We start from the raw sequence: 288,358 nt of genomic DNA, 5'->3' as shown, positions 1-288,358 counted from the left end.
AAAGCAGGGCATGGGATCCAGTGTTCAAGTGAAAAGTTTGGCCGTAATGATGACCCATTGTGATGTGTGGGGAAAAATGTATTTGGACATAACTGTTATTATGCTGAGCATCTGTGGTAGAAGAAAAAGTAGGTTGTCTTCTGATTGCTTCTGAAGAGAAGTTGGAGAGAAGAGAATGTGCAAAATAGTTGATTCAACAAAGTAGAAGACCTCCTTAACTAAGGGCATATAGCTAAGCTTGCCGAGACTGTACTGAGTGCTTACCTGGGATTTGTAGCCATACATTTAACGTAGCACAGTCCACAGCCCACGTGGTTGTTTTCCCCAACCCATTCTGCACAGGCTGAGCAAATGATTACACATTAAGCCAAGGCTTCCCCCCCCACCCCGCCCCAGACCAATATGATGGAGGGACAGAGAACTTCAATGTTACTTCCTAAATAATGTTGCAGATCTCTATATTTTAACCTAGAAACACACCCTTCATCTATTTAGGTGATTTACAGATATTTAGCAAAAAATATATAACGTTTTATCCTCTTTATTTCTATCCATATATCAGTGAGAAGGTTTGAGTATATATGTGTGTAAAGAATAAAAAAAAGTAAAAGAACATCAAATTATGAATAACTAGATTTTTGGTCCCTGTTCATTTCAGTCCAATTCTTTATAGCCAGTCTGCATAGTTTGCTGCATGACTCCCAGAGGGATCTGGAGAAAGTACCCTCTATTCTGATTCCACAGCACTAAGCTGAGAAATGGACTCAAAACGGACTAAATTAGCACAGATTACCATTTTGATTGCTTCTAATATATTATGTACTGCATTCTGCAATCCTGTGGTACACTGATAAATTCTAAAATTTATCAGGTACTCATCGCCCAGGTAAAGTATTGCCAGCACTAGTCATACAAGGCCATGTTCAGGGATACTTCAACTTCATGAACTGATGATTTATGTATATAAAAGATTGAACCCAGAAGTAGATGGTAATGCTTCCAGACAATTTCATATGACTCTTATTCATGCATTTAAAGTTGCTGTCCATAAGTCTAGATTCCCTAATGAGATCATTTTTAAGATGGGGAACTTGCCCTTCTCTCAGTCCCGGATAATTATGCTGATTCCTCAGCTATGTGCCCTGAATATAAACAGTATAATTCTGTATAATTTAAGTAAGAAAACATGATTAAATTACAATACCATTGCCTATATATAATTTTCCAATTGACCAATAATTAGTTGATATTTATCAATAGAGTTCATACATCAATGGTCTAAAATATAAAATTTCTATTTCTTCCTGCCACACACACACCAAACTTGCAGCCTCACCACCATTATCATTTTTATATGATCTTCAGTTTTATAATCAGAAAAGAAATTAAGCCATTTCCACTTCAAAAAAAGAAAACATAAAATATATCATTGTTAATTTATTCAGTGGTAGAATATCTAAGTTTTTCTTTGATTATCCAAAGTTGACAAATCTTTTGATGTCCAGATCAAGGTCAATCTCATTCATAAGGATTAATTTTATTTTCACCAATCTTTTGAGTCTTTTACCTACTATAATGTCATCACCACAGCTCTCACCATCATCTGATTAAAATCAACATATATAAAATGGTACTCTAAAGCTTTTCTATACACTTTGTGGTAAGTGACAATAACAATAACAATTATATAACAATAATAATGTAAAAGATCTACACTGCCATGAGCTGCTTTTTTCCCATCTTTCTATATTTAGTCTTGCTTGAAAATGAAATTTAAACTTCTATATGTAAAATAATTTATTTTACATTTATTTTTAACGAATTATCAACTTTTGACAAGGTATTATTTCATTATACCAAACACAACATTGTAATTCTGTCTAATACAACTCATACACTCATCAGTTTTTAGAAATCCGTGGCCAATTTATACATGTGTGTTATGCAAACAGAACTACACATGTGTACATGAAAGTAGTAACTATAGTAGTTATACATACATACATGCATACACATAATTGTACATGTCAGGAAAAATGCATGGATTATATAAAGTAGACATCTTAAAATCCTATTTGACTAAAGGTATAATTATTTTCATTTTATTTCCTGACCCTTAATTATTCAGAAAACTTAGCAATAAATTCATAAAACCGATGGTCTAAATGTAGCCTGCTGTGAATAATGCAAGTTTAGGACGTACTTAGTCTTTATTTTCTATGCAATGCCTTATATGTTCACATGTATTTGGTTAACTTTAAACGACATTGCTCAGGCAATTAAGGCAACTGTATCACCCTAGTGTTATAAAACTGAATTTCCTCATGCCAGATAAAGGAGTTACCCAACTCATTGTTAACTCTCATTACAAGTTTGCATAATTTCTTCTGGGTTCATAAAGGTCCTGACAGGATGTCTAATTGGATTCTACCAAACAGTTAAACACAAAGGCAGTTTTTTAAATAGCACAATTTAGAATTGGAATGATTTAGGAAGGTCATCTGATTTCACCTTCCACACAATGATAAATCCCTTCTTCAACATCCAAATATTTAAAGAGGATTTTTTTTTAGCTTGAACTTATTTTACTTTAATTCATGAAGTGTATTTAATTCTTCAATCTTCTCACTGCATATATAAAGCTGGGGGGAAAAACTAACTGGAGACATGTAAAAAATAGCTCTTTTAAATCTGTGGTAATGCAATAGGGATGATTACTTCAAAGATGCATTTATCCATTGAAGATAAAATCATCTTTAAAAACCCCACACTCTTTAGCATTTTCTTAATTTAGGCAAACATAAATAATGTATTCTTTAAAAATAAAAAGACTGTGGTTAATTTCCTTTATTTCCTCAAATGATGATTGTTTCTGGTTTTCTTTATGACAGTCCAAAGATAGAAAACATTTCCTCAACTGTTCACTATTTGCAAAACTACTCAGTCAGTGCAACACGATTGCCAAACCCCCATGAAGAGTGTGTCATGATAAAATACTGAAATGGTAATGGTAGCGACTACATAACAACTATTAAACCAACTCATGTTAGACATCAAAATCTATTATTTGTTGCTCTTATCAGAAGCTTCCTCCAGTAACTTCTGAGAACATTTTTTAAATATATGTTTCATCTAAACACAAGGATTTTACTTAATTGTGTGCGTGCGCGCGCATGGCTTTGTTTCTAAAATTCATCCTTCATCCTAATCCAATTAACAGATTAAATTTAATTACAAATGTAAACTGGAAAAAACACTTATTGTTACCCAGGGTTAAGTTATCTACCATTTCTCAGACACAAACTGGTATCTTTGTGGATACAGTTTGTCCAGTTGTGTTTTCTGGAAATTAAGACTTTAATTTTTCTTCCTTGATATGTGTAGACAAGTCTACAAAAAGAGTTCTCAACCAGAAATTATAAATAATACTTCAGTTTCATTTTAAGCATCAGAAAGTTTTTTTTTATACACAAACCATAAAGTTAATTTTTAAAATTAAGTTATATCCACACAACTAACATCATAGTGGTAAAAGACACTAAGGTACGGAACAAGACAAGAATGCTATTCCTGCCACTAATACTCAACATAGTACTGTAAATTCTAGTTGGAGAAACTAGGCATGAGAAAGAAATAAAAGACAACCAAATTGTTAAAGAAGAAGTAAAATCATCCCTGTTTGCAGATGACAAAATCTCCTATGTAGAAAACCCTAAGATTCCGCAGAATACTATTAGAACTAATAAACAAATTTAGAAATAATTGGAGAATATTAAAAAAATGCATTTCTATACCGTAGCATAAATAATCCCAAAAGGAAATTAAGAAAACAATTCCATTTACCGTAGTATCCAAAAGAAAAAGAAATTTAGAATAAATTTAACTAAAGAGACAAAGACTTGTGCACTGAGAACTACAAAATATTTTCTCACAATGAATGTTTAATTTTGGGTAAATTGACTGTGATTTAAACCTGAGATACAACTTCCTGAAAAAGTGCTGAGGACAAATAAAAATTTCAGTGCAGAAATTTGCTTGCTTTTATCACATATAATATCACTCAAATGCAAATTTTTTTACTGTCTGGCATAATAGATGCATATGCTTTTGCAATACTTTAGTAAGAAAATATTTACAAAGGAGTTCTAAGGGCACAATTTGCAATTAAAATCATAAAGCAAATACATTATTACTTACAAGAAAGTCTTATAAATGAGTGGAAATTCACTATATGTTATTAACATTTCATATGTAAGAGCAGTTCCTGCAGCTAAGCAACAGAGGCTATCCAAACGGAGTATGAGGACTTTTTGGTAAAGCCCATTTTTGAGGACAAAGTTTTTTTAGTTTTTTTAATTGTTTCCAATGAAGCACTACTTTTTAGCAGAGCCATTTGCTAGATAATTATTCCAGAAAATCAAATATATATTTATATGTATAATACTTAATCACCCCATAAATATTATGAGAGTGGGAGTTTATGGAAAGATAAAAACAAGCAGAGAGTGAAAAAGAATTCACAGATACTGTGTGTCCAAATAACACTCTGTAGTTATGGGATGGAGCCAGAGAGAAGTTGGAGCCAGAGACAAGTTGATGTTAAAGAGAGGTGTTTCTTCACTACTCCTGGGGACATTCCTCCCATGTGCAGAGAAAGCTATGAGAGCAGCTCCTGGCTTTTCTTTGCCTCTTCACAGACTCAATCCCAAGGGTAGTACTCAGCTCAGCTTTGTCACGAGGGTCTCCCCAATGCAGAGAGCTCTATCAGATCGGTTATCCCTGGGATAACTGGGGTAATTGTGTAACTCTGGGATTCAGTGTTTGGAAGTCTTTGGGGTTCTACACCAAGTTAAAGCCTCCAACTATCCACAACCAGCAATTGTGGGGCTATTCTGTTGGCTCCTTCTACTCCTTTGTTTAATTTTTCAAGTGTCTCAGAACAAATGTGACAAAGAGGTATACTATTTTTTGAACGTTTAAGAGATCACAACACTTAAATGAGGATGATTTGTCGTTCTCCAGCTGAGATTTATTTTTTGATTGGCAGGTGAGAAGGGAGGCTTGGACAGAGAAGAAGTGGTTCTATCTGGGTTTTCCTCTCTCTCCAACTATATATACATTCTTCTAATCAAAATTATTCCCATTTCTGTCAACATCTCAGGCATTGGAATTTAGATAAGAAGAGAAAAAGTTATTAAAGGAAGGAAAAAGGGCGAAAGAATAAGAGAATTGAGCACCTACATTGGCCTGTTACTTTATATGTAAAATCTCAAATTCTTACAATAACATCAGCGACTAATTATAATTATCTTAAGTTCATAGATGATGAGTATTTCCTCTATTCATTGCTATTTGTTAAACCATGCCAAAACGTTGGGGCTTAGCTGTATGATATTGTATTCTTCATGTATGGATTCCTTTGAAGGGAAGGTTCAGATGCTAAACAAATTTGAAAAACAGCACCCTACACTGCATTTGCTTGCTTTGTGAGATGAAGATAGTAATATATTCTCAAGTACTTTGCAATCACTAAAAAATGGACAGCAAAATTATAGTTGTTAAATAAATAACTGGAAGATTCCTCCCTCAATCTTAAGAACTTTTGTTGGTGTCACTATAGGTATACATACAAAAGTCCTTCAATGTTTTGCCATAAAAGGTCTTAAACAGCTCTTCAGATAGCCTTTTCAGCAAATTTACCACCTAAAAAGCTTCCTCATAATACCACAGTATAAAATAATTTTTCTATGAAATTAAGAAATGTTCTAAACCAAGTTCATTTAGCACCTTATGTAATTCCAGATTATTTTTAACTTCTATCAGTTTGTGGGTGTGTAAAAAATGACTGTGAAAATCACATGCTCCATAATTAAAAGAAAATAATTTAGCTGAAAAAAATAATAGTTTGTGCATATTAAAATAAAACAAGATAATTGCTTGAATAAGTTTCTGCTGTCCTATTTGTCATATGGAAATACTCAAGAAATGACTGTAATTATATCTAATATAATTTTATGTAAAAAAAACAAGGACATGTTTCTTGATGGATTTATTGTTTTTTATTAATAACCCAGTTTAAATGAATATGGGCAAGAAGTTTTGGAGACAGATTCTCATTTTATTTATTTGTGTTCTTTACTCATGAGAATAAAAATAACCAAAATAAGGCCAACAAATAAGGTTGTTATGAAATTGTGTAGAATGTGCATCATTGTAGAGCTTATAGAAAAAGAAATCTTTTTGAAATCTTGAGTAGATGACATCCTTGGGGAAGGGATTTTATTGTGGGGAATGTAATTGGATATCAGAACAGAAAAACTGGAAAGCACATTACAATCATCTGGTTATCTTTCATCTTAATTTGAGATAGATAATACCCAAAGACTTGTTCTTTGCTTCAAGTATCACGTCTAAGTTAGAAGTAATCCTAGAGAAAATTTCAGGTCATCGTTTCATCACACCATGCTACTACATACACGGGTGTTCTCACCTTGCATTTCCGTTGTCATTTAATAAACTTCAATTTGTATGTAATAGTGGAAAGGAAATTGAAACACAACATAAGATAATTCAGCTGTATGGGGAGGCATACGTCTCATAAATCAAGCTTTAATAACTGACTTAACATATCCAAGCCTAAGCTTAAGTGGGGTATTATGTCATTTAACTAAATTCTGTCATGGTTTAGAATTTTTTCTGTTCTTTAAAAAATGATAGAACACTATAATTTTACCCTTAAGCCTGTCAACGCATCCAAATTCTGATTTGAAGACTTTAAAAATAACAAATGAATTGAATTGAGTAGGTTTGAAATAATGTTCTTTTATTTTATTGCATTAGAGTGTGCCTAGCAACCTATATGTAGGACATTAGCAAAGTAAATTCTGCTCAGACAATGTCTTAGATTTATTATTTTCACATACTCTCACATGTTATTCTCGTCAGCTTAGAAGATGTTAGGTATTCCTACTTATTCCTGAAGTATGCACAGCAAGATTGTATTCGACACAGTTTGTATAACTCTAACTACATAAAATTTTGTATTCACCTACCCTAACCTTTAAAAAAATTATCTTTCCTTCTATAATGTTATGCCTTATAAAATCAGGAAGTGGAAATAAATAAACACCTAACATAACTTAAAAATAAATATAATTTCCATTGAGCCTAAGAGGAGAAAATCTTTCCTTTTAATAACATATCACTCACATGATGCAACTGAGCACATGACAAGTATCAAATTCTCTATTGTCAGATTATCTAATGTTTTCCTGATGTCTCTTTTATTTCATAGTAAAAAAGAAAATGGTTGCTCCTCGTGGGCAGCATTTCAAAGACAATCAAATAATCAACTCCTTGTGCTTCTGGAACTCTTTAACATTTTATTTCAATGGTGCTGTCAGCATGTAGCACTAACTGTTTTTATTTCATTTATTTATTCATTCAACTATTTATTGTATGACTAATATGTAAAAAGAAACATTACAGTACAATCTTTGCCCTTGATAAACTTAACCATTGATCTAGCAGGAGGGAAAAAAAATTGTTACTCTATTACCAACAAAAACAATAAACTATAGTTCTTTCTGCCTCCTGCGTGGATGTTGTAATTCATATCAATGGAAAAAGTAAAGCACTGCATTTCTTTCTTCCACTCAGAGCCTTAGTTTGCTAAAGAGTAAAGCCTGAAACAATTGGCTTCCTTTCCCCGTACCATTTAAAATAGAGCATATCAGTTAATTTTTGGCAATGTGAAATGAAACCCTTAGCCAAGTAGGTGATAGAGGCAAAAGTCACTTTGTACAAAAATGAAAAGGCGAGAGTTTTACTTCAAGCACTGGCAGAGCACATGATTCAAACCAACCTTTTTATTGAGAGAAACTAGAAAATCTGGACAAACAATACAATATAGTTTGAAAACATCAGATAAAAGAAAGAAGATCACCCAGAGAAGTTAACCCAGCATTTAGGGTAGTTTTTCCTCCAGATATGTCGACTGAATCTGAAACAGATACTAAGAGACTGAGAAACTGACCGTAGGTTTCAGAAGACTCATGGAACTACAAGAAGAAAAAATGGATTTTAGAGCCACCAATAAGGAATGGTTTTGATAAACCCAGCAAGGCAGACATTTAAGGAAGGCTAACCTGAAGATTGAATAGCAAAAACTAAAAGCCAGTCTCCAGTCACCTCAAGTATTGATTGGATTAAGATTATCTGATACTACAAGTGTCCCTCAAGCAACAGACAACCAGAAGCAAACTTCATTGCTCTCTTGGAGAAAGGTAACATCATCCAGAGCTTCAAATTACCTCTAATTTTTTGTTCATACCCTCTCCAGCACTCAATCAGAAATATCAGGCATGTGACAAAATAAAACCATGTTAGAGAAAACCAAAGGGAAGAACATGACATATAAACACATCCATAAGGGATCCAGAAAAAGAAGATACCACACAAATTTTGAAACAATTTTGCTTAATATGCCCAAGGAATTAAAATACATGATTAAGAATTTGACAGAGTACTGAAAGGTATACAGCTATAAAAGGAGCCAAGTGTAAACTCAAAACTGAAAAATACAAAAACAAATTAAAAATTCATACATGGGTTTAATAGATTATACAACTGAAGAGAGATTGGGTTAACTAGAAATTTGATAAGATTAAGATATCCAGCGTGAAGCAGAGAGAACAGAAATACAAAATAGGAAGCGTTCTGGAAGCGTATGTGAATATGGCTGAATGAAGGATGAGGGATTTGAGTAAGATGGGGGTTTCAGAAATTGGTAATACTCTATTTTTTGACTTATGTGGCGGTCACACAGATGTACTCATTTTATGATAATTCATTCGCTATATTTTAAATATATGTACATTTTTCTATATGTATATTATACTTAAGTATTTTTTAAATGATTGGGCATTGAGAGAGAGAGATAGAGAGACATTGATTGTAGGGTTCAGCCTGAAGGTGTGGGGACCTGATAAATGAGAAAGAGGAGAGACCAGAGAAGGAAAAATGTGTGAGGAGACGGATCACCTCCCGGCAAGGATAGAAAGGGTATAAGGAAATCTATTTAGTTCATTCCGTTTAGCGGGAACAGCCAAAGGAGTTTTGAAAAGAGTACTAATTAACATTCAGTTCAAAGTGGTGGGCAAGACATAAATTAGTTGTAAAACTCTTCTACATGGAATTGCTTTCTCACCATGATTTTGTGAAACTCAAGGAAAGCACAGCCTTCCTCATCTGCCTCCACTGACTGTAGAGAAAGAACAACATGCGGTGACACACTTAACAGATAGAGAATTTAAGATTAATAGGAAATCCGAATAAAACAGAACTAGGAAAACCATAATGCCAATGAGACTCATTATTATTGAAAAATGCTAGGTTTCCAACTACATGCATGATGAGAAATCAGAATATTTTCATTTAAATCTGAAAGTAAAAATAATCTAAATAAGACCAAAGGAAGATAGTCATGTGGGTTACATTTAGTCACACACAGAGGAACATTTTCTAGTAATTTAAAGTCAAATATTTTGAAGTTACAAGTGAGTGATAAAAAGAGGTGAGAAACCTAGAGTAAATCATTCACTATTTAGAGTTGCAACAGTATGTCAGGTTGAATAAGAACAGGCAATGAATAAAGAAAAACAGTCTGAATGTAGAATGTCATAAGAAGAAGGCCAAATTTGAACGGCCATAAAGAAGTCCCCAGTGTCTGAAAAACAATTATAGATTTCCCAGGTGAAACGGAGATTCAGAAATTTGGAAACAAACATATATCACATACCTCCAAACACTTGTGAAATAATTTGGAATACTTATTAAATATTGTTTAGGGATTTTACAAGTTGTAATAAATTATTTAGAAGATATATAAATAATGTTAGTTATTGCTGACATACTATTTAATATAGGCTATGGATCTGTGTATTTTTATTTAATTGTGGTAAAATACACATAGTTTAAATTTACCATCTTGACCATTTTTAAGTGTATGACTCAACAGTGTTAAGTACATTCACGTTGTTGTTCAACAAATATCCAAAACTTTTTTAATCTTGCAACACCAAAATTCTATAGCCATTAACAACACCTCTCCATTTCCCTCTCACCCCAGCCTCTGGAACCACCATTCTACTTTCTGTTTCAGAGAATTTGACTATTCTAGATACCTCATATAAGTGAAATCTTACAATATTTGTGTTTGTGTGACTGGGTTTTTTAACTTTAGTACCATGTCCTCAAAGTCTGTTCATGTAATAGCATGTGTCATAATTATTTTCCTTTTTAAGGATGAACAATATTACATTGTATCAGTGGGCACTTGGGTTGCTTTCACCCTTTGGATATTGTAAATAATGCTGCTGTGAACATGATCCTACAAATATCTCTTTGAGACTGTTTTCAGTTCTTTTGGATATATACCCAGAAGTGGCCATATGGTAATTAATACTATTTTTTTTTTTTTTTTTTAAAGAACTGCTGTACTGTTTCCCATAGCAGCCGCATCATTTTACATTCCCAACAACACTGCACAGGGGTTCAGTTCTTCCACATGGTCATTAACATGTGTTCTTTTTGTTCCTCTCCCTCATTAATTTCAAATAATTGGATACAATTTGCTGATTCTTTCATTTGCCTGTTTAAGTTTGCTGTTGAGCCCTCCACTGAATTTCTCAATGTAGTTATTGTATTTTTCAACTCTAGAGTTTTTGTTGGGTTCCTTTTTACAATTTCTATTTCTTTGTGTATATTCTCATTTTATATCTGGTTTCATTTAGTTGTCTTACCATGTTCTTTTTTAGCTCATTGAAAATAGTTAAGACAGTGGTTTTAAATTTGTCAAGCAAGTCAGAGTTTTTATGGAGATTTATTTTGTTCCTTTGACTGTTTCCCTGTTTCTTTGTATGTTTTGTGATCTTTTGTTGAGATTGGGATATTGGAAAATCAGTCACTGCTCCCAGTCTTTTCAGACTAACTTTGTGCAAAGAAATAACTCTACTATGCAGTCTGGCTCAAAGAGTCATGGCTCTCTCAAATCTGTTTTGGTAATGAATCATCCTTCAGCTGGTGCACGTGTTTTTGTTCCAGTTCTATGTATGGCTGCTATAAATGTATGAACTTTTCTAAAAGTCTTGCCCTTGCATTTTTTCTCTGAAACCTTGTATTTCTATGGTATTCCCCTGCCCATAATCTTTTGTCTGCAAGTGCCCAAGGATCTGCAGACCTTGTACAGCTCTAAAACACCTTTCAGTGGCCTCCAACCTAATATGCAAACGATGCCACCATTCCAATCAGTGCTTCAGTCATGAGAGACAGAAACCAGTCACTAAGACATCCTCCAAACAGCCAGAACCTTGCAAGCAAGTTCTAGTATTTCCCTTTGTCCTAAGTAAGGAGCCAGGAAATGGGTAGCCTCCTCCCAGCCACTCATCCTGCACTGGAGCAGGGGGAACAGACGGTGGGGTGGGAGGGGGGCACAAAGATGAACAATATTTCAGAGAATTTTACATTGTTTTTAGTGCAGTTTTTTTTGTTGGTTAGGTGTTTACTTGGTTGCTGCAGCTTTTTCACTGGTTTCTCTAGTTCTCAGAAAACTATTTTAGTCCATGTATTATTGCTTATTTGGTATCTCCACAGGGGCACAATGGCCAGGTACCTCCTAATCCATCATTTTGCTGACATCACCCCCATATACGAAAGGATAAGGCTGAGTTTGCATAAACCATATTTCAAACTATTATGAAATAAAGGAACATGTTTAGAAAATAAGATTAGATTTATTTTAAGGTGCGTTGTAATCTAAAGAGAAAAGTGGTAAGTCTGCAATAAATCAATGCATCTCAAACAGGCTGCTATAGAATCCTGTGGTTCCCTGAAAGTTCTTCACGGAAGACTGTGGGGGACATAGGAACCTGTAAACCGTCAACCCCAGATCCATCCAAATAGACAGATTTTTTATTCCATTTTAGATATAGAGTTCTAGCATAAATATAATTTAGAAAAAAATACTTGAAGAATCAGACATTTTCAATACTGTAAGAAAATTTTACAGTTTGTTCATAATTTTAAAAGATAAAATTATTTGGATTTCTTTTTATATAAAGGAGCTAATGATTTACTACTTTTGTGAGTTACTGACATTCTTATTCAAGTAGTCAGAATGTAGTCAGAGACCTAAATTTACTAAACCCAGAGGGAATCCTAATAAAGACCATGACAGATTTATGAAAGCATAATCACAATGAATAATATTTTTTATATCCCTAACTGTACCTTTCAAAATAACATGGGTTTTCAATTAGATATAGAATTTTCAAAGAGTAATTTGGTGCCATCAGTAAGTGTGATTATAGAGCTAGTCACAGGATGCTGTGAAAATATATAGAAGGAACCCTTAATTTTGAAAAGGATCAACATCTTCCTGGAGAGGATGACATCTAAAAGGAAAATTATGAGTATCTAAGTACAGAAGTATGAGAAAAAGGATGTTACACACAGTGAATACCAAATGCAAGCATAAAGTAGCATTGAACAGGAATTACCAGCATATCTGTTTTATTAAAGCATACAGTGTGAGAAAGTGATTGCAGAGAGATCGCTAGGAGCCATGTGTGAAAGTTGCTGTTTGCCATCCTTAAAGGCGTGGGTTGATACTACAGGGTTGTGAGAAAGGAAATGACATTTTCTGATTTATATTTTAAATAAAGTGCTCTATTGACATTTTTGCTAGTTGGTTTGATGATTAAGACTGGAGTCAGAAAGACAAGATAGGAAGCTATTGCGTTATACCAGATGGAAATAAGATTTAAAAAACCTAACCAGCAGAATGTGGATAGGCATAACAAGGACAATAGGGATTAAAAACATATCGAGATAAAAATTGAACTTAATTGTGGGGGAAAGTGGAAGAAGGAATCTGGGATGACCCTTTTGCTAGGTTGTCTGGGCTGATCAGCCTCTTGGAGCCTCAGTTTCCTGGTCTGTAACATTGTGTAATAATGCAGACACATCAAAGGATTAAATGAGGTTTCATATGCAAATCCCTTGGGCATAGCCTGGGATGCATTAGGTACCGATGAAGAACAGTTCTCTTTGCTTCCTCTTCTGCAGAAATATATAAAGAAATATTGAGAAAGTGTTTCCGCAAATTTGTAAGAGTTTTCCTTTTCATCTCTGTCTTACTGAGTGAGATACAAGGCTGCGGCTGGTTAAACACGATCCACTAAATTTATTAAATTTAATGAAACTACCTCATTAATAAGTTGATACATATAGTCATTGTTATCATTTAAATTGTTGAGTGTAAAAGAATTTAACTTGTTAAACATTTTTATTAAATAATAAAATATGCAGCTTTATGCTTGTGAGATAAAAAGGAATGGAGCCAAATTACTTTCCAATGAGCCTACACAAGAATTCCTAAATGTATAATTCCACATATAATACCTTTTTGTTATATCTATGCACTGTTACCACCATGGTAAACATGTTAGTATTTAATTGTCAATTCGTTTATGGAATTTCATACAGCTTTGTTCTGAGGCTATTTAGACTTAATAGAAAAATAATTTTTAAACGTGCAACTTAAAATGCAAATACATCCTAAGGAAATAAAATAGGATAAAGAGAGCTTTCCAAGAAACTGAGTTTTCTAAAATGAGAACATTATTTTAGCAATAACACAGCAATAACATTCTAATTGTCACTACAAAAGAAACATGAACATTTATAAGTTATAATTTCTATCCAAATTACACTTTAACGGTAACGTTCATGCTAAATCATATTACATGCTGATAATATGGTTACAGGTTCTTAGGATAGCAACCTTTTGTAGTTTATACATAAATGTTCTTTTGGATATGTTGATTATGAATTTGCCATTGTGTGATAAACAAATGGTGCTGTTAAATAAATCAAAAACTAAATCTCATGCTCTAGAAATAAGTACTATCCTAAAACCTCTACTTATTTGCTCCTTGTAAAAAGTCTTCAATTGCTCACAATCAGGAGTTTCAATATACTTAAGCTTTCTCACTAGTGTTATTTTTTTCATTAAGAAGGCATTTCCACACTTTATACAATAACATATTTTTAAATGTTTTTGTCTTTGTATTTTGGCCTATAAGCATACAAGGAACATATTATAAATATTAATAAGTATAGAGCCTACATCACTAAATGTGGTGAATAATAACTGTTTAATTTAATCCAGTGTGTATGGGCATGTCTCACTGAGAACCAATCAAGAGTCTGCTTTTTGAAGAAAAGGAAAACAGAAATGCAGTAAGAAAAATATGTAGTATTTTCTTTAAAAAAAGATTAATGTGTTGTTTTTTTGTTTTGTTTGTTGTTTGTTTGTTTGTTTTTATGATGGAAACAACTTTTACAACACTTGAAAGAATTCTGGTTAAAATTATGAGCTGAGAACAGGCTTCTAAATCTCTTCCATTCTTATCCCCTAACTCAATATAAAGTTTAAAAGATGATGCATTGGAACTGGAACCTAAGCAAGTCCACCATACATGTGCCTTATATTTAGAAGAATTTCTGCTAGAAATGTTGTGCAAAAAAAAAATAAAAAAATAAAAGGTGCACACATGTCAAAGTTAATGCACAACTCTATTTTCAGATAAAGCAGGGTACACCCCTAAGTGACAATATGAGATTTTTCTTGATTTAGTTCTAAAGACAAGAGTTGGAGGGGAAAGAAGATCGGGGTACAGATATCCTTCTAGGATATGTTTACCCACAACGTATTATCCGACTTCAAAACCAACTCTTCTTGAGGCTTAAGGTTTTAAACAAGTACATGAAGCAGACTGTCAAGAGGGCTTACCTGGGAACAAGCAAGACAAGGCCTGATGGAAGAGGTATCAGTACTAGGAAGGAGCCCAGAGAAAGCTACGACATGTCCTTGGGCTGTAAATCAGGCTCCTGGAGGGAGACAATTCTCTATGGATGTCTTGTGTTCCTGCACACTCAGCTTTCATGCAGAAAAGACATGCTAAGTAATGATTTTGGAAGACAGAGATAGCGTGTCCCTCTAGAAAGATTTAAGATATACTTTTCTGACATGTTCCAGAGTAGTAAAGATAGAACTTTCTCTCTCCATTTGCTTATATTCCAGAGTAATAAATTTAGAGATACCTCTCCCCTCACACCCTTAGAGGAGATTTGCTTATACTTCAAGATACTGAGTAATATCTTCTTCCAGCAGTCCCATAAAAACTGTTTCCCACTTTCAGGGTTTATCATCACATCACCCTGATGGGTACTGGAAAAGGGGAATTTGACGCAAGCTGATGCTGGGGCTGCCATTTTTGCTGTGAGTAGTAGTAGTCTCTTTCTCTGACCCAAGGGTATTTAAGAGATGGAAGTGGAGGTGGAGGTAGAGGTAAAAAGCTATACAAAATCTATGTCTGCTCATATTTCTATATTTATAGAACTATGAAAGACTAACTTGTTAGTTTTCAAGCTGGGTAAAATCTCTGTCTATTCAACACAGTTTCTGACTTAACAGTTCCAAAAGAAAACTGCCTTCTAGCAGAACAATTTTGTCAAACACAGAGAAGTTAGACAAAGTTGAAATTTCTACTGGGATCACTCACAATTCTGAGATTAAACTTTTTTTCTGTCAGGTCTCTGAATTGCTAAACTCATAATGTAAATTTCTGGGAGGAAAATTCTAAAACCATTCAGTACACATTTTGAAATCCGTGCTGTGCACTCTGCTTTACAGAAAATACAAAACCTGGGTAGACCCCACAGCAGATAGACATGTGGCCCACCAAAAGTTTCTCAAAAATAAGAGGAGCACATATAGGCATATTTAGCATTTATACAGCATACTTTCATAAGAAATGTGTCAGAGGAAATTAATTATGTGCATTCATGCAAAATTCTATAAAAATGAAGATTGTGAGCAAGACACGATAAATATGAGACGATATGACAAAATTCTGAAATAAAAGGAGGACCAGAAATCCAGCAGAAATTTAAAGGAAGATTATGAGAGCAAAACAGAATGGGAAAAAAATGCAGTGGGAGAATTTACACTACAGAAAGTCTGAAATAAATATGGGTTATTATAAATGAGATGTTCCCCAGAATGCAGAGGGAAAGATTATTTTTTCTTGAATGAGAAAGAGAATGAGAGATATGAAACAGACAATACCTATTTGACAGCATAGGTAGTAGAAAGACATAATAAAAATTGGAGCTGAAGAAAAGATGATTTTATAAATGAAAATATTTGAGCTGAAATAAGTCTAATTTTTACAGGTCACGAAGAATCACCATGATAGGGTAAGATCTACTTGGAATCATGTAATGTCTTCAACATCACGTATGGTTAAGAAAATTTTGAAGAAACGCAAGCTGGCAGATCCACAGAACATATTCTAGAAATAAAACAAGGTTCCGGTGACACAGAGCTCAAAGAAGACAAGAAATCACCTTCTTTTTATAGGCATTAATAGAAAAGAAAGTTTAACATGATTCACTACAAAGAGGATTAAAAACAATAATAATACAGGAGAAGAAAAAGACAGTAGATACAACTTTTTAAAACCACTTTATACCTGTTGCATTGTGTAAAAAATAAATCTGAAATTAAATTAATAAGTACTAGTCAAACAACTAAGCTAACATCAATTGACAAATATGGCTATACTGTATATTAAATATAACTATACAAAGATAATTTTTTACAAAAATAACAATGTATTTGCTAAAGTCCCCAAAATAGAAATTGCAACTGGCCATACATAAATATAAATTATTTCCTTTTTAGAAAAAAATGAATAAATGTAATTTAAAAAAAATGAACCTTTCATACTTTATGGTGCTGTAATATTCATTTTATTTTTCAAATTTTTAGTTTTTGTTTGAATCTGACACAATTATATATATATATATATATATATATATATATATATATATATATATATATATATATGTTCAAAACAGGAAAATTTTCATTCTCTACGTTTGTTCTCTGGCCATTATTATTTCTTGTTTTATTTCACCATTATTGCTAAAAATAATTTTGTCAGATATAAGGGTATACAAAGTTATTTATTGCTACATAACGTATTGTCAGCCCACAATTTAGCAGCTTAAAACAACAATTTATTGTCGCACAAAGTTTCTGAGGGTCAGGAATGCAGTCCCAATTTTGCTGGATGGTTAGATGGTTCTGCTTCATGGTTTCTCATGAGATTTTAGTGAAACTCTTGGACTGGGCTATAGTCACTGATAACTTGATTGATTGCCTCTGGAAAATCTAGTTCCAAGCTTTTTCACATAGCTATTGGCAAGAGGTTCCAGTTTCTTGCAATGTTAGCTTCTTAGGGTGTTTATAACATGGCTTTCCCCAGAGCGAGTGATCCATAACAGAGAGATTGACCAAAACAGAAACCATGTTTTGTTTTGTTTTTAACAATCTAAACTTGGAAGTACATAGCATCACTTTTGCTATGCTATATTGGTCACACAGACCAGCTCTGGTACAATGTGGAAGGAGACTACACAATAATATGAATACCAAGAGGCAGAGATCATTGTGTGCCATCTTAGAAGTTTTCTACCACATGACAGATGTTGATACATTACCTGGTCTGGGTTACAAATATTATGGGTATGTCAATGATTCCTATTATCTGGAATAATTACTAATAGTCATGAATTTTATTCTCCACCTCCCATTTAACATTCCATTTGTCTTTTTTTTCTTTATAATAAAAACTTTATTTAAAAATTATAAATGACTACAGTAATCAAGATCATGTGGCAGTTGCATTAAGTATAGACATATAGGTGGGACATATTGAAGACTCTGTAAATAAACTGTTACCTTTACGGTCAATTTATTTATTTTTAAAAATATTTTTGTTAAGATATAGCTAACGTACAATATTATATTAGTTTCAGGTGTACACCATAGTTATTCAACATTCATATACCCAAAGAAGTGATCACCATTAGTCCACCAACCATCTGACACAGTACCATGCTATCACAATATCATTGACTATATAACCTATGCTGTACTTTATATCCCCATGACTATTTTGTAACAACTAATTTGTACTTGTTAATCCCTTCACCTTTTTTACCCTGTCCCCCAACCCTCCTCCCATCTATCACACCAGTAAATCTAGTATTCATCTGACATCATACATGGTTATTACAATATTATTCACTATATTTCTTATGTTATACCCTACATCCCCATGACTACTTTGTAATAACCAATTTGTACTTGTTAATCCCTTTCCCTTTTTCACCCACCCCTCTAACATCTGGCAATCAGCAAAATGTTCTCTGTATCTATGTGTTTTATTTCTGGCTTCTTTATTTTGTTTCTTAGATCCCACATATAAGTGAAGTCACATTTTATCTGTCTTTCTGTCTAACATATTGCACTCAGCACAATACCCTCCAAGTCCATACATGCCACCAGAGATGACAAGAACCCATTCCCTTCCATGGCTGAGCAATATTCTAATATATACAAGGAGTGCCAAAAAATGTATACAAGTGGACACTTTGGTCAACGTTTCTCAAGCAGCAGTTCGCCATAATCAAAAGTGTCTGGACGCTGATGATAACCACTTTGAGCACCTCTTGTAATTGCAGAAGTCAAACATGACTTGTATTCATCTTTTGTTATTGGTATATAGTGAGTATTACAATTTTAATAGTTTTTTCCTTTCTTAAAATGTGTATACTTTTTTGGCACCATACGTATTGTATTATATTATATTATATTATATTATATTATATTATATTATATTATATTAATTATATTACATTATATTATTATATAGGCCACCTCCTCTTTATCCATTCATCCATTGACAGACACCAAGGCTGCCTTCACATGTTAGCCATTGTAAACAGCACTGCAATGCACATATGACGCACACATCCCCTTGAAGTAGTGTTTTGGTTTCTTCAGATAAATACCCAGAAGTGGGATTACTGGGTCCTTCTTTGTCTCTTGTTATAACCTTTGTTTTAAAGTTTATGTTGTCTGGTATAAGTATTGGTACCTCAGCTTGCTTTTTTTTTTTTTTTTTTTTTCTCATTTCCATTTTCCTGAAATATCTTTTTCCCATCCCTTTATTTTCAGTCAGTTTGTGTGTCTTTTGATCTGAAGAGTCTCTTGTAGGTAACATGTGTAAAGGTCTTGATTTTTTTTATCCATTCATCCACCCTATCCTTTGATTGGAGCATTTACATTTAAAATAATTGTTGATAGATATGCAGTTATTGCCATTTTAGTATTCTTATATATCTTAAATGTATATATTCAATAATATCTTAAAGAAGTCCCTCTAAGATTCCTGTAGTACAGATTTGTTGATAATGAACTCCTTTAGCTTTTTCTTGTCTGGGAAGCTCTTTATCTGTCCTTTGATTGTAAATGATAGGTTTTCAGTAGAGTAATCTTGGTTGTCAGTCCTGGCTTTTCATCACTTTGAATATCTCCTGCCAATCCCTTTGGTCTGCAAAGTTTCCTTTGAGAAATTAGCTCATAGTCTTATGGGATTTTTTTTTTTTTTTTTTTTTGGTAGGTAACTAACTGTTTTTTTGTCTTGCTGCTCTTAAGATTCTCTATTTGTCTTTAGCCTTGGGCATTTTAATTTTGATGTGTCTTGGTGTGGGTTTCTTTGGGTTCATCTTGTTTGGGTCTCTCAACATTTTCTGAGCTTGTATATCTATTTCCTTTGCCAGATAGGGAAGATTTTAGTCATTATATCTTCAAATAGGTTTACAATGGCCTGCTCTCTCTCCTTTCCTTCTGGTACCCCTATGATGTGAATGTTGGCAAACTTGACGCTGTCCCAGTGGCCCCTTAAATTATTCTTATTTTATTTTATTTTTTTTATTTTTGCTATTCTGTTTCATTGTTTTCTGCTGCCTTATCTTCTAAATCACTCATTGAATCCTCCATCTAATTGACTGTTGATTCCTCCTAATGTATTCTTCATTTCAGTTATTGTATTTTTTATTCCTGACTAGTTCTTTCTTAGATTTTCTATCTCCATTTTTGTGTTTCCTATCTCTTTGTTGAAGTTCTCCCTGAGGTCACTGAGCATCTTTATAACTAGTCTTTAGAACTCTGCATCTAGTAGATTGCTTGTCTCCATTTTGTTTTGTTCTTTTTCTGGAGCTTTGTTCTGTTCTTTTATTTGAGGCATGTATCTTTGTCTCCCCATTTTGGATGCCTCCCTGTGTCTGTATCTATGTATTAGGTAGGGCTTCTATGTCTCCTGATCTCAGAGGAGTGGCCTTATGTAGTAGATGTCCTGTGAGGCCCAGTGGTACAGTTTCCCTAGTCACCCAGGTACTCCAGGTGTTTCCCTTGTGTTGGTTCTGTGTGCCCTCTTGTTGTAGTTGAGCTTTGATTGTGTCTGCACGTCTATGGGAGGGACTGACTCTCAGGCTGATTGATTTTGAGGACTGGCTGTAACTGCAATGGAGAAACTGTGGTGCAGAGGCTGACCTTATGAAGCAGGATTCACTTTAGCAAGGCTCTGGTACCTGCCAGGTCTGCCATTTGGGTGTGTCCTCCTCCAAAGCTGATCACAGGGCATGCCTGCCCAGGACCTTCTGGGAGGGGCCCAGCTGCAGGCCACGTTTATCTGCAGCCTGTGACTGCCCAAGGCAAACTAGCATGAGCCATAAAGCAATCCACAGATGGCTGCCACCTGCACTGGCCTTGGAGATGCCTCAAGAGACCAAGCTGAGAACCAAGGCCAGCTGCCGTTAGTTCCAGGTTTAGAGCTGCTCGAGCAGAGGTATGGGTAACATCAATGCTGCTTGTTTGGGTTTTGTGAACCTTTGAAATATTTTAGGAAAGTCTATAGCATGAGCCAAGACAAGCCATTTGTATGGAAAAGCCACTGGAAGCTGATTGGGTGGGCCCTCAATTTAGGTGGGGTGGAGTGTCAGGGAATCACCACGGCGGGTGAACAAATAATGTTAGCCAGGTTCATGGGACTCATATGGTGGCCACCTGTGTCTGCATACTGAGACAGGGCAGGGCTCAACAAAGAAACAATGACTCCTGCCAGCTCCTCCGTCCTGGGGAAAGCTTCCCCTCCAGGCTTTGCCTTGAAGCCAGACAACTCAGTTCCTCCCCATGTGTTCCTGGTGCCTTTTGACCTGCTGCCCCTCAGAGTGAGTGCCGGAGCTCAGAGTGAGTGAGTCCATCAGCAAGTAAGTCCATGCATGGGCCCTTTAAGTGGAGCACTTGGGACTCAGACTGCCTTCTGTCTCACTCAGCCACAATAACTGCTGGTTTTCACAGCCAGTAGTTATGGGAACTTTGCTCCCCAGCTCTGGAACCCTGGGCTGGAGAGTCTTGTTTGGGGCTGGGACCCCTCACTCCTTTGGCAAGGGGGTGACCTCCATAGCCAAGATGACCCTTCCAATTTTTAATGGTCCCATGTGGGTGTGGGGCAGCCCATTCTGTATCTCTGCCCCTCCTACCAGTCTCAACGTGGCTTTTTCTGTATGTCCTTAGTTGTAGGGCTTTGTTTTAGGTAGACTTCAGATGACTTTAAATGATGGTTGTTTTGTAATTTAGTTGTAATTTTAATGTGGTCAAAAAGGAGGCAAGCACAGAGTTTATCAATTTCACCATCATGATGGGGAAATCTTCATTCCATTTTTCTTTAGTCAGCATCTCAGTTGGTCTGTGTACTTTTGCAGAGTAATGCAAATTTGTATTTCTAAAAGATGTGAGCTTTTGGTAGACTTGCTGGCTTGTAATTGGTATAGTTTCTCATTCCCAGGGCATGGCAAAATTAGAAAGTGTTCCAGAAGAACCACTAGATCTGGACAGATTTCTTTCTTACCCATTATGTATAAGCAAACCTATCTCTTTCTGCTAAATAAAATTATATTGTAGCCTTTATTATTATTCATTCAGTTAGTATATGAGGTGTAATCAATGGCATGAGGGTAGTCAGCATCCTATTCCCTGAACTATTGTTGTATAGCCTGATTAAAGTATTCCTTCCTTAGGAATAAGGGCATGCAAACCCAAAGGGTGCAGAGTTACAGGGAGAGAAAACAAGCAACTTCCAATTAGATTGTCTATGATGTTAGAGATGCAATTCACATTTATATCCCTTGTAATCTGGTGTAGTTAACATTGCTGTCTTTTTACCTGTAATACTTTCAAGGGTTGGCTGAAGAGAAAACTTCAGTGTGTGCAGAGTGGTAAAGAGTAAAACTCTTATCAACAACTTAAAGCAAAAACAGAAAAACTCTCCCCAGTATAGACACAAATGCATCCCAATGGCTCAAAAAGAGAAACTGATTATTACATAGGTTATGATTAATTTTCTAAGTTAGATACATAGGAAAAAAATAAATATGTGTACTGTACTAAAAGAAAATTATTCCCTTGAGTAAAAATAAGTAAAAAATTTTGGCCCATTTTTCCATTATCATTTTTCTTAGGTTATTGACGACAAGTAAGGATAACAGTAAATATCCTTTTTTAAAAGCCTTCTCTTTTGTTCTCCAATACGGGATAGGCTAGAAAGTGGTCTTCTCTCCCCATCTTTTTTCCTTCAATATGTAAGAATAATTCTAGAAATCTGGTTTAGGAGTGGAATAACATTCTAAAGTTAGCACACTTTCAGAATTAACTTTGAATAGCTGCACTATCAATATTTGGTAGTCTTTGCTTTCTAGTGACTTTTTCATATCAGTTCAGTAATTACATATTTACAAGGATTTTTATTTATTTTTTTCTTTTCTTCAATCTTTTTTTTTTTTTTTTTCTGTTACATGAACACACAGTATACACTCAGTTAATAACAATAGCTGCATATTGATCAGGAGTAAGGTCTTGCAAAATATACTGGTAAAATCATAATTCTGTTTGATTTCCTATTTTATAAGGGTTACATTAACTTTAAAGTTTCAACTGCTGAATAAATCGTTACAAAAGATGAAATCATTAGCTAATTGTTCTTAGATAATTTTGGCAAACAGAAAAAAAAGCTGTTACCTCTTAACAGGAGACATGACTCTCCAAAAAAAAAAAAAATCAGAAATATGCAAAACTGTTCGTGGGAGTGGTAATTACTCAAAAATACTTGTTAACTAAATGAACTGTTTATTTAATTAAGTCACCTACTTCCTGATAAAGGAGAGTAGCCTCCCGTTGCCTTGAAATCTAAATATCTGGTAAGTAGTCTGAGATGTAATACTTCTCCTCAACGTCTGCTCCAGGCATTCGCCACTGCCTCCAGTAAAATAACCAAGGTCAGGGCTCAGCATAGCCTGAGCAGGAAAACAATCCAGAATACAGGAGGAAATGTTTATAAAATAAGGAGACATAACATCTAGCTAATATGGAGCAGTAGGATCCTTGAGAATGTATGTGAGATGACTTTGGCTTGGAGTGGGTGTAGAGTAGAAGATGGTTAAGGATAATTAAATTAAAAATTCAGTGTTCAAAATCATGGCAAGAATTCTTGCAACATGGCCTAAAACCCTGCTTGTATGGTTCTTTGAAGCTTGGACATGACCATGGGCTATTATAAATGAGACGGGAATTAGAGAATTGCTTTCATAGAACATTAAGAAACAGATTGAAAGTCTCAGGAGGGATAGTGAGAATGGATTTATTACATGAGAATGGAGGATTATTTCCTTCCCTCCCTTATTCACAGGATGGCCCAATAGATATTTAGGCAAAAAAAGTTGTACTGGTAAAGTGGACACTAGCATTTTTAAGAAGCCTGATGATGGTAGCTTTTTACAGTTGCCAATATTATACACTCTCATGACATTGTGCTCCCTAAAATCACTGGGGAGATCAGATTGCAGAATGGCAGAACCGAAAGGTAGTACTAAAATAATAATAATAATAATAATAATAATAATAAATAAATAAATAAATAAATAAATAAAAAATTATCTTTTTTATTTATTTATTTATTTTATTTTGAAATAATTTTGCACTTACAGAAAAATTGCAAAAATAGCACAGAGAGCTTTTCAACAAATGGCATTAGGACTACTAGATATCCACATGCAAAAAAATGAAATTGAACCCCTACTTCACACCATAGATTGTACAAGCATTAACTCAAAATGAGTCATTTATCTAAACGTAACAACTAAAACTATGAAAATCTTAAAAGAAAAGATAAAAGTTAACCTACATGAGCTTGGATTAGGCAATGGTTTCTTCAGTAAAACACCAAAACTCAAATGAGAAAAGAAAAAAATAGATAAATTGAAATAAGTCAAAATTATAAATTTTTGAAAGGATACCATCAAGAAAATAGAAAAAAAAAAAACTCATAAAAGGAAAGAAAATGTTTACAAATTATATATCAGATAAGGGACTTGTGCCTTGGATATATAAAGAATCCTTACTTCTAAAAAATATAAATATAAATAATTCAACTTAAAAATAGGCAAAGGATTTGAATAGCCATTACTTCAAAATTGTAAATGTCCAGTAAACACATGAAAAGATACTCAATATTGTTAGTCATTAGTGAAATGCAAGTCAAATTCACAATGAGATATCACTTCATATCCACTAGCTTGGCTAAAATTAAAAAGAAACAGTAAGAAGTATTTGGGAGGATATGTCAAAATTGGATCTCCTGTATTGCTGGTGGAAATATAAAATGGTGCTGTCATTTTTAAAGAGTCTGACAGACCTTCAAAATATTAAACATAGTGTTACCACAGGAACTTACAATTCTATTTCTAGTTATATACCTAAGTATTTGGTATATGTTATATACCAAACATATCTCCACATGAAAACATTCACATGAATGTTCATATTAGCCTTATTCATCCAAAAAATGGAACATCTCAATGCCCATCAACTGATGAATGGATAAACAGATGTGGTATATCACTAGAATGAAGTATTATTCAACCATAAAAGGAAATGAAGTATCGATACATGTGACAATATTGATTAATAATGAAAACATTACACTAAGTGAAAGAAACTAGTCACAAAAAAGTGCATATTATATGAATGTCAAAAACAGGCAAATCCATAAAAACAGTAAGTAAAGGAGTGGTTGCCAGTAGATCAAGTTGAGGGAGAGGGAGGATGAATGACTGCTAATGGGTATAGGATCTTTTCCGGGGTGGGGGGGGGGGAAGGGGGGTGATGAAATATTCTGAAATTATGCAGTGGTGATAGTTGCACAATTCTGAATTGCGCTTTTTAAGAAAGTGAATTTCATGTGTATGAATTATATCTCAATAAAGCTGTTATTTAAAAACCAAAACAACACAAAATCTAATAGAAAATTTGAAAAGCTCTACATCTATCGAAGAATTGTTTTATTAAAATAGTACAGAAGGGTCACATATACTTTTCACTCAGCTTCCTCTAATGTTAACAACTTATGTAACTTTAAAAGAATTATCAAAACCATGAAATTAACATTGACATAGTATTAGTAACTAAACTATAGAACTTATTCAAATTTTACCAGTTTGCCATTGACTGTTTTCTGTTCCAAGATTCAATCCAGTTAAGGAGAAGTATGTTTAGAACCAGAGGATACCCTTGGATATCTCTTCAATCTTTTAAAATATTTTTAACTCACAGATTAAAAATTGTAATGCTCTTTGAGGCAGGAAGAAGTAGAGGGAGGGAGGGCAAGAAAAGCGCTTAAGATAGAAGAGAAAAAGCTATGTGCAATAAGTCACACAGAGAAAGACAAATACTGTATGATTTCACTTATATGCGGAACCTTTAAAAAGAATTGAAGTTATAAATAAAGAGAACAGATTGGCTGTCTCTGGAGGCAAGGCTAGGGGTTGGGCAAAATGGCTGAAAGTTATCAAAAGGTACAAACTTCCAGTTATGAGATAAATAAATTTTGGGGATGTAATGTACAGCATAGTTACATTATACACATGACTATATTTAACAATATTATATACCGTCATTCTTTGCATAATGATGTTTTGGTCAATGACAGTGGCCCCATAAGATTATAATGGAGCTGAAACATTCCTCTGGCTTAGTGATGTCATAACTGGGGTAATATTTCAGCTCAACATATTACTCATGTGTTTATGGTGATGTTGGTATAAACAAACCTCCTGCACTGTTAGTCATAAAAAAGTATAGCACATACAATTATGTGTCATAATGATGATAAATGACTATGTTACTGGTTTATTTATTTACTATACTATATACTTTTAATTCTTGTTTTGTCATGTACTCTTTCTATTTATAAAAATATATATTTTACTATAAAATTATACGTTGTGTTAACCAGAAACAGCCTCATATATCTTGTGTTTACCATATCTCTTGATTGCATCATTTTCTCTTGTGCTTGATTTAATCTCCTGTTGTTTTATAAATTTAGTGTAGCCGAAGTGTACAGTGTTTATAAAGTCTACAGTAGTGTACAATAATGCCCCAGGCCTTCACACCCACTCACCACTGATTCACTCAGAGCAATTCCAGTCCTGCAAGGCCCATTTAAGGATGAGGACCCCATGCAGGTGTGCCATTTTTTATCTTCTATACTGTATTTTTACTGTACCTTTTCTATGTTTATATATGTTTAGATACACAGATACCATTGTGTTACAATTGCCTATAGTATTCAGTACAGTAACATGCTATAGAGATTGTAGCTTGAGAGCAATAGGCTATACCCTACAACCTAGGGGTAGGCTATAACATCTGCTTTTATGAAAGTACACTCTGTGATGTTCACAAAACACAACAAAATCACCTAATGACACATTTCTCAGAATGTATCAATAAGAGATGCATGACTATATTTGAAAGTTGCTAACGGAGTAGATCTTAAAAGTTCTCATCATAAGAAAAAAATGTGTAACTGTGAGGTGATAGGTATTAACTAAATTTACTATGGTAATCATTTTGCAATATATACATATACCAAACCATGGTGTACCTATTACAATGTTATATGTCAATTACAGCTCCATTAAAAATATCTGTGGTTGCCAAGGACTTGGGCGAGGGGGTGGAAGGGGAAGAGAAAAAGGATGAATCGGAAGAATAGGTGGAATGTGGAATTTCTGAGGAAGTGAAACTATTCTGTATGAAACAATAAGGGTGGAAACATGTCATTGTACATTTGTGAAAAACCATGAAAGGCACAACAGAAAAAATGAGCCATAATGTAAATAATGGACTTTGTTCCATAATGGTGCTTCAGTGATAGTGCATTGATTGTAACAAATGCACCACTGTGCAAAGAGACATCGATGCTGGGGAGGCTGTGAGTGAGAGGAATGAGCATGTAGGAACTCTACTTTTTGCTAAGTTTTACTGTGAAACTACTAAAACTGCTCTGAACATGAAAAATTAATTTTAAAAATACACTAGATGAGATTGACAGCAGATTAAGCATTGCAGAAGAAACAAATAGACATTGAACAATTAAACGTTGAAGACAGCAATGTAAAGTATTCAAAACGATACAGAATAAAAAAGACTGAAAAAATATTAACAGAGCTTCAGCGAACTGATGAACAACACTATAAACTAACTTGACCTACTCTATGTTCATAAATTTGATAACTTAGATGAAATGGAGCAATTCTTTGAAAGACACGATCTGCTGAAACTCACACAAGAAGAAATGCATGATTTGAATAGGTCTATATTTATGAAAGAGATGGAATGAATAATTAATAACCTTTCAAAACAGAAAGCACCAGGCCCTCCTGTGTTCACTGGTGAATTCTATCAAAACATTTAGGGAAGAAATTATACCTATTTTCCACAATCTCTTTCAGAGAACAGAAACAGAGGGAATACTGACTATCTCATTCTAAGAGGCCAGCATTACCCTAATAACAAAACAAAACACAGACAGTATGAGAAAAGAAAACCACAGGCAGTAATCACTCATGAATGTAAAGTCTTCAACAAAATATTAGCAAATCAAATCCAAAAAAGTATAAAAAGAATTATACACCAAGAACAAGTGGGATTTATCCCTGGTATGCAATGCTGGTACAGCATTCAAAAACAAACTAAATATGGGGCGGCTGGATGGCTCAGTTTGTTAGAGCATGAGATCTCAATAAGGTTGCCGGTTCAATTCCCACATGGGATGGTGGGCTGCTCCCCCTGCAACTCAAGATTGAAAACGGCGACTGGACTTGGAGCTGAGCTGTGCCCTCCACAACTAGATTGAAGGACAACAACTTGGAGCTGATGGGCCCTGGAGAAACACACTGTTCTCCAATATTCCCCCAATTAAAAAAGAAAAAAAGAACTAAATGTTATCTGTCACATCAACAGACTAAAAAGAAAAATCACAGGATCATATCAATAGATTCAGAATCAGCATTTGACAAATTGATTAATTAATAATAAATCAATACATAAATAAATAACAAGATAGAGGAGCAGAAAAGAAATGCCCTGGAAGTATGGTAGAGGACACAGATATTACTAGATTGAAGCTCAGTCCACAAACTTGGCCATCGAAGGTATATAGCATTTCTAAATTTTCTTTAATCAGCCTAAATATTTTTTGTAGTCTTCACATCATCAGTCTGGGAAAAAGCTCAATATTAGTCATACTCTCATCCAGCTCCTCATCCCATTTCCAGAGATACCCCTCTTGTCTTTATCTGGTCATATGTATTAGGTCCCATTGGCTCATCCATGTGGGGTCCCACCTCATGTCATCCATTTGGATGCATCTGTATCTATGATCCTTAAGGCCCTAGAATTTTAGATGAGGCTGGGGGCCCTTATGTCTAGGAAGCAGTTTTCCTAACTAACTAACTAACTAACTAACTAACTAACTAACTAACTAACTAACTAACTAACGGTGCAAACCTCTGAAATCTTGGCACATTCCTTGTGTGCTTTCAGAGAATAAGGAACAAGTCCCCACCTCTTGAAGCATCACAGAGGGAAATCTCCTTAATTCTCAGGCTTATCCTAAAGTCAATTTTATCTTAATCTCTTCAATGACTTTAGGTTTTGCAAAAGATAAGCTTTTTTAGCCTTGAAAACAATGCCTAAAGCAAAGAATATGCAAAGTATCTAGCTTCTTACTGGGAGAAGGGAAATGAAGCAGAGGAAATACAAATTATGGTAATAAATATACAATTTATCCTATCCCACAGACAAATATGCAATCCAAACAGAGGTAAATGCTGACTGAGAATTAGCAAATGTTATAGAAGAAGTCTTTAACCCAGACTTGGGTAGGTCAGGGGAATTTCATGGAAGAACTAATATCTAAGTCAAAACCTGAGAGATAAATACAAGTTAGCCAGGGCGAGGGGAGTAGTGTGGGAAGCTAGTATGTGTCGTCAGTCTCTGAGGAAAGAAACAAAGGCAGGCTTTAAACATTGGAATGGATTCAGTGAGTCTACAGATCACAAGTGCTGAGTGATAAGCTTAAGAGTCCTGCACAGGTTAAATTGATGCAGAAGCTTGTAAGCCATAGTAAGGAGTCTGGTTTTTACTCTGTGAGCAACAGAAAGTCATTAAAGTGTTTTAAGCCTGGGAAAGGCAAAATCAAAATTTCACTTTAAAAGATCATTTTCGTTCCAAAGTAGACAACTGGAGTGAAGGGTAACCCTGGTGGTTAGTGAACAATACCAGAGTGGAAGGACTCTTAGAATAATCCTCGGGAGAAATGAAAGCAATGTGACCTTGAGAAGTAGCAGAGGAAATGGAGAAAAGTGGGCATATTTCAAAGATATGAGGTTATACAATCTACTAGATGTGACAATATTATATTTCATGGAATCTAAAACTCCATTGATTTAAAATATATCATTTTATATAGCACTAGGAAGGAAAAACCTGCCAGGTAATAAAATATGATACACCGTTGATTGTTAGAAGCACCACAATTTCAGGGATGTAAAATGTGTGTGGGGGGAATGTACAATGTGGACTGATGAAACACAAGAGAATAGATGACGGTAGAGAGGAAGGAGTCAAAGATGTGACTGGGCGAATGAATAAGAAATGAATGAGTGGGCAACTGAGACAGAAATGTGAAGATTGGGTAGGAGAGGCATGAGAAATAATGATCTCAGTTTTGAATATGCTGCATTTGAAGTGTCTGTGTGATATCCAGGTGGACATGTCTAGTAGTCAATCTGCTATGTGTGTCAGGAATTTAAGTAGAGATCTGAACTAGAGAGAAAAAGATTTGGGAAATTTTCAGAATGTAAATGAAAAATGAAAATGAGATAAGGAAGAAGAGAGAGGTCAACAATGTCAAACAATACTAAGTGGTTTAGTAAAATAGAATCTTATTAGTTTCAACTGGATTTATTTATTTATTTATTTATTTATTTATTTATTTATTTATTTATTTAATTGTTTAATTGTTTTTTTGAGCAGGCACTGATTATAGAGGCTGGGGACAAGTTAGGTTCTCAATAGAGGAGGCAAGATAGTTGCGCCTGTGAGAAAAATAAGGAATTGTCTGAAGAACAAGTTTACTAGAGAGACCAATGTTGAAAGGAGGTGCATAGATGAGTGAAGACAAGAACATTAGAAATAAACTTTACCGAATTCAAGATTAGTCAAGATGGTACCTAATGAACATGGCAACATACATAATCTAGGATGTTATTTTTTTCTTCAGTAAGAATTCTGTTGCATTCACTTTTTCAATTTTATTATTTGCTAAAGAAGATTATGTCCTAGTCATAAGGCAATGGAAAACCTCATCGATGAAATCCTGTTTACATATATGTTATGGGTTGAATTATGCCGCCCCCCCGCCCTAATCATATGTTGAGGCCCTAACCTCCAATGTGACTGTATTTGGAGATAGAACTTTTAAAGAAGTAGTTAAGGTTAAGTGAAGTCATAGGGTGGGATCCTAATCCAATAGAACTGATGTCCATAAGAAGAGGAAGAGACATCAGCGACGCATGAGCACAGAGGAAAGGCCATGTGAGGAGACAGTAAGAAGGTGGTCGTTTGCACGCCAAGGAGAGAGGCCTCAGGAGAAGTCAACTCTGCCAGTACCTTAATCTTGGAATTCCAGCCTCCAAAATATTAGAGAATAAGTCTCTTTTGTTCAAAGCACCCAGCAGGAGAAAGGGTGAGAAGGAGAGAGTGTAGGACACAGGGAAAGAAGAAGAAAATTTAATGCTGCTGAATTTCTGTTCATAGATCACAGTAACGGTCGAATTTAACTAACCCTTTCCCCTTAAGTTAGAATTTAATATTTAATTAAAACTTGAGTCTCAAATTTTCTGTTATGAGTTTCATTTAAATAGCTTTTATTAATATTTTAATATCCACTGTTTAATCCAAGGAAATTCTAACCAGGATTATTCTAATTAGAACACCCCAAAATATTTAGTTTATTGCCTGGGATACTTAGCTTAGATATTGCTTGCCATAACTTTTGACAGAAAACTGGGACTGCTTTCCAACATAGCAAAAGAAAGCAATATACATTTTTATGACTTTATTGATAAGAAATTTTCTTACCCTGACATTCCTAAAACTAGACAATCATGGAGCTCAGTGGACAGCTAACTAGTTATGATTTTTACGGTTTGATTTTTACTGACTCATCACTTCTAGTTAGTAAAACCTATTAACTTAAAACCAGTTTCTGCCTTCCATTTCCAAGCTGCAAGTCAATAAATCACACAAGTATACTGATCAAGTTGAGAAAGTCAGTTTGGAAACTTTAAGAATCTGATACTACAATTAGAGACATTCATTTTATATATTGCATTCTTGCAATAACTATGCTGTAAGAGCATCAGTTTTAAATGCATATATTGCTGATCAGTTCAGTTGCACAGAATTTCCTTTAAAAGGCTATTTTTGTGTATAGCATAAATAAGAGATATTTACACTTGGATATCTCTCAAGTCTGAAATGTATGTTATCTTCACTCCAAATTTCCCTAGTGTGTAGTTACATAATGGAATTCTATTTTTGACTATTGGCTATAACCATTGATGCTAATCCTTGACTTGAAAATAGCAATCATATTAGAAAAACATCTGTGACTATAAGTAGACAGTATTTTGGTTGGTACAAAGATAGCTACAGAAAAATTTAAAGCCCTTTTCCCCATCCTAAAGTGCACTGTTGGAAACTTTAACAAAAGTATTAATTTTGCAAGTTCCGTAGCTTGAACTTTCATTCCTGCCTTAATATGTAAACCAGCGTACACTGAAAGGAAATGATACCAAACTTTCAGGATGGATCCTATATTTCGTGTTTCTGGAGTTTGGGAATAATGCAAGGAGTGCCTAGGTGATAGAAAGCTTGAAAAACAAGTTCAGTGGCTGAAACCCTATTAGGGAAAGAATGTTAAAAGGATATGAAAAGCTTAGAAACTCTGTCTAGCCCCTTTGAAGAGAAGATGAGGAGTTGTGTTTGTGCAATGCCCACCACAAATGCTTCTATGCTAGTGGAAAGGTCAATTGAAAAGAAACCAGTGACAGTGTAAATGGTTCTTGCTTCGCTATCCCCCACTTCAGATCATTTCTATTTTAGTGTAGGCACAATGTATCTTTAGAAAACTGAAGAAGTGTGCGGATGGTGGAATCCCTGAAGCAAATGTAGGAATAATCGTAATAGGAAGCAAATATTCCTAAAGCAATAAGGTAACCAGTTTGGTTCTTCAGAGAGTTATGAGAATTAAGGTGGTGTCTTGGCTGGGCTCCCCTAAGAAACCAGTGCCTGAGGCAAAAGCATGTCTCATAGGATTTGTTTGGAAAGTGGTTTTAGGGAGCAGCAGTAAAGGCCATGGCAACCAAAACAGTGAAGAATGTTTCTGAAAACTGGCTACAATTATTGGAGACTAATGCTCACTCCTGAGAATTCTTCTGAGGAGGCGCATGAAGTGCACCTGATTAGAGAGATGAAGGAGACAGGCATTTACTCATCAGTTCCCACACACCACTGGAGAAGAGTGGCCTGGGGGACACTGACTCCCTTGCTCTTCTAGGTTATGCAAACATGAGTGTTGTGTAGGTTGCTATGGGTAGTCTAAGCTGTGGCACCAAATAAGCCCCAAGGAGATGTTATGCTGTCCTTGCATGAACCTGTGTAATATTGGTCTCCACAACAATGGCTGGTGTAAGAGAAGGGCTAAAAAGATATGATGTGCTGTACAGAGTGCACCCCTTTCACATCTCAGACCCACTTGTACCCACTATTAAGTCCAACCTTCTGGTAGTGGCCAGTCATAATACCTGAAAAGATTTGAGATTATTAATGACAGACCCTCTTGCCTAGTTCGCCCCAAAGCCATAGCTGATATTCATCACATTCCTCCTTCATCATACATTCTCTGTCCCTCATTCTTGTATGCCAATTCAACTGGTCTAGATTCTTGCCTTTTACATTGATCCAGACCTTCCTCTTCGAGTGTCTTGTATCTGTGATGGTGAATTTTATGTGTCAACTTGACTTGGTCATAAAGTGCCTAGATAGTTGATCAAACATTATTCTGGATGGTTCCATAAGGGTGTTTTTGGATGAACTTAACATTTGAATCGGTAGACTGAGTAAAGCAGATTGCTCTCCCTAATGTGGGTGGGCCTCATCCAATCAGCTGAAGGTCTCAATAGAACTAAAAGCTGACCCTCCCCTGAAATAAGAGGGATTTCCTCCTGCCTGACTACCTTTTAAGCTGGGACATTGATTTTTTTTTTTTTTTTTTTTTTTCTCTGCCTTAGTAAAGGATCTTCCTGGGGCTCCAGCCTGCTTGCCTTCTGACTAAGCTACATCATTGGCTCTTCTGGGTATCCAGCTTGCTGACTGCCAGTCTTAGGATTTGTCCTCTGGAGAACCCTGACTAATACAGTATCCTTAGTTACCTTGCCCTTATGAGTCCCAGTTGCTGAACAGCACATTTACAGTGACCGCCGGACACAGAGTATGCCTTCTCATCCCCGGCCCTGCATTTCTCATTCCTCTTCTCCTTTTTCTTGATGCCAATGCCTAGCTACATAATGAGTGATTTTCTTGTTCAACATACTCAAGAAGTTGTTTTAACTTCTGCCTGAAAGTTGCAGAGACAAGCATCTCATTAACTTGTAAGATAGCTATTCTAGCTCCCAAAATCTCTATTAGAAATAGCCTCCTTACGGTATTTCAAAATCCATTTCCTATAACTTTAACCTATTACTACGTTGATCTGTCTGGGGCAACATAAAATAAGTCCAATCCTTCTTCATAATAACAACCTGTAAAAACTTGAAAATAAAAACCATGCCTTTTCTTCAGCTAAAGATACCTCAGGTTTCCTCATTTAATATTATAGCTCCCAGTTCTCTCATCTCTTCATTTGCTTCCCTTTAGCACAGGTCAGTGAGTCTGTGGCCCTTTTAAACTGTTGTCCTGAAATGAGCACAGGACTGAGCTACAGTCTGACCAGTGCAAAATGAAAAGGAACTATTCTTTTGTCTAGATAGTGCTGTACCACTTTGATCGGCTCTGTATGGGACTTGCCTATTTGTATATTTGCCCTCTCGATTCTATTTCCCACATATAAGCATCCTCAATCTCCTCCACTACAATAAATTTACCTCAGAGTTTTTCAGTCCTCACAGTCACATCCAGTAATGGTAAATGCTAGCCACCCCTCTGGGACATCACCTCTCAAACTCCTAGCAGGGGCTTGAGGAGATAGAATATCACGTGATATGAATTTGAAAATTTGAAGCATATTTCAACTATCCTTCACATGGTTACATAAAACTTCATCTGTAAACTTCATCTGGCTTTGGTCCCACTTGCTAACTATTTTTATTTAGAGGCTTTAGAGCCTAGAAACACTTACTTCCATCCTGTATTGCTGAGCCAATGAAGAAACACTAAAATGACCCTATCTCTCCCATTCCCAGTATCACAGGCAACCCTCTAGGTCAGTCAGTTCCACTCTCAGAATGAGTATGACTTATGATAAATTCTATGTTATCAACCCGTTTTGGCCATGATTTGACTGAACTGAGCTGTTTGACTTTTCTTACAAGGATCGGTAAGTGTTCTGTCCATTGCATTATACCACATCCAATCAAACACATTCCAAAGAAGGTCAGAGTCCCGCCCTTCTTTGGAAAATATATCCGGTGATGGGCAATTCTTTCTGTGTACTATCCCCTAGTGTGAGAAGTATTAATTTGTTCCGATATTTAAGAAAAAAACACACACACACACACACACACACACACTCGTTTTAACTCTAATTTTGGAACAGTTTTTGATCTATAGAAAAATTACAAAGAGAACAGAAAGAGTTCACATAAACTCTGTGCACAGAGTCTCCCATGAAAACACCCACATTAGTACTGGTACACTTGTCACAATCAATAAACCAATGTTAACACATTGTCATTAATTAAAGTCCATACTTTATTCAGATTTCCTAATGTCCTTTCTCTTTTCCAGGATCTCATTCAGGAAATCACATTTCACTTAGTCATCATCTCTTCTTAGACTAATGTTGGCTGTGACAGTTTCTCAGACTTTTCATGGTTTTTTTATGACCTTGACAGTTTTGAGTAGTACTGATAAGGTATTTTGTTGAATATTCCTCAACTGAGATTTATGTGATTTTTTTTTTTCTTCTCATAACTAGACTGGACTTATGAGTTTAGGGGAGGAAAAATATAGGAATAAAGCACCAGTCTCATCACATCACATCAATAGTATATATAATCCATATGACTTATCGCTGTTGATGTTTACCTTGATCACAAGCTAAGGGATCAAATTCAATGCTATTTTCAAATAATCCAATTTAGGATTACCTCTGATTTAAACAATATCTTAAAACATTTGTGTGTAGCACTTAAGGAGTAGGGAGTTATGCTTCTTCTCCTTGAGGGTGGAGTATCTGCATAAGTTATTTGAAATTCTCCTATATGGGCTATTTGTTTGTTCTCCCCCATTTATTTATTCATTCAATCATTAATTCATATCAGCATGGACCATGCATATTTCATTTATAATCATGGTTATAATGCAATACTACTTTATTCATTTTGCTGCTCAGATTGTTTCAGTTTGGGCCATTGGGAGCTATTTCAGTTGGCTTCTCTTGTCTCTTTTACTTATCCCGTGTGTGTGTGTGTGTGTGTGTGTGTGTGTGTGTGTGTGTGTGTGAGAGCCTTCCTTTATGTTCTGACACTACAAGATACTCCAGGCTCATCTTGTATATTTCCTGTTTGGGGCCTATAATCAGTCATTTCTCCAAAGAACCTTGGTTCCTTTGATTGGAGAATGATATTAGAGAACAAGATCATTGCTGGAAATGCTCATTGGTACCAGGATATTTAGGCCCTCTCAACTGACAGAGCTAGGAAATGTATGTGTATACCACAAACCTACGTGTATATACATATTTATTATTTATTTACCCAACTGTATAGATACAGATACTATGTTAAGCAATATAGTTTTTAATGAATGATATATGACTTAATTCAAACTATATGAATTACTATTTTACATATCAAAAAAATGGCCAATTTTTTATGGCTCAATCTAATACACAGAGAAAGAGCATAAAACAAAAAAAATGTACAATTTAACAAACACCTAGGTAAACCACACTCAGCTAAAACAAAACAAAAAAAGCATTGCCAACCTTCCCACCATGACTCTTTCTCTCTAGAGGGAACTATTTTCCTAATGTCGGTAATGATTATTTTCACTCACTTTATCTAGAAAGTAAACTTTAACACCCATGCAACCATTCCATAAATTTTTTTTCCTGTTTTTACTTTTATTAAAATCGAATTATAATATATGTAGTATTTTCTGTCTTGTGAGATTCACCCCATATTGCATGGAACTCTAGTTCACTTATTTTTATTGTGTATTATGATTTATGATATGAATGTAGAATAATTTCTTTATTCATTTTACTGTTGATTGATATTTGTAATATTGTTTTGAATAGAGAATGGAGGAGCAGCATAAGTACATTTTGAATAATCTTTAGGTTTCTTGGTATCATGTAACCTCACATTCATTAATATTTTAAAAGAACCAAAATTAGGACTACCTGTGATTTAAATAATGTCTTAAAGCACATAATCACCAGGCAAACTTTTGATTATAATTTGGCCTCTCTAGTAATTCTGCCTGCAGAGAGAAAATTATATGATCCATGACAATTATTCCAGTTTCTGCAACAATTGGATTTCTCCTTGTAAATGAAATAAATTGGTGGTATGTTTTTATACATCTGTCTCAGGGGGTTGGTTAATGAGTCCATGTCAAAGAAACAGATCTTCTTTTGGCATGTTGATAAAATCAGGTCATAAATTTCAATTCATGAGACCTCTGGAGAGGCTAGCAAGCAGTCTTCCACAGACAGGAATATATAGTTCTTCACCTGTGAACATGCAATAGCCTAATTCCCTACTTGAACTTATACAACATCTAACTCCTATGTTCCCAACTCTGGGCAAACTGAGTAAGACAATATAACAAAAATCCTGCCAGAAGTTTATTAATGTTTTTTATAAGATTTTTATAACATTCTTTCAAGTAATCTGTACTTTTCATCATTTACTTATTCTCTTTTACCTATCCCAATTATATGTTTTTGTCTATGACAGAGTTTTTTTAAGAGCACAAAATTCAAAATATTGTATTAAGAAAGCTGCATTAATGATTTTAAAGAAAAAATAGATAACTATACTTCTAAAAGTGTTATATGTGTTCAAAATACCTTCAGGGGGTTGCATTTAATTCAGAAAAAAAGTAGGTCAAACTTTCTAAAATAAATTTCTAATCAAATAGCTACTCTATACTCTTATAATATTTATTTTATAGCTCTTTCATTAATGTCATTCTATATTTATCTTCCAAACAAAATTACATGATTTTTATGTTAACCACCGCAAAATTTTTCATTTCTTTTATGGATTTGTGTTAGAACAAAAGCAAAAACAATTCACCTTTAAAATATAGTGTATGGGAAGCTTTCATTTTAGTCATCACTAGACACACTTTGATCATTTTTATAACAAATTCTAGGAAATTAAAAATTAGAAATCTATTGTTTTATTCCCCTTTTTCATATTAGTCTCTTCAAATACATGGATCTCACATATGTAAACAAAGTTTATCAACCCTATCAGGTAAGTTCAATATACTTAAAGCATTTAGTCAGTTTCTGGGGTAATTTTATAGTCTTGTTAGAAAGCATCCAAATTGGAATGAAAGCTGAGAAATGAGTTGACTTGGCTCCGGTGCATCTGTCATTCACTATATTTTGCCACCTGCTGGGAATATTGAGCACTGCAATTGTGTACAGGATCACAAGCAGATAGCTTAGTGTAGATCGAAATGGGTAAGAAAAAGAAGCAATAATTAAATTAATTTGAAAACATCAAATTTATTAAACTAATTATATAATTTGAATACTTTATATTAAATTATTAATTATTATTTTTCAATAGTTACATTCAATGGTTATTTAAAAAAAAAAAAAAAAACGGATAATTATACTTTCCATGAAAGCAGATACAATTCCCTACTGTGCCTATTTTTTCTGTCAACAGAAGGGGGGCCTAGCATAATTTCCAAAAAATATTTAGTAAGTAGCCTTCAAAAGGTGTTTGTTGAATGATTCAATCAATGGTAGCCACTATATCCAAGAAGATATTTGTTAACACATTGCTTATGGTGGAAAAATGATTTCTGTAAAGTGCGATTTGAATGAAAATCATTAACTAATTGAAAACACTGTTAATTTTTACCATAGTGGTCCATAATTTTGGAGCAAATCCATATAAAATAATTATTACCAGAAATGCAATGGGATTTGATAAGTATCTTAACACTATAAAATATATGTGTGTCTGTGTATGTGTGTAAGGATGGGGAGGTGTTGGTTAGTTGTTTTATTTCTATTGAATCTCTAGAAAAGATACTGATATTATTAGTATTCATTTCCACATGTTCCTTATTGTTTAAATATGTGAGAATAACTCACATTAATTTTATTACAGCTTTCTATAAATGAAACCCTTAGCAACCCAGGAATGTCTTAACAAAATTGTTATCAACTGTGAGGTATATGATAGTCTTATAAAATGTGTCTGCCTGTGATTTGTTGGTCTGTTTCTTGACAACTGAATGGCTTCTGGAGTGTCAAACGATTAGGGGAGAAAAAAGTCTTATTAACATAAAGTGAAAGCTGAACGTATTATATGGAAAATATACATTTATAATTTCTTGGTTATAATCAAATTCTGACTAACTAGGCCATGCTACCAAAATTAACCTCTGTCTGTGCAGCACAACTTTTGAAATGCTATGATCAGAGTTCTATGTTTTGTTAGTAATTTTCCCTACCTCTTCTTTTCTGTCAATATTCTGGTGAGCTCCAGATTTCTAGGCAAAGGTAAGGGACTGTCTTTTCCCAGCCCCAAGTCTCCTCCTTCCCCCAACCAGTGGGAGCATAATATAATTCTGTGCATCCTGAAGGAATTCAATAAATATTAGAGGAATTAACTTGATGAAATTGGCTGTCAGTTGCTCAGACAAGTCCTATGAATGTAGACAGTGAACTCAGAAAATTAAATATTTTTTTTAAACAAAATAATGTAGAAAGTGTGGCAAGGAGCTGTTGGTGGAAAGAAATCAAATTGTCTAGGAAAAATAGTCGTGGAGCTTTAATTACCTAAATGTCCCCTTAATTGTAGTGCATATATAAAGCTTAAAACTATGAAATTTTACATTCAGTGAATAGGCTTCTTTTTGGATCTTGACAGAAGTTTGTTCATTCCTGTATTACTATGGATGTGAAGTGCTAAATTATGACTATTGTTATTGATTGGGAAAGGAATATGATTAGTGATTCACAAGAAGTGTCCTAGTTTTTAGCAAGGGATAGTTTTTAGCTTGACTCTCATGAAAAAACTGATCTTCTCCTGAAAAAGAAGCTAAATAAAACCTCTTCTTTTAAGATATATTTTTTAAAAAGCAAAGAACGCTAGAATAAGCAGTGTAGCTGACAAGGGATAGAAAAAGGATTGAGTACTCAGATTAGAAAAAGGGCTGCAGAGCCAAACAAAAATAAAGCCATTCTTAAAGGCAACAAGTAGAGAAAGCAGCAAGTGTTACTGGAGGAAAAGTAGCTGATTAGAACTCAGAATCCCCCTTTCCCTGCATCCGCCAGTGTGGTTATATTCCCAGAACATACCACACAGAGAAATAGAGTGCCTTGTTAATAGTATGATAAGCTGAAATAGCATTTAAATAGTGTTGCTCTGGCAAAATGTTGTGTAAACTCTTAACTTGAGGCACATATCCAGTTGTGACATTATTTTTATCTACCTGTCTTTTTAGGTTGGGTATTCTCAGATGAAGGATTGCCAGCACTGGCTTCTCTGACTTATCTAAGACACTGTTTCTCTCACACCCCCATTAATAGGTGGCTGTTAATAATATCCTATTGAGAGTTCTATGCTAATATTGCCTTCATCTTAACCACCCTACTGAGAAATAGTTACAAGTTCAGAAATGCCCATGGTCAAGTTCTACACTGGCATTTCATCATAGCCTGACATTTTCTTATTTTTTTCCCTGGGACCAACTGGAGTTGTCATGCTCCTGAAGCAAACCACAATGATGTGTTTCATCCTTTGAAGTAGTCCTCTCTTTGAGGTATCTCTGATACACATGTCAAGTCAGAGTCTGTTTCACTTTTGATCTGCTAACCACTGCTGAGAGCCATAGCATGTATTTCTCTGATCTGCCGTTTATTATATCAGAGATCTGTGGTGAGTTCTTTCTACTTGACTGGTGTCAAATCAGCCATTCATTCACCCAATGTTTGAGAGCTTACTATCTGCTAAACACCACACTGAAACATGCATAAAGATTACACAAGGCTATGTACATACGCTTCACATACAGTGAATTCAGAATTTTAAAATTTGAAATTCAGAATTTAGAGACATGTAAACTAATGGAAAGAGACAAGGTTCATTCTGCCTGAGGGAGCCAGGTCATACTTCATAGAGAGCTTGTGACAGGTATCAAAAGACAGTAGCTGAAACGAGTGTGCAGAGGGAGGCAGCCTAGGTCATCTGGTAAACCAAGTCTGCCCCTTGAACTCCTCAGGGCCTGAGACTCCTTCTGTTTGGTTGCTTTGCTTTATGTGGATGCTACTGCCGTTACCTCAAGGCTCATCCAAGATGGATGTTTCAGACCTAACAATGTGTTCTCTCTCATCTTAGCCAAAATAAGGAGCAAGTTCAATATATGCCTTTTACTTTCTTGAACTCTTTTAGTGATCACACCTCTCATTCTTCCCCAGACACGCACAGCCTGACGATCATATTTAAGCTCTTGTCATTATAAATACCTGCAAGCATTCCATAATCTCTGCTGCATTCTACTCACTGGTCTCCATGGCTTAACTTTCACATCTACTTATTCTTAATGCATCCCCAGTACTTTCAGTTTCCTAATCTTACCAACTACCCTTAATTACCTCAAGTTCTCAGTAGCAGCCTTACCCAGCTTGAAATTGACTGTCAAATATCATCCCTTACATACACCCCCAACTCACTTACATCTCTGTGAATGCGTCATTCTCCCTTAGCAAAACCACAACCTTGCTTACATTCAACTTTCTGCCTTCTCTGTCCCTGCACCTACATAGCCGAATATAGTTGGAGGAAAACAACTACATCAACTACTCTCACTTTCAATAAATAACAAGCTATAAGCAGAACCTCGCAAAGCCCAGCAGTTCCACAGTAATGCACTAGCCTATTTATTTTCCCGATCTCCTAGGCCCTATTTTATACCTTGTCCTGTATCCTCAAACCTCCATCTTCTCTCTCACCTAATAACCTCTGACCCCCAGCAGGGTGTCTCACCTGTGTCAGCACCCATCCTCTCTGCATTCCTGACCTTGTTCAGAGCTGGTTCTTCTTGTTGACGAGACCCCATCACTGTCTCCTGGTGAACAACTCTGCCCTCTCTCTCCTGTGTCATCAGCATTTCCTTCTATCCTGGTTTATTCCCAAAACTATTTTCTTCATCCCAATTTTCCCATGAGCTACTGACCCCCTCTCTCTGACACTCTTTATGTGAAAACTTGCCTCCCTATTGCTCCTTGGATATAGTAGACATGATTCTATAGTGACATTGGTTTTTTGCTTTGTCTGGAATTCTCTTCTCCAGGTATCTTCCTGCCTAACTCCCTCACATCCTTCAAAGTTTTGTTTAATCACCCTCTCAATGAGTCACACTGAAACTACTCCATTTCAAGTTGTTATCAGAACCCATCCCCACTTCCTGCCTCCTGCAGCTCCTTATTTTCCGATCCTGCCCAAACTTTTTTCCATAGGATTTATCTTCTAAGATATGTTAGAATATACTAATTTATCACAATTATGATTTATTGGCTATCTCCCCCAACTAAAATGTAGGTCTGAAAAAAAACAGAGATTTATTTTAATCCCATGTGCCTGGAATAGTGTCTAGAACATATTTAAAACTCAATAAATATTTATTAAATATGTTGAATTTACTTTCAATTTCCAAAGTCTTGATGTTCAGATAGAATAATGTGCTTATATTAGGCATAACTCTTGATTTCAAGTGACAGAGGCCTAACTTCAGCCAAATCAAGAATCATTTGTTGTCTGTTCAATTGTTTTGCTTTGATTTGATTTTGTTTGGTTTGGTCTGGTTTGGTTCAGTTCGGCTTGGATTGGTTTGGTTTAGTTTGTATCACGTAACTAGATGGTCCAGTATTTGTGCTAGTTTCTGTTTTCGCTGAATCCATGTCCTAAAAGAAGGCCAATAAGTTTTGATCTCTGTCTCTTAGCTCTACTCTCCTCCCTTTTTGCTTCATTTTCCAGGAAGATCTCTCTCTCTGAGCAGAAGTGAGCTCAAGTAGCTTGAGGTTTACATGATCTTTGGATCCCAGAGATCATAGGGCACCTCAAAAGCCCCAGGTGGGACACTGTATAGGTCAAGTAAAGAGCAAGTCACACTCTGGCAATAATCTGGTAGGTGGGGCCTAGATCACAGGCCCCTCCCTAAGATCTGGGGTAGGGTGAGGCACAGTCAGGTTAAATACAAAAGGGTCATGTGGACAGCACAAGCTAGCTCTAGAAAGAGGAAGAAGTGATTTCCCTAAAATACAGTGCTAGACAAGATTATGTCTACTTTAGAATTACAGAGTCACTAAGAAACATTGTTTCTGTTATTTTTTAACATGAAATTCAACCCCTTGAAAATCTAACATAAAAAACAAACAAACAAAATAACAAAAGAACTATCCTTATTTGAGTAATAACATTTTCAAATTGGCAACATACCCCATCAGAAGTGTTTCAAAAAGTTTATAATCAAAACATAAACAATAGTATATATATATATATATATATATATATATATATATATATATATATAGTAAATTCAGAAAAAAAACAAAACAGCCATGCATAGAAATATATAAGCAAAAATGCAGCTTTTTTACCTTAGGGGGAAAATTTTATTTTAACAAAATATCTTCTGAACTTTTATTAAAATTTTATTATTGTAAAATGTAATTAGGTTACATAAGACTTAGCTTGATATCAGGTCCTATATACTCTAGAGGGATTATATATATGCATGTATTTATCTCTTTGCCTACATGTAAGAAGATGAAATTTATGTAATCACATTAATAAATAAGAAAGTTTTAGAAAACTCAAAAAGTAATAATTAGGTTTAAAATTATTTTAAGAAAGTGTGAATTTCAACAAGTTTTAAAAAGTAATTATTCTTTGTAATTAACTATTATATGTGGAAAATACCACACTTTATTAAAATGACATAGAAACTAGTGTATTTTCTTAGGGATCATTAATATGTATAAGAGAATTATTTGTAGTTAGTTCCACATTATTAGCATTCTCTGATCTACAAAACATACCATTGCTTTGGAAGACATTAATTTACTTCTTTGTACATGAATATTTAATTTATAATTAATCAAAGTATTTATTTTAAAATACTATCTGTGGCACAAAATAATTATAACTTTAAAAATAGTATAAATAAGTTTCTGTGCACTAAAGGTTAAATATAAATTATAATTGAATATATGTAAAATTATTATGGCAGAAAAATCTAATAGTTTGTTGATGTACCACATTCTAAACAACAAATGCTTTCTTGGGAAGTTGTGTTTAAATTGAATTAGGCTTGAAAGGCTATATAAGGAAAACTTATAATTTATCTCTCTCTCTTTTTTAATTTGCCAAGTCTTTGTAAAATGAAGGGGTCTTAACTTCTTCTTTTAAATCTCTGGATTTTCTTAAGAAAGACAGGTATGAAGTAGTGTCCTCTCTAAATCATTGAACAAGAGGACTGACGCTGGACCCACCAAGCTCAGAGAGAAGAACATGGGTTAAACCTGCTTGGGAGATGGGGTTATCATTTTTAAATACAGGTCTGAAAAGAAGTAGTATGTGGTATTTCCAAATTAAAAAAAAAAAAAAAAAAGTGTCAAGCCAACATTTTCCTGGGTTTTTCAGGTCACTTACCTAGACATCCCTAACATGTGAATACTTGGAAAACTACCCTTAACATGCAGATTTTCTGTAAAAACCAACTCTAAATATTAGTCATAAGATGAATGGTAGTACCCACATAATTTTTACTGTATTAGCTTTCAACAAAATATGTACTTTATAGAGATAACATTATCTTAGATGCAATGGAAAACATGAAAATTATTATGTTGCAAATTCTAAAATTTTTCATTCAGATTAGTGAGTTTGATACAGCTGATTCTTAGAGTATAGATGTACGTTTGTTCTGTTAAAACTAATTTGTGTTGCATACGTTTCTTAACATTTCTCCCATTTAAACGTAAACCACTCCAGAAATTCTTGACTTGGATTGAACATGTATGCTTGATATTTGTGATATTGTAAAATAATGGTACAAGTTGTATTAGTTGCCAATTTTCTAAATTTAATTCAAATAATTAATTGTGAAGTATAGGATTACTTCAAAGAACTTATTACCTATGTGAACATTTTCCCCCAGCTTTATTGACATATAATTGACATATAACATTGTGTAAATTTAAGGTGTCTAATGTGTTAATTTGATCAACTTAAATAGTCTTGCAAGATGATTACCACCATAGCATTAGCTAACACTTCCATCACTGCCACATGAGCATTTTTAAAAATGTTTGCTGAAGAACACTAGCACTATAGAATGTAAACAGCTTTTGCAGACATAGGTGTTCTGTGATCCACTAAGTTAGAAAACAGGATTAGACAAAGATATAAGACATTTCTTCACTCTAGAATCTTTAATATGCTAATATATAATGAAAAGCTCCAAGACAGGGATAAAGAGAATTTCCCAATTTATTTGCTAAAAATTCCTTTTTTTTTTCTTCTTTTTCTTTTTGAGAAGCATTAGTGAACCTATGTTTAGACTTGGGGCCAGTCAGTAACTTTATAATATACCACCAGGAGGAACATTGCAGAAATCCTGAGCACACCATCACTGCCACCAGCCACGTCTAGAACGTTTTCACTCCATTCTCAGTTTTGAAGTAGAGACTATTTAACTATACTTATAATTTACAACCCTTAATCCTATTCCATTTTTGGACTTTTTTCTTTACATTTCTACCTTTGGATATACTAGTGTCTGATACATGGCATGTGATAAAGAGATATTTGCTTAGTGAATAACCAGAGTTTGAGTCTCCACTCAACCATTCTCTACCCATGTGGTCTTGCATATTTTGTCTAATCTCTTTAAACCGCAGATTATTCATTTGCAAAATGGAAATAAAAATAGTACTGTATGAGTTTGCTAAGGTCTGCCATAACAAAATAACACAGATGGGATGGCTTATTCAACAACAAAGATTTTTTTTCAATAGTTCTTCTGACTAGAACTCTAAAGCCAAGATGTCAGCAGGGTGGATTTAATTCTGAGACCTCTCTCCATGGCTGGTAGATGACCATCTCCCCCTGTTGTCTTCACAAGGTTATTTGTCTATCTGTGCGTTGTCTGTGTCCTAATTAGTTTTCTCTCTATACTCATATGACATCAGTATTGTATTAGAACCCACCATATGACTTCATTTTACCTTGATTACCTCTTTAAAACCCTATCTTCAAATGCAGTCAAATTCTGAGGTACTGGGGGTGAGTTAGGACTTCAACATATAACTTCAAGGGGCCACAGTTCAACCCATAACAAGTTACCTACTTTATTGAATTGCCATATAGGTTAAATAAAATAACACTTATGCAAAATTTAGCACAGGTCTGGAATATAGAAAGTTAATATTCAAAGTTATTTTTTTTAATTTCTTTTGCCCTCAACTGTCTCCGTATGAACATTTTATGTTTTTCAAATGAAACTCAAGTATTTTTGAAAGTTAAATAACAAAGTGTAGGAAAAAATATGATAAATGATTTAATTTTGACTATAAATAAATAGATTTTGAGGGGGGAAAAAAGTCATACGCTTACCAACTCTGGCAATCCTAAACTCATGATGAAAATTATCTATATTTTAACTACAGCATCTTCTTAAAAGCAATTTATAAAATGTACTGTTCCTAAAAAGAGTTAAAAGTATAATCCATATACACAGTCATTCTCTTAGAATTGTATGCTCATAGTGGGCCAGACTCTTCCAGTTATCAATCTCCTGTTATAATCAGTGGACACATCAAAGAAGAAAATAGGCTCAACTAACTGGAAATCAGAATCTTTGAAAAGCAGATACTGGACCTACTCTCTAAAAGTTAAACATGGCTTAACTACCACCTAAATCTCAAAGTGTAAATATCAGCTAATGAAGAGGAATTTGTTTAAGGATTAAAAGAAAATTAGAGTAGAGCCAGGACAAAGAGGAAAATAGTATGAACTGAAGATCTCAAACTTGTAGCCTAATAATTTGTCATTCTACTTATGAATGCATAGGTTTTGCCAACTTAAAAACATTTTTTTGTGTTCATGTCTTCCAATTCCCTAATAACTGGTGAATGAATACCTTGGATATTGAGCCAGAGAGGAAGACATGTTTGTTACCAAGCCGAATAGCAAGTCAGCCAAGAGCAAGAAGCAGAACTGCCATCACAGACAGATTTTGTTAATTCAACAATAGCTGCTAACCAGACAAATTACTAAAATGTGTTTAAATAACTATCATGCCTATACTCAGATGAATAACACAAAATCTATACTTTTGATGTAAATACAATTACAGATCGTGTTAATCAAACCTGTAAACTAGAGTTAGTGCCCACTAACTAGAGTTAGTGCATTGTAGTCATCAGGACTATTACTCAGATACTGCAACTCACATCTATGTTTCCTAGTCATTCAAATCAGAACTCCATTTTCCCACTACCTAATTGCCATTCTCCCACTACATAAGTTTTATGATCACAATGCCTTGGGCCTCTTGGATAGCCTCTGGTCCTAAGGTATTTTCAAGCTGTCATTTTAGTCTTTTCTATCCTTTTTGCTGTCCACGGCTGTATAACCCCATTCAAGTACGTCTGCCATTCAAGTACATCAAGTAGAACTGGTGATGGGCTGGTAAAAGCTTCACAGACAATTCTTGGGGATGAGTCCTGATTTGTAGAGCTGTTGATTTCTGTAGTGTCATCTGGCTGATTTCTAGCTACCAAGAAAATGTCAACTGGCTTGCTAAATTCCTGGAAATGTAACAATCCTCTTTCACCAGTCAGTGTGAGCTGGCTCTGCCATTCCACCGATAAAAGGCAAAATTAGACTTTCCCCCATTTCTCCAGCAGAAACGATTTAGGTGAAGGATTCTAGAAACAAACTTAGAACCAGAAGGGTCTTTGAAGGTCACCACTCCACCTCTCTTATTTTACAGGTGAAGAAATTGCCATCCAGAGAGGTTAATCATTACTGTTCCTTGCACTGTATCTTTATGACTGCTATCTTTATGCCAGTGTGGCTTAGCAGACCGGAATGTGCTCCAATGTTCTTTCTTCACAGTGCTGGATTAAAGATCAGCCTTTGATTTACAGCTACTGTCACTGTTTGTCAAGCTTTTGCTGTTAATCATTTAAAATAATAACATTATGAAATCTTTAAGTTTGCTGTGACTTCAGAGGTTATCTCTTATATAGTGCAGTCCTTTCTGTACCCTCTATGGCATATGGTCATCCTTCTCTTATTTAAAGCACTCTATCTTTTTTATTACTGGTCAGCCCTAACTATAAGAAAGGTCTTTTGAAATGAAAGACAGGTAGTAATAACCCAATTTTACAAATGAGATAGTAGAAGAGAACCCTGTAAGCCTACGTCCAAAAGAAAGCCAGTAATATAACTGGAATTAGAACCCTCAATATAAATCTAAGCCAATAATCTTTCTCTTATACCATGTAAAACTGCACTTGTTCCTGCATATGATTTAGAGGGTCAGGAAAGGATTGTGCTATGTAGTTTGATTCTACAAAGTTGATAACTTTTCAAAAGTACAAAGCAGTTTTCTATTCACACACATTTGTTTGTCGTACTATGCCAAAAACTTAGCTAGGTGCCATACAGCTTGCGAACAAAGATAAAAGAGTCTCTTCCTTTAAAAAGTTTCCAATCTAGTTGGAGAAATGACAAATACAGAGGGTATCAAAACAATATATACACATTTTAAGAAAGGAAAAAAATGTATTAAAATTGTAATAATATATACCGATAACAAAAGATGAATACAAATCATGTGTATACATTTTCTTGGCACCCCTGATATATATGAAAAGATAACTGATGGCAAAAGACTATTAATAATAAATACCTATGACTAATACAGATGCAAAGTGTTACTAGAGATCAAAGGGGGGAAAATGACCTTAACCTTGGTGGATAACAAAAGAACACAAAAGATTTGGAATTTGACTATTTACGACCTGATCTCAACTTAATTTTTCAGAATTATTTTTTCTTACCTTCCTGCACAAACAATGAAAAGCAAACTTATTATCATATTGAAGTGCCTGGCATTTCCTTTCTCTGGGTATGTGCTTACTCTGTTTCTAACTCTAGGAATGCATTCCCTACTCTTCATTGTTCCTATCCTAGCAATTTTCAAAAGTCAAGTCTAATTGTATCTCCTTATATTTACCATCCAGCTAGAGCATAAAATTGGCACCCACTGGAAAGGAAAAAGGAAAAAGAAAGGGTGATTCCTATCGGAGGACGGAAAGATGACTCCCACCAGCCTCTGTGCCCAGACAGTATCCCAGCAGGCCTCTACCCATTGGACAAATGCTGTAAAATTAGCAAATGAGTCTTCTTCATATAAAAATCTGGGCACTTTTCAAAGTGTGCTTCTGCACTGGGCACTGGGGCAGGTGAGTCTGCACTGGAGTGCTTTAAGAGTTGTTCCTCTGTTTACCCCAGTCTCTCATATCTCTTGAGGCCAGTGATCTTTAAAGCCAAGTATTTGGGGGGCTGATCTCTCAGGTGCTGGTTTTACAACTTGGAGTGCCCAGTGTGGGGTATAAACCCTTTGTTCCTCAGGGGAAAGCTCCATGTTTTGAGTTCCCTCCTGATTGTTTGTTACTGTGCTAGAGGTTTGGTTTATGGCAGAATTTTGTCTCAGCCTTTTCTCTCTGCTACAATTTGGTTTTCCTCTCATTTGCCCAACGTGAAGCGGTGGCTCTGCCAGTTTTCAGTCTATTGCTTTTTGTTTTTTGTTTCTTTTCAGAGGTAATTATTACATATACAGCTGTAGTTTTCAGTCATTTGTGGAAGGAGGTGAATTCAGGATCTTCCTAGATCACTGTCTTGAACTGGAACACCTGTTGTTTCTTTCTCAATCAGTCATTATTTATAGTTATATCATTACTCTAGTACTAGCGTACACCATAGTCTTCCTGGATTTAACTTTATAATTTAAACTATTATCAGTGACAGAGAAGTTAGGACTCATAGTAGATGCAATTTTTCTAAGGTAAAAAATTGAGTAGTGTATGATGTAAGATTGCTAAGTAGAAGTGAATTAATTAGCTAGTGAGAAAACTTACCTAACTGTCCATCTTGCATGTTAATGCAGGTGTTTTGTTTCATTTCGTTTTCTACCCATCACCCTATGTACATAATCTCCTGTGACGTGATTAGTTTTAAATTATTCTGGGGAAAAAAAGGCAATTATTTGTGCTAGTCTAACCAGAGTATAGACCTTTGGATTGGAAAAAATTGAAGTGTTCAAAATGATAGTGAATCAAATTAATGATGTAAATAAGGGCACTATATATGTAAATTATATAAATAAATGTTTTGTGGAACTGTTATAGTGAATGGTCCAGCCAGAACAATAAGTACACAATAAATGATAGATAAAACTTGGAAGAGAGTTGAGACTGAGTTTTCTTACTTTGACAGAACTATTATTCAACAGAAAATTCTGATATTTGTTATTTAAATTACTTGAGATATGTATTTATTATTCATTATGAGCATGAAGGAGTCATGTCTTGTGTTTCACAAAGGAAATCACATATGTAGTTCAGTAAGTCTCAATTCCTTTGAGATTAAGAAAATTTGGAGCATTGATGAAGCAGTAATCATCTGAGAAAAATATTCCAATAGACAAACAAATTTTTGCACATAACTTCAGGGATTGTACAGATCCCTGAGCATCACCCATGGACCCCAGGATAAGAGCACCAGTCATCACTAAATTTGAAATGCATTTAGACACAGAGTACATACCTCAAACATATCAAGGGGATTGTTCTATTTTATATTTCCCACCATGCTTAGCATATTACTGTGTAATAGCCTGTCTCCAAGAATATTGTAAAAAATTTCAACTGCAACAATATTTGTGTCTAATCAAGAGATATCTACAGGTAATTTCCAGTAAATTTTATTATTATTTAACATTATTTTTAAGATTTTTATTAAAAATCTTAGCTAACATACATTATATCAATTTCAGTTGTACACTATATTTGTTCAACCTTTATATACCTAAACAAGTAGTCACCATAAGTCCATCATCTACCATGCTATGCTATCACAATATTATTGACTATATTCCGCATGCTATATGTTACATTTCAGTAAGTTTTATTCTGTATGTTTAGCTAACATATAAAGTACAATTCTATTAAATTTGATCATTGTCCATATAGCTACAAATGGGTAACCCATTATTTCCTTCTCTTTCAAATGCTGAGAACCTCCAATATGAATCCATAACTATAAGATTAACTGAGACAGAACCCATAAGACATAATTAGTAGCATACTATTGTATATTAAGTGGTCTGCCACCATTTTTTTTCTACTTGACATGCAGTGACAGTGCATTAAGCTTATTATAAGATTAATGACCTAATGATTAATACTAGAGTGCCCATTTATAATCAGTCTGTGAGGAATAAAGCAGTGAAACATGTGGAAAGTATTCGGAGCATAAATTCACTAGTGTAACATTTGTACCATTGAGTTTTAGCATCTAGCTAATGTACCGATGAGAACACATATGTGAAAGTGGTTTATACTATAGTATAAAATGTAAACTAAGGGATTCTTATTATCATTGCTTTGTCACTAATTTAGGGCTTTGTACTGAAATGTCTAAGTAGCAAAATGAAACACAAAGACATTTATTTTTTTAAAATATAAAATGAGTCAGATTCACTTAGGAGCTAATCTCATCAACGTTCACTAATACACACAAAGGAGTGTAATCTGGGTACAAGCCCATGATAATAGACAGTAAATTATAGGGCCTGGTCAGTAGATACCTCTCTCATTGCAGTCATTGGGTAATAATGTCATCAGGAGACAAATGTAACACTTGCTCAGCCGATAAATGCTTTTAGAAAGTCCTTTCATGGCCTATTCAGAGAAATTCTTCAGAGAGAAAATGCCTAAGTTTAAAAATTCACAGTAATTTGTTTTAATAGACTGATTAAAGTGTTAGCAATTATGCCCCTTGGTCATCTAAAAAAGCTCAAGTTATGGTACCACACTACATCCAAGTCAAAAGCCCTAATTTGGACTGAAATAAATTGGTAGAAACCACTTGTGAAACATGGAGACAGTGAAACAGATTTACGTTTCTTTCAAAATAGCCTGGAAAAGACTAGCTACAATTCACTAGAGATGATCTTATCACTAGCAAACCCAAAGTACAAAATGTGTCTTTGCATTGTAAATATTCCATAGCTTGAGAATGGAGTAAGCTTCCTTCTGAAAAAAACATAAGGTAACAATGAAATGGCCTTTCCTATAGCTGCTTGTCCTAAATCCCTTAATCAGTAATGAGATCCTCGCGGCGTTCTTTTATCATTTTCAATCTATATAGGATAGCTGTTTTAACTTGGCATTAGGGTGAATATAATTTTTTAAAAAGAAATTAGAAGTGGTTAAAACTGCATTTTTAGCCTGTATGTAAGTTCACTCTAAAAGACCTGTGCCTAGATAAGCCTCTCAACCTTTTCTTTGATTTGAAACAGGAAATCATTTGAGGTTTATCCCTGTAGGTTTAAAGATAACTTTCGCCTTTAAGAACTCATCTAAACTCACAGATCTTTTTGTAGACACTTATTCAGTTACTGCTGCTAATGGAATACAAAAGAAAAAGAAGAACTTTGAATTACAGACTTTCTATATAAAAACAAGAAATAATCCACCTCCAAAAATATTACACACCTATTCTTGATTAATATTCTACACTATTCTTATTTCGGCAATTGGAAGAAGATCAAAAGGAAGTAAGTTTTCCTATTTGTAAATAGCAATGTCCTCTGATAAACCCTCAAACTACTGGCCACTGTAGAGTAACTGATGGTTACTCATCCAGTTTCTCATCCTGAAGCAGTGTTATTATTAAGGCCTGATGACAGCGCAACATTTACATAACCTTTTCTTCTGAGATTCAGTTCATTGTCTTCAGATGTTCATTGAATCTTCATTCCCTTGAATATCCCACTATAGCTTAATATCATTATTTCAAAAAGTAAACCCAGTTGCTCACCACCCCATAAGCCATTCTCCTTATCAATCACTCAAGTTCACCATTGACTCCAACTTCTTTTTAATATTTGGCTTCAAATATTGATTTTATCTTTTATCTCCGTCATCAATGATCTCTAGTCACAAAAATCTGTCAGTTCTTCTTTTGAAGTATTTCTAACATTTGACTCCTTTCCTATTGTTTATTACAATGATTATAGTCAGAACTTCACTGATAATTCTAACAGCCAGTTAACTTGTATCCCTGACTATGATCTCTCCCTTTTACAATCCACAAATAAAATGGCTTCATCTTTCTTATTATTCAAATGGTGGAATTACAGCCCATTGTAACCACTAATTCTGTTCCAATTAGATCATGATCACAGCTAAGTTTTGAACAACAAATTTGTTTTCTTCAAGCATATACTTAGGAGGTAGTAAGTATAAGTGGAAATGTTCTCTCCTTCCAGAATTACTCTATCACCTTGTTTAAAAAACTAAATTTGTTTAACAGAATAATCCTAAACTCTTCTCTCTTCCTCCCCACACCTTAAATCAATCCCCAGCACTCTTGTAAATGTCTCTCAAATTAACCTCTCCTTTGTAAATACTCTCAACTACTGTAGATCAAGCTCTCTTCTTTTCTACTTGAACAACTGCAATAGACTTCAGTCTTCTCTCCCAACTTTTGCCTCATCTCCAGCCTCCAGCCTTCAAATCGCTAACAGAGTTACTGTTTTGAAATATAGATTTTTTTTTTTTTTTAATTGGGGAACAGGGTGTTTTTTCCAGGGCTCATCAGCACCAAATTATTGTCCTTCAATCTAGTTGTGGAAGACGCAGCTCAATTCCAAGTCCAGTTGCCGTTTTTCAATCTTTAGTTGCAGGGAGCACAGCCTACCATCTCATGTGGGAATTGAACTGGCAACCTTATTGTTGAGAGTTCACGCTCTAACCAACTGAGCCATCTGGCCATCCCTGAAATATAGATTTGATTATGTTGTTCCCTTATTGAAATTCCTTCAATAATTCACCATCACACATATCAGTGTCTCAAAGCATAGCCAAAGATTGCCTGCATCTAAAGAATTGGGAGGTCCTTGTTTAAAACATAGATTCCGAGATCCTGCTTTAGACTACTGGGCCCTAATTTTTGAGAGCAGACTCTGAAACAATATTAACAAGAATCCCATTGGCCTTCAGGTTAATGTCTACCTCCCATGTTACCATGATCTTATTCCTGTATACTTTCTAGCTTTATATCTGCTTGCACCTTCAACCTATATATCTGTATTGCTCCCCAAGAATTGTTTTTGTCCCCTAAAAGTGTTTTGCTCTTTCATACATCTGGATTTTCAAGCATAATGCTCCATTTACCTTGGTTACCCTTTTGCCATCATATCTGTATAATAAATATCAATCATCCTTCAAGATTCAGGGGAAGCAACATCTTACCTGGGAAGCTTTTACTGTCCTCAACTCCCTAGTTCGATTTGGTAACTCGCTTTTTACTTACCTGATAGTCCCTATAACACTTCTTTGCCATTATTTGTTTGCATGCTTGTTTCTTTTAGGGAACTATGAGCTTCTTAAGAAATACTAATATACCTTATTTAAGTTAATTTTTTTGGTACCTACTGCATTGGTCAATACATGTTAATTAAAGGGTTGAACTGAGTAAATAAATGAATGAGTGAAGGAAGAAGTAAAGATGAGAGTGAGTAACAGTATTGCCATTGTGTCTTACCAAAATATCCACTGCATATTTTATTTTATGGTATTTAAATTGAACAGTAAATATCCATTAATTCAGGGCTCTCAAACCTGCAATTATTTTTTTATTCTCTCCCCACTTTCTTTTTTCCCATCTTCCAGTCTGGCTTAATTACAATTCCTACCTCAGGGTAGTGAAAATTAATTGGCTTGTAAATAATAATAAATTAGTCAATGTTCATAAAACGCTTTCAAGATGAAAAGCATTCTCTCACCACTAAGCATTTTTATTTATTAGAAAATAAATCGATGCATTATCAGTATCTAGATCACACCTGTGATTTATATCCTAAATACAATTAAACCTTTTCTCTATCTAGCTCTAAAATCCAGTATGCTTTTATTCTGATATGTAGACATCACTGTCACTGTGGTAAGACGTGATGAAATTAGGTACCATTTGCAAAACCTAAAATGAGAGTTTCGAACAGTCAGTATGCTCAGACTCTCATTCTGACTGTGACACTGGTTTAAACTTTATCCCCAATCTTGGAAAGCCTGAGTAGGGCCAGGTGGGGAAGTATGTTACTACACGCTCAGGAGATACAGAAACCCATGGATCTTAGCAAAGTCAAAAAAAAAAAAAAAAACATGCTAAGAAGCTAACATAGAATTTAGAAGATCCTCTCTCTGAAGAGGACCAGAATCATGTTTCACGTAAGACCACTTCCAAGAGATGCATGACTATATAAAGATAGTTATGTAAACATATGATAGACAGACAGACAGACAGACAGACAGACAGAGAGATATATGATGTTGCTAATCCCCTTATCTTGGTAAGTATAGTTCTATATTCTATGTGTTTGGTATTATAATGCAATTTCTCTCTTGAAATTGAGGCAATAGTAGATGATTGTACTTGGCATCTCCCTCCCTCCCCTTTTTTGTGTATGTTATTTTAGCGATACATCAACTCTAAAGGCTTTGAGAAATACCACAATGCATCATCAAATGTTCACAATTATATCATGTTCATTTTACAGATGAAGAAAATAACACTTTACAGTTTGTTTGTTTGTTTATAAACTTGTCGAAACACATTCAGCTAGTCAGTATCAGAGCTGGGTCTCAGTGGTTTAACTCAGCATTCCTGTTCCTAGCTACTATGCTGTGTCCCTTTATGAAAAGACAATAAAAGGCCTGGAGTACTGATGAGGTCTCGTGTCAGGGGCCAAGAATGAGGGGGACAGGGATTCTCAATACAATTTGTAAAATTATTCAATGCCCCTACCTTAGTTTTCTTGAACTCATTTTTGGGTTCTAGAATGAGGAGGGTGCAATAAAAGAGATTTAAAACATATGGACTCTACATTTGTGGTCCAGCATTGGCCAAGCAGCTTCCCTAGCTACCAGAAATGGCGCTCTGTGTACAGATATCAGGTGCTCTGACAGAGTCCAGGTAATTATCACAGACTCTAGAAGAAGCAATGGAGTGGAAAGGTATTTGACAAACAACAGCAGAAACAGTATTGTCTTTAGAGGGCACCTTTGGTGCAGTACACGCATTGCTTCAATGCTACCATTTTGGGGTCCAAGATGAGAGTGGAGATAGGAGATGAGGAAAGGTCTGCTGCTTGGGCAAAGCCACGAGGACTTTTTTACAAAACTCATGTGAGTTATTCCTAAATGAACCTCAAAATTATTTGAGAAGAATTTTTTTTTTTTTTTTTTTTTTGGGGGGGAGACAGATGTTCTCATAAAAATGAATGATGCCTGAGTTAGGAAAAAAAAAATGTGACAGTTGTATCACGTATTTTAATAAAACTAGCTTTTATTATTGCAAAGTCTCCTAACATTCTATAATCTTTCGATACACCATTTTATTTTATGCTATGTTATGTTATGTTATGTTATGTTATGTTATGTTATGTTATGTTATATTATGTTATTACTACCTTCCATTCAAAACAATCATACTAAGTTAGGATCACCAAGTCAAAAAACAAACAAACAAAAAAAAACAGGCATTAAATCAATGTTAGATGGCAAAGGGTTCAAAAAATAAATGAACCATTACATTTAAATTTTCTTTAAGTATAATGCTAAACAATAAAATGAAAATGAGTAGCAAATAGTTTATTTTTTCATTCTAAAAGACGGAAAATTCAGACTACATATATATATATATATATATATATATATATATATATATATATATATGGTTGTTGTTTTTTAATGTTGTAGATTTTATTCCCTTAGTCTTGTCAGAAACCATCACATCTGCTGTTTTCTGTAAAAGAAATGGATAACCATTTGGCTTTACATTTATTTTTTTCCCAGTTCTATTAAGATATAATTGACATATAACATATGTAAGCTAATGTGTACAAAATGATGATTTGATACACATGTATAGTGTGAAGCAATTACCACAATAAAATTAGTTAACACTTCCACCACCTCATATCTCTTGTTATACTAAAGCATTACAAATCAATAGATACAGGAGACCAATAAGAAGCAGGAAGGAAAATGCCTGAGCCACCTTCTATTTCTGTAAACCAGCAGCCCTTGGTCAGTTTCAGCCCCAGGAAATACCACTCCAGGCCACAAGCTGAGAGAATAGAAGAGATGAGTCCGTATCCCAGTGTGCTATAGAGGAATCCTGCTCCCTATTGATTCCATAGGAGAGAAAAAAACAGGAGCAGTTTCTGAGAGGGGAATAAGGAACTAGCTCTTTCAATCAGGGCATTTTAATTTCACATGCACAGAGTAAAGCATGCTAGAATCCTCTGCTAACATATTCTGTTAGTCTCCAAAATGCATGAATTTATTAATAGAACAGATAACTTGGTTATAGAAAACAGATTCCACATTTGGTACAATGAATGTAAATATTGCATGTGATAGAAAAATAATCGAACACCTTCTTTATTTAAAACAGGCTTAATTAATATCAAGTGCTGTAACAAGTGGTAGTCGCCCCTCTGCTTGCCTCTCTTCTCACCTGTGTGCCAGGGCTCCCTGCTGCCTTGTTTACCTGCAGACCTTGGTGTCTAAACACACAGGAGGGAGCTTACGCTTCATTTCTAAAGCTTTCTCCTTTCTTTCCTCCAAACATAGCTCCTTCAGTAAGAGAAACTATTCCCAAAGCCTCTTGAAAATTCTTTTCTTGTAGACAAATTCTGTGCCTTGTACACCTTGCAACGACCTACACAGACCCACGCCAGGTTTACAGGCATAACCATCAGGAGCAGGGATGTAGGTCATCTTTATTGGCCGTTGCCTAACAACTGGACTCCTGTCTCCTCTCCTTCTGCCTTCGGATTGACTCCATGTGGATCCTAAACAGGACAAGAAACTGGTTGTGGTGTCAAAAGCAAATGTCAAGCAAATAGAAAGAATTGTATTAAGTTTACAAAGTAGCCAGGAGTGATTCTTCCAGTGAGCCGCCTTGCTTGAGCGTGAAGCGGCCTGCCTGCTTAGCATCAGTACTGGGACATTAGCAGAGGGGCCGAAGCATTGAAGAATCCTCTCTATTAGGCATTTACATGCCATTTTATAATTTCTAAAGCAAGACACATTAATGTTCTTAGTGATCACCCGTACAATATTTTAAATTAGGCCATTAAAGACCTCTAAGAAGTTTTCAAATAAAATTTCTTTTGTCTCTCAGCTGATGGTTGACTATTACCATAGAAGAAACGGTTGGTGTTATTTTCTAATTTCTTGTAGTATCTAGGAAAATAGTTAAGGTGGTTACAAGGTAACAGGGCATCAACAGGATAAAATGATTGACTGTCAAAGGGCCTGCTGCTCACCATAGCTATTCCAAGGACATAGAATATCTTATCTACCTGGGGTTTGAAAATTGCAGATTCCCTATCTTGCTTAAGCAGTTTTGTGTCAACCCACAGTTTTCATAAAACAAATAAAGCGGGGCAAATACTAAAATCCCTTTAGCTCAGAGGCCTTCAATTCCAGAGTCCTTAACCTCATGAGAGGACTTCTGAGCAATCCAAACCTGAAGTTGTTACTGTAGGCAGAAAGAACGGGGCCAGGGGAAGAAGGGAAGGAGGAAGTGAGGAAAACAACAGAAAAGATGAGATGAGATCATTCCCAAGAAAACGTGCAGCTACAGCCAATCTTAAGGGATGATAACACTATTAGCATTGCAGGCAGCGGGAAATCTCTGCCTCCTTTGTCGCAGTGATAGTTCCTACAAGGGAATCCCACTTCCCGACTGGAAGGAGAGGTCATCAACAGCAAGGATCCGCCCCGGGAATGCCCTAGGAATGCCTGTAATGCCTTCCCTGAATATTCTGAGGCCTCATTCAAATACAATCCTAAATGTTTGTGTTCTTCGGTACAGTTGCCCTTTTTCCTGGCCTGCCCACTCTCACGCTATCTTGAGATAGCGCTGTACTATTTTCTTTCTTTTAATAAATCCTCGGCTCGCTTGGCTTTGTTTGCATTGATTAATATTTGTACATCCTGGAATGCTTTCCTGAGGTGATACAAGGACCCTTTCAATCTCTGGCAACAAAGTCACTGGATATTTTTCTTGACAAGCAGTGTTAATAATTCACGGGTTACCTGCTCTTTCAAAGATATAATTTTCCTTCATATTTAAACAGGAAGAGAAACATTGGTGCAAAAAAAGTACTGTATGTTTTTAAAAAAACAGGAAAAAAATGTCCAAAGTTTATTATGTGAATGTACATTTAGCAATCCATAAGCATATGAAAACCCCAAAGAAGCATTGGACAGTTGAGGTTTATATGCCATTTTGGACAAAGGAGAAAGGGAAGCGGGGCAGGAGTCTGGGATTTCAAAGGGGAAATAGGCAGTTTACAGGCAGACAAGACAGCAGAACACTGTTGTAAACCAAGTTCTGCTAGACAGCCCAGAAACAATGGGACAAAGTAAGGAATCGAGCTAATGGGCCCCTACCTGGATCCTTCTCCCTAATGCTCAAGTGATTGTGCGAAGATCCCCTCCTGAAGGAGGCCTTTCCATCTGAATCTCTTAGCTAGGAAAGGGGGAGGGACAAAGGTTCTTTCTGAGTCTTTTGTTTCTAAATAACCATCTTAAAATCAATATCCCAAAAGGTACTTTTTGGGGTGCAAAACTTTGGTTCTCTTCAGGATGTTAAAGGACATGAATTAACAGCCAAATGAAGAGACACATAGGTAAAGTTCTAAACAAAATTGCTCCTGTCCTCATGGAGCCTGGAGCCTGGTAAGGTGGCATGTGGAAATGTTCTTATTCTCCATCCGGAAAGCTCTGGCTCACTGAACCCTCAAAAAGTACTTTCTTATAGTACTGTTTCATGTTGGTATAAAAATACTGTGATTTGCTTAAAAGTCATTTAATAATTCCAAATCAAAATATATTCATAATTTATAGGGTGTTTTTGGTTTTTTTTTGCATAAGAAATGAGGCTAATCCTGATTTATTCTAATATCATTTGAGGACATTTAGATTTTAAATATATATTTGTGGTTGTGAAATTTGCTTGCTGTTTTTATGGAGGACTTGAGTGTCTGATTTAAAACCAAAATATTGCAGAAGAGTGAATCAAAGCTGAAGATGTTTATAATTGCTTCTGTGAAAAGCTCCCCAGGGCTTCGTTAAAAGAAAAGAAAGTATTCAGACTATATTTTCTATAATGTAAAAGCTTTCACAAATGAAGCAGAAATCCAGACATGCATTCCCTTCCCCCCCACCCCCGTCAAGATTATGAGGGACCACAATGGGAAAAGAAAATTGTTTTCATTATGAATGCCCCAATTTTCCCACCACAGATCAGTCTTAAGAAATTGGAAAAATCTGTTGTCCCTCTTATTATTCTACCTTTTGCTGATTAACCTTTCTCCCTTGAGGCTTCTAAATGGCTTCCTGTCATTGAAAGCCCCCCCACGAGAGCAAAGGAAGATGCTTTTGTAGGGACAGAGCCCCCAAGTGCAGTTTCCAGGCTCTCGACCTCACGTGGAAAGGTGCTGGCTCAGGTAGTAAATGGCCATCAACTCTGATTGGATGGCCATCAGCTGTGGCTAGTTGGCTGTCAGCTGTAACCAGTGAGCCATTGGCCACTAATATAACTGCCGTGGCTACGCTAACCAAAATATGGGGGGCTAGCAAGAAGATGGTGGCTGAGCCAGCAAGCGGCGGAGTGAGGGTTGCAGATTGTGTGGCTCCTGTTTCCTGTGTCTCCAACCCAGCTGCCTGCAAGACTATAGTGGTATGACTCCCCTAACTATGGCTCTGTGGGTGTTCCTTTTTGGCCTCACCATATCCTGAGTTCTTATGTGGGGAGCGGGAGCAGAGACCCTGCAGGCCGCCCCGCACGAGACACCTTTCACCAGGCATCTCCTCCATGCTTGAAACCCCTCTCCCCCACTTCAGGTCCCTCTGGGCCCTATGATTTATGACGGGAATAAACAGTTAATACTAATACATAACATGTCTCTTGTCCCAGCTTCCCAATGTGTTAGATTTCCCATCTGCTAGTTAGAATTCAGCATCTCTCAAAAATCATTGAGAGGTGACTCTAATGGTAATCATTCCAGACCCTTTAATGGATGGCTGGGACCGGCAGTACTGGCGGAATAGACACAGCGGCCTCACTAGCTCTGTGTAATGTTTTTCCTCTCTTTTATTCACACCCCACCTCCCCCCACAACCCACCACCAATAAACCTCTGAAAAAAATCTCCATGAATTTATGCAACTACTTCTCTGATGAAAGGTCAAGAATCAGTTAATCAGCAAGTTAACCGCGGCAGTATGTTCCTTACAATGTGCTAGGTATCCTGAGAATATAAAAAGAAGTAAAAGCTTAACAGTGGTTGTAAGGCAAGAATCCAAATCCCCAATGATAACTAGAGAACAAGATAGGCCAGCAAGCTCTCTGGCGGGTACTTGTAATTATGGCCAAAAGAGAGAAGAGAAGCAATCTACAGAGCCTATGGTGATTAAGGGAATGCAAGAGGAGGCAAGACTTGCTCAAAGTCTCAAAGGTAGAATTCTTTGGCTAGATAGTTAGCAAGTGGCCTTACCAGGGTCCTCAGAGATTAAATGTGTGATTTTAAAGACAGAATAGCAACCATGCATGTCACAGTGAAAATAGGATAGACCAATCACCCTGGAATTGTTGGGATGGTTCTTTTAGAAACACAGGTGTACAGTAAGTAGCTCCAATAGTCCTAGGAGAGTGGTCTAAATAAAATGTGACTTTTGAGAATTTTTAAAAGCTATGCCATACCTAGAGAGCTGATCATAGAAGAGAGAGAGAGCAAATGGCGGTTCTAGTTCTGGGAGCTTCAGACACTAGTACCATGACCAAAACAGCTCTCCTCTTCCCCAATTCCAAACCCACTTCCACACACTGCATGCCTTAAAAAACAGAAATGTATTTCCTAATGGTTCTTGAGGCCAGGAATCTGAAATCAATGTGTCAGCAGGAATGGCTTCTTCTGAGAGCTATGAGGGAGAATCTGTTCCATGCTTTTCTCCTAGTTTATGGAAGTTATTGACAATCCTTGTCATTCCTTGATTTGTAAATGCATCACTCCAATCTTTGACTCTGTCTTCTCATGGTCTTTTTTCCCTGTGTTCCTTTATGTCTTCACATGGCATTCTCTTCTCTGTGTCTCTCTCTCCTTATACGGACACTAGTCATATTGAATTAAGTGTCCACATGACCGCAGTATGACCTCATATTAACTAATTGTATCAGCAATGTTCCTATTTCCAAATAAGGTCACATTCCAAAGTAATGAAGTTTAGTACTTCAACATATCTTTTGGAAGACACAATTCAGCCCATAAGTGTCTGCCTCACGGCTCCCCAAAATTCATGTCCTTCTCATAATCAAAATGCATTCATTTCATCCTGACATCCTCAAAAGTCTTAACACATTGCATCAACGACTCAAGTCCAAAATCTAATCTGAATACAGCCAACTAAAAAAGTACCAGATATCATTTAAATCAAGTAGGGGTCAGATTCGGAATGTTAGATTCTGAGGCAAAATGCCTCTCTATCTGTGGACCTATGAAACCAGACAAGTCTCCTGCTTCCAAAATACAGTGGTGGGATAGGTATAGAGTAAACATTCTCATTCCAAAATAGGGAAATTGGTAGGAAAAAGGGAGCCATTGATCTAAAGCAAGTTTGCACCCAAACAGAGCAAAGTTCATTGGGTTTTAAAGTCTGAGAATGATTTCCTGTGGCTTGATGTTCTGTTCTCTGGGGCCACTGGGGGTAGTTCTACCCCGTTAGCCCTCTGTGCAACTCCTGCCCTCTAGAACTGTGGAGGCAGTGGCCTCTACCTCTGTGGCTCTGCCCTCAGAGCTATTCTTCCTTCATTTCATCTCTGTCCCTTTCAGTTCAGGGTAGCAAGTGTTTGTGCTGTTATACAATTCTTAAAAACCTTGTTAGTTTTCTGTGGATGTTGGTCTTCTAAATGGATCCATACCATTAGCTAAAAGGGCTTTCCCCAGATCCTTCCTGGATACCAGCATGTCTATCCCTGGCTTCTCCTGAGATCGTTTATTGGTCCAAGGAATCACACTCTTGATTTCTTTAGCAAAAGGTTGTTCAGCCACACCCTCGGCCCTGTTACCAGAACACTCAACCTAGATAGGCAGAAATTTTTCCAAAACATCCAGTTCTGATTCCTTTTTACTTAAGAGTTTATTCTTCAGTGTATCTCTTTCCTCTCATGTTTTATTATAAGCAGCAAAGACAGACCAAGCTGAACTTTCCACATATTGCTTGTAAATCACTGTAGCTAAATATTCAAGTTCATTACTTACAAATTCTACTTTCTACCACAGAACAGCAGAACACAATTCTGCCAAGTTCTCTGCCACTTCTTAACAAGCATTATCTTTCCTTCATTTTTCAATAACATGTTCCTCATTTTTATCTGTGACCCCACCAGAAGCATCTTTGCCTCCATATTTCTAATAACATTCTGTTCGTGAAATATATGTTATATGTATTCTCTAAGACAATAGAAACTTTCTCCACAGCCAATTTCCCTTCAAGGTAATCTACACTTTTTCTATCACACACCTCAAAATTATTCCAGCCTCTACCTATTATCTAATTACATAGCCACTTCCACAATTTTAGGTATTTGTTAGAGTAACACTCCACTTACTGGGTCTAAAATCTATACTAGTTTCCTAGGACTGCTTTAACAAACTACCATGAGCTGAATGTGTTAAAACAACAGAAATGTATTCCCTCACAGTTCTGGAGTCTAGAAATCTGCATTCAAGATGTCAGCAGAGTTGGTTTTCTCTGAGGCTTCTGAGGAAAATTCTGTTCCATGCTTCCCTCTTAGTTTATGGCCATAATTGTCCATCTTTGCTGTTCTCCAGCTTGTAGATGCCTCACTTTAATCTCTGCCTCTCTCATCCCATGGGCGTCTTCTCCCTGTGTTTTCCTGTGTCTTCATGTGGCATTCTCTTCCTCTGTCTCTCTTTCTTCTTTTGATCAGGACACCAGTCATACTGAATGGTCTACCCTACTGTAGCACGACCGTCTTAACAAATTGCATCTGTAATGACCCTATTTTCAAAAAAGGACTTTCCTGAAGTATTGAGGGGTAGGACTTCAACATGTCTTTTTGAGAGGATTCAAATCTACAACAGGATGTAATTTGAAAAATGTCAATAACTCAGGCCTTCTAGGCATGATGGCCCTTCAACTAACTGTGATAATGGGAAGTCATCCTTTCAAAACCACCACTTAAAGGCAGCAGCTGGAGCAGAGAGACATTATTACTGTAGTGTAGACATGAACTCTGGGCATAGATTTGTAATATGGGTTGGTTCTTTATATTTCTATAGCCTCCATCTTTGCCCTAAAAGGCTCATTTGTTACAAGGATACTCATATTGGCTATCTGTTGCGTTAGATAGCCAGTGATTATTGATTCTGTGGTCATGTCTATCAGTTCATCATCTGTTTAACCAAAATCAGCCTATTCTCTCCTACCTCCTGCATTTGAAACCCACAGTTAACCAAGGAAACACGAATAAGCCTTACTGAACCCAGCTTAGCAGAACCAACTTACCCATAAATTTGAGACTAATAGTAAATGGTTCTTAATTTAATCTACTGAATTTTGCAGGTGTTTGTTATATAGTATTATTGTGGCAAAAGATCACTGATGCATGCAACAATCAATGTTACTCTAACACCTGTGACTTCTACTGAAGCCATAGAATATGGTCAGCATCCAGACTTCAAACAAAACTCATGACACTTTAGCGCAACTGTTTATAATAGGAAGGGTACATTTTCGGAGAGGATAAACTCTATTTTATGTTTTTTTTTTTACAGAGATCAAGTCTTCTTCCTGTAACCCTAGTCTCATGCTCAGTCCCTAGAACAAATCAAATTCTCAGTAAATATTTTTGGATTAATTAACAAATGATTTTTTCATCTTAAGGAAATGGAAATTGCAAAAGAACAATCATGATATCTTATACATCATATGTTTTCCAATTTTGTAATTACAGTGATGACCATGTAGTAAGAATTCAATAAATAGTATTTGTGATCTGTTACTTGATTGATGAGACTCAGCCACTGTCAATAACCCTTGAGGACTGAACCAAGAAACAATATTAAACTTCATCAAGAAATATTTTATTTGATCCGTGAGAAGACTTTTGTGACTTTCAAGATTCCTGACCACTAGGGGGAAAAAAAAAATTGTATGGCTTCTCTAGGGAATTGATGCCTCTTATGACTCTTCCATATGGAATGTAAAATACAATCCACAATCACAATCATAATTATTGTTTATCATCCTTTCTCTTTCTTTTTTAAATTCTATGCTCACATGTCAACTTCAAGTTATTAAGACAAAAAGTCATCCCAAATTACACATTATTTTACTTAGTCAAATTATTTAAGGAAAGCATCCCAGATATGAGAGTACTAGTTCATGAAATTATACCAAAACAAATGGTAATAAAATAAAAAATAATAAGAGGTAAAAAAATAACAATATCCATTAAATATTGAGGAGCCTTCATAATATGCAGGCTATACTTGGGGCTAGACTAAGTTTAAGCTCTAACCTCTACCCTTTGTAGGTAGCAACAGGCAAATGACCAATTGTGACAATGTGATGCTATAAGGGGTATATATACGGTGATAGAAAAACAGGAGTGATTAATTCTGCATTGAAAAAAAAAAGGAAAGGCTTCACAGTGACATCAATATTTGAGCTGGAAATAAGCAAGAATTCACCACACAGAAAAGGAGAGGAGGAAATCTAGGCAAAGAGAACAGACTGTGCAAAGTTACAGTAAGTAAGCTCAGTCTGATGCTACATAGACTAAATGAGGTCAAATGTCAAGAGATGAGGCTTGGGTCCTTACCTGCAAAATCATGTGTCCAGCTAAGAAGTCATGTGATGGCAAGTCACTGCAGCATTTTTACTTAATTAGAACTTAAAATGGTTATGCCAGGGAATAATGTAAAGAATGAGTTAGAGGAAATTTGTACTAGAGAGGAAATTGCACTATACGTTCACATGTGAAAATGCTAAGCCACCCCCATCTAAGAAGTATGTTCCAGATCTTAAAAGAGATGGCATGCTCCATTGGTGAGATATTCTGTGAGGTTTCCAGCTGTATTATTTTACAGTTAATGTTCCTGATTAGTGTTGGCTTATGGTTAAGTTACTGTGCTGGTAAACAAGACTGTGGTCTTTCTCTTCCATTCTCAGTATGGATCTATCTTAATTAAGTTGAGGAAAGGAAAGAAGAAGTAGAAACCTGCCTGCATTAATGAACTGTGGGAAAGTTCTTAGCAACATTACAAAACCAATTATTAAAACTCTATAAACCTGGGAAAGTGTGACATTTTATAACACTCGAAAATAAAAACTTCCAGCTATCTATTCCATTAGATAGCCAGTTTTGAGAATTTTATACTCAATAAAAAAATGAAGAAAGCAATGTACTATTTCATGTTGAATAAAAGGAAACTGAGAATGAGTAACAAATAAGCACAATAAGTCAACTAGTCAACACAGTCACTGAGCACTGACTGTGAAATTTATAATGAAATGTGTTGGGTGTTCCTGTGGTTTGGTCAATTCCTGTGGTAGCCTATTAGCAATTTGTACAGAGCTTTTCTCCTGTGTTATAAAAATGGGTGGTATTCTTATCTGGACAGATTAAGAACGTCAAGAAAAAGTACTTTCTGAATAGACATTTTCCAATGTACATTATACGATTTTCCAAACAAAATCATTTTCATCTGCCTAAAAGTTTTAGGTCTTTATAAGTATTTACTTCAAGCAATATTTCTCCAACTACTGCTGTGTGTGAAACATTTATTTTACAAAACTGTCATTTATCCCACAGGACTGTCAAGAAAAACTATTAATAGACAGGGAAGGAAAACAATTAGGAATCAGAAGGTTTATGTCAAAAAATAAAAATGAATAAAGTTGCCGCCAAAAGACAATAAGAAAGAATGTGAAATAACAGAAAAGGAATGGGTATAATGAGAGTAAAGTCAATAAGGGTGAGATAAAAGAGACAAATGCTGTTTTTTTTCAATACCTATGAATTAAAATTAAGAACTGAACACTGAAAGTGTTCTTTTGGTGTTTATCTCACAGTTAAATTTCATCAGGGCATCAGAAAACAAAATGAGTAAACATTTCCCTTTTCCCAAATAATCTCTTTGACTCCTCTGTGTAAAGTCCATTTTGTCATGTACAACTAAACAAAGAGATTGAAGGTAACTGTCAGAAAGGAGAAGAAGTCTCCTATCCCATGATAAAAGATATAGCATAAAAATATAAGAAATACTTTCAAAGGCTGTCAAGAGTCACAGTGTTTTCATTCTACCAGAGAGAAAAGCAGCTAATAGGGAAGACTGAGCTGTTGCATTATTTTAGCTGTTGTATAATTTGATATACTAAATGTCTAGAAAGACAGTTTGTTTTGTATATCTTATAACTGAAGTCATTTATCTTCTGATTTTTAGTCTTTGCTTTTATGATGAGATAGCAATCATAATATTTTAGAATGTTTATTCATAAATTTAACAAATGCTCATTGAACACATGTGCTACCAAATTCATTGTGGTGAACATATGAAAAAGAAATAGCAATGCAATTCCTACTCTCAAAAAGTTTCCAGTCTAGGGGCATATGTGCATGAAATAATGCAAAGCAATGAGTGCAATAAACTAATGTAAACAGAAACATTCAAAGTGTCTGTCCCTTACATTTAGAATTTAACTTAAGAGTACCAGAAAGAAGACTGAAATATCTGTACAATCTGATACAACTTGCTTTTGTATATGCCACGCATCAATTTCCTCATCTGTAAAATGAGGATATATGTTTAATATTCTATATTTCTCGGCCCATTTTGTGGATAGTACAATGGAGGAAAAGAGCATTTAGTTCAATACGTGATAAATGCATTAAGAACATTTATATTTTGCAGATTATTGGTGCTGTCTTTTCTAAACCCATATTTTTGGATTTCTCAAAATGTTTCACATATTAAATTAAAATCACCAGGTAAAAATCAACATATTTCCAATGATTCATCCAAAATATACAGTTTAAGTATAGCATTTCATCAAATAATTAAATGTAGTTGAAGGTAGTGCTGAGACACACTCTAGTTAAATAGACTCCTGTCCTTATTTCAAAGTATCAATAACCTTAGTCACCAGTAAACCATACTGACCGACTGGCCATGCTGCCATGTTAACTGTACATAAGTATGGCTTGATTAACTCTTTGAGGCTTTTAAGTACAATTTGATAGATTCTTACTAAATAATGTCTTATAGGAACTTCAGAAATCTGTTTTACAAATCCAACAGTTCCATCATCTATAAAACTGTAGTCAAGGGACGCTACTAAAGAAATGCACAGGTGCACTAACAATCAAATAGGCAAGTAAAACTTGATGGGAAAGAAATAACAGATCTTTGTATCTACAATTTTGAGAAGATGTGATGTCATAGAAAACCCCGAGGTACTCAGAGATGAGTATAAAGCACTTCACTATAAGAGCATAATCATCGTGGTTTTAGAGAAGCTATAAACTGATAACCATCTCTGACACCTGATCGTAAGCCAAGCGACATGAGTTTTCCCTTTATGCTCTTTTTAATGCAGGTGAATGAAAACGATAACTTAACTTAATGGGGCTTCGCAGCACTAATTATTTGGGAATAATCAAAAGGTTTCATGATCTGAAAAAGGTTGTTTCAGTGCAGCTCATTACACACTATGAAGAGCTATTATTCCATCCTGCTACCTTTCTGCCACTCAGGTGTTCATTTGCCAGATGCTTTCTTATTAAGAGCATACAAAAGGAGACTAACGTGAATGGCACAATCAAGTAAGTTTACCCAGTTTAATTTTGGTGTCAATAGTAAATATTATATTTTTATTATAATTCTGACCAAGACAATTACCTTCTTATTGCTCGTCCTGACACAATGTTAAACCACTAGGAAAAAAACTCCGCTGAGCTTAATTTATAACGTGAATCATAGAGATGAATGACCACTCTAACTTTAGCTAAAATAACAGCACATATTTTTTATTCTTACCGCTATGTATAGAGTTATTCAAAATTCACGTTTAGTAATTTGCAGTGAATCACTCTCCTTGTGAAAATTTCTTATTCCATGTATTCCATAATTACTCAGTTGCAGTATTACGTGTTGATGGGTCAAAACAATAGTCTCCTAAATGTCTGTAAACCAGAGAGAGGAAGAGAGGAAAAGAAAGGGAAGGACGAGGAAAGAGAGAGAGAGACAGAAAGAGAGAGAGAGAGAGAGAGAGAGAGAGAGAGAGAGAGAGAGAGAGAGAGAGAGAGAGGTCATTGCCCAAAGATATTCTTTTTATTGACACCCATAAACTAACTCTTTGCAGTTGAGAAATTGGTTTTGGACTTGTTCCACGCTTGCTAGAAAAAAGTAAATTCTCTTTCTTTTTGCTTCTCTGATGCAGGAAGTTGGTGACTCAGAATTATTGTTAAGAGACCAGCATCCCTTCTGCTCACTGTTGGATTGTATTTCTGAAGCCAGAGCCTTAACAGCTTCGTACAGGTGCAAAGGTAAATTGTCAGGCAAGGAAACAGATATCAGTGCCACCACATGCCAGTAAAACCGACTAAGTTTTAAGAACTGAATAACTCTAAACCAACCTTTTGTCATGTCTGTTAAAAAAATGTATCTTGGTTTAAGCATAATGTTGGTTTCTATTAAAAATAATGCAGCTTGTTAAGGCAGCAATACTTCTATTCTTCTGGAGGAATATTGTCCTGAATTCTGAAAAAGCATTTAATATCACAAGAAAGATAATGACACGAGATAGTCATCATGTAGAGATTATATACAGGTTCAAATCCTAACCAGTTTGTATAGGTTCAAATCCTGAGTCTGTCACCAAGGGCAATCTCTTTAGTCCTTGTGTTCTTGTTTCATCTATAAAATGAAAATAGCCATTCAGCATTTATATAAATTCTTTTGAGAAATGTCTATGCAGATCCTTTACCCAATTTTCAGAGTTGTCTTTTTATTATCAAGCTGTAACAGTTATTATTATATTTTAGACACAAGTCACTTATCGGAGTGAGGGTTAAATAAATGAGTTAAGACACGTAAAGTTCTTAGAATTGGGTCTAACATACGATATACACTAAATAAGTTATTAATATTATTATGAAGCAGGGACCAGATTATCTTAGTAACCTAAAAGTCATTAAATGCTTTTCTCTTGATCCTTAAACACTTTTTATCTATTAAAGAACCATTGATATTTCATAGAATCTAAGGACCTTATAATACAATTTGCTCAGAAGAAAATAAAGAAAGCAAACAATTAATGACCAAAGTATCGATGCCTGTTCTCTCACAAGAAGCAATGTCAACCACGCTTCAGCATCCATTCATTTTTCACCTTCATGACTTTGCTATAATCTCCAAATACCCATAGTATGCTTCCATAGAATTTTTCTTTATATTGAGCTAAGTAAATTTATTTTAGAAAGAAATCTTATATATGTTTAATGATTTCATATAAACACATATACGAACCTGCTATTTTTGCATCTTTTAATCTGACATACATACAAATGTCTGCATTAATTAGTTATTAAGAAAAGTATTCTTCAATTCCCAATTGAGCAAGAATACAGGACAGTCATGAATAGCAACAAAATAAATATCTGAAATAATTTCTGTTATCACTTTAGAACTGAAAGACTTTCAGGACTAGAAAGTCAACACCATTACTGTATACAAACTAACATTAATTCAGCTAGGAGTTTGTTGATGGCTTCAAGTTAAGCACGATAAATATAGTACTGATGAAATTTTTGTCATGTCATGGATAATCTCCAAGGCTTTTCTCAAATCTGCAAAACATAAAACTGAGTGATAGGGCTAGGAATGTAGATAGCTGAGAAATTACCAGATGTAGAACATTTAGGGAGATTATAAAAAATGGTTAGATACCTCAACAGGTATTTAATAAAAATGAATCTGGTTTATTTGGTGAAAAGACTCAAGTAAAATTTATGTCAGGAAAGGCAAGAATAGGCCTTGTTTTATCACTTTTCAAGACTCCCTCACAAGCCTGAACTCTTTTAGTGTCCTTAGGCTAATGGAACTGGTGGACTCAGAACAGCTTTCAGAAGTAGAGGAGTCTATGTATTAATATTCTGTCAGCTAAAGTTGAAAACATTTTTAAAATATTGCTTAGAAGTAACTGGCCATTTGTCCTAGCAAATGTAAACTAATGATTCTTCCACACCAGAGATTAGTTTGCAGTTCCAACTTACTTATTTTCTGAATAATATAGAAAATTAGTTCCTTTTATTTGAAAAGTTGAGAAAAGTGATATGTGCTCTAACAACATTTTAAAATTGGACCTCAGGAGCAGTAGCTGGTTTATAGATTCACCTTCATCATTGGTACATAACACACTCATCATTGCCCGTATATGCCCTGATTTTATTTTACTGGTTATTTGTAATAATGAAATAAATATCTGTGAGCACATCATCCCAAACACAGGTGAGGGCTTGACGTTTAGCCTACATTTTGCCATATGATTTCAACCCCATTCCATTCCCCTGCTTCTCCCCAGTGGAGATAAACGTCATCCTGAATTTCGTGCTCCCCATTCCATTGCTTTCTTTTTTACATAGTGTTAATGCATCTAGATATATTCCTGAAAAGTATGTTGTTAACCATTAGTTTTCTGTTTGTTTGTTTGCTTGCTTTAACTTTATAGAAAGTGTATCAGGCTGTGAGTTATCATCTGGAACATTTTCTTTTGCTTAATATTCTGCAGTAAAGATTCATCTGTGACTTTGGTGCTGTAAACAATGCTATTTGTTTATTCAGTTTTTTATACTGTGCTTTTGAATTGATTCTAGGTTTTTGGTATTGTGAACAGTGCTGCTGTGAATATTTCTGTACATTTCTATTGTTGTATATGTGCAGAAGTTTCTTTTGGTTGCAAAACTTACTGGGTCATATGTAGGTAAATGTAAACCCATGCTCCAAAACTTGTATCATGCAATTTTTATATTTTCACTGTAAAAGAGGTGTAAGATAGTATTTTATTGTTGTTTTGATTTGTATTTTATTGATCACATATGACGGCTGGCCATATGTTTTTCTCTTCAGGGAAGTCCACTTTTCTATTTGTACTTTTCTTAATAGTTTATGGAGTTCTTCACATATCCTTGATGTTAATCCTTTGCTGATTTTCCGTATCATGAATATCTTCTATGACTTGTAACTGTCTTTTCACTTTCATAAAGATGTCCTTTAGTGAATAAATGTTCTTAATTTTAATATAAACAAATATATCTATCTTTTCTTGTTTAAGATAATGCTTTTTATTTTTTTAAGACTGTGCCTTTTAAATCCTGCTTGGGAAATATTTCACTACCATGGATCTAAACGATATGCAAAAAATTTTTTTTCTAAGAGTTTAAAAGATAATGTTGAGTTTCTCCACTTCTATTCTTCCATTTCCTTTTTCTTCTTCTCCTTCCTTTCGTTTGTTTATCCTAGTCTTTCCTGTGAGATAGGAATCCAATTTTTTCTTCATCCATATGAACTATTTTTTGTCTAGTTTTATACATTAAAGAGTTCCTCTTTGCCCTACCTCTGTCTATATCAAAGTTCTATAAATGAATGACTCTATTTCTAAGCTCTCCATTCTATTATGTAGAAAACTGTGGGATTTATTTATTTATTTATTTATTTATTCATTTATTTATTTTACCCCCCAAACACTTGTTTCTTAGTTACTTTAACTTTATAATAAGTCCTGATAGCTGATTTGGGATGTCTCCCTTTCTGCTCTTATTCTTCTGTAGTTTCCTGGCTATTATTATTCCTTTACATTTCCATATGTATTTTAGAATGGTCATTTATATTTTCTACTCAATTTGCTCTTCTTCTTCCTTATACTTGAGAGGTCAGCAAACTAGGGGTCAAATTGGCCTGAATTATGTTTTTGTATGGCCAGAATGTTTTTTACATTTTTAATTCATTGTTTTATTAGATAGATAGATAGATAGATAGATAGATAGATAGATAGAGATATAGAAATAAATATAGATATAGATATAGATATAGATATAGATATAGATATAGATATAGATATAGATATAGATATAGATATAGATATAGATGAGAAAGACCATGTGTGGCCTACAAAACCTAAAATTTGTCTGGCCATGTATATAAAAAATTTCCCAACTCCCATTCTAGAAGATCTCCTCAATCTAAACTTCTAATGCATGAATCCATTCTTTAATTTTTAATGTTTTCCGATGTTTAGTCCATGTATTTTGTTCATTCTTTCAAAAGAAATTATGCCTAATTTTTGTGCTTGGTCTTTTACCATGTTTTCTTGCTCATAGACATATCGCTAATCTCTTCCTAATAACTATTAGAACGTTTCATTAAACTAGTTTTGTACTCTTGGTCCATCTTTCTAATATGTCTGCTTTTAATGGAAATCTGTGGTCCAGTGTGCCTTTTTCCCCTTTCAAATAGTTATGCTCCTCAAATAGCTTATCTTTTTGACCTGTAAGCCCTGTAATTAAGGAACCCAGGTATCAGAAAAACCAGTCACCAACTTCGTGTATAAAACATATCTACAGGTTCGTATTTTCCTCTTCACTTCCCAAAGAGAAGCCATGTTAGACACTTCTTAGATTATGATTTGCCAGACCTGGGGCTTTGAAGGAAAAGATATGGGAAAGAAAATGCTAGAGATCAGTTAGTATGCACTTATTTTTCTGGGATCATCATACACAGGTGTCTATCCCAATGCAATGGTGGGGATGAGCAAGAGCGTCACTGCAACAATGGTCTCCTTTACTAGTTCTGCTGTATCAATTTGAAGCTGTCTTGTCCAGGTCAAAGTCATCACCTTACCCACTTATCTCAAAACACCCTGCCCCATCCCCATTGTCCTAAGAGTTTCTCACAGTTTTCTTGGTCCTTTTCATCTTTAATTCCTCCAGGATTCACCTTGGAGGAGGGAGATAGTAATAGCTGCTAAGAAAATATCCTAAAATTTTAAACTGATATACTCTGTATAAATTTGGGAATGAGTTTATATTTAGTATGAAAAATATACACAAGCCAATTGACATGCTTATTTAAATCATTGATTAAATCATATGCCGACAAAGTTTAGGATGTAAGCTAAAACAACTCTGCCTACTTAGCTGTAAGAATTGAAGGAGCAAGTTCAATACCTTGTTCTCAAAATGATTTGCAGGTACATAATACACTCAATAAAGGTTCCATCTGAGTTACAGCAATATTTGATTAGTTTTACAAAGTAAAGGAACCCTAAAAAATGAATGTGAATAACTAACCAGGGAAAGTTGTGTTTCTGGTAGAGGACAGGATTGAAACAAATAGCTAGCTGTCAGCTAGTTGGAGCATCAATACCTGACAGAAAATCTAGCAAGACAAACTAGATTCCTTTAGCTAAATATAATCTATATATAACCTATTTGTAATGCATTGGTACCAGTTGCCCTATTCCTCAGAATTTGTCCTCTGTGTAATTTTATAAAGTCCCAAGTGATTGTCTCCAGTAGAATGCTCTATAAATGTATTTAAATCCTATTTGTCTACTTCTTGGCTATGTAGCAAATCCATGTATTTATGCATGTGTTGAAAATGTGGTAGTTGTAGCTAATGAAACTGCAACTGGATGGGAAAAGACAGTGATTTGTTACACGCTTCATAGCAGTTGCATCAAGTCAATTTGCACAAGTTGGCAAGTCAAAAGTCTGATGGAAAATCACTTTTTCTTGAAAGATGCTGACAGGAAAGGAGCTACTTGTTATTTAGTGGTGTCATAAAAGTAAACAGGCAATGTCATTGAGATTGAAATTAGCATTTAATAAGTAGGTAGACTTATTCAACATGCTTTTTAATGATTGGGGGGAAAGAGTCTATTGCTTTCATAGTTTGGGGGCATTATTAAAATTGGAAATAATTATAATAATCATTATCATACTACTCTCATGTGAAACGGCATGGACGGGTATTCTTCAAAACCATTATCCCAACTGGCAATTTTTGAGAAACAGCATGTATGAGCCATGTGTTGTCCTTCAAAGAAAGCAGAAAGGATGTACCTGGTCACCCATGTCTACATAGCAAAATTATCAGCCTATCTGTACTTACATTGTATCCTAGCCATTGACTCTAGTTACATAGCTCGTCAGTGTACTATAGAACCCTTATTTGAAAACAAATAAGTACTAATATGTTTTGCCTTCTCTTAAAGTTTGAGAAAGTTGTCGAATTTAAGTAGAGATCATCTATAACTGGTAAACTGTAATTCTGGGGGGAAAGGGTAATTTCTGCACGCATTTAATTTCAAAAATTTAGTAATTAGTTACCCTTGGCCTTCATTAATGCATCTTCTGATATTCAATTTACTGTTTATGCAAATTTACTTTGTGACCTTGAGAAATGCAGTATTTAAACCAAAACTCAAAACACTTTTTAAAAGGTTTGGAAAGAAGGGGAAAAAGTCAGCAAAGGAAACATTTCATCGTTAACATATGTTCTCTTTCTTGGAAAAAAAAAAAAGTCTCACATTTTGCATGCATATCTTCCTCATATCCAAGATAAACCTAAACTAATAAAAATATCCCTAAGTTCACCCTAAACAAGGAAAGACAGAGCAACTACATGGACGGCAGAATGATATTTTTTTCCAACTTCTTTATTATTGGCATGGAAAGGTATTCTAAAAAATCTTGTTAAGGGTAAATATGTATACATTGCCCACCACCATCACCAGCACTGGGACCACAACCACAAAAGAGTTATTTGAAGATATGGGGGACAGTGTAGCCTCAGATTTTGGAGTGTGAGCTCTGGAACCAAATATTATGGATTACAATCTTTATCATATGGCTCATCAGCTTTGTGACCCTGGTCAATTTTTATAAGTTCTCTGTGGCTAAATTTATGGAGATACTAATAACCACTTGATATGGTTGTTAGTAGAACATAAATGCAACATTACAGTTACAACATCTTTAAAAGCGATGGTTTTTGTGTGTGTGCGTGTGTTTTTTCTAGGTTTGTTTTTTGGGGGGGTTGTTGTTTATTTGTTTATTTGTTTGTTTTTACACATGTAGCAAACCCTCAATAATGTCATGATTCAATTTATCCAAAATATCGTTGCCAGTAATTCATATCATAATTGCTACAGGTGCATGAGAGAGTTGGAAAGAGGCAGACAATGGCGATGCTGCTGCATCCTTTCATGGTTTACTCCGATTACTCCTGTGAGACATCATCACCCCCTTGGGGCTGCCCAAGATCTGGAAACACCTCACATTATAAAAGCCGAAAATGCCACATATTGCTCCTCTCGCCTCGCACTGCAGCTGGAACACAGGCTCATAACCCAATAACATCAGTTGTATTTTGAATCAAGCACTAGTCATATCCAGGAAAGGAGTTTGTTGTGCATCCTCTGTGGCAGCTGCAGTTGTGAGACGGGAGTGGCGATGGTGCTAGTCACGGCGCCTGGTTCTCTGACCACAGGGTCAGCCAAGGAAGCTGTCCCCCGAAACTCAGCAGTGCCCTCACAATGGGCTGTTCCAGGCATATCTTCTGGCTCCCAAGGTTCTAAGCCCATTTCCCCAGGCCTCTAGAGGTTCTATGAGTTACCCAATGAGCTATCCTTTTAGTAAGTTTCTTTTCTGCTCAAAACAGTCAGAGTTCCTTTCTATTTATGTATAATGGAGATCTGTGACTGATAGAACTGTGGTCTTATGGAAGCTCTCTCCAGAAGAATATATTAACTGTGTGTTTTAAAAAGAACATCTCTGAAGTGGGGGGGAAAAGGGTCAGCCCTCAAATACTCAGTTCCCAAATAAAGCATGTATCAAATACATATAAAGTAGCAGTTATTTAAGTCACCTTTTAATAACACTTTTTAAAAACTTGTTACTCAAGTAAAACCTGATCCTTGAAAAAAAAAAAAAAGAATATTAGTAAACTCACACGCAAACTTTAAAATTGTATTACTCAGAGATAAATATTATGAGTAAATCTTTCCAAACTTTTCAATTGGAGTATGTGTATGTGTATATATTATATATATATAATTATATATATATATATATATATATGTATGTATATATATATATATATAATTGTTTGACATAGTCATTTTTGAACTATTCTTTTCTTTTTACAATGCATCATAAATATCTTTTCACTTCAACAAAACAAAGTCTAAATCAAATTTCAATGCTTGCTTAATAGTGTCGGATACATTATTTATTTAATGAATATTACATCATTTCAAATATTTCAATACCGTAAATAATACTATAATAAACACTCCTCTATCTGTACTTCTTTTTCACATCTACCCTACTATTTGTTTTCTTCAAATAGTAGAACATTTGAAAGACTGAGTGGGTTCATCTATGAAATAGGAAATGGTTCCAAAGGTGATTCTGATATGTGCATTTTACTTTTTTCAATATTAATTTACAGTTAGAACAGCACTGTGAAGTAGAATTTTCTGTCATGATGAAAATGCTATATATCTATGCTACATGATATAGTAGCCACCAGCCAAGCATGGCTATTTATCACTTGAAATATTGCTAGTGTGACTGAGGAACTACACTTTTAATTTTAATTTCTTTTATTTATTTATTTTTTAATTTAAGTATCCATGAGTGTCCAGGAGCTATCATGTTAAATAATGCAGCTCTGTATCCTTTATGACTTTCTTTTTGGATTATACATTACCTTATACAAATATTATGAGGCTATCACTGTTTTTATGTTTTTCCATGATACACATTACCTTTCTTTTATTTGTAATTTGTGACATTTTATATGATGTACATTTGATTTCTTGCGGGGAGGCAGATATAATATTCCCTAAATAAGAAAAATAAAAATAATTGAACAAGTGACATAATTACCTTTATATTTTTCATTAGCCTATATTTCTGAAGCAAGTCAGTGTCAGGAGTGTCAAAAGTGACAAAGAATTTTTGCATCAAATATATTTTAAACAAGACGTTTAGTACATTTTTATTACTTCTTTTCATTGCCCCTTAGCCACCAACTTTTTAGGTTTTGAGCATTTCAATTTAGAAATATTTTATTACACTTTAAATTTTTCTTAGAATATATTTAATATTTATTCTTCGTTTCATAATGAAGTACATACAGTAATTTAAATTTATGTCTTTAATCTTCATTAATGTCATATTTTTCTCATTCATGTACTTTTGTACTTAATTTTTGTCTTTGTTTTTCTAACAACTGAGGAAATAACAATTACATAAGTGAGTTATAACATTTTGCCATCAACACTCCTTAGATCTTACTCTACTGTCTTCTGAAGTTTAAGGTTGCATCCTTGAACTATGATGCTAGTTGTTTTGGAGTTTTTCTAAAATATGTTTTTGTTTCTTTGTTTTCCTGAATGGATGTCTTTATGGACTGAATTGTGTCCCTCCAAAATTTATACCATTTGGTCCCTAACCCCCAATATGACATATTAAGAGAGAAGGCCTTTAAGAAATGTGAGGCTAAATGAGGTCAGAAGGATGGGGCCTTAATACAGTAGGACTAATGTCCTCATAAGAGAAGGAGAGTCCAGAGATTTTTTTCCCCATGTACACAGAGAAGAGGCCATGTGAGGTGAGGACACAGGAAAAGGCAGCTGTCTATAAGCAAGGAAGAGGCCTTACAAGAAATCAACCCTACTGGTCCTAGCAGCCTAGTACAGATGTTCTTGAGAATTCTCTTTTTACTTTGTTTTGAACTAAATTTAGGAATGTCTGTTATATCTATGAACACTAACTTCTCTGTCATCTTATCTCATTGTTTTAATTTTAGGTGTCTTGCTCTGCATTTAGGATACAGTATTAAAGTTACTCTCCACATCACCGTTCAATTTTTCTTCAGAAGCATTTTCATTCTTTACTATCATTGTGAATTTCCACTTTAATATTGTTTTTAATTATTTCAATATTTTATTTTTTCATTTACCTCCTCTTTTCTCCTATTCTGTTATCTACACTTCCATTTTGATCACCTTTAATACAGTTTCTTCTTTTTATCTCCATGTGACCTATTGCCTTTTTTCCAAAGAGGCCATAGCTTTATTTATTCTGTAGATTATTCTAAGATTATTCATGCACTTTTGTACAATTTTCCTGGAATTTTTTAATAGATTGTGGAATAGGTCATTTTGAGTTTTATTTTTCTCCACCAGGAATTTTTATTTCTGCTTATTCTGCAGTGATTTTAATAACCTACATAGTTTTTATTCTTACTCATTCCTGATGCAAGGAGATCTATACAGACATGGGGTCATTTCATTTTCCTCATTCCTTCGTCCTGCTGTCTGTTCTCAGATCTGTAGTCAGAACATTGTTGATGTTAATAGTGTCATGTTTAATTTGTTGTTTCTAATAAGCTTTCTCCTAGTTAATCTGCATCTTTCCTCCACTGCCCTGTTCTCTGGACCTCAACTGACATAGCTCAAGAAAAAATATGTCCCCAGCTTGTCTTTCTCCTGGGTTTAAACTTCCCAGAATGTTCTCTCCCAGCACTCCTCTCCTACCTCCTTTCCAGTAGTTTGCTGGGACTTTTGCATTTCTCTGAAGGTGAAGAAAACTAACAAATGGAGAGATGAGAAACAGAAAAAATGTTGTCTACCTGCTTTGCTGAATATCATTGTAAAGATGTAGGAAAACACTTGTCTTTCTCTCTACATGCAATTAATTCTAAATTTCTGAGTCAGAGAACTGATATTTGGGACGTATTGGCAAAGATGCTGTCTTTGACCAAATTCTAATGATGTTCGTTTTAACTCTCTTCTCAACTAGGCCCTGCCTTTTGGGCTTTTGTGTTCACCTCTGCATTGTCCGATTTTAGCAGGAACCCTGCTAAGTCACTTTAGCCAGATACCTCCACATTCAATATCAAAGATACTCAATATCTAATCAGGTCCCTTATCCTCTACCATCTCTCAGGTAGTGTCTGATCACCCTGGTTTGCCTACAGCAAAAACTGTGTTAGGTCAGTTTAGCCAGAATACCCCCTTACCTTTGGTGTTTCCTCTTAGTAATTTTCCACCCCCTGATTCCCTACACAACCACTGCTCCTTGGCCATAATTTTCCATTTTTTCTTATTATCTTCAGATTTGAGCCCAATGTTGCAATGGTCCTCCTGAATGGAGGACTATTAGTAATATAAATAAATAGTATAGGTGGTATACGTTTAGGTAGAGTGATAATTGAACAAAATCACATGAATGAAGTTTGCATCACTCTTCTTGATCAAGTTTCATGATTTTTTTTTTTTTTCTTTTAAGGTGGTCTATTTCATGAAGCAAAGATGCAATGTGTCATATACTGTAGCCTGAATAGTGTGTGTGTGTGTGTGTGTGTGTGTGTGTGTGTGTGTGTGTGTGTGATTGCTTCCATTAATTGCTTCCTAATAAGGAAAATTTTGCACCAGAGATTTGATAAAAGTGGCCAGACAGATTGTATTTAAACTACTGTAGTAGATAAGAGAGACTTCATTGACAACTGAGTTCAACTCTGAATACAGCAAAGGCAGCTGAGAATTTACAACCTAGGAGCAGAGTCAAGGGGTCAGTGGATGAAAAATTACTTTGAGGAGACATCAAGAGTATTAGTATTCTTGCTAAACTGGTTTAGCAGTTTTTTTCTTTGTCTTTGTCTTTCTTTTTTTCCTAAAGGTAGACCAAGCATTTAGATATCAAGGATGGGGGATTGAGGAACTGGATCACATATCAAGGATCAGGGGATTGTTGGTTAAAACCAGGCTCAGCTAACCATGGCTACAGAAAGCCCAGATGAAGGCCTAGTTCAAAAGAAGGCCCAGAGAAGCCTGACCAAAGTTTGATCAAGGAGTGAGTGTTTGTCACTTAAAGGCATTAATTCCTTCTATTGTGTCATCAGGGTATTTATCTGTCTTACTTTTCAATATTGTACACGTTCATCCTGTACTATATGTTTATGGGTATTTTAATAAGAATATAAAAACATAAGCCATTGGGAACAAATAATCAGATATCTTCTGACAGAACTGTATTATTTTTATTAGAAGGCAGCAAGTTTGCAGTCAGTGCCATATTTGTTTCATTGGGGTTTATAAAATAGAAAGATGAATGGGAACTCAAAGTTTAATAGCACACTCACTATTTTAAGTCAGCCCTTCTAATAACCTAATCTTTTTTTTCTACTATTTGCTCATTCCTGATTTATCAAGTACTTGCCTTGCCTTTTAAAATACTTCCTCAAGTCATTTAATTACTTTCTTACAGAAATATTTCATGTAACTTAAAACTGTAAGTAAAATACAATGTTCTGGCATAAATAATATAGGTGGTATAAATTTAGGTAGAGAGATAATTGAAAAAAATCACATATGCATGCATGTGAATACATGCATATATGCACACATATATATGAAAGTGTTCAACATCCATACTTATATAATAATTTGGCGTCAGTGTTTGTACTATACTTTTTATTGGAGCCATTTCAAAAAAAGGGAAAACTGGTAAATTTGAGTGCCCACAAGACAAAAACAAATGACATTTCAGGAAAAGAGCAGCCTTTGGGTTAATAATACTGGATAGAGATTTCTCTTAGTGATCTGCTTTCCGTTCATGAAAATGGATGAAATACCCATTGATATGGTTGGTACCATTAGGATCCTTTGTCTGCTCTCTACATTATCCACTGTGCAAAGCCATTCTATACAGACCACACTGGGTAAGACATAAAAGCTTCCATTACTGCTTCAATATATCCCCCTCTTCAGTTTATTCACAGGTGCTCCCCTTTCAAGTCTCAGGTTAAGCATGATTTCCTCAGGGAAGCTGTCCCTAGAATCCAAGGTCAAAATCATGTAAGTGTTCCTTTTCTTTAGAACATTTATCTCAGCTTGCAATTATGCATACAGTAGGGTGTGAATATTTGATCAAAATCTATATTACAACACCACGAGAGCAGGGACCATGTCTGCTTTCACTAATCCCTGTGCTTGGTAGCTAGCAGGCACGCACTGTACAGTTGTTAAATGAATGAACAATTGAATGAATGAAAGAATGGATTCAAGTAGTATCTGTTGCATTATTACTAGTGAAAAAATGGTATAATGATGAAAAAGAAAGCTTCTCACTACTAATGATCTAACAGACTGGTTGAATGTGTTGAGAGTACAGACTTTTATAGTGACAGGATCGTGCATGGCAGAAACTAATAAAGATTATAAAAGCCACAAACATAGGAGGAGATGCTTATTAATATATAGAGAGAGATAACATGGCATGTTTAAATAAAACGGAACTAGTCTATAATCTAAAGCACCTGAGGTCTGCTTCTCACTCCCAAATTTGTGTAACCTTAGCCAAAAGCATCTGACCTTATTAAAATGCGTTGTTCTGGATAATTTCCAGCTTCCATCTCATATCCACTGGTCCTTCACCACCCTGCTCTGTAAGTTAGTGGGATAACTGTCATGGATTGTATTTGTGGGCTTCCTTGACCCCTGGCTTCCAGTTGAGTTTGGCTTATGGGAGCAATGGCAATAGATCAAAGGGAGATAAGGGATGGTCAAATATTTGTTCCCTTGGTTTCATTCCTCTTCAATCCTTATTGACTGGCTGCATTCCTAAAACAGGTCACAGTCCAGTCAGGTATCCTTCTCTCTCTCTGGATTCAGGTAACCTCCTCCCACCACTCTTTGACCCTTTAGGCCAGAGGAGACCAATGGTTTCTGCTGTTACTAGCTCTGGACTAAAGGATAGTTACTAGTACTATCCTTTGTAGTTTCCTCACATACTAACCACACAGTTGTAAATAGTGTGTTTATTAAACTTTCCTCACATTACCCAAACTGACTGTGTTTTCTGTCAGGACCCTGACTGCCATACGCAATTTTATCATCTTTGAAATGGGGAAAATAATTTCTGCTCTGCCTCACTTCTGGGATTGTCAGAAGAAGATCACATATAATATTTTTTAATGCAATTGAGGGTGATGAAACTCTACACTAAAGTCAAGGATTGTTATTATAAAGAAGATCATGCCTGGTGCATAGAAAGTATTCAGTCTGCTGAGTGCATTAGTGATATAAAGCACCCACCCTTAATCAAGGTGGTCTCATGAACTGTATGAGTACAGTGGCCTTCAAATCTTTTGTAGGAGCACCGAAAATATCTCATCCACTGGTCTACTTCAAATTCCTCAGCTCATGAGAAGAAATAATAACTTGGAATGATTAAGTCCCTGGGACGGTCCCAGACACCATGCTGCCACTTCACATGCAGTGTCTCCAGTCCATAGGACAACCCCATTTCACAAATGAGAAAACTGATATTCAGAAAAATTGAACCACTTGTTAGGAATGGGTAGAAAATTTTAAATAAAGATCTAGATGGTTGCAAAGCTATCACTCTGTTTACTTCTCATACTGCCATTTTGGCATTATTTATTCTGGTTGGAATTACCCTGTTCTCTGAATAGAGTGTATTCATTTTATGCATCAGTGGATGTGCGCTAAATAGATTAGCATGCAGGAAGTTGTTCTCTCCTGAGTTCTTAAGGATATGGCTACAGGAGAAAATATGAAACTAGAGATATAGATACTGGTTTCCGTGAATATATAAGGTGTGTAGTTTCAGGGACTACCCAAAGGGTATGGCTCGAAGGATGGAGAGACAAACTTTGCATCCTTCTGTTATCTCAAAGCCAGTTTTGCTTTTAGCAATACATATACCTTTTAATATCTAAATAGAGCTTTTGATCTTAAGATGATTGTCCTAATGTATTTTACTTCACTACATGTTCTTAATTCCTTTCAGAATTCTAAAATAGTGCAAAGGAAAGTTAAAAATCGTTATCATTGCTGCATTCTTCAAACCCAATCTAAATAGTTGAGCTCTAAACACATAATAGGCACAGATTAAAATCATAGATTTCTTCCAGGATGACATTAGCCATAAAAAAATTAAGAAACATGCCAGATGCATTTAGAAAAATAAAAGCTGCTTAGAAATGTAGTGAACAGAAACATGTACTGACTAGACCAAGTGGTCTTAAGCTTTCATCCGTTTTTGTTTTTTTATCTGATAAAATAATTGGTACAAGTCAACTGGTAGAAAAGTTTTGCCCTTTGAACTTTGCAATGATTTACTCTTCCTTGTTTATATTATCAATACAATTATGATGGTACTAATGGTTAATGCTATGGTTTAAAGTAAACACAGAACTTTTTAGGACTCTGCAATTTAGAGATTATTTTAATGTTTCATTCAAAAGGCAAATTTGTCTTCGAACTTTTAAATAATGGCCAACAAATATATTTTTTAATTTGCCCGTCTTCTGTATTTCTTCATTAATTTAAAGTGGCAAGTTGTTAAATAGTCTATAAATTCAAATTTGCTTAGAGAAAAAAGATTGAATTAACAGCAAGATGGAAAATAATGGTAAGAACATAGGAGTATATATTTCCCTAGGTGTGCAAAAACCTGGGTTATTCTTCAGACTGTGCCTCTTCCTAGAGGTAGGCATATCACACAACCTCAGAGTTTCCCTCTCTGTGAGACGACCTCACAGATGGAATGAAGTGAATGGCATTTGCCAACTGTGTAGCACAATATAAATGATTGATTTTATTCTTACAAAATATGCATATTTTGCTAAAAGTTATGGGCTTTTTGCAGCTAATTATTCATTCTGCTTTCAATCACACAGTGAATAAGTAGTGGAACCAGAATTTGAACTCACTTTTAACCTAAATCCTCATGCTCTATTCTCCATACTGTATATGTGAAAAGCTGAGAATGATTAACTTCTCTTAGCCTCAATTTTCTCCACATAAAATGGGAGAAATGATACCTAGTTCACAAGGTTATTTTACAGACCACGTTTGCCCAAACAAAACAGGAAAAACAGAGACCCAGAACAGGGTAGATGCTCACAGTTGGCTGAATATGAAATTCAGAACTCTAACAGATTGTGTTTAATAGAGATGACGGAACCAATATATGTTCCGTCCCACATGCTCTCATTACAGTCTGACATTGGCATAATTCCATCCAGCAGTGAGTGGTCTGTGTTCCTTCCCTCTTGTAACTATCTCAACCAATAGTATGCAGCAGAAGTGACCTGTGTGACTTCTGAGATTGCTTCTACCTGGTTCATTCTCTCTCAGATCTCTCACTCTGGGTGACGGCTGCCTCCTTGCTGTGAACACACTCAAGCAACACTGTGAAAAGAACTGAGGCCAGAATCCATGGCTAATGTCAAATTGCCAACCATGTGAGAGAGCCATCTTGAAAGTGGGAACTTCAGCCTCAGTTAAGACTTTAGATATCTGCAGCCCCAGTCAATGTATTCCTATGATTGCCTAAGAGATCCTGATTAAGAAAGAACTGTCAGCCAAACCCTCTCTAGAATCTTAACCAAAAGAAACTATGGGGAAAAAGTAAATTGTTTTCTTAAGCCACTAAACTTTGGAGTGATCTATTAAAATAGATACAAGAAATATTGTTCAGTTTGTTGACTAACCTCTATATGGAAATTGCAAAGTTATCCTAGCCAAAATCCAAGAGCAAATAAGGAAGTTTAAATTCCTTAAAATCCTTAGTTCTTACTTTATATGCCCAAATATAAGGTGAAGTTTTACCCCCTAAATTAACCTTCTAAAAAGAGGGAATAGACTTTATATATATAAGTTCTTATGAAGTTCCTTGTATTATTTTAGCCACTAGATGGTTCGAAAAAGTGTCAATAACATTGTTTTATGACATGGGAAACTGGAAATGTATATTTTTATATTAGGATCTTATTTTATATAACATACTATTTGAAATATACATGCATTATCAAAATTAATAAAATAAATATTTTATAGATATTTGACTACTTCATCTAAATTCCTTATGTTCATATATTCAACTTATCAATAAAAATAGAAGTCTTTTCACTTGAATATGAGGAATCACTTTATAAATTGAGCATATACAATACTTCAGTCAATAAAACAACTAGTGCCATTAAAAAAGATTTACTCTTTGAAATTTATTATTTTAAAAAGGAAAACTAAGTCATAATCTGGAAGATTTTGGTAAATTACAATTTATAATTAAAAGAGAATATTCACAGTATACATATCTGACAAAGGACTATATTTAAAATATATTTTTAAAAAAACTTTTAAACTCAAATAATGAAAGACAAACAACCAATTAGTAATGATCAAAAGATTGTAAGACAGTTTACCGAAAAAAAAAAAAAAAAAAAAAATATATATATATATATCTCTCCAACAAGTACACAAAAAGATGCTTATTATCATTAATAATTGGAGTAATACAAATTAAAACTACAATGTGATAACATTGCACACCCATTAGAATGGTTAAAATGTAAAAGTCTGACAACAAGGATTACCAAAGATATGGAATAAAAAAACTTTCACGCATTCATACAGCTAAATGAAAATTTAGCAAATTACACAGTTATTCCACTTCTAGTTTTTTACCCAAGAGAAATCAAAACATAGATCCACAAAAAGGCTTGTATAAAATGTTCTTGGTAGCTTTATTTCTAATAGCCCCCAAACTGGAAAAAACTCTATTTGCATTTTCTGGCTATTTCCAAACTAAAAAAACAGAATCCTAAAGAATGTATTATTGTTCCTGGAAGAAGATATTTTCTATTTATTACCATTGAAAGTTTTTCTTCACTTCTAAGAGCAAATATATTAAATTTACTCAAATTTTTAGGGAGGAAGTAGACATTCACATAAAGACTTCATGAATCATACTGTTATAAATTTATAACTGAAATTTTTTTCCACTGCCATTGATTTAGTATCATAATTGAGTAACATAATTCACAAGTTTCAGTGTGTCTTCTGGATATGTGCACAAGGAAAAATTAATTAAAACAGACTACCTATTCAATCAAGTTTTAATCATAGCAAAAAAATTTAATGATTTAATAATCCATGTGAAATATATAAAATAATTCTTAGCTTTGAGAAGATTTCTGTGATATATTTCTAGTGGGAATTTATGGGAGGAATTTTTCAAACTGAAATTAGCCTGTTTCAAATATCATATGGAGAAAGGAAAATAAAAGTCTCTCTAATTTATGCCTAAAATTTGATTTGTTTTTGTATGGTAAACTTCCTAAATGTCTGCCTCAAATGATTTCCGGGATTTAAAGCCTAAGAAATGGTGCAAGATTTTCAGACCAATGATAATTGGCCACAAAAATGAACATAAAGTAAATTTCTAAAACTTTATCATCCATGAGATTGAGCTAAAGGTTCTATACCATACTTCCATCAATTTATTCTATTGCTATAAATAAATCATTTTCACAAGTGACTTTCGAAGCTCTGAATTTTGTCTCTGTCTGGCCATTCCTTCCATTATGGACGAAAGTATGTTCAAAGTAGTCAAAACCTCTCTTGTCAAGGGAGGATGGAAACAGAGAAAGCAAGACCTGAGCATGGCCTTTATTAGGGTACATGGGTGGAGTGATTTGGGGTTTCTAAGCTAAGGTTGGATCGTTCAATTCAAACCAAAAAGAGCAGGGAGTTTGAAGAGCTCCATGGGAGTTTTATCTAAGGGGCCCTGGGAGGCAGGGAAAACTGTTGATCACAAGGCCTGTTGGAGAAGTCATATCAGGAATCTACATTAACTTCAGACTCTTTAGGGTCTATCTGCAATGGCACTAGTTAAAGGCCCTCCAGGCTTCTGGGCCAAAGAGAATGGATGCCAAGGCAGCAATACCATAGAGTAGCGTAAACTCTCAACAGTCAAGGATTTTAGTTTTTAATTTTTAGATCTTTGTTTTTTAATATACATCTATTGAGTAAAATAAAAATCATTATTTTGGTACTGAGTCCTATGAGTTTTGACCATGCATTGGAAGCAGTATATTACACCATCACAGTGAAGATACAGAAGAGCTCTACATCCCCCAAATTACCTCCTGCTATTCCTTTAAAGTCAACCTCTTCCCCATCCCCAGCCTTTGATAGCCACCGAAATGTTCTCCATCTCTGTAGTTTTCTTTATCTAGGAATCATAAAGTATATAGCCTTTTGCATCTGATACATTCACTTAGAATATGCTGTTGGGATTCACGAATAGTTTGTTCTTTTGTAATGCTGAATAATATTCCATTGTATGGATGGGCCACCATTTATCCATTCCTAACTGAGAATATATGGAGTTTTTCCCACTTTTGGCAACTATGAAAAGCAAAAAAACCTGCTGTAAATATCCAAATATAGGTTCTTGTATGAACCTAAGCTTTAATTTTCCTTGGATAAATTTCTGAAAAAGGGATTGTCGGGCCATATGATAAGTACATATTTAACTTTATAAGGAACTGCTAAACAGAAATTGTTTTTCAAATAATGCCATTTTGCGTTCCACCAGCAATGCACTGAAGTTCCAGTTGTCCCTCATCCCTGACAAAACTTAGTCTTGTCAGAGGGTTTGTTATTGCTGCTGCTGTTTGCTTGGTTTTGCCATTCTAATAGGCATGGAATTATATCTCATTATGGCTTTAATTTGTATTTCCCAATGACTACTGATATAAAGCATCTTTGCAAGTGTTTGTTTGCCAATTGTATATTTTCTCTGATGAAATATTTAGTCTAATCTTTTGTCCTTATTTTTAATTTGGTTACTTGATTTCTTATTATTGAGATTTGAAAGTTCTTTATATTCTGGATATAAGTACTTTGCTAAATATACAATTAGCAAATATCTTCTTGTGGAATGTGACTTAACTTTTATTCCCTTGACAGTGACTTACACATAAAAAATACTTAATTTTGTTGAAGTTTAGTGATTTTTATTGGGTGGAGAATCCACCCAATAAATGTCAAATAGATGATGTTGGTTGATAGAGTCGCCCAGGTCTTCTACATCCTTACTGGTTGCTGTCTGCTTGTTTTATTGATTACTACAAAAAGGAGTATTAAAATCATTAAGGATAGCTTGTTGTTACTGCCTTCTGGCTTCCATGATTACCAAATTTAGATTCATTCAAGTCATTGTTTCCCTATAAGAAATGTGTCATTTTTCTATTGATGCTTTCAAATTTTTTTCTTTATTGTTGGTTTTTAGCAATTTGGTTCTGATCTGTCTGATCTTAGGTTTCTTTGAGTTCATGCTGTTTGGCATACACTGAGTTTCTTCTACCTATAAATTTATGTGTTTTTTTTATCAGATTTGGGAATTTTTAGCCATTATTCTTCACGACAATTTAACCTCACCAATCTCTCCTCTGTGATTCCAGTGACACTAAGTTAAGTCATTCTTGTATGTTCAGTATTTTTCCTTTTGTGTTTATCCATTTGATTATTTTCATCAGTTTTATTTGCTGAAAACTTCTTTCTTTCCATGTCTTTACCTTTGTCTCATTGAAACATGTTATTCTACTCTAAAATCTTTGTCTGATAAGTCAGCATCTGGAATATCTCAGGGTTAAAATATGTTTATTGTCAGTTCCCTCGAGAATTGATCACATTGTCCTGGTTCTTCCTACGTTGAGTGATTTTAGATCGTATCTTGAACATTTTGACTACTTTGCTGTAAGACTCTGGGTCCTAATATAACCTTCTGCAGAATTCTAGTGTTTGTATTTTAGAAGGGAATCAAGTCAGTGTAGGTTCAGCCCACAAGTTCTGTCTTGCCTTTTGTGCAATGCCTTTTTTCCTCTTTGATATGCCTGCTCTTATATACTCTTCAATCTCTGTCCCGTTATCAAAACTTTTCCTATACAGTTTTGGGCTCTCCTATTTATGTGTCACTGAGGTGGCAGTCTGAACTTTTCTTATAGTTTGTGTTTCAATGCCTTTGCTATGTTGCTTTGGATTTGTTCCATGTATGTACAATCTGAGACTCATCCTGGTTTATACCGAAAATGAGGACATATCTCTCTGCACCTCCAAGATTATGCTCACATTCCTGGATCTCAGGAGCTTCTTTCCCAGGACCTCTGGCAAGAAAAATGAGGTTTCACTCAGGATTTTAGGTGTCCCTACTGCCAACATACAGCGCAATGTGACTATGGCAACCCTAAGAACAAAGCAGCAACAGAAAAAATAAAGAAAAAAATTAACAGAAAGCCCCCCCACGCACACACACACATACGCATACACACACTCTTTAGAACATAGGGAGCTTTCTTCCTGGTTTCTCTGGCTGGAAAAATAGGGTTTCTTTCAGAGTTTTAGCTGCCTTCACTGCCACTGTGCAATTCTGTTATAGGGGCTACCTTTAGGCAGCCCATGAAAGAAATGAAAAATAAAAAATGGGCATTACACCCATCCACTTTCCTTGCAGTGGCCCTTTTCCTGGTCCTTTGGCTAGGATAAACAAACAAACAAATACACAAACAGTGTTTTGTCATGGAAATTTTGCTGTGGGTACCAACTATACATTTTTGCAACTTGAACTACCATCAGGTCAAAGCCAGACAAGGAAAGAGGAAAACAAAACAAAATAAAACCATCTTCATACAATTGTTTCTTCCAGTTTTGACTTTCCTCTTTGATATGCCTGCTCTTATATACTCTTCAGAGTTCTCAGAGTTGTTTTTTTCTTTTTCCCTAAGTTTTTCGTTATAACCAGTTGGAGACATAGGTTGAAGTAGGCTTACTCTTTCTTGACCCTGAGTTCTGATTTGAGCCAGTTTCCCATGACCCAACCCCTGTTGAGCAACGATGAAGGCCAGATTTTACTTGTGCATATGGTTGGTGTCACCACAAGAGAGGAAGCTCAAATTTAAGGAGACTCTAATGTTTTATAAGTTGCTGGTAGAGCTGCTCATCTGAAAGAGGGGTGTGTGTGTGTGGGGGGGGGAGAGAGAGAGAGATTACTCGTTAGCCTGAAATGTAAGCAAAAGTGCCACCCCCAGAGTAGAAGGAAATGTTGCTATCCTGGAATATCTACAGGGATCTCTACCTTTAGAGAGACATAGTCTCTAGCTTCTAAGTCATGTTTGCTGCTCAAACATGCCCTATGTTCAGATGTCCCAAATCATGCAAGAACATGAGAAATCCACGGAGAATTATCAAGAACATGAGAAATCCACGGAGAATTATCTTCCAGCGGAAGGAAGGAAGGAAGGAAGGAAGGAAGGAAGGAAGGAAGGAAGGAAGGAAAGAGAGAGGAGAGAAAAATAAATAAATAAATAAAAAACAACTTAGAAAATGAACAGGTCCAGGTAGAATTAGGTATTTATCAGAACGGCAGCGAAAATGTCACACAAAACCATGAAGATAATGAAGATGCCACTGATGAATCCTGAGTTTATATCATTTTTTCCCATTGGTTCTGGACACCATTGCTAGAATGCTAGAAGTGATGAAACTATGGAATGTCTATTCCAGGATACTTGATATAGTTGCCACTTCTGCTACCATGTGCCCTAGAATGGATTCTCTGCTAGCTCTGCATTTTTGCACCAAAAACTTTAAATTCAAAATCTGAGGAGACTGCACCTCAAAAGAGGAATGTAGATAATGTATTCCTCTCCAGACAGAAAGTGAGCATCTACCATTTTCAGGTTCCATAGACAAAGGAGGGCTCTGTATTATATTAAAAAAAAAAAAAGGCTCATAAGTTAGGGATTTCCCCAAACATAAGAAATGCATTAACAAAGGGCCAAATATCTATTTAAAAATGTATACTCAGTTAGTCAAATTGTTTGAACATAATTTAAACAAAAATATTACCATTTAAGAGTAAAAATATTTGTTTTGTGAGCCTGAGTATGTCATTAGAGAGGAGAAGACATTTATAGACATAGTCAAGAAAGTTAAAAGCTAAGAAGCCAGTTCGATGTTAGTATTTATTTATCTTTACTTAATCTTATATATTGTGATGTACCAATGGGTAATGAATAAAGGAAATGACAGTCAAATTATATTTTTCTGACAAGATCTTTCTTCAGAGTTCAAGTATATTTCTAATTTTAAGGTCTTAGGCCAGAACAAAAGATAAATGAAAATACAGGGAAAAAAATGCTTCTCTAGATATTTTATTTAGAAAATTATCAATTATCCATAATATATATATAACATATACATTGTACACACACACACATGCACACACACACACACACACACACACACACACACACTCACAGCAAATCACACTTTCTCCTAAGCAGCCCAATAGATCCTTTCAAAAAGATAACTGTGCCCCTTGAGTTGAAATTGAGTACAAAAGGCCTTTCCTCCCTCAGCTGCTCCAGAATAGTTCTGGCTAAATTATCTAAGTAACATCCTTAAAGCTATGGGCACCTAATTTTTGCCTGGGTTTTTACTCAATTCCCTATCATTCTGTCAGAGTAAAAGAGACAGAAACAGAAGAGACTGTGTCAGAAGTATCAGCTAAGTGAAAAGATAAGAGTAGCACTGGCCTATTCGAATCTAGACAAAATAGAATTTCCCATTTTATATTAATAGTTCATGTTTTATTGAATCAAATTTCTGTAATGACTTTCTATCACAATTCCCTTAGGAATTCTATGTTTCAGTGTATTTACATTATATATGTATTTTCATATTTATTTTTCAAAATGATAACATAACCTTATGTATAATTAAAAAATTCTTATCCTTCAGTAAGTTAGCATTTAAATATCTTTTTTAATATTCTTGATAAGAAATAAGCACAGTCATGGAACGTCTGTTAGTCTGGAATGGCATTTTGTTCCTTTTGTTCCTTTTGTTGTTTTGTTCCTTTCTTTTCTTTTCCTTTTAGGAGAATGGGGGATAGACATATGAACATTAGTAAAATGTTTAATACCTCACTTTAGAGATTCAAAAGGAGAGAAATAATTTTTAACTAATCATTCAAAAGGGGGATTCTGTGAAGATAAGTTGGGGGGATCATCTTGATGAAAGGGATAATAAACTAATAAACTACAATACGTTAAAAAAAACAAGTTATGAACGAATCCCTCACGTGTAGGGCTAAGGAGAAAACATATCCTGACGCTGACCAGTGACTTTTGTGTAGAGACATCACACATGTAACACCCCATAAAATCATCTTAACATCTCTACGTGAAGAGTTGAACTGGTTTTGTCATTTTGCAGTTAGGGAAATAGAGTTTCAGCGAGGTTAGGGACCCTGCCTAATGTTATCTAACTAGCAGATGGCAGAAGTGGGATTCAATACATGACTATTTAGGTCAAGGCGAAACCCAGGATCTTCACAGTTTATACTTTCTTCATGGAGGGAGAATCACAGGTTGAATCTGTGTTCCTCATTCTTTGTATTTCCCCACATATAAGGTCTCACCTCGGTGCTAACAGCCATTTTCAACATCGTGAGTTGTTAATAGTATTACATTTGGAGGGTGTGCTACTTACATGTAACTTGTAACCAACTATTTGATCAAAATATGTGATGATGATTATGAGGGGTATAACTTCAACTGTTTACAACACTGTTATTGAAATAATTTCTGCTCAATTTATCTAAAAAGAAATATCCCAGCCTATACTCTATCCTCGCTAGTAGAGAAATGTCACTTTCATGTAAAAACATTATAGAAAAAAGCTGGCTTCACCTGAATTCGGTCCACAAGTTGAAGTCTTTTTGGCACTGTCATGCAAAGCATTGGTTTAGAGTAATGGGTTCATAGAGAAAGTAAAAGAATCCTTTTTTACTGAGCAAAGTTACCTAATTTCTCTGACAGTAACTGAATGTCACTAGTTATAATAAATGGAACAGGTACAGGTAAAGCTGCATGCATCCTGTGATTTAACTTCAATATTCAGAGAAGATAATGCATATTTTTATATCTGGGGGATTGGGGTGATACTTTTTAACAAGTAAATATGTGCATTTTTTTGTCATAGTAGAAAAGCTTAAAGCTTAATGTTCAAAGAAATAAGGGAATGCATTTTAAAAATAAGTGAAGTTACTAGGAAATGTTGACAGTTTCGATCTTGGGATTTGTTTCATAATCTCACTTCTCACATTCTTCCTCCACACTCATGCACACTCATTATCCCATTCGTATGCCATGCCAACCCTGAGCATCCCAGCCAGCCTGTCTCAACCATCATTAGCAGTGTTTAAATCCCTCTGCTAATGAAGAATGTTAATGAAGGAGTTCTTCATCTATCTTCAAACCATGTGTTCTGTGACACATGTTGATATTGAGATTCATTCACTGTATTTTGCTATTATCTACTTAAATGTTTTGATAATTGTCAACTGCTACAATCCAATTACTGCTTTTAGAGATGCCCCCTTTACACATGATTTGCTGCTACATGATTATAAGAGCTAATTTTACTGAGCAATTATTACATTGTCAGACACTGCACTAAGCCCTGAAGTCTTAAATTACCCTATTTAGTCTAACCAACATCCCTAAGAGGTCTATATGATTACTAGATTCATTTTATAGATGAGTCTAGAGAACTGGTAAAGGGCAGAGCTAAGACCAGAATCCACATCAGTCTGTCCCCAGAGATGGAGCTAGCACTCTGCACTGTTTCCCTATGCCCTTTGTACAGGTTTTACACAGTTGAGACAGCATTTGAAAGAATTGTTACATAGTATCATCTTTGGATTCAGTTAATTAGTACTAATATTACTCTTCCTGTTTGTCAGTTTTCTGTTGATCTCTCATACTCCTAGCCAGATCCCAAAAGCGATTTTTATATTACCCAAGATAAACTTAGAGATCAGAAATTGTTTAACCCTGTACAGATAATTCTATTTTTAGAGTTGAAAGAAAAACTATAAATAAATAAACTGGAAAATTGGAGCTTTAGAGTACTTTGAGATACATGCCATTACAATAACCTTTTTTCTAAATAAACTAATCATTTTAGTTTTATATGAAGATTACCGGCTTAAGTGTTTTTGCCTTAGTTTAAATTGTGCACATTAACATAAATACACAGAGCAAAGGGAAGTAAGTAGTTTGCATTTTATAAATGTAATTAGCATTAATAGGCTGTATGCACTCTGAAAGTCTAGGTGATATAACTGCATTAATTCTCTTCCCCTGATAGATTTAAGTGATTCCAGAATATATTCCTTTCTAATTAGATTGTTCTAACAAGGATAACTCAGTTTGATGAACATTTAGACCTAAATAGAATAGAACTTCTGGAATTTCAACAACATAATGAGATATTTTTTTAGCTTTCTGTACATCAAGCTTTCAAAGATATCTTTAAAATTATTCCTATAATACTTGTTTGCTCCTACTTAGAAATTCCATTCTGAATAAAGTGAAATTTTTAACACATCAAAGTGCAGCTTGTACCCAAGAAATGACTGATTGTGTGATTTTTTTCAAATAGGTTGTTATGCTCTTATGTAAGAAAATATCCGTTTAAAGAAACAAAAAAGTTACTAATAATATCTAATTCAATGCAAACAGTGAGTAGAGTAGATATATATATTTTTAAATCTACCATAATTCCTTGGAAATACATTTAATCACCCAAAATGTGTGTTTCAGTTCTTAATGTACTGTATTTCTTTGTGTTCTATTATATTTTATCCTTCTTGTATAGTTCAGAGGTTTAGAGGACTTTAATACACTATGGTCTTTTTATTTATCAAAGTGATTTTTCCCTCTAAGGAGCAGTAGCTATCTCACCAAAGCTAATAAATCCTCAGATATTAAGGTTTAAGAGGGAACTCATTTATATTTTTAAATGTTATTTACAAAAACATTTATTCTACATTGTGTTCAAATATTGAAATTTTCAGTTCCATTGACCAAAGAGTAAATATGCTTCCATCTAGTTTTTCTGTGGTTATATCTACCCTCTCCTTCCTTTTTGTGAAGTTTTCTAGAATGGAGCCTCAAGAAACTTTGCCTACAACTTAACATCAAACTTTTATTGGTGAGCTAGTTTAATTCTGCAAACAATGACTTGCAATCAATTAACTAACTTGGAAAATGGACCCGACTTTTCACATTGGACAACTTAAAAGAAATAAACATAGTGAGAAATATATATATGTATCAGCATATGGTGTCTTTGTATAAATCATCAAAGAATTCTAGATCATATGGGGGTGGGGGGTGGGAGATGAGGGTAAGGGGGATCGAATATATGGTGATGGAAGGAGAACTGACTCTGGGTGATGAACACACAATGGGATTTATAGATGATGTAGTGCAGAATTGTACACCTGAAATCTATGTAATTTTACTAACAATTGTCACCCCAATAAATTTAATTAAAAAAAAAAAAGAAGTGAAGAATACAATAAAAAATAAAAAATAAAAAAAGAATTCTAGATCATAAATAAGATGATAATTGCTAAATTATCTCCTTGCTTTCCTGCTTTTTTTTTCCTTGTTTTTCACTTTCTTGACTATTTCCCAATTCAGTTCCATAATGCTACACAAATCAGTAAAATATCCACAGAGACTTTCATGAAGAGATGCTATACTTGCGTTAACTCAACTAGTGCTTTCATATCAGACTGAGTGGCTAAAACAACAAAAATTTATTTTCTCAAAGGCCAGGAATCCAAGGTCAAGGTGGGGTGGTAGGGTTGGTTTCTTCTCAGGACTCTCTCCTTGGCTTTCAGATGACAACTATCTTACTCCCTCTTTATGTGGTTGTCCCTCTGTGCACACATGGCCCTGGTATCTCTAGGTGTGTTCTAATCTTATCTTCTCTTAAAGAGACCCATCAAATAGAATTAAGATCCACCCATATAACCTCATTTAACCTTAATTACCTCTTTAAAGGCCTTGTAGCCAAATACAATCACATTCTTAGGTATTAGGAGTTAGGACTTCAAAGTATGAGTCAGTCCACAACATGACTAAACTAGTTTTCTAGCCAAATAATCTACTTTCTCTCACTCCAGTACCGTTCCCTATGGGTAGATTATCTTTATACATCCCTACCTCTTGGTCCTTGGTATGAAATTTAAGCACAGTGAAATATAAGGAGAACTGGTTTAAAAGCAACCTTGTAGCTTATGTGATCTCTTTTTCCTGGGCAATGTTATGGCTAAAGCCTTCCTTATCAGTCTGGATCCTAGAGTAAAGATGTCATAGACCTTCTCTGAAGCTAACCTTCAATGGATATCTATGGTGAGCAAGAAATATATCTCTGTTGATGTTTTGGGAATCATTTGTTTCTGCAGAATATAGTTTATGCTAAGTAGTATATATGTGTGTATACATCATTGAAGTACTGTTAAATCCTTCAGGGTTCTTTATACCATAAGAGTAAAAATTGAGTATCTGGTTCTTCATTTTCTTTATACTGACGTAGAAAATAGAAAATTAAATTATTGTTTAATTAATGAAATGGGTATATAGGGTTTCGTGAATTAGAAGTTTCATTTTTAATTCAGAAATCTTGTATAGTCAACCTCATACTTCAAGACATCCTTCTTTAAGACATGTAAAGAAAACAAATTATAGTTTCTGCTGGTGATTTCATAGTTCAAAGTTAATATTATATTTAAGAAAGAAATTGAGTATCAGCATGCCAATCACTCTTCCTTTAATCATGTGTTTGAACCACTACAATCATTCAAAGCTGTTTGTATGATTGCCATTTCAACTACATGAGGTATACTTAATCTAAATTATGACATATATATACTCAATGAAATATTACACAGCCATGAGAAGACTGTTTACAAAGAGTTTATAATGGCATAGAAAATACTTTAGTAGAGCAAAGCATGATATAGACAAAATAATTACACATTTATATGCAAGAAAGATTTAGGAATAGGAAAAAAAAATAGAAAAATCCAGGAAGCACAATTTTAATTGCAGTAGGATAAGTGATTTTTTTACTCCTTTTTCAAATTCCTTATGTGTTCCAAAATTTGTACACTAAGTACACATTGCTTTAGGTAATGACTTTTAAGAAATTAAAATAATACCTGTACAAAACACAGAAATTGAAACCACATAAAAATTTCGGGTGAGGGGGGATCCTATAAAACTACAAACACTCACAAATTAAATATCACCTTAAACATTTGTAAAACATACAAAATATTTCTCCATTCATATACATTGAGCAGGAGGAAAAGAAGAAAAGTCAAGTATGATATTAGGAGAATGTGTTAATACTGTATATGCTCTTTTTAAGTTAAATCCCATTAAATGTTATTGTTTTTTTGTATTTCACAAAAGAAAATGTAGTATAACAACATATGTCTAAATTTCAGATAAATGTTCTTATACATCATGAGTTATTAGTTCCTTTAAAAAACATACGTGTGAGATTAAGAATAAAGGAAACCATTGTGATTTTTAACTACATGTTGATTAATTTTTCTGCTATCACAGATAAGATGATTGGCACTGCTATATGCTCTCCTTTTCTGGCCTACCATCTTATTACGTATATTACATTATGCCTACTTTAGTGAGATTTTTAATATTTATATTTGGTTATGCAACACAACATTTTCAAAGTGTTCAAATTTACTTTTGATTTAAATGGGGTTAGTGTTCTCCACCAGTCCTTTGTGACATACTTTCCATTCCTGAATTCTCTTGGTTGGCTGGGAGTTTTACCATCAAGTAGTTTTTTTTTTAGTTTTTTTTTAAGGAGGGGACTTGTCCATGACCTATTACCTGAGATCTTTCATATTCGAGGGGATGTGCCTCTTACATTTATACTTTAAGGTCAAACGTTCTTTCCTTAGTGGTCTTTGCTTCATTCTCTGCTTGCAGTGAATGTTACTGTGAAAAAGCCTGAAACCTGTCTGATTTTCAGTGCTTGGAGGTGACTTGTTTTTAATTCCTAGAATCCTGAGGAAGTTTTCATCATAAATGTTCAATTGCTTAAATGGATCACTTAATATCAATGACAATAATTTTTATTGGTATGAATGATGCCCTTTAGAATCAAGTTTGTTTTTTTGTTTTTGTTTTTTGTTTTTTGTTTTTTGTTTTTCGTTTCTGGAAAATTATTCCATATTATATCTGATTGTTTTTGTGTTCTATTTTTTTGAATCAGTATTTCAGAAACTCCATTTTTCTTTATGTTTTCTTATTCTTGGCAGTGTCTTATCTGTTCTTCATCATCAGCTTTTGTTTTATTTAATTCATTTTCTTTAAAGATTTTCTACTGCATAAAGCATTGTAGGAAATGTCTCTATTCCTTGACCTTTCTTTTACAGCATGCTGCTTTTTGTCCTCCTTTTTAATTTTTACTATTGTGTCTGCATATGTTTATATAGTCACCATGTTATATACATGTTATTCATGATTAAATAAGGCAGCTCTGTGCAGACCTACTTTTTGTTCTAATATTATAGATGAATTATCTTTGACACTACTCTCATTAATTAGAGGATTGTGTATCATCTCCTACAAGCTGTCATTTGAAGACTACATGTTATTCCATCCATTTTTTCCATGGTACAGTCATTTTTCTACTACTTTTGCTCATGCTCTATCAACAGCTGTTGTTTCCCTTTATCTTCACCCTATTTGATTAAATGAACAAATGCAATGCTGCCGTCTTCAAGTCCCAGGCTAAATACAACTGGAAATTAAAAATTGATGCTTTTCTTAATATATACATATGTATTTCTGTATGGAGAGAAATATATTTCCTCCTGGAGAGTAAATTTAAGTCTGATTCAAAAATAGTGTTCTTAGAGTTCATGCTATCCTTCGAATTCCAGTGACTGTTTTTCTAGCCTGCTGATTCAATATCTGCTTTATGTGGTCCTTGCTAAGTGGTAAATTCACCCTCTATTTTCTCATGTTCTATCTGATTCTTCCCTTGTTCTGAACTAGCATTGACCAAAGAGGGTTATGCATTTGGCTCCCGAGCATCTATGCTCTCTTTTGTCTGCGGACTCCCAAATATTTATTTGCATATTCTGGCCAACTCCTTTGCTACTCCATGTCCTAGGAATATCAGACACATGAATAGAGACAAAGGCCTCTTATGATTTTGTGCTGATGTAATGAATCTCATTTCTAGCATAATCCTCTCCACTTTTCCAAATCCTTCTCATACTTCATATCTTAACTCAAATCCCCTCTCTGCCCTTAACCCAATTCCCCCAGAAACCTATCATCAAATTAATCTCTCCTTATCAGTAATTAATATAATTCAATACTTAATTGTTTTCTAGTTGCCTCATGTATGCTCATTTAGATTTATGATTATTTTATAAAGCTACTGAAACAAATGCTTCTTTTGTTTTCTCCACATTTTTTAGCACAATAGAAGACATGCAGTAAATATTCAAAAGAGTTATTTATGTGAGATGCACATAAGTGTCCAGTAAAATTAAATCTAATGTATCTATTTCTTTCTCATAGGACATAGATAAAAGGTAAAATTAATCATGAGCACCTTGCTCTTCATAATTTGGCAATATGTTGTATTATTCTTGGTTCTTAAAAAGCTATCATTTAATGTCGGCAATCTCTTCTTTGCATAGTAGTGCAGAGTTGTAAAAGTGACTGTGCAAGCTGAGACTATGCAAAGCAAACTTAATGAGAAAAATTATGATTTTTCAATGGCCTTTAACATTTTGAAAAATATTAAAAATTCTTACTGTTGGTTATAAATAATAGGGAAATGAAAACTAGTAAAATGACTGTGTTTTTTGTGCACTATAACTTAAAACATTAGGAAAATGAAAAGTAAAGCATTTTATTTGTTTGCAAAAAGCTTATCAAGAGTAATTTGAACAGTGCTTCCTTTCTTTTCATAGTATGGTTTATGATAAGGAGCAACCATCTTTTCTATGCTATGTTAAATTGAAATATTCCACTCTAAGTTTGGATCAGCTACTTTATTTTTTGCACTTTCAGTGTCAGAAAATATCTCCCAGAATTCCTTGAAAGTGAAGGTTTTTGCCAGCATCACTTTCTCTAGGACACTTTTATTTTGTTTGTCACAACCGCATTCCTCCTTTGTGTCTATAAGTCCATTTTCACAAAGTTCCTCTGGTTTTATATCTAGACTATTTGGAGTAGTAGCAATGTCAACTTTCCCTTTACCACCTATTTCTCCTATAACTTCACTAACGTTCAATTCGAATTTCACTTTCAGTGTTATCACTGTTTGTTTCTTCACTTCACTTTTATCTTTAATGGCCAATTCCCTCTTTCAATTACTATTTTTGTAAAATGTCACATGTGTTTATCACTGGGAGATAAGGAAGCAACATAACTACATACTTTGCTGTCTGTGCAGGAATTGAATAACAGATGCATAGTGATCAATTACTCACAGACTTTGAAAGAAGTGATGTGATTGGTCATTGATTATGATGCACATCTATTATTTATGCAGTAATTTGTGGACTGAAGAGATAGCAGCTAAGTTTGTACTTTATGCATTTATTCAGGTTAATACGGTGTTTACCTGAAAATAAGACTGGGTCTTTTATTAATTTTTGCTCCGAAAGACACATATGTTCATCCTAAAAAAATGATACTAGGGCTTATTTTCTGGTTTAGTCTTATTTTTCGGGGAAACACCGTATACAGTGGTGCTTGAACCATAAATCATGTTGTTGGGGGACTGGTATTATTTAACTAAAATGTGGTAACTGAAATTTGTGCATATCTGTACTATACAAATCCAGGGCAGCCTGTACTTGGTTTTAACATTTTTTATATTGATCATTCTGTAATTTCAAAGAATAATCCTCTCCTGCTTCTACATTTTTCTAAGATAAACATATTCTTTTTTGTTTTACTAATTTTCAGGAATTTATTCCATATTATTTTTCTCAAAAATTGAAGCTAATAGTCAAATATATCTGCAGTTCCTTAAGTATGCTATTCAAATATTCTATATGTTTTCTTAATAGCTTAAATCTTGCATCTTTTTATAAATCTTACATTATTCAGTCACCTAACATATAAATATTATCTAAGGGGGCAAGAATGTATATATTGAAAAATCTTCATTGTGTATACAATCGTATATTATTATTCATTTTTCTTTCTTCTCTGGCAGAGCAATAAATCACTCTTTTCTTTATTGCTTATTATATTTGAGGAATATTTCCCTGATTTTATTGTTTGTTTACTTTTATTTTTTTTCTATTTTAATCCTCTTGGTTTGTTTCAGATCTTTCTTCTTCAATGACCTGATCTAATTTCTACTACTTAATTTATATATATATATATATATATATATATATATATATATATATATATATATATATATCAAGTTTAAACTTAATTAAGCTACTGTTTTCCAAAGCTTTTGAGTATCATTAGAACCAAATGTTTTGCCTTGCTATTTACTCCTTTTAATATGTTAGTGAGTGGCCATAATAAAGTTTGAAAACCTGATTATTTTCAATCTCAATAATTGCTTCTCTAGCATCCATTTTGGTAATTATAGGCACTGATATTGGCTAGAGTTTGGCTCAAAAAGCTCTTGGGTGAGTTGAACAAAGAATAATTAATTTATCACTGTATTTTACTTAATGATCTACCTTTTCTGATGTATCTGTTTAGTGAGATGATAAACGTTAGATGAATTAGATTTAATTTAGATGAAAATAATAAAACACAATGAAATACCAGTTTTCTTTTTACTTCCTCAGCTTCTTTTAGCTCAGCACTTAAATTAGGTGTAATGCCGCCTAATTGTTATTCCATTATCAGCACAACTTTCTTCAAAAGCTAAAGCACCCATTTCCCTAAGTAAATTCTATCTCCCTATATTTCCATACAAAACCTATCCAATTTATCCTCTTTTTTTCTCTAAATTCTATTTCCCATATTAGATGTTTCCAAGAATCACATATTTTTTACACTATTGTCTAAAAATTTCAAAGAAAAGTTCACCTAATTCATAATCTGGTCTTTGTTTATTGTTCTCATTACTAGACTAGTCAATAGATACCAGTCAATAGATCTGACAAAGATGTTTTCCTTATTAAACAGAAGAGTAGCTGTATGCAGTTGTTGAAACACACTCACTGGGAATTCAGGTGATCTGAACTCTACTCCTAGCTCTTATCTAAGCAGTGTGACCTCTAGGAAATAAACTCTCCTCAGCATCAGTTTGATTATCTGTAAAATGATGTGTCTTTGGGAAGAGAAGGCAGATTGAAGTAGAAATTTCTGCGTTTCTTTGACTCTGTGTCCTATCCTGATTGAAGTTTCCTTATTCCTGTGTCACCTAAAATTTGTCTTCAATATCAAACTTGAATGCATGCATTTATCTTTAAAATATTTCTGTCACCATGGTAGCCTCTTCCTCTCAGCTAGGAATATGAGTATGTTGACTTTGAGACTCCTTTCCCCTCCTATGATCTCAATCACTGTTTCTAAAGACTCCTTGTAATTCAAAATAGAGTATATCCAAATCTAGTCTATTCCCCAACAAATCAGACATTTAAGGTAATAAAGATTAATTCCGATATGACTGGATAATCACATATTATAAAGTTTTGTGGTCCTGTTGGTGCTGACATAGTCAAAATAAAAGATTTGCAGTTTTTTGTATTGTTTTACTAGAATGTTTTATTAGAAGCTTTACTCAGAAAGACAGAGTGTTTATAACAGAAAGAATCTATTGCAAAGACTTATTTTTCACATGGATTATGGAAGGGCTAGAGAGTCAGGTGATGGTGACTAGTCCCAGATTTTAGGACCAACATGAAACCACCTTACCTCAAGGCAGGAGAGACAGAGAAGAGGCACTGTTACCATAGGGCAAGAGCCATAGTCACATCCAGATGGAGCTGAATCATGGCAGGACTGTCCATTGGGAGCTGGAACCTCATAGAAGGCACAGGTCCCACCAGATTGCTACCCCAGGAGAAGGAAGCAAAACAACCTAGTTTTCTCCCACTTCTTCATAATTTCCTCCCCATTTCCTCCCTGCAATTTCCAGTAGTGACTTCCATTAGCTCTACCCAGCTTCAGGTCTGCTGATACTGAAGCCTGGGAAATGCAGCCTGCAGAGGCCAGTCCTGCAGGGGAAAGAGTATGGAGTGGACCTGAGGACTAATAGGTCCGGGAAAACACAAGTAAGGATAGGTACGCTGGTTTCTTCCTCCAATGGAATAGTACATCCTTTGAGAGGGGTGCTGATTTGCTTTATGTGTGATAAACAAAGCACTCTCTTCTGCAATAAAGATTATAGTCATCAAAAACAATATAGTGTTTGGCAAAACAAATTTACCAAAGCCACCTGATACAGGAGATATTTTTCTCATAATTTCATTAGCTAGATTTGTATTACAAATTAGAATGAGTCTCTGGGAAATCCAAAGGCCTACCTACGACAAGACTGGATTCCTAGTGGAGAGAGGGACTTACAGTCCTATTCTGTAACCACTGAATTCACTCTCTGATTACACACTCTATGCCAAGTATGGCTGATTATCCTGGGAAGGGATGTCCTAACCTTTCTGTGCTCTTCTGTCTCCAGCTGATGCACAAGGCAGCAACTGGAGAAACTAGGACTAAACACCATCTGGGAACATTGGGCATTTTTTAGCTTCTACCCATCAACCCAGAGATATTAGCTAGAGAACAGGCCCAAGATGCTAGGCTATTCTAAGTAATTTACATGTTTTAGCTGTTCTAAATGATTTACATTTAATTTATATATTAACAACTTTAATATTCTTTAGTGTAGCTAATTCCATTTAACTACGGAGAGTTACTCCAAATCACCATGCAGTCTCATATTTACAGGTTCTTGCATGTGGTTCCTGCTTACTGAAATGCCTTTATTTCTAATCTACCTGGCTACATCTTATTAATTCATTTATTTGAAAAATATGTGTTGAGTACTTACCACGTGGAAGTGTATTTGCCACCATCTTAGAGCTTGTCTTATCATAGCTACATGCAAGGGGCTCTAGGAGGACCGATGAGAGGTATTTCAATGCTATTTCGGTGGAGTGATGGTATGAAGAGAAATAGGGGTTAGCACAAACCTAAGACATGTCAAGTGTTTGAGTCTTCCCTGACAGACCACCCCTCATGTCAATAATATAAATGTTAACACTAGCTTCTCAGTATTAATCATATTTCCATGTTATTATTTGAAGAGCTTATATACAATGGATGCTTCTCTATACAGTTCCAGAAAGTAGGATGAAGGCCAGTGAGAGAAAGATAATGAGCTTCCTAATTTGTTTGCACCTTAAAAATTAAATATTCCCATGTTAAGAGACGCCCCAAATCTGAAGACTTGAGGTGGGGGTAGGAGACCTGTTACTGGAAGTATTCCAACAGAAACCAGATGGTCCCAAGAATATTACAGATAACTCACTGAGTAGGAGATTTGATGTAGTGACTTCCCAGATTACTTCAGATACAAATTATGTAAATTTAGTATGTTACTTGATAGCCCTATGAGGTTTTATCCCTGCATATAAGTAAAATACGCAAAAATACAAAAATAAGGGAGTTGATTGTCTAGTGGTAATGCTTTCCCCTCTTCACCAAGTCCTATAATACATTGTAAAACTACAAAACTGGTAATAGTGGCCACCATTTATTGAACCCCTACTGTGTTCTATGTACGGTGCTAGGTGCTTGGTAAATATAATCTTTAATCCTTATAAAACATCTGCAAGGTAGGATATATTCCTTGAAAAACCTAAGCTATTTTTCTTCAACTCTTCCTTATTCTTTCTGGGTCTCAATTTCTCCATCAATATAAATTAGTCTTGTCACGCAATAAAATTTTGTAGGATAAAAAAATATACATATGCTATATTTGAATATATTCATCCAGTAGTGGTAGGCTAAATAATGATGCCTGAAAGATGTCCATAGGCTAAACTCCAGCGTCTGAGGTGAATGTGTTACCTTATATGGCAAAGGTACTGCAGATGTAATAAAGTTAAGCATCTTAAGACAGGGAGATTATTCTGAATGATTCCAATGGGCCCAATATATTCACAAGAGACTTAATAAGAAGGAGGCAGGAGGACCTCCTTAGGTCCTCCTGAGAGGACATGTGATGATGGAATCAGAGGTCTGAGAGAGAGAGGTTTGAATATGCTGCGCTGCTGGCTTTGAAAATGGAGAAAGGGGCCACCAGCCAAAGAATTCAGGCAGCCTCTAAAAGCTGAAAAAGGAAATGCTCCCCTAGAGCTTCCAGAAGGAACCAGCCCCACTGACAACTTGATTTTATCAAAGTAAGACTTCTGACCTCTAGAACTGTAAAATAATAAATTTTGCATTGTTTTAAACCACCAAAATTGTGGTAATTTGTTACAGTAGCAATAAGAAGTAATATACCAGTTTACCAGCACATCATTTTTGGAACTCATATTATTTTGCTTTTAACATGTAATTTTCATGTAGTACTCATTGACTGATTCTGTAACAATCTCTTTTGGTGCATATATACTGAACTTTCACTTTATAACGAAGATCCTTACGTGCCTGGGCTATAGGACCCAAGAGGTATGGATTGAAAAAAAAAAGAAAAATCTATAGAAAAGAACACAGTTTATTTCTCTTTAGACCAGAGTCCAGTCAGGCACACAATGCTTCCAGCAAAGACAAGCCTTTAATACTACAAAGCAATGGTTAACAGTGTAAGCCTCCGAACCAGACTGCCTGGATTCAAACGCTGACTCTGCCACTTACTAGCTTTCTATTTTGTAAGCCTGTTTCCTCAGTTGTAAAATAAAGATCATTAGAATTCCTACCTCATTGAGGTTTTGTGAAAATTAAATAAATTAATCCGTGTAAATTACTTAGCACAATGCCTGGCACCAAGCAGACAGAAGCGCTCAACAAGGATAAGTTATGATTAGTGTTAGATATCATCATTATTATTGACATTGGTTTATTCAATTACTCAAAAGGAAATACATCACTATTACTGCCGTATTGTTACTGGTCTTTCATAGGACTAAAGCCCAAGCTGCCAAACCAATTTCTTCTATTAACAGCAACATTTTGAGTTATATTTTTGAAAAATGGGAAAACACGTCTTCTTTCTTTTTTGTGATTCATATGTTTTCCATTTCAAGAGTTAGAAACTTGCTAAACAATACTGTTTCAACATCCATTAAACAAATAATAGAAATCTTATTGCTGAATGGAAAGAATCTGGAAATGTCACCTCCTACAGTATAAAAATATGAGATTGCCCTCAGTCCACCAAGCCTACAAAATACCCATTAGTTGGAATAAATCGTGTCTGTTATCATCATGAGAACTGGCTTGATTTCATGACTGTTTTGTTATATGATTCAGGTCCTTTCCCAGAGCTACTTTTTGTGATAAAATACTTTAGGAATTCTTCTTCCAATAAGACATCAATGTCAGTAAGTTAAACTCTACTGTCAATTCTAGGAAGGAAGGAAGGAAGGAAGGAAGGAAGGAGGGAGGGAGGGAGGGAGGGAGGGAGGGAGGGAGGGAGGGAGGGAAGGAAGGAAGGAAGGAAGGAAGGAAGGAAGGAAGGAAGGAAGGAAGGAAGGAAGGAAGGAAGGAAGGAAAATGCTGTTCTGATGGCCAGAATTTTTATTTGTTATTATGGCGTCATGCCAAGTCTAGTTGGTTTCAGACTTATTTTTAGATTTGTACTTAATGTACTATATCTATTTATTTTAGTCAATTTGAGTGTTAGTTGTTGGTGCATAATCTTAGCAACATTATTATTCCTGTTGATAAAATCTCTATTTCCTATTACATTCCTTTGTCACACTATTTCTATCTTCCTATTCTGTTGCTTCCTTTACCACAGTATTTCCCAAACTTGTCTGTCCTAAGATTCATCAACTAAAAATGGAAATACTCATGCCTCTCCCACAGAGAATTTGATTTAGAAAGTCTGAAGTGGGGACAGAAAAACTATACTTTTAAATGTAATCAGGCAAATTGGGAACGTTGTACTTATATTTGTGATGGGTCCTTTTTAATTGGGAGGAGGAGGTGTTTATTGGTTGCTGTTTTCTCAGATATTATCCATATATAAATATATCTGATCCCTTTATAATTCATTCTTTATCAAAATTCAGTTTATATCTGTACAGCTGAAAGCGGAATATTTGTTGAAAATCAGACAGATGGTAACCTGGGGAAAAAAATGGGAAAATATCCTTTTATTTATTTATTTTTCGTATCATTTAGATTCCAGCTACTTTTTATACTTAAAGAAAATTAGGTCTCTGTACCCTGTCTGAGTTTTATCAATTTCTTTATTAAGTAAAGTTCTTTTAAACTCAAAATAATCTATATAGGCAAAGACAAGACAAAGAAAAAAAAGATCAGAACAATTTCTATAACCTCCCATATTCTAATTCAAGAATTATTTCATGAGCACTAAGTACTGAGAATTTGATGGGTGCTGGATATTCAACGAATAAAAGTTTTTGCATTTTTGGTTTTAACAGTCTACTGAGGAAGAAAGGAAGAGAGAGAAAGAATTGTACTTATGTGAGAAACATGGAAGGGAAACGAAAGGAGGAGTTGCCTCACCAAGAGGTAAGGCCAGACAGAAAGGAGTAGAGGTGAACAAATCTTAATAGAAGAGGTAATACATGAACCAGAATAATGAAAGTTTAGTTGAAACTTGTTCTGGACAGAGTGTGGGTATTTAAAAAAATATATTTCTTAATGAGACAGACTTGAGGATATATTATTAACTAAAATGAAGGACCCTCTGGAGAACAAGAGAGATGGGTGATTGACAAGATCTCAGTGAGGGAAGAAGGGCATAGGATTCTAAAAGCAGAAGGTCAGATTTGTTAAAACTAGAGATGGAGGTCTCTTCCTCAGAAAGTTGACAAAATGGTTAAATGGTATTAAGTGAGATTATAGATAAATGCCGAGGTACAAAGGCAAAATGTTACTGGTAGTTTAGGAGTCCACGACTTCCTTTCTAAGTGAAATAAGGAAAAATAGATACTAGTAAGAACAACAAAAGCCAGTTTATTTACCTTAACTATGCCACTCACTGTACTAAGAGCTTTAAGAGATTTAAATGCATTACTTGAATTAATTCCTCCCAACGGAGTTGGTACTGTTATATTTTTCATTTCACCAAACAAGAATTTGAAATTTGTGCCATGCCACTCTTTTGTTCCTTTGCACCAATTCCAACCTGTGAAGGGAAGTTTCCCCCCACATGACCAAGCAGTTCTCAGACACGAGCAGTGTGACCTACAAGTTAACTCAATTCTGACACTGTCTACCTGGAGATAGTGTCAGATCCCATAAGTTAAGAGCTCAATCTTACATGACTGCCTCCACCCACCCAGTTCAGACACACATTGCAAGTCTAGCTTATCTATTACCTATGCTTCTGACCAACTGACTCTATAAATCAGAGGTTCCCAAGACCCCCCCTACTTGGGTTCAATTAATTTGCTAGAGCAGCTCACAGAACTCAGGGAAACATTTTACTTACTAGATTACCAGTTTATTATAAAAGGTACACCACTCTCCCAGCACCTTCACGTGTTCACCAAACCAAAAGTACTCTGAACCCTCTCCTTCGGGGTGTTTATAGTGGCTTTATTACATGGTGTGACTGATTTAATCGTTGATCATCTCTTGCCCCTCTCTCCTCCCTGGAGGTTGAGGGGTGGGACTGAAAGTTCCAACCCACTAGTCACATGGTTGGCTGCCCTGGCAATCAGCCCCCACCCTTAGGTGCTTTCCAAATATCACCTGATTAACATAACACGAGACACCTTTAAGCTCTCATCACTTAGGAAATTCCAAGAGATTTGGGAGCTGTGAGTCAGGAACTGTGGACAGAAACCCAATATATATGAAAAACTGATGGAACTGAAGGGAGAAATACACAATAAATACGGTATGTTTTGCTCTTGCATATTGTGAATGATGAAACAGTCATTAGGTATAAACTGACAAAATAGATGTTTTCTTTCAGTAACATTTACATTGGTAGTAGTTGTTTATTTTTATATTTTAGAAACTTTTTTCATAACAGTGTGCCAAGAATGAGTTGAGCAAGAAAAGTAATAAAACAGGCATCTAAAAACTGTTCATCATTATAAAGCATGCAAAATAAAATATATTCCTTTGGATGCTGTCATATTTTTAAGTATATTAACTATAAAAGACAGAAGTAGAAGGTTGTGAAATCTGATGTGCAAGCTCACGTTATAATCACACTGAAGGCAAAACTCCAATTCTCCACAGTGCAGGCCTCAGCCTCGCACATCAAGGCACACAATCGCTGTGGTTTGTTCTGATTTTTGGTATGGAATAGCCTATATTTGTTTCTTAAACAATTTTTCATTTATCTTTATTTGGTGTTACTAGTAATATTTTCCAATGTCCACTTTATTTTATTTATTTTATACAGACATATTCACCACATATAGTGATATCCATGATTCCTTTGGAATCAGGTGTACCTGGGTATAGAATTACGACTCAGCTGCTGACTAGTGGATTGACTTAAACTCTCCTAACGTCAAATTCTTTATCGATAACATGGGTGTAATAAAAGCTACCCTTCATGGCTGTGGCGAAGACAAGAAGAAAATAGGTAAATATTTTAGCCCAATACGTAGCATATAATGAATACTCAATAAATGGTAACATTAGTATTTAATTTTGGTTGGTAAATCAGTGAACAACAGATGTTGGATGTATTTCTGGAATCCAGGTTTTTTTGTTTTTCTCCCCGCCCCCTATGGATAATCTAACAGCCAAGACAACACTGTCTTGATTATTGTAGCTTTATAGGAAGTTTTAGAGTCCCTTGACAAGACAAATAGTAACAAATGTTGGAGAGGCTGTGGAGAAAAAGGAACCCTCATACACTGTTGGTGGGAATGCAGACTGGTGCAGCCGTTATGGAAGGCAGTGTGGAGGTTCCTTAAAGAATTACGAATAGAATTGCCATATGATCCAGCAATCCCTCTCCTGGGTATCTACCCAAAAAATCTGAAAACATTTAGAGATAAAGACACGTGTGCTCCAATGTTCACTGTAGCTTTGTTTACGGTGGCCAAGACATGGAAACAACCAAAATGTCCTTCGATAGATGAATGGATAAAGAAGTTGTGGTATATATACACAATGGAATACTATTCGGCAGTAAGAAAAGATGATAATAGGAACATTCGTGACAACATGGATGGATCTTGAGAGAGTAATGCTGAGCGAAACAAGTCAGACAGAAAAAGCAGAGAATCATGTGATTTCAGTGATATGTGGTATATAAAACAAAAACAACAAAAGAACAAGACAAACAAATGAGAAACAGAAACTCATAGACACAGACAATAGTTTAGTGGTTGCCAGAGGGTAAGGGGGGCGGGGGGTGGGGGGTGGGAGATGAGGGTAAGGGGGATCGAATATATGGTGATGGAAGGAGAACTGACTCTGGGTGATGAACACACAATGGGATTTATGGATGATGTGATACAGAATTGTACACCTGAAATCTATGTGATTTTACTAACAATTGTCACCCCAATAAATTTAATTTAAAAAAAAAAAAAAAGATTGTATTGGCTATTTAGGGTCCTTTGCATTTCAACATGAATTTTAGGAAAGGCTTTTCAATTCCTACTTTACTGTTTTTGAAGGACCTTTTTTCCTTTTTTTTTTTTTTTTTTAAATCCATCTCTGTCAGCTGTCAATCCTCAGTGAGGTATAAATACTGCCAAAGTTAAACATATTTACATTTTTTTTTCTAACTTGCTCCATACAGTAATAAGACCTCTGGATGATGGACTAATCTGGGTAAGATTGACTGATAATCTGGATGTGTATTTCACTCAAATTCTACTCTCTTATTTCTAGTATGAGTTGTCATTCAGCATCTTCCTGACTCTATCAAATGTCCAAATGTTCCATTTTTTTTTGGTTCATTATTAATTGTAGAATTTGAAACCCAATTTGGAAGCTGTCCAAACATCAGCCTAGAGCAAAATGACAATTAAGTTTTATTAATCAAGCATTTTCAGATACAAAAATGTATATAGTATATTGTATAAGAAATTTATCATTCAAAAAAATTTACTATATCCTTAGTATTTTCCTAGAATTTTCTTTTCTGTTAAATTATCCTAAAAAGCTTTAGGTGACATTGGAGTAATATATAAAGATGTCAGGTTAGTATAGATTTTTTAAAAGTTACTTACTGTTAATGACTTTCATGGTTGAGTTAACTAAATTTGACTCATCCTCATCGAGCTTATCAGAAATGCTTCACTGATCTTAGACTCAATATATATTTCCCATATTCTGACCTTGATATATTCAGCATATAATGGCCATTAAAACAATTACAGAGGAATGCATTGCCAGCCAATAATAGAATTCATTTCAACTTTTGAGCACAAGTTATTAAAACGTTTCTAATATTCTCACCTGACCTTAATTACGGACAATTTCATTTTGTTTACTAGCTTCCTTTGTTGCTTCTCACTTTGTTTATTCATGGCATTATTCATTTACAATACATTGCACTTGGGCTCTTTGTATTTCTCTTGATACATATATAGTTTCTTGGTGCTATGGCAGGTGATTATTTCCCCCCAAAATGCTTTGGGTTGCCATTACCATGAAAATTACTTTTCTTAATTAAAGTAGGTAGGTTTATAAATTGGAGCTGAAAATGTTCAGCTCCTCCATGAAACTCTGTTCTGCCATTCATTACTTGAAGCGTTCTCTCTCACTTTCACACTACCATTAACCAGAGGGCCAAAATACTTCTGACTCAGACAGGTTATATTTAGCATTTAATTCTATGAAATATAAAAGGTCACTCAGGATTCACTCAATGTTTGTTGAACAGTATAAATGAGTAATAGACAATCAGACAAAATATAAAAACAGCCATTATCTATTACAAAATATATATTTACAAATATGTAAATATAATAATATATAATATATAGAATATTGTGAGTATATATATATATATATATATATATATATATATATATAATTTTATTTTTAACTAATTGAATTAGATTAGGATTATAACCAAGTCACTTTTTTTTTTGTAGGAACGGTTACTGGTCATGCTAATACATTTGAATTTTGAGAGAAAAATATAGGGCTAAAGCAGCTTTATGTTACAAATGGTTTATTCAAGGGTACTTTTAGCACCTATTTAAAAGAGTATGTTAGGAAAACTAATCATTCCTCTTTTTATAACTTAAGTTTATGCTCAAATTTACATCTAAATACAGGGGAGCCAGAAAAATGTATACAAGTGGACAGTTGGGTCAACGTTTCTCAAGCAGTAGTTCAGCATAATCAGAAGTGTCTGGATGCTGATGGTAACCATTTTGAGCACCTCTTGTAATTGCAGAAGTCAAACATGACTTGTATTCATCTTTTGTTATTGATATATATATTGAATATTACAATTTTAATACAGTTTTCCTTACTTAAAATATGTATACATTTTTTTGGCACCCTCTGCATGAAGAAATAATTCCATTTTAAAAAACAAAAATGGAATCAATCTAAATTATAGTGTTCTCTCTTCTCTATTTGAAAATGTTTATTGAATTATGCCCATAACACTACAAGACTATCCTAAAATTGAATCACTAAATGAAATCTCTTTATGCAAATAAGACAAAACAGCATTTGCTTATACAACAAAGACATTATTACAACAGTGCTGTGCCGTCCTGTATTTTGGCTCATTGATTTGGCTGCCTGCTCATTCTCATATACACATCTGCTGACATAAGATTTATCACCCATGTTTTAATTAAATTATTGAAGCATGATGAGGAGTCATGATTGTGAGAATAATTATTGCATTTTAGTTTCTTATTTGGCTAATTTTAGGATAGCTTTAAAACTTTCTTTGCAGATGCAACCTTAATTAAATATATTAAATATTGTAAAGGCATTACCGTCTTTGATATTAATCCCATAAGTATATTTTATGTAATTATCATTTTTCATAGTTATTTCCTATTTGTAGCTATATAGGCTTTCAATTAGTTTATTACTCATGATTTATAGCACCTTGAAGCTATAATAGACTCAGTGGTCATATAGTTTTGGAAAGGTCTATATCTACCATCAAAGGCAATTGGATACTTATTCTATTTTAAAATATTTTTATGTATAAAAAGTCCCTAGTTCTTTGACTAGCCTACTCAATATGGAATAATACTCTTGGCTTGTGGTTTATAGCTACTACAACTCTCAATATACCTAGAAGGAGAAACTGGGCTAGCTAAGGATAAAATAATTAGTAGAGTCTATGAACACTGGTGGATAAAACTGCCACTTGACTGATACTTTTGCAGCCCACTCCCAACACCCCGACCCCAGTATACCTAATTGGATTTAGACAGTGGATTCTGAATTTTTGTCCTTCCAGTTTACCTCTTATCCTGCTATCCTTTCATCTCTTAATTATTCTCTGTCACATGATATCTTTTGTTAATCATGTTTTTGATAAATTCAAATTCAACAAACACTCCGTTTCTGGAAGGCATTATTGAAATGCTTAGAGACAAAAGACAATAATGTATGGGTTTTGTCAATAAGGATTCCTGATTTTGTAAGTAGATAGACATGTTTAAATATCTTTGACACCATGAAGACTGAGATTAATGCTACAGTAAAATTGGATTTTACTTCCACTTAACAACATTATGAGCTTGAGTAAGATATCAAACCTCTGAAAGCCTCCATTGCTAAATTCGTAAATGGCATAATTCAGGCAAACAACTTGGTCCAGTGTCTGATATAGTTCTAAAAGATTTTTGGCTACTCTTAGCTAATTGTTATTTAAATGATATCAATCTATATTTCTATGAAATCAAGAGTCCTACAGGATACCATGAAACATCGCTTCCTCCGAATTGTATGAAACCTCTGAACTATATATCAAACATTATTATTATTATTATTATTATTATTATTATTATTATTGCCTTTACCTGAAAATATAGGAATATATAAATGAAAGAGAAGATTCAGGGGTTTACCCCTCCATAATTTTGCTCACACATTTATATTTCTTTCTACTTATCCAATTCCAGTTTGCAACCTATTGTTGCCTCTACTCACAGGAAATTTCCCACAATACTATCATTTATTTAAAAAGAAAAATAAACTTTTACTATGTGATAAACCTAGGAGATTAGAAATGTATAAGTCAAAATTCCTGTCTTTATAATCTTGGTGGAAGAGAAAAATAGTCAGTCAATGTTTACAATAAAATAATTGCCAAAGCAGAGCCTATATGTCTTGTATTTTTACTTACTCCTTTTGTAACTTTCATGAGTGCTTGTTTTGTATTTCAAAAAAATACGTAAGCTCTTTGAGGGCTAAGATTATTTATTTTACTTATTTTAACTCCTAAGATTACCCATCAATGTATCATGTTCTCTATACTAGCATGGTAAATAATTGCTGATTAAATAATAAATACATTGCTAATTTCCCAAATAATTAACTTAATTTTGTTTTTTTAATTAAAGTTTATTGGGGTGACAATTGTTGATAAAGTTACAGGTGTACAATTCTGTAATATATCGTCTATATATCACATTGTGTGTTCACCACACAGAGTCAGGTCTCCTTCCATCACCATATATTTTTTAGTAGAAGAGTAAACTAGTCCAAAATACTAATACTTAATAAAATCATTTTTTGTTTGTGTTAGTGCTTTGATCATACCAAATAATTTTGTATTCTTAAAAGTAGAAATAATAAATAGCAGTTAATTAGCACTTTTAAAAATAGTAAGCCTATTTACTGTCAATAATATGTTTCAATAAGTCTACAACCATTCAGCCATAATAGTGAACAGGTGGGACAATTAATAGACTTAATTACCAGTTACCATGTCTAATGGAAAAGAATTAGCTGTGACTTAAGTAATTCCTAAGATTATTTACCTCTGAATTTGAAATATATTATGGACTTATTACAAAAACAATGTCTTACACTTATGTAAATTCAGTACCTTTTGCTTATGCATATATTAAAGTATACTTTTTTCCTTAAATTAAGTGTACACTGTGTGGAAGTGATAGTCAGTATTAGTATTGGGAGGGAGCTTGAGATTTAAAGCCACAAAGAGGCATGATCTGTGCCTGAATAATTGTGACCATATGTGACTTCCCTGTTTCTTTTATTTTGTGCAAGTGGATAAAGATATAAATAAACCCAATTAACTCATTGTTAGATCCCCAAACTCATGGTTTATCTCATGAATGCTGGTATCATTCTTTCGCAAGTATTCAGTGGAGTTTTCCAGAAATTATTGTCTGATATCACAAGAGATTCGATGTAGAAACAGTACGAGAATACAGCTTTCTTCTATTAAGCAGACATTAATAAGATTGGCAAAAATGTACAAAAAGTCACTCTTTTCACTAATATTTTTAAAAATAAAAATGGTATTTATGTTAACAAACAATGGATATACTATTATTTTTAAATAGTTTAAGATTTTTTTCCCAGTTTAATTTTATAAAATGATACATATTGATAGATATAGCCCACATAAACGAAAGCTCTTTGGGTCCTCGATAATTTTTAAAGAGGGTAAAGGGATCTGAGTTCAAAAAGTCTGAGAAGTGCTACAACATTTTACTAATTGTCTGATGATAGGACAAAGCAAAGAATTCAGAAAGACAGTTCATAGTGGACTGGAGGATTCTGTGAAGACTTCTTGGAGAAACAGGAACTTGTACTGGGTCATAAATGATAAAGGGGGATTTGAGCACTGTAGAATGGAAAAAGCTTCTAAGGCAGGGAGCCAGAAAGAGCAAAGAAACTGGTGCAACACACAGACTGTGCAGGGGTAGAGAAATGGGATCAGTTTGGCTTTAACGGGAAAGCAAGTAGTAATAAAGTACTTAGGAAAGTAACAAGAGTCAGGTAGGCAAGACAGAGGCTGGAACCCAGGTCCAGGGGAGTTTAAATTTAATCGTATTGGCTTTATTGAGCCAGTGAAGGTTTTCAAGCAGGAGGGTGACAAAAATGTAATTCTGCTCAAGGGAATTTGTCTTGGTAGTGGATTAGACTCTACAGAGAGGGAAACTAGTAGAAATGTTATTATAGGAATCCATGTAGAAAATAGTAAAGCCCAGGCATAGAGTTTGCCAGTTTGAAGCCTGAGGGATGGGAGGGAAGGAATTAAGGAATCAGAGAACACAGCAAGTATTAGAAGTAAAGATAAGATACTGATAATGCTGATAAATCACCATTTGATGTTGAAGAGGCTTCTGGATTGTAACTACGATTTGCTTACTATTTGGTATAACTTAAATATTAAGTATTTATCATATTAGAATTTTTAATTGTGTGAATTCACAAAGTATATGAACAAATTTAAATTAATGTGAATACCTGATGAATTTTCCATTTTTAATCATGCCAGGTCACTAAAAGTTTACTGTAATTTGTACTATTGGTCTCTTTCACTCAATGATAAAAATAGTTCTTGTTGATTTAAAATTGTGACTCACACATTATTAACCCCTCTCTATGTGAAGCTTGAATGCTCCTGAAGCTTGCTTTATTCTCTATTGGAAAGGCATTCTATGCACTTACTAAGCACCACTACTGACTAACAACTTCAGTATCATTGGACAAAATAAATCCCTAACGTAAAATGCTTATTCACTCATTTTTTAAACGTTCCTTATACATTTCCTTGTTTCTACCCTATATTCATTTACATATAGTGTTAATGAGTAGAATGATTTTTAGTAATAAAATCATTCTAGATTAAACCCCATTAACTAATAAATTGGCGTATTTAATTTGGAGCTTCTTGGTAAGTCTCACTTTTAGCCTAGAGAAATAGCCTTTAACATATTTCTTAATAACTAATTTAGTTCCTGGAATATATGATGAACTCTTGCAGGAAACCAACTGAATGTGTCATAATATTCTACCAATAAAATTTAATGACTGATTATAATGTCAGTTAAGTACATTTGTTAATTTTTAAAAAAAACACTCATACTTAGCTCAACATTTGGGGTGTTTAAAAAAAAAAGAAGAACACCCATCATTTCTTTGCTTGAAAGTATTTTATTTCTTTGCTTGAAAATGATAAAGTTAAAATGAACATTTACTTAGTGAAATAAAATATTGGCATATATAATAAATATAAGCATAGCTATCTTATTTGGTGAGTTTAGGAAGTAAATTAAGAAGAAAGTTGTATATTTCAAGATTCCGTATATTGTTTACTCATTAATGTTAAAAGTTCAATTTAACCTTTTATATATATATAATTCAAAAGAAAAGATAATTGAAAGGAATTAAAAAATAGTTAAATTGTTCTCTGTATCCTAACAAATTACAGCATTTTTAAGCCATAAGAACTGCAAATCAAAATAACGCTTATTTTGTTAAGTATTCTGCAGCCAACTCACATCTGTCCAAACTCAGACAATTTGTTTGGCATAATAAGCATAGTGAAATTATCTCGTCTGCTCACCTGGCTGCCTAGTTTCCTTTCCAGTGTTCTCCTGGCTCTGTGGAACACTTCTTCAATTATTTCCAGAATCTCAGAGATACTCTCCACACACTCCTGTGACCCTCTTGGATTATTTTCCCTTTGTAAGAAATTGCTACAGATTTCTTGAATTAAATAGCTTCAATCATCTGTTCATATCCCTACCTTCCTTCTATGTAATTTCATTAAGATAAATTGAATGTTCTTAGTGAGTCTAGAAACTGGCTGCATTTTGCCAAAGAGCAGCCAGACTTGGGACTTTGACTTAGAGCATCTAACATACAAGAATTTAAGAAAATAATGCCCTCTTGTCAGTTAACCAATGAACAATTCTTTGAAATGATATTTCTTGACCCTAACATATGTTCCCCTGGCCTCTCCAGGTACAGGGAACATGTTGAACAAATAAGCGAAATGCTGTTTGAGATAACCAAATGTTCAACATAATCAAATCACATACTGGGGATTATTCTGAAAACCTCCCAAACACAAACATATGTTCTAAAAATATAATTGCACAAGGGTATGCAGTTTAGCACTATAATTCCATTTCAAAAATATTTTACTATACAACTCCTTACTATTGTGTTTTAAATATTACTTTATGTTGACTTGATAGACATTCTAGGCCAGAAATCAAACAATAATGAAAAGATTATATGCAATGGGTTTTTATAAATGCTACCAAATTATCTGAATAAAAAAGAATGTTTTAATTTAATTCTATGAGAAGTGGCATTAGGTCGAGGTTTAACAGTATTTATAAAAATAATCTAATTCCTATTGATTACATATATTGACATAGTACTTCAAGATTTCAGGTACAAAATCACCCTCATTCTAGAATATTTCTAGGAAACACTCTTTACAGAAAACTTGGTTTAAATATCCAATTGTTTGAACTTTTTAGAACCAGATACTGGGTTAGGTGCTAGGATACATGGGGAACAGATGTGGAGGTTGGGATGGGGAAAGACAATTAAGCAATTTTAACGTGGTAAGATAAGCGTTCTGACCCTTGAGTCAGAGAAACATGAAAGTGAAAAACAGGAGAAACACCTAGCTGTGTCTTGGAGAGGGACAAATGTGGTCATGGACGCCTTCCCTGAGGACACGGTGTTTAAGCTGGGAACTTAATGAAGACTCAGAAATTAACTGAGTATAAAAAATCATTGGGCAATATGTCCCAGGTAGGGAGCCTCAAAATAAAAGGGTGGGAGTGAAGCCGTGAAAGAAAGTTTTCCAGAGAGCATTAAGGGAAAAATCAGGGTGGGACCAGACCAAGCAGGACCTTGAGTCTGCAACATGGACTGTAAACTTTATCCCAAGGGCAGTGAAAGGCAAGAAGAGAAGCCTGGCTCATTTCTCATCTTTGAAAAGTCTTTCTGACTATGTTGTGGGAGAAAAGGATTGTGTGTGGTGGTTGTTAGGATAGGAGATGTGCCATAGTCTGGAGGAGAGATCATTGGAAAGGAGAGATGGAGACCTATAGATACTTAGGACGTAGAATTTCTGGGATGAGAAAGAGATGGAGATGAAGAGAGTATCAGCAGGGTGTCGTTAGCCCAGAAAGGGGAGAGATATTCCCTAGGGTCATACAGACAGCCCACGGAAGCATCAATCCTAGAATTCAGGTCTCCGGTTCTTTTTGAAATAAAAATCTTTCATATTTATTTAAAAAAAAAATCCAATTATTCAAAAAATGCTAAAATTACTTAGATGTACTATGTAACAAATGAGTATGTTTAGGGAAATGAGAAAAAGAGGTAGGGTTTAATATCAATGCCTAATATTTCCAACCACTGGTTTCAAAACTGTGTTTTGTGGAGTTTTAACGGTTTTCCGTTTACACTTTCCTTCGTATAATTCATACGAGCCCCTGTATAATAGTTCTGGGGACAAAAGGTTTTTTGCTCCTATAATATATTGCATCATATACAGTGGTAGAAATGTGGGGCTGAAGTCTCAGCTTATACCCTTTCCCTGGGTAGTCTATTCTCTACGTTGCAGCTAAAGAGACACTTTGACATGGCACTCCAAGGGAAACAGTCTGATATCTATGCCTGTTTCTTAGATAAAGACTATGCATATCTTTCCTCTCCTGCCACTACACCTGTATTTATCATCGTGTCTGGTAGACTAGAAGAGTTCGATGCAGGATTCAGTTAAATATTTATACAGCACCTATGACCATATGGGAGTTAATATATAGCATTTACAATGTGTTAGGCACTATTCTAAATACTTTGCATGTATTCTCTTCTTTCATCTTCATTGTGCTATTATTCTCATTTTACAAATAAAGAAACTGAGGCACAGAGAGGTAATATAATCTGCCTAAGTTCACAGAGCTGATTAAGAAGTAGAGCAAGGAGTCCAACTCCAGAGCCCATGCTCCCAAACACTCAACTTTATGTAGTGCAGGTGTTGGGTGTAGAAATTTGTGCAGGGGGTACAAAGATATATAAAGCACAGACCCTGCCCTCAAAGTGTTTACAATTCTGTGTGAAGGAAACAAACAAATTTTCAATGTAATGGTAAATGATAATCATGACACCAGCAAAACTGATTAAGAATTTATATATTCTGAGCTTTGTAATAATTCCCTTCCATGTGTGGTTTATTTTGATTCTCACAAGAATCCTATGATGATGATGATGATGATGATGATTATTTGATTAGGAAAGTAAGATAATTTTACCCAAGATGGCTTCTGTCAGCTTGGAGCAGATCTGGCTGTGACAACAGGTCTTAGTATTATTTTGTTGAACATAAAAAACTTCATAGACCCTGGACATCAGACATGCCCACTCTGTGAAGGTGACAGAGCAAGACAAAAATTATTCCCTTCCATAATCTTGTTGGAGGAAAGACAAGGACAAGAGCACCCTACAAACCATGACAATTACCAAACATCCTCCTCTCTCAGCTAATAAAGGAACTGGTCCTTTTTTGATCGATTTTATCTTTAGCTCTACGTACTTTGTTCCTCTGACCCTGTAGACAAAATTTATTAAAATACCCTACCAGGGAATTTCCCCTGCTTCAGTGGCTCTCAATCCAGAGCGAAGCCACTTTCTTGAACCCTCCTAAAAAGATTAAAAACAAGCCCAAATCCTAAAACATGTCTCCTTTAACCTCCTTTGAGATTCCCCCATAGGTCTTCATGGTGAGTTATCTTCTTCATTTGCAAGCAACCAAGGAACCTATAAACCCAAGTTGTTTCCACTTCAGGTGTGTTCTTTGGCTGCAGGATATTAACACAAATGGAGACCCTCACTATTGGACCAGGACACTAGTCTCAATAATAATGTGCTCACCAGAAACCCCTTGAAGTCTCTGTCTGTTCAGGTGTTCCAGGTGTCACCGTGGCCATGGATGGGAGGTTAATTTTACTCTGAACTGAGCTCCAGTTAATATTTCATTGTGACTTTTCAACACTGAGTTTATTTTGTTTTGTTTATTTACTTAGGAGTGAGTTCTCTTGGGACTGATTGGTTGTACCCTGTTTTCCAAAAAATAAGACCTAGCTGGATCATCAGCTCTACAGTGTCTTTTGGAGCAAAAATTATAGTAAAATAAGACTGGGTCTTATATAATAACATAACATAACATAACATAACATAACATAACATAACATAACATAACATAACATAACATAACATAGCCGGGTCTTACATAAAATTGGTCTTATATTAATTTTTGCTCCAAAAGATGCATTAGAGCTGATGGTCTGTCTAGGTCTTATTTTCGGGGAAACACGGTATGATCAGATTTATATTGTTTCTTGGTGAATCATTTTCTGGCCTAGTAGTGTTCACTTCTGTGATCTGCTTTCATAGTCCACATGAGGACATTTTATAAGGAGAGAATAGACAAGGACCTGGGAAGTCTATCCCTGAGCCAGTGCTAAAGAAGAAGGAATTCAGAAAGCGTCCTCAGGAAGGTGTTCTTTGGGTAAAAGTGCTTTAGGTCACCATTTCAAAACTTTGTAAGGAGTTTTCCCTCAGTCTTGTGAGAAATGACTTATTTAGTTTCATCTTCCCAGAGTCGGGAGGTTTTGGGTGGCCTCTGATCAGGGCAAGTTCCAGAGACACAAGGTCGCTCAAGTGGCAACCTACTGACTGCTAGAGTTCTTGGGTGAACTTCTCAATCTAAAACTGTATCTCCTTCGGGCCAAACTCCTGTGTCCCTTTATGTTTTTTAAATATAATGTAGATTTACCCTCTAACTGGTGACATTTCCTAGAGACAATTTGTAATTACAGTGACTATTGGGGGACATTTTTCACATTAGTGAGACGTTTATTTGATAGCTCCTTTGGAACAAGACGGGAAGAACCCTCATGGAGAGATTATCTTGTCCACAACAGAAGATTATTTCATGTAGAAGACTCACCTTCCATTTCATTTCCATACTTCAGGGTTCAATATACCCTGGCTTTTAAATTTTATGGCTTGACAAAATTGTCAAAGACTCTCTCTTTAGTATGCATATATGTTGAAATGGGTTTTCTTATATCTAAGCTTTGTCTCCTCTCCTTGTAGACAGGAGATAATAAGCCCTTTACAATGATAATTTAATAATTTGACTTTGTATCTATTTCTGTTCCTCTCCCTCTCTTTTTTGGTGCTTGGGAAATTTTACAGAGCAATATATTAGAAAAATCATTTTTCTTGGTAGGCATGCACTCTGGGAATATCTAGTGTAGACAAACACTATGTTAATTGTGGCATTATTTACAATAGCCAAGAAATGGAAGAAACCTAAATGTCCATTGATAGATGATTGGATAAAGAGGATATAGTACATATGTAAAACAGAGTAGTATTCGGCCATAAAAAATAATGAAATTTAACCATTTGCCACAACATGGAGGGACCTAGAGGATATTACACCAAGTGAAATAAGTCAGACAGAGAAAGACAAATGCCACATAATTTCCCTTATGTGGGGAATCTAAAAAACAAAATAAATGAATAATCAAAACAGAAACAAACTCATAGATACAGAGAACAACTTAATGGTTGCCAGATAGGAGGAGCGTTAGGGGGCTGGGTGAAAAACATGAAGGGATTAAGAAGCACAGATTGGCATTTATAAAATAGTCATGGAGATATGAAATACAGTAGGGAATATAGTCAATTGTCATGCAGGGAGGCCTGCGGGGTCTCTGCTCCCGCTCCCCACAAGAGAACGCAGGATATGGTGAGGCCAAAAAGGAACACCCATGGAGCCATAGATAGGGGAGTCATACCACTATATTCTTGCTGGCGGCTGGGCTGGAGAAACGGGAAACAGGATCTACACAATTCTCAAGCCTCACTGCGCCGCATGCAGGCTCAGCCACCATCTTCTTGCTAGCCCCCCATTTTTTTTGCTAGCATAGCCAAAGCAGTTATATTAGAGGCCAATGGCTCACTGGTTACAGCTGACGGTCAACTAGCCACAGCTGATGGCCATCCAATCACAGTTGATGGCCATTTACTACCTGAGCCAGCAGCTTTCTATATGAGGCCGAGAGCCTGGAAACTGCTTTCTGGGCCTCTATCCCCACATAATACCATAATAAATATGTATGATTCCCAGATGGGTACTAGACTTATCCGGCGGATCACTTTATAAGTTGTATAAATGTATAACCACTGTACTGTACATCTGAAACTAATATGATATTAAATGTCAACTGTAATTGAAACTTTTTTTTTTTTTAAATTTAAAGGCAGTGTCATTCAAGGACTTTGGTCCTGCTCCCTACATAAGAACACAGGATATGGTGAGGCCAAAAAGTAATACCCATGGAGCCATAGATAGGGAAGTCATACCATTATATACTCCCTGGCAGCTGGGTTGGAGATACAAAAGCAAACATCCGCCAGTACCCCAACAAGGGGTCTTCCTGCACCCCAGTCTCTCTGGTGGCCGGATGAGACACACAGGAAATAGGGTCCACCCAATCCGCAATCCCTTGTCCGGTTCTCTGCCTGCCAACCAACCAAACAACCAATGCAGTCATGGCAGTTATATTAGTGGCTGAAGGCTAACTGGTTACAGCTGATGGCCAACCAGTCACAGCAGATGGCCATCCACTACCAGAGCCAGCACCTTTCCACGTGAGGCTGAGAGCCTGGAAACTGATCTCTGGAACTCTGTCCCCACAGGCAGAAAGGAAAAATAAAACAATAAAAAAATAAAATAATTAAACATTAAGCAAAAAAACGTAGTATTGTGTTACATTTGTTTTAAAAATTGTGGAGAATGAAAAGTGCATTGACTTAATAGCCTTCACTACTATAATTATGAGATTAAAAGAAGAAGACATTAGTTCTAATAAACAAGAATAACTTAGGGAATTATTTAAAGAGTCTGTAAAACTGTTTACCAAATAAAAATATCAGCACAATATTTAGATTTATACAAAACCAGGGTTAAATTTCACATGGTTTAAATTTCCTAAACTGGTTTCATAAGTTAACTATTACTGTTTTAATGACTTAAAAAAAAAAAATAACTGTAAATAGAATGATAATAATGGGTGTCTTTTTTAAAGTTTAATTTTATGAAATTCTTACAATGCTGCCAATCACAAGGACTTAATGTGTTAACTAAAATTGTATTTTAGTTTCTTAACTAACTCTAAGACCTTAGACTATTCAGGATTGTAGCAACTCCTGTAATGGCCACAGTAGCTATAAATTTAAATTAATTAAAATTAAATAAATTAAATATCTAGTTCCTTAGTTGCACTAAGCACATTTCAAGTTCCCAGTAGTCACTTATGGCCAGTGGCTACCATATTGGATAGTATAGATGTAGAACATTTTCATAATCATGGAGTTATATTGATAAAACTGCCTTAGACATATAATTAAGCTAACTAGTAAATAATCTTTGGGTATCTGGATAATTTTTAAGTAAGAAATAGGAAAGAAAAACATTCATCATTGTGGAGACAGAGTCCCAGAGAGCAGTTTCCAGGCTCTCGACCTGACCTGGAAAGGTGCTGGCTCAGGTAATAGATGCCATCAGCTGTGAGCAGATGGCCATCAGCTGTAACCAGTTAGCCATTAGCCACTGATATAACTGCCATGGTTAGTTGGTTGGTTGGTTGGCAGAAAAGAGGACGGCAGGTTGCGGATCGTGTGGCTCCTTCTTCCTGTGTCTCCAACCCAGCCGCCAGCTAGACTATAGTGGTATGACTCCCTTATCTATGGCTCCGTTGGTGTTCCTTTTTGGCCTCTCCATATTCTGCATTCTAGTGTGGGGAATGGGACCAGAGACACGACATGACCATCACTAAAAAGGTTCTGCATCCAATTCCAATGTGTGAGGGGTTTTTTCCACAGCACCGAGCAATTTTTAAGACACCAGTTGGCTGTCCTACAACTCTCTCTACTCAATTCTGACACTACCTGTGTCAGACTCCACAGATTAAGGGCTCAGTCCTATGAGACTGCCTCCCTCCTGACCCCCCTTCAAACACCAGTTATAAGCCCATGTTAACACCATCATTCATTTGCTGATTGATAGGGGCAAATGAACTTTCAGTGGTAAGAACAATGAGTAACATATGACTAAGCGTTTATCAATGTCTCAGTTTCAGTTCACACTCACAGAACGATGGTTTTTGGTAGAGCAGTTCCTCTACAGGGGGTGTTGCTTATCAACCACACAGGAGTATGATTTATCAAACAGTACAATCAACACAGCGGGTCTGCTTGCTCTACAGGCGGTTTTGGAGTCCAAAAGGGCGAAGTTATGCCTTTTAAGCAGCTTCAGAGCTAAAGCTGCAAATATCTAAATGTTGGATCATGAGTTAAGATATTAAAGTTCTTATAAGTCCACACACCTGTGTTTCTGACCAACTGGCTATATAGATTGGAAGTTTCTACAACTCTCTCCTTCGGTTCTATTGATTTGCTAAAGTGATTCATAGAAATCCGAGAAGGATTTCACTTACTAGATCACTGATTTATTACAAAATGATATAACTTACAAGAAAGCCAAATGGGAGAGTTGCATCAGGCAACGTTTGGGGAAACGGACGCAGAGCTTCCATGCCCTCTCCAAGTATGCCACTTTCCTGAAATCTCCATGTGTTCTCCAAACAAGAAACTCTCTGAAACCCATCCTTTTAGGTTTTTATGGAGGCTTCATTATACACACATGATTGATTAAATCATTGGCTATTGACAGTTGATTCAACTTGTAGCCCCTCTTTTTGCCTGGAGGTCAGGGGGTGGGGACTGAAAGTTCCAACCCTCTCATCACATGGTTGGTTTTCCTGGCAACTAGCCACCATCCTCAGCTGGACTCCAAAAGTAACCTCTGTAACAATTGGCTCCAAGTGGTCAGGACTTGATTAACAACTGATAGCTTCCCTCATTTTTGTCCCTGTTTTCAACTTAGGACCAACTAGAGGAAGCCAAGTCACATAAGCTAACCAATCACACAACATGCCCTTTTTCTAGTTAGTCTGCCTGAAGCATTCTCACACCAATAACCTTCAATTAGGGCACACATGTAGTCTTTTTCTGCTATTAATCTTTTCTACTCCTCTGCCTGCTTTTGAGTCTCTGCCAAAATTCAGGTGATGGTGATTACTCCCTTACTATAGCAAGCTCTGAATAAATACCCTTTGCCTGTTCTCATTTGGTTGATCTTCATTTGTTATCACATAAACCCTAATGCATTAGATTTATATCTGGATTCTCATGTTGTAAAATTCATTCATATTATGTATAGATGTCATTAGTTCATTTTTATTGATATGATTGTATCACAAATGATTTGTTACTGTTGATGGATGTTTGGTGTCTTCCCAGCTTTGGACTTTTAGGAATAACACTGCTATGCAAATTTATACATGTCATTTGTTAAATACAGTAAATGCCTACTTGGAATTGCTAGGTCATAGGTAGATGTACTCAGCTTTGGTAAATACTGCCGAACAGTTTTTCTAGGTGTTTGAATCGATTTACCTTCCTAACAGCTGTATAATCAGATAACATTTTATCCTAATATAGTATTTATATATTAATATGCTCATAAGTCTTTTATTGGATTTTTGTGCTTGAAAGTCATTTTTCTCTGCAAAAAAAGAGTTGTATGAATTGAAATTTGATTTAAACAAATTTCTGTGACCATAAGGCTGGGTATATTAAAATTTATCTTTTGCACTGAGTTATCACTGGTTATTAGTAGCATCTAATTGATAAAAATAACAACTTATATTATGAGTTTGAGAAAATATTAATAAACATAAAAAGAAAAATGGTACTAAGAAGATATTACTTATGGAAATAATTTAAGTTTTTAAAAAATTAGTTAACTTATCTATGGATAAATATTCATTATTACTCAAATGAGATAATATTTAGTCTAACTTTATTCTTATTTTTAATTTTTGTTTATTTTAAGTGCTAAGAAACTGTGTTCACAATAAGTAGACAAGAATAGAAGGTGTCTATGATCACAATATCACTGAATTCTTTGAATTTCTTTTGAGTAATGTGACAACAATTACGTAGCATTTTATCCCCAAAATGACGTTTAAATTATCTGAAGCTGACAACTAGATTATGTTCTTTCAATACTATTGAAAGTGAAAAATATGAAACCTCTGATTAACAAAAAGATTTTTGTTAAGTCCTTAGGTTCACTTTTTCAACACCTATGCAAATACTTAGAAGTATCCTTTTGTTTGCTGCCTAGGATTACTCTTCCTTTTGTTTCTTTTTTTTTTTTTTATACACCGTGGGGCAGCACGCCTTAGCACAGCAATCAGGATAGGTGGAAGAGATATCTTTCTTTTGCAAAGAGAGAAAAGGCAATTGTCCTAAGAAAGGTTTGGGCAAGTAGAAAAACTAATAGCCTTCACCTCATGCACGTTCTCCAAGTCCATCAATTTTAGGAAAGTACACGTGGGAGTCGAAATTTTGGAAATGATTTCTCTTAAAACCAATTGACTATGTAGTCCTTGGCACACATTCCAGTTTGAAGGGTGTGCTGTGTTATAGCAAGGATAAAGGGTTTAATTTGGCTATGAGCTATTATCGATAGTTTGGACCTCATTTTGAACCTAGTGAAGAGCTACTGAAAGTCTGTGGACTAAAACCAGTGATATGATTAGTGCTGTACTTGAGGGAATAAAGAATGGATGGATTCACCCAATCATTCAACAAATGCACTATTCTGTGTAGTGTGGATTCAAAGACAGAAAATGAAGCCTCTGCCTTCCTGTAGTTTACATTACATTCTAATGGGAAAAGATAGTTAAATGAATACAGAAGCGTAATGTCAGTGAAGGATGGATAGTATAAAAAAAATGTAAAACAGGGATTATTCTGAACAGTGGGGATATAAAACCCCTGTCTCATGGAGTTTACATCCTAATGGGAGAGACTAGAAATAAATGAAAACAAGAGCATGATTTTCAGGTAGTGATAGGTACTATAAAAAAAGTTAAGTGGTGTGTGGGTAAAGGGTTTTATTTTTTAGAAAGGGTGGTCTGAGAGATGAAGAGATGACATTTTAGAAGATTGGGCCTTCGACCTGAATAAAATGATCAAGTATGATATGTGAAAGTTTACTATGTGAAAAGAGTTTTACCAATTAAAACAGCACTGTGAAGGCCAAAGGCAGAGTGTGCTTGTCATATTTAAGGAAAACAAGAAAGCTACTCTAGCTGGAGCAGAGTTAGAAAGCTCAGAAAAGTAGGAAAGGAAGTTGGAAAGGTAGCCAGGTGCAAAGTGATGTAAAGTCCTATAGGCATGGAAAAGACTAATTTTATGCTATTGACAGAGAAAATACTTTGCACTGATTTATGTATGAAATGGATCACTCTGGCTGCTTTACCAAAAATGGAATGCAAGAAGCAGGATTAAGACATCTTGGATTAGACTGATAGAGGAGAATGATAAGATTATAAGCAAGGGAAAGAGGATGGACTAATAATGATGTCTAATGTCTTTCTAATGAATGCTAGAGTTACAAAAAGGGAAAAAAAAAGACATATTCCTAAGACACTGGAGGCAGAGTAACCTGGAAACTGAATATAGATGACAGCATAGTTGGAGAGAATGGAGGAAACGGAAGGTAGCTCTGAGGCTCTGAAAATTGATAATTAGGAGGGCAGTGGTATCATTAATTACAATAAAGAAATTAAGATCAGTTTGGGAAAGGGACAGGTAATAGATTTTGATTATAGTGAGTATATCTCAGTGAAGATGTTTAGCTGATGTTTAGACTATACATTTACTCTTGTCTCCAAATAGAACTTGAGGCCGCTTTCACAAGTCTCAAGGAAAAAGCAAGGAGCTATTCTTTTGGGAGTGATAAGTACTATAGGCAAAAATGCTCCCATAAGAATTGGTAATCAAAAGCCTGCGAGAGAAATTTATTTGTAAATTCCTTTTTAAAAGGTGGCATTGCATAGTATATAAGAATGGTTATGGAGTTAGACTGCCAAAGTTCAAATTCCTGCTCCACTCTTTTCTAGTTACATATTTTTGAATTACATTTTCTGGCCTTTATTATCTGAAAATTGCTCTAATAGGACTTATCTGACAGGGTTTTTGTGGAGCAGGAGTTGTTAACCTGGAGTTCACAAAATTTCATAGCATCTGTGAAACTTTAATTGAAAAAAAAACTTATGTCTATTAACCTTGCATTAATTTTTTTTTTCAATTATGAAGGCAGACAACAAAACAGTAGTACTAGCAGTATGCATGGCTTTGTTTCCTGTACAAATGATAGATATCTTCATGTCGCAGTACAATGGTAGCAGATATTTAAAAATATTGTCATCACCACTACTTCAAAATTACCAATTTATTAAAATTTCTGTTCAATATGCTGCTAGACTGCATATGATTGCAGAATTTATCTACTCACACCACTTAGTTGGCCAAGGGCCTCACAATTCTGTGCCTCTTGGTCAATCATCACATTGTGAGGTCTGAATGTTTATACCTTGGTCTTCACATCTATATTGTTTTTCAGTATTCCCAAAATACAAGTGTTTGTTGAACATTAGGTGGAGGGAGGTGAATTGTTTTAATTTTGATAATGGTATTATAATTGATTCATTTGTAATCCGAGTATTTGTTTTTCATGTTATTTTAAGACTGGGTCAATAGGCTTTATTAGACTATCAAAGGCGTTCATGATCCAAGTGAAGAAATCTTAACGTAGAGGATTAAAAAGGTACATATGAAGCATTAGAACAGTACTTGGAGCATATCAAATATTCACTAAATGGCCTGCTATTGTTCTTAAAATGTGTAGAGAGCAGGAATTGAATTAAGTCCTATTCATTTTTGTGTTCAAAGCATCTAGTACATTGCTCTGCCCTTTGGTGTTCCATGAATGCTGAATGAATGAGCAAACGAATTAACAAAGTGGTGTGTACGTTTGCTCCTCAGTTGTGGCAGCAAGAAACAGCTGTGAAGTTGTGAGCAGCTTTTAGGTATCCAGATCCAGGCATTCTGGATTATGTTAGAGAGCTCCAAAGGGCTCAGTTTGTGAACCACAGCTGTGTCTCTAAAAATGTTTCAATGGGAACGGAGACTGCAGTTGGCTAGAGTGGCCCAAGTCCTCATGAATTCCTCAAAGCTCTTCTCCATCTCCCAAAAAGGCAATTAGGTCTGTTTGTGGCTCCAGGGAAAGTGTTGGACTAACTGGCCCCTCGCATACTCCTGGGACCTAGTATTGGCGTCAGTAGCTGGACAACCTTCGATTTCGCGCAGTGAGCGAGAGAATGGTACCCCACCGCAGTGCGGGTCTCGGGAAAACTCCAGCGGGGAGCGCGGGGCGCGGAGGCTGCTCCGTCGCCACGCCCACTTCCTGCCCCATCCCGGGCTTTTCCAGGTCCCCTCTCCTGGTGAACCGGATGCTCTGTCAGTTTCCTCCTTGGCGTCCTCGGCCGCCGCACCGGTACCTGGCGAAGCCGCAGGCACCCAGGAGGGCACAGGCGGGGGGCTCCTGGCGGCTGGCCTGGCAGGTGTAGGGCGCCGGTAGGAGCTGGGCGCGCACGGTTACCGAGCGTGGAGGAGACACTGCCCTGCGGCGATGGGTGCCAGGGCCGCTCCTTCACGCCGGAGACAGGGGGGGCGGCGGCTGCGGTACCTGCCCACCGGGAGCTTTCCCTTTCTTCTGCTCTTGCTGCTACTCTGCATCCAGCTCGGGGGAGGACAGAAGAAAAAAGAGGTAGAATGAATCCCTTTGGCCTTTCCTAGTGGGCTCAGGGGGTCTGGGGCGGCCCAGGGCGTGCCTGGGCGAGCCCTGTTGCTAGGCAGTCCTGCCGCGTTGCTAGGCAGCCGGGCCATCCGGTGTGAGCGTTGTTGGCTTTGGGGTGGCAGCCAACTGAGCTGGAAGCCTCTGGGCCCCACTGTTTCGGTTGTGGGGTTAGACCAGTGTTTTCTCAAAAAACAGCAAGGCATCCCTTTGTGTCTCAGCATCTCACACCTTTCAGATCCCGGGGCGCTTTTAACCCTAAGTTGGAGGCGGACCTAATGGCGCTTGAGTCACTAAAAGGGGTGTGTTGAATGTGAAGAGACGCTTTAGGATGTAGTAAACCTACAGGAACTGTTTGTTCCTTATTTTCATTACTCTGCTCCCTTTGCTACCCGTGTCTAGAGGCAACACCGTATTGAGAATGTGTCTTAAGTTATTCTGTATTCTTAATTGTACATTTTATAGCAATATATAAGTATATATGCATATATGTGCATATATACATATATATGTAATTATGTTGAACTCAATGTATAATTGTGAGAGTAACCTCACATTAAGTTATGAAGATTTACTTGTGAAGGTAAGATCACCTGATTTCAATCTTAGTTCTCTAATAACTTTGATAAGGGCGAGCGTTGAAGTAACTGACTATATTTAAAATAGTTGTGGATTAATTTGTGAATATCTGTTATCTGCCTTTACCTTGGATAGTCGATCTACCAGAATCAGAAAAAAATATTTTGGAAATGTAAGGTTTCTAGTTGTACATCATCATGGTAAGATAATTCTCTTTATATAATACAAGACTGTTTTTCCTGGTGAAGTTTTGCACACACGTGTCTCAAAATCTAATTCAGGTTTCACATATTACCACAATTTTCTTGATTGTTGGGTAGAGAGAGTGAAAAAAGAGCCTCACACAGATTCTGATTCTCTTTCTCTACCCTTTGCCTGAAACCACTCTGAACTCAGTATCAACTTCTTCCCGTTAGCTTTTTAAAAGTAGGCCATACAAAATTCTTGTGGAGTTCTGGTAAGAGGATTAGAGAAGAACCATTGTTAAAACTGCTTTTTCAAATATAAATTAAAGATATGGTGTGTTTTTTTTAGCATTTGGTGTGTATATACCACATTCCAGGAGTTTTAGATTTCATAGTTTTTTCTTGAGAAAGGGAGGAAATTATAAAGGTAGTTTTTTGTGTTTGTTTTTTTTTGTTGTTGTTGATTACCAAAGCAGACGGTAATATAAAAAACCGATGAGGGACTGTATGAAAATTGTTTTATCTCCTACATAGACCACTGTGACCTCAGTAACTTTCAGTTAAAAGAAAAACACAAAAACAAACAAAAACAAAAAAACTGAAAAGTCTAAAAAGTGTACATCATCAGAGCATCTTAGCATCTCCAGTTATAATAAGACTACTCTAACATGCAAAAACGTTTGTTAATTTGGTATAATTATAAGTTACGATAACATGTTTCCATTGAAATATTTTTTTTATAAAATATATTTAAAAAATGAAAAAATAGGGAGAAAATTGTTGAGAATTAAAAAACTGCTTTTATTTCTTTTAAAAAGGAGAGTCTAATATAGGCATATCTTGTTTTATTGCACTTCACTTTATTGCGCTTCACAGATGTTGCATTTTTACAAATTGAAAGCAAGGCCCTCCACCAGCAAAAAGTTTACAGCTTGTTTTATTGCAGTACTTAATTTACTGCAGTTGTCAGAGATCAAATCTGCAATCGCCAAGGTATGTTTGTACTACTATATGGTGGTATTGCAGAGTACACGTATTTTATTTAAGGAAAAGAAGAGCAAAACAACGACTTGAATAGTGGAACTTTAAATACTTTACTCAGGGAGTGTACATCTCTGAAGTGTTGTCCAGTTCTTTAACTGGTACTCAGTACAAACACTGTGATCTCTTCTAATACTGGATGAAAAACACTGAACCAGAAAGTATAGTGGTTGGAACTTAGCTCACTATACATATTACTGACATAAATACCAGAGTGGACTTGGCATGAATGATGTATTCCTTCAATTTGGGAAGCCAAATTGAAGTCTAAAGTTAAGCCTGGAATCAAGAGTGGACGTTAGTTGGTTTACAGGAGGTAATGTTTATGACAGAAATAGTTACCACCATAGGTTTTTGAGTCAGATGGTCCAGTTACAACTCAGCTCCTATCTAATTGTATGACATCAGGGAAACCACTTAAGTTCCCTGAATTTTAGTTTCTTTGTTTTAAAATACAGGTATAATACCTACATCTCAGGATTATCATTAGGGTTAAATAAGACTGTGTATATAAAGTGCTTAGTGCAACGTTTAGAACATAACAAATCAATAATTGGTAGCTATTATGTGTTCCTCATTTAAATGAAAGCATTAGACATGATGAGATCATAAAATGTGATAAAAATTTTTGAATTGTTTTTGCTAAACTGACTTTATAATAATTATAAATTACATAGTTACTGGAATAAATTGTCCATTATTTATTTTATAATGAAACACTGAAAATTCCAAACTCTTGCATTGTTTGAGAATTTCCCAGGAGATTTTGCGTCATGGAAGAATTGGTGGTATGGATTTCTGTGTGTGTGTGTGTACACATATGTGTATATATGTTTCTTGATGAAGACATTTTCATTAAAATATAGTTTTGTTAAATTCTCTAAGAATATAGTCAAGAGAAACAGTGAATAGGCAAAGAAAATTGACTAGAGATTTTTATAGTCACTTCCCTTAATTACATTGCAGACAATCTTTAAAAACTAATTTTTGAATCCTCACTTGTGATATGACTTTGTGGGACACTAGCTTCTTGGCAGTGTATCATTTGCTTTTCTAGTACATCATGGGTTTCCTTTATTTTGATGGTTTCTCTATTTCTCACATTGTTAACACTTATCAACTAATCACCTTTATTTAGAATTGTTTTAATCTACAATGAACTCTTCTGATAATATAAAAAGAGCTCAAATTCTGTAATTATTTCCAGTGGACTGACTTTGCCATCATCAAAAGCAGCTGTTATAATAATTTATCCTTTCTGCAGGAAAATAATTAGCTATAATCTACATGGATTAAGAAAGGATGAAAGTGAGTTTCTGTTCCATCTTTTCCCCCCAAAAACTATGCCTCCTATATGTAGCCCCTAACACTAATTAAAGCATTTTCATACATCTGTTTGCCAAAGCCAGAAAGTCAGGCACGTTTTAGTCTCAAATCTTTAAGTGTGACTTTTTTTTCACCGCCCATTTCCCCATCCCAGCTAAAGATACCCCCAAGACTTTTCTGACCAATGACCGACAGGAGTACTGTTTAAATATTGTTGAAATGCCTATAAGATGCAATCCAAAGTAATCTGCATGCTTTTTAGAGCTTTTCCTGAGTGAGCCTTTGTCTAACTCTCCTGTTTATATCTTACCATTCTTACATGCTTCCCTCCAGTGTCAATTTAGGCAAGTTATGCCCCTGCCTACCTTTTTAGATGAGGGACTCCTCATCTTTGCTCACATAGCTGTATCTCCATGTTTATTTCTCTACAGCACTTACAGGAATTTTTGTCTATTGTCAGTACAGATGAGACCCTGGTGGTAGGTGGCTGAAGTGCTGTTGAGGTTCGTTATTTGAAATTAGGAGGTTAGGAGATGAAAGAATAGGGTGTAAGATTGTTTATGTGGACTTGATACATGACTCAGAATAATGGGAGGGTGAAAGGTAGTGACCAAAAGTTTATTAGGTGACAGTGTCTAAACAAGGTAGATGATGTTACACTTTTAAGGTATGGCTCCTAAAGGAACAGGAGTTTTTATGTGAGGATACAAAACTAAGAGGGTGCTAATTCTACCTTTGTCCCTGAGTGAAAGTTAAGGAGAATGAATGGTTTCCATTTTAGTAGCTCTAGGGTTCTGACGAAGAGATTAGGGGAACACTGATTACAGATGTATAAAATGTAAGGAATTAGTGGTGATTTTGAAAATTTTACATAAACTTTTTTCTTTGATTTGATGTGACAGTATTGCAGTCCTAAAATGAGAAATTGCAGGCGAATAATGGTAACCTTCATTTCTCTCCTATCTTATTTTCAAAGTCTCAAATCCGTTTTCTAATGTTATGACATTTTTATGAAAATCAGATAAACTCGTGTTTTTAGTATTTCATAGATGTATGGAATATTGCTTCTGTTTAAATGATCATGTAGAAATTTGGCAACATTTGATACCTTACAAATTGCAGCCTTTTTTTAGCAGTATCAACTTTAGCTAAATTTCTTATAGACTGTCTCAGCTATGGATCATTTTATGAGATATGTCAATTTCAATTTATAGTTCTGTGATTAAAAATACAATACTGTATGATTTCTGGATATAAATTACCAAAACTATTAATAAATAGAGGTAAGAATCAATTTTTCAGTAAGCTTTAATACATAAGAAAGAAATGGAAAAACAGCAGCAATAACCATGAGGCAGGAGTCTCTGGCTTCAGAGATTTTTGGAGATAAAAACTCTTTCCAGCATTTTCTTATAAACTGGAGTTTCAATGCAGAATTACTGCCTGAGGTTTAATACTGCAGTGATTTACCCATCAGTGTTGTCTCATGAATTTCTTCTGAGATATTATTTGTAGATTGCATATAAAATGTCCTGTTCTAAAATCTTTATCTCTTAGAAAGTGTGGTGTAGATAATAATAGAACTGCTTAGCAATTTATCTATCATTTTACATGCTTCTCTTAAGATGAATAATCCATGATGAGCATTAAGAAATTGGATATAAATGCAAAGGTGGTTTGTTAGTATATTAGCTTTCTATCCTTGCATAAGAAATTACTGCAAGTTTAGTGACTTAAAATAACACTCATTTTTTTATCTCATAGTTTCAATAGGTCGGATGCCTTTCATAGCTAGGGTTTTTTTTTTTATTGTTGTTCAGGCTCTGAAGAGGCTGAAATTAAAGTGTGGCTATGCTGTATTCTCATCTGGATCTCTAGGTCTTCTTTCCAGCTCATTCAGGTTGTTGGCAGAATTTAGTTTCTGGCAGTCATAGGACTGAGTTCCTTATTTTCTTGTTAGGTATGTTCTTTCAGCTCTTTGAACCACCCTCACATCCTTACCATGTGGCCTCCACCCTAGGCAGTTTAAAACATGGCTGCTTGCTTTCTTCCAGACCAGTAGGAGTGCCTCTCTAACACTGAACTTGCTTAGAAATATCTCGCCTGGTTAGGTTAGGCCCACCCAGTATAATCTCCCTTTTGAGAAACTCAAAGTTAACTGGTTGGGGCTATACATCTGCAGATCTTTGCCATATAAGGTAACAATTATGGGAGTGCTATTCCATCACATTCACAGGTATTGTCCATACTCATGGGGAGGGAAATATCTAAGGATATGGGGTCATTGGGGATTATTTTGGAATTCTACCTACTAAAGTGGATGAGCCTACACTTTGAGGTTTTTTTTTTTATACCAGGGGTGCCAAAAAAATGTATACAAGTGGACACTTTGGTCATTGTTGCTCAAGCAGTAGTTCGCCGTAATCAGAAGTGTCTGGACACTGATGGTAACCACTTTGAGCACCTCTTGTAATTGTGGAAGTCAAATGTGACTTGTATTCATCTTTTGTTATTGGTATATATTGAGTATTACACTTTTAATACAGTTTTATTTTCTTAAAGTGTGTATACATTTTTTTGGCACCCTCTGTATATGGCAGCTTATAAAATCAACATAAACAGGTATGATAGTTTATAGGACAACGTTATTCAATATGACATTTAACAATGCCTATAAAATTAAAGTGATAACATGTATCAGTCAGGGTTCAATCAGAAGCAGGTTCACAAGAAGATGAACATACAAGGATGTATGTTTGCATGTATCTGAATTTGTTATAGGGATTTGATGTTATGCAATGGTGGGAGTGGGTTAAGTAAGGCTCTTATTTCAGTGTTTGCTGCTGGCGCTTGTGGTCCAAAGGCAGCTGGGAAGGGAGGATGGCTGGCTGTAAGGTGAGGAAGAATAAGAACAAGCTGAAACCTGTGAGGATGGAGTGAAAGCATCCTCAGAGTGATTTTAAAGCTCATTGTTCTAATATTGCATAGTACTGAGAAATCATTATTCATAAAAATATGTAGTTAGAAGTGATAAGAATTTATTTTAATCAGTTCACTCATCTTACAGCCTCAGGATACCAATTAAACTGATAAAGAAGTTTAGAAGAGCAATAGATATTTTTCATAGGGAAACTAATAATTAAAATTAAAAATTAGAAAGAAATTAAGAATTTTATAGAAATCCTCCCCCCACCCATTACAGGATAAACCACTATTCTTCTTTCTAATGTTTACTTGCAGCTTCAAAAAAAGAAAAAAATACTCATTTTGAATATTAAGTGTAGTGTTTTTTTAATTTTTAATTTTTATGGTTGCTGCTTCGTGTGTCTTTATAGGCCTCATAGTAATGGACCCTGCATTTCCAAATTGTGCTTATTAATTATAGAGAGTATTAGGAAGATAGACCTACGTTGAGACAGCCATATTGTTTTTGAGTTAACATTTGTCTATTAACAAAACTAAAAATTGATCTCTTGTCTTATTTGAAATATTTATAGTAGCACCTTACCTTCATTCAATTGCCAACAGACTGGTATTATAAAAAAGTAAATTATGGAATCTAATATCTACATTTTCATTACTAAGTCTGACTAGTGTCAGATTTAAAGATAATGCCGTAATAAAATTGACAATTTATGTGGCATTATCCTGTGTTTTGAAAGATATATACATCTTTTTAATAGCCACTTTTGTTTGTGCATACACAATGATTCTCTGAGCATATCTGTCAGCAGCTTTTAGAGAGCTACTTCTGTTGCTTTCCTTCTGTGGTTTTCAGATTTTTATCAGATTTTATTATATTTTTTTCTAAATTCTTTGATGGTTTGCCAGAGTTGTTTACCACATCAGTTTTTTTTTTCCCTCCTTCATAGACACAAACTAGACTACGTTCTCCAGTTTCCTCTGCATTTTTTAGGGTCATGTGACAAAGTTCTGGCCAGTGGAATGTGACTGGAGATGATATGTGTCATCTCCTGCCTGGCCCATGGAGATCTGTCCTAGGCTTGTCTGATTGTCCACTGCCATCCTGCTCAGAGGACTCACCTGCACTGACTACGTCATGAGCTTTCCTGTGAGGGTCTGTTACTGTGCCACTGAGATTTAGAAGGCAGAAAAGGAGGAGAAAGGCCACTGTTCTTCAGAAATAGTCCGGGTAGATTCAGGAGACCACTGTATGAATTTCCTATTGCTCCCGTAACAAATTATCATGGACTTACTGGCTTAAAACAACACATTCGTGATCTGATAGTTCTGGAGATCAGAAGTCCAAAATCAGCTTCACTGGGCTAATGTCAAGGTATCTGCAAAGCTGATTCCTTCTGGAAGATCTGAGGGGAAAATCCATTTCCTTGTCTTGTTCAGCTTCTAGAGGCTGCCTGAATTCTTTCTGATTCTTTACTTGCATCACTCCAACCTCTTGCTTGCATCCTCACCCCTACTATTGAATGATTCTCTTGCTTTCCTCTCATAAAACCTAAATGGTTATATTGGGCCTGCTCAGCTAATGTAGGATAATCTCCCCATTTCAAGATCCTTTCCTTAATCACATTTACTTAGTTCCTTTTAGCACGTAAAGTAACATGCTCTAAGTTTCTGGGAATTAGGATGTGAACATCTTGTGGGGTGGGGCATTGTTTAGCCTATCACAGCTATCCTTTTAGCTGTTGTAGACCAAGCTACTTGGTGGAAGCCTTCAAGAAATCTAAGAGCTCCATGTGAGCTCTTGACAATCACCTGCTTTGGTGTTGTGCGCTGAGATTGTCCGTAGCAGCTTTCCTTACCTTAGTTTCTTGTGAGCTCTCCAGTGGTGCTCTAAGCTGCTTTTAAGTTCCTGCATTCAGTACCTCCATATTTGGAGCACATGGAACACTTTCTGTTTTCCTGACTGAAGCCTAACTGATAAAAGCTCTTTTTGTATGACTGTTTGGCTATGTAAAGAGTGACCTGGAAAGCCGCATGTTGCAGATGGCAGAGCAGCCGTCCGCCTGGTGTCCATGACTGTGTGGGGAGTCTTTCTGCTGCCCTGATTTCTGCTCCGGAGTGCTGTGTGGATATAAGGCACTCAATTTGGGGACTCTATTTGGTGCTACAGTACCACAGCCTAGTTTACTTTTAATAATAGAGATGCTGAAAACTAAATACTAAAACAAATCTCATCTCTTTCTGTGTATTTAAACACACCTGGTTTTGAGCAGCACATTTTCCTTGTATTTACTTTTGTGAATATATTGTACAAGGAAAACAGACTTCTAACATTTGTGTCCATCACTTATTAATACATCACTGTCTCAGCCTCTGAACTAACTCAGTGCATTCTCAATTTCCTCTCTGGACTACATTGTCCGATGATGGTACTGTTTGCATGTTTAGCACAGTATGCTTTTGGCAATGTCTAGGCTAAAGCATGGAACTCAATAGCTGTTCTTAAATAGTATGCCCCTCTCTCAGTGGGATGCCACAGTTTTATTGCCAGTATATTTTCACCATACATTTAACATGCTTCTAGAGCTCAGAAGCAAATCTCAGGGGCTGGTGTTTTGAGGAATACAGCTTTAAAAGCATATCATCATCTCATTTATTTTTCATAGAATTATTTTGAACAAGTGGTCTTGTTACCATTTTAAGAAAGGAGAACCTAACTTCAAGGATTTTTGTGCTAAGGTGCCACAGCTGGTAAGGGAAAGAGCTGTGCCTCAAACATGGGTCTTTTGCTTCTAAGTTCACTCCTGTTTCCATAAGGTATACCTCACAGTAGGTACATATACTTCTTTGCCTTGCCTCACAGAAGACACATATTCTTAAAAGTTGTCACATGCATCATATTTTGTTTTAGTTCTTACTGTGTTCTAATTTGGCCTTCACTTAGTAATGGCTCCCAGGGAGGGGTTTTATTGAATTTGCTCTTGACTAAGACAGTGGGGCAGCCAGTTGGGAATCCATGACAAAGATTCTAGTTATAGCTCTTTCAACTCTTAACTGTCCTCTTGGTTACGCCATTCCATCTTTCTGGGTCACAATACTTTTGTTAGTTAAAAAAATTAGAGTTGAGGTAGATCAAAGATGGCTTTCAACTTGCACACCTTGTTCATTTTAATGATGAATTGAAAAATACTTGGGGGCAGTAAGGGAAGTTTTATTTTCGGAAGAGCACTAAGGTTAATTTTCAATTAAAAAATTGTCTCTAACTTAATTGTTTCTTTAATTGGCCACCATTGATCACTCTCCTGGTGTTTTTATAGCACATTTTTAAAAGTTCTGTCAAATATTAGCATAATGTCCTTTACATTGTTCATCTTCAAATCTCCCATAGAACTTAGTCCAGTATCCTGCCCCGATTAGGTGCTTATTTAAGTATTTGTTTAATAAGATAGTAGCAAATACTTCTTAAGTATACAAGGTTCCCCTTTAACTGAAGTTAAATGGTACATGGAAAGAGGCCAGTTTATGAATCTAGTTAAAATGAACAGTATTTCATAGGCATTAATAAAAGCTTTGAAGTCATCTATATAAAATTAAATCAAAATTATGAAAATTCATTCAATTGATTATATGCTTAAAATTTAACTTTTAATTGCAAGTAGTCCTGATCTGTTAGGATAAATAATGAATAAGTGCTGATATTTTTGGTGTGATTTTTCTCAATAAAATTATATGATAGCGTGATGGACATCTTCAGTTAATGCTTGACTTTTGGAGCATAATTTTGGAGGTCATATTCACAATATTTTCAGGTTTACCAGTTTTCTCAGGGGTATCTTTCAATTATTTGATATCCATATTATTTTTTGAAGTACTTATATTGTTTTGTTTTTCTTTTTTTATATGTTAATTGTTATAATTCTGACAGTTCATTTGTTAGTCGTTTTACATATAATTTGAGTAGTTCTGCATCACTTTTTAAAAATCAATCTGATAAAACCTTTTGCCTTTTATAAGATTGCAATCAAATGTGAGACGACCAAAAAAATAGTGTGAAGTGGTTTTTTGGAGATAGATGCTATGTTAAAATAAGAATGAATGTACAGGGACTACTTTTGTAAGTGGTTGGACATGAGTAATATAACATATGAAAAAGTGTGATAAAAAATACGGTGAATGTTTAAATAAAAGAAAAATAAAAAACTCATTACAGTAAAAGACACATTGCCATTAATCCCCCTCAAAGTACTCCCCCTCACTTCGAACACACTTATCCCGTCATTGTCATTCTTGCTACATTCTGAAGCAGTTCTGGAAGTCCTCTTTTGTGAGTGACTTAAGTTGTACTGTTGTGGCTGCCTCCATGTCCTGAATCATTTGACTTTGGGGAAGAGCCAGAAGTCCCATGGTGCCACATCTGGTGAATACGGTGGATGAGGACACACCGTAATGTTTTTATTTGACAGAAATTGCTGTACCAGAAGCGATATGTGACACGGAGCTTTTTCCATTGTGATCACAAAATACGGTGAATGCTGCTGCCGAGTGCCATCCAACAGAAAAGCTGGGATCTTCAATACAGGAAGCGGCGCATCAAACCTTAGTAACAGTGTGTGACAAGTTTCAACTTGTTCAGTGCAGTCAGTCTGGTGTGAGCTACTGTTGAGAGAAGGTGTGTTTCAAAGTGTGCTGTAAATCATCCTTCATCATGACAATGCCCCGTGTCACACATTACTTCTGGTATGGCAATTTCTGTCAAGTAAAACCATTGTGGTGTGTCCTCACCTACTTTATTTACCATATCTGGCACCGTGCAACTTCTGGCTCTTCCCCAAAGTCAAAATGATTCAGGACATCGAGGCAGCCACGACAGCGCAACTAAAGACACTCACGAAAGAGGACTTCCAGAACTGCTTCAGAAAGTGGCAAGAATGATGCGATGAGTGTGTTCAAAGTGAGGGGGAATGTTTTGAGGGGGATTAATGGCAATGTGTATTTTACTGTAATGAGTTTTTTATTCAAACATTCACCGTATTGTTTGATCACATCTCTGAAATAACTTTTGCCTCTCTATGTGTCTTTGCATTTTTTTGTGTGCACATATTGAGTACTTAGATAAGGAGCATCTCCTGTGGCATATACAGGACTGAAAACTGCTGTGAAATTGCTGAATGGCTAGGTTGTGTTTGGGTTGCTGGTAAGGAGGGTCACATTAAGTAAGGTGTGGTACCTATTATTCTCTGTAGGTCTCCTCTCCTTTCCCTCTTTTATTTTCTTCTTAACAGCCCCTCCTCTGTGACCACATAGGTAAGTATATTACCAGGCTAGGCTAGTCTTACTATTCATCCCACTTGTCATATTTGACACAGGGTTGGGCAGGTGACATAGAATCATTCACTGGGATTTTTCTAAGTGGAACTAACAATGAGTTTACCTTGCTAATTGGCACACGAAATTAAAAGGATGTGATTTTAGGTTGCCTTTCACTTCTGGCATGAAAAACTCTGATGTGTAGAAACTAAGCAAATAAAGAGAAGAGATTTTCACCAATTCAGTAAATATTTGAGTACTACCTCTACGTCAGTCTTTGTTCTCAGTGCCACCAATACAGAAATAAACAAAACATATAAAAACGGTTGCTCCCCTGGAGCTTCTATGGCTAGAGAGAGTAGTGACAACACCAGTCAAATTCTTGGATCTATTCATTCCTAAAACCAGACCTATCTACATCCTTCCGTGTTATATGTACTAACACAGTTCCTTTTCACCCAGGCTAGAACGCATTAGGCTTATATCATTTTTAATTAAAGGCACGTTGATAAATATGAAAGCCATTTACCATTTCTTTCAGCTTTCATTAGGAAGGTAATACAGAATTTAAAGTATATAAATAAATACAAATTGGTGAATTGGAGTAAAACTTTATCATATATTTTTACATGTCAGGTTTTGGTAAATGGAGATTACGTTTTCCTTCATTTTTTTCTTATATTCTATTCCAGGCTTTAACCTCATGGTTTTCTGGTAAATCCCTGTGGTTGACTACTTTCTTTAGTAATTCAGGAAAATATAACTATTTACTAAATATTTCCAGGTAGACCTGTTTTAGACTTGACAGTTTCTTGGTGAATCACTTTTGAAGAGTATTATTGTATAATTAATCATGCATTGAATGAGCAAAATTTGGGAAATCATTATAATTCAATCCTTAATTTCTTTTATTACTATTATATATGACTAAGAATACATGAAACAAGTTTATTTGCACTCTTTTTTTTTTTTTAACTTTTTTTTTTTTTTTTTTTAGGGATATATACTCTTTCACTCAGTTTAATGTTTTTTTTTTTTTTTTTTTTTTTTTTGTTTGTTTGTTTTTTTAGATTTTATTGGGGAAGGGGAACAGGACTTTATTGGGGAACAGTGTGTACTTCCAGGACTTTTTCCAAGTCAAGTTGTTGTCCTTTCAGTCTTAGTTGTGGAGGGCGCCGTTCAGCTTCAAGTTGTTGTCCTTTCAGTCTTAGTTGTGGAGGGTGCAGCTCAGCTCCAGATCCACATGCTGTTGCTAGTTGCAGGGGGCACAGCCCACCATCCCTTGATGGAGTTGAACCGGCAACCTTAAAATTAAGTTGTTGAAGTGTTTTTGTACTAGATGCTTCTGTATTTGGCACAGCAATACTGTAAGATACATACGCAGCTTAATTCTTTCAGTTACTCATTTGTTGCACTGTTCTACCTTCATTTTTATAGGTTTGTTTTTTGGTACCTGCTGGAAAATTATGGGCAATTCATTTCCATTCAAAATATATACTCCTTAAATTTAGACTAAATTTAGATTAATTGAGGTGAGAATCAGAGGAAATTTTACCATATGAATTTGAGATAACATTGTAGTATAATGATAATGAAACTATGTAATACATACACATAACGTTTATTTAGTCTCAGAATAGCTGTATAATTATCCTGACATCTGGAGCAGGGCAAGGCCAGAAGGAGCCAGTTGTTTAGAAGTAGGGTAAACATGGAATTTATTGTCCAAACAAGGACACTTGAGAGTGAAAAATAGTTGCAATTAATAATTTTGGTGCGATAATAGGAGTAAGCTGGGACTGTCCCTGGCCTAGCTGGGACATATGGTTTCCTTAGTTAGTTAGAAGAGCTTTAAAATGGATGTATAGTTAGTGTTGAATATGTTTTTGTTGATTGATTAGAATGATTTTATAGGAATCCTGATAGAAATTACTTTCTCTTTGTATTTAAACACCACGTTACACTCTTGTGTATGACTTGCGATCCATTTAGTGTTGTACAAGGGGTTTGTGTGTATATATATATACGAGTATATGTGTGTGTGTGTATATGTGTATCATATAAAACTACATAAATTCAGATGTAGACTTATGCTTTCCCTCCTTGCTTTTTTACTCTAAAGAAAACTCAATCTTTTCATAGAGCAGCAACTACTAGTAGTTTTGTGCTTGGAAGAAGAAATTTGGAAATTATTTTAAAAACATGTCAGTATTTAGAATTAATTAAAACAAGCAGTAATATTTACATTGTATTGGTATGTTTCAACATAGTTTATAATAAACCACTGGCAATAGCTACCATTTATGAAATACCTGCTATGAGCTATGCTGTAACTGAGATATATATATATATATATATATATATATATATATATATATGTATATATACACATACATATATACACATATATTATATACATATATACACGTATATATATGTATATATATATATACATATATATATATATATATGTATTTATCTCAGGTAAGCACAACAACTTACTACGATTAATTTTATAGATGAGGTTCAGAGAGTTGAAGTAATTTGCGCCAAATCATGCAGTGAGCAGTTGTGCTATTGTTCAGATGCAGAACTGACTTGCAAGGCGTTGCTCTTAATTAACTACTCTTCTATGTGCTTCTCATACGGAAGGTAGCAGGGGGAATGCATACCATTGGGGACCTGGCGGTCCAGCGTGAAGCCACCTGATTATTCAAACTATCTGTGAGCTTTTATATTAAAATATTCTGCAAACTTTGCTTTCTATTCCATTATTAGTTTATTTCTTTTTTTAAATGTGATTGTCTATTTTTGTATTCTCTTGTTGCATGTAACTGTTGCTTCAGGATGTGATATTGTTTTTCTTGACACACTGTCAAGTCACCCCAAGGATGCCTAGGATCATTCTGTTTGAGAAACAAGAGAATCAGAGCTATACTGCCTTCCAGTAGAGTCAGCATCTAAAATTATTACCAGCTTCAGCTATGCAGGGCTTGTGTATGTCAAGCAGTTAAATAGTTCAAACAGCAGTGTGGTGGCAGCTGCCAGGTTGGCTTGCCACACTTCCATAGAATCTGCTGGTAAGGAGATGGGGAGCCCAAGTGGATTTAAGTAGTTTATTACTCTAGACACAGGAGGCAGTATCAATGACGTTCAGGTTCACATGGGTTCCCTTTCCCCTCTCATCCCATGGGGTGGTGCCGAGGTGGGCCCTCATGGATGCTGTGCTGAGGAACCCTGAGTTTAGGGAACCTTGGTCTTTTGAAGGGAGTACTGGAAAACCCATTCAATTTTTGCCCTGGCGGAGATATATATTCATTATTATGGTTAGGAAACAAATCTGCCCTTTAACCCCAAGGGAAACCCTGTCTCTAGTTTCTTTTCTCTAGACTTTTTTCAAACGTTATTGAAAAGGAATTCTGGAAGAAAAGCTGCCTCAGGACATGGACATGCAGACATTGGAGATTTGCCTACAATGCCATTTTACAAACTCCCCTGGCAATTCCAAACATAAGGGTGAAAACAAAACAAAACAAAACAAAAAACCACCTCAGTACAGGTACAGAATGAAGAAGAAGCAGGCTAAGTCAATCAGAATGAAGAAGCTGGCTAAGCCAATCCTTTCCTTAGGTAATTTTAGCTATTTCTATTGCCATTTATGGGTGATATTTTGTTCCCGTAGTTTTTACAGTCTTTTTTAATCCTTTATCAGGCTTAGGTGGAAGGGAAATTCAGCATTTCCCTATTAAGGGACAGTAACTGGCATTCTGATTGTTAATGCACTTTATCGTCACTTGTTAGTTATTTTTGCACTCACTTGATAGCTCCCTCCCTCTCTCTCCCTCTTTGCCTCCCTCCCTCCCTGGCATTCTGCACCCTCACCATCAAGATCCATAGAGATTTAACCTTCTGTATTCCTCATTGTTGTTACCAAAAGGGGAATCAACTATGATTATACATGTAAGTGCATTTAATGAGTATGGGAAAATTGCATAGGTTATAAAATTGCCAGGAGGTATGATTCTTCTCTAGTACTCAACTTCTTTTCCTCTGTTTACTTGTCATCCTGCTCTCTTTTCTTCCCTAGGGTACTTAGAGTTTATCAGATTGTCTCTCTTGCCGATGTCCTTTCTTAAAACTGAAAGTTCTTTTCTACTTTTATCAGGTAGGTTATGGTGGGCTGGGAAAATAGATGTGGTTTAGTAAAGCATTCAGCTCCCTCTTAACCGCATGAGAGTAATTTATATGAGGATTATTCTCCTGGTAACTCTGCCACACAAAGCTTATTTTAGGGTTTTTGCTCAGTTGTTTCCGTAAGAGCCAGAGCTCATTTTGTAACTAACTTTATCTTCATTCCTCTTGAGGATTTGAGAGGGCCTATACCATTGTCTCAGTCAGTTTAGGCTGCTGTAACAAAGCAGCATAGAAAGACTGGGTGGTTTATAAACAACAGACATTTATTTCTCACAGTTATTGGTTCAGTCAGGCTGCCAGCATGATCCAATTCTGTTGAAGACCTCTACCCCTTTGCAGATGGGCTGACAAAACGGGCAAGAGAACTTCAGAGGTCCTTTTTACAAGGCGTTAATCCAATTCATGAAGGCTCCACTCTCGTGACCTGATTACCTCCCAAACTCCTCACTTCCTAACACATTGGGAGTTAGGGGTCATCACATCGGGAGTTAGGATTTCAACATGTGAATTTTGAGGAGGCACAAATACTCTGTTTTTTGCAACCACCTTAGAGAAATAGGTCAGTCAAACATTATTTTAGCTAGATGTTATGCTTTGTGTCCAAATGGGTTTTTATCTGGGTGTAAATCACTTGGAAAACATTCAGTGGGATCAGCCAATTAGAACCTAATAAGCAAGTCTAAATTCATATGTCCACTTGTAAGGAATGTCTCCTGCTGTGGAACTAACTATCCTAGTGTTACTATATTTTAAGGATTTTTTTTGAAGGAGAAAAAGTGGTTTAACTTGTGGGATTTTTTTTTTCTCTACAGAACATTTAGTTCTTATGGAAATTTTTCTTGAATTTATTGTTTAGAAAAATTTTATATTGTAAGCTTAACATCAAAAGCAATTAGTGGTTTTTTAAAAATTATACTACATTGTCATTTTAAATGCATATTTTACGAGACGTAATCAATTGAATGATTTTTGTATACATACATATTTTTGTATATAAATATATATTGTGTATTTATTTCCTAATTATTTCCTAATACTGTGTATTAGGATATAATAGGACTTTTGTAAAGTTCATTTTGTGGTGTTTGATTCTTAACACTTTGTTTTAAAAAGGACTAAAGCTCCCTTGTAAAGTGTCCAGTGTGGTATTAAAAGACTGCTGAGTGGAAATAATTTGATTTTGTTTTGCAATTACTATTTATACTTGTTATTTTTCAAGTGAAATGGAATCTTTTCATGGCAACTAATTAAAATATTAAGAACTTAAATATGTATGTGTGCACATACATTGTTTCATTAATTAGGAGGGCAATATGTATTTTATTTTGAAAATTCCTTTGAAGTATACTTCTTTTGCAAATATATAATTCATATTTTTGATGGAAATGATGTTTTAGACTTTTGAAAATAGTCTAGATTTAAATGAACTTTACCCTAGATTTAAATGAACTTTAAATCTAAGAAAGGGTTATAAAAGTGAATCAGAAGTTTATGAATGCATTGCTTTTCCTATCAGGGTGTGAAAATAGAGCTAAATTAAATTTGTTGTTTTCCTTGAGAATGAGAATTAAACCAGTGTTTATAAATTCTTGTTTTTGATGTTGTTCCAACACCTTTGTTTACTATGAGAAAGTATGCTTTGACCACTTTGAATATCTACAACTCTGTTTCTAAAAATGCATATTAACATTTTTAAATTGGTAATTAAATAATGAAAGATTAAAGGTAAAAATGCTATAAACAACTTGTAAGGATACGCATAGCTGGGTGACCCTATAATTGGTCATCAGAATGGGAAGACATTCGGGAAGGAAAGGGGATGCTTACAATAATTACCCCATGGCAACAGGAATAATCTAGGACCTTTACCAGGACCATTACAAGCATATCTAATGAAAATAGTCTGAATGGTGTTATTTATTAAAGACAACATAATTGGTATATTTTGGTTTAGATATTTTTAAAAGCAAATTTGCCATCTTACACAGTGGATGCTAGCGTTAATAATCAAAATAATATTTTATCTGATGCTAATCATGTCAGGACATTTTGTTACTGCTTAGATTTTTTTTGAGGTAGAAAGCATGTTTTGAACGCTCTAATTTTCATTTGGTTATGTTTTATAGTTTCTCTGTATTGTTTATTTGATGAGTTATTGTCACCCTTTTCTATAATTCTTCAAACTTTTTTTTTTTAATTCTTTGAACATATTTATAATAGCTACTTTGAAGTGTTAAGTCCAATATCTGGGCGCATTCAGAGGCAGTTTTTTTCTCACCTGCTTTTTTTGCCCTGTGCGAGATCACACTTTTCTGTTTTCCTGCATGTTTTTTTTGTTGAAAACTGGATTTTAGATATTTTAGCAACTCCGGATTCTGACTACTGCCGTCTTTCCCTTAGCTCATTGTTGTTCTTTTTAATTTTAATTTTTTTTATTTGTTTAGTGGCTTGCCTGGATTACTTCTGTGGAGTCTATTTCCCCTGCAGTGTTCCACCTTTGAACACTTTAATGTTTTTTCCTCCTTGTTTTTATTTTTAAGCCTGGCTTCCCAGGAATTGCCCATGATTAATTAGAGGTTGTGATTAAGAGCCCAGACCCAGTAAGTCTTCCACCCGTGCCAGTGGATCTGTGTGTGGTTTTTGGGATGCTTTCAAAGTTCAGGGAATTTTCATGTCTGCCCTGTATTTAGCAAGGGATTAGCAGCTGGCAAGTACTTTTTCAAGTTGTTTCTGAGCATGTGCAGTGTTCCAGATCACTAGGGGTGAATGTCATCTTTGCAGGGCTCTTTTTCGGCTGTCTCCTTCCCCGAATCCCTCTGTTAAATTTATGACTAGCGTACTGTTTTCCTTGCTGCTTCTAGTATTTATTTTTTCCTCTTAATTGCTTGCCAATAATACCTCAGGCAGTGCTGTGGAGCGGCTAGTTTTCCTGTGTTGCTCCTCTTCCTGACAGAGCCTTTGTTAACCTGTCTTAGAGCTGGGGATGGGGAAGATGGTGGCCTCTTTCTCCCTGAGTAGGGTTTAGAAGGGGATGGCAGCCTCCGGTCTTCTCAGCTTGGCCCGTCTAGTGCGGAACATCCCCCTATGCCCTGTGAACAGAAGCCGGGCAAGGGAAGGTTGCCGTCTCCTCTTCCTTCTCAGACACATGTGCGCACAATAGAACTTCTGCAACACGTAGCATTTCTGGCTTAAATGCCACCTTCCTGTTGGTGTTACTGAGATTCATTAGATTATCTTGAATAAATGCTTCTCAGTGTTTTTGTATGCCTTTAGGTCAATTTCCAGAGAGTTTATTAAACAATTTTTTAAATAATTTTGACCAGTTTCATTCTGTTTTGCTGAAGAAGAGGATCTGTCAAGCTCCTCTCATAGCCATTCTGGACATCCTGACTCTAGAAAGCATCTTAGAGATAACTTTATGTGTCTGACAGATGATGAAATTAATACATGGGAGCCTAAGTGACTTAATAATACCATAAACTAGTTAGTGATGAACCTGACCTTTTTAAAATTTATTTCTTCCTAGGTTTAAGTTCTACTCATTTTATACCTACAGTGGCTTCCAAACTATTATTAACATACTGGTAGTTATCAAAATTCAACTTGGAGGTAGTGTGGTATATTCTGAAACCAAACTAGGTAGGATGTGGTTGACTTAGCTGTGAAATCTTTCTCTCCACTGAATACCAAAGTTGATTAAAGAGTCTGGATTGATGTGCCCGCCTTTCTCATTGTTCATGTGTATCTATAGCTCCAAGGTGAATTTTCTCCCACATGGGGTGAGGAGGAGGTCAGTTCTTTTGTGATGAATATGTATGTACGAGCATTTATATGGTAGTTGTACTGCTCCACTAAAATTAGTAGTGCCTATTAAATTTATTTTAATTGTTTATTAATGAATGGCATATAACGTTTTTAATAACTTAAAACAACTATAATTTGTACCCTCTTTCAGTTGTTCTTTTTTACATAGTATTTCTTGGATTTAAGGCATACACAGTTGACAGGTTCTAGTTGATGTTTTTTACTTGTTCTTAAAATTAAACGTAATAATATTTGACAGACAACATCATTCTACTTTCTCAGGATCGATTTGATTATTTGTGGTCTTCTGTGATACCATATGAATGGTAGAATTGGTTTTTTCTTCTATTTCTGCAAAAAAAATACCATTGAGATTTTGACAGATACTGCATAGAGTTTGTAGTTCACTTTTGGTCGTATGGACATTTTAACATCATTAAGTCTTCCGATTGGAAGAACACAAGATTCTTTCCATTTGCTTGTATCTTCTTTAATTTCTTTCTTTTATGCTTTGTAGTTTTTGTGATATACAAGTCTTTTACCTCCTTAGTTGTTTTCCATAAGTATTTTATTATTTTTGGTGCTATTGTAAATGGGAGTTTTAAAAAAAATTTATTTCCTTTTCACATGGTTTGTTGTTAGAGCATAGAAATGCATATTGCTGATGGGAATGCAAAATGGTGCAGCCACTATGGAAAACAGTATGGATGTTCCTCAAAAAATTAAAAGTATAACTACCATATGATATAGCAATCCCACTTCTGGGTATTTATTCCAAGTAATTGAAATAAGACACTTAAAGATATATCTGCACACCCACGTTCATTGCAGAACTATTCCCAGTAACCAAGATGTAAAAACAACCGAAATGTCCATCAACTGATGAATGGATAAAGAATACATGGTATATACATTCAGCCTTAAACAAGAAGGAATATTGACAACATGGGTAAACCTTGAGGATATTATGCTAACTGAAATGCCAGACATCGAAAGACAAATACTGCATAATTCCATTTATATGAGATATCTAAAATAGTCACATTCATAGAGTCAAAGAGTGAAATGGTAGTTTCTGAGCACTGGAGGGAGAAGGAAATTGGGAGTTACTAATCAGTGGTCATGAAGTTTCAGTTAAGGACAATGAATGGGCTCTAGAGATCCGCTGTACAACATTGTACTTATATTCAACAACAAAGTACACTTAAAATTTTGTTAAGAAGGTAGATCTCATATTGTTTGTACCATGATAAAATAAAAATTTAAAAAATCACCCTCCTCCAAAAGATTATTCTAAACACCAGTTGCAAACAATATAAATGAAACAAAACCTGGCACTGATGCTGCATTAAGATACTATATCCTAAGCTGTGCTTCCTCACATCCCTAAAACATGTGTTTTGACTTCCCAGCCAGGAAACATTTGGTAATGTCAATTGAATAAGTTAACAGCAGGGAAGTTTTCTGGTAAGAGGAGGAGTCACTGCTGATGTGGTTTCCTTTTCTTTTCCACCTGCCCCATGTTCCATCCTATCTTGGGAAATTAAGAGCAATTTTTTTTCTGAAGATGCCTTAGAATTTCTTTATAGCTTCTCTTGATTCTAATGATTTTGCGATCCTAATTTGAGTTGTAACTACAGATTGGGAATAGTGCTCTTTAATTTTTGGCAGCCTTTTATTTTTCATTTATTTATTTTTTCTTTTTTAGCTATTTGATATTTAGGGAATTAAAAATGTAAAAAAAAAAAATTCCAGTATTGAATAGGTTAAGTATTCATGCATGTCATTATTATACACATACATTTCATATATAGTTCTTTATCATAATAAAGATGATGAACAGTGGATCAGTTAATTTTGTTACTTATATAGTACTACTATGTGGCAGAAAACTGTTTTAGACACTTTGTAAATATAAACTTGTTGCTCTGATTTTTCTCCTAATTGTAGTGCACCAAACATTTAGTATTTAATCACAATACTTACAGGATTCAGTACTATTTTGGATTCTTTTCTAAGTTGTGTTGTAAATTCATAGTCACTTTGTAATAAAATGAAGAACAAATAAAACTAACTATAGATTTGAAAGCTAGAGCCAGTGCAGCGAAGATTGCCAGTGATGGTAAAGAGTGAAAGCCATATGTTGGAAGTACTAATTTAATAAGTTTAGCTTAGAAAGAGAAAGGCTCATTGTTGTTCCCTTTGAATTTTTTAAGTGTATCTTTTATGGTTAAGATTTATTCTCTGTAGCTCCAGAGGGCAAAAGTAGGTCCAGTGGATGAGTATTACATGTGTAAATATAAGGAAGAATTGTAAAATATTATCACTGTTTTGAAATGAAATTGGCCACCTGGTGAGATAGCAAGCTAATTTTTACCAGAAGTTTTCACCTTCTGTGATCAACTGTCGGGATGTTGTACATGCCATATTGTGTGGGAGGTTTAATTAAATTACACCCACTCTAATGCCAATTACATTCTTTAGTGAACAGGAATAGTAATGGATTTTCAAAAAAAAAAAGTAAATGAAATTTTTTTTGGTTGTCTTGTACAACTCTTAAAAAGATACATTGTAAGAAGCATGAACCATTTATATATTCTAAACCAAAACAAACAAACAAACAAACAAACAAAATTTCTAATTTGAGGACAGATTTCTCTTAAATGATGATACATTTTTAGGAAGAGAACATCAGGAAAGGGAAGAAGGAAGGGGAATATCATTTTAGTAAGCAGATGTGCTGAATCAAATCTCAGGACAGATGGTGTAACCTGATTACTCTCTACTGCTAATGGGGCAGTATTTTGCAAGAAAAATGTTAAAAACAGCTACTTACGGGGAAGTGGGATCAAACACAGTAGCATAGCTGTTTAATATTTTTGTGGGAATTACAAATATTTACATGTTTAATTGATGTTAAACTTATTTGATATTTCTTTAACATATTCTAAATTGTGAAGCTTATAAATGTTATTGTAGTTAATTTGAGTAACAAGATGGGAGACAAATATATGATGTGTCAGTGAGTAGTTGTAAAATTGTTCATCTCAGCAAAGCATTGACTTAAAGGCAAAGTGATCAAGGAGAATAGGAGTGTTTTGTTTTCTTTCTTTGTATTGTATTGTAAAAGTGGAAAACGATTCATCTTACATGTAAGAATTTTCTATAATTTTATCTGTTTTGATTAATTTATCATTTATTAAATGTGTACTAATACTCTTACAACTGTCTATAGTTTTAGAGGGGATCTAAAGGTGAAGAAAGTACAACCTATTCAGAGACTGTTTAGCGAGGGAGACATATATAAAAACTAACAAAAACAACATAGGTAGAGGTAGATTCACTTTATGACCTGAGAAGAATAAGTCCATGTATGGTAAGAACTGGAAAGGTTTCAGAGTCAGGTAATTGACTGCATTCAGTCTTGAGTAATGAGGAGGGGTCGGACATGTTGATAAAGGCTGCAGTTGGATATGGAGTGTGTATGTATGTGTGAGAGGAAGAGAGTGTGGGACGGTGGTGGTGGTGAAGGGAGGTTGGTGGAGAATCCCAGGTATTGAGAACAGGATTCGCAAAGGTACAACAATCAAAATACAATGAGTTCAGGGAGTTTCAAGTAGTGAAGCCTTTGCATGTTCAGGGTTATGTTGGAATTAACATGAGGTGAGGCTGGACAGGTATAAATGGAAGCCAAGGCTTGAAGGGTCTGAAATGCTATTGAAAGAATTTGAAATTTACATTATAGGAGATGTGGAGACATTAAAGTATAATGTACAGATGAGTGAGACACTACATTTCTGCATTTAGAAAGGTAACACACAGTAATATAGAAAGGATTTGGGGTTGGAGGTGTTTTAAATATATGACTCTTGGAGTAAAGGCCAATCTAGGCTATGAAAGTACTAGTTTGGAAGAGATAATGAAAGGCTGCTGTTTTCTGGTAAAAGGAATGGAGAGAAGGGAATAGAGTCAAACATTTTAGAAGGTGGAATGCCTACTAGGCTATAACGAATGGAGTAGAATGGACTCAGTGTTTCTGGCTTAGGTAACTGATGAATTCACTAGCGTTAGGAATATGTGTGTAGGAACTCTGTTAGGGTACACATGAGTTCAACTTGAGACACATGGCTTTTGAGGTCCTTGGCAAATTCATTTAAGGTTCAGGAGAGAGGTATAGACTTGGAATCCATAATAGGTGTTATAAATGTGTAAGCTGATCCTTAAAACCATGAATGTAGATGAGATCACCTGGGGAATTCATAGAGAATAAGAGAACAGATGGCCAGAGTAAACAGTTCTGTAGGAAACCAGTGAAGAAGGCTGAGAAGTAATGAGGGAGGTATGAGGAGAACGAGGAGAGAGTGGTGTCTCAGAGATGAGGAGAAACATTTTCAGGAGTGCCACATCTTATGTTCATTCATATAAGGGAAAGCCAGAACATATCCATCAGATTTGCTAGTTCATTTTTAGTTTGCTAAGAACAGTTTTGAGTGGTAAGTATGGAGGATTGAATGTTGTGCGTCAGGGAATGAATTCAAGGTAAAAAAAGAAAAATGGACAGATTGCCTTTTAAAGAATGGCAAGAAGGACAACACAGTTAACTAGAAGTAAACATGAGTTCAAAGTAGGAATGATTTTGTTTGTTTGCTTGTTTATTTTTAAATGGGAGAGACTAGAAGTTACCTATAGGAAGAACATTGGAAGGAGCCAGTAAAATACGATGAAGGCATAGGGTGGGGTAGTAGAGGACTAAATGATGAATCAAGGTCCTGGAGTCATTAGATTCCTGGATCTCATGTAAAGGGGTCACCCCAGAATGATTTTTAAATGAATAAAATACATAGAAATACAAAAGATAAAAGCCATATTGAAATACAAGCATCAAAATATAAAAAAATATGATACATAACATGTTTCTTTATGAAGTAATTTTATAACAAGAATCTGATAACAGATCTGATAATTGTTGTGATTTCAAAGTAGTGATGTATGTAAACAATTATCTAGAGCTACCAGCAACCAAAGGAATGGAACAGGAAAAGATCCATAATTCCTATTGGTTACAAAGTCACAGATGCTGTTACTTCTGCTGTGTTTTGTTGTCTTCATTTATAATAGTAAAGTTAAATTTTAGTTAGAGATTTGTGAAAACGAAGACATGTTTTTTTTTGTTTGTTTTTTCCTGTTTCCAAGTGCATGGTTTCCCTGAATTCTAATCATGGAATCTATGAAGACCTAGTTTGAGAACTCTTGTCAAGAAAGTCTTTCAACCATGGATAATGCTCATGATTATACTACATAAGAATTAAAAAAAAAAGAAAAAAAAGAAAACTTGTATGACCATTGTTAAGAGAAATAGAAAAAATTAATATGATGGGATGTTCTACAACAATGGAAATTAAGTATACCTTCATGTGTTAACTGCATAGGTTTCTAAAAATTTTGACATACACATTTCAATATAATATTGGAAGAAGACATTAGACATTAGGGTTTGTTTCCTTTTAATTTTTTATTTGGATTGTAAAAGTAAGTCTTTGAATAGTGGTTGATGTTTATGGTAGCAGAATGGAAACTATTAATGCAGTTAGGACCCTGTTACTCTGCAATAATTTAATAGTGCAATATTTGTACATTTCTGGTGTGTTCATCACCAGAAAAGCTCAAAACTTTCTTTTGCTAGAACCAGGAAAATGGTTTTATTTTATTTGTCGGAGTATATTGGTTTCTTGTATCTTTTCTAATGGTTCACTAAATTAGATTTGAAAATCGAGGATTGCTTTCTTTAGTTTCTTAGTAAAGACAAACAAAAAACCCTGGTTATTGAAGAATTTTTGATACATATTCCTGTTCATTTTTACTGAAGTGAACTAAGGTGTTCGTCAATAACGATGAATGTAGTAGTAACTGTGCAAGTTAGAATATAATGAAACATCCTCGTTTTCTCAAATACCAACCTGACCAAAAGTAAAGATTAGATTGAAGTGAAGTGAGTGTAACTTTCAAAAGAGTAGACGCAATCAATAGATGGGAAAATTAGAATTGGAACAGCAAAGAGGTATACACAGTAACCAATACACCATCTTAGCTGTATTAAACATTTCTTCCTAGAGAAATCACAATGTCTCATCTTCTAGCCACTTTGTTTTTGATATCTCTTTCACTGTCTCCTTCCAATGGGCAATAACTGTTCTGTTGTTTATAAAATAATATAGGTAGAAATTTCAAACAACGTAGACATGTATAGAGTCGAAATGAACATACCCATATAATCTCCTCTAGAAATAAATCATTATCAATTTGCTATGTATCCTTTCATATAGTTCGCATGTATATAAAATAAGTTCAGTGAATAGGCACACACATGTATTTTGAAATATGAATTAGTACTTTACACAGGATTCTGATAAGTAAGCTTTTGGATTATTTAAAGGTAAATTGTGAATATCCTTTTAGGTAACTATGTCTCATCTTGTAAATGACTATAATAGTGTTCTATTTCATACCATATTATGATCTAGCCAATTTTCTTTTTATAGGCACACATATAATTTCCAAATATTTGCAATTATAAACAGTGCTGCAGTGAATATCCTTTTACATAAACATGTGTGCCTTGTCTGATTATTTCTTCAGGATAAATTCCTTGAAATGGTATTGCTGTACTAAAGGGCACACACATTAAAATTGTGTATGTATTATTAGGGTGATCTTGAAAGATTATACCAGTGTATATCTATGTTGTGTCTCAACGTTTTATAGTATAACATATTACATTTATATGTTGAAGCAAAATATTTTTACCGAATGAATACTAGCAACTTAACATGGGACCTTGTATACATACTGCTTCCAAGTTTTAATGGTCAACTTTCACCCTGGGATGCTGTCTCTATTATAATAGCAAATGTTTTTAAAAGAGTAATTCTCCCATAAGTAGAAGGGTGTCTGGACCAAGTGTACTATGTCAGCCATGAGAGGACGGTGTTCATTCTGTTTCTGCATTTCCAATAAAATGGTCCATTACCTAATTAGCTATACAAATACTTATTTATGAGGCAAGCACTGGGCTGGGTACTGGGGACACAGTGATGAATAAGATGCAGTTGTGGGCTTTACGTTCTGGGCTTTATTTTTAATAATTGAGTGGTAGAAACTAATGAGTGGTTGCTGATGGACAACTTGTTTTAAAACTAGCATTATAGTTATAAAATAACGTGTTTGTAGAATGATATACTTATAACAAGAAGCAAAATAGAAATGTTCAAATATGATAGCAAAACAAATTCACTACAAAATTTTACCATCCATAAACAACTGTCATTATTTTTAGGTGAATTTCATATTCTTCCAGCATTTTGTTATGAATATTTTCAAACATACAAAAAAGTTGAAAAATTTTACAGTGAATACTCAAATACCTACCAGGTAGATTCTACAATTAACGTTTTACTGTGCTTGCTTTATCATGTATCTTATCTATCATCCATCCATCTAAATGCTTTTTAAGTAAGTCGCAGACATTAGTATCCTTCCTTCTCTCAACTTGTATAGCATTAACTATTGTTTTAAATCATGTCATGTTTTCATCAAAGTCTGTATTGATTGACTATATTATAGATGACGTGAAAATTTTGCATTCTTATATTTCCTCCCAAATTCTCTTCCTTGTCTCTCAATGTTTAATAAATTACTTTGTCTAACTATGGAACATAATGTAAGGGTTATATATCATAAGTTATATAAGTTATCCAGACTGGGATATTTTTGAGAGAGAAACAGAGTGCTATTATTGAATATGCAAGGACAGCAAATACAATTTGGGACCCTCTAGGCAAACCAGGCTGGTGAGACTGTCTATAACAATAATTACTGGAGTTGTTTATTCTTTGTTTTAAATTGAAATGTATTTATTTGCATTTAATAAATTAAACACTATAGTTGACATTTAGTTTTTTTTTTGTAACCATAGCTTCTTTATTTCCTGGGTACTTTATTTTGATTTATCTCTTGGTTAGAATTCATCTAGTTCCCCACCACCTCCCACCCCAAGAGGCTCTAATTTGTACTGAATTTTATTATTATTATTATTATTATTATTATTATTTTGCTTGCTTTGCTACCTTACATTATTTTGGTACTTTTCATAGACAATACATTTCTATATGATAGTCTTCATATTATAGGGATAAATGGAACAATAGTAGGGGCATCTCATTCTATCCTGGGGGTGGGTACGAAGGTAGGGTATTTTCTCTAATATCACTCAATGTTTTCTACATAAAGCCCATGTAAGAAGTTTCTTTGGAGATTTTGGTGCCCAAAATATTTGAGTCTCTGCCACTAACACAGATTTCAGTTAGTAGGCAGCTGTGATAATTTTTATGGTATACCTTTTATACAAAATAACCAAAGCGAATCTTTTGTTCTCCCCCAAAAAACTTCACTTGCTCCTGCCATTTGGAAGTAATTTGATAGACCAAATCTTATTTAGGTTGATGAAAGGCATTGGAAACCTTTTTAAGTACATTTTAAACTTTGCTCTTGGCTTATTTTCTGTTGGATTCTATTTAATTTTTCTTAGTTTTAATAATTTAATTATCACAGATTTTACTAGTTTGTATGACTCAAGAATACTCAACTTGCTAAGAATCATCTCTCAGTTTTGCAGTGTTAATGTTTTTGTTTTTCCACATTCTTGTAGTAAAAGTTTTCTTCAGCTGTAACACATAGTTTGTTGCTGTTAACAGGGAAGAGTTATATACAAACCCGACTTCTAGAGCAGTGCAGATTATTTTGTGAAATAATGTATTATTATAATAGGGTATCTGCTCCACTCATTAACACTGGTAATGGCCATCTTGTCTGGGTCCGTGCTCTCAAGGGAGAAAGGCCAAATGGCAGTGTACAGCTGCAAGTAGATTTTCTTCTCTACTCTTACAGCTGTTGTGCTTCTTTGTATCTGGTACCTGTTTTAAAATGGGATACTTATACAAGAATAAATATCCAACAGAAATACATGAAGGAGTTCAAGAAATATGGGGATAGAAACTACATAATTCAGTGGTGGAATAAAAATGGGGTGCTCGTTTAGCCTGTTTTATGACGGCCCCTTATTAAAATAACTTCATATTTTGATCCTTCAAATTCTATTGGTACTACCTCTTGAAAGGAGAGTATTGTACTGAAGCAATTTTACAGTCAAAACAGTCATGAAGACAACCCACATGAATTAAAAAAAAAAAAAAAAAAGAAAAAGAAAAACTGCCTTCACTTATAGTAAACAATAAAACAGAATAACTCATAATTCTAAAAAAGACCATTTTATGACTATTTACATGACTTTATTATTTATCTTGAGATATTTTTGTGTAGTTGTCGTTAGTATTAACATGCTATCTTCCATTCTGTCTTTTCACTTAATGTTGTGATAGAATTTTTTCAGTATTTACAGAATGTGTGTGTGTCATTCTGGTCCCTAAAATTTCATTGTTCTAATATGCTCTTTATTTCCTGCCTATTTTTGTTGCTGTCAATCACATAACTATCCTGAGATTTATTTTCTTTTTGAATTGTTTTTTAGAGTATATTTTAAAATGTATGATTACTAAATTAACCAATACAATCAGTTTAATATATTTTGTATCATGTTTTTGTGTATGGCCTTCAATTTTGGGGATGAGATTTATTTCCTGGTATACCTGAATTTATATAATTCCATACAGTCATTAATCTAGTTTTGTTATTACTACTAGTGTCAACTACAAAATTTTCAAAATACTGTATAATGTTTTTATCTCATAAAATTAAGGTATAACAGCATTTAACATTAGGGTTTTTAAAAATTTTGTTACTGCCATGGAATAGTAAGTTTCTTATAGAGCAAAAATTCTGATATTTTTTTAATGTATGATTTATCTTGATATGTTTATGTAAATGCACTGCTCTTTTAATTTTGTGAACTATGCAATCCTAAACAATTGAAATTGATGTTAAATTCTTGAATTATTACTTTTAAATTTGACCACAGTAATGCTTAAGTTCTTATGGTTATGTCAGTTACATATGGCATAAACATACAACTTTAGGAAGCAGTTTCTTCTATAATATTCTTTCCACTTTTGAGTCAGTGAATAAATAGAGAAAAGAGTCTATGACAAACTAAACTTAGAAACTCTTTTTTAAAAGTTACATTTGAATAGGGCTAAGAAATGATCAATTCCTGGATTATAGCTTATACATTTTAGAAATTGTCCATTGCTTCAGTATGTGGGTATGTGGGGTGGGAGTGGGGGACAGTGGGGAGAAAGGGAGAGCAAGGGTACAAGCGCCTACAAGAGCGTGTGTGCTCTTCAGGGCCTATCAAGAGCTAGCCAAGTTCAAGATGCTTTGAGGGATATAAAATAGCAAACATGTAGATCTTTCTTCAGGGAAATTTTCTGAGGCCAGTTCAGATTGAGAAAGCCCCTAATTACATGAGTGTTACTGGAAATGTTTTACTACGTCTACGGAAAAAGTTCATTTAATTGAATATTGTAGTTCTGTCAATTGAAGATTTCTTCCTTTCTAAAGAAAACTGTAAACATTTAAATTGTTTTCTCAAATAAGTTTTTTTCTACATTTCTCATTCAGATGTGAATTGAATTACTATCTTTGACATGTTGGGCTTAAAAACGGATATGACTATTCCCTATATCGACTTGTGAGTATTGCTTACCTGTCATAGGTAGCCAGATCTTTTACGTGCTTCCACAGACCAGGTTATGGTTAGGCTCCTCTCTGAGGGGGAAGTGGGCTGTGGTTTTTCCGGTATTCCTTTCTTTAAGTTTATAGTGCTTGATATTAAATACATCAAAGAACTTTCAGCATGATTTATTTAATGTATTTTGACTCTCTGCCTTTTCCCCTTTGAAGTCATGATAGTTGCGGTTTTCCAATGGAATGTAGGTTGCATAGCTTGCAGAGATACCATGATTTGCTGAGATATTAAACTACTTGGTTAAATTTTTGCTCTCTTTATTGCATGTGTACTATATGCATTTCATAATTTTTCATCAATATAGCCTATTTGTCCTGGAACAAATAAATGGTGGTCTTCTGAGTGCCGTTAAGGCTATTGGTGATCTTTATTAGTTTGTAATGTACATGGGGTGTTACAGTGCTTGATCTCGGATATTTTGGTTTCTGGAAGCCTTAAATTACCCTTTGTATTTTATTTGAATCTGAGAGGAGCTGTATGATAAGAAAAATGAATAAGGATTTTTAGGATCAAATAATTTCAGGAATTGAAGATAGCTTTTCTTCCAAATGCAAAACAATATGCATTAGGCTGCTTCTGTTTGATTTATCAGATGGCTTTGAGTGAACCTCTTAGGTATTAAAGTCTTGAAAAGTAAAGCCTTCTTTTCCTATCAGAGATTCCTATAAAATATAGGGAAAAACAGAAGAGGTCATGAAGTTTCTGTGTCACCAGGAGATAACCTTCAACATGTATGTGTTATTCTCATACCAAGTCTGTATCCTGTGAATTACTATGAGCAAGTTATGTTGTGGCTATTTTGATGATAGGTACCTAAATAAATACTACATGGTGACTGGTACACAGGCACGTGAATGGCTATTCCTCTAGTCGATGTCCCCTTTTTTTAAGACATGAGACCACATATATATCCATGTTTTGGTGCATCTGGTCATCATAAAATGTACCTAGGGATAAAATGCTAGAAACAATAATATGAGTATAAAAGTATTAGAGTAGTGAGCTTTTTTCTTCCTATTTAAGCTTTACTTTGAAATGACTAATTTTATTACATATTCTTTAGTGAAATGTATCATTTCTTTGTATTTTTGTTATGAATTGGTTTGTTAAAAATGAATTGACAAAATTGAGTCATATGTTGGGACTTGCATATAGATTAGGCAAGTTTGAATTATTATAGTGAGTTGTCTTAAAATTCAGTTTTCATAAAAATATTAAGATAAAAATTTAAGACAGAGGGCTGGGCACCTAAAGTTAATATGACTATCTTAGCTTCATTAACCTGTGGGACTTGCTAGCCTGTGCTTCTTACGGCGTAACTGGTAAGGACAGGGTTTCTTCCTTGAAGATTCTCAGTTTTAGATTTCTTTTTCCTCTTCTGATATGGTAGATTTATGGCACCTATGTCCCTATTTCCCAGCCCAATGCCAGAAGCAGACAAACTCCAACTGCTCACACACTCTTTACATAGTTCCAGTCTAGGTTTCAGAATTTCCCTCTGTACTGAATTTAAGTTAGCCATTAGCAACCAGTTAGTGTTCACAGAAATGAGATCTTATATGCCATCCTTTCCTGAGTTGGCAGTAAGCCATTTACTTAACAGCATAGCCACAACCCCACAACCATAACACATCAACATAAGCTATATGTATATAAGATATATATATGACATATATATATATATATATATATATATATATGTCATATATGTATATAATTATTTTTTTTTAATGGTAGAGCTTATCTGCTATAAGGCTTTGAGAGTAGGGTCTGTTGTATTCCTCTTTCATTGTCCATGAATTTAACACGCTTGTCATGTAATTAGTAATCCACAAGCTTGTTTATAAATTTAGTGCAGTACTTGTCGTGTCATAAGTACTCAGAAACATTTGGTAACTCTGAGATTTAAGATATTAATGAGATTTTTAAATGATCCCATTGTGGATGTTCCTTTAGCAGCCTGATTAGTGTTGCTGATAGAAATGAACCTGAGGAAAAGGGAACAAAATTTGAGTGCTTGTCCTTTGCAGGATGCTGTGCTAGATGTTTCCCATACATTAAGTCATTTAATTTTACCAACATCTTTGTGAGGTATTACTTCACTTTTAGAGATGAAGACACTGAGATTCAGGGAAATAATTTGGTAAAGTCACATTGCATGTGAATACAGAATCATCATTTGAACTCGAACCATCAAATCCTTTTCCAGTTTTAATTTTGACATATGGTGCTGTCTCCATTTTTTAAAAGTTGTGTTATATTCCATCTTATGGATGTTTCTTTGCTCCCTTAAATACACAAAGTTCCCTTAGGAATTATTGTTATTATTATTTTTTAAAGCTAAGTGTCATTCTCTAGTGGGAATAGGGAGTTAAGATTCAAGAGCATTACTCTCTTCAAGACACCAAAAGGGACATCCAGAGGAGTTGGTGAAGTCTTGAAAGTACTTCTGGAGAAGTGAAATGGTAGCAGGAAGAAAAAAAAATCTCAACAGAGAGAAGTACAAATGGCTTTCTAAAAGGGAAATACTTTGAAGGGACAGATGCACCCTTCTAAGGATGTACCTATCCTTAAATAAGGCTATGTAGTCCTGTCACAGAAGTGCAACAGTGACATAAATAAACCCTATTGGGGGACTGCAGCTCAAACTATGATTCTTTCTTAGTAGATCATTGAATTTCCATTGATCAGATTTATATTCCTTATTGAATATTTCTACTATATGACCTTGTAACATTTTTGTTGGAGAATTAGCTCAGCCTTCTTTATAATAGATGCTCTTGAAAGTTTGAATCAGCCATGATGCCCTAAAACCTCCCTTCCTAGACCATTTATTTTTCTGTACAAAGGTGACAGCTAATCAGCTTAATCTCCTCTGCACATTATTTTCTAAATAGAGAACTGCCATTTGGCTCTTTTTAATTGTGTTCTAAATTCATTTTTAATAGTATTTTTGCTATTATGTTTTTCAAGTGTATTGGTACTTTTAAAATACATTTTCTATATTATCTTAAAACCTTTAAGCAATTGGAAACTACATATTAACTTGTTTATCTGGCCTACTTTTTATTGTACATATGGATGCTTACAAAGATTATCTTTGTGGCCTGGTGAGGTAACCAGATTAGAGGAGCTCTGGTAAACTGTCTCACTGTGTAGAAAAGTCTACTTGTGCTTAAATGGACCTCCAAGTTTTATTTTTAAGAATGCAATGTGTATAAAAACCTTTCTCCCCCCATATGTCACACACAAACATGTACAACACACACACATACACGCACACACTCACACCCCTTCCCTATTACATGGAGAAAATGGCATAGGAATTAACAACAGAAAAATTGAATTTCAATCCCCACTTAACCACTTATTAATTTGATCTTGAATAAGTAATTTAGGTTCTTTGAGCCTGATTTGTTTTTTTCTTTTCTCTGTGGAATAGGGTTGTCGATATGGCACCTGACATGTCGTGTGCCTATTTTGGTACCTGACACATTGGAAGTACTCATTATTTATTCCTGTCACTTGATTGTGAGCCTCATATTATGATAAGGATGATAATGTTATGTTTTAAAAATAAACTTAGGTTTTCTGTAATGAATATTGCTAATTGTCATTGGCTCTTCATCAGTGATGATGGGTTTGACATTAGTGAGGTGGGAAAATGAAAGTTTTAATTTGGTGTTGATAGGTTCTATTTTTGTCAGTGTCTATAAATAAAGGTTATTTATGTAGTTAATATAGTTACTTGTGTACCTTCTAGTGTTTTCTTAGTGTGCACAGATGAGAGAGTTCAGAAAGCATGAGTCAAAGGCATGTTATCGTATAGTAATTTCAGGTCCCTTTGACTATTGGATTGTTGGCTTTAAAATAGGGAAAAAGGTACTTGAGGCAAGAGATACAAAAACTGATCACTGCTCCTTATGGGTGGAAAGTGGAATAAAAGTAGATAACCTAGTTTAGTATAGGAATAGGTTTGTAAACGAATATGCCAAAAAAAACCAAAAAACAATAAAGTTGTTGTTCTTTCTTGACTAATTTCTATTTTAGAAGTTTATAAATAGTGATACATATTTGTATATGAAACGTAAACTCCTGTACTCTTCAAAGAGAACTTTCCAAAAAAATTAGTATGCTATACTTTTTCAATTTATTTTGCAAATACTTATTGATGCATGCTATCCATTAGGGTCTGTTTTAGGCATGCAGGATATAGGAGTGAACAGACCACAGTCCCAGCCCTTAAGTAGGAGGCAGGTTCCTGTGGCCTTTGACATGCCATTTCTCATTTTTGAGAGCTTCTTTACCTTCTGGTACTACAAGGTATTCTAGCCTCGTGTTGTTTTTCTCTGCCTCGGTGTTTTAATCAACTGTTTCTCCAGGCAACTATGGTTCTTTTAATGGAGGATGGTATTTAGATACGATCTTAGTGTTAGGGTGCTCTTTGCTATTGGGATGTCATTGCTCCTGAGCCCTCTCAGAGGACAGGTCCATATTTATTTCCGTGTCTATCTGTATCTGTATCCATGCATACAGGTCCATATTTATTTCTGTATCTATCTGTAAAATATAGATGCACATATCTCTGTTTTAAAAACCACAAGTTAATATGGAAGCCTCCAATTATTACCCAAGTTCACAGGATTTATTCTAGCCTTCTGCCTTTCCTTATTTGTAAGTTCTTCCCTGAAATCTGGCTGTCATTATCTGTAATATGTTTGCTTATTTGTTCAACTCTAGTGTACTCATTAAATAACAGAAGTGCTAGTCCTCTGAGAAATAAAATAACTACCGTATGGCATTTATGTGCACTTATTTTCACTTTAGTTGTAACAGTATCTAATCAAATATTGTTTTCCAAAATTATGTGTATGTTATTAATTTGTAATGCAGTCAGGTTCATTTGTTAAAGTTTGTATTTCATTTTGGGACCTCCTTCCCCATCTTCATTGTTTTTTTTTTTAAAAATGCATAAAATAAAATTCATTTTTGTGTTGCATATGTCTATGCATTTTGGCTAAAGCATACTTGTGGCTTTGTCACCGCAGTCATGAGACAGAACACTTCCATCTCCCCCTATGCTTACGTTTTGGAAGAAAACATTAAAAGTTGTTTGGTACTTAAAGCTCATAGGAAGAATTTTTGGTGGATTTTGCTGATGTTCTAGTCTGGTTTGAACAATCAAAGTAGGAAAGAAATTTGTGTGAATAATCAAGAAATTGGGATACTAAAAGAGGTTAGGAGGGGGACTTCACTTCTTAAATGACACCATTTGTTTTATTCATTGTAATTACAGAACGTGGATTTTTTTTCATGTTTTAAAGAACTGAGGTTTTTCATATAGTAAATTAAAACTTTTTAAACAAATAATTTACAAAATATAATCAAATATGTACTTTAAAAACATTACTGTTCCTATTCCTATTGTCATTCTCTCCTGATTCACCCTATAAGCAAAAACAGGATAGTTTAGAAGAGACAAAATCTCTTCCATTTTTTTCAGTATTTCTTTTTTCTTCCTTAGGTAGGTACAGAGCACTTCAACAAATCTTTTACCCTAACTGAGTGTAAGATGCCTACCTTCCCTTCTCTGTTTCTTTCTCTATTTTTTAGCTTTATTTGGTTGTAATTAATATATGAAAAAATCAAACCTATTTAATGTATGTATCTTGATGACTGACATATGCACACACCCGTGATACCATCACCACAAAGTACTAAAAACACATCCGTCACTTTAAAAAATTGTCTTGTGTTCTTGTTTGTGTGTTTTGTAGTATGAACATTTAACATGAGATCAGTTCTCCTAACATATTTTAAAATGCACAATACTATATTGTTAACTATAAATACTATATTATATAGGAAATCTCTAGAACTTATACATCTTGTGTAACTGAAGCTTTATACTCACTGAGCAACGATTCCCCATTCCGCCTCCCCCAGCCCCTGGCAACCACTGTTCTGTTTTCTGTTTCTTTGATTTTAAATACATCATATAAGTGGAATCATGTAGTATCTGTGCTTTTGTGACTGGCTTATTTCGCTTAGCATAATGTTCTCTGTGTTCATCTATATTGTCACAAATGGCAGGATTTCTTTCTCTTTGAAGACTGAATAATAGTTCATTTTATGTGTATGTGTGTAGATATTAGTAGATACACACACACACACACCCCACATTTGCTTTATCTGTTCATCTGTCAGTGGACATTTGGGTTGTTTTCAAATCTAGCCTATTGTGAATAATGCTTCAGTGAACATAGGAGTGTAGATATCTCTTCGAGATTCTGATTTTAATTCTTTTGGATATATACCCAGAAGTGGGATTGCTGACTCACATTTTTAATTTTGGGGGAACCTCCATACTGTTTTCCGTAGTGGCTGCATCATTCTGCATTCTCCCTGTCTTGAATACATGCCCAGTCCCTATGAGAGATCCACAGGGAGCCACGGTCACTTTTTACTTGAGAGCGAAGGGAAAAAGATTACATTTCTCCTTATGCTGTAGTGTAAATAAAACTTGGTTAAAAGGCACACTTCAAGTCTTTCTCCCCTAACCACTCATACTTGCCTGGTTTCCCAAGGACAGGGGATCTGTTTTCTTACAGGAATACACCACCATGGACTTTTTACTTCTCAGACTTTTTCAGGTAAAATGAATGCTCTAAAGACTAAGAGTATTCTATGCAGATGGAGTGTTACTTCCTCCCACAGTCACCTCGTTTCTCCAGAACAGAATGTTTCTAGCACCCCAGCTCCATTTGGATTGTCCCCAGTCACTGTTCCTCCCTACTGTCCCTCTGCCTACTCCTATGCTGATTTTAAACACAGATGTTTTCCTGTTTTTGACAATATAAATGGAACCATACAGTACCCTGCGTGAGTTTCTTTCACTCAGCTTTGTATTTATGAGATTCCTCCATGTTGTTATATGTTGAAGCCTAGAGGGAAATTTAAGGTCGAGTTAGGCTCCCCATTCAGCCTTTGCTAGTGAGGGTGGTGGTGGGGCTGCAGTGTTTTTTGTTTGTTTGTTTGTTTGTTTTTGTGGCATTTGGATAGAGAAGAGCAGTTAATTTTTTTGTCTTACTAGCTTGCTGCTTTCTTGTCCTTTTGGTAGAGAGAGCATCTGTTTCCTGGGGCTTTTTTCGCTTTCCTTTTTTTTTTTCTTTTTTTTTTTTCCTGTATCCATTGGCATTCTTGGATTGTGGACTTCTCCAGCAATCAGTGTGGGATAGATGAGGCAAAAAGAAAACCCAGGGAACTCACCATCATGTCGTTCTTCAGGTTCTGAGGTGCATAGCTCGTCCTCCTTTCTGTTTTCACTGTTCCAAGCCTTCTTTCGTATGCTTTTTTTTTTTTTTAATATAATGACCAAAGTTTTTAGTGGGTGAATTAGGGAAAAGCATGTCTATTCCATATTTCTCTAGGTGAAAGTCTATTTTACCTTTGATATCTGCTTTATTTAAGACCATTAGGAAAAATAAAATGAAATATTTTATGCCTATATGGTCAATTAACAATGAATATATTAACCAAAACAAAGACTTTTAACAGAAATTAATGTTGGCTAAAATATAATCTCACATAATCCTGTTTACATGAAATACAAACTGAAGGACTTTAATCGTGTGTAAATTTAATTTCCTATGTTTAATTGCAGAATCTTTTAGCTGAAAAAGTAGAACAGCTGATGGAATGGAGTTCCAGGCGCTCAATCTTCCGAATGAATGGTGATAAATTCCGAAAATTTATCAAGGCACCACCTCGAAACTATTCTATGATTGTTATGTTCACAGCTCTTCAGCCTCAGCGGCAGTGTTCTGTGTGCAGGTAATTTGTGCATTTAAATTTTTTTAAAAAACTATTAGTCCATGCTTATATATTTATTTTATTTAAGATAAATATATTTAATAGAATTAAACAGTTCAATGTAGTAGTCAAATATAACTGTGTGTATTTAAAAGTAAGCTGAAATTATTGTATTTTAGAAAATGACTTTAGTAGGCTTATCTTTTATTATGTAAAATATTGATCGACCATTTCCACATATGATCATAAGAAAAGATTTCTCTTTATAGCTTATTTAAAAGTAAATATAAGATAGAATTTGGTTCAAATATTGCCTTGTAGATCACCTAATTATATCTGTGGCCAATGAAGAAGCCCCCCCCCTTAGACATACTGTATTTTAACAAGTTTAATAGAGGGAACACATTTACTAGAGAAGCTCATTTACTTTTCAATACCTTCAATGATTAGAACTTGCTACCTGTTAAACAGAAGTAAACAATTTGAGATGAATGAAATATTTTTCAGTAGGAATATACTAAAGAAAATTTTGTACGAGTACAAATATAACACATATGCAACAAATGCTGTTTTTTAATTGAACTTTTGAGATAATTGTAGGTTCGTATCTTATTGTAAGAAATAATAGACAGTTCATATGCCTTTTACCTGTTGTCCTACAGTGGTAACACCGTGCAAAGCTATAGTACAGTATCATCAGCAGTTGTTGGTATTGATATAGTCAAGATCCAGAACAGTTTCATCACCATAAGAACCCCTCCTGTGACCCTTTATAGCCATGCTCACACATCCCTACCACTCCCACCTCCAGAGTTTGCTCTCCATTTCTGTAATTTTGTCATTTCAAAATGTAAATTTTATGTAAATGGTATCATAGAGTGTGTGACTTTTTGGGTTTGGCTTTCTTTTAATATTTCCCCCAAATCCATTCTAGTTGTTGCAATTATCAATAGTCTATTGTTTTTATTACTGTGTAATATTCCATGGTATGGATGGACTGTGTGTGGTTTGTTTAACCATCCATTTCTTAAAGGACATCTGGGTTATTTCTAGTTTTGGGCTATTACAAATACAGCCATTATACAGCCATTATGAATATTCTTATACAAGTTTTTGTGTGAACTTTTCATTTCTCTGGGATAAGTGGCAGCGAGTATAATGCTTGTGTTGTATGGTGGTTGCATGTTTAGCTTTGTAAGAAACTACCAAAATGTTTTGCAGAGTGGCTGTGTCATACTGCATTCCCACCAGCAGTGTATAAGTGATCTAGTTTTTTCATACCCTTTTCAGCATTTGATGGTGCCACTAATATATGTTAGCCTTTTGATAAGTATCTCATAGTGGTTATATTTTGCATTTCCCTAATGGCTAATGGTGTTGAACATCTTTTTACGTGCTTATTTGTCTTGTTGAACATTGATTGTTTCATGTGATTATTTGTCATCTGTATATTCTCTTTGGTGAAAATATCCGTTCATGTCTTTTGCTCATTTCTAATTGGATGTTCTCTTTTACTGAGTTTTGAGAGAATTTTTATATATTTTTAGATACTAGTCCTTTGTCAGGTATAATATTTTTTTATGGCCAAGTAATATTCCATTGTATATATGTACCACATCTTTATTCAGTTGTCTATTGCTGGGAGTTTAGGTCACTTCCATACCTTGGCTATTGTAAATAATGCTTCAGTGAACATAGGGATGCGTATATCTTTTCAAATTAATGTTTTGGATTTCTTTGGATAAATACCCAAAATTGGAATTGCTGGGTCATAAGGTAGTTCAATTTTTAATTTTCTGAGGAAACTCCATACTATTTTTCATAGTGGCTGTACCGGTGTACGATCCCACCAACAGTGCACGAGGGTTCCATTTTCTCCACATCCTCGCCAACACTTGTTTATTGATTTATTGATGGTGACCATATTTTATTTTAAATTAAAGTTTATTGGGGTGATAATTGTTAGTAAAGTTACATAGGTTTTATGTGTACAATTCTGTAACACATCATCTATATATCACATTGTGTGTTTACCACCCAGAGTCAGTTCTCTTTCCATCACCATATATTTGATCCCTTTTACCCTCATCTACCATCCCCCTCCCTCGTTACCCTCTGGTAAAGACTAAACTATTGTCTGTGTCTATGAGAATACTATTCTGCCATAAGAAAACAATGAAATAGAGCCATTTGTGACAACATGGATGTATCTTGAGATTATTATGCTAAGCGAAATAAGTCAAACAAAAAAAAAGTCGAGAACCATGTGATTTCACTGATATGTGGTATGTAAAACTGAAAACAACTAAAGAACAAGATAAACAAATGAAGATGATGACCGTTCTGACAGGTGTGAGGTGATACCTCATTGTGGTTTTAATTTGCATTTCTCTGATGATTAGGAGGAAATTCTTCTTTATTCCTACTTTGCTGAAAGGTTTTATCCTGAATGGGTGTTGGATTTTTTTCATGTTTTTATTGGTATCAGTTGATATGATTTTGCTTCTTTAGCCTGTTGATATGGTGGATTACACTGATTTTCAAATATTGAACGAGTCTTGCATTTTGGAATAAACCTCACTTAATTGTGGTATGTTCTTCTTACGTATTACCAGATTCTATTTGCTGATACTTTGTTGAAAAATTTTACGTCTGAGTTCATGATTTTAATTTGTATAATTTTTTATGTCATTTTTTTAAATACTATTTTGTCTAGTTTGGGCATCAGGGTAAAATTGGTCTCGTAAAGTGAGCTGGGAAGTGTTCCCTCTTTGTTTATTTTCTGGAATAGATTGTGTAAAAATATATAATTTTAAAGGTTATGTTACTACTTCTTTAAATGTCTAATAGAATTCTCCAGTAAAACCCTTTGGGCCTGGATAGTTCTTTTTCAGGAAACTTTAAATTTTATATTCCATTTCCTCAATTGCTAAGGTCAGCTCAGGTTATCTATATTTCTTCTTGGTTGAGCACTGTGTTTTCTTTTCAAAAGCAAACGCTTTTTTAAAAATTATTATTTCATGTCCACAAGACAAAGTAATACTTAGACGTTTATCATTTATATCCCTCACACTGTGTGAACCCCACTCTCCCCATCCACTATCCGTCTGACATCGCACAGAGCCATTACATTTCCACTGTCTCTATTCCTCATGCTGTACTCCGCTTTTTGTAAGTATATACATATACATATGCATACATATATACATATATATGTATGTATATATACATATACATACATATGTATGTACATATACATATATATGTATATATATATGTATATGTGTGTGTGTATATATATGTATATATATAAACTTGTAATTGACATTCATTATTGTTCAGCTTCAGCTTCAGGTGTACAGTGCAGTGATCAGGCATCTACATCATCCCTGAGGTGGTCTCCCTAATAAGACAAGTGTCCATCGGATACCCTACAAAATCTTTACAACATTATTGATTACATTCCCCCAATTAATTTGCAAAACCCCGTGGCCATCTTGTGGTTACTGACTGTTTTCCAATCCCCTCACCTTCCCCCTCGTCTCCCCCCCAACATCTAGCAACGCTCAGTTTTACACAATAGCCAAGACATGGAAACAACCTAAATGCCCATCGGTAGATGACTGGATTAAGAAACTGTGGTACATTTATACAATAGAGCATTACGCAGCCATAAAGAAGAAAGAAATCTTACCATTTGCAACAACATGGGTGGACCTAGAGAATATTATGTTAAGTGAAATAAGTCAGACAAAGAAAGATACCATATGATCTCACTTATATGTGGAATCTAAAGAAAAGAATAAGTGAATGAACTAATCAGAAACAGTTTTGGAGACATAAAAGCAAACACTTTTTGTGTGGTGGCTCCACATCCAAACTCTTTACATTGTACAAGTATATTCATTTGTAGACTTTATTTAAATTTGAAGGCATTTTGAACTTTAGTGGAAACTGAAGTTGTTAGTAACATGGGTCAATGAAAAAAGGAAAACCAAACAGTTTTGCTCATACTAGCTTGCAGAAAATGTATTTAATTTCATTGTTCTGAAATTTTCAAGAAGGATCTTATCACAACCTAATAATGTGTGTATATTGGGGCATGACTAAAAATGGGTAGAGAAGATGGTGAACAAAAATATTTTGAAAAATACATGTCAGATGATTCTGAGTTGCCCTTCTATCAAATTTGAGGACCAGTACCCAAGTGAGTGTTAATGTTGTTGCCAGAATTGGGCTAGCACTTACAGATAGGGTATATATACCTTAATTAATGGAGGCTGTGAAGCCTTCCGCAGACAAAAATACCACCTTAATTGGCATTTTGGTGTAAGAGTTCAGTTTCCACTAAAAATACAAACTGTCTTTGGCATGCTACAATACCATATATATTTTAGGGGAATCATTTGTTTACTATTAAAAACTGAATATATTGATTTCCTATATTCACTACTATTCAAAAAATATATTCATTATATTTTTGGCACCTATAATCTAGAAATACTTTATTATTGAAGTATTTATTTCACAGTAGCATATAATTGTATTTCACAGTTACATATAATTGTATGCATCTGATAATGTTAGCCACAACATACTGTCAAATGATAAATCCTTTAGGTAATATTTTACTTAATACATTGTTGTTAAATGAATTGTTAAATATGGGCTCTTAAGTTTCTTAATGACACCTAGCTCAAAATAACCTTTATCTGCTTGTTTATTGTAGCCTATTATGTAATAAACTTTTAAATTTTAGGATAGTTTTAGATTCATAAAAGAAAAAAATTGAAGTTATTAGAAAAAGTTAAGTTAATTTATGGATCAGGGTAGGAGAAAGGTTGTTAGGTGAGAAAGAAGAGGTGAAGCGTTAGAGGCGAATTAAAAATGTAAGGCAGATACATGTTTCTTGTACCCAGGCATTCTGATTTAATTGTTCTGGGATGGGGCCACAGCAGTGACATTTACAAAAATGTGGTCTAGGTAATTCTAGCGTGCCAGCAATATAGGGAAAGGGAAGGTAAGAAGCAGGTTTATGATTCATAGTTTTTTGTTTATTTCATTGTGGAGCAATGGGAATTGGAATGCTTACCTAATTGGATAACCATATAGCTTTGAAGACCCTTTTGAAACTAGAATACCCAACTTTTTAGGGAAGAATCTGTAGAATTAAATGATTTTCTTCCCCAGTATTCATCAATTTAGGAGCAAGCACACCCTCCTGAGAAATTAACGTTTGGTGTATGGTGTGCAGTGGATTAGGCAAATGATTCGAGAGTGTTATTGAGAGTATATTTGAAATGTGTCACTATGGGTTCAAAGTCGGAAAGGGGTCAGAGGAAGCCAGGAGCAGCTGCTATACTACGTGTGATAGGTAATTAAGCTATATTTTCATGAGGATGAAGGACAGGTTTTGTGTAAAACTAGGATGGGGTTGAAACTTAGGAAGTTGTCATAAAGGGTTTATTTAAATAATTTACTGAAGTACAGTATAGATGATTGTTGATGTAGAGAAGAAGCTTGAGGAACTACCATGCTGTGGTGGTGTCTTGATTATAATCATACTTGTTGAAATTACTCAGGATGACAATGGAATTGGCGTGGAAGAAAATTAAGTGAGCTCCATGGGATGCCTTGGAGTTTGTTAGATGAGAATGATTATTTTATTTTATATCAATTTCAAATGAGTATCTGTAAATAATTGTGGTTGAGCAGTGTTCTGAGGTCTACTGTTACGGAGTCAAGAGAGTCCTAACTGTGACGCATAGGATATCGCAGAGTGGGTAACTGAGATCTCAAGGTGACAACTAAGATGAAAAGGTAAAGAAGGTGTGTGAAGAAAAGTTATTCAAATTCTATTCTTGTATTCTCAGTTCAGCCTCAAAGGGAGTTGTGGATTCATTGAGAAAGGCACCCTATCGTAAGCAGCCATCTTTTTTTTTTTTTAACATGAATTAAATTCCAGTTCTTCTGTGTCAATCTAATTTTGGATCACTTTTATAATACTCCTGTAATTTTTATAATTATTTATAGTCATTGAAAAGTTAATAGCTATACTTGTAAAATCTTAGTACTCTCTGAGACTTTCTGCCTTATGCTTTTCTTTAAGAAAAAGGGATGTTTTCTCCTACAGTTAACTTACATAGATTCTCTAGTTGCTTTTAGGCTGGTGAATGAACTATTGGCTTCCTTGGAAGCCCTCCTATCAAATCATTCTGTTCTTCCTTCACACAGTTTATTCACAAATTTCAGAGTTCAATTCTCACCTTCTTCAGTGTTAACATCAAACTCCTGGGCCAAATAAAGTTCTTAATTAAGACAACTCAATACAATTCTCACCTCCCCTAAGTGTTAACTCCAGCTTCCTTTATCAAATTGTACTAAAGGGAACATTACTCATAATTGCTAAATCTTTTGGATGTATGCTACCACAAAGTTACTCATCTCTTACAGAAGTCACTAAAAATTCTAAAAGCAAAATATCCTCTTGTGAGGTTATTACAATGGATCCATAGATGTAAGAAAAAGAAAATCCAGGTGAAGTAAAATAAAAAATGTACATGTAGAATTAAGTAGGATTCATGTATGGTAATATCTTGGAGATTAATATATTGTTAGACTTAAAACAAATGAAAAAATTAGTAATTACAAAGATATTTTGAAAAGGACGGTGAATAAATTATTATATTGATATATTAGTTAACTGGCTAACATCCTTCCCCCTAAATAAAATTATTATTTACTATGTGTAAATTTGGGAGTCCTTTGTCATACGTGTATACTGTATTTATGTGTGTGTGTGTGTGTGTGTGTGTGTGTGTATGTATATGTGTGTGTGTATATATATATATATATATATATATATATATGATATGATATACTCTATATAAAAGCTTACGTCATTCTCATTACTATAAAGGGTAAGTCTGTAAAAATCCATTTTATAGATGAGAACATCAAAGCTGAGAAATTATATAATTTATCCAAAGTCACACAGCTAATAGCTGTCAGGGTTGGGATTTGTGACTCCAGAGCTAATAGAGTTTAATGCTTCCCTTAAGTGTACACATTCATCATTGCCTTTACCCTGTGAACTGTAATTTGCATTTTGCTTTTGCCTTTCCAATTAAGATTATTAATCTTTTAGGGCTAGGATCCATAAGTCAGCATTTCTTAAACTCATTAGATCATGAAAAGCTTTTATTCACAGTAGCATCTCACAACAGGGACTGGCGAGTTGGAGATAGCTGGCCAAAACCATGTGGAAAAGAGCTCATCAGCCTTTTGTTTCATTAAAGTGAAGTCATATCTCTTATGAAATTAGATTCTGAAGTGAGTACATAAGGTGAAAATCATGTATAGGTAAAATTGCCATTGTATATCACTTAATGCTCTTATAAGTGCTTTGTAAACGGTTTTGGGACTATAACCCTTATAATATCTCCTATGCCTTAGATAATAATTCTTTATGGCCTTAACTATTGTTACCCTAATATGCCTGGCTACATGAACAAAGTATTTCACATCTTTGTCAAACTCTCTTGAAATGCACACATTTTTTGCCTAGTTAGCTAATAACAGGAGAACTGTTTCAGGCTTGATTGAATCCATGACCATTTTATTATAAAGTATGTTCTAGACTTATTACTGAGTTTCATCTAGTTTAATTATTTTTAAGTTGAAGGCATGTGATGTAACTTCACTGTATTAAATTTCTTCCTAAGTGTCTTCCTCAGATTGGATAACCCCAACTCTTTTATTGTTTTCAATGACTTTTCATTATCTGTGTTACATTGTAGCAGTCTCTGAGCTCTTTTTATTTTCTATATTATTTATATGTAAAGTCCAGCTTTAGTCCTCCATCTTTTTAATTTCCAACTATGAACAACTGAAACAGTAGTACAAGGATACAGTCTACCCTTTACCAAGTTTCACTATTTATTAACATTTTTGCTACAGTTGATTTTGCTCTTTTAAGTACATGTCAAAAATGAGTTATATATAAGCAAATGTACATAAACATCATAAAATATCACTACTAAATACTTCAGTATGCATCTTTTAAGAAAGGGAAATTCTTACGCAGTCAAAATACCATTATCACTTTTAAGTGTATTGACATTAATTCAGTGATATAATCTTATTGTACTGTGCATATTTAAATTTTACATTTTTCTCCAAAATGTCTTTTATAGCCTTTCCACCCTACTTGGGATCTTGTTAAAGGTCATATATTATATTTGATTATTATGCCTCTTGCATTTCTTGTAATCACCGCACTTTTAATGGTGGCTTCCTTTTTAAAAAAAGAATCTAGTCCAATTGCCTTGATGTCCCATGATCTGAATGTCTGATTGTTTCCTCATGATTGATTAATTAATTAATTACATTATTTATTGCAGGAGTACTATGGCAATTATTTGTGTTATTGCATCATCTCAGGAAGCACATATGTTAGGTTGTTTGATTATAAATGATGAAATCAAACACCTGATTAGTGTGATGCTCATCACATTTTCTATGTTTAAGCATGTCTTTTTCCCCTTATGTTAAATAATTGGGGGAGGTGAATGGTTCAGGAGGGGGATATTTTGAGATTATATGACTATCCTGTTCCTCAGTACCTTTTTACCCAGTGATTAGAGCATCCATTGATATTTACCTGAATTTGATTTTGCATTGGTGATTGTAAAGTGACGATTTTTAAAAATTCTATCATTCCTTTTACATTAATTAGTTGAGATACTCAGAAGGTAAAAATGAGGTAGAGAAAGCTCTCCTTTACAGATATAGTATCTCAACTTAAAGATTCTTGTTTTATTCACTAATCCATTACTATGATTATTCTTCTTCATTTTTCAAGTTGTCCTAAACTTGACCAGTGGAAACCAACTCCTCTGTCATGACATGCCTCCATTAGTCTTTGCTTTCTGGCTCAATAAGATATTCTAAGCCTACTTTATACTTTACCCATAACAGTGACTTCATAATCTAAAAAGGTGTTGACAGTGGTAAGGTGCCAATAGTAGTCCTGAGAAGAGGCATAGGCACAGTATAGTCAGTTTGCTAAAAATGAATGGGGACAATCCCCTGACCAATGTGGCCTCTTGCTCTACAAAGTAAACAGGCCAACTTTAGTAAGAGTCCCAAGTCCTGTACGCTTTGTAGCTTCTGCGTGAAATTGTACTCAGTTCATGACAGTGGATCACTTGCCATGTCTGGTCCAATAATGAAGTCAGGTAGCAGTGGTGGAGTCTGAGTAGTGCAGGCTCCATCAGCAACTTGAATCCAGTCGATCTCATCAGATGTTGGATCTTCACTATTGACATCCACATTAGTGACCTATTAATGACCATTTGGCAGGCATAATTTGTTTCACAAAAGAGCAGCGTCCTCAAAGAGGTATGTCTTTAACCTGCCAGTCTATAGTCTGCCATGTGGCAGACTATGATTAGGCCATTGACAAAAGTCAGTAAAACTGTAGTAGAATGTTTATCAGGCAGAATCTTGTTCAGGACTCTGAGGACTGCCTTGAGCTCTGCCCACTGAGCAGAACATTACATCTGCTTTGATATGACAGCTGTCTCTGAGGCTGAACAGCCACAGCAGCCCATCAGACACCATCAGGGGCCTATGAGTATATATTTAGGGTAATCTCTATGACTTAAGGACTACATTGAGGTGTTGGCTTTGCTTTGGGTACTGATAAGGGATAAGGTTCTCTCCTCTCCCCCCACCAAAAAAAAAACAAAACAAAATGGTACTGCCTCTTTTATGATGTAAGACTGATAGCCTGGCCAGGTCAACTGCACTCCTGAATATATCATTTCCATTTAACAAGCAAGGCCTGTTAGGTCCTTCTCATCTTATTAGTCATTGGGTCCAAATTGACCAACTCCAAAATAGGGATATAGGCATTTATTTATACTTGGCAGCCATGTCAGGCAGGTAGCGTGTCCAAAAATCAAGTGAGTACTGATAAATGGAGGACAATTCATATTCCCCTCCCATAGCTTCCAATCAGCAATATTATCAGTCACAAATAATTTGAAGGGTTCATTAGGTTTGTGTGTCCCCAAAGGTAGATAATATGGCACGGATTCCTGGACATATCCGGTGCAACATGTTGGATTGGTCCCTATTCAGAGGACTTTGATTTGTGAGTTAATCTGTATAAATGACTAAGAATGTTACTGTAGGGGATGCACTTACTTCAGTATATCAAGAGCCCAATAAGGTATTGGGCCTCCATTTTGGTGATGGAGGCTGAAGAGATAGCAGTCTTCCACTGCTGGAGACATTAAGCGGTTTGTGTAGGCTCACGTAGTTCCAACAGATTTTATTTGGTGCTGTTGAGAAATTGATGCTAACTTCGTTTTCTTATTTTGCATGTGATTTGTCTTTTTACCTAGAGACCCAGTGTATATTTTAATTTTATTTTTTATTTTAATTGAAGTCTAGTACTACTACACTGTGTCTCAGAGTTGACTATGTGGGGTCACCATCGCCAGGTACATAGTGAGCCCTTTTGATATATAGATATAGGTCTTCTTTTATTTCCAGAAAGTTTTATTGGTATATAATTTAAAACATCAGTTCTGTTTCATTGTTTTATTTTTCTATTTCAGGAACTCCAGTTCTCAATGCGTTTAATCTTTCCTGTCCATCTTTTATATCGATCATGCCTTTTTCCTTTTTAACCTTTATTTTGTTTTTATTCTCTTGTTTACATTCCTTTTTTCACTGTCCTTTATTACATTTTTCAGGCAGCTCTGTTTTTTGAGCACTTTGTAGTACAGTGTACATCTCTGCAGGGATTCTGTGTTTCGCTTGTTTGCTTTTTTTCCTTTTTATTGGTTTCCCGAGTGTGGTCAACTCACATATATCTTCCTGTTTTTCATTCACTTCTATTTTGAGGTTTGTTTTTTTTTTGGTTTTTTTTGTGTTTTTTGTTTTGTTTTGTTTTAATTTCCTACTTGATATATTATTTTTATTTTTTGTCTTCATATGCTTGTTTAATGATACTTAATTCAAGTTGGACTATTGTGTGTTTTGTTGTTGTTTTTCTTCATGGTTGCTTTTTAGGAATTTTTTATCAGTTGGAGAATTTTGAGTCTTACTTTTGATCTTCTTCTTTGTAATGAATACTGCTGGTTATTTGGTCTTCTTTAAATTTCTTTTTTTGTTACTAGACCAGAAACAGTAGTTTATATGTGGAGGTGATGGTTAGACTTTTAAGTAGCCTAGTAGGTTTTTAAGTACCCTTTTCTGTTTATAAAGTGGAATAGGTTGAACACAAAGACTTTCTCCCTCCCTTCCTGTAGGGTCTTTTGAGTCAGAGACAATTTTATGTTCCCATAGGTCCTGCACTTTCCATGATGACCTTCTCCCCTTCCACTGAACCACCATGCCTCCAAGGCCTGCCTGTCTGTCTCTTCTTAAGTTCTCTCCCACGCTCCACAAAGTGATGCATTCTTAAGACTGCCATGTTTGTTCCCGTGTACTTCCAAGCCCCTTCATTTATATATACCGGCTAGCAGCCACTGTTCTTATCTACTGTTATTCTCAATATTTTCCAGTTCAGCTGAGATCTTTTTTTTTTTCTAGGAGTGATTTTCCCCCCCTTGTGTTCTACCTCTGCCAGGATTTCTCTTCTCTTTTCTTTTGCAGTTTTCACCTCACTTCTTGTTCTTGCATAGGTTTCTGAGATTTCAGATGTTAATTATTCTACTTTTATATACCTTTACCTTCTATAGTATTCTTTTTATCCTAGTTATGCTATATCCATGAATAATTCTGTTTGTTCTTTGGGTAGATCTGCATAGTTTTTAGAAACTTTTAGTTGGTTGTCCTTATCTTATAGGAATCCAGTAATTTTTCAGGTAGAGTGTTTTTTTTTGTGTGTGTGTGTTTTTTTTTGTTTTGTTTATGTGACAATTGTTAGTAAATTTACATAGATTTCAGGTGTACAATTCTGTATTGCATCATCTATAAATCCCATTGTGTGTTCACCACCCTATTTTTTAGGTAGAGTTTTAATCTTACAGAAGAAATTTGGAGTTTGACCATAAGGTAGAAAGTTCTTTGAAAGAAAACTATTATGCTAATATAATGATGATGATGAGTCTATGCTAGATCACATGCAGTCCAGCGCTTTGCAGTCTCTGAGTTACTAGGATTTTATTGACTGAAATGAATGAGAATACTAATACTACACATGGAAGAAAAATACATTGAAAGATTTCTTATTACACAGTTCAGAAGTAAATAGGCTATAAAGGAGCATTTTATTTCTCTAAAACTGCTTTATAACGATTACAACTGAAGCATAATTGCTTTTAAATGTATAGTCTTGATAACTACTATCAAGCATTCAAACTAAAGATGAAAGTTTCTACATTTTATCTTGAAAGCGAGAAGTATTACTCATATACATAAAATACGTCATAAATTATAACATTCATGTTATTTTTAAGCATTTGTCCTTGACTTTCATGATTTTATAATATGTTAGTCATTTAACATATTAAGTTGTAGTGTTTATCATAGTTCCAGACTCTAGTTCCTAAATAATTTCACATGAATAGGAAGGAGGCTTGGGTTCATAGGAATGAATTCAAACAATTAAATACTTTGTCAAGTAAAGAGGTTCAGGTGTATTCCTTCTTTGTGGTAGATCATTGTCTTTGTCAGTAAAGAACACCAGTAAAGAACATGAATTGCTTATTTTATTTATCAGATGATGGTGGCCGTAATGAAGCTAGTTAACATGGCCGACCCGAGACTGCTGCCCTCAGAAAGGCCTGTTCTCCGGTTGGGACCTCATTGGTATGTGGGAACTTGGATTTTAGGAATGTTCTCACGATTGTGTAACTCCTAAGAGTGGTTTACTGTTCTTAAACTCTAAGCAGTGCGGTTTATGCTGAACACTTACTTTTCTTCTGAGAATCTGGAATTTTGGCATGTGCTAGACAGAGGGTGTCAACGTGACCAGCCCCCGGGACAAATCTTGGACACCGAATCTTTGATTTTTGGTGGTAGATGTTACTCTACAAGTGTTGTCACAACTCATTGCTGAAGGAATTAAGTGAGTCTTGTGTGACTCCACTGGGAATCACTGGTGGAAGCTTGCATCTAGTTCCTTCAGACTTTTCCAGGTACCTTTTCCCTGTGCTGATTTTGCTGTGTGTCCTTTCACTATAATAAATCTTAACCTTTCACTGTAATGAATACGAGTATGACTGTATGCTAATTCCTGTGAGTCCTTTCAATGAATCACCGAACTTAGGGTTGGTACTGGAGACCCCCAACATAGAACCTATTAATAATTCTGAAGTGTTTCTTAATATTCTTGGCAATAAGTTATATACTTATCATTCATTTCAGTTTTTTATTTAAATTCTCTTTTTTCCCAGGTCTGTAGAATAGGATTTATTGTTTTGTTTTTCCCTTAAAAATCTTAGCTAGAACTAGTGGCAAACAAAATCTTTATTTTATAATTCTGTGGCCTTTTGCCATGGAATTGGGTACTACTGTGATGATACAATATTATTTTGATCCTGACATTTATTTTTTGAACCACTATTTATTGAACAGTCACTATGTATCGATATCGTGCTGGATACTAGGGAGATAATGAGAATAAACTGACGGGGTGGCAACTCGAATTGATTTCCGAGTCTAGTTGAAGTCTGGACAGTAGTTACATTACTCAGTTAACTTATAATTACTGAACTCATACACACCATGAAAGAAAAGCAGAGATCTATGAGAGGACCCTGGATGTCCAAAGAAAGGCTTATTTGGGAAAGTGATAAGTGAGGTAATAAAATCTGTAGGACGATTAGGAATTCATGAGGCATTTGTATCTGCTTCAATACCCTGGACATGTCTCTGTGATGTGTGTGAGCCAAGTGTGTCATATGTGTTGTGTGGTATGTGTGCTCTGTGTCTATAGAAAGTAGTGTTGAAGAGGAGGAAGAAAGAGCACATAAATCAAATTTCAAGAGTAAGCCTAGTTTATCGAGGGAAGTGAAAATGATTTGGGGCCTGTTACAGAGTAAGAGGGGAAATAGCTAGAAATGAGATTTGAAAATGCAAACAGTCAATGGATTTTATGCTAGATGCTAAACACATTGATATTTGCGTAACCCTTTCCATTTATTAAATACTTTGATATATACCTCAGGATTTTAACCTCAGTGAGAGAGGAATTACTAGTATTGTCATGCAACAAAGGGAAAGATAAACAAAGTATATGTGACTTTCCCAATTTTATACAATATGAAGTTCACTGCCAGTATACAAGTCCAGATTTTCAGATTTCAAATGCTGTATAAATACTTTCTACCTAGCCAAAATGTAATAATAACAGCGGTATTGCATTATTTGGAAGTCTGATTATTTTTACATTTGTTGTATTTTACACAAATTATTGTAAATGTGTACAGTGTTTTTTGTTTTTGTTTTTCCCCTTTCTGAACTTAGACTAATATGTTTAACTTCGGGGCAGGGAGTACTACAGAATTAGATGAAATTACTTAATCTGAGAAGCCTTTCCATTTTTTTCCCCCAGTATTCATCTATTTCAGCTATTTTCATACTTCTGCATGTGTAAAATATACTTGGGAAGTTGGTTATAATATATATTCCCAGAACCAATCCTTAGAAGGGACTGACTAATTTAATATGATATGTGTTCAGCGATTTGTATTTAAAAAGTAATCCACTTTCAGTTTCCAATCCTGTGTGTAATGAACTTGTGTAGAAGTTACCACTCCATCCTTGCAACAAGTAAAATGTTAAACAGGCTGAAAAATCAACTCTCCCTAGAGTTATAAGAGGTCCAATTTGGAGAAGAAGGTGAATACAGGGAGTCACAATTTACCAAAGGAGAAGACACATGAGCAGAAACCAGTGTGGGAACCAGTGCTGGGGTAGGAAAACCTGAACTGTAATTGATAGATTGCTGGAAGCTCAGTGTAGACAATTCTTAGAGTTAAAAACTTAAGGGGACCCAGTCATGAAGAGCTCCTACAATATTGTAAGATTCACCTCCAGGAGCTTGACCAGATTCCCATAGTAAATATCAGATAAAAATCCCTTGGGCTTCCAGCACACGGAGGGGAAAGGAACCATTTTGAAATACACAAGAGCACCGTTTTTGATAAGGCTTACCCTCAGGGGAAACTAGTTAACCGATCCCTAACAGGCTGGGGTATTATTATCAAGGCCTAACTGACTGGCAAAGGAAAATATCCAGCTCCACCCGCCTCGAGTGTTCCATGTGGCAGAAAGGAAATACCCAACTCCAGCACACTCCAGCCATCTTGCCCCACCCGAAGGAGGAGGAAACAAACAAACAAAACAAAACTAAGAAACAATTGTGAAATTCACAGTCCAGCAGCACAGGCTCTCCAGAAAACGAGACCTAATCACAGGACTGTAGACCATTTCTCCTTTGCCGACATCTCACCACTGCATTACTAAAGGCCTATTTATGGCAGTTCCTTTTCCCCTGTATATTATGTCTGGTTATCAAGAAAAAAATTACAAGACATATCAAAAGGCAAAAAACTCAGTTTGAAGAGACAAAGCAAGCATTAGAATCATATTTCAGGGATGTTGGAATTATCAGAACAGGAATTTCAAATAACTGTGATTAACATGCTAAGGGCTCTAATGGATAAGGTAGACAGCAGTCAAGAACAGATGGGCAATGTAAGCAGAGTGATGGAAATTCTAAGAGCCAAAATGAAATGCTAGAGTGAAAAAACACTAACATAAATGAAGAATGTCTTTGATGAACTTATCAGTAGACTGGACATGGCTGAGGAAATAATCTCTGAACTAGAGGATATATCAATAGACTTCTTGAAAATTAAAAAGCAAAGAGAACAAAGACTGAAAACAAAAATATCCAAGGGTTGTGGGACAACTACAACAGGCTTAATGCATGTGTGATGAGAATAGCAGCAGCGGAAGAAAGGAACAGAATAAATATTTGAAACAATAATGACTGCGATTTCCCCAAACTAATGTCAGGCACCAAACCACAGATTGAGAAATCTCAGAAGACACCAAGAAGAATAAATCACCAAACAAATAAACAAAACAAAACACTATACCTTAACTACAGAAACTGAAAATCAAAAAGAAGCAGAGGAAAAAGAAAAAGAAGAAAAATACACCACATGTAGAGGAACAAGATAAGAATGAAATCTGAGTTCTCAAAAATCATGCAAGCAAGAAGAGAGTAGAGTGATATATTTAAAGTGTTGAGAGAAAAAGAAATTCTGCACCTTGTAAAGTTTTCCTTCACAAGTAAAGGAGAAATAGACTTTCTCAGACAAACAAAAATTGAGGACATTTGTCAACACACCTGCCTTGCAAGAAATGTTAAAAAAAAGTTCTTTACAGAGAAGGAAAATATGTAGGTCAGAAATTTGGATCTACATATAGAAAGGAAGAGCACCAAAGAAGGAATAAGTGAAAATCAAATAAAAACCTTTTACAAAGGAAATAAAATATATACAAATTGAGAAGAAAGACATGAAACTCTTTGCAGATTGCATGATCATCTATTTGAAAATCCGAAAACAACAAATCTCCGTGCACTAATGAGCAATTATAGCAAGGTTACATTATACAAGGTTAGTATACAAGTCAGTTGCTTTTCTATATAACAACAAACACATGAAATCGAATGTAAAATCACAATACCATTTACATCGTCACTTCCAAGAATGAAATATTGAAGTATAAGTAGCAAATTATATGAAAAATCTATATGAGAAAAAAAATTACAGAACTGATGAATGAAATTAAAGAACTAAAATGGAGAGATATGATATTCCATGCTCATAGATAGGAAGACTCAGTATTGTCAAGATGTCAGTTCTTCCCAACTTGATCTCCTTGATCACTAGATTCAGTGTACTCCCAATCAAAATTCCAGCAAGTCATTTTTGTGAATATTGACAAACTGATTCTGAAGTTGATACAGAGAGACAAAAAATCCAGAATAGCGAACACAATATTGAAGAAGAACAAAGTTGGGGAACTGGCCCTTCTTAACTTCATGACTTACTATAAAGCTATGGTAATCAAAACAGTGTGGTATTGGTGAAAGAACAGATGACTAGATCAATAGAACAGAATAGAGAGCCCAGAAGTAGACCGCCATATATTTGACAAAGGAGCAAAGGCAACACAATGGAGCAAAGGTAGTGTCTTCAACAAATGATGCTGGAACAACTAGACATCCACATGCAGAAAAAAAGGAATCTAGACACAGACCTTACATCCTTCATAAAAATTAAAATGGATCATAAACATAAATGTAAAATGCAAAACTATAAAACTCCTAGAAGATAGAAGAAAACCTAAATGACCTTGGGCATGATGATGTCTTTTTAGAAAAAAACACCAAAGAATCTATGAAAGAAATAATTGATAAGCTGGACTTCATGGAAATGAAAAAAATGTATGCTCTGCATAAGACAATATCAAGAGAATTAGAAAACAAGCCATAGACTGGGAGAAAATATTTGCAAAAGGCACATTTGATAAAGAACTATTATCCAAAATTTACAAAGAACTGTTTAAACTCAACAATAACACAAATAACCCAATTGAAAAAAAAATAGGCTAGAGACCTTAACAGACACCTCACCTAAGAAGATAAACAGATGGCAAATCAGCATATAAAAGATGCTTCACATCTTAAATCATCAGGGAAATGTAAATTAAAATAACAATGAGATGTCACTACCCACTTATTAGTAGACCAAATCCAAAACACAAATGCTGACAAGGACGTGAAGCAACAGGAACTCTCACACATTGTTGGTGGGAATGCAGAATGGTACAGCCTCTTTGGGAAACAGTTGCTTAAAAAAAAACTACACATATTCTTGCCATATTATCTAGCAATCACTCACCTTGGTGTTTATACAGAGAAGTTTAAATCTTACGTCCACACAAAAACCTGCAGAGATGTTTATAGCTGCTTTACGAATTGCCAAAAACTTGGAAGCAACGAAGATGTCCTTCAGTAGGTGATCGGATTAATAAATGTGGTACGTCCAAGCAATGGAATGTTATGTAGTACTAAAAATAAATGAACTATCAAGCCATGAAAGACATGGAAGAACCTTAAATGCATACTACTAAGTGAAAGAAGCAAATTTGAGAAGGCTACATATGATATTCTAGAAAAGGCAGAACTATGGAGACAATAAAGATCAGTAGTTACCAGGAAGTGGTGGTGAGAAATTAATAGGCAGAATACAGATGACTTCTTATGGCAGTGCAATTACTCTGTAGACATTATAATGGTAGATAATACGTCATTATACTTTTGTCCAAACCAGTGGAATGTGAAAATACCAAGAGTGAACCCTAAGGTAAATTATGGACTTTAGGTGATATGATGTGTCAATATAGGTTCATCCTTGGTAAAAAAAAAAAAAAAAAAAAAAGAAAAAAGTGCCTTCTGGTGAGTGATGTTGATAATGGGGAGACTATGGGGGACTGGGAATATACAGGAAATCTCTGTTTCTTCCTCTCAATTTTCTTGTAAACTTAAAACTGCTCTTAAAACATGAAGTCTTAAAAAAATATGCCAGATGATTTTTGGTCATCTGGTCTAGGGAAAATGCTTTGAGAATTGAGTTTGTATTTATATCTTTATGTATAGCTATAGGTGTAGTTATAACCTATCTCTTACTGCCTGAGTTTGAATTCTGCTATCTCTGGTAATTACTGGCTATCGAACAGAGACAAGTTACTAACTTTGTCCTTCAGACTCTTGGAAAAATATATGATTATAAGATACTAAATTGTATATAACACGCATAGTTACAACTATGGGGATAGAACTACATAGTATCTGTATTACAAGACTTTGTGAAGATTAAGTAAGATAGGTGTAAATACATAAAAGGGTTCTTCGTACAAAATAAATGTTACGATAGTGTTGCTTTCAGTTAAGTAGCAGACACCTGATCTCCATCTCCTGGAACATAGTTTCTATAATCTTGTATAATCTTGTATCTGCCTTTTTGTTTCATTACAACAAAGTTCTCTAAAAGCTGCATATTTTAGTCTCTCTACCATGTGAAGCTAAAGCGTACAATTGTTGTTGAGTAGTCCTGCAGGATTTAAGGTATGAGTTAATGCTTTCCTAATTTCAGCTTGTCAGGCTTTGTGATGAATGCATTAATTCATTTATTCAACAAATATATTTTTTAATATAATGATAATTTCTGGGCATGTTATGATAAACAAGATTTACATTGTTTTGAACTTCATCATTTGTTTTGTTTTCACTATTTAATATTATAAATGTTTCCCTAATGAAATGACATATCTTGAGGCAAGGGGCTATTTCTTTCTGTTTCCGTGTACCCCTACTAAATGCTGTATTGATTTATCCATTTATTCATTCATCTATCAATTATTTTTGTTAATTCCACGAATATTTATCAAATATATACTATAGTCCTCATATTTATAGTATACATATAGATAAAAATTTGTCAAATGAACAATGAATGAATCTGTTTTTATACTGCACTGTGTGCCAGTCTTCTTAGCATACAGCCTTTAAGCATTTATATGTTGGTGTTACCATTTTTTTAAGAGAACAAAAAATTTATTGACTCGAACCAAGTTGTAACGATGCATGGTACGTACAATTTAATACCTTATATTACTACACATTTTTATTTTAAGATTTATGTTGGAATCACATGTTTTATGTTAGAGTTGTTTTCCAAGGAAAGGCATCTAGTTACTAGGTGTGATAAAGGAGAAAACAGATGCATAGGAAACAGAGCATAATGGGCACAACCTCTTCAATTTATCTTACCAAGTGAATTTTGCAGAGTCAATTACAGCATGGTAGTGAACTGTTGATTTCTCAGCTCTTCAGAGCATTGGATCTATTTAGTGTATTTCAGTGTGTTCAGTAGGATCCTAGGTATGTGTAGCACAACTGGAGAGAAATCATTCTGTTAAAATCTTTGTTTAGGATGCTGTTTACCAGTTTTTTTCTCTTTTCAAAACCATAAATAATAGGTGGTTCTGCTCACACCAGATCTTTGTATATCAATATCTATCGAAATGGATTAATTTTGGGGTTTTTATGAAGACATACTTTGGAATAACTGTAATATATATTTATTACATTTGTAAGTCATAAACATATGGCTATAAAAGAGATACATGGGATTTTGATATGAACCTGTTACTTTTAGGAAGTTTGAATAACACTGAAAAGAGAAATCACATTTCTTTAAAAAAATCCCTTCAAGGGCATTACAGATAAAAATTACATTCATCATGGCAAATATATTAAATATATACAACTGCAGATGAATTAATAATCCTTTTTAGTTTTATATAACCTGTAAAAATGATTATAATATAAAAAGTTATAGCATTTGGATTAAGTCATTTTTTTCTTGTCTCCATAATAAAAAAATTGAGAAGATTTAACAATACATTTAGCAGAACTGTGCCCAGCAGCCTTGCTGGATGCTTTGGTACAACTTGACTGCCCTCTTCAGGCTGTGTGTGCATCTGTTAGAATAATTGACAATGTCTCCTAAATTCATAGTTAAGCCTCTAATATTCCTGAGCTACCTGAACAGAATGTAGGTTTTTTTTCAGTTAACAGTGTTGGAAATATACTCATTTGAGTTAAATGTTTGGAACGTTTTAGTGGTTTTTCAGTTTTCACTTTCAGATAGCAGTGAATTCTGAAGTGTGGCAATAAGCACTAGTGATGCCTCACTTCGCTCCTTAGTCCAAGCTGACATAAACATATACAGAAATCCAGTGAATTTCTTATTTGTCATTAGGATTCTTCTATTCCCTATTAATCGTTAAGAAGTTGGACTGAAGGGGTATATGGGAAAATGGAGTTAAGTTTAGAAAACGGTTTGTTATTGGGACACATTCCTTCTAATGAGTCGTCTGAATAGATGACAACATTGAAATTCATATTTCTCAGGCTCGCTGAATTATTTTTAATGACAGTTCTATTCATTGATTTTACGGCTAGTGAATTATGTCCAACAGAAAAAAGCCCCCATTTACGTTGTCAATATTAAATTTTCTCAAGTATCGTACTTGTGTTGAAAAAATATAGTTTGCTTAGCTCCCCTGGAATTCTCTATTTCAGCTGATATATTCCTAAGTTGAAGCAGCTTGTGTAAAAAAAATTGCTGGATGCTTTGGTGTTCTAGATTCTAAAGGAGAATATGTAAGAAATAGGTCAATCTTCATTTATAGTCTATTTAAATAGTCCCCTGTTTTCCCAAGTAGACCATTATAGTAACATTCTGAGTGGCTTCCAAACATTTTCTGCTTCTCCAATATATTATACACACTGTTGCCAGATACAGCTTTCTTAATTAGTATTTTCATAATCCACTTCTTTCAAAACACTCGTAATTGTTCACTGTTTACAGAATAACGTCCAGGTCCTATTTATCTTTCTACCAGAAGAAAGCTTCCAGTCTCTCTTTTCTTTATTTTCTAACATGAAATGTATATTCTATTATTTGAACACATAACAACATATTTTAGAGTTGGTAGTCTTTGTTTATCCTGCTTCTGTTACCTTAATATTTTCTTCCTGTCCTTTCTTGCTTATTGTAATTTTAGGCCTTCTGTTCTTTTGTGAATGTTTTCACATTCATATTTTGTCCAGTTGTGCCATTCCATTGTGATCTCACCCTTCTCTATATGCCATATAGCACCTATAATCTAAATTCTTGTTAAATATATATCTTATTTATATATCAGTGTGTGTCTCTTCCTTTCTCTAACAAGCTTCTTAAAGGTGGAGATGTGACATATACTTCTTTATTATTGCAGCACATATTAAAATACTGAATAAATATTGATTAAGATAGATTGGCATATGAAATTGACATTAAGAACATTATGTTAGATGCTGATTTAGTCATTACAACATTTCAAGTAATGGCCACTATTCCTTTGATAAATAGCATTTATTTGTGATGGTACATAAAGTGTTCATTTTTTCTTTCTAAGACTACCAACAGAGTAAAAAGCAAGTTGGCCTTACAAAAGATACTATCCTGTGACATAATTCTAAGTGGGTTTTAACCATAGTTTCCAAAGTTCAGAATCTCTAATTTAGTGATATTTAGTTTTACGGTATATATAATATATTTACTATTTAGGAAAGTGTATTATTCATCACCACCATCATCAAACCTTTATTAAATGCTTATTCTGTACCGGGTCCTAGCCATGGACAATCAATGCATAAGGAAAACATGCACAAACAGTACTGCTACATGCATAAAATAAGTAGCTGCACAGTAGCTAAGAATTTTCATTTCAAACAGCTGCCTCAACAAGTATTGCAGAGATTTTAAATGACTTCTGGAGGAGAGGCAGTTTTTGAGCAAGCTTTTTAAAGAATGGAGGACTTTGTAAGCAAAGGATTTGATGTTTTAATGCTTCCAGAATGAACATGGGATGTCACAAAACAGAGGCCCCTTTAATACGTTGATAGAGACAGATTGTGGATGTAAGTTGTGGGCAGCGTATGGAGGATCTCGTCTTCTGTTCTGCCCATTGTCTTTATGATACAGGCAATGGGAAACTTTAGGGCTTCTCACTAAAGGAAGCTAGAATCTATCTTTGATTATTAGGAAGTTAAACTGAACAATTGGATGATAAGGAATAGAGAGTTTGAAGGCAAAATGAATTCATCCTCTTTGATTCCTCAATACTCTATCACATTTTCTTCTTTCCTTCAGAGTACTTAGGATTATCTGAAGTTTCATGTTTATTCTCTTGCTCACTGAAATGTACTCTTGAGGTTAAGGACCTTGTACTTACTATTCATGCCTGCGTTACCTGAAACATTCTTGGCACTAATATACTGGGGGTGACAAAAAAATTAAATGTATACAAGTAGACACTTTGGTCAAGGTTGCTCAAGCAGTAGTTTGCCGTAATCAGAAGTGTCTGGACGCTGATGGTAACCACTTTGAGCACCTCTTGTGATTGCAGAAGTCAAACGTGACTTGTATCATCTTTTGTTATTGGTATATATTATTACAATTTTAATACAGTTTTCCTTTCTTAAAATGTGTATAGATTTTTTGACATCCTCTGTATATTTGTGGTGTGAATTAATGAGTGCATGAATGTATACTTAGAGAGTCTAGTAGGTCTGTGCTAGGTTATAACATCATGAGTGAAAGAAATTCAACATTATCCTTGTTTAATGTTATTCCATGAGATTCCATATATACACAGATGTTAAATACTAAAAATTGATTCTTGTGTATTTTTCAGAATGAAGCATTTTCATTTCTCAGAATATCATCATCACCGAAATGCCAGTTTTTGCTGATTTGCTATTTCCCTAAGTTTTATTTTAAAAGTGAAACTATTTTTGTGTGTAAAATATTCTTCTATGTAAAAATACACTGTTTTCTTAATTGTAATGCCATTCTTTTTAAGGTAACATTGGTCTCGTAAGGTTTGTTAGTTTACAAAGGTATTCCGACCTACTTCATCGTCAGTGCCAACTCACTGTGGGAAGTTATTATACATCTTTTCTTTGAAAAATCAGTGATCAATACTTACCAATAATATTATAGTCCATGTGGCAAAAATCAAATCAGATTGTAGGGCTCCTGTTGCTTTTAGCTGTGTTTTTATGTTAGGATTGGAAGAGGAGCAATGAGGCACTGTTTTCCATAGATTGAGGGAGGGTGCAAGCTGGGTATTCTTTGTGCTCCTCTAGTAAACAGACAGTGTGTTCTCACTTATACCACAGTTTCAGTTTGGCAGCATCTTAAGTTCTTCCTTCTTCAGGCCTCTGTGCTTGCTGTTTCTGCTACCTGAAATGTTCTAGCTGTTTCATTAATGGCTTTTCTCATCTGTGGGATTTGAGCTTTAGTATCACGTCATCCGAGAAACCTTTTATGACCATACCATTTGAGTAGATCCTTCTGATTTTCTGTAATATTATTCCATTTATTTTTTTCTTCAGCGTATATTTTAGCTTTAGGTTATTTTTATGTATTTATTTGGTTATTATGTGTCTTCCAACTAAAACACCAACTCCTCAAGAGCAGAGAGACCCTGGAGATTAACTCACTTCTTGCTATTTGGTGCTCAGTAAATACTTTTTCAGTGAATTATAGTGAATTTAATCTTATTTAACCACCAAAGCTTTAAAAATTTGTAATGGTTTTTCATTTAATATATTCTAAATATATAACACATATAGTTTTCTGCCTACTGAGCACAATACAGTTTTAGGCTGATTGTTAACAATGATCAGTTTTTGTACTATGCTCTGATCAAATGATGCTCTTATGGTCTTTATGTTAAATAACCTCAGATTATAGCTCCGTTCATATTTAGCTCTCTTAGATATATATTTTAATCACAGCAATATTATGTGCTTGTTGTTAATAAAAAGGGAGGGGGGTAGCTAAAATGAACAACTACCATCCTTAGCCCTTGGACTCACCTGTTTGCAAACTTGGCCACAGGTATTCACGGTTATTCCATTGTGTTTTCTTCTGGTGATTTTTTTTTTTTTTTTCATATCTCCAAATGTTATTCATTTCATACAAAGACTCAATCTTTACATTTCTTGCTATGATAAATGAGGATTTAACTCATCTCACTCACCCCTTATCGTTTTTCTTTTATTATTCTAACAGTTAATAGCATCCTTCTATTTCTTGTCCATTAAAGGTAGGTGATATCTCTTGATCCCCTGATTTATAACATAAAGATTAACAAGTACTTCCCCATCACCTCTTCCCCTTCCCTTTACCCACCAAATCCTTTCACAGTACTTCTGTATTGTCATAGTTGATACCATTTGCATTCTATACTGTAACCATAATTACATCTGTGCTCTGTCTATAGTTTGATTTAGAAAGTTGAAAGATGAAAAACAGCATTTACATTATTAGTTTTACATAAATAGCACCGACGGAAAAGTAGAATGTTACGATTATGGTTCCTTTTCTACATTGCTGTTGTTTATGACCTCTGTCCTACTCAGAATGTTCAAAATCATCTTTCTCATCACCAATTAATCAAAATAATGATATATTTTAATTTGCTTCTTATTTATACCTTGCCATTTATGTTGATTTTGTTGTTGTTTTTCTTGTTATGGGACCAGATATGCCTTACTAGTCTTGCTATCTTCCAACTCTTTCCAATGAGTGATTAGAATCTATTCTGTTCACCTTGAAGTCCAATTAAATGCCTGCTCTATTTTGTAATTCATAGCTGGATCATAGCTTTCTTATACACCTCCTACCCTTCCTACCTTACCATTTTTCTAGTTGCCCTTTTGCCTTTCTTATAGAGCTTCTGTAGTAGTCTCAAGTTTTCTCTTTCTTTTTTTTATTATACATATTTCCTTTCTATCAATTATATACTAAAGTAATTTCACGTTTCTTTTCTGAAGCCATATTTATTTCAAACTTAGTTGTTTGGCTTGATATAGAATTCTAGATTGAAAATAACATGCCCTCAAAACTCTGAAGGGATTGTTTTATTATCTGCCAGTATCTAGTGTTGGAAATAACCAGTCCAATCCCATTCTCATTGTTTGCTCTTATTATGTTTTTTTTTTTCCTCTGAAAACTTTTGGTATCTTTCTTTTATCCATAATGTTCTGACATATCACAATATGTCTAGGTATTGGACTTTTCTTATTCCTCTTATTCAGAACCTAGGAAATTATTTTAATTTGAAGATTTAATCTTGAATTGTGTTATGACTCTAGAAATATTTCCTCCATTTTGTCTCTCTTCTCTATCTGGGACTCTTGTTTGAAAGTTGGATTTATTGGATTATATTTCTAGGACCTTTACTCCCTCCTACCCACAATGTAGTCTATCTGTGTCTTTTTTTAGTCTGTGAATTTTATTTAACTCTATTTTGTAATAATCAGTATTTAATTTAAACAGTCATATTTAAAATTTATAAGTGCCGTCTTTTATTTTCTGTGTTCCTTTTTACATGACATTTTGTGTGTGTGTGTGTGTGTGTGTGTGAATACTTTTGGGAGTCACAGTTTGCCATGGGCCCTGAGCATCCCTGCATTTTTCTTGCTGGGTTTGCCAAGAATACAAAGGGTTGTATGTCCAGGGACAAGACTTAAGGAAAAAGATGTCTCCCACCAAACAGCACAAACTTGTTATCATTTACTATAAAAACAGTAAGTCCCTCAAACTCAGTATTCCTCTCTGGTAACACAGTCAGTTGTGTGTGCAGGCATCCCAGAGGACCTTTTATGTCATCCTGTGAGACCTGAGGTCTCGGGGAATTGATGCAGAAACATGAAGTAATACAATCCTTTGTCTCTGACTCAGCCATCTCATGTCTTCTGCCAGCATCCATGAAACAATAACAGGCTAGTTTGTTAGCAAGATAAAATCTCAGACTTAGCATGTCTGTGGCTTCTAACCCAGTATTTTTCCTAGCTTTTTGAGGTGGCTGAAGTCTCCTTTGATATTGTACTGTCCTCCATCAGAACTTTTCCACTAGCTTTATGTTTTCCAGATATTGTTAAAATCTCTTATCTGATGCTGACTCCACTTTAAGTCCTATTGTTATTGTGGGATTATAGCGTTTTATTTTTTTTACTTCCAGTTTTGGTAGAGGGACTCCCCAAAACTCCTGCGAGTAATCAACTACTGTATAGCGTTCTCTTTTTTTTGTTAATGTTTTGCAATCACTTATTTTTTTTTGTTTTCATTACTATGTCTGTATCCTTCTAGCAACATCATTTCTCTGTTTCTAGTCCATCCCTACACCTAAATATAGAGCTTTATCATCTGGGAAATCAACAAAATATCCAATAGAAATAAATTCAAAATAGGAGTAACTATGCTCTTAGCTACTCAGAAAATGTTGCTTACTTTTAGGTTTGATTGTAAATGAATTTACAGATAAGTGGAATATATAAAGGTGCAGTATAACTGTATTTACAATTTTAAACATCCTCATGATTATTAAATTGAATTGCAAATATTCTTAAAAATTGCTCTATGTCTTTTACTAAAAATTGCTCTACGTCTTTTACTAAAAACTATCGGAAGATTTCAGCATGTGTGTGTGTGTGTGTGTGTGTGTGTATAGAGAGAGAAAGAGCACAAAATGATTTTATCCTCTAGAATAAGAGTGATCAAACTTTTTATTTCAAGGGCCAGGGTGGGCTTTTGGCCCATACAATTTCAGTCACAATTATTAAAACTGCCCTTACATAGAGCAATAGCAACCATAAACAATATATAAATGAATCAGTGTGGCTCTGTAAACCTTTATATATGAACAATAAAATTTGAATTTTATATAATTTTCATGTCATGGAATAGTTATTTTATTTTCTACAACCATTTCAAAATATAAGATCAATTCTTAGCTTGAATCCCATACAAAAAGTGGCCAATCTTTGCCCTAGAATTACTTGTTTTATTAACAGCTTTGTTAATGCTTGGATACTGATATGTGTCTACTGTACTCCATTATTCTTATCAGGCAAGCCAATGAAGAATATCAAATACTGGCTAACTCCTGGCGCTATTCTTCTGCTTTTTGTAACAAACTCTTCTTCAGTATGGTGGACTATGATGAGGGGACAGATGTTTTTCAACAGGTAAAAGTTATATTTTATTTTGCTAATATATTTAATAGAGTTGGTTCTGGTTGATACATTCTTGTTTGCCAGATAAAAATACATAAGTTGATAAATACAATAGTCCTTATAATAAATTCTGTGACATAATTAAAATAATTATGGCTGATGTTATTTTTATCATTGAATAGTGTTGGTCATTAGTGTGTGAGTACCAAAAACACATTTTAACTTTTGTGGAGGAAGTGTGGTTTTTCAGGATACAGTGGCAGTTTACATGCATTTTGATACTTAATTGTGATTTAAGATGGTATATCCATAGATTTATGAAATTTTACATAAAATTCAATGTAAGTTTTATTTAACGTTTTTTTCCAATGTGGCAGATATAGAGAATTGTATGATATACACAGATAAAAAGTGTTAAATATTTAAAAGTCTTTGTTCTCTGTTGTGGGCTGAATTGTGTCCCTCCAAAATTCATGTGTGGAAACCCTAAATCCCAGTGTGACTGTTTTTGGAGATATCACCTTAAGGTGATAATTAAGGTTAAATGAGCTTATAAGGATGGGGCCCTAATCCACTAGGATCTCACTGAACCCTAATTACCTCCTTAAACTGGTGTCTAAGGAGGACACCACTTCCTCGATCTGGTGTCTAGGAAGAGACAGCAGGACTATATGTGCACAGAGAAAAGGCCAAGTGAAGACACAGTGAGAAGGTGACCGTCTTCAAACCAGGAAGAGATGTCTCATCAGAAACAAACCCTACTGGAACCTTGATCTTATACTTTTAGCCTCCAGAACTGAGAAAATAAGTTTCTGTTGTTTAAGCCACTCAGTCTGTGGTATTCTCTTACAGCAACTGTAGCAGATTAATACATTGTCATTTACACAGTCTTTTCTATAGAGCAAGGTATTGAATTGCAGTGTCAGAATGCTTATCAATTTTGTCGTGGTTGTGTCATCATCACTGCCAACATCGAGGGCTTATGTTCCAAGGACTTTTTCTCAAGTGCTTCATGTGTATTCCTTCATTTAGCTTCACAGCCATCCAGTGAGAAAGATACTGTTGTTATCTCTATTTCACACATCAGGAAACTAAGGTATGACAAGGTTAAGTCACTTGTTCAAAGTTATCAAGTTAGTGTAATATGGAGCTAAAATTTGAACTCAGTAGTCTGGCTTCCAGAGATCTAGCTCTTATGCTGTTACTGTGTAGTTACTAATTTTTTATATTTACCAATACTTGATCACTGCCTTTCAAATGTGAAACTTATTGTAGTACCAGGCATTGATTAGTTTGGGTGTCTTGGTCTGTTTTACTTGTCTCACATGTGACAGCCTTTAGCATAATGCTTTCACATGTCAAGGAAAAGCATTTAGTTCCGTGAAAAATCTAGCTCACTAAATGTAAATGAGCCATTAGTGAGTATCTTTTGCTTATTTACTTACAGATTGATTATTTATTCATCTTTGCCAGTTCTGGTTGAATGAGATAAATTCTTTTTTGCCTTCAGTAGCCTTTACCCTTGGTCTTTCCTATTACTATTCACGTATTTCTTCCTCCATAAAGTTTGTTTTTGCCTTTTGGGGATGTTTTTTTTTGTTGATCTATACAGCAAATATTGAGTGCCTATTCTTGTAGGAGCAATGGATGACAAGAAAAGGCATACATAGTTTTTCCCGATGAGGAGCTTACAGACTTGAGTGCTAATATAATAAAGAAAAACTCATACATAAATATGTAATTTCAAATACCTTTATAAAGAAAATTACAGTACTGTGAGAACCAAATATTATTTCATGTAATTTACGGGTCTCTGTAGAGTCTCAGAATTGGCCTCAAAGATCAGCAGATGGAAGTGAGTCCTCTCTGCCACATTAGGAACTAGTCACCAGGTCCACGATCTGACCGCTAGAGCAGAGGCTTCAAGCACTAACGTCTGTCCTGACCAGGCTTGTAAACTAAACTAAGAAAGCAGGTTGAATTAATTTTGTATCTTTGTATATTAAACGCATTAGTTCTTCACTTGTACAAGTGAATATGCTCTCTCCTATATTTATTACAACAAAGCCTTTCTTAGTCTTTATTAAAAAAAATCTTTAATAGAAACACTCATATTTCACTTTTCTCCTAAGTACTGTGAGAAAGAAAATCAGCAAAACACCATGCAACTGATCTTTGGTCTGATTGTTGAGGAACAAGAATAGCGTGGGTGGAACTGCAGCAAAGCAGAGAGGACAAGCTTGACCCCAGTGACAGCGATACAGCTCTGCTCGAGTTTCATTAAAGAAACGCAGGCCACGTGTAACTAGTTCTGTTTTTCAACAAGAAGAGATCCAAATACAAATTTCTATATGAAATCTCTCCTTAAAATGTTGGCAGGTAATTCAGGTTAAATAAAACTGTGAGGCACAGTGTAACTATCTTTGTGCTGAGTACTGATTATAGGCTAAGAGTGTATAGCTGTATAGCTATAGTGTTAGCTATAATAGTTGATATATCTTTTATATGCTTTAAACATTCTTAAGTTTGAGAGTTGAAGTCAAGATTGTTTTTAATTGAAAAATTTCCTCAGGCTAATTTTGATTCAGCAGAGTTACGAATATAGAACTGCTTTGTCTTATCTAAAACCTAGCCCCTGGCTTAGCAATAAGAGTTTTCATTTTTAAGTGCAGAAATATGTGTAAGTTATAACAGTTAAGGATTTTTATGGGGAATTGCAATCTACAAAAATGGAAGAGAATATATTTTGTTTTACTTGAAAACCACTGAAAGATTCTTAATGCTATGTTTTCTTTCTCATTCACCATTGAATCACATTTTGTTGAAGTACACTTTTAAACTGATGTTTTAAAGCACCATCGGCAGTAGTGTGGTGTCTGAATATAATAATAACAAGTGCAGAAATTGGGCAATTCCTGGGTCGTTGGGAACTTACTGGGAAAATGACTTCCGTTATATGTGACATTGTGTGATGGCTGAGGCTAAGTGTCTGCCAGCAGGCCGAGGAGTTCATGAATATGGTGTGTTAGAATGAGTTCTGGACTAGAAACTCTAGTCCAGAGTTTGTGGACTAGAACACTAGGTCTGTGTTCTACCCCACTTTGTTGTAGTCTTGGGGAAGCTGTGTATTTTAATTCAAATGAAAGCTTTGAATTATATGGTTTCTTTTAAACTCTTCATATTCTAGGATGTTAAGCCTCCATATGGAGTTTCTGATTGTTCCAATGCAGGAACTTCCCCCCTTGAAATCTTATATTTACATGTTGACTGTAGCCATCTCTTGTGCATCCATCAGGGAAACACACATGAACAAAGTCTGGAGGGGGAGAAAACACAAAGGAAGAAAGTGTGTTTTGTTCAATTTAACAGACATTAGTAACTGACCATAACATGCCAGCTCACCGCTGGTACTGCTCTTGTCTTTACCTTGATGTCATCTGACTTAATGTATGTGTTATTGGATTTGATATTGATTTTGATGGGAAATGCTGAACTGTATTACAAATCAGGGCAAAAAATCTCTTCTCTTTTCATTTGAGACATTTTTCCTAATTCCTGGGCAGCAAGAATTTAATCTGTATGTATTTTTGCAGGTTACTCCTCAATGTAAATTAACCTAATATTTGTTTTTAGATATTATATTACTAATAAGTACTATCTATTCAAGACTAGTATTCTATTCAGTGTACTTTTCAAATGGAAATTGTCTTTAGAAAATAATAAACCATTTTAAGACAGTTGTATTAATAGAGAAGTTGAACAGAAAAAGACTATCATGGATTTCTCCTGCAGTCTGGTAAAGCCAAGTTGTTTAGAGCAAAAATGTTGACTTCTCTTATAGTTTTTAAAAGTCTTTACATTTTTAATAGAGAAGTCAATCCACTTATAATTTAAAGTTAATTTTATTAATAGAGAAGTCAATCCACTTATAATTTAATTTTATAATACATTTGTATTTTCATCAGATGCAAGTCTTTTCTGTAATTCCACAAGAAGTGAAACTGAAAAATTACAGTATTTCTATTTTGCACTTTGAATTAATTACTTCATTCTTTACTCTTACTATAGAATTCTAAAAAGAAAAAGCATGAAAAAACTGATAAAATATAGAGGATACAACTGAGAATATCAATGATGTATGTTAAATGTGAAGGTTCATCAAACAGCTAAATTTGTGTTTTCTTTTTATTCAATAGTACATTAAGGTGAATAAAAATAGTAATTAAGCTCTGAAAAGCCACTTGAATTTTCATAATAAATGCTATCTTTCCAAAATTCATGCAGAAAAAAACAAAACAAAACATGAAATGTTAGAATAATGATATAGAAAGGTTGCTGTAATGATTCTATATTTAGTATTTTCTGTCCATGTTTTACAGCTCAATATGAACTCTGCTCCTACATTCATGCATTTTCCTCCAAAAGGCAGACCCAAGAGAGCTGATACTTTTGACCTTCAAAGAATTGGATTTGCAGCTGAACAACTAGCAAAGTGGATTGCTGACAGAACGGATGTTCATGTATGTTTTCTCCCCCACAGTTTTAATAACAGCCTAATTAGCTTAGATTGTTAGAGCATTGTACTAAGGCCACAGGATTTGTTTTTCTTTTTTTTTTTTTTTTTTAATTTCTCAGTGGAGCATTAGCTCCTTGCTTAGAGAAAACTATCTGATAGCAAAAAGGTGTAAGCTAAACTTTGATTTAAGTGAATTTAAATGGTTTTAAAATGGTTTTTAGAATAATGGTTCATTGACATTTTAAGAACCATTAAAAAGTATGTGAGTTAGGAACAAAATAAATTCAGCGCTAAAAAATATACTGCATATTGCTCAATGGTATCAGTGATCAAAGACATTTTAAAGAAAAGGCAAGATGTGTAATTTCTATCTTTTGGGCAAATAAAAACAGAATTAATACCCAATTTTTATGAGCCATGTGAGATAACCCCACTCTCATATACTGTTCTTGGGACTGTAAATTGGTATAACTATTCTCACACTATGTGTCATGTCTTTGTTACAACATTTAAGTTAAGGATATAACTGAGGATAATTTAAATTCTTAGCCATAGAAATTTTTTTTAAAGAGGAAATCAGTTTATTCCTTATTTTTTAAATTAAATTTATCAGGTAACATTGGTTAATAACATACAAGTTTTAAGTGTACAATTCCCTAATACCTCATGGTATAATACACTCTGTGCTCACCACCCAAAGTCTAATGTTCTTTGGTCAGCATATATTTGATTCCCATTACCCTTTTCATCCTTCCTCCACCCCTCTGGTAAATATCATACACTATTACTGTCTGTGAGTTTGTTGATTTTTGTTTTATATCCCACACATATCTGTGAAATTATATTGTTCTTATCTTTCTCCATCTGACTTATTTCACTTAGCACGATACTCTCAAGGTCCACCCATGTTGTTGGCAACATTTCATCATTTTTATGACTGAGTAGTGTTCCACTATATGTATATGTAACACATCTTTATCCAGTCATAGCCTGAAGGTGGTTTCCATATCTTGGCTATTGTGAATAATGCTGCAATGAACATAGCGGTACATAGATCTTTACAAATAAGTTTTATTTTAATTTTTTTTAGGTAGATCCCCAAAAGAGGAATTGCTGGGTTGTATGGCAGCACTATTTTCTGAAGACCCTTTATACTTTTTCCATAGAGACTACACCAATTTACATTCCCACCAGCAGTGTACAAGGGTTCCTTTTCTCCACATCCTCTCCAACCCTTATTTCTTGTCTTGTTGATAATAGACATTCTAACAGGTGTGAGGTGGTATCTTATTGTGGTTTTGATTTGCATTTCCCTTATAGGCAGTGAAGTTGAGCATCTTTTTATATATCTATTGGCTATTTGTCTTCTTGGGAAAAGTGTCTGTTCAGGTCCTCTGTCCATTTTTTAATTGGATTGTTTGGTTTTATTGTTGAGTTCTTTATAGTTTGGACATTAGCCCCTTATCAGAGGTATCATTGCAAGTATCTTTCATTTGGTTGGTTGTCTTTTTGTTTTGTTGATGGTTTCTATTGTTGTGCAGAAATGCTTAGTTCGATGTAGCCTCATTCATTAATTTTTGCTTTTACTTCCCTTGCCTTTGGAGTCAAATTCACAAAAACCCCTCTGAGACCAAGGTCCATAAGTTTAGTACCTATCTTTCCTTCTTTGTATTTTTGTTTCAGGTCTTATATTTAAGTCTTTAATCCATTTTGAATTAATTTTTGTGTATGGTATCAGCAGCCTCGTTTCATTCTTTAGCATTTGGTTTTCTAATTTTTCCAATGCAATTTATTGAAGAGGCTTTCTTTTCTCCTTTGTATGTTTTTGGTTCCTTTGTCAGAAAGTAGTTGCCAGTATATGTGAAGGTTTATGTCTGGATTCTCAATTGTATTCCGTTGGTCTGTGTGTCTGTTTTCCTACAAATACCATACTATTTTGATTATTGTAGTTTTGTAGTAAAATCTGAGAGCAGGGAATAGGATCATCTCTGACTCATCTATTATTTCAGGCTCATCTTTTATCTACCTATCAAACCTACCCAGCACTCAATTAGTATCTTTCTTTGTATCCTTGGTTTCTTTTAATGTCAAGTGTTATTAGAACTAATATCTGTACATACTGGAAAATCATGAGTTTATACCAATTATGCCTATGTTTAAAAAATAGTCTTTATGCTTTAATGTGCACCATCAAGAAGTAAAAGACAAGCCACAGAATGGGAGAAAATATTTGCAAATTGTTTTTCTTGTAAGGGACTTAACTTCTAGTATATATATAGAGGGTGTCAAAAAATGTATAGTGGACACTTTGGTGAATGTTGCTCAAGCGGTAGTTCTTCACCATAATCAGAAGTGTCTGAACGCTGATGGTAACCACTTTGAGCACCTCTTGTATTGCAGAAGTCAAACGTGACTTGTATTCATCTTTTGTTACTGGTATGTATTGAGTATTACAATTTTAATTGTTTTCCTTTCTTAAAATGTGTATACTTTTTTGGCACCCTCTGTATATATGACTCTTACAAGTCAATTATAAAAAGACCACTTAATTAAAAAAGGGCTAAAGAATTTGAATAGACATTTCTGCAAAGAAAGTATACAAATGTCCTTTACGTATCTGAAAAGATGCTCTACATCATTAGTCATCAGCGCAATGCAGAGAAATGGCACCCACAATGAGAAACCACTTCACTGTCACTAAGTTTGCTAAAATCAGTGAGATAATAAACGTTAACAAGTAAAAGGAGAAATTGGCACCCTCACACACCACTGTTGGGAATGCAAAATGGTGCAGCCACTTTGGAAAACAGTTTTGCAGTTTCTCAAACTGTTAAACATAGAGTTTCCATATGATTCAGCAGTTCTACTCCTACATTTATACCTGAGAGAAATAGAAACATGCTCACACACAAAAAAAAATTATATAAGAATGTGTTTAGCAGCATTATTCATAATAGCCATAAGGTGGAAACAACCCAAATAACCATCAGCTGATTAATGGATAAATAAAATGTAGTATATTCATACAGTGGAATATTCAGCCACAAAAGGGAATGAAGTACTGACACATGCTACAACAAGGATGAACCTTGAAAACATTATGCTAATGTAAAGAAGCCAGTTACAAAAGATTACATATTATATAAAAGTCCAGAATAGGGGAATCTATAGAGACAGAGAGTATGTTAGTGGTTGCTTAGAGCTGGAAGATAAAAGGAATAAGGGAGTGAATGCTAAAGGGCATAGCACTTCCTTTTGAAGTGATTCAAATTATCTGATACTGACTGTGGTGATGCTTGCACATATTGGTGAATATGCTAAAAACCATTGAATTGACTCTGGATGAATTGTGTGGTATGTGGTTTACATCTCAATAAAGCTATTTCTAAAATGCCTTTTTAAAAAGTCCCAATTTGAAATAATACAAATAATATTTCCCCATCTCACCTTTACTCTTTACCAGATGATCCCATTTTCCATGGGTTAATGAAGAACAACTCTGGGTTGAATATAAGTAGGTTTTGCATATGTTCAACTGTATTCACCTGAAATGAAGAGTGAGTCTTTTTACATAGTCGTTATGTTTTAAGGCATGTATTTTTGACTTCTAAAGAGAAAGAAATGGTAGTACCAGGTACGAAAAGTAAGGAGGCACCTTTGCAAATTATTTGTGGTGAAGACTGGATGGACTTAGAATATGGTCAAGAGAAAAAATAATATTTTTCTTTTACTTTAAAGATTTTCATTGCATTTTTGCAGATTCGTGTCTTCAGACCACCCAACTACTCTGGCACCATTGCTTTGGCCCTGTTAGTGTCACTTGTTGGTGGTTTGCTCTATTTAAGAAGGAACAACTTGGAATTCATCTATAACAAGACTGGTTGGGCCATGGTATCTCTGGTAGGTTATCACATTGTACTCTTTTTTTTTTCTTTCTATTTTGTATAATAGTATAAGTTGTATACCGTGTTTCCCTGAAAATAAGACCTAGCATGATTTTTCAGGATGCTCGTAATATAAAATAAGCTCTACTGTATTTCTCTGAAAATAAGACCAGGTCTTATATTAACTTTTGCTCCAAAAGACGCATTAGGGCTTATTTTATACTACAAGCATCCTGAAAACTCATGCTATGGCTTATTTTCCAATTAGGTCTTCTTTTGGGGGAAACACTGTAATAGTAACAAAATGAGCCAGATTATTACTATAATGGAAACACATCGTACCCTGTCTTTCAGTGTATAGTCTTTGCTATGACTTCTGGCCAGATGTGGAATCATATCCGTGGACCTCCATATGCTCATAAGAACCCACACAATGGACAAGTGGTAGGTACATGTCCTAAGCATCAATATTCTCAAATTTAATCCTGCTCCTATAGCAATCAGAAATTGTTTAGTACTTAGTAAGAAAGGATTTTATATGTAAATCTATGTTCTTTCTCTTTTCATTTACTACCTCATTTACACATGTACACTATATTGATTTTTTAAGGTGAGGACTGCTTTAGTTTTGATTTAAAAAATCAGTGTATCTACCACTTCAAATTTATATGCATAATCTATTTTTTCAACTTTGTATACTGCTATGGCAATAATATGTAATGCCACAAGAGGAAATAAAATAGTTTGTAGTCAGTGTCCCACCAATGGAAATTTAATTTATTTCAGAAGAGATTAAAACATAATTATTAAGAACTCTGGTAGTCATTATATTAGAATGCTAGGAACTGTTTGCCTTAAAATTGAAAGTGAAATTGATGTGTAGTTAAATCACTTGCAGAGTTCACATTAGTAACTACTATTGAATATATATAATTTAATTTGTTGTCTTCCATTTCCTTTTGGTGGGTGGGGAATATTATAATAGATCAACTTTGCAAAATGCTGTCTATGAGGCCTTAGTGTTAGGTTGGTGAAGGTTAATAACTGTTTGAAAATATGCTCCTTTTTCCTCAAGCTTTTGGAAAATATTCAGGTTTTGAGAGAATAATGTAATGCTGTCCCTCATTACCCATCACCAAACTTAATCAATTACCAACTCATGACCAATCTTATCTATTTCCCCACCCGGTTCTCTTTACCTGCTGTTGGTGTCTTTTGAAATAATTGTGCCATATCATTTCATTTCATTTCATACATAAATATTTTAGTAGGTGACCCTTAAAGATAAAGTCTTCTTTAAAAATCATAACCACAATATCAGCATTACACCTAGAATAATTTTTAAAACTGTGGTTCTGATCAGAAAAAAATTATCACATGGCAAACCATGTTACAAATTATCTGTTGTAAGTGTATATAATATAAGCTGATAAGGTTTTTTCTTTATTGCTTACAGTACTTCATATATTTTTAGTATTAAAGAAAGCTAACAAGTTATTTCTTCCTACATTGTGACTTTCTCTGAACTTCTTTTAAAACTGTGATATAGGAATCTAATTAACTTTATTCTTTGCATGTTCCTGAATGCCCAATCAGGTTTCAGGGACTAGTTGCAAATTATCAGTCATAGTCATTGATACTACGTAATAATCATAAACTTCAATTTAGTCTCATATTCTTGTGAACATTTTCAGATATTTCCTATAGATGGCAAGGGTGTGGAGACTACGTTGGCCTCTGGATAGTCAGCTGCCATAGCCATTCCAACATGGTTTTTGCCATGTGTACATATTTTTTAAATCTGTCATGAAAGAGAGAGGAGTAATTTGAGTGCCTTTAATATTCAAAATTAAATTAGAAAAAATACTAATTTGAAGTAGTTATTTAGCAATAAATTATTCCCTTGCCTTCAACTCTTCACACAAATGAATAAATCTTTTTTTGCCTATAGAGATTGCCAGGGCCTTTAGGAAAAGGTACTCCAAAGGCCCAGATAACACATTAAGAAAATACATTTTTTTGTATTTTAAAAGGGAAAAACTTTTAGCTTTCCAAGATCTTAATCAAAAGTTAGAGAAAGGATGAAATTTAAGCCTATAACCAAGATATTTCAAAGATGAATTTTTGTCCAAAACTCTTCACCCTGCCCCATATATTGTATAAAAATATATTTTTTCTTATATTTGAATAAAGTATAAATATTGAAGAAAAGAAATTGTAAGTCTTGGAAATACAGGAACTTCCTGTTACAAAGACGATTGCATGAGTGTTCTCTTGGCCAGAGATGTGGATACAATATTAGGTTTTTGTGACATATTAATTGCCAAGCAGCATAGACAAGGCCTTCAACCTGCCTGTGCCGCACTGTGGAAAGGGGCAGGAGGACCTTGCTCATTAGTATCTAGCTCTTGTCTTATTTTACCTTTTAACATTTTAGCAAAACTTCCTGCTTTTTCACATGCATAATGTCAACATACTTGTGATTTGAGTTTTGTTTTAATGAATTGGTTTGCATAATAATGTGTTTTTATATTACTGGAACAAAATAGAACATTAACTTTGCTTTATTAATGAAATGGTTAGTGGTTCAGAATTTGTACTTAAAATGATTGTCTAGTACAAGGATAATAGTAAACGGTTTTCTTTTTAGTATGTTTTTAGTATATATATATATATATATATACACACACACACACACACACGTTTTTAGTATATGTATATATATATATATATATATATACACACACACACACACACACACACATATATTTAAATTTCAAGATATTAACTTGAAAAGTAGCACTATCCTTCTTTGGTAATTTTTTAAATACTATAGATAGATAGATAGATAGATAGATAGATAGATAGATAGATAGATAGATTAAAGAGAAAGTCCCATGTAGGACTTGAAATTAACTATAATGAGGCTATTTAGCTCATTCAGTGAAATAGAATAAAATTTTATAAATGAGGAAAAGTAACATTCTAAGAGAAAATAGTCAAGGTAGAATGGTGTATCTTGTAACATGATTGAGTCATTTGAAGACTATGTTGATAATAAGACTAAATTATTTTAAAATATAAATTTAAATTTCACACATATATACATATATGCATGTGTATATATGTGTGTATGTTATATATATTTACATATATATATATATATATATATATTTATATATAGAGAGAGACATATATTTCCTAACAGTGGTTAAATACCGATGCTAAAATCTCTAAGAAATCTGAGAGTTAAACACTATGAATCATAGGTGATACGTACTATTTTCTGTACAGATATTGACTAAATATGGATTAAAGGTCATGAAACCCCCATAATTTTCACTTTCCTTTTAATTAGTACAGCTAAGGCCTAATAAGACCTTAGAGTCTTAAAGATATATGTGGCCAGGTATAGTCCTGGAATGTATTTCTCTATGATCTGATTGTTCCAAATATTCTTAGAAATATGATACTTTGACTTTTTCTATTTCAACTTTTGCTTTTAAAATTTACTTTCTGATCATAAAATTAATAAGTGCTCAATATGGAAAGTTAGAAAATTATAAAAACTAGGTACCAATTAAAGCTGTTACTTCATCAAGGAGAGAGAGCATATTATGTAACGCACACTGCCTATCTATAGCTAATAGGCTAAAGAGAATGTTGTTGCATTAAGCTATGGAGCAATGAGAAATATGAAATGCAGAACATTAAAAGCCAGTCTAGACATCTAAAATATAAGCAGAAAGTTTAAAAGGCCCCTGAAAATTAAGTAGGCTTTTTCTTACATTAAGCAAATGCCATATATGTAAACCTTGTACATACACAGTTTAACAAAGGGAATAGGTCTAGTATATCATTCCCAAGATGATGCTATAAAAAAATGACAGCCAAATAGAATAGAGATTTTCAGGGTTAAGATGGTAGCAGATCCCAGGTACCTGATACACTCTGCCTTCTGTCTTATTAAAACACTGATAGGGATTCATCAAAATGCAAAACTGGCAACAGAATTACAAAGTACAAGAGAAATTCCATTAACATCTGGAACTATTGAAGTGGTCATTTGTTCACAGTTCCTTTGTGCTTATGAACTTCCTTAAAGTTCGTTTTGTTTTCACCAGTATGTTTACATCTATTTTACTTATTCCCGAGAAATATTGTTTTACCTCACATGGCATCTGTCTTCTATTTTACCAGAGTGTTTTGTGTTCTACCTCATGCTGTCATTGCAATATCAAGCCACTAGTGGGAAATACACGCTGATAACAGATTCTACTGTTGGGCCAAAACATGAAAAGCCGTAGCTCTTTCTCTGTAACACCACTAAGTAATGTCTTAGAAGCATACGCTTCACAGCCCTTGCTATTTTTTTCCATGTTTTTAACTCTGGAACCTTGTAACATTAGGTACAAGTTCAAGTTAGATATAAGTAGTTTATGTTCCAGTGCCACATTAAACTTTACTGCCCTTTTAGATTGATTGGCTGTCTTTCATGAAGTAGTGACGGGATGTTGGGGCTGTAAAACTCAGGTCATACAAGCAGGGATGAATTCCCCCCGACCCACCCCACCAACTCCAAGACATTTGGTAGTGTCTAGATGCATTTTTGGTTGTCACAACTGTGGGGGCACGTACCCACTACTGGCACCTAGTCATAAAGGCGGCTGAAGCTTACTTCTGCTGGGAATTCTCTGGGAGCCAGTGTATAACATAAACATCAGTTTTCCTACCCTAGTGGAGAGGAGAATAGAGGTATTTATATACCAACTCTCACCACTTATTGAGTGCTATTTCTTTGGGGGAAGGCATTGCCTACCCAAACTAGTGGACATTAGCTGTCAAAGAAAGCCAACCAGTCAAAGAAATGGTGGTGCAGGTGATGGAAGTCAGGCTGTAGTGCATGACATTGTCAGGGCCAGGAATATGGGCAGTGCACTCAGACGGTGTCTCCTACAATGTCTGATAATGTGCTAGGTTTATTCTTTTCTAGTAGATTCTAAAGCAGAGAAAAGAAATCATGAAGAAACATACTTTTGAACTGGTGTTTTTAAGATGTGCTCTGAAAAAAATAACAAATGTTCAAAATTTCTTATCAATAGTGAATAATTTCTTAATCCAATATCATTTGTGTCTTATAAACAGTCCTGCAAGGAAAAGTGTAGAAAATGTATACATATTTCAGAATACCTACCTGTCAATATCCATCCTTACTACTCATTTTAACAATTCTTATATAGATGAAGAGATAATTTGTGCCCTTATAGAAGGTTTGTTACTGATGCTCTGTCAACAGGGCTTGTGTTTTGCATTGTATTTTCCAGAAGTGGTATGTGTTGCAGTCCTCTGAGCTATTCATCCCTCCTGCCCATTCACCTTATGATCAAGAGTGTGCACTTAGGGAAACATTGGTCAGAATGGTGCGTGGTCGTGGCCATCGACAGAATCGATATGTAATGGGTCTGTGTCAGCTCTGAACTTCTCATTCTAGCTTTTACAGTTCAGTTTTCTAACTGGACTAAACTGTGTCAAGCTAGCCTAATAGGACTGTGGGGTATGTTGCTGGGTCTTCATTTAGCTATTAATATTTAGAAATATTAAACATATTTGTAATGTTGGTGACTGTTCATTTTCATATATTAATTGGGGAATAGAAGAGTTTAAAAATGCTACCAGAGTAAGTTTCACTGCATTGAACTTAAAATGTAAATGAATACAGAGAATGTAAAGAAAATTAATAGTGCAGGCAGTACGATGCTGTGCTGATTTGCAAGTTTATTTGTTTGTCACTATTAAGATGCTATGTAATGGCACAAGTCAAGTACTAATGGTCCACTTAACAGCATGAAAGTCATCAGAAAAGCAGTCATTACTGTGTAGCTGAAGGGAAACTATACAACTGTGTAGTTACATGGGACATAAAGATATTTTCTGCTGTTAAAAAAACAATCCTCTTGAAGGAAATGCATTCAAGGAAATAAAGCTTATACTTAGGTTATAACTCCCAACATAATATAAATGGATTTTTGTTTCAAGATTTGGCTTTTAGCTGCTTCCTGAAGATTGCTATGGGTTTACCAAATATAATCCAAAAAACTTCACTGCATTATATTTGTTAATAAAGCTAAGAGCTGTGTCCTGTGTGCACATGCAACAGCATTTTATTGCAAAATGGCATGCTGCTTAATCTCGAATTATCATTAATAAAGCACTTTTTCTTTGTCAGGCAGCCATAATACACATTCGTGTCTCAGGGATTTTGTATATGCTAGCTCTCTGAGGGACATATTTTAGTTATAAGTTAAAAATTATATGGGCTTATTTGAACTAAATAGAATTTTGTATAGAAATATTTGCAAGGATATTTACTAGTTTTGTTGTAATCTTCATACCACCAACAAAGAGTGTCAACATGTAAAGACAATTTTTAAACAAGTCAGAAAGACAATAATTAACATACTAAAGATATGCAGAAAACTTATGGAGTTTGGAATTGGGATTCTAACTTTCGATTTATTCATTCCTTTATTTTGCCATCAATAAATATTTGTTCAGATCCCATTAAAAGTACTGTATTTTCCCTGGAAGTACAGATACATCCTGAAGCTCATAGACTAGTGGAGAGATACAGTATGATATGGATTTGCCCAAGTGTTACTCATTAAAGCCTTGCTTATTTCATTGCATGGTATTAGAAACTGGAATTGTTTTAGAATTTTGCCTCAGTATCATGATCACTTTATTGCTATGACCCTGCATGTTATCTCTTGCAAGCTTTACCTTATCTTTTTGTTGCTGTTGTTTATTTCTTTTAATTTCAGGTGACCCCTCTGACATCTTATATAGCTGTTATAATACCACTGACTTTCTTCCTTATGCTATACTCTACCTTCCGTGATTATGTGACTATATATAATATGTGTACATATATATTTTTTTTCCTTATAGTTGACATACAACATTATTCCTTTTGATGTCTAAAGTTTTTGTCTAGCTGCCTTTGGTAAAACTCCTTGCCTTTATCTCCGCCATACCTCCTTCCCACCTCGTTTTGACTTCCATTTTCACAGTGGACTGTATGCAGTCTTGATCCTGACCTCCAGCTCATCTTGATTAGCAACTTCTGGAGCCAACCCACTGCTCCTATACTTCCTTTCAACTGTTGTTACCTGTGATCCTGGCAATTAATTAAGAAGGATCATGTGATTTATATCCTCATCTCCTAGCAAAGCATTTCACACATGATAGATTGATATGAAATAGCTGAACAGATGAATAAATCACTTTGCAAATAGTAACTCAAGTTATATTTTCAGCATTTAAAAAATGGTAAGTACATCTGAAAAAAAATGGTTTTCCCTTGTAAGGTTTGTTTGTACTTTGTAATTAAAACTTTGAAAGCACATACACAGAGGAATTATAGAACTATAAAATGTAATGTGTTTTAATATGTCAAACTTAAATCTAATACAGTTGAATATTCTCTTTGAGAATCCAGAATAAATGTGATTTCAGAAGAAAAAAGAGTAGAATTTACCGTCCCACAGAGAAAGGGATAAATTAGAATAGAATGCAGGTAGAAAAATGAATCAGATGTATTTTGTTTCCTGTTAATTCTGGTTTACAGTAAACACATGTTTTCTTTTATTATAAGTAATCTTGGAATAACATTCCTCCTTTCTCTACACTTATAAAACCCTCTTCCTCTTTTTACTTTTTGATAAAGTTGTTTCTTTATGACTTTGGATGAATATAAAGTTCTATTGTGGATGGCCATGGTAGTTATTTGTCTCATTTATTCCTTTCAGTTTTATATCACATCTTTTTTGCATAATCTTGTCCACTAATAAGATGAAATGATATTAACCACAGAATTGGAATATTACTCATCTTTCTAACCCTCTTTATCAGACTATATAGACTTATTAAGTACATGTACTGAAGTTTAATCTAGTTGAAAGATTTTGGACTTCTCCAAAAGATGTAATTTGGATTTATCCCAAACTGTGTATTGAAATAGAGTTAATGTATGCCATAAACTGTTTTAAAACAATTTTAAAATATTGCATGCCTCTACTATAACTTACAATTTTTTATTTATCCCTGAGTGTAAAAACAGTAAAAAAAAAAAAACCCACCGTTGAAATTCATAATATTCTAAAATAAGCCTCATTCCTAAAATGAATTTTATAATTGATGTGCTAGCAGAGCTGTGTTAATAATGCAAAGATGCTTTAATTCTCTCCCAAAGAAGCAATTACTGGGAAAAGCAACATTTTATTTCTGCCAAGAAATAAAATTGTGTCCTACATCAAATCTTTCAAGAATCTGTCAAAAGCTCTAAAAGGTAACATTACAGTTTTCGTTCACTAACAGAATGAAAACAATATTTTAATAATAAAGGGAACATTATGAAATAGTCACTATATATTGTGTCTGATATTTGATTTGTAATCTATGTACTTATTAAATCTTTAAGTTACAGTTTCAGGTTCAAAATGTGAACTATGAACCTTTAGGAATCCTTTCCCCATTTTATGAGATTGCATCACATTCCTGTGCTCTTAATCTTTGAGATACATCTCTGTCCAGTTCAACTTAATTAGATATGCAAATGAATACCTAAATAAATATGAGAATACAACTTATTCTCATATACTCAAATTTATATGGGAACAAAGATGGTACATGCTTTTAAAAATTTTTAATAGTATCTGAAAATATGTAAAATTGACCACATACTGCCATACCACTTTCCATTATTCTATAGGAGACCTACAATTGTTCAATTCATACAAACTATTTCAAGCCTTATATATGAAGAAGAAATATCTGCATTATTATCATGGTAATCTCTATGGCACCTAAATTTTTGAAAGTATTATGTCAAAATAATATTTCCTGTTAAGTAATTATAGTATCTGACAGTATATTTTGATATTAAAAGTATTTTCCCTGTACCAGTGCCTCATTTTTATGTGAGAGTGAAGTGTTTTTTATATCTTTCTTAGTGATATGTCTTCATGATATTCTTATATTGCTTATATTTTAGGTTTTGACCACTAGAAACCATTATTTATATCTAGTTTGCTGATTGGTTAATATATTAAGTGCTGAGCATGGATCACCTTCAACACATTTTAAACTATGCGTTTTATTGAAATACACTATAAATATAACTAGCAATCATTTACCTGTAACTCTTCAGTGAGTTGTAGTGTATACTTCATCACTGATTATTAAGTCATTACTAAAGGTACTCTCATTTTAGAGAAAGTTTATTTTTTCTCATTTTTTCCCTAGCATCTCTTTCATTCACCATAGTTCTAAAAACTTGCAACTTTCATACCTCTCTCCCTCTTTACTGTTTCATTAATCCTAGTAAAACTCCAGACAACCTGGATTTTACGTGTTCAGCTATCAAAATCTATCACACGCATAAAATCTAGCATTAATAAGGGTAAAATGGGCTGAGATAATTAATGTGACTTTTAAAAGTGGTACTTGCAAAAAATGGCAACACAGGAGAACACAGCCTCTGTCCCTCCACAAAGATCAGTGATTGGATAGCTATCCACAAGTAAAACCAGCTCTGCGTGACCTATAGAGTCCACTTAGGAAGTTTTAGCAACACAGTGGAACAACAGCAAAAACCTGAGACTAATCGTACAGAAAGAGAAAGTAGATAGCATCAGTTTGCCTGTGTCATCCCATCACTTACACTGGCATTGTTCATCAATGAGAAGGAACTTCCCAGCTAGAAAGAATCCCCCTCGTAAAAAGGAAGAGCAGGGTGAGCAAATAGCTTCTCCAGCCTTTTGAGGAACTTTGCATCTGTCTGCTTCAGTTTCACCCCACCCAGACCAACAAAGGTGAGGTATAGAGCTAGCTAGGATCAAAGAAGAAAAGCAGGAGCTATTACTTACAGACACAGAGTGGGAGTGATTGCTTTTTACAAAGACCTGCTCTGAGGAAAACTCAGCTAATTTTGCCACTGATGAAGCCAACGGACCACCTGGAAATTGCCCTAGCTTTCACTCCATCTGTACCTGCATTAGCTGATGCCAACTGCCTGGATTCCTACCCACTCCACAAGAGCCTGGGAACTATACCAACAACAGCCGTCCCAGGCCTCTTTTGCTATACAAGTGTAAGACGCCAGCCACCTGAGTCCTTTTGTGCCCCCGCAGGAGTTGAGGAGCAGTGTTGGCAGCCAGTTCAGGGCCCTGTGATACAAGATGCAACCTTGGTACCTTTTAACCTTTACTGCCATACCCATTGACCTGAGCTGAAGAGACTTCATGTCCCTCGCCCCCACCTGGTGTCCTGAACCACTAGATTCAGGGTGACAGCTGATTCCATTGTGCACCCACTCATAGGTGAAAGGCTTCCCTTATCAAAGTCAGTCCATGAAGTCTGGAAGAGGTAACTGCTCCTTAAAATGCTTATACACCTACAAAAGTCTACAGGGATCACAAAGAATCAGGGAAACATGACACTACTAAAGGAATACAGTAAACATCCAGTCACTAACCCCAGAGAATGAAGATCCAGGAATTGCCCAACAAAAAACTAATTTTTCTATTCTGGAAAAAAAAAAAAAAAAAAAAAAGCAGAGCTGAAGAATCGAATAGAGAACTTCTACAGCAGACTTAACCATACAGACAGAAGGAAGAATCAGCGAGCTAGAAACAGATCAATTTAAATTATTCAGTCAGAGGAGTGAAAAGAAAAAAGAATGCAAAGAAATGAAGAAATACTGAAGGACTTGTGGGACACCATCAAGAAAAATAATGAATGCATCATTGGAGTCCCAGAAAGAGAAGAAAGGGAGAAAAGTGGTAGAAAACTTACAAATAATAGCTGAAAACTTCCCAAATGTGGGGAGAGATTTGGACATCCACGTTCTGAGGCTAATAGGTAACTCTGGAATTTCAATTTAAAAAAAAAAAATCTTCTCAAAGACACATTATAATAAAATGTCTAAAATTAAAAAGAGAGGTTTTTAAAAGTAACAGAAAAATCTTATTGTAATCCCCAGAAGGCTATCAGCAGATATATCATCAAAGACCTTGCAGGCCTAGAGAGAAGAGGTAATATATTCAAGTACAGAAGAAAGAAACTGCCAACCAAAAATACCCATCAAAGTTATCTTTGAAATAAAAGCGAGACACTTTCTCTAATAAACAACTGAGGGAATTTATTATCACTAGACCTGCCTTACAGAACTGCTGAGAAAAGTTTTTCAAGCTGAACCGAAAAGACACTAATTAATAACATTGAAAATATACAAAACAGTGAAGGTAAGCATATCATCAGATTCAGAATATTCTAATCCTGTCATATGGTGATGGGTTAACTACTTAATTCTAGTATAAAGGTGAAAGGACAAAGTTATTAAAAATAGCTATAGCTTCAATGATTTGTTAATGGACAAACAGTATAAAAAGATGTAAATGGTGACATCAAAAACATAGAAGGGGGGAAGTGAAAGATTAGAGTTTTTGTATGTGATCAAAGTTAAATTATTACCAGTATAAAATAGACTGTTGTATATATAAAATTGTATGTAAGCCTCATGGTAACCAAAAGGCAAAAACCTTTAGTAGGTTCAGAAAAGATAGAGAAGGGAATCAGAGTGCATCACTATGGAACATCATCAGTTGACAGAGGAAGGCAGCAAGACAAGGAAAGGAGGAAGGGAACAACAAAACACCAGAAAACAATAAGATGGTAATAGTGAGTCTTTACCTATCAATAATTGTTTTAAATATAAATGTATTGAATTCTCCAATCAAAAGGCATAGAGTGGTTGGATGGATAAAATAAAACACCAAGCTATATGCTACTTGTAAGATATTTACTTCAGCTTTAAGGACACTCATAGGCTCAAAATGAAGGGGTGGGAAAGATAACTCTATGTGAGTGGAAACCAAGAGGGACAAAGTAGCTATACTTATATCACACAAAACAGACTTTAAGCCAAAATGATAACAAGAGATAAGGTTGTTATCTAATGATAAGAGTTCATTAAATTTAGGTAATATATTGATAATATATTGCTTAATATATTAGTAAACAGATCTAAAGGAAGTAAACAAAAATACTATTATTGTAGAGGACTTCAATACCCCACTTTCAACAGTGGGTAGGTCATTCAGACAGAAAATAAGAGAACATGGAACTTGAACCATACTTTAGACTATATGGACCTAACAGACATGTAGAACATACCTCCATTAGCTGCAGAATATGAAATCTTCTCAAGCAAATACAGACCTTTCTTTAGAAGAGATCATATGATAAGTCACAAAACTAGTCTTGACTATGGGATAAAACTTTATCAGTAACAGGAGGAAATCTGGAAAAGTCACAAATATATGGAAATTAAACAACACACTGCTGAACCATCAATGGATCAAGAAGAAATAAGAAGGGAAATCGAGAAATATCTTGAAAGTAAAGGAAAGTACAACATACCAAAACCTATGGTATGATGCAAAAGCAGTACTAAGATGGAAGTTTATAGCAATAAATACCTACATTCATTTAAAAGAAAGATCTCAAATAAATGAGCTAACTTTTTACTTTTAGAAAAAGGGAAAAAAACTAAACTCAATCTTAGCAAAAGGAAGGAAATAAAGAACAGAGCAAAAATAAAGTAGAAAACAAAATATCGATGAAAATAAGAACTGAGTTTTATTTGGAATGATAATAAGATTGACAAACCTTTAGCTAGATTAACTCAAAAAATAGACAGGACTGAAATAAAATTAGGAAGAGGGAACGTTAGAACTGATACCACAGATAAACAAAGGATAAAATACTACAGTAAACAAAAGTATGCCAATAGACTGGGCAACCTATAAGAAATGGATAAGTTCTTAGGAATATTAAAGTTACCAAGACAGAATCATGAAGATGTAGGGAATTTGAGGATACTAATAACAAGTAAGGAAAGTGAATCAATAATCAAAAGCCTCCCAACACGAAAAGTCCTGGACCAGATGGTTTCACCTGTGAATTCTACCAAACAGTTTGAGATGGATTGATGTTGATTAACTCCAAAAAATTGAAGAGGAAGGAACCTCCCAAACTTATTTTATACAGCCATCATTACCCTGATACCAAAGCCATATATGCACAGTACAAAAAATATATATATATTTTTAGTACAGTACAAGCCAATATCCCCGATGCAATATAGATGCAAACCTATATAGGTGCAAAATTTCTTGACAAAATACTAGCAAACTAAATTAAACCACACATTAAAAGAATCATATATCATAGTCAAGTGGGATGCAAGGCTGATTCAGCATATGGAAATTAATAACTATGATACAGCATATTAACATAATGAAAGGTAAAAACCATATAATAATTTCCAGAGGCAGAAGCATTTGACAGATTACAACAAACTTTCATGATAAAAGTGCTGAACAAATTAGGCATAGAAGGAATATATGTCAACACAATAAGGGCCATATATGCCAGTCTCACAGTCAGCATCATACTCAATAGTGAAATGTTGACAGTTTTTCCTCTGAGATAAGAAAAAAGAGTGCCCACTCTCATCATTACTGTTCAACATAATACTGGAAGTCATAGAACAGAAGAAAAAGAAAGAAAAGGCATTCAAAATGGAAGGGAAGAAGTAAAACTGTCTGTTTACAGATGATGTGATCTTAGAAATTCCTAGACTCCATAAAAAAAAAAAACAACAAAAACCCACAATAACTTATAACTAATCAAAGAATTCCGTAAAGGTGCAAGATACAAAGCCAGCAGAAAGAACTCCTTTGCATTTCTATACATGAACAACAAAATATCTGAAAAAGAAACAAAGCAACCTCATTTAAAACAAAATATTTAGGAATAAATTTAACTTAGAAGGGGAAAGATCTGTATGTACACTGAAAATTGTAAGACACTGATTAAAGAAACTGAAGAAGACACAAACGGAAAGTGTTAGTGTTGTTATAATGTCCATACTACCCAAAGCCTGCAGATTCATTGAAATCCCTATCAAAATTCCAATGGCTTTTTTCAGGAAACATTGCAAAATTCATGTGGAACCACAAAAGACACCAAAAAGTCAAGCAATTCTGAGAAAGAGTAATGAATTGGGAGGCACCACATTTCCTGATTTCAAACGACATACAGCAGGTTCTCAAGTCAATGTTGTTTTGTTATCATGTTGGCGAGATGTATAAGAACTTAACTCTTGTTTGTATCAATTAGCCTGTGGTAAAACTGGTTTTATTATATGTCATTTTACTTAAATTGCAGAACATACAATGACTTTGAGTAAAGTTGCAGAACTTATCAATGGCATTAAGGACTTAATGTATACTACAAAGCTATAGTGATCAAATAGTATAATACTGACATAAAAATAAACACACAGACCAACAGAATAGATTTAAGAACCCAGAAATAAAACCCCACATATACAGAAAGTGCCAAAAAAATGTATGTACATTTAAGAAAGGAAAACTGTATTAAAATTGTAATACTCAATATATACCGATAACAAAAGATGAATACCAGTCACGTTTGACTTCTCCAATTACAAGAGGTGCTCATAGTGTAACGTTACCATCAGCATATAGACACTTCTGATTACAGCAAACTACTACTTGAGCAAGATTGACCAAAGTGTCCACTTGTATACATTTTTTGGCACCCCCGGTACAGTTAATATTTGACAAGGGGGGCCAAGAATACTCAAAAGTAAACGCATATCTTTTAAATAAGTGGTGTTGGAAAAATAGGATAACCACACAGAGAAAAAGAAAGAAATTGGACCTCTATCTGGTGTACATCACAAAAATTAAGTTGAAATGGATTAGGCTGAAATCTAAGACTTGAAACTGTAAAACTCTTAGAAGAAACAATGGGAAAAATATTCTTGATGTTGGTTTTTGCAACGATTTTCTGGCTGTAATACCAAATTCACAAACAACAAAAACAATAAATATATAAGTGGGACTACATCAAACTAATGAGCTTCTGCATGGTAAAAGAAACCATCAAAAAAATGTAAAGACATTCAACAATATGGATGAACTAGAGGGTGTAATGCTAAGTGAAATAGGTCAGACAAATACTGTATAATCTCATTTATATGTGGAATCTAAATAATAGAAATAAATGAACAAACAAAACAGAAATAGACTCATAGATACAGAGAACAAAGTGATGGTTACTAGAAGGGAAAGGGGTTGGGAGGATGGGTGAAAAAGGTGAAGGGATAAAGAAGTACAAATTGGTAGTTACAGAATTGCCATGAAGATGTGAAATACATTATGGGAGATATAGTCAATAATATTGTAAAAACTGTAGTGTCAGATGGGTACTAGAGTTATTGGAGGAATCACTTCATAAATTATATAAATGCCTAACCACTTCACTATACACCTGAAACTAATAAATCTTGAATGTCAACTATAACTTAATATATAGTCACAGAATGTACAGTATAGAGAATATTGTCAATGGTATTGTAATAGTTATATACGGTGTCAGATGAGTAGACTTGTTGGGGTTATCACTTTGTGAGGGGTGTAAATGTCTAACCACTATCTGAAACTAATAATGAAAAAAAAATCTAAAGACAACCTACAGAATAGGAAAAATATTTGCAAATTATATATCTGATAAGGGGTTAAGATCCAAAATATATGAAGAACTCATAAAACTCAATAGCAAAAAGAAAACAACCTGATTAAAAAATGAGCTGAGGACCTGAATAGACACTTTTCCAAAGAAGACATAGAAATAGCCAACAGGTACATGAAAAGATTCTCAATATCACTAATCATCAGGGGAATGCAAATCAAAACCACAATGAGATATCACCTCACACCTGTTAGAATGGCTATCATTAAAAATACAAGAGATAAGTTGTTGGTGAGGATGTGGAGAAAAAGGAATCTTTGTGTACGGTTGGTGAGGATGTAAATTGGTACAGCTACTAGGGAAAACAATATGTATGTTCCTGAAAAAATTAAAGATAGAACCATATGATCTAGGAATCCCACTCCTGGGTATATATCTGATGGAAATGAAAAAAATATATAACCAAGAGATATTTGCATCCCCCATGTTCATTGCATCATTATTTACAATAGCCTAGATATGGAAACACTATATCTGTCAACAGATGAATGGATAAATAAAATGTGGTATATATAAATACTGCAATGTTGTTAGTCCGTGAGAAAGAAGAAAATCCTGCCATTTTGCACAACTTGAATGAAACTTGAGGGCATTCATATGCTGAGTGAAATAAGCCACACAGAGGAAGACAAATACCCTGTGATACAACATATATGTAGAATTTTAAAAAGGTAAACTTACAGAAACAGAGTAGAGTGGTGGTCACCAGGGTTTGGAAATGGGGGAAATAGGAAGATACTAGCCAAAGGGTACAACCTCCAGTTATAAGATGTATCAGTTCTGGGGATATAATTTACAGCAGGGTATTTAACAATACTGTATTAAATACTTGGAAGTTTGTAAGAGTAGATCTTCAGTGTTCTCACCACAAAAAAAACGGTAATTAAGCAATGGGATGGAGGTGTTAGCTAATGCTATAGTATTAATCATTTTGCAATATGTTTATCAAATCAACAGGTCGTACATATTAAACTTAATGTTGTATGTCAATTATATCTTAATGAAGCTGGAAAAAAAATACTACAGACAAAACACTTTTTAAAGAAATGCTATTTGCTCCAGAAAAAAAGCCTAAATGCAGAATGAAACTTACTTCCTTATTAATTATGGTTGGATTTTCAAATGAATTTTAGATCCTGATAGTACATGAGTTTTTCTCCCTCTTAAGAGTTTGGACAAGAGTGACAAACCATTGAAATACTTTGTGGCTTGTTAGAGTTGGTACAGTTCACAAAGAGTATGTATTTTCTATTATGCCATAACTAAGGCACTGGAAAAATCTAATTCAGCATTTATAAAGCACTTAGCATTGAAATAGAACTTGAATTTTTTTTTTTTTTTTTTTTTTTACCAAGTGGTAGTCCTTACAACAAATGCCATAGAAGCAGGAGTTACACAAACAACAAAAACCCGTATAAAATATCTTGCTAGTTCATTCTTTATAAGCAGGATTTGGGTAAGCATTAAGGATATTCCAATATTGCCATCCACTTACAGCATACTCTTGAATACAAACTATTATCAGTTGTAGAGATTGAATATACCTTGCCTTTTGCACATTCCTTAGATCAAAAAAAAAAAAGGACATGGCAGTGACAGCAGTGAGCCTAGGTGATGATATCATAAGTATCCAAATCCACTCAAATTCAAATAGTCTGAGTCTAGGAAACCAATTGCACTGACCCAGAAAAAATGAAGTTCATGCTCCACCACCAAAAATATTTACATTTCAAATCATTTCAGTTCAATGAAAAACTGTTGTGTGCCTTTCACTCCGTGTTGCTCTGGCATTCTAACCATATTCTGATCTTAGTTCTTACATTGACGAATTTCACAATTTAGAGATGTAAGTCATAGTTTGTGAGACAAGAGCTATAGTCACAATAAAAGCAAAGTGGTATGTGAGCACAGAGTAAGGATGAATGAAAGACCTTTTCTTTCTGGGGAGATTGTAGGAAACTAATATTTCATCAGTTAAAGGATAAGTGGAAAGTCTATTCAAGATAGAGAGGACAGGAAGAACAAAGGCCATAGGATTTGTTCAGAGAACAGAAAGTAATTAGACATGATTCATGCCTGAGAGTGTTGAGAAATGAGGCTGCAAAGAAAACTTGGTGCTAGATCATGAAGAACCTTGCAAGCTTTTTTATGATTTGCTCTTAATCAAATGAGCCATAGGACATCAAGGGATGATTTGAAGAAAGAGTGACCGGAGAGAATGTTTGTTTAAAAGGGTGTTTTTTTTTTTTTTATTGCTAAGGTGCCACTTTTCCTCTGGCCAGAAAGAATGGGCTTTTATTGGAGCTTAAACATCTGTGCCCATTGATGTTTCCGGCTTGCCTGCTTCGCTAGTATCACCCAGTCCAGGATATATGAAGGGCAAGAAAAACCCCAGGGAAATCATTGCTGTATTGTTCTTTGGGTCCTAAGGTCTCTAGGCTGCCTGCCTTTTCTCTACCTTTCTTAGTCTTACATGTTTTAGATCTAACATCCAGGCTTTGGGGCAGTAGTTAGCAGGAGGAGAAATGCATCTACACCATCTTGTTCAGAGTCATAAGTCTTACATTGACTTTTAATACCCCCCCTTCTTCCGCCTCTGCCCCCCCCCCACTCCACCACCCCTCTCCGGTTCAAGCTGTTGCTCAGTCTAGTTGTGTAGGACATAGCAACCTGGTCCATGCTGGTATTATGAGCCTTGCACTCCCCCCAGCTGAGGTAGTCGGTCACCCATCGGCCGCTCACAGCAGCTCTTGCCTGGCTGCCAGCCACTCACGCTAGCCACCAGTCGCTCATGGCAGCACACGGTAGCCCACAGCAGCCGGTGGCAGCCCACAGCAGCTCACACCAACCTCCGACTGCTCACAGCAGCCCAGCTCCAGGGAGAGCTGTTGTTCACAATCTTAGCTGTAGAGGGTGCAGCTCACTGGCTCATGTGGGAATTGAACCAGCGATCCCAGCGTTAGGAACATGGTGCTCCAACCACCTGAGCCACCGGGCCAGCCCAACTTTTAATTTTTTTTATGGAAGTGAAATATACAGTGTAATATACAGATCTTAAATGTACAACTTGATATGTTTGATAAATGTATATATCCCTGTAATAATCAAGATATCAACCATTCATATTCCCCCTCAGATTTCTTCAGGCCTTCTTACATTTACAACCTTCTCCTTCAAGGAAGCCACTGTTCTGATTTCTATCACCATAGGTTAATTTGCCCATGCTTGGGGGGAAAAAATAAATCACATAGTATGTGTCTGGACGTTTTTACGTAATGTAATGTTTTTGAGATTGAAGATGATTCGTAAAATGTCTTGTGAGTGTATATATTTTTACTATTAAAATTGTTAAGCTATAGAACAGTATATTATAAGTAATGTTTTAGGAAGTTAATTTTGTAGGAGGTATAGTAGGTGTTTAGCGATAAGGGGAGTTGATGATAGTTCAGTGTAGATGTTAGAGCACAGAGATGTTGAACTCCCCACAGTGTCATCAGACAACCTGTTAATAAAGCAAAACTAAATGCATTAGAACTTATTGCAGTAAGAAAGTCTTTGCAGTTTCTCGGAAGTACAAGTAGAATATTTATAGGATCATGGAATCTGGACTCAAGCAGTTTAAAGGTGAGCTTTCCAAGGCAGGCCGCTGATTTGGATTAGGCAATTTTTTTTACAAAACAGTTTAGGTTTTCTGGCTACTGCTGGGTGAGAATCTTGAAAGTAAGCTATTTGTCCAGGTATGCATACTGTTGTCTCTGATAAATTGATCTGTAAGAATTTCCTGAAGCAAATCGTGAAGTTATTTTTTTGGTTTATAATCTTATCTTTGAAGCAAAGATTTCTTTGAACAAACTACTAAGTCAGTGTTGACACAGATGGTCTTAGTTCTCAGAGATAAAATTCATCAACAACCTTTTAACTTAAATTATTAAGGCTGCAACCAAGGTCATAGCGATGTGATGAGAATGAAAGAACCATCATAGAAGGAAGCAGTATGGTATGTGTGGAGCAAAATAAAGATATTCTGTTTTCAAGGCCTGATGGGCTTATTTTTGAACTTTGACATTTATTCTTCAAAGACTTTTCATGGATCTATCGTATAGATGGAAGGAACTCCAGTTATCAAAGCCAGAATCCTTTACTTGATTAAGGGGGAAAAAAAGAAGAAAACCTCTTACAACATCCATATTAAATAATAATTACTGAGCCTCTTTTTAAAAGATTTTAGATGATAGTTTTTCTCAAGAGGCAGCCAATTTTAACTTTATTTGTTGAGACAATGTTTCTTATATTGAGTTGGAAACTATTCCTTTGAAATGCTTGATACCGTGTTTCCCGAAAAATAAGACCTAACCAAAAAATAAGCCCTAGCATGATTTTTCAGGATGACATCCCCTGAACGTAAGCCCTAATGCGTCTTTTGGAGAAAAAAATAGTGTAAGACCCGATCTTATTTTGGGGGAAACATGGTACTGGTACTGTCTTCCTTACCCTCTCAATCTCACAGAGTGAGTGCCTTCTGAATTCCACATGTAAGCTGAACAAATATTTGAGGTGGGTTATCACTCTGGACTGTTTTCTAGGCAACCTATTTCCAGTTCCTTCAGCTGTTGTCAGGAGGCAAATTTGTAAGTCCTCACCATCCTGGTTACTGCCCTCTGTCTTGCTCTCCAGTTTGTCACTGCCACTCTTAGTAACTGCAGTGTTCATGTATGAGTATTATTCTCCAGATTTGTTCTGAACAGGGAGTATTACCGTTATTTCTAGGTACCGGATTATATTACTTAAATAAACAAACAATAATCATAACCAAAACAAAGCTAACTTTCTCTTAGCTTTTCTAGTAGCTACATCAGACAGACTTATAGTTCCTTCGGTTTCAGCATTATGAGGCACAGCTGAAAAGGATAGGTAAGAGAGTTCCAGAGAGGGGAGTTGAAACTGCCTGTGTATGTGCATGATGCTTGGAGGAGTAGTGGCCCTGTTTACGAATTTAGAAATTAACATCTGTTCTTTGCTTCATGTCTGTACTGTCTGAAAGTGAATAGTGGAAGAAAGTATTTGTCATGAGTTTGTATAAGTAAAAACCACATTTCTGCGAGTTAAAAGAGAAAAGCTAGTGGTATTTCGGAAGTAATCACCCACTCAAAGAGTTAGTGGTTTCCAAAAAGAGATTAGAAAAATATTGCCAGCAGAAGCTCAAATGAATAGAGAGTTTTTGGATTTCTTATTTTCTTAAATAACCTGTGTCCTTTGGTAACTAACTGTTAGGCAGGGAGAGGTACAATACATTTGACTGTGACAAGTCTTCCTTTTTTGAAGCTGAAAACAGCTGTGCAAAGGAGGCAGCATAGAGGCTACCTTTTTATTGTTTAATTTAGACCATAGGACAGAAGAAGTGCTGAGATTCTTGCTTGTCGATTCCCCATTTTTAGAAATCTTGATGGACATAATATTTGTTAAATTTGATTTCATCACCTAACAATAATGTCATATATTAAAATAAAGTAAGTCTTTACGTAACCAATTTTCTGGTAATATGATAGAGCTACCAAACTACCTTTAAAATGATTCTTGCTTAAGTATTGATAGCTTGCTGTGATAAAACTTTGTCAGAAGACTGCATTCTAACACCCCCTTGAGTGTGACTGTATGTGATAGATGAGAAAAACAAGGTCTTTATGCATCTCCTCTAGTACTGCTTCACTCCAGTGGTGATGGCAGGTGGGTTGTATTCAGTTAGTCATATTTCTTAGTTATTATAGAAGTAGCTTCTCTTTCTGCTGTCATCTCCTTCTTCATGCTCTGAGTCTTATTTATAATTAGGTAAAACTCCATATTTTCTTTTCTGCTCATAAAGCTTGACTCCATGAGCTATGAGTCAACAGAAATCAAATTCAAGGCACACATTTTCTACTATTTTTCTTATGTGCTGTAAATTTAGATTTTAGATGCCACGTTTTTTAAGATGCTTGTATTGTACATGGTTGAATCGGTCCCAAATTTCAATAGTGAGTCTAAAGAAACAGTTATCTTTTGTACCTAATTGAACTATATTGTAATCTAGAGACAGGAATAGTACCTTTTAATGTCTCAGTACTCCTGATCTAGCATAGTATTCCATAATGCTCCTTTAAACTTTCAGTAAATAATGGCTATTAAAGCATATATTTATGGTATATTTTCATGTGTATTTCTACGTATGCTTATTTTTATTTCAGAGACTAGTAGTAGTATTTTTTTTTCATCAATAGGTCAGTTAAGAGGCAAAGGAACAAAGAAAATGTTGTTTCTCATAATGAGCATTCTGCTTGAGGTGCTTTCCACAGGAAATAGAACAAAGTTTTCTCCTAATGTATAATCTCACAAAGACACTGAATTAGGAATTAATACTGTTTCTTAAGTAAGCTAATTAAGAAAGTATCTTTCAATTCAAACTTTATGATTTTACACTTATTAGTCAAACAGATGTCAGTCAATGTGAATACTTAAAAAGCACTTGGAATGTAACAGAAGAAGCTTTTATTCTAAAATTATCAATACTATTTTCAGTGTTTTTATAGTACAGCCAGTCGTGTTTCTTATATTAAAATATGGCCTGTAATACAACATATTAATACAATGATATATATTTCATAACTTGAAAATAAAATCATAATTATGTGGACTTCCAGCAAGGTGGCAGAGTAGGTAAAAGTTGTGGTCACCTCTTCCCACAACCACATCAAAATTTCAATTAAATTATAGAAGCACAATTAAATCATTGAGAACCACCTGAAGACTAGCTGAACAAAGGTCCTATAACCAAGAATATAAAGAAAAGCCATGATGAGACTGATAGAAGGGGCAGAGATATGGAAGGGGAAGGACCCATATCTGCTGTGTGGCAATTAAGAATTGGGAGTGGTTATTTCGGCTATGAAGGAGCAAGGAATCCTAGCCCTACACTTGGCTCCCCAGCTGAGGGCACCAGTGCTGGGAAGCGGAGTCCTCCTATCATCGAGCTGTAACAACTAGTGGGGCTTCCATCTGGTTGAGACAGAGTGCTGCTGGAGTCCCAGGCATTCGTCTGGAGCGGCCAGGCTGGACTTGCTCACAGACTCACTTGCTCTGGGAAGACTCATACCATGTTTTCCCCAAAATAAGACTGGGTCTTATATTAATTTTTGCTCCAAAAGACGCTTTGGGGCTTATGTTCAGGTGATGTCATCCTGAAAAATCGTGCTAGGGCTTATTTTCCAGTTAGGTTTTATTTCCAGGTAAACAACGGTAGGTTAACAATGAGATCGAGGAAGAAATTAAAAGGTACAGTGAGACAGATGAAAATGAAAACACAGTGGCCCCAAATAGATGGGATATAGCCAAAGCAGTTCTAAAAGGGAAATGTATAGCAAAACAGGCCTACCTCAAGAAACAAGAAAAATCTCGAACAATCTAACCTTACAACTGTAGGAACTAGAAAAAGAACAAAGCCCAAAGTGAGTAGAAGAAATGATAAAGATCACAGTGGAAATAAATGAATCAGAGTTTAAAAATACAAAACATCAATGAAACCAAGAGTTGTTTCTTTGAAAAAATAAATGGAAAGAACTGACTCTGGTTGGTGAACACACGATGTGATATATAGATGATGTATTACAGAATTGTACACTTGAAATCTATGTAACTTTACTAACCATTGTCACCCCAATAAACTTTAATCAAAAAAAACAAAAACAATATAATTAACACAGCTAAAAAAATCAATATTTTTTTATTATCAAATATACAGTGTTTCAATTTCCCTAATTATCTCATACATTTGGTGTGGAATCCAAATAAATTCCATACATTGCAGCAACAACAACAACAAAAGATAAACAAAACTGATAAGCCTTTAGCCAGACTCATGGAGGGAGGGAAAGAAGGAAAGAGAGATGGAGGGAGGGACAGAGGGAAGGAGACAGAGAGGAAAGGAGAGAGGGAGGGACGGAAGGAGAGAGGGAGGGAGGGAGGGAGAAGGGGAGAGAGAGAGAGAGAGAGAGAGAGAGGATGCAAATAAAATCAGAAATTAAAAAGAAGTGACAACTAACACCACAGAAATACAAGGGATTATCAGGAAATACTACAATTATATGCCAACAAATTAGACAACTGAGAAGAAATGGATAAATATCTAGAAACTACAATCTTCCAAGGCTGAATCCAGAAGAAACAAAATCTAAACTACTATAACTACTAACTACTGACAAAATTTAATCAGTAATCAAAAATCTTCCAAGAAACAAAAGTCCTGGACCAGAGGGCTTCACAGTGAATGTTACCAAACATTCAAAGAAGAATTAACACCCATCCCTCTCCAACTATTCCAAAATATTAAAGAGTAGGGATGGCTCTCAAACTTACTTTACGAAACCAGAGTTACCCTGATGCCAAAACCAGACAAAGACTACAAAAAAAGAATTATAGGCCAGTATCACTGATGAACATCGATGCAAAAATCCTCTACAAAATATTAGCAAACTGAATCAATTAAAAATATCATACACCATCATCAAGTGGGATTCATTCCTCAGATGCAAGGTTGATTCAATATTCACAAATCAGTTAACGCCACATAAGCAAAATGGAAGATAAAAATCATTAGGATAAATAGATGCAGAAAAAAGGCATTTGACAAAATCCAACATCCATTTATAATAAAAACGCTTCAAATTGGAATAGAGGGAGCACACCTCAATGTAATAAAGACCATATATGACAAACACACTGATGTCATACTGAATGGAGAAAAGCTAAAAGGTTTTTCTTTAAAATCACAAACAAAACAAGGTTGTCCACATTTCACCACTTTTATTCAATATAGCATTGGAAGTCCTAGCTACAGCAATCAAACAAGAAAGAATTAAAAGACATGCAAATTGGAAAGGAAGAAGTAAAACTGTCATTTGCAGATGGCATGATACTATATAGACAGAACCCTAAGAATCCACACAAAAAAACCATTAGAACTGATAGTTGAATCAGTCAAGTCACAGGATATAAAATTAATATTCAGAAATTGGTTGCATTTTTATACACCACTAATGACGTATCATAAAGAAAACTCAGGAAAACAATTTTATTGACAATTACATTGCGAACAATAAAATGTCTGGGAATAAATTTAACCATGGAGATAAAAGACCTGTACCTGGAAAACTATAAGGCAATGAAGAAAGATACTGCAGAAGATACAAATAAATGGAAGGATATACCATGCAAATAGGAAGAATTAATACAGTTAAAATTTCCATAACTACCCAGAGCAATCTACACATCCAATGCAATCCCTGTCAAAATAACAATGGCATTTCTCACAGAACTAGAACAAATAATCCTCGTTTGTAAATAGAACCAGTAAAGACCCCGAATAACCAAAGGAACCTTAAGAAAGAAGACAAGTTGGAAGTGTCATGCTACCTTGTATCAAACTTTACTACAAGGTTATAATAATCAAAACAGCATGTTGCTGGCATAAAAACAGACACACAGATCAATGGAACAGAATACAGATTCCAGAAATAAGCCTATTGCTTTACATGTTCAGTTAATCTATGACAAAGGAAGCAAAAATATACAGTGGGGTAAAGACAGTCTCTTCAATAAATGGTGCTGGGAAAACCGGACAGATACATGTAAAAGAATGAAACTAGATCACTTTCTTATACCATAAACAAGAATAAACTCAAAATTCAATGTTATATCTTCCTTTCCCCACCAAAATTCTTAATTATGGCATACATTATAAACTTGCCTCCCAAGATAATCTCAAAATCAATCTCCTTGAATTTTTAGATAGAATTGAGTTGAACAATCAATCAGCAATTATTTAGGGATGCTTTCTGTCTAGCATTATTCTGTGTAATATGCACAAGCATGATCCTGTTTCAAGAACTTTATAAGCTGTTTGGAGTCATGAGTCGAATAAAAATGAAACAGAAAACAATCCAGATGAGTATAACAAGTATAAACTTAGTAGTTCTGACTTATAAATACTTCAGAATTTCAGCTTAGAAAAATATCCATGTGGAGTTAAGTGCCATGAAAAGTTTCACTGAGAAAGTGGTATTTAATTTAGATTAAGGCATATTTCATTTGGTTTAAAAGAGGATAGAAAGCATCCAAGTGGTAGCTGATCATATATTAAGATGGGAAAGCAGACATGAAAATGGTGTGTGTTATGCAGGAAAGATAGCCTGGCTAGATGTTACATTGTATTAAGTTTGGAAAAGCATATTACAGCCAACAGAATCTATCTTGGAAGGTCAGGTAAGCAGATCGGTTACCTGCATTGCTGATTGGTTACCATGGGAAGAGTTTTCTTCTAGTAGTATTAGCTTGACAGCAGTACACAGTTCTGTTATTTTTTTAGAGGGAGGAAAGCCATATGGCAGCTTTTGCCCAAATCCAAGTATGAGACAATAACAAGTACTACTAGAGAAATTGCATTTGTGATTTTTTTTTTTTTTTTGGTTATTTCATCTATTTCCCAGTTCTCATTTGGCATATTGAACTACACCTGTTTAATTGCTCTTCTTGCATGTGTTTTATACCTTCTTTGTTTTCTTTCATCAGACTTTAGCTCAGGCAAAACTCATGTAAAGCATCTAAATACATCATATCTAAGAGCACAGGAAAAGCATGAGCTGTGTGAGAAAGCAGCTGATGAAGACGACTTCGGTGATGAAGAACTACTTCTGATATTAGGAGCTTCATGTGTTACCTCCTTCAGGCTGTGCAGTACCCTTAATGAAGCAGTCATTCTTACCCCCCGTTAGAAGTGAGGAAACTGACTCAGAGAGGGTAAATTGCTTGACTAAAGTAGAGATGCAGTGGAATCCAGGTCTATCTAGCTGCACAGCCGAGCGTCACAATCACTATGACATAGCACCGTGACTTACCTTCATCTTTCTCTTGTCGCAGTCCATTACATTTGTAGCTTCTGGATTCAGCTTCCTAAAGTGACTTACCTTCATGTCTTCTCTCTGTTCAGAAGTCTTCTTTGCTGTCTTTATGCCTATAAATTAAAATTAGGTATAGTTAGTCCTTTTATCCGAGGCCCCTCCACATGTAGTAACCACCTACATTTCTAGCCTCGTCTCTAACTACTTCCTTCCCAGTCGCCCTATAGACACAGTCCATGTTGTTTTTTTCCTTTAATGCACCCCCATCTGCCCTTTCTGGAGTATTTCCTCCTTTTTCTTCTTGTTGAAATTTTACTTCAGGTTTTATCTAGTTTTTATCTTCCTAAGGAACCTGATTTGCTTCTCCATTCTTCCTCTTACTTTTATAGTGCTTTGTTTGCTACCACTTACACCATTTAATTTTTTTTGTTTTGTATTTTAATGTACAGAGGGGGCCCAAAAAAATGTATACACATTTTAAGAAAGGAAAAAAAAACTGTATTAAAATTGTAATAATATATACCAATAACAAAAGGGGAATACAAGTCATGTGTATACGTGTGTTTTTTTGGCATCCTCAGAATGCTCATATGAACTAGATTATAAACTTCTTGAAGGCAGAAACTATGATTTTTTTTCTCATTTTTGTGTTATCTAGTACTGGTACTTTTTAAAGCTAGATAAAATAAATAGTAAGAAGGGAAATGAGTTCTGACCTAAAGTGAGCCCTTATTCTTTTGGCAGTAATCATTCTGCTTGCTGGACAACTGGAGCTGAAGGGTTTAAAATCAGCAGATTTATTGAATGGCTCAGAAATGCCTATGGCAGGAAAACGCATTACTGAGATGATAAAGAAATTACTTTTGAACCTCTCAACTGTTGTTTTTCCAGTTATGTTGTGAGGATTGGCTGCACATACCCCCCAGGGTACTTGTTAAAATGCAGATTCCAAAAAAGGGAATGTACCAGAAACGTATTTTTGTAGCAAGATTCCCAGGTTATTTATTTATCTTAGTGGAATTTCTATAGCAACATTACCTATATTTAGAAAAATGCAAAAATCATAAGTGTGTGGCTTAGTCAATTTTTATGAAGAGAACACACCTATGTAACCAGCACAAGATCAAGAAACGGAATGTAACCTGCATTCCAGAAGCCATTCCATACTCCCGTATAGCGACTAATCCACCACCTCAACTCATCCCTCAAGGGTTTCCTGAGTCTTATGTACAGTAAATGTAAGAACTTCTTTCTTAAACCCAGGCTAGCTTCTAGTATTGCAGTAATAATAAATATTGCTCTCCAAACTACTATCTCCTTTTTCTTCTCTCCCACCTTGTTTTATCCACCCCCTCCCTACCAGCCTTCTCTTTTGCAATAAAAAAGTCATGAAAAATTTATTCTGAAGAATTTTTTTAAGTTTCTCCTCAGAGTTGAACTCCTTAAGCTCTAAGATTACATTTTAGGGGATCTCTCCTCTCTTGTAGGATTTCAGAATTAGTCGATTAGGCATAGAAGATTCTGCTTTTTTTCTCAAACATTTTTTTGGAAGATTGAGAGGATAAACATAATTTCAAAGTATCTGTGATAATTTGTTTTCCTTTTTCTAACCCAAAAGCTTAGTTAGAAAAGAGGTTACTAGGTCTTAGAGGAAAAAAGGTACATGGATGTATTTCTAAATAGCTTGAAGCATTAATTAAGGACTCTTAATTTAGGAATTCGTGAGAGTTTAACATCATCTTTACGTAAATTTACCAGTGTATTTTGTAGTTCTGTTTTACTAAGCAAATTAAGGCTATGAACAGTTTTGTCTGTTTAGTTTGCTCAAAAAAATATCATTTAGTGAATTATAGTGACTTTATTGTTTATATCTATAAGGACGATATTAATTGCCAATACATTTTATGTTTACTGAAATAAGCTTTCCACTTGAGAAATTTTAGTTGACAGAGTTATTCTATATGAGAATCTACTTTAAAGTTTATACCTTCATCCTCCCCCCAGTTTGATATAGTTAGGTTTTTACCATATTTTTAGGAACTGAAAGGAAACCACACACAAGACATTAACTCTAAAAATACATATTGTAGTTATTTATTAAAGAAAAAGACTGCAGTAGCCACCATATATTAAAGCTGATTAAGTAGGATAAGTTAAAGTTGTTCAATCATTCATTTTTTAATATTTTCAAGAGGAAAAAAACTCATTAAGTTGATTTGCACAGTTTCTATAAATGGTGTTTTTTTTGGTTTTTTTTTTGTTTTTGTTTTATTTTTATTTTTTCCCCTTAGGATTGAATAGTCTGTCATTTATACTCTTGGAAAGTGTCATCTATTTCTATTTTTTACAATATTGAAGACAGTCATAGAGTAACTTTTTTTTGAAAACTAAAAGCAGAGGGTCTTAAATGACTTATAAAGATTATTTCATTATTCTGTCCTCAGACATAGTAAAAATGTTTTTTTGTTTTGTTTTGTTTTAAGCCCCTTTGTTCAGAATATCCATGCTGTTGACTCTTTCAGCACACTAGATTCATATTATCATTTTTCTCTTTAAACTCTATAACGTTCCTATCCATCCTACTTATTAAACTGCTCGTTTTGGGAACTACTTAAAACCTCATCAAAACTTAACAATTCCAAAACCAAGATCTCAAACTTAAAATTAATATCATTGATTTCAGTTTCTTCTATTGTCTTATTCCTCCTTATTCTGAACTCCATTCCTTATCTATTTTCTTAGGTCTTTTCTATTTTCCTATTCTATCACCCTCTTTTAGGGGACTTAACTGGTCTCCCAATCATACCAAGATAATCAATTTTTCCTCAGATTCTTCATGTTTTGGGGTTTTTTTTTTGGCTTTTTTTTTTTTTTTTTTTTTACTGTATCCTCCTTGCCAGTCCTCATTCCTGATAAACTCTACTATCAAGTAGCTGCTTGTAAAATATAGTGGCAAATCAAGTTTTGATGTATTCTGCGAGTTTCTCACTAGTACACCTCTGTCCTAGTCTTCACCCTCATTAGATGCACTTGTTTCCTATATGAAATACCAAGAGTTGTCTGTGCCCATGAAGTTGCATCATTTCTTGTTCATGCCTCAGGGTACTTCACTCTGGCTCCTGAACCCATCAGTCCATCGAAAATCACACTTACTAAATTCAACAGGTGTTTCTATGTTGTTTAAGTCAGATGGATGTTTTTCAGTCATTTTTAAAATTTTATTTGCTCACAGCATTTGCAAGAAATTATTTTTCTAAAATATTATAAATTACTTGATGGCAACAGGAAAATATTTTTGCCTTTCTTTAAAAGAGCACGTTGATCCCCATGTAATCTAAAGTACTTTCTTGTAAATTTGTAAAAGATTCAAGTAATACAGAACCGTGTAAAAGAAAATATATAATCCTTTTCATGATCCTCTCAATTTATAAAATTTGTTCCTCAGGTAACAATAATTTACAGTTTTGTGTGAATCTTTCCAATTGTTTCTCTATCCATGCTTTTTCAGCATGTGTCCACTTGTAAATATATTATAAAATATGTGTGTAAGCATTTAAATATGTTGTAAGCATTTAAAATTATTATATTTTTAAGACTAGAGTCCAAATGTACTATTATTATTGCTCAAAAGGAAGCTGCCAACGAGAACTTCAGCCACAAGTTTCAACAATTAAAAGATGTTTAAGAAAACTAATAATTTTTGTCAGTTGGAATGTGCATTAGTTTGCTAGGAATGCCATAATAAAAGACCACAAATTGGATGGCTTAAACTGCAGACATTTATTTCCCCATAGTTCAGGAGGCTAGAGGTCTGTGATCAAGGTTATTAGCAGGGTTTCTTTCTTTGGAGGCCTCTCTCCTTGGCTTGTAGATGACTGTCTTCTCCTCCCTCTATCTTCACCTGGTCTCCCCTCTGTATATCTATCTCCTAATCTCCTCCTTGTATAAAAGGACCCCAGTCATACTGAATTAGGGTCCATCTTAATGACCTCACATTAACTTAATTACCTCTTTAAAGACCCTGTCTCCAAATGCAGTCTCACATGCTGAGGTACTGAGGTTATGATTTCAACATATGAAATTGGAGGTGGGGATACAATTTAGGCTGTAAGAAAGCATTACTGTTCAATTGAAATGCTGTTAAAAATAATTCTCACAGAAATTACTGGTCACTTGTTCATGTTCCTGAAGAAATTTGCCTCCTGATTGAAGCTATAGCAGTTGTTCACAATTAAGAGTAGCTTTCAGTAACTTCCACCTAGCTTGCTCAGAATGAGACAGGTATTTTCATTGGTGGTATAAGGTGTTTTGAGGCAAGTAGTGTGCATAAATTACATTGCACATCTTAAAGTATTATTCACGTCCTGGTGATATTATTACTAAAAGTGTTCCATTGTTGAGAATATGAGAATAGAATTGTTTTTGTAGCCTTTTACCTCAAATGCATTTATAAAGGATTTTGATAAGTAATCTATAAAGTAAATTTATGTAAATATAGGTATAGCAAATAGAGAATTATTTTGTTTCAAAAATTTCAGTTTTGAAGCCCAAGTTTATTGAAGTTAATTATTCTACAATGTAAAAACAGAAAAAACAGGTATATAACTCTCATAGCTTCTTTCCAGCTATAGAATGTTTTAATTACCTCAAATTTCTACAATACAATACTGAGATGACATTTTTAATTATATTTGGTAAACTATAACTGCTGGAAATGCTTATCAGAGAAAGACTTTTGAGTTGATAGCAACATGTTTCTGAAATAATTATAACAATGAAAAATTGTGTGCCATCTTAAAGCATCTTGTATTAATCTAAAGCAGATATTTCAATACTGAATAAATAAATTTCTAGGTTATACTTCTGTCTTAACATGAATATTAAATATACAATTTATTGTTCTCTACCTGCTAGTTTAAGGTTTCTTTCAATTTATTCAGTTTTATTAAGAATCAGTAAAATACATTTCAGATTTCTCCAGCAGTATTCTGTTTTAGGAAAAAAGTGCTTCCTGAAGGTCAGTGAAAAACTCATGGAAGTATTTTACAATACCTATGATGGAAAGACTCATTTGTTTCTGCTGATTTTTCCCAAGTAATATTTGTTTGAAAATATACCTCTTTTGTCTTGGTGTAAATTTATATACAGAAAAATACAAAGATCTTAAATCTGTAATTTAAGATGAGTTTTGGCTGTACTTAATATTCCAGTGGTAAATTTCTGAATGTCCTTTTCCCCCTACCATGTATTTCTAATTAAGGACAGATCTGAGGTATTTCTTATGAATCAGCCAGTTTAAAAAAAAAAAAAAAAAAAAGCCACAGTTAAAAGAGAAATTGTGATTAGGTTTTAAAGAAGGTATATTTACAGTGCCACATATGCTCAATAAATAAAGGCAAGTTCTGATTATGATATTTACAAGCTAATAAGATTTTTTAAACCAATAAAGGAAAAGTCAGCCAATGTTTTACATGTGCAAGTATATATACAGCAAAACCAATTTATGTGTAAAAGTTAAGTGCAGACAAGTACTCCCTTGTAATACACTAATACACTAATACATTTGTAAGGCATTAAGTTTTAATGATGAAATATACTTTTGAAATCTCCGAAGAAATATGATTTTTAATTATATGCTTACAGTACATGCAATAACCACCAAATAATATTTATTTGCCAAGAAATTTTATTGGCACAAAACTGCTTACTGAAGAAAAAAAAAAAATCATTATTTAATGAGCTCAGTGTAAATCTGAAAAGAGTAAACTCTGGTTTTACTAATTTAAATAACATTCTCTGTGTAGTTTTAAATCAACACTCTTTTTGTCTAAGTTGCATGTATACCGTGTTTCCCCGAAAATAAAACCTAGCCGGACCATCAGCTCTAATGCGTATTTTGGAGCAAAAATTAATATAAGACCGGGTCTTGTATTAATTTTTGCTGGTCTTATATTATAGTAAAATAACGCTGGGTCTTATATTAATTTTTGCTCCAAAAGACGCATTAGAGCTGATGGTCCGGCTAGGTTTTATTTTCGGGGAAACACAGTATAATTTCCCCAGTTTAACTGGTTTTCATGACATTTTGAGAAATTTTACTTCAGTGTTAGCTTCATGAGAAGTTAAAAAAAACATAGAATTGTCAATAGATGTTCTAGATTTTTTTAAATCCCTGAATTACTATAAATACAGATTTTTTACAATCATTTTACTTTACATTTTAAATGTATTTTATACTTAAATTGTTTTAAAGTATGTTGAAGCAAGTATTTGGAGCCTGTTCTCTTTAAAGTAACAGAAATATTTGCTGTTTGTATTCTATAAATAATGTATTCTTTGTCCTGAAACAGGTAGGATTCTGGACTTAAAACTCACATGAACAACACTAGCATTATAAAAATACATGTGCCTAAGATACAGATTAAATGTTATAAACAGTAACTATTACAGTAGTTTAAGAGGAGCAGTTATTATCCTGAGGCAAAATTATCAGGGGGATATGTATTAAAAGGAGTAGAATGAGTTGGCCCTCAAAAAACGAAGGTTAATTTTGGTTAACCAAAGGAAGAAAGATGATTCCTTAATAGGGGTCAGGAAAAAAAAAAATGAAACAGCCTTAAAAACCTACATAAAAGTTGAAATGATGATAGGGATGTTTAGCAGCCATAAAAAGAGTTTTTACTGAAACATAATTTTTTGATAGAAATGTATGAAAAAAAATGTGCTTAATCGGGCATCCCAATCACGTCTGCCTTCAAATGCTTTCCCATTAAGATGAGATAAACAATTTTGCTTCCCATCCTCTATTAATTTCCTTGTCACATTTTACCCATTTAAAATCCTCTTCCCACATCCATTACTTATCTCAACATAATCTACATTGAAATACCCTGTTTACAGTTAACCGTCTTTAGTCTTTTCCTTCTATGTCAGTCTATAGTATTTTCACTATTTATATTTCTCTAGAATTTATTGAACACAGTTAAATGTATAGCCAAAATTAGTCTTTCCTAAATACCATGCGACTTAGTAGGTAATTTTGTTATGTTATTATGATAATTATGTTATTAGTAGGTAATTATGATGTTTAATTCTATAGCAGTTCTCACTAAGAAAGATACTAGTATTATCCCCATTTACAAAGGAGGAAACTCAAGCACAGATTCAGATCCTGGTCTCTACTAAATCTAGACTGTTAAGAACAGTGCCTTCATTTTATTTTGTCTTTGTGATTAGATGTCTTTTTATGTACATAAACTGTATTTGTTTGCTTTTAGCAAAACCACCATGTTTTATATTTACTTGTTTTTTACATTATATGGAGTATAGTATCTCTTACTCCTAAATACTGAATAGGTATTTGTTGGATTGATTTATTGATTGACAGATTGATTAATTCAAAGGTGTTTAACTTATACTGCCAAGGGGTTTGAATGGCCTATAAGCAATTTAAAATTTTTAAAAGTTTGTGAGCAACAGACTGATTAAACTGGTGATTTTAGAAGATTTAGCTAGAAGTGAGAGATTGGGGAGTAAAGATTAGAGAGCCCATAATCCAAGGATGATATGATAAGCATTTAGACAGAATCGGTAGTGTCAAGGTAATAGAAAAATGGCAAATATAGAACAGACAGTACTCACTGGCTTTATGATTGATGTAGGCACAGATGTCAGAGTTGAAACTTAGGTCATTAAAAGAATGGCTGTGTTACTGAGAGAAACATGGAAGCCTGGAAAAGATAAGTTAGTTGTTGTGGAGAATATTGAATTTATTTGGGAAAAAAATGATTTTAGAGCATTAGGGCATTCAAGTGGGATATTTCAGTAAAATATCCAATCCAATTAGCAGTTTTTTTTCCATAAGATGTGAAAATATACACCTGGCTGAGAATGGGTCTTCATACAGAAGAGTTATTGAATATGAGTATGAGTCTTCCAAAGGAGAAAATGTAAAAAGAGAACAGCACTTTCACAGACAAACAATGTAACCTATTTCTTTTATAATTAAAGTGCTACCACTTTAGTAACCTCTTTATTCTAATAAACCTAAATATAACTGAATATGTAGATTATGTATCCCAATTGAATGAATGTAAATGTTCTATATTTGTATATTATAAATACTGCGATATATATTTACTATGAATTTGGACTTTAAAATAACTAAATATTTACTACATATTCCTTTTGCATAAAACACACAGGAAACAAAAAATACTGTTGTTCTTCCTTCAAAATATATCCAGGATCAGATCACTTCTTAATACCTGTCATAACGTGTTTTAAACTACCAGCATTTTCTATCTGTGTTATTGTAGTAACCTCTCTCTGCTCCTGCCCTTGCTCACTATAGTTTATTCTCAGCATAGCTCATGTAACTCTTCTGTTCAGAACCTTCCTATTAGGGCTTCTCCTGTGATCCAGAGTGAAATTTACATTCTCCTCAACACATTTCTACCTTGAGGACTTTGTGCTGGCCATTATTTCTTCTGCTTGTCTGTGCTTCCCCCAAGTTAATATGGCTAACTGATGACCTTCGTAATCATTTTATATACATATATATATATATATATATATATACACACACACACACACACACACACACACACACATATACATATATATACATATACATATATATACATATATGTATATATATCTCCATTGTTTATATTCATCGTGTTTTGTCTCTAACACACACACACACACACACACACACACACACACACACACACACACGACTAAGCCCCTGGAAGCCAGAGATATTTGCTCTGTTCACTATTTTATCTCAAGTGCCTGGAAAGGTCCCCTACCACGTTAGACATTCAATTAATATCTGTGGAAGAAATAAATAACAGTAATAGCTAACACTTACTAAAGGCTTATTCCCTGTCATACTTTTCCGAAAGCTTTACATTTTTATAGCAACCTTGTTTTTACAGATGAGGAAACTGAACCATAGGTTGGTTAAGTAATGTGCCCAATCCCACACAGCTAAAATTCAAACTTAGCAACCTGGCTTGGAACCAGAGCTCCCAACCACTAGAGTGTGGTGCTTCTGTTGAAGATGATTGTTGTGTTTTGTACTATAAACTTTGCATAGTAGAACAGAAGTTAGTTGTATATCAGCCTATTATATACAAAATATTTCTCATATACCTGAATTCACATGGATAGTATACGGATTAAATATAAAGATGAATGTTGTTCATTTGTAGCCTTGAAGTAGTAAGCTTAAAGAAATAGAAAATGACAACAAGAACTTAATGTCACATTTCGCAGATTGGCGGGTTCAACCTGTAGCACCCATCGTTGGTTAAATCCATTCTCAAGGCCTGCAAAGCCATAGTGCTGTCAGCTGTGTTATATGGGTCTAATATCTGAATCCTTATCAGTGCTGTTTTCATTTCTTAGACAGGCTTCATTTATCGTTCCATTGTACTATATTTCACATCAGATGTCAAGATGAAGTCTCTGATGTCAAAGATTTAGAAGCAGTGATTTTCCAGACTTGCTCATCAGAATGCAGTGGTTGGGGACATATGAAGAAAATAGATGACACTGGACTTCTAAAGCAATTGGTATTAGGCGAACTTTAGAGAAAGTCTCATTCTCAAGGCAATGTAAGAGAAGTTTTAGCAATGTAAACAAAAGCTGTCTGAAGACCTGGACTAGAAAAACTCGTAGCAGATAGTCCAGCAAGATATAATGGGACTCAGACTCAGCAATATTTTATTCATATTGTAATCACTGAGGTAGGGACCTCAATAAATATAAAGTACAAATAATGATCTCAGGATGATTTCACAGATATGTAAAAGATTTCTTATTAAAGAATAATTGCTTGTCATCTACAAAGTGTGCCAAAAAAATGTATATACATTTTTAGAAAGGAAAAACTTTTAAAATTGTAGTACAATGAATGACGCTAGCATTCGTTTGATTAACGTCATCTTTTGAGCGAATATCATGCTACACATTGCAACCCTAATTCAATTTAACTTTGAAAATAATACATAGATAACATTTCTTAAAATGTGTACATTTTTTGGCACCACTGGTTTGTGAATATGCTTACATATATAGAATTACCAAAGCATTTACTGAGAATTGGAGATGTGGACATCCATTTTTACAGATACACCAAAAAAAAGAAAAAGAAAAGCAATGCTAGAGACAGACTATGTTTCAAAAGACAGTGATCCTTGCTTAGTTTTGTTTTGCTTTGTTTTGTTTAAATGCATAAGTTTGTTTGATAATAACATCTTTTTATCACCTAATAGCCCCATAAGTAACAAAAAATGATCTGTACCAGGCAATGAATTACAGAGACATTAAATGGCTTTCCAGGGGAAACCATTCACTTTACTGGCAAAGCTAGATTAGGGCAGAGAAACTCTGTTCCTAATGCATTTTGTAGACCAGTGATAGGTGGAAACATTTGATGATATGAAATGACTGATTTTTTTTTTTTTTAACAGAATGGTATAAATTTTAAGCTGCATTAATTTTTGTTGTCCCTGCATTTTTATTTACATTTATAATTCATGAGAATATTAATCTTCCTTGATATTTGAATTTTTCCCCTGAGGTTAAAAAGTATAACACATTTTGATTGTATTATACTTTTTATATATATCTGATGTAACAGAGCTACCAAAGCCTTTGTATTAGAGATTAACATATTCATTGTTTCTCACATTAAAAGCTATTCAGTTGGATGTTAAAATGCTGTAGAATATAATAACTTTACATTTTGAACTTTTTATTACTTTAGTTACAAAAGAAAATTCTGTGAGAGTAATTATGCTCTGCACTTCAAGTTTTCTTTTCTTACCCAGTAAAACAGTCTATAACAAGTCTAGACATGTGTTGTTGTCAACAAAATATTAATTACCAAAATTACCTTAGAAGATGAGTCATAGGACCTTTTACTTTTTTTTCTGTAGACTTGGAGGAAACTTAGTCTTATGATGTTGTCGTATTTTTATTCTCTTAACACTTTGAAAGTTTAGTAGATATGAGAAGCTCTTCTCTTATTGGCCATATTATCAGTTTCGTTCAAAAAGTAAAAGGTGCTTTTGCAAACACAGTGTATCACCAATTACTGTCTTACTAATATCTAGGGCTTGAGATTGCTTTCTGTTATCCTAGGAATGTTGCATCCCTGCACTCTAGGTTCTTATTAGCTAGAAATATTACAGTAAAATAAGACTGGGTCTTATATTATTTGTTGTTCCAAAAGATGCATTAGAGCTGATGGTCCAGCTAGGTCTTATTTTCAGAAAACATGGTACCACAGACCTATTGTATTAGAATCTCCATACATGATGTTTAAGAATCTGTTTTGAAAACAAATATCCCAGGTGAGTTTCATACACATTTTTGAGAATCACTGACTTAGTTTGAGTGGTCAACCTTTTAACCTCAAGTAGGATAGGAAAAATTGAAGAAATCCATTTTGGAGTATGGCTAGGGCAGGTAAGGGTTTCATACTCCATAGTCAGTCATGCAATAAGTTCACCTGGAACAGGGCTACAAGATGCCCTAAAATTTCAGTTAACAAGAGAGCAGTGGCTTATTGCTAACAGCTGACAGAGACAAAATAATTTGAGTGGCAAGCAGTCAGATTTATCAGTGTTTTCATGAAGAATTGTTTTGTATCTATTATAAATCATTTTTTAGTTCAAGCCAAATATTTAATGAGGTACTTAGGAACTTCAAGCATGAGATATGTGTACCCTGTGGGGAAATCAAACACAGTAGCAGTCTTTGTCACCTGGTTGTAGGTAGTACCTATTTATATCTCTTCTTTCAGGCAAATCCAGAAAGATACGGCCTAGCTATTGTATGATCTGTATCACATGTGCCATTTGGTGTAGCATCCTAGTAAGAACTAGTGTTAATGCAGAGAAGTAATGAGTAAAAAGAAGATCCCTAAGGAAAGAGCTAGAAATGTATAACTATCAAGAAATATAGAAATCTTTCAGTAGAATGTCAGTGTGTTAAGTACCTTGGGATTTCAACTTGTTTTATTCAGGAACAGTGATGACCCAGGATACTTCCTTTTGCCGTTAGCTCAACAGAAGCAAGCCTGCCTGCCTTCTTTCACACTTTGTTTTTAATGAAGACCCAATTGATTGGTTCTGTCGTAAACAGGATTAAAGTATCATACAATGGGAAGATCACAGGATACCTTTAAGTATTTCTATTAATTTTAACAGTAAATAAGATAGTGTATCTCAACAGTTCAAAAGAATCCTGTCTTGGACATTAGTATTCCCAGAAAGAAACCGAAAATAATAAAGATGGTTTCATTTTAGCGTTCTGGGTACCTAAGCACACAAAAGAGACTCAGGACTAAGGTGGCATTACAGCATTCCTCCTAACTTACGTATTTTGAAATGCCGTTTTATTTACTTAGAACTACATGGTAAAAAAGTGATTGATTCTATCAGACAAGAGGTGGATCCCTCATTTTATATAGGCTTTAATCAGGAAAGCAGTGGCTCTTCTACTGGCAAACCTTAAACAGCCAAGATTCACTTCAAAGACAGATAAGTTTATTTAAAATAAATGAGGCAACCCTTTTGACTTCCTTGGAAGTGATGTCAAAGAAAATACAAGATTTTCATCTTGTATTCTGTTCTTATATTGATTACAAATTGTTTCTTTTTCTTTTATTTCTTTTCTTTTTTTTTTTTTTTTTTTTGCTATTGCAAGACTGCTGCTGCTAAGAAGAATCATATGCTAGGCAATCGAGGGATTATCACTTAAAAGATTTTTTTTTAATTTCAATTGTCTGTTCCCCTTGTACTGTAAGGAAGTAAATAAAGGATGAAAAAGGCTAAAAGGATTCACACAGATAATTTTTCATGATGTATGCAGGAAGGGGGAAAGAAAACAGACAGAAAAAGATGTACATGTCATTTTATACTGATTTGTGTCCAACTGCATAAAATGATTGGACACAAAAGATTGGAGATGGTGAAAGATAATCACAATAGTGTTTCCTCTAGCTGTTGAAAAGCTCTTGGTTCATTTTGTAAACATGTCTTTTAAAATGAAAGAAGGGACCAAAAGCACTTTTGTGGATTTGACCTTGAACTAAGGCAAATTGTCATTTGGGTAACACCCAACAATGTCTAATCCTACTTTAATTTGTTTACCATGTTCTTCGTGTCATAAATGATTATTTTTAAATAAGTTATAGTTTCTAAAATGATCAAAATCACATCTCTCTAGGATTGTATTAAGCACACCTTTTTTTTTTTTTTTTTAATAAGGATCTTATGCCAAAGCAAATAGATGCAAGTATATATTTTGTCAATGAAAACAGGAGAAATAACAAATTTGAATCCTATGTATTAATGTCTTCAAAGGAGTTATTTCCTGGCTTATATATATTACTGAACATTTTGTGCTCTGCTTATGTTAATACTTGGTTTTGCTCCAAAGCCCATTTAACTAAAACAGCCTTTGTTAGAGTTCATCAAACAGGTTGGTTCTTTATATCTTGCTTTTGCTCTAAGGATGATAATTTTAATATCAGCTTAGAATATGAGAGGCTTGAATAAAAGTTTAAAAAATTATTCACTAGACTTTAACCTAGACATAGCTTACTATGACTGATTAATAAGAAGCACAAACCTTATGCTCATAGACACCATGACTCATCTGAGTCATGAGACTAAAACAGTAAAATTTTGAAATTAATTTGAATCTCAGGTAATAATGATAACATTTATTGACTGTTTCTTGGTTTTAGGCCTGATACTAGTTATTTTCTGTGTATTATCTGATTTTTTTTTTTTTCCCCATTATACAGTTGAACAATTTGAGGCTCTGGGTAATTTAGTTCAATGTCACACTTGTGGCAGATCCAGGACAGGGATACCACCTCAGGCCTTTTGATTAAAATCCGTTTTATAAACAATTAGACTACCCTGTTTTCTTGATAAAATCAATTTCAGATTAGGAACCTGAGACCCAAATGATTGAACTGACCAACAACTAATCTCTTAAATTGAATGGACATTATCAGCATTAGAAACCAAGACTCCTAACTCTAAGTTTAGTGTTTTTCATTACGATGGCTACCTTTTCAGACAACAACCTATTGGTCCACATTGGCCATTATTATTTTCAGAACATTAAGTGCATAAAAGGACTCCTTAATGATTATTCATTACCAACACAATTAAAATAATTTTGAAAAAGCAGAGCATAATGACTGATAGTACCTTCCAAGAATTTAGGAATAAATTAAAGGGAATGACTTTTTTTTATCTATTGATACATACTATATTTAGCTTAATTTCAATTTCCTTTTCTAATACTGTTATTTGAGAAGTATTAGAACCATTGTATTAAACAAAATATTATTTTCAAGTATGTTACTTGAAATTAATGTATTATTCACATATATTATTTATATTACGCTGCGGAAACTTCAAATCATCAAATTTTTCTTCTAAATAAAGAGATTAATATTTACAAATCATTCTTTTTATTTGATCTTGGTTCATATACTCTGAAATGTTCAATGGACTGAAGAAGTGAAGAACATTTATATTAATGGTTTGTTAAACACTCTGTCTCCATGGAAACAATAGATGTGTATCCATATCAGTGGACAAGCAGATTTTCTTTTTGATTAGTCATCTGATCTGCAAATGCATTCTGATTATATATTACAAGTTAAATATATATTTAGGATTAAATTACCATTAGTTACTAATATCTCCATTATCACAATCAGTAAAAATCAGAGAGGGAAAGAATATAAATGAACATCATGCTAAAGCTGTTAAGGAATTTATTCTATACAGTATTTTGAAAGTGCATGCATCATTTAAATACAAATTTTTAAGAACAGCTTCAATTTATGGACCTTAGTTCAGTCTTAGACTATATCATTGCTTTAGATGGCCCCTTAAATGACAGACACTTTCATAAAGTCATTGCTTATTTGTCCTTTTATTCTTGGGTTTGCTTGTATGGTTTTTAGTATGTTCCACTAAGCTGTTACACTTTGGTATAAAAATGTGTTCTCATAGTTTGAATGGATAAAATCATGAGAACATATTTTTTGTTTTCTGTTTTTGTTACACTGGATTCCCATTGCCTCAATCAGTGCCTGCTACATAATTGCTCAATAAAAATGTATCAAATACACTTGAGTTTATTAAATCCTAAAGTATTTTGGTGTTTCTGGTCTTAAAGTGATTCTGATAAGTAAAGAAGATGGAGAAAAATCAAATGTTAGTACAAGTTCCTGGATATTATCTTTCTAAATATCAGTTCAACGAACACTAAATTCACCTGTGAAAATAAAATGGATTTGTGATTGGCATTTAAACATGCTCATCTAATGTTTAGAAGATACAAATTGTTTGTTTGGAATAGAGCCTTTTAAATGATGTATTCTTGATTATTTTGATTACTTACAATGGAGAAAAATAGGTACTGTGCTGATTACTTAAAATGACTATCATACTTGATTTTTAGGATATAATTTTGAGGAACATCTTCCTATTCCTATTAAAGATGAGATAATTGAGGTTAAGTAATTTGTTCACGATAACACAGCCTAGCAAGTAGCAGGTCAGGACTGTCTACAAGTTTTTATTCTACACTGCTTCATGTGTACAAGAAATAAGCCTTGAGTATCACCGATCTGTTGTAGTGAAATGATGTCTCTAAGGACTAAGTGTGGATTTTTTTTAACTTATATTTTTTAAATTAGATGGAGATATGTAGGTTCATGATATTGTGAATGGAAGCAGTTAATAGATTGAAAGATACTATATTTTTCTCACACATTTGAGAAAGCATTAATGTGTTCTGGAAGGGTTATGACAGAATCTGATTAATTGTAACAGGATTAATCTCATAATTAGACCATAGGGTAGAGGCAGTAAGAACAAAGGAGTCTATTGCATTGATGTAGGTATTACGGGGCAGGCAGTAAGGTATGGACCTGGCCTTGTGCTCAGCCACCTTTGCCAGTGCTTCCGGGATGTGGTAACAAGAGGTTGAATTTGGAATGGATTTTGAAAGTAGAGTTAACAGTATTTTCTCAATGATTGGTGATATGGGAAGAGAGGGAGGAAGAAGAGACAAGAATGATTTTAAAGTTTTAGCCTAAATAACCGGAAAAAATAAGTTGCTGTTTCTAAGCTAGAAAGGGAGGTAAATCAAAAGTTTGTTTTGTCCATTTCAAGTTTTAGACTTCCAAGTGGAGTCTATTAATGAAGACAATTAGATTACCAAGTGGAGGTGGATATACAGAAGGTGCTAAAAAAACATATACACATTTTAAGAAAGAAAAAAAACTATATTAAAATTGTAAAACTCAATATATACCAATAACGAAAGATAAATACAAGTCATGTGTATACATGTTTTTGGCACCCCTGGTACATCAGACCAATATACGTACAAGTCTAAAGGACTGCGCTGGAGATATAAATGTAGGCGTCATCAATATAGGAAGGATAGTTGGATGAGAACACCTAGGAAGGTTGGTTATAGAGAAGAGGCTTAAGTTTGTGCACCTGTGAATTACGCCACAATTTCGAGTTCGTATGGTGAGACAGATCAGCCAAGTGGCCTGAGGAAAAGGAGCCTAGAGTAGGAGCCAGAGTGGTATGCTAGACGTGGTATTTTCTTCAGGTGAAGAAAATATTACAGACAAGGAAAGAGTAATCACATGCAGCAGATTCTTCAGATAGATCAAGTCAAGTAAGACTAGAATACGACTGCAGGATTTGAAATGTGGAAATCTGTTGACTTTGACCAGAGATGACTCTACTACTTAAAAAAGTCTTGAAACCACTCACATAGAAAATATATGAAGTTCTTGCATCTTTCAATCTGTGATTCTAATGCAGGCAAACTACCTTGTGGTCATTATATAAATATGGGCATAATATCCAGTATTGTTATGTTCAAATATTTTAGTCATAAGTGGTGACTTTAATTACCTAAATGGTCAACATTAATTATGTAATTGCCAGATAAAGTTTTTACAAGTTGTTTCACCTGATTTCCCGCCTGTCTTTTGATAAGTTGTTATTGTATGGTGGGAAAGGTGTGTATGTACCTTGGAGCTCATCATACCCAGGTTTCAGTCCAAATTCTACTCGTTATGCAAGCTTAAGCAAGTTAATTAATTTTTCAAAATCCCAGTTTTCTCATTTGGAGGAGTGCGTGATAATACCTATTTTATATGGTTATTAAGGAGATATAATGGGATAATGTGTATAGAAACATCCAGTATATTGAATAAGACCTCAAGATCTGCAATCAAAAAGACCTAATTTCAAATCCCAGCATTTACATATACTATTATATGTGAAACTTGGGCAAGTTTCTTAACCTCTCTTAAACTTCAGTCACCTTATCTATAAAATGGCTGTAATAAAAATATATCTACTGTGTAGGATTATCAGAATTAAATGAGATATTACATGTAAAATTTACACAAAAGTGTCTTACACAAAATGAGTGCTTAATAAATGGTAGCTATTATTAGTACTTGGTATGGTTTATTAGCTATTACCCTTGCTGTTATAATTATTAGAATAATAAAACCTTTATTTCTTAGCTCTGAGGGTCTTAGTTTCTAACCGGACTTGAAATGCTATCAAACATAGCCTATCGCACTTGTATTTGTTTTGCTGTACTACTATCATTAATACTAATGATAAAAATCTTAAGTGATTAGCTAACAGCTAGGTTATGATTTTCAAAACTGTACTGTCTCCATATAGGGCCATTTAACTGGAAAGAGTCAGAAGAAAACATACGTGGTGATAGGATTCCTTAGAAGCCATAATGTGAATGAACCAGAAATGACTGTTTTTTTACCCAGTTTGCTTGAAGTTGTGCTTACAGAATACATCCAAATATAACTTTGGATAAGGCAACTATGCTATGAAATTACTGAGAAATCTGAGCTACAAAGACAACGTACAGCAGAGTATAAAGAAAAGCCTTTACATGAAAATATCAAGACAGAATTAATGATAAAACAAAATTTTATATACTTCAAGGAAGTTTTTTAAATCACCTAATTTTTTTTCTAATTTTACAATGAGGGGGTATTGAATATCTGAGCCATTTGGTGACATGTCTACGGTTAAGGCCAAGAAGGAATAATTTCTAACTCCTAGTTAAATAATCTTTCCATCCATATGTACTGCTTTCATCCATATGTACTGTTAAAAACAACGGAAAATTTTGAGAGGACCAAAGTGGTCCTTCTCAAATGATACAATGTGTCTCATTGTGATATAAAATTGAGGACAGGTTTTATATTGTAGGTGTTATTTTTTCTCCAGAACTATTTTTGTATGAACAAAATCCCTAGAAAAGGTCTTTTCTTTAAAACAACTTCATAGCAACTAATTTTCATAAGAGAATTTAACAGCTGAAAACTGGGAGAGTCAGGTTTTGAGAAGCAAATTTATCTTGGAGATTTGCATCATTTTCTGTAATTGACTGGTATCAACTAATACAGTTCTTACTAGGTATGGAAAACTGCACATTTCTCAGTGAAGTAAAAACAGTTTTAATAATTGTATTTTGAAATTTTAAAAAAATCAATTAAAATGCTCTAATGAAATTAATGCATTTATAAAGCTATCTCATTTTTAAAACTGATAATGTGGAAAAGAGTGACTTAACATCTGATAGGTCATTTTTTACTTATTTTAAAGGATAAAGAATCAGTAAAGTTAGTTGCTCTAACTTGTACCTTGTGCTATCAAGTACATTTTGCACTAACTGGAAAAATCATTACGTTGTGTGTATGTGTTTGTGGTAAACCTTTTAACAAGTTATATTAAGTTTACTTTGATATTAAGCTGCTTTCTACAGTTTACAGTAATATCAACCACCAACATTTTCATGTGGTATTTCTAGTTAACTAATTATTTTATTCAAAAGAATTACAAATAAGAGCTTAATTAATAGATTTTTCCATTGTTTATCTTCATGACATAAAACTGCAAAATACAAAAAGAACTACCAAAAAAATCTGCTTTTTTCCACATGGTAATTTTTCTTCTTTGTCTTGTTTTGTAGAGCTACATTCATGGAAGCAGCCAGGCTCAATTCGTGGCAGAGTCACACATTATCCTGGTACTAAGTATCCTTTAAAATACGGGTGGATTGAAAAAGACAAACCAAAGCCATGCGCTATCAAATTTTTTTCCTGATAATACATACCAAGACCTGTAAAGGACATTAAATTCCAAACTCGACTATGTTACTAATTTTCTAATTTCTATGCTAATTATTTTCTATTACAGTATAATTTTTGTTTTTATTCTGAATCATCAACACACTATAATTTTCATTTTTACTGACCACTGAATTTCAAAGCATAGCTTTTGTTCTGCATTAATTATCTCTGGCTAGAGTTTTTTTGTAAAGTTTTTATGGTTCCCCTTATTATAAGGTCTTAATGGGGAGAACAAAGTGTTCTATAATGTAAAAAGCAAGATGAAAAACATTCTTAGTACTGGTTCCCTTAAATATTATGATCAGTCAGAAGAGGGAGATATAGGTTAGGAATCCTTTTTTCGACTGTTATGAATAATAATACTATACAATTTATGGTTTGGAGGTAGAAGGGTCAAGAAGAAGATATAGGATAGGAAAGAGGTAAGGTTCAAGTGTCTAATTAAAAACAAACTCTGAATATTGCCACGATGAAATAATGTTACTTTTGGGGCAAACAACTGTATTTTGAGGGAACATTGTTTGTGTGTTTTTTGAAGGAACATTGTGTGTTTTTTGAAGGTTTGACCTTGGAAATGAAGCTTGAGAAGAGAGATTATAAGAATGCATTTTATATTGCAGGGGAGATAAACACTTGTCTTTCTGAAACTCACTGAGTAATGCTGACCATGTTCTTCCTCTGTATCAGTTCTCAACAGTTTTATTCATTCCACCTTTGTCCACACATGCTTGGGTGCATACATGGAATTGTGCATGTCTGTAGCCTATTTCTTGCTTGCATTTATTTAATTGACCATATGCTTTATGGCTTCAAAATTAAGAAGCTACTGTGATGAGTATCTTTTTGTTCTACTTTGTCTCATAAATTGGAACTGGAAATAACTATATGTGAGTAAACACTCTCAAATTTTGTAATCTTCATTAGTAACTACTAGATTTTTGTGTTCCAACTTTAATATGATAAAAGATTAATGTTTTCTGCACATCAGAGTTCCCTTAGGTGAGAAAATGAAATATTTGCAAATGTTTATAGAAATATCTCCATACTAAAAAATACTGGCAAGGACTTATTTCCTTTTTTAATTATATAAATGTATGTATGAAGCAAAATGCATTTATCTTAAAGTACAAAATATTTATTGCAGGTAACTATTTAGCATGTGTGTGTATGTGTGTGTGCACGGATATTAAATATTGTTTTCTATCCTATTTCAATCCATGATGTAGCATTTTAGCAGCATACTTTGTTCAAAGCAGCATCAGGAGTACCTAGCAAAAGGAATGAAAGCTGTGTTGAGACCATGATTCCATTGTATAGCAGGAATTCTCCAAGGTTTCATTTCATGGCTCACTGACATCAAGCTGAGATTTAGGATGCAAGAAATTTCATGAGCAGGATGAAGTATTCTATATAGATTTTTTAACAGTAATACATAGAAGAACTAAAAGTCCCCATTTTCTTTATGTTTCCAGTAATTATTTGTTGTTTTATTTCTTCTGCTATTTTTATTTTATAGGTACCTGTGAATAAGAAAATTTCTTTTAAAATATTCAGTAAAAGTTTAAAAGAAGCCATTATGTAATTCCTGATTTTACTTTTATTTGGAAGTCTACTAATTTTTTTTAACTTGCCATGGTTTTTTTGGTATTTTTGTCCCCCCCCCCCCCGTAATTTATGTGTGTATTTTTTTCCTTATGCAAAAAAAAAAGTAAATTCCAGATGGTTACTTTTTGTTTATCTGTAGAGTCCATTTCTGCCTTTTGGTTTTCTCCTCTAAATTTAGTAAGCCAGATGATTAGATGCAATTGCTATATACAAAATTTTGCTGAAAAAAACAAAGAACAGATGGAGTTGTTTGATGTCATAGGTTATAGATTCATATTTACTAAGACTAAGATTTTTCTCCTTATTAGTGTCTTATTTTCTCAGTGACTTATTTAAGGGGAAAAAATAATGGTGAGTAGTCTATGAGAGGAAACTATGTGGAAAGAGAATAAGAAATATTATAGCATTTTAATATAGAATATGTGAACTATCTAAGATTAATGTAATCCTTTATATTTTCCCAGTAAAAAAATTATTTTTCGTTCATTTATTTTTCATTTAGTTATGTTTCAGTACCTGATACAAATCAGACATTTGCTATTTACAACAAAAGTAGATGGATAGAAAAAAATTGTAATCCAGTGTGACAAATACTATAATCAGTGCTTGGAAGCAGCAAGAAAGGAAGGAGCACATTGATGCCTATAGAAGTTAAACTGGCTTTTGAGCCCGGTTTTGCTACAGTAGCAAAAGAAGTTTCCCAGAGGGAGAATAAGTGAGGGAGACTATTCCAGTAGAAGGTATGATAGGTACGAAAACATAAAGAGAGAATATTCACAAAGTCTGAAAAGGAGATTGATGAGAGGTAACTGGCTGAATAATGAAAATCTTCCCATGCCTTGCTAAGAAATTTGACCCTTATCTGAATTCACCACTTACAGTCTCTGTGTGCCAGTGAGTACAGGTCATGTGACTTCTAGGATTGGCGTTACCGTCAATTAGATTAAACTCTGACCTGTCCCTTAATTCCTCACATCCTTTAAATTCTGGGGTCTCAAGAAGATGACATGAGATAAATATCAGTTGGAAGGATAAGTGCTGATACAGAAGGCAAAGGTTATACTAGCAATAATAATTTCAAAAATTGTGTGTGTGTGTGTGTGTGTGTGTGTGTGTGTGTATAATCTTATAAAGGTCACATTTGCTTTTCCTATGAGAAAAACATTTTCCATTTATTATGAAAGAGTATTTTAGTCTGCATTTGTTTTTAATCTCTGATAGAGAAAAACAATGTTTCTTTTAACATCTTATATCCAAGGAGAAACATATTATAGAAGAAAATTAATGATGAATGCAAGTTGAAGATAATTTTAAGTTTAGATCTCTTTAAGTCTTCCATAATGTGCTAATATATTTTTCAACATTTGTTTTCATTTATCTTTAAATTGACAATCCTGATTCTCTTCCTAGGAGCAACAGTAAACTTAACATCATGTGCAATTGAGAATGGATTATAATGTAACGCAAATGTCTTTGTTATTAGTTCAGTAGGATCCCCAGTGCTTCTGGGTATTGTATATAATTTACACAATAGCAGCTTCTATTTTATGTGGGATCATGTCAATATTTTGACTTTCTAAGCAGTAAGATGGTGTTTGACAGGATCAGCAGAGAAACTATTGAGTGTGCATGGTAGTTGAAGTATATATTGCTATGATGTTAATACAACTGTGCAAAGTAATACATGAACTAGACCGCTCTGTGTGTGTGTGTGTGTGTGTGTGTGTGTGTGTGTGTGTGTATGTGTAGGCATAGGCATTGATACCTCAGAACAAGTTTCAGAAACGTTACAAATTATTCACTACTTATTTACATCTCTTACCCTCTTTTAATGTTGGCATTCTTCAGTCAGGCACAGCCAAATGGCTACAGACCTCAGTTTAATGGTAGGAAAGCATCTGTTACTCCAGAGTCAGACATAGAACCTCTCAGATTTTTAGGGGCTTTCATTAGTTATTCAGCCTTTAACCCAATAAAGGAAGCCCTACACATCAACTCTGACAGATCATCATCTAGCTTTTTCCTCTGTCTAAAAATAAATCCTTTATCTTAAAATCTGTGTTATAAATGTGAATTTTTTTCTCAAATGATAAGCATTATGTAGGCTCTTTTTATTATCCAAAACTGTTTGTTACTATTTTGTTTTGTTTTGTTTTTTGACACTGGAACATAAGCGAAATAATTCTCAACACTCAAAGTCCTTATAAAAGATATTTTTAAATAAAAGAGGGAGGGTTGGTGATTTTAAAGCCATTTTGGTTTAATTTCTGTATTTTATTACTGCCATCAAGTTTAAAGTAGGTACACAGCTCATTTCTTGGTAAAGCCTAGAAAACTCATTTTTGCAGGAAACATTCTGGAAACACTTATTTCCCGACCCTACTGCTTTCTAATAAAATATTTTATCTTAGGGTAGTATGTACAACCTGGATCTAGACATCCCTTTGCTTTAAAATTCCTACTTTGGGATTACATGTGGAAGGGTTTACCAAGTTTTTCATTTCTTTATTTTCAAGTAATAATAAAGCTAACTTCCACTCAGATAAAATAGTTTATAGTATCTTTGGTCCTACCTTAGATTCTCTATGGCAGGGATTGTCAAACTGGGACCTGAAAGGGCCAAATCCAGCCTATTATTTTTATAAGTTTTATTGGAATACCTATTTATTTATGTATTGTCTGCGATTACTTTGCACTACAATAGCAGAGTTGAGTAGTGACAATACACAGTACAGCTTGCATAGCTGAAAATATTTACTTTCTGGCTCTTTTCAGAAAAAGCTCACAAACTACCGCTTGGTAGGGTGTAAATAAAAAATTACAAATAAATAAATAAATAAATAAATAAATAAATAAATAAATAAATAAATAAATAAATAATTTAAAAGCCCACAGCCTCATTACCCCAAGAAAGTTACGTTTTATTTATTCATTTCCCTACATTTCTCTTTGTTTTTAAAGAGATTATATTGTTTATGTACATTATATTTTCATTTAACAAAATTATTTTTATGCTTAGCATAGAGATGTTTTACTCTCATTATCATTTTCATCTAACCCTGTGATATCATTCTATTTCATTTATTTTATGCTTTTTTGGTTTCCAACTTTGACTCACTAGCTTTGTGGCACAATTTATTCAGACCTCTCTGAGAGTCAGTTTCCTTATTTGTAAACTGAGGACAGTGATCTTTGTCAAAAGTGATAATGGGTAAGATTGTGAACAAAACAATGTTTCCATTCTTTTGGGGCTAACGTTATAGTGGTAGGATAAAGACAATAATTACATACATACATACATACATACATACATACATACATACATAACATTAAAAAGATACCTGAAATTCCTTTCAAAAACAGAAAAACAAAAAGGAAGTAGAGAGGTTGGAGGCTTCTCTGAGATGTCATTTCAGCAAAACCTGAAGGAAGTGAGGGACAGTTATGAGCGCAGCTAGGGGAAGAGCATTTCAGGCAGGGGAATAATAGCAAGATTTCGAGGCAGAAGGGTTCCTAGCTTGTTGAAAGAATAGTTAGGACAAGAATAAAAGCAATCAAGGGCAGAGAAGTATAAGCAGTGGGTCAGGCTGCAAATCATTTATAACCTTGAGGCCATTTTGACGTCTTTAGATTTTACTCTGGGTGAGATGGAAAGCTATTAGTGTTCTGGGTAGAAAAGTGATAACACCTGATTTGCTTTAAAGATGTTAGAAAAAAGGATAATATTTTTAAGACTTAGGGATAGGAATTAATTCCGTAAGTGAAACAATAACCAAAATTCATAATGGAAAAGATGAATAGTTTGTCACATTAAAATGAAAACTATATTAGTGACAAAACAATTTAAAAGTCAACAGAGTGACCTCAGTGTCATGGCATTGTGAGTCATTCCTTTTTTCTCTCCCCTTTGATTGACAACTAATTGGACATCCATAATCAAACAAAAGTATCTCTGCACAATACAAGAGGACACTGGGGCACTGAGTATTCACACACCTGTGCATTAGAAAGTAGGTGGCTAGAACCTCAAAAGGGGCTGTGGATCCAATGGAGCCAGTGAACCTGCCTCACTCCCACTTGCCACCATCAGAAGAAGGTAATCTGGAGAGTGCAAAACTAAACAGACATTCTCAGGAGATAGAGAATTCATGGAGATCCAGCCAGCCTTAAAGAGAACACAGCAAGCCATCGCAGCGGGATACAGACAAGTTTGGAGGAAGAGAGGGAGAAACATGCCTACATGTGACCCCCATCCCCAGAGCAACACTGCAATGAGCTGGGCTTTGTGAGGAATACCAGCTACATCTTTGGCAATGAAAGTGGAAAGCAAAAGTGATGAGGGACAGATGGCCTGGCAGTTCAGGCCGCAGCTGGAGGGACCCATTTCTCTTCAGTAACTCCCAGATAGATGTCTGAAGAGGGAACCCCATGAATCGGGGGAGGGAGAGAGGAACAGACATCAAAGGGCGTTGAAGGAACATGTTTCTTGTAGTCTGACCCAGTGTTTTAGCAGACCTGCCCATGGACCTCTGGGATTCCCTTACTAGAGGATCCCCTTGCTGGCCTGAGGGCACCCCCAAAGCCCACGACACTAAGCCCATATACACTCCCATTCTGCCACCAGCTTATTATTAGGTCAAATTTTTTAAGACTTGTGCTCTCAAGGGTCACAGCAAGAACCAGCTCAAGAAAAATCAAAAACTTGCACTGTAGTGCCACATTCTGGAAGACAAGAGACAGGTTTCTAATTGCTAGCTTACTGAACTGTAACAGTCAAACAATCTAAGAAAGGTGTGTTCTGCTTCAGTTGCAATGGCAGATGCACATTTCATCAACACTATGAAAAATCATGCTAATATGGTGTAACACAAAGGAAAGTAATTCTCCAACAACCAAACCCCAAGCATGGAATATTGTAATCTAACTGATATTCAAAATAACTTATGAAGAAATTCAGCAAGCTACAAGAAAATTCAGAAAGGCAATTCAATGAACTCAGGAATAAAATTAATGAATAGAAGAAGTTCTTCACCAAAGAGATTTAAATTTTTAAAAAGAACCAAACGAATTCCGGAGCTGAAGAACTGAATCCATGAGATAAAGAATGCTTTAGAAAGCACAGATATTAGGGCAATAAGATGGGAGAAAAAATACGCAATTTGGAGAACAGAAATTTAGAAATGGCTCATATGGAAGAGGAGAGAGAACTATGATGTTGGAAAAGTGAAGGAACCCTTAAAGAGCGATCAAGTTCTATCAGATAAGCAAATGTGAGAATAATTGGTATTCCAGAAGGAGAACTGAGGGAGAAAAGGGCAGATGCTTATTTAAAGAAATAATAGCTGAGAATTTCCCAAACTGGGGAACGAACTAGACATTCAAGTCTATGAAGCTTAAAAAAATAAGTAAAATAAATAAAATTAAATTAAAAAAAATAATAATCCATGTAAAAAGGGCTTACGTAAGGCACATTATAGTGAAACTACAAAAATCAGTGATAAAGAATCTCAAAGACAGCCAGGGGGGAAAAAAAATAAAATGAAATACAAAGGAACCCCCATTAGGCTATCAGGGGATTTCTCAGCAGAAAGTTAGGAGAGAGTGGAATGACATAGTCAAAGTATTGGGAGATAAAAGTTGCCAGCCAAGAATACATTATCCAGCCAAGTTTTCCTATAGGAGAAATAAAAGCAAAAACTTTCCCAGGCAAAAGCTGAAGGAGCTCACCCCCACGAGACCTGCCTTGCAAGAAATGCTGAAAAGAGTTCTTTAAGCTGAAATGAAAAGACACTAATTAGTGACAAAACACACACACACACTGAAAATACACAAAACTCTGATAAATTTGATGAATATAATTAGAAAACTATATATGAAGAGTGCATTAACCATTTAATTATAGTATAAAGGTTAAAGGTAAAGAGTATTAAAATAATTAAAGCTACTCCAATTTGTTAATGGATTCACAAAAATGTAGAAGGGGAGAAGCAAAATGATGGAACCTTTATAGAACAATGAAGATAGATAAGTTGGTATCAGTAGAAAAAGACTATGAGATGTATGCATGCCTCATGAAACTCACGTGCAAAAATGTAGAGACGGGAAAAAAAGGGAGACTGAATAAGTCACCAAATAAAACCACAGATTTAAAAAGGTAGATAGATACAGAGGGAAAAGAAACAATGGAGATACAAGACAACCAAGAGGGAAAAGATAGCAGTAGTAAATCCTTACATACTGTTTATCACACTAAATATAAATGGATTGAATTTACCAGTCAAAAGGCACAAAGTGTCTGGATAGATTAAAAAATATAATCCAACTGTATGCTGCCTACAAGAGCCTCATTTCACTTCTAAAGATAAACAGACTCAAAATGAACAGACATAGAGGAGGATATTCCAAGCAATAAGAAACCAAACAAAAGCTTGCTTAGCCATACTTAGATCACACAAAATAGACTTCAGGCCAAAAATGGTAGTACAAGACAAAGAAGATCACTACATAATTACAAAACGGTCAATACATCAAAAAAAATATAATAGTCATAATATATACACACCCAACATTGAAACACTGAAACATACTGATTGAATACTAACTGATGTAAGGGGAGAAATAGACAATACTATATAATAGTAGGAGACTTGAATACCCCTATCTGTAATAGGTCATCCACAAAGAAAATCAACAACGCAATTTTGTAATTGAGCCATTCTTTAGAACAAATGGACTTGACAGAGTATTACATTCAACAGCAACAGAATATACATTCTTCTCAAGTACACACAAAACAGTATCCAGGATAACTCATGACAGGGCATAAAACAAGTCTTAGCAAATTTAAGAAGAATGAATTAATACAAAGTATTTTGACTGCAGTGGTATGAAACTAGGAATCAACAAAAGAGGAAAGCTGAAATATCTAAATATAAATATGTGGAAACTAAATAACACATTTCTGAACAACCAATGGATCAAAAAGAAATCAAGTGGGAAATAAAAAGTATTTTGAAACAAATGAAAATGGAAATACAATATAGCAAAACTAGTGGGATGCAGCAAAGCAGTTATAAGTTGAAAGTTTATATTGATAAATGCATATGTTAAGAAATTAGAAATATCTCAAGTAAAAACCCTAAAACTTTACACCTTTAAGGAACTAGACGAAGAAGAACAAATTAAGCCCAAAGTTAGAAGAAGGAAGGGATTAATAGAGATCAGAGAAGATATGAAATAGAAACCAGAAAATAATAGAAAGGACTGAGAAAACTAAAAGCTAGTTCTTTGAAAAGATAAACAAAATTGACAAACCTTTAGCTAGACTAATAAAAAAGATGAAAGACTCAAGTGATGCTAAATAGGATAATTAGAGACCTCTATGAACAATTATATGCCAACAAATTAAATAATCTAGAAGAAATGGATATATTTCTAGAAACACACCCTACCAAGACTGAATCAGAAAGAAATAGATAATCTGAACAGACCAATAACAAGTAAATATATTGAGTCTGTATCAAAACATCCCAACATGTCCACTGTCTCTATTCCTAATGCTGTACTCCGCTTCTTGTAAGTATATACATATACTTACATATGTATATATGTAAACTTGTAGTTGACATTCATTATTCTTCAGCTTCAGCTTCAGGTATACAATGCAGTGATCAGGCATCTACATCATCCCTGAGGGAGGGGGGTTCAAACAGTGTGAGGGATATAAATGATAAACGTTTAAGTATTACTTTGTCTTGTGCCTCTGAAACTAATTAATAAAAAAAGATGGGAAAAAAAAAATCACACAGATGCTCCCCCCCAAAAAAAAAAAAAAAAAGCCCAACATGGAAACCCAAGACCAGATAGCTTCATTGGAGAATTCTACCAAACATTTAAAGAAGAATTAACACTAGTCCTTCTCAAACTTTTCCAGAACTCTGAAGAGTATGGAACACTTCTAAACTCATTCTACAACGCCAGTATCATTCTGATACCAAAACCATATTAGGCACCACAAGAAAAGAAAACTATAGGCAAATATTCTTGATGAACATAGATGCAAAAATGCTCAACAAAATATGAGCAAACCAAATTCTAGAACACATAAAAAAGATTATACACCATGGCCAAGTGAGACTTAATCCTGGGATGCGAGGATGGTTCAACATACACAAACCAATAAATGCAATACATAACATTAGTAAAATGAAAGAAAGTCACATGATCATATCAATAGTTGCAGAAGAAGATTTGACAAAAATGCAACCTCCTTTTTTGATTGATAGAAACCCTTAAAAGACTGACTATAGTCAGAACATACTTCAATATAATAAAGGTCATATACTAGAAACCCATAGCTAACATTGTACTCAATGGAGAAAAATTGAAATATTTTACTCTAAGATTAGGAACAAGACAAGGATGCCCCCTCTGACCACTCTTCTTCAATATGATACTGGAAGTCCTAGCTGGACTACTATGTTTCTCCGAAAATAAGACCTAGCCAGACCATCAGCTTTAATGCATCTTTTGGAACAAAAATTGACATGAGACCCAGTCTTATTTTAATATAAGACCCAGTGTTTAATGTAATATAATTAATATACTATAATACAATATACAATATAATATAATATTGCATCTTATATTAATTTTTTTTCCAAAAGACGCACTTAGAGCTGGTGGTCCGGCTAGGTCTTATTTTCAGAGAAACACGGTAGACAAGACAAAGAAATGAATGAAATCCAAATTGGAAAGGAAGAAGTAAATTGGTTGCAGTTGATATGATTGATCTTATATGTGGAAAATCCCAAAAACTCAACCAAAAATACTGTTGGAACTAATCAATGATTTCAGCAAAGTTGCTGGATACACCATCAACAATCAGAAATCAGTTACATTTCTATATATTACTGATAAAACATCTGAGAAAAAAGAAAAAACTTCCCCATTCACAACAGCATCAAAAACAATGATACTTAGGAATAAATTTAACCAAGGAAGTGAAAGATTTGTACAACAAAAACTATAAGACATTGCTGAAAGAAATCAAAGGAAACATAAAGAAATGGAAAGACATTCCATGCTCATGGATCAGAAGAATATTGTTAAAATGCTACACTCCCCAAAGCCATCTACAGATTCAATGCAATCTCCATCAAAACATGCCAAATGTATTTTTCATAGAAATAGAAGAAATCATTCTAAAATCCCATACAGAACCACAAAGAGCCCCAAGTAGCCAAAGCAAGCCTGAGGAAAAAGAACAAATCCACAGGAATCACCTTCCCAGATTTCAAACTATATTACAAAGAATAAAAACAGTATGGTCCTAGTATGGTACCAACACAGAAATAAACACATAGACCAGTGGAACAAAACAGCCCAAAATTAACCCCTTGTATTATACAGTCCACTAATATTCAATAAGGGAGTCAAGAATACTCAATGTGTAAGGATAGACTCTTCAACAAATGGTGTTGATAAAAATGGATAAACATGCAGAAGAATAAAACTAGACACCTTTCTTACACCACTAACAAAAATAAACTCAAAATGGATCAAAGACTTAAATATCACATCTGATACTGTAAAACTCCTAGAAGAAAACATGGGGAAGAAACTCCTCTATTGGTGTTGCCAATGATTTTTTGGATGTCACCAAAAGCAAAAAAATCAACAATTGGGACTAATCAGATTTAAAAGCTTCTGCACAGCAAAAGAAACAACAAAATGAAAAGACAGCCTACAGATTAGGATACAATTTCTGTAAACCATATACCAGATAAAGGGTAAATTATCCACAATATATAAAGAACTCGTGCATCTCAATTAAAAAAAAAAAATCCAATTGAAAATGGAAATAACTAGACATTTTTCCAAAGAAGACATCCAAAGGCCAACAGATACGTGAAAAGTTGCTCAACATCACTACCTGTTAGAAAGGATAGCATTAAAAAAGACTAAGATATAACAGTGTTGGCGAGGCTGTGGAGAAAATGTACTACAGGGTCTACTATACATGCTAATGTAAATTAGTACAGTTACTATGGAAAACAGTATGGTGATGTCTCAAAAAATGGAAAATATAACTACCACATGATCCAATAATTCCACTTCTGGGTGTTTATTCACAGAAAACAAAAACACACTAAAGATATATGCACCCCATTCATTGCAGCATTTTTCACAATAGCCGAGATACGGAAGCAATATTAAGCGTCACCACTGATGGATGAAGAAAATGATACACATGCGCACGCGCCCTTGTAAGAGGAATGTGATTCAGCCATGAAAAAGGATATCTTGCTTTTTGCAACAACATGACTGGACCTTGAGCACATTGTGTGCAGAGAGATAAGTCAGAAACAGAAAGACAAGTACTTTATGATTATCACTTATATGTGGAATCTAAAAAAGTCAAACTCATAAAAACAGTAAAATGGTGGTTACCGGGGATAGGGGTATTGGGGGATAAGCTAAATGTTGTTTAAGGTGTATATACAAACTTAACAGGTACTCCATAAACCAGAGATCTAATGCACAGTATAATATATATATATATATATATATATATATATATATATATATATATATATATATATATATATATGCCATGTTGTACTGTAATCACACTTGCTAAGAGTTTAGAACTTAATTATTCTAACTTTAAAAAGGAAAGGATAATTATATAACATGATAGAGGTGCTAATTATCACTACAATGGCAGTCATATTGCAATATATAGATGTATCAAAATGTTTTATACCTTAAATTTATATAATGTTCTCTGTCAAATATATTCAATTTTTTTAAAGGAAAAAAAAAGGAGACAGGGCTTCTGTTGCATAATAGAAGTTAAGAGCAAGTGGGCTTTGTAGTCAGATAGCCTTGGCTTGAGTTCTGGCTCCAGCACTGCTGAACACCTTGTTTCAATTATTTAACTTATGTAAGTTTCATTATCCCAATTTATAAACAAGAATAAAACAGTACCTACCTCATAGCATCGTTAAGGGACTCAATGAGAGAAATCCATGTACAGTGCTTAGGCCACTTGCCTACACAAAGGTGTTTTCCTCTAGAAGTTTTATAGTATCAGATCTTATGTTTAAGTCTTTGATCCATTTAATCTTGTAAACCTTATTTTCCCCAGGAATATAATTTGTGCCATTTACACCATGATTTTATTAGTGGAATTTCAGAAGCTACTTAGCGGATAGAGTCATAAAGTAAATATTTGTTTAATTTATACTGTATATGTAAAGTCATTTTAAAATACCATATTTTGAATATTTGCAAAACATATGTCATAGTTAAAATAATCTAAAATTCTGTATGAATTTTTAGATCAAAGCTACATATTTAAATGTATAGATTAAAATCTATACATGAATATCAAAGGGTATTGCCAGAGGAAAATGAAAGGGGAATTCTAACGTAACTCCTTAAAGACCTGCATCAATCTGCTCCAAAGAACTAAGCAGTAGAAATTCCCTGTATACGAACAAGTTGAATGATACAAGCTTTTAATTGTTTTTTTCTCTTATTATTAGCAGTGTCGTTTGACTATGGACTTGAGGGACTTGGTATCAACAGATTGCCCAAAACACCTTAAGAAGAATGATTCCTTAAAGTCCACAGACTAATTATACTGGTAGTAGGAAACATTCATTCTTTTTCATTATCCTTTCAGGCCATTACTACATGATTCAAACTCAAGGAATTTAGTAATTATCCAAATCTCTGGTTTTCACATTGTGTGTCATGGATCCCTATAAGTTCATTGGTAGGATATGGTATGTGTATGGGATAGGGAGTCAGGGGTGGTATACCACAGGGCTGGTACCAGCTTTTCTCTTGTATACATTAGGCTTCCGACCAAGGTTGGTTGGTTAGTTTCTTGCTGAATCTATTCTAATTTTCTACGATTGTCAATGGAATGTGTCATCATAACTATAACTGGCTCATGTCTTTGTGTATAATGTGAAATGTCATTATTGGTTTTGAGAGTCTGTATAATTCATATGTGCTGTGAAAGTCCCAGAATTTCAGAGCGTTTCAAATAGACCTTCAGAATCCTACAAATTAAAGTATTAGGTTATATAATTTTAAAAATTAAGGCAAATTTAAATATACAAAGAATTATAATTTTATGTTATATGAAGAGAATAAATTTATTTATCTTTTTACATTTGTAATTTAACTGTTCTGGAACAGAACACATTGTGTTCAGATCCAGAAAAATTAATAGATTTTATTTGCATCTGTTTCTACTGTTTCCTTGACAACTGCTATAGATGCTGCTATCACCATGGGGATGGTTCTTCTAAATGAAGCAGCAACATCCAAAGGAGATGTTGGAAAAAGACGGAGTAAGTCTCTGTGTTGGCATTTTTGTAATTTTGTTTTAGTCTTAAGATTCATGTAAATCAAATGGGAAATAAATAAAGGTCCTTTGTAAACATTAACTTGTAAAGAAATGTTCCAGTTTGAGGAAGGGTATGGTGTTTTTTGCTTCTATTTCTTGGATGTCTGTGTGCAAATACTTAAAAATATATTTCTTCCAAAATGGGATTGGGTGATTTCTGTGGAATCTCGCATAAAGGAAAGCTGCTATCTACTCTTGTCAGGGATGCCCTGACCCATCTCTGTTGAAGCTGTGTTCTCTGGAGAAACATCCATCCTTCAGGGGAGATGGAAAATTCTGTGGGGAGAGGCGGATTTACTGGCAAATGATATGTCCTCTATGCCAACAATCAGGTATGCATTCAAGGACTGACTCAGATGGAGAAGTTTTCACTTAGATTTTGTACACTGAAATATTAGAATATTTTCTAATTACCTCCTAACTTCCTCTTATCAACATTTTAAAAGGGTGCATATCTTAATCCTACCTTTTCCAGGGCATTTGCCTTTTCTAGTGATATTCCAAGGTTTACAGTTCCACCAAGTTCCAGTTAATTATGTTTTATCTTTTGATGAAAATATTAAGGGGTGATAGAAAAAAGCAACATTTTTTTGTGAAGTAACAAAACTTGGCAGGAAAGGAGATCAACACATGGGAAAAGTCTTCCCTGAAGAGAATAGGTTAGGAATGTACAGAGAGACTTAAATTCAGTATTTCCTGACACAGACCTTTTTATAATTAATGTCAAGTCCCTGTGTGATTTTTATGAGTATACCTCTACAAACCTATAGGTAACATTTTTGTCAATATGCTTTGCATTTCTGAACCCTTCTTAAAACCCATAAATTATGTACGGTGAGCATAGATGACTGAGAAAGACTAATAATTTTTTAAGAAGTTTAAAATAAAAGACTTATTTTCTTTATGGGATTTTAGATAGGGTGACATGTCAGTAAGTACATCATACTGATTTCTAAATACTTAGGTATCTTAAGTATTGAAGTGTTTTGGATGTAATTTATAGATTAGTGTACCTTCCGATTTTTCTTGATTCTATCTACACCCTGTTATAAAGAAACTACAGGGTAAGAAACAAATGCATTACTTTGTTTAGTTAAGCATTGTTCAGAATATCATTTTATGATATATCTTTTAAATAAACAATTTGATGGTCTTGGGATTAACATATAATGTTTATGAGGACAAATTCTTATGTGATTATATATTTATATGTATTCTGTCATATCAAGGTAAGTAATAGTAAGAAATATGTATTAATTTTTTTAATCTCACAATGTCTATGATAGTGAGTTTATAAAATCACTACTTCCATCTTCCCTCTTGGTAGATATTTGTATATACATAATTCCAATGCCCCCCACCCACTGCCTAATTGTTTATTTGTGTGTGTGTGTGTGTGTGTGTGTGTGTATGTGAGAGAGAGAGAGTTAGAGAGAGAGAGAGAGAGAGAGAGAGAGAGAGAGAAAATATATTTTTTAATTATTCCTTTTTGATTCTAGTGTGATTTTTATTTTTGATATAATACAACTACTGTGATTATTATTGGCCAGGTCAGAATGTTTGTGTCATTATAGCATCTTCTTCTTACAAGTATGTAGTCTTGGATGGGCTACAGTGGTTCATTTAGTGATGACTAACTCCTCACTACCCACTCGATTCCTCACTCTTCCCCATATACAAGTACTTGAGTTACATTATTTTGTTCCACTGCATTGATATAAATATATTGTCTTACGTGATCACATATTTTGAGCCTCTTTTCCCATTGAGCATAACCGAATGCAGCTACTAAAAACAGCAAAGGGAGTGAAAAGTGTTTTGAATATCCAACTTCTGAAAATTTTGTTTTTTTAAAGATTTTTTAAAGATTTTAAAGATTTTTTAAATTTTGTTTTTTTAAAGGAAAGGAAGAAGTGTTTGATAAAAATACCAAATGTGGGAAGGTATAAAGTAAAACATCATGTAATTAAGTCTATGTTTAGTAAAACTGTTGTACGCAAAGTTGTTAATATGCTGTATCTAGTGCCTGATGTCTGGCATACTTGGATATTCTACAATTTTTAAAAAAGGTGTTTTTCATTTTGTGATGTTCAGCAACCGTTTTTTTTCTGCCAATATTCATTTGAAGTTCAACCGTATGAGTATTGTTTGAAATTAAATGTCATAGAGGTTTCAACTGAATGCTATTAAGTGCTTATGATTTTTAACAATTTATACTCAAAACAGAGAGAACGATATTCCTACAGAGCTGAATGAAAACTGACACAGATTTCTAGACCGTATCTTGAGAGTACCATACTTTTTGTACTGTCTGGTTTCCAAGACTGTAATTAAACCTGGTTTCATTTATATGCTAGAAGAATTTTTTAAAATGTATTTATCATTATAAGCATATATAATAACTTTATTTATTGTTTAATTTTCCTTATGGTCCTCTGCTTTAGTATGTTTAATCTATTTTTGCCTTTTCCTTTCTTTTATAATTATTTCAGCTATTTTTCAGTGTTTTTTAAGTTGTTTCCTGAAACTAATAAAAAGATACAAGTATTGTGCAAATATTTTGTTTTTAAGAATGCTTAAGTGTTTATTACTGAGAGAGAACTCTAATTTCTACTTATTTATAGAACAGATTTAAATAAACTTCAGTTTTTAAAAATATATATTTATTTTATTCTAAACATACTTGCGTTTAATTGTCTAAGATTTTTAAACTTTTAAATATTAGAAACATATCTATTTTATTAATAGCAATGAATCTTGTTTAAATATCCATAAATGTATATTTAAATATATGAGTATATTTTATTTTATATGGTATAAATGTACATATAATTACTCATCTACTTTTAAGTAAAAGAGAAAAGGGAAAAAGTAATTTTCCTATTGTCAACTTGCCTGGGACAAGGTAATACTGAAAACCTAGAGCACAGCACATTCTACTATAACATATGCCCCTGTTCCATTGTTAAAACTAACAAACAATAACAAGTTGACACTATTACCTGCTACTTAGGGGGTGGGTCTTCTCCCGCTTTTACTCTTACAGAGTCCATATTATCTCACTCTCGAAGCTTTTTTCCCTCGCCTTCTGTACACCAGGATGAACTATTTCTAAGTAACAGGCTATTTCTGAAGCAGTAATCTAAAATTGTGTTCTTTGTAAATATTGCAGGCCCTGAAAACAATGAATTTATATTTATCGTTGTAATAATGCAAATGTCTCTGCCAATATACCCAATGCTTCATAATGCAGGGGCTGATAATCTTGTTTGTGGTCTATCACATAATTTGTTTTGTTTTGTCCCCTGGGGCATTTTAGTATTTGTAGGAACTCTTTAAGAAAACAACCAGAAGACTTAGATCAGTCACTTTTGTTGTTTTCATACTCCAAAGAGTACATTTTCATTAAGAATGTGGAAAATAATGAATCCATTATATTTTGGATTATCTGATTTGTTGTACCTATATGTGCCATGAACTATTACATGTAAGTATACTGTAATTAATTAAATGCATTTTTAAAATGTAGACATTTGGGTTTCATGTGTCTAGATGCTAATAGTATTTTCTCTCTTTTTAGTAATTTGCCTAGTGGGATTAGGCCTCGTCGTCTTTTTCTTCAGTTTTCTACTTTCGATATTTCGTTCCAAGTACCACGGCTATCCTTACAGGTAATATTATTTATACTAATGTGATTGCTTTCATTTTCAACTAATAAACAGAATTTCAATAGTTAATCTATATTTAAGGATTGATTTAAAATAGCTAACTCATTTGCCAAGTGATTTTAAACTCAGTAAAGCAAGTTTTTGAGCATCCACCATGTGTTCAGCATAGACTATACAAAGGAGATACTGTGTTTCCCCGAAAGTAAGACCTAGCCGGACCATCAGTTCTATGTAATGCGTTTTTTGGAGCAAAAATTAATGTAAATCCAAAAGACTCATTAGAGATGACGGTCTGGCTAGGTCTTATTTTCGGGGAAACACAGTATAAGTCATGGTTGTTGTTCCCAAGCAGAGTACAGTTTCATTTTAGAGACATATATTATATGTCTTATATGAACAGAAGCACATTTCCAATTATCTTTTTCCCACTCCCATTAAATATAAATATATTAAAGGAATGGAATAAATGTATCAGATCTGAGCTGTGGGATCGTCTGCCTTAAATCCTTCCTGCAGTGTAAATGAACTTTTAAAAACATTAGTGTGTATATATATATATATATATATATATATATATATATATATATATATATACACATACATACATACACATATAACAAAATGGGTTGGAAGCTTTGTGGACTTCAATTTTTTTTTCTCTTGATTTATCTGTTATGATTTTGACTTGATTTGCAGGTTTTTTTCTAACTTGCAAAACTTTTCTCATCTGCTATTCATTGTATAGTAAACTTTGCATCAGCTTTTAAATCTACAAAGTTTTCCCTTTTTTCTAATAAGAAAAGCCAACTTGAAAGGGAAGATTAAATGACAAAATAATCTCTGAGCATTAGAAGTTGTCATAATGTAAAATTTTCAACAAAATATTGTCGTGATTGGAGGTGGGAAGATGGTGAAAATTCATTCCGAGACCACATTGTTACAACCAAACTTTAAACTTTTACTAAAACACAATACAATTAGTGTGCCAGATTATACTTGGTCATTTTATGAATTAGGCATAGGTTTACGTCTTGAGCATATTCCTTCTTCAGCTTCTCTTAAAAAAATAAATATTCCACTTTCTCTTTCTGTAGGGAGTCCTTTTAGTAGTTTAACCCATCCTTCTTTCTAATGAAGAAGTAAAGGTCCTATATGTCTTTTTTTCAAAGATTTTAAATACTCTGCTGAGTTAGTACAACTAGTGATACGTTGGTAGAAAATAAAATCTCATCATTCCTTATATCCTTTCCACATAACTGTACAGTTATTTTAAGAGAATGTTTCTACATGGATGGTAGCAACAATATATAGCTTTATCTGGGGGACAAAACTAATCCCATTAACAAGGAGATCTGATTATGGGGTTATAATGGAAAAATAAGACTCTTCAACCCTACCTCTCTCTTTTCTTATATGAACAGAAGCACATTTCCAATTATCTTTTTCCCACTCCCATTAAATATAAATATATTAAAGGAATGGAATAAATGTATCAGATCTGAGCTGTGGGATTGTCTGCCTTAAATCCTTCCTGCAGTGTAAATGAACTTTTAAAAACATTAGTTCCAACAGTAATTACAAGAGTAATAAGACAGGCAAGTAAAGCCTCCAGTTTCTTTATTTTGTTCTTGACATCACATAGCCAGCCAATTTTGGTTTTGAAACTACGAAATGATCAGACTAATCAAATCCAGATTAAGTATACTCAAGAAAGATGGTTATGTGTTACTCTTTCTCTCTACCCAAGGATTGAGAATCATGGTTCTCTATGAATTGAGTGTTAGTTTGACTTACATGTGTTCTATAATAGAATCTATAAAAGATTATTTGTATTCTTTTTTCTTTTTATCCAGGATGCCAAACACACTTAAAAATTAATTCATTTCAATTGACAGCACTTACAATATGTCAAAGAAAAGGTATCTATTTTTATAAAAGATAAAATATAGTAAGAGATGTGAGATTCTTCTTAAACCCTGTTTATTAAAGAGTCAGGAAATGAGGGAAGGTAAAGAGAAAATTATAGCTTTCCTTGTATATAAAAGCACCTTATCCTACCAGAATGTCATTCCCTAGCTAGATTCTCTGACAGAGCAATATAATGAGGTGGAAAAGTAGAGAAAATTAAGTTTTTACTACTTTCATTGAATATTGTCACATTTGACAGCACTATTTTTTTTTCTTTTTTGTGATATGAAGAGTTTTCAAGTTTATATATATTTTCCCCCCCAAGGAGTAGTTGTCATTTTAATATAATACCTCCTCCCCACTACTCTGGTTCTTTACCAGGAGTGGACATATAAATCACCTCGGGAGCTTTTCAGAATATGTATTTTAGGTCTCACCCTAAATATACATAATAAGCATTTCTGAACCAGAGTACATGCTTGCTTATTTTATTTATAAATTAAGGTGGCATTGAACATTCTTACTGTGTAGCCAGCCACACACCCTTGTCAGGCCCCAACAGACTAAACAAGGGATGGGCTTGCCATCAGCTGGCCACATGGATGGAGTTGGAAATGTAAATGAGATCTCTTGTAAGAAGTCAGAGATAGAAGTCATGTCCAAGAATGGTTTGTGAATACGAAATTTGACATAGTTGAGATGGAAACCCTGAGGAGCTGCCAAGAAACAGAATCAAACAGAGCCTAGCAAAGAAGCTTGGGAAACGAGGTTTGCTAAAAGAGTGGGACATGGGGCTGTAGAGAAATGGATGGCAGGCTCCTGCTATTGAAAAAGCTCTTCCGCACTCTCTCTCATTTGCTGTGCTGTGTTATGACTCAGTTACACAGCTGTTCCACCATCCACCTTAAATCATTTTTTAGTTCAACTGTCTCTTTCTGTATGACATAAAGCTTTCTAATATTTCTTTTCAACCTCCTTAAAACTTTCATTTGTATCCACTTTTCTATCTTCTGTCTTTTCCATGGATATAGTGGTTCGTCAAGCTTCCATAAATCCTTACAGCTCTCACAAATCATCCCTCTCTGAGCATTTATACTCACATTCTCTCACTGCCAGGTTTATGCGATATATGTTCCTTTCACTACATTTACAGCATCCCTTTGAGCTAACAAAACATAGTAGAAGGAGGGGAGAATTATGAAAACAAATTTTTTGCATTTGCGAATATTTATTCCTTTTTATGTCTAGTACGTGGGTATATACAAAAGTTGCCTTAGTAATGGTAGATACTGCTTTGGGTTTTGTTTTTATTCCATTACATCATTTTTCTTCAGAATAAGCATTTTTTTTTCTCAGAAATTTTATTAACTTTCTTGTGAATAATCATGATGATAAAGAAATGAAAAACATCAAGAGTAAGTGTTACTAAAAGGATTGCAGAGAGTATATACCAGAGATTTGGGTAAATCTTGAGCCAAACTCTAAAAACCTGACAGTGCAGCGAAAAAATATATATGTATACGACTAGTTCACTGGAGAAAAAACAAGAGTGAGGGCAGAAGCAATAATGAGTGAGGGAATAAAAGAGAGAAAGGAAGAGAGAAATAATTCTGGGATACCTGAAAGGGGAGATGTTGGTAAGGAAGAAAAAGAGACCCTTTCCCACTAAGTTATCCTCTAGAAGAAGCTTGGTCAATTACGAACATAGCACCACAGTTTTAAGGAACACTTTGCATTCCCAGAAGCATTTATCTGCGGCACCAGCATTATAGTACTTGATTAAAAAAACGAACAAACCAACATTGCTCGTGTCAGATAAAGGCAGTTTGTAGTGACTGAGAAAAATGAGATGCAGGATAGGACACCATCATTATAGGAAGAGGAAAACCTGCAGAATATACCAGAAGGTATGTCCTGGCCTGAGTACTCCTGAAAAGATATTTATGGATGTCCATCTTCCAAGAGAGTTAGGCTCTACTATAGGAATCATAAACCCTGGGGACCAAAAGCCAAATCAACTTAATCAGTTGTGAGAGACATACATTGAAGTAGGCTTGCAAAAGAAAGGTCTCAGCCAAAACCATATCCTTGACTTTGAGATAGCTGCAAGGACAAATACTCAGTTTTCTTCAAAAACAATGGAAAAATCTTCCACTTCTATGTACTTTAGATAATATCTGTAGTTTGGGTAAAACTCAAAAATATCTGTACTTTGGGTAAAACTCATCCCTTAGAGAAAATACACATTTGAACATAACACCATGTACTAATTTAAAAATCACCTTTCTCCGTGGGCTTTAGCTCCAGAGCCAAAGTACTTTCTTGGGTGGATGCCACTGCCTTTTAGAGCCCTCAATGTCTTCCTTTTAAGATTTTGTTAATAACTTTTGTACCAAGAAATACCATGGATACACAGAACTATGTCTAGAATTATTTTTAAACTAATTTTTTTTCATTTTTCCCTCCCAATTATGAATTCTGTTTAATCTGCAACCTGTAGTTTCTGCTATATGGAGTGATTTCTATTTTCATTTTTATTTTAATCTTAAACTTTACAAAACTAACATTTATGCCGTTCATCATGTTTTCTTAGTACTTCATTACCACTATTTTTTTTTTTAAGTCGATCTGCATGTTGAAGGGCATAAAAGTCTACTTTAAATGTTTATCCTATTTCCTTAAAACTTTCCCACTTTTTAGTGTTAAGGATTTTTTCCCTACAGTTTGTTTCATACCATCACTAAATTCTCCTAGATTATCTTTTAAGTTTCAATAAGCAAACTTCGTGATTTAAATCTCTGACCTACTTGTTACTGACTGTATGACCTTGGACAAGTTACTTAACTTTCTAAACCTTGATTTTCTCATTGTACATGGAAAACAACTACATGCTACACTTGCCTATTGTAAGGATTACATGGGAGAATGCATGTAAAATCACTTAGCACATTGCCGAGCACATTGTAAATGGCATATAATATTAACTACTCAATAAATGTTTGATGCTATTATCATTAATTCTGATATGAATGTTTTAAACTCATTTATGTTTAATCTTCTTTTTTCTAACCAAGATTTTTCTTTACACTGAAGATTAAGTAACTGTTACTTTATATTTGCATGATTCAGTTGAGTGAAGAGCAGCTTTTCCCTGAATCTTTTGATTAATTTAATTGGACTCCTGAGTCCCTTGAAACTACCAGTGAAACATCAATATTATTAAGAATTTGATCTAATTACCATCTGAGCCATAGTTCAGAAAAATAATTTTTTTTTGCAGTGCTAGCACTGAATTCATTTTGTTTATGAAAGACTAACTTTAGGGTTTGTCCCATTTTCTAAGAAGAGCGAAGTTCTAGTAGCTATACATGATAGTCTTTGCTTATATTCTTATCATGTCATTGATAAGAATTTCCCTGGTGTTGCCTTGCTTACGCTGAGTTCCAACCTTGAGGAAGGATGTAAAGGACCAAAGATTCAAAGACGAGCTGTCGTGCTATGAAGGCACCATTGTCTATCTCTGTCTTATCTAGATAAAGAGTACACTGCTAAATCTTGTAATAATGTTGTACATATGGAATCTTAAGGACTATTTTTTCCATATTGTTGTATTTCATTATGGTGTTTGGAAAGTCATCTGGACTTTGAGTGAGAAGATGTGATTTGGACCTTGGCACTTTAAAACTGTAACCTCAGGCAAGTCTTTTAATCTTCTCTGATCCTCAGTTTTCCTCATCTCTCAAATAATGACCATAATTTTTATCCCATAAGACCAATTAAAGCAAACTATTTGTTTTACAAATGTAAAATAACTTTACTGTGAGATCTCATATTACAGTCTTATGCTGTTAGTATTTAGCTGTTACAGGTGTAATTCCTCAAATAAAAATTTCCAGCTATAGACTGACAAACACAGTATATTTTTTAAACAATACCGTGTTTCTCCGAAAATAAGACCTAGCCATGCCATCAGCTCTAATGCATCTTTTGGAGCAAAAATTAATATAAGACCTGGTATTATATTATATCATATCATATTATTTCATATCATATTATATAAGACCCGGTCTTATATTAAAATATTATATTAATTTTTGCTCCAAAAGACGCATTAGAGCTGATGGGTCCAGCTAGATCTTATTTTCGGGGAAACTTGGTAATATTCATATACATGCATATGCCCTCCACGCCAAACAAAATATAATTCCATTTGTTTACTTCTCTGTTTTATTACTTTAGGATGGAAAGCAGAACTGGAACCATTGATAGAAATAGATTTAATTCCACCTATGAAAACCAATCAAATCCCTTTTCTCACAGGCAAGCAACATAAACTTTCATATCCAAGATAATAAAACAAAATACAAGTCTTCTAAACATGTACTAATTTTTTAAATCAATATTTAAGAAATAGATACTTAGGAACCGCTACATAAATCCAAAGTAGTTTTTATAGAAAATTCAAAATCCAGGTTTTTTGATTTTGTACTGCACATTCCAAGCCCTCAAACCAGAACACAGTCCGAGCACACTTTACATCAAAGGTAGCTCTAGAGAGTTACGTGCATTGTAAAAATACAGGTGTATTACTCTGGCAGAAAGTCCACCATTCAGCCATGCATGGAAGCTCCAATGGTCTTAGCGTTTTTTGTCTTTACCTCAACCTTACCCTACATGCTAGGATCATTGTTCTTTTTCTCCAGACCTAGCATCCATGTTTCTGACCATGCTTAACTCTTAATAATCATGTTATCAAAGCTCTTACCTGAGCATTATTCTCTATGTATACAAGTGGCTTTAGCAGTGTTTATAGATTTGACAGTTACCCTGTGTAACTATAAATATAGAAAAGTTTTCATTCCCAGAGATCTCTCCCGACTCCTAATAAAGCCCTGAATTTCTTTGGGCCTTTTTAAAAGATTTTTTTACTTCCAACATGAGGACTTTTCTGGGGTCAGTAACCTTCTATTACAAAGAAAAGAGCCCAGGGCTTTTGGCTGAAGAAATCTGGCTGACAGCCGTAATGTACTTTTGCGTGGCATCCGCTTAGAACACTTATGAATATGGAGGAAAGGCTGAAAAATCCTAAGAACAGTGAAGCAGTGAGTTCCACTCATTACAAGGCCAATGGAACCGGCGATAACACCCAGCTAGTGGTTTATCCATGCTGTGAGGAAAGAAGCAAGGCTTTTCCTTCCTTCTGCACTTTTTTTTGTTTTTTAATTTGGATACGAAAATGAAATCCGAGCAGCTACCTCTTAACCGTATAAGTGATTTCTGTGAAAAAGAGTGCCCTTAAGTAACCACTAGTTCTCCCTGACTCCTTTCCTTCCCGTTTGAAAACAGGAACTAAAAACTGTACACAAGAAAATTCTGTCCGCTGAAGATCTCAGTAGAGAATTCAGTCAGCTCCCAATCGGACAGTATTCATTTGTTCAAGAGTACTGTGCACATTCTGAGAACAAAAAGAATACTTCAAGAGAAGGGAAAGCAAAAATAAAACAAACCACTATTTGGTGCCTGTTCAGATATATCACAGGAAGAGAAAAGGAACAAATAGGCTTCACATATCATATGGGTCTCCAGTGATCCACCCACTTATCAAATACAGAGGTCTCTTCTCATTGTCCAATCCTCATAACCTTTTCAGCACTGTAGTTGACCAGCTCCTCTGAAATGTTATACCATGGATTTTGTAAATGTGACACTCTTCCACCTTCCTCTTCCCTTCGGGGTTACTCCTCATTTCCAATGTACTGACCAAATCCTGGCCTTATCCCTCACCCACAACATGTCCAAAACCATCTCTGTTTCCACACTTGTTTCTCCCCTTTTCCCCATTTTCCCTATGACACCATTATTCTCAGTTGTACAAGACAGAAACTTTGGAGTCGTTTTGGCCTAAATCACTTTGTGTTCCCACTCCTGCTACTGAATTATCGTACACAGTATCTTTCTCAGACAATCACCTAACCTCCTGACTTTATCTCCCTATATGTAGTCACTATCTTCCTTAAGCTACCCTTTATTCTAGAGGAATGCAGAATTGTTTTAAGATACGTAGATTATGTTGCTTTTTCGTCAAAATCCATTTGATTTTGGCTAACAAGAAAGGGGAGGAAAAAGGTAATACATGTTCCTTCCAGAAGATACAGATAATCAAAATGAAGAAAATAAAATTTTCATAATCCCAACACCCAAGTTATCAATGTCAACAGTTAGGTTTGTATATATTTAGAACCTAGGAAAAGATTATATCATATTTTTTCTCTTTCCATACATCATGATCATATTTCAGTGGCATTAACTAATATTCTACAACATGATTTTACCAGCTATGTAATAATTCCATTGTAATAATTCCTATGTAATAATTCAATAAATCCCCTTAACTTTTTTTTTTTTTCTTAAGTTTGGTCCCATCTGTCTCTTCTATTTCTTCTTACAGTACACTTCAGTGCAGGGGTCAGGATACAGCCTGCTTTGTCGGCTAGATCTAGCCTGCTGCCCATTTTTGTGTTCCACATAAACTAAGAATGGTTTTGACAATCTTAAATCACTGGGAAAAAATATTTTCTGACATGTGAAAATTATATAAAATTCAAATTTCAGTGTCCATGAAGAAAGTATTATCGGCACATAGCCAGATTCACTTGCTTATGTATCATCTATGGCTACTTTTGCACTAAAACAGCTTAGTTGAATAGTTTCAACAGAAACTATGGCTCAGAAAGTTTAAAATATTTACTTTCTGGCCTTTTACAGAGTATGCCGACAACTGGTTTAGCCATATGAACACAACACCTAACGTGTTTTCATTCTTTGGTACCTTTCTTCAATCAGCTCCTTCAGCCTAGGCTACCCATCCCTTCATTTCACTTGTTCTCAAAGTCAGTTTTGCTCTGCTTACTTGTTTCTAAATTCCTTTACATTTGACTTGCCATCATATCAAGTATATCACAGTGCTACACTTAATTGTATCCAGGGCTTCCCCTCCTCTGGAAAAGAAACATAATGGCCATGATTTTCAGTCATCCCATTTCTCGTAACACCCATCTGTGCACAGTATGCATCCACACTATAGATGATCAATATACATCTTTGTGAAATACTGATTGCAACTGACATTTTTAGTTCTGCATGTGAGAGAACTACCACTTTAAATAATGTTCTCTAGAAAAACTTTGAATTTCCAGTAATAAACTTGCTAATGAACCTTTAGAACAGAACTCAGCAAATCAGGAACTGCATTTTTATCTAAATCCTGAATGTTTGCTGTTGTAGGGAGAGATTAGGAGAGAGCCAGACTTAACAGAGAAAAGTGTTGGGATCCTCATCCCATTCTTTCTTTGTCTACACAGCGCCCTCTGCATCCCTGATAGTGCTCTAAGCAACAATGAAGGTACGCAGACTAAAAGGGAAGGGTTGCACCCCTTTAGGTTAGGAGAACAGGGAGCTTCTGAGGCATATGTTGCTGCTTCTGGTCTGCTATCTAATCTCCCTGTGTACAAGTCACTAGCCTTGCCAAGTAGCTTCTGTCTTATATTGCTGCCTGAGTTAAAGTTGACCATGCATTCACTTCAGAATACACCAATCATGGTAGTGAGTGTTTGCACATGCAGACAACCATGCAACACTGAAAAGTACATTCCAAATAAGAGGGATATATTCAGCTTTTAGTATTTTTGACAGTTTTTATGTATGACATGAAAGCATTTTGTACATTTTTATGATAAGCATTATTAGGAAAGATAATAGAACCTTTTGAACCTTTCTAGCTGCAGATAAAGTTAGGAAATATAACAGGATCATAAACAGTCAAATGACTGTTTTTGCTTTATCGTGGTAATATTTTTAGCAGTGATAAGAGGTTATCTTTAGTGCTATATAGCTTGAAATGTTCAGACCTGTCGTTTAAAAAACTAAAGAAAGAAAAACTACAAATCTTCAGTTTCTTTAAGTTATCATTTTTCCAAGTTTAATTACAGTTTAAAATATTTTATGATCAAGTTTTCTTTTTTCATCATCCCTCATTCTTCAGATAGTTTTATCTTCAGGCAAGCTTATTATTAAATGCAGAAAATGCTAAAGAGTTCATTTACATGTGGCACCTCTAACTTCTTTGCCACCCATGTTATTAGGGACAAGGAAGATTGAACAGCAACTGGAGCTTAGTGCTCTGACTGCGGTTACTGCTCTGACATTCTTCATGGAAATGGTTACCTTGCGGTACTTCAGTCATAACTTGTTGCCTTGAAAAATACAGTCAGTGTCTTATTGCTTGTAGATGCCAGCACATAATTTATAACTCTTAATTTAGTAATTCCTCAGTAACAGATACAGAGTAATTATTTTAGTTTGTAATGCACACTTTATGTTTTCGTTTGTTATATATTTTAAATATATAATATGTCGATGCTTATGTTTTATAATAAAATATTTTTAAATATATATTTACTTTTAACACCATCATAGTACCACCAAGATCATAAAATATTAGCACTGGAAAGAACTTTGGTGATCATCCAAAACAAGCATTCTTTTCACTAATGAGGAAACTGAGGTTCAGAAAGACAGAGAAGTTTATGCCTAGGATACTGTAATTTAAACATCCAAATAATTAAAAGTACTAGTTTTCCAACTACTTGACTTTTCAACTATAGTAACCAATAATTTCATTTTTAATATTTAAAATGAATTTGTCTATGGTTATCCTACAAAGTTATATTGTTAAGACTTAAAAAAAAAAACAAAAAACTTATCACATGTTAGCAGAAAGGCATAAACATCAAACAAAAGCTTAGTAATGTTATTTAAATTGACTTATTTTTTTACAAACTTAAATATATTTCTATGTACAGATAAAAGCTTTGCTTAGGGAAGTTAAAAATAAAAAATAATTGTTACCTTTTTCTTTTATTTCTATATGTACAAGCATGTATTTGTGTTGAAACGACACATCAGGCTCTGATAAAACTTTAATGACTGTGTATACTTTCTGGCTATTCAATATAATGAAATAATAAATTTCATGAAAAAGATAAAGTGTTTATGTAAGCAAATGAATTACAAATTGAATGATGAGAAAAAAACTGGTTTCCTTAGGGCACTGAAATGACCCACTTTGAATATTTGTTTCAATCAATTCCCTTTATTTCCCCTACATTGTCAGTTTAAATGCTGATTTAACTATTGATCTAGCCAACAAGGAGAGTGGTTCACAGAAATAGGGTGTTTTATCCAAACTTAAACAATACAAGTGCAAGTTCGTATCAGCGTCTTACCCCACCCTGACCTGTTCTCACCACAAATCTGACCCCGTTACAGGAACTAGTTTAGAGAAATTAACCTGATATAAAAATTAAAATGAGCTGAGTTAATATAATTATGACATTTTTGTTATATTTACATGTACGAATTTAGAACGGAATGAAAAGCATGTTTTGTTCTTATTTTAAGTAAATAATGTTCTTTGTTTTTCAGCTTTTTAATTAAATGAAGCAAAGTGGGATTTCCATAAAGTGAATGTTTACCATGAAGATAAATGTTCCAGACGTATACTAGTTTGAATTCTTAAATTCATTTCCTTGTTTTCTTGTGATAATCTAGCTTATTCTTGTATAAGTTTTTTAAATGTGAGATTTCCTAGTAAATGTAATTTAAAGAAATTGATGGTCAAATTAGATATTAGCATTGGAAAGAACAAAGGAAACATTGAAGTGTTTTTCAAGCATATTATATTCAGTGTATGCTAGACTGAAGTGACAATGTAATTTTGAATTCATGCGTTAGAGCTATTCACTTATTAGTAAAGAAATCCACAATGTTAGTAAGAGGAAACTGTGAAATGTATGTTAAAGAATTCATATGGTTGTATAGAGATTAGGTATATGCATGACAATGCTGTGTACTGAAAAATTAAACTTACTTCAGTTTCAGTATAAAGGACATGTATGGTTACAGGATTTTGTTCTCATTAATCATAACTAGATAAAGGAGTATAGGACAGGTTGCTGGATGAATAGTACCTATAACTTGGATACCTAACTTGGGAGGTTCTTCCCAGGTTACAAATCTAAAGCAAACATGACTAAATCAACATGCCTCAAAGGCATCAGGCAATGAAAACAGCGCACCGGAACTGCGAATTAATTCCTCTCCAACTGTAGAAGTGCCATCCAGGAATCTAGACCTATGACCTATAATCACAAAACTAACCCAGTATGGACATTTTCCCCCAGTGTTATATGGAAGAACCTTGCCATCAAAACCTCATTCCCTAAATCCAGATAAAGATTAGTTATCCTAATATGAGTGAGGGACTCAGTGAAGTTTTCTTGAAAACCAAATATAGGAGTCTAACCATTATTATTTGTATATTCTGTTTAGTTTATAAAATTTAGTTTATAAAGCATCTTTGCACATGTTACACTATCTTTCTTCACAACAATTCTGTAAATTAGACAGGAAATGTAAATTTTGTCTGACTTTTAAGTACTAGAAGCTGAAAGCCAAAAAGAATAAAAATTAGAGCTTTTGGCTAAGCTTTCAAACTCCCAAACCTGAAATTTCATGTTCTATAGTATACAAAGAAGGATTTCGAAATACAGTTAGTCAGTTCAATAAACTTTTTTTTGTTGTTGTTTTTCCTATTTAGGCTTTGCTATCTAATTTTCATTAAGATCCAAATAATATACCATGGAGATCTTATTAGTTGGAAGTTCCAGCTATATTCTCAAACAGGAACCAGTGCACACCCACTGAATTTACTATCCCTAGGTAGCACTTGATCTGTCAATCTTAATCCATTGAATAGTTTTATATGACCTAAAGTCCATTCAGAACAGACATTACAATTGGAGTTTGAGGCCAAGTTTTACAAATAATAAACATTTATTTATTAATTATAATGACTTCTCTTTATCCTCTTAAAGGTCAAAATTTTTATCTTCCAGTTTGCAATTGACTAAATTAACATACAGTTAATCTCTGTAGTTCTCAGATATTGTGACCTAGGTAAGAACTTCGCTATCTCAGATTAGTAAAAGTTTTCTAACCTCAATTATATAATTTCCTCTGAACATTAAACATGTGCCACTATAAAGACATTTTGTTTGTTTGTTTGTTTTCTTCCAGAATTCCATAGTTTAAAATTTCTTCTCTATAGGCAATTGTTACATTATGGAAGTGATTCTCCAGGGAAATAAACTGCCTAAGGATAAGGTGTTATTGCAAAGTGCTACAGGCAAAACTAGAAAAAAAAAATGGCTCAAATGTAATTTGCTTTCAGAATGTAACATGTGCAAAATGACATATATAATATATATCTTTACCTTTGCCAAACCATTTAAATTGGAAAACTAATTTGTGTGTGGTATGCTATATCCTGCAATGTCACTTTTCAACCAGATTCATTGTATTAAAGACTCCCTTAAAAACTGATATGTTTAACCATCTCCAGTTAGGATTAAAACAATTACTTTTCTCCTCAGTTGGAGAGAAAAATTCCACCTAAAGGAGTTTCATTTTATAACACCTGATAAATAATGTGTTGCATTTTGCTCAGCATACGGTTCCTTGCATTAGATGTTCACATGAGTAAACCCAATAGTGTTTTGTGTTTATTGTAATTTTCTTTTGCATGTAAAGTAACATCCCTTGTCAGCAAGCACAGTGATTTGTGGAGATTAGATCTTGTAAACACAGAACTTGACAAGTATCTCCTTTCTTGCTATTATGAGAACCTCCCTAAAGGTATATGAAGGGAGTAGTTATTCTAAAGGTATGACGTTATTTGGAGATTAAACATTGTATTTTAAGAAGGACTGGTGATAGGGGCAAACACATTAGCTAGAGCATCTAGGGATAAAACGTTTGAATGGACTCATGGAGATTTAATGTTCCTCAGAGTTCATAGAGCTCATTAAGTTTAAAATATGAAAACAAGGTATATTTTTCATCCTCCAGCAAGAAGCTATACTAGGTGAGACCAATAATATGTCTACTAGTATTTTTTTTAATAGTGGGAGAAAGGTTAGCATAGTAGCTAGTCACACTCAAAGGGTACAAGTTTGTACAGATTAGCCACTAAATTCCCTTATTTAGTTCATGAGTATCTATCATTTATGAATTTTGTATATTCCTCCTTTAATCTAAAATGTCTGACATGCATGCAAATGTTTATATCATATAACTAGAGAGTCTAAATATATATACAAAATTTTAATAAAACATCACACATCCAGACTATGATAGGAAAATCATGCTATGTTCACCCAAATGTCGGTACATCTACTTCCATTAAAAATTATGCAGATATGTCAGTGAAAATGGCAAAACGAGGCTCTTTGGGGATCCACCGACTCCATAGAAACACTAGAAAAGCTAATAAAAATTGCCCAAATAAATTTTCTTCAAAGTCTGAAAAATAGTGAAAGGTTTACAGCAACCAAGTGAATGCTTCAACAATAAAAAGGTGAGTGAAACCCAATACAATAGCTTAATGGCATTTTATCTTACTATTCTCCCTCCCTTCTCTCCAGTCCGCTGTGCTGTTGAAATGTCAGCCTGGATTACTGGTGTGGATGCCTGGTTTTAGAGCAGAATGGACCTTCTTCCCAAGGAATAGTGTTTGTTTTGACTTGTTTGGCGATTCCCAATAGGATTGATGCAAAAGGCTTCTCTTTGTTTCACCTCACATAGAAGTTTCTAGGGTAGAAAACTGTCTATGCAGAGAAGGTGTTTCTCTAAAACATTGAAAGGTAAATAAACATGCTGCCTGGGGCATATAACAACAGTTGGGAAAAACAATAAACACTCAAATGAGGGCCTGGGGGGAAAAGCTGGGGACTGAAATGCTTTGGGAAATAAGGCTTGGAAAGCTCCCACATATTCTAAGGAACCTAGAAGACATGTGACATGCTCATACTCAGGGCAGGAGGCACACTCAGAAAAGACCTGAGAAGACCCTAAGTTTTTACTTCTTGCTGATCCTTATACCCAGCCCAAACTGGACATGAAGGCTAGAACAGTTGTAAACACCCTGGGTAAGTGTTGAAGGGGAGCTTCAAAACAAAGCCAATTTGCAAAAACCAAGATAATATTTTCTTTTTCTTTTTGATTCCCGGCATTTAAGGAAACCCCTAGGTTACCACTATTCAAATGAAAAAGAAACTATAGGCCACACATGACAAACAATACAGTTTTTACAAAAACAGCTTTAAGAAGTCACTAAACTACCCACAACAAGCAACTGAAAGTAACTCTGGAGAGGGAGTAAAATCCAATTTCCATAATTGCCACAGCATCCAGAGTGTCCAGTTTACAAACAAACAAACAAAAAAAGTGGGATGGGGGCTGGGGAGGGTGGAAAGGGGCATATAAAGAGGCAGTCAAAGAAACAAAGTATAGCCCATTCACAGAAACTGCTCTTAAGGAAGAAATTCACAGGAACTGCTCTTATGGAAGCACAGACATACAGACATTAGACTTAACTAGATAAAGACTTTAAGTGCACTTAATACACTCAAAGAGCTTAAGTGAACCAACAACAAAGAGCTAAAGAAAGCAGGTGAACAATGTCTCACCAAATACATACCAATAAAGAATTAGAAATTATAAATATGAGTCATATAAAATCTGAAGCTGAACAATACCATAGAATTGAAAATTTCATTAGAGAGACGCAAGAACAGAATACGCAAAAGAATGAATCAATGAATTTGAAGATAGGTCAATTGAAATGAACCAGTCTGAGGAAGAAAAAAAAAAAAAAAAGATGCTAGAATGAAAAATGAACAGAGCCTGAGAGACCTACCATACACCATAAGTACACCAACATATGCATAATGGGAATCCTAGAAAGGAAGGCGATAGAGAAAAGGACAGAAAGAATATTTGGAGAAATAATGTCTGGATAAAATCTGGAAGGAAGGAATTGAAGGAAGATGTGAATCTAATACCTAAGAAACTCAACAAACTCAGTATAAAAGCTCAGGATAAAAATGGAAAAGATCTACACCAAGACAAACTATAATGAAACCGCCAAAGATAAAGAGAAAAACCAGAAAACAGCAAAAGAGAAGTGACGTGACATGTAAAGGAGTCCTCAGTAAGATTAACATCTTGACTGCTCATTAAAAACCATGGTGGCAAGAAAGCATTTTTAAAGTGCGGACACAAGCTGTCAACCAAGAATTCTGTGTGTGGCAAAACTAGCCTTAAAATGTGAAGAATGAAAATAAGACCTTCCCAAATAAATAAAAGTAGAAGGACCCAGTTGCTTGTAGACGTACCTACAAGAGAACCTAAAGAAAGTTCAAGCTGAAATGAAAGGACACTAAAAAACAACACAAAGCCAAATGAAGAAATGAGAAGAGCCATATGAATAAATTCCATATTAACAAAATGATGGAATAGGCATTTCTAACATCATCCCCCCTCCCCCACAGAAAAGAGATTCCAGCACACAGTTGAGGAAGAAGAAAAAAGAAAATCAAAATTGAATACATTGAAGAGGGTAAGGGGAACAGTTTCACTTTGCCAGCCTCACCTCTGTTACTAGGCAGTGTACCCAGAATACTGAAGTGATCTGCAAGGCTGAGGGCCAGGGAAAGGCTGGAAACACAATGGACAGAACTTAGAAATCAAAGGGACACAGCACTTACTAATTATTTCAGAGACTTTACGAGCAGGCCTGCTCATAAGCTGCTGAGATACCTCACCAACAGATTCCCCCAAATGTACCACAGGCATCACCACATGCCTCACCCTTGCAAGACCACCCCCAACCCCACAGTGGCCAGTTCCCTATGAGGCGAGTATGAGTCTTTTTAGACAGCTAGTAAATGCATGCAGAAAGCTGACCTGTCTGCAGGATTGGGAGAAAGCATACAAACATGAGCATTTCAGGGCACAGCCCTGGAAAGCAAATTTAAGGCTCTCAGCACACAGCCTGGCTGTACAGAATTGAGAGAAGGCAAGAAATTTTAATCCCCTCCCTCAAGAGGAAACAAAGGTGGAACAGTTGCATCCATAAAAAAAAGGTGTGAGAAAGCCTTAATATGTCTAGCAGGGCTGAGCGAGTTAAAGTTTTCTCTCTCCATAAGCAACTCAGAGAATGAAAGATGTTAAAGTACAGCTTCAAATGCAAAACAGCAATAAGACTACAAGGAGTGCAAAATATTAAGAAAAACATGACATGAAGGAACAGTTTTCCAGTGATTTTTAAAATGCCTGACAATTAAAAATAATTGTTTTAAGGAAGTTCAAAGAAGTACACAGACAACTCAATGAAATCAGGAGAACAACACATAAACAGAATGAGAAGTTCAACACAGAAAAATCATAAAAAAGAACTAAACAAAACTCTAGAGGTGAAGAATTCAATGAATGAAATGAAAAATTCAATACAGAACATCAACAACAGACTAGATCAAGAAGAAGAATCCAAACTCAAAAGATGAATCATTTATCTAGTTACAGGAGAATAATGAAAAAAGAATGAAAGAATAAAAACTTATGTGAATTATGGAACACAGTATTAAGCAAAACAACTTACTTAGTATGGGAGTTCCAGAAGAAGAGACAGAGAAAGGAGCAGAAAGCTTATTTAAAGAAATAATGACAAAACATTCCAATTTTAGGAGTGATATGAATATCCAGGCTCATTAAGCTTTTAAGTCACCTAATAGATTCAACCTGAAGAGAGATCTTCATCAAGATTTGTATACAAAGGTGTCAAAAGTCAAGACGAATTTTTGAAAGTAGCCAGAGATACTCATGTGTACCCCCTAGAACAAGCCCCTAAGGTTATATGTGGATTTCTCAGCAGAAACTTTGCAGGCCAGGAGAGAACAGGATGATACATTCAAAGTTCTAAAAGAAAAAAACTTCCAATTAAGAATATTTTGCCTGGCAAAGCTGCCCTTCAGAAATGAGACAGATAAAGACTCATCTTAATGGCAAATAGCATTTGATAAAACAAAACATTCTTTCAAGACAAAAATTCTCAACAAATTTTGTATAGAAGCAATGTATCTCAACATAAAAAGACCATATGAGACAAGTCCATTACTAACATACTCATTGGTGAAACTGCAAGTTTTCCCTCTAAGGTCAGGAACAAGACAAGGATGCCCACTTATTACTTCTAGTCCACTTAGTACTTCAAATCCTAGCTAGAGCAATTATGCAAGAAAATAAAAGGAATCCTAACTGGAAAGGAAAAATGTAAACAAACAAAAAACTATTAAAACTAGTAAATGCAGTATAATTACATGATATTAAAAAAACATAATCAACATACAAAAATCAGTTATATTTCTATATATTATCAAAAAACTACCTGAAAGAAAAATTAAGAAAACAATTCATTTTGCAATAGCATCAATTAAATACTTAGGAATAAAGTTAACAAAAGTTAACCAAGGAGGTAAAAAAACCTGTACATTGAAAACAGGACATTAATGAGAAAAAGTGAAGAAGACACAAATAAATTGAAAGATATCCTGCATTCATGGACTGGAAGAATTTATGTTGTTAAAATGGCCATATTACTTAAAGCAATCTACAGATATAATGCTATCTCTATCAAAATTCCAATGGCATTTATTACAGACATGGGAAAAAACAATTCTAAAATTCATAAGGAAGTACATAAGGCCACGAATGCCCAAAACAATTTCAAACAAGAAGAACAAAGATGGAGGCATCATACTTCCTGATTTCAATTTATATTACAAAACTACCGTAAACTAAGCAGTACTGTATTGACATAAAAACAAGACGCATAGGCCAATGGAACAGAGAAGCTAGAAATAAAACCACACACATAGTCAACTAATCTTTCA

General features: G+C 34.5%; 1 protein-coding gene and 1 long non-coding RNA gene across 6 annotated transcripts in view; both read left to right on the top strand.

The window, feature by feature from the left end:
• LOC141571043 (uncharacterized) overlaps positions 1–71,195 on the top strand; it is a 143,567-nt gene extending 72,372 nt beyond the window's left edge. Inside the window, exon 6 of the long non-coding RNA XR_012495534.2 lies at positions 69,770–71,195. This is a non-coding gene — a long non-coding RNA (uncharacterized LOC141571043). The remainder of the gene's footprint in view (positions 1–69,769) is intronic.
• Positions 71,196–131,645: 60,450 nt separating this feature from the next.
• Positions 131,646–282,616, top strand: TUSC3 (tumor suppressor candidate 3). 5 transcript variants are annotated; one of them, XM_019738005.3, is made up of 11 exons: positions 131,727–132,001; positions 169,809–169,978; positions 197,534–197,651; positions 202,019–202,159; positions 205,915–206,055; positions 206,394–206,483; positions 251,741–251,804; positions 265,802–265,876; positions 269,513–269,603; positions 275,142–275,204; positions 280,992–281,124. In XM_019738005.3, exons 1-10 carry the CDS (start codon positions 131,864–131,866, stop codon positions 275,158–275,160), a joined length of 1,047 nt encoding a protein of 348 aa, XP_019593564.1. In that variant the 5' UTR covers positions 131,727–131,863; the 3' UTR covers positions 275,161–275,204; positions 280,992–281,124. The 5 variants fall into 5 exon arrangements, with proteins under 5 accessions (XP_074185823.1, XP_019593565.1, XP_088649478.1 ...); XM_019738006.3 differs by lacking the exon at positions 275,142–275,204 and having other exon boundaries at positions 131,687–132,001; positions 280,992–282,616; XM_019738007.3 differs by lacking the exon at positions 206,394–206,483.
• Positions 282,617–288,358: the final 5,742 nt, after the last annotated feature.

The sequence above is a fragment of the Rhinolophus sinicus genome, chromosome 16 (genome assembly GCF_057876585.1).
Source record: "Rhinolophus sinicus isolate RSI-liver-muscle chromosome 16, RSI-T2T, whole genome shotgun sequence".
In the NCBI taxonomy this organism is placed as follows: Eukaryota; Metazoa; Chordata; class Mammalia; order Chiroptera; family Rhinolophidae; genus Rhinolophus; species Rhinolophus sinicus.
The sequence above is the reverse complement of the archived record's forward strand: the minus strand, read 5'-3'. Positions and strand labels throughout refer to the sequence as shown.

Bases quoted from the DNA above. Each gene is read 5' to 3' on its own strand.
- TUSC3 (XM_019738005.3), top strand. From the start codon at position 131,864: ATGGGTGCCAGGGCCGCTCCTTCACGCCGGAGACAGGGGGGGCGGCGG. The intron at 206,056-206,393 runs GTAGGTTATCAC...CCTGTCTTTCAG, and splicing joins GTTGGGCCATGGTATCTCTG to TGTATAGTCTTTGCTATGAC. The intron at 251,805-265,801 runs GTATCCTTTAAA...CAACTGCTATAG, and splicing joins ACACATTATCCTGGTACTAA to ATGCTGCTATCACCATGGGG.